Consider the following 288,358-nt stretch of genomic DNA (forward strand, 5'->3'; position numbering starts at 1 on the left):
ATTTAATCCTGCTGGGTCCCACTCTGAGCTTTAGGACATTGATGTATGACTTCTGAGTGAGAGAAGATGCGTGGAGACAACAATCAGAATGAAATTAAAGGTCAACCAATATATGTGGCTGTTTGTACCACTATATACTCTTCATGCGTTAATGGCTTTCACAGTGATATGAAATTAGCTTTACTTTAAAAAAAGTTTTCCCAAGAACTTTCTGACCTATGAATGAGTGGAATTTATTGATAATATTTGTGATTAGATGGAAAGAAAAATGTTATAGGAGGTCAGCAGGGGTATGGTAATTTAAGGTAGTTACCAATGGACTCAGATTGTTTATCACACAAGGTATAGCTTGAAAATAATTTTATCCTCTCAAAAAACATTATTAGTTATTATTAGTTATTTTACAAGTAAAAATTTTCCCAGTTTCCAAGGAACTTTTCAACGATTGTGGAAAAGGACACTCAGACACAGCATGATCTTTATTTATATAACTCCAATTTAATATTGTTGGATAAATAACCAGTAATCCAATTCGGGGAGATCCTTTCATTCCTAGGAAAGAATAAAATTGTACTAAGAATGAACTGCTTTACTAAATACCCCTAAATTAAATTGATTGTACCACATTTAAATTCACCTTAAAATTATTCAGAAAGTCTCAGGCACTTTTATTATGATGTGTGAAAATACGCTACAAACACCTTTTATTGTTGTTTATGCTCCTGATGTGGAGTATGTAGGATAAACCTGGATAAGTTTAGATGTAAATCAAGAGGTGATTATTCGTAAACTTATTTCTGAATCACAATTTAAAACTGAAACATTCAAACCAAATTCACTAAGAGTTGTTTTTCTCTAACTAATATATGTTGAAAATAAGTGCCATTAGCTGCTGGAATTTAAGCGATCTTGTTTTATGCTATCGCTTAATGGGGTGTGCTATTTATGCAGATGAACAATTCGTATTTTAATCAAAGTACTTAAGAAGGACTTTTCATCTTATTTTATGTCACAAAAGGTTAAGCTAATACTTCTGACAATAAGAATAGTAATTTCAATCACGGTAGATAAACAGAGGTAACATAGTCACTTGTACTTATAAACTGAATAGACACAGACTGTTCTTTCTTCCTTTAGTAGAATAGTACTATAAGAATTCATCCATAGGTGAGCAAAAAGTAGATCTAGATTTACTTAATGGATCCCGAGTAACTGGCTATAGATCAGTAACTACTCCTAATACCTGTATAGTGAACAGTAGCTGCAAAAGGCCCTCCCCATCTTAAATTGCCATTTGATCAAAGTATTGTTTCTTCATCAAAAGACTATGCATTGCAACCTGGTTCAATAGTTGAACTTTTATCCCCATATGTTTCCAAATCCCAAAGTCTGATTTCTGTATCAGCCTCTAGCTGGTGAATCCAAAGACAGAAATAATGGCAATATTAAATCCTTGAAAACAGAGATTTGCTAACCTCTGAAATTATCCCATGTACTCTCTTGTTACTTTTCTTATATTCTGATTTCCCTCTCTCTGCATTTAGTTTTCCTAATATGCTGTTTTGTTAGGAAACTGAACAATGAAATAATGGCCAAGCTTTGTATCCCGCATATTTTATCATTTTCCACAAAAATTGGAAACCTTTTAGTGCCATTTCATTATGCCATTTCTTCCTATCCCAGAGCACCTTTGGATTCCAGCATATTTTGTGAAATGCCACCTAGGACAGTGCTAAGAACTGGCATTAAATCCCAAAGTGGAAAACGTTGAAGATACCATCTGCTTCCATCTTTCTTTGTTTGGGATGGGAATGAAAACATCTTATGAAACCTAGTTTTGGTCTTGTGAATAGTGCAAGTAAAAAAATGAGTGTACCTAGGAAAGACAGTTATTTACATTGTATCAAGGCTTGCTGTGGCATCTGATTTATTATAAGCACTGAAACTGCAATTTTGAAAGCAAATTGGTCTCTTTAATATCATTGCCTTCAACAAAACAGCACTGAGAAAGATCAGTCTGTCCCATAATGAGGAATCTTCCCCCAAACTGATGCAGTTCTGTTTGACTCTGAAACAACATAGAATCTAGAAATATTAGTATTCTGTTTATTGCTATTTGATTCAAATTGAGTGAAATTAAATCTTCCTCTACTAATACAAAGGGAATCTTGGTGGGCATAACTTGTGCTGCCACATATTGTTAACTGTGCCTGTGAAAACGTACCTGTCCGATTATAAAGATGTAGTTGTTTTAATATTGGAAGAGGCTACTCACTCTTCCAGTATATTCTTGTTTAAAAATATAAAGCATCCCTGTCTTCAGTTCAATTCATTTTGATGACATGTGAGATACTATATTAATTAGTCAGGGGCAAAAGTCTGAATCTTGTATGGTCAACTTTCAACGTGATTTTACTACGTGGCCATGTTCAGCTTTATGTTATCTACAGTGTTGCAGTAAAATGCAGTAAGTATGCCTATTTTGCTGTATTCGGTTGTTGACATGTTAAACCATGTTGTCCATCTGCATCCAGCCCAACTGCAAAGTTGGGTTATGATAATTATGATAATCAAAAATATTAGCTTGTAAACTGTCCCTAAGCCTGCCTGTGTTTCTCCTTTCTCACTCCAACCATTTCCATGTTATCTGAGGCTTAACATTAATGACATATTAAGCAGTAAGTCATTATGGCGCATATACTGGTGGTAGATAGATGGTCAATGAACAGCATGTGTGACTTTGCACTAAGTCTGATTGTTTTTCTTTTCCAATGTAACAAATAGGGGGAAGTATGTAATACTCTAAGGAAGCCAATTTGGTGCAGTGGTTTAAGGCATCAGCTTAGAAACCAAGAGACCATGAGTTCTAGTTCCACCTTGCTGAGTGATCTTGGGCTAGTCAGTTTTTCTCAGTCCTGAGAAGGAGGTAATGGCAAAACACCTCTGAAAAACCTTGCTACAAAATCTTCAGGGACTTATCCAGGCAGTGTCCAAGAACTGGACATGAATAAATGGAAGAAACTATATGTAATTGGAAAATACTGATATTGTGCACTACTTTACAAAGATATCTTCTCCCTGTGTCATTAATTTAGACTAGCAGTATTCAACCAAGAACATCCCTTATCATCTGTAACTTCTTTCTCTGAACTAAAGAAATCAGTAATTAAATGTTGCTGGGTTTTGTTTTTTGGCTGTCTGAGAACGTGCTTAGTGCCAATGAACTAAAGCTATTGAGTGTTTTGGATTTATTATTAATCTTCCAATTTACTGAAGAGGTCTTAACTAGTAACTGATATTAAAATAGAATAACCCAGAAAATCATTTAAACATTATTTTCTAAATACAATAGTTTTCAGGCATAGATATAGAAATGTATATAAAGGATCTGAAAAATTGCAAAGATAGACCACTGAGTAATAGTCCCCAATCTGATATAGTTTTCTGCATAAAGTCAGTTAGAGTTCTGGCAAGATAACCTGCCCCAGCCAACTGAATAGGGTAAATGCAGGGAGAGGGTGAAAGGGATATTAGAAGCTAATGGCTTTTTGCTCTGAAATGCCTAACATCTACAGGTTGCTTAAACCCCACTAACTATTGAACCAGAATGCAACCGGATGGGACCTCTAAGGTTTTTGGACTGACTTTCTACTTCTACTTCTGCCACCAAGAGCTTTGAGAAGACAAATAATTATTGCATTGTAGTGAAATGCTCTAAATGTGGACTGTATGTTGATGATCAACCATGTGATAACAGTAGCAACATGTTGGAAGGCAAACTGCAGATATTCTGAATGACCATGCTGTCCTCAGGTAGCACTATATCATTAAAGTAAGACCTGTCCATCATGAGCTCTCCATCATCCAGCTATTGCACATGAAACACAGGAGGGGAAACTTATTTATAATGTAGAGAGCAAAATCTTTTGCTAGCTGTTGTTGCTATATATAGCTGGTTTTGTGAGAATGTATACGATGTTACATTGGATTATCTATTTAATCAAATTTAATAATACAGAACAATCTCTGCCGATGCACAATTCTAATAACTTCATCAGTATTAAGAACAGACTTATTTGAGCTTGTATGACCTTATAAAATCTTTCTCTGTTCTTGCTTACCATATACGGAATGTAGTTGTATTTTACGTTTGCACAGTACACAGTTGGTGAAAAACTGAGATATTATTTTTCAGTAGTTCTTTCAAAAATCACGGCCCACTAAGTATTTCTAGCATGCCATTAACAAACTGCGTCATGATCCTTAGATGCAGTGTTGATGCCACCTCAAGTGTATTTTTGCCAAGAAGTCTATGAAGCAGGCACAAAACAATGCCTTTTCCAGTATCTACTTGAACATATTATCGGTTACAAAAAGCTGGAAGAGAAATCATGCTTCTGAATGTGCTTCCCTTGGCAACCAGACAAATCAATAATAAATGAAAACACAGTTCAGAGGATAGCATATGTACAGACATAAACACCAGCTATTGCTGGAAATTATATAAAAATCCTGTCTATTTTACTGACAGATGTAGTTCTGACTCTACTGAAACATTCCCCAAGTATTCATATACAGGATTTCAGCTGAGACAGCTTTAGTACATTTTGTTTTTGTTTTTTTAAAAAAAGTATTTGTTATAAGCAGGCCATAGGATAATAGCAAACAGAAAAAAGATTGAGCTGTAACAAACTTTTTCTTTTCAACTGAAGCAATTGATATGATGATGATGATAGTTGCTAACAGCTACATAGCAGAGGAATGCCTCTGCTGTAAAAATTCCAGTTTTTAGAACTTCTCTCTTAATATATCTGTTGCTTTAGTAGTTGGAAATTAATCTCACCAGTAAAAATGCTGAATCATCCACAAGTGGGATTGAGGGGAAAGTAATGTCCATTATTATTAAAAAAAGATGAAAAGGAAATTGTATGGAAAATACTAAAAGGCTTCTTGAAAAATCCAATATTTATAGCGTACCATCCTCAGCAAATATTTTTTTGAAATGTCTCTTACAAGAATGTATGTGTGGAAGACTAAAAAAAAAGAAATTGAACATTTTTCTTCCTGTTTGCTTCTTTTGTATCTTGTTTGTTTTGAAGGCATCAAATGTTACCCATTTGTTTTGCTGCAGTGGTTTACTGATGTGAAATATCAAAATGTTTTTTACATGTACATAGTATCCTTTCTTCCCTTTTTCATGGCTAAGCCACCTGATGAAGGTATTTACCATTTTATAAATAGAATAAAATGTAAAGCAGGAATTGATTTGGTGGGTGGGAAGGGCTGTTATTTTTATAGCAAGATGTTCCTTGTACTTATTAGCATTTTAAAATAATTTTGTACTTGTTAGACTGTACATTCCATCCATTTCTCAAAAATATTTTTTATTTAAAGTACTTTATAAACACAAAAACATTTGATAAAGAATTTCATCAATAAAGACAAAAATATTTGGATTACAGTAATAGTTCCAAAGTTTTCTCCTGCTGTATCATATAGACTGCACACTATACCAGCAAATGCCAATTTAAAAACAAAACTAGAAAAATTCCTTTTAAATTATCGCAACTAAATTATTTCTAACTGCGGTTTGTTTGTTTTTTGCAAATTCTGTTTTTCAACAAAAATTGCTTCTATTTGCTGGATTTGGAATATTTCCCAATTTATATCTGAATGAGGAGCCTCCTTTGACAGCACTTGTGCTGAGTTTTATTCAGGTGTACTGTTTGCTCTTCAGAATTTTGCTCAGGAAAACCTTTGTTTTTCTGTTTAAAGCTGGATTCAGCTCTGTCTGTGCTGATTGCCTAGCATTCTGTAAAGCCATAAGGCCATTTCCTCTTTCACTCATCTAACAGTTGTTGCAGCATTAATTCATTGTTTAAAAATGTATAACTGTGCTTTAACATCAGTATAAAAATAGAGAGTGGAGATTACATACACACATGAATATGACACTGTAAACCAGAACTCTTCAGAATTTTGGCTTATTAGCAAACAAGCAACCTGGCTCTTACAAATGGAGGAAGAAAACAAACTGCAAATTAAAAAGAAGCCATGGTTTGGCTTTGAGCTTTCTCTCTGCCTTGTTTCAGAGGACAAAACCGAATCTCCCAGTTGAATTACGTCAAACCTGTTATTTGTTAACAATCTCTGCCTAGACTAGAGGAAGAGCTATCAAGATGACCAGGGTCAGTGCTTCTGCTGACCAGCGTCTTGATCAGTAGCAAGCCAATTTTCTGAAGAAGTCAGGGGTGGCTAAAATAATCAGAAGAAAGAATACTGTAATCTGTCCTTGCCATTCCAAATACTTGAGTCATGCTAATATGTGAAGTGCTATATAAATTGATTGTACAAACAGAAAAACCTAAGGCAATGAAATTGTTAGAACAGATTGCATGCTTGAGAGTTGTTTTCGTTTTCATGTGCTTTGTTCTTGTTGACTAAGTCTCCTCTAGAAGCCTACTAATCTTTTAAGTTTCAGCTATTCTGGGTCCCCCCCCCCAGGTTTGACAGAGGAAAACAATCCAGCACAATAACTTACAGCCTAGTCTTCATTCTTCAACTTGATTAGCAAAATAGAGAGGAAGATGGAAATCGTCACGATCGCCCATTAATATTTGCATAGGCAAAGGCTTTCTTTAAAAACAGATCTTTTTTTCTATATTATGTGGAGTGTATGCCTATGTAATGCACCAGTGGTTTGTGAAGCATTTGTTTTCCAACAATATTCAGTAAAGTGTTGCAAATATATTTCAGTCACTAGCATATTTCCTGTTACTTTATTTCTGTAGCTTTTTAAAATGTCTCTCACCTTCCTTTCCAATGCACTTTATATCACTTGGAAAATGTGGGAGTCAGACGCTATCACTAAAGGGATTTGCCTAAAATCAAGAGGAAGACACTATGGTTTTTCTTTATTGTTGTCCTTTCTGTACTTTTCATTTGAGACAGTAACTCAGTGAGGGTCAGGAGAAATATTGGAAAAACATTATTTGGTAGTAAAACATGGCTATTTTTGTTATATAGAGAATTATAATGTAAATATGTGATACTGTGTTATTCTGTATTAGTAAAATATTGCAACTGTAAAAGCTGAAGGACTGTGAGTTCTAAGCAATTTTATTGCAAGGATTTTTTTTAATAAAAATATCTGAAAAGTGTCATACATTTTTCTTAACAAATATACTCCTGGGTGCTACAAATTATAATCTACAAAAATCCATGGAATTTGATGAAATCCATTCAATTGAATTTTCACATTTTCTTCTGTTAATATATTTTCTATGGGGAGAAAGTGGAATTAAAAATTGTTTCTCATAGCAGCTGCAGTAAAAGAAATTTAATTCAGCAGCCACTTCATAGCATTTTGTATTTTATACAAAGAAAATTGTATCTTATATTTTTTATAAAGATTTTATTAGTTTTTCTCTTACATACATATGTTAATTTTTCAACCAGCATGCTGTCTGGATTCAAAAGCAGTAATACATAATCAATTCCTAATCCTTGGTTCTTTCCTCTAGCCATTTGTAGAATGACTCCCAGAGTTGGTAGTATTCTGTTTCTTTATCTTTCAATCTCATAGTTAATCTGTCCTTCTCTGTGCATTCCAATATTTTTTAAATTTCTTCCTCTGGTGGTACTCCTTCATTTTTCCAGTATTGCACGAAGACTATTCTTGCTGCTGTTGTGACATGTAGAAGAGCCTTGGTGGAGCAGTGGGCTAATGCCTCCTTAAGTAACACCAGCTGCCTGCAATTAGTGCAGGTTCGCATCCCACCAGGCTCAAGGTTGACTCAGCCTTCCATCCTTCCGAGGTAGGTAAAATGAGGACCCAGATTGTTGGGGGCAATTAAGCTGACTTTGTAATAATGCCGCTTGGGGTGTGTGTGAAAGCCCTAATAAGCAGGCATATACATAGAATGAAGGCTACTGCTAAGCTTGTAAGCCGCCCTGAGTCTTCGGAGAAGGGCGGGATATAAATGGAATTAAAATTAAAAAAAATAAAAATAAACCAAATATAATCTTTGTTTATTAATTTTTTCTGGCATTATAACTAATAAAAAAATTCAGGTTTAGATTCCACATGTTCTCCCAACATTTTTTCTAACCAAGCATGTATCTTTTTCCAAAAGGACTTTGCTTTACCACATGTCCACCAAATATGATAATACATGCCTGAATTATGTTTACATTTCCAGCATCTGACATATTTTAAAACATTTTGCTAATCTTGCTGGTGGCAAGTGGTGCCATCTATAAAACATTTTATACAGATTTTCTTTATACAAAGTTGACATTGTCAATTTATAATTTCTCTCCCATAATTTTTGCCATTTTTCTAGTTGTATATTATAACCAAAATTGTTCACCCACCTTATCATTGTTTCTTTAACTTGTTCACTTTCCATCTCCGAAATTAACAAAAAAATTATAGAAAATTGTATCTGATAATCAACGAGGTTGCAGTATTAATTACAAATATGAAACAGGTAAGAAAAAAACATACTTTCCTACCCAAATGCCAATGATTCCAGGGATCTCTTCAGTGTTTTAAGTCTGGATCTCATCCATGTTTAAGTATTTTATATTATTCAGAAATTAAATACAAATAATCAAAAAGAAAAAATATATATAGAAAAGGGAAAATTCAATAAAATATTATTTAAAAACTACTTAGTTATAAATTTTATTATTTCCTTCCACTGTGCCCAACTGATAATTACAGTCAATATATTTATAAGTATTAGAAATTGTTTTCAATTTCTATAAGTACTTTTACTTATTCCCTCCACCACTTAGGAGCTGTAAGTATGTGCTTGCCTTGTGGTGTAATGTGTGATATATACTGTAAGTCAGCCATTCTTGCTTAAATTTAGTTTATTTATTTATTTATCGAATTTGTATACCGCCCTATTCCCGTAGGACTCAGGGCGGTTTACAGGGCAGTTAAAACCATAAAATACAAAAAATAAAATCAATTAAAACAATTAATTAAATTCAAGCCCCAAGTAAATCTAAAACCCAATTAAAATTAAAAACCCCTCAGTCTGGGCCAAACAGCTCGAAGAGCCAAGTTTTCAGGTCCCAGCGAAATGAGCGAAGGTCGGGGGCAGTCCTAAGTTCCGTAGGTAGTTGGTTCCATAGGGCAGGCGCACCCACAGAGAACGCCCTTCCCCTGGGAATAACCCGTCGGCATTCATTAACCTGAATGTACCCTGAGAAGGCCCTCCCTGTGGGAGCGCACAGGACGATGGGAAGATGATGCCGGCAGCAGGTGTTCCCTTAGATAGTCCGGACCCAAGCCATTTAGGGCTTTATAGGTCATTACCAGCACCTTGAATCTCACCCGGAGGGCAACCGGAAAACAATGCAGCTCACGGAGAAGAGGTGTTACACGGGAGTATCGGGAAGCTCCCATCACAACCGGAGTACCTCGGGGACCACCTGCTGCCGGCGTCAACTTCCCTCCGCCCTGTGCGTTCCCACAGAGAGGGCCTCCTCAGGGTGCCTCCAGTCAGAGAATGTCGGCTGGTGGCCCCCAGGGGGAGGGCCTTCTCTGTGGGCGCTCCGGCTTTATGGAATCAGCTGCCGGTCGAGCTCCGGATGGCACCTGACCTTCGCTCCTTCCGACGCGGACTGAAGACCCATCTATTTGAACTAGCCGGCCTGGCCTGATGGGGGATATGTTGGGGTTTTAATGGGGATTTTTATATTGTTATTGACTGTTTTAGCTGGGCTACTATTTAATTCTTTTTAATTTTTGTATCCTGTATTTTTTACATGTGCCCTGTTCACTGCCCTGAGCCCTTCGGGAGAAGGGCGGTATACAAATATAATAATAATAATAATAATAATAATAATAATAATAATAATAATAATAATAATAATAATAATAATAATAATAATAATAATAATAATAATAACAACTCGCGCGGCTGCATTCTGCACCAGTTGAAGCCTCCGAGTGGTCCTCAAGGGCAGCTCCATGTAGAGGGCATTGCAGTAGTCTAACCGGGAGGTCACGAGCGCATGAGTTAAGCTTCTGTTATGAATTACACTGTTAATTTTTTCATTGCTGCATATTCTCCAAGTTTAGTTTCCCACTCTGATATCGCAAATGGATTGCATCCATTGATAATATTCTGGAACAATAAAAAATTGAAAAGGTATAATGTAAATAAGTGATAGAACAATTGAAATGAATGGTATACATGCAATAGGAAAGTGAAATGGCTGCAGTCTTGAAGAATGGAAGTGAATGTTTCAAAACACACACATGTATACTCTTGTATAATTTCCACAATCTGAATTTACCATTCTTTTAAATTTAAGTTTAAAAGCAGTGACATGTTTTCTTTATTTAAATAAAGATTTTTTTCTCAGTGATCTCTTTGCAAAAATGCTTCTTTTATATTTCCATGGAAAAATACACTTTGATTGATAGGGAGAAATTAGATCTATTTTTTATTTATTCATTCACAAGACAATGTCAATGTTTTTCTTCCACATAAATTAGTTGTATTTTAAATGGGTATCCAAATTGATGTTTATTAACATTCTAGTAGAATATATTAACCTGTCTCAGAGCTAAAAAAGATATTCAGGTTAGGATAAGTAAGGTGTTTCAATTAATTTTCTGAATTTCAGTTCCAAGCTTGCTATACCAGCTATCCATAATATCCCCTAGCCAGTTCTTGACTACAGGAATTGAAATGAATTGAGGAAATCACAAGACAAATGTTCCCATTTCTTTAAAAAAAAGAGCAGAACTAAATCTTGTGACTAGGCTCAGTCTGATGATGCAGCAAAACTGCTAAAATGACTGCTAAAATAAGAAGAAAACACATAAATCATAAAGAGGAAACCAGAGGTATTTTCATACATTTTTGTCAACAGTGCTAGGAAATGTTCTAAATATAGCCTTACACATGAAAGGCCCAAGAGTCTTCCTTTATAATCCCACTGTCATGCTTGCAAGATGACACATAAATAATGTTTTCTTGTTTATTGTTAATCATTATAAGAAAAGATCCATATTAGTCTTTGGTATCCCAACATCAGAAGGGATCTGGTAGCACATTTTCAGACTAACAGCATTAAGCTTTGGATAACTCACAAAAACTAATGCCTGTCAGAAAAAATATTACCAGATTCCCCTGTTTATTTGTTAAACTCTTCTTCTTTCAGTTCTTCCTATTTTCTTTCTTATTTCTTGTTGCTATTTATTCTTAAGATTCATTTAACATATGGTCATGAGAGTAAAGGAATAATATGCTTGACACAGGTGGTTCTGCTGCTGTGACTTGTTCATACAATATATCATTGATATTATAAATCTTCAGGGAAAGAACCATCTCAAACAGGAGGAGGAGTACACTTAAAAGTTAGAGAAACGGGCTTCCGGTTTGCCAAGCCAGCCGGCATGGACGTCTGGCGGATGGCTCTCGTCTTCCACGTCCAGTTTCACATCGCTGGAGGGTCCTAAAAGGGCCAAAGAGTCACCCTGGAGGGGTGACCAGAAAGAAGGGGCTTTTGCAGAAACGTGGGGGAGCCGCAACCCCCCCGTTAGTGCCTGCATTCCCTTCGTACCGGCGGATGAAAGACTGGCCATAGTAATATGGCCAGTTACTAGGCTGCAGACAGCCGAAGTCAAATTTACCATCAGGCAACATTAAAGCAGCGTGGAAGAGACGGGAGTAAGATTCCTCTCTTATACCTTAATCTTCTTCTTTTCACCTAAATAAGCTGCTAAGTACCTTCCCCTCTGTGGAGAAGGAGGGGGGAATTTAACCCTCCCTTCAAACAAGTGGCGAGCAAGCTCAGGGGTGTTTTTTTTTAAGTGTTGAAAAAAGAAATGGACTAAAAGAAAAGAACTTTCAAAGCGCTTGGGGGACACCCAGTGGCTAAACCTGAAATTGCAATCTGATTTAAAAAATAAATAAATTAAGAAAACATTTAAGAAAAATAAGATAAGATTAACCTTGAACACCAGATGTAAAACTCCACCATGGAAGAGTTTCAAAAACAAATCTATGCTATGTGGGAAATATCCTACCAAACTTATCAGTTCCTTTCTGCAGCTGGCGATGAAATAAGAGCTTTTGGAAAAGAAATAGAAAGTATCTCGAAGAAACAAACTCAAATTGTGACTACAGCTAATATTTTATCGGGACAGAACTTAACAGAAGAATCAAATACATTGGCAGAAGAATTAACTACTCAACAAACACAGGTTTTCGAAGACAAAACTGAGAAAATAATGCCTGCAGTATTTTATTTGGAATAAGATTAAATAACTAGGAAGACATGAAATTCTGAAATTGCTGAATTTTTGCTGAAACATTTTGTATTTGAAAAATCTTGGTGAAATGCCAGATGATTACAGGAGGCAAATATCAAAAAGAGGAAAAAGGAAGATCCAGGCACCCACAGAACCAATTAGTTTGACATCAATACTTGGGGCATTTCTAGAGGAAATCTTAAACCTACTGGGCTAAAAGCAATATAGGCATTCTTTTCCTAAGCGAAACAAGTAAGAATTAATTGCCCCCCCCCAATTTATTGAGTTGGATACATTACAAATGTGACAACCCCCTCTCCCTAAAGTGTAGTATTCCTTTCACTGTCTTGTGAGTCATGGGTTGCTTAAGAGCAGATTGTTTTAAAAAAAATCTGATTTTGTTCTGTTTTACAGCACCTACACATAGCTCTCACTATGGAATACTGAGAAGTTACAAGAAAGTTTCACAAAAGACATTTGTATTCCTTTTGCTAAACGATTTAACAATTTCTGCACCTTCTGCAGAACACAAGCAATTAGATGTGGTTTCATTATTGATGTGCTTCAGTTCTTTTAAGATATATATATATATATATATATATATATATATATATATATATATATATATATATATATATATATATATATATATATATATATATATATATATATATATATATATATATATGTATATGTATATGTATATGTATATATATATATGTATATATATATGTATGTATATATATATGTATGTATATATATATGTATGTATATATATATGTATGTATATATATATGTATATATATATATATAAATATATATATATATATATATATATATATATATATATATATAAATTTTGAAATAAAAACTCTATTTTTACATCATGAAGTGGGGAATATAAAATGCTGTTTCATATCAGGAAATCCCTGGACTCATCTATTCCAACAATTTTGGAAGCTGCCTAGAGAAAAGACCTTGATTTTACCTTCTCCTTTTCCGTCCATTCAAGTTCTAGACTACAAGATCCCGTCTGCCCTTCACAGCCAGCATCTCTATAAAAATACTCTCCTGTGTGCCACTCTCTCTCCTATTCTCTGAAGATCCTTTTTTAACTTTTTGGCTTGAAGATCTAGCAGTTGCACCAACGTGGCCGGTGAGGAAGATATGTGGTGGGTAGTCCCAAAGGTGATTTTTCAAAAGGCAAGAGGACTTTCTTTGTTTTTCCTTGAAGTCGTTTCGCTTCTCATCCAAGAAGCTTCTTCAGTTTTTTCATTCATTCAAGAATCTGAAGAAACGTCTTGGATGAGAAGTGAAATATCTTCAAGAAAAAGTCCACTTGCCTTTTGAAGAAGCACCTTTGGGTCAACCATAACCTGGATTACTGGGAATCTCCATAGACATGTGGTGGGCAGGTTATTGCACTGCTGTGCTGACTTACCTTTGACTGAAACAAATGGAACTGGATTGAAATTGAATCCAGCAAGGATCATCACTCCATTCTATCTTGCAAATATAAGAACTTAACTTGGGTTCTCCTTACCTGGCTGCTCTCCAGAGATATTAGCAAAACACAATAGTTACTGACTGCCTTATTAAAAATGATGGAAATTGTAAATTAGGAAAGAAAAGCTATTAAAAGAAATGTAACCGTACATCCCATAGAATTCCCCCCCCCCATTTCGGCATGACTAAAACTGTGCACACAACACAATTTGTTTATGCACGAGAGAAAAACTCTGCAGGAGAGGAAAGAGAAAGAAAGAAATCAGTCAAATTAGGAGAACATTGTGGTGACTTCTTAGGAGATCTATTTAAAAAGTATTTTTAAGAGCACAATTTATTCTAAAAAACTTTGTTTGTTTGGATCACTGCAACCACTGCTAGTCTGAGATGTTTATTTTCCTATGCAAAATTGGTTTGCTTGGATTTTCTTACATAAACTGCAATTAATCTGGTCTTAATCAGCAACAGCATAGGAAGGAATGCATATTTCCCACCCATCCCCATTCACCTATGTTACTAAAAACTACAGTAGGGGCCACCAACATTTTTCAAATAATTTTCTCTCCAAAGTTACATGGCGAGGTTTTTTATTTCTCATCATTCACATTGAATGGAAAAAGAAAGCTTTCCAGCCAAAGATGAAGAAAATGTATATCACCTGGGGGTGATATAAGACTAATTAACTCATAATGAATGCTCAAGACATTTATGTGGTCTTGACATTCATTTGGAACATGATACATTACACAAACATGTCTTCAGTATTCTGCAACAAACCTACATTTCTACTTCCCATACAATCCAAAGGGATGGCATGTTGAAGGAATTCCCATCACTGTCCTTTTTCCATTCAAGAGTTCAGCATGGTGGGACTGGCAAGAAGATGAATAATGATAATAAAAACATAAAAGCAGTATCCACTAAACTACATGAAATACCATTCAAAGAAATCTAAAAGCTCCAAAGGAAAGAAGTAGTAACTCAAAAGAAAAATAAGTTTTGATGAATTGGGAGATTTTAGCACAATATTAGATTGGATAATTGTTACATAGAATGTGTCAAGTAATAGCTGTGTTAGCTTTTAATTGTGGTGACCCAATTAAGGCATTGACTAAATTCACAGGTATTCTGGTGTGGTTTCCTTGGTTTTTAAGACATTACATTGCAATTTATAAAACTTGTTTTGTGACTTCTCTAGCATTCCAACTAAGCCAGTGATTAACTTGGATTTTGGTATTGCTTAGCAGCACATCACAAGCAGAGAACGAATCTGCTTACAGAAGAAACATCTAATTCCATTATTGCTAATGGAGATGAACCTCCCAAGTCATTGTTTAAGATACACACCTTCTTTTTTTATTATAATTTTGAAGCATCTTCTCAGATTTTATATTTGATGAACCTTTGTTAATTCTGCTCTGAAGCACAAAAGAAGTCCTACCTTTTTTTCTCCAGACCACTTGATGGTGCACATCATGAATTGGATACAATGGCAATATTATACTGTAGTTGGACCTCAGTGTTGGATTAAGCTCCAAGAGAATTCAACTACTTTATCAATATATATCAATATTTTAACAAAAACAAAATTTTGCTACCTCTTGTTCTATGTCACCAGATGATTATTTTTGTGATATTTCAATTAGTCCTAAAAAATAATGTAATGGATTTTGACTTTTTTTTTCTCCCTGACCTCACATAGTTGTTTGTAAAACTGGAGAGGGCTGGGTGAGAAAATATTTACATTGCTTCTTTAATGAAAGGCAGAATTCAGACTAAACAAACACCATGAGGACATAATTTCATCTTGCAGGTTTCATCAAGAAAGTTTATATTGCCATCTAGTGGCTGATACTAATACTTAATACTGTGCACTGTTTTATGGAGTCCTTGGTGCTCTTTGAATTTGATTACTTGCAGATACTTACTTGGGTAACAACCAGGTAACATCATGACTGTTGATTTTGCCCTCTGTTTAAATACAGCAGCTTGCCTTACCAGTACTGCTATCGGTGTAGTATCTTGATTAGCATATTGTTTTCTGCTTGACTGTTTGCCTGATGTTAATCCCTGCTTATTTGAGTGACGGCTGTTGAAGGAGATGTATGCCTGATGTTAATCCCTGCTTATTTGGGTGACGGCTGTTGAAGGAGATGTATTCTGGTCTTTTTCTTTCCCTCTTAGCTCTTTTACTTTTTTCAGTGGTGTGTAAATATGGTTAATTTTTATGTATCCAGGAGAGCCATCCCAAGATCTTCCAGGTCCTCTGGGACCTGCAGGTCTGATGGTATAGCCAGATCTTGAAGGACTTGCAGAATGTTAAATGGGATGGAACTTGTGTAGTGAGTTCGTTGCGCAGGAATGAAGACGAGGTGAGTGAGTTCAGCAATGAACATGTTTATTTGCTTGCAGGATCTGAACTAGAGAACTGGGCTGCAGCTTGTAGCAATTTATAGCCTGGCCCCTAGGCGGCAGCCAATAGGTTTAAAGCAGCCTATTGCCGCCTATGGGCAACCAATAGCAGCACTGGAGACGGGGTGCCTGAGGTGCTGGGAGCCGTTAGCTAGCTCCAGCTTACCACGTGGTGTTACAATCAGGAGAGAAGAGTCCATAAAGCAAACGCCATGGCATAGAAGGACTGCCTCCTGGACTCACCAAGTGTAATTCCTTTATAGATAGGATCCACAGCATGCTTTCTCTGTCAGATCTAATGAGATACTCTTCAAGGTCAGCCCCACATAGAGTGCATTACAAGAGTCCAAATGAGAGGCGACTAGGCCATGAGTGACTCTGAGCAGGCCCAATGATCCAGGAACAAGTGAACTACAAAGCTGTACAAAGGCCTTCCCAGCCCTGACTGCCACCTGCTCTTCAAGCAGGAGTCACAGGTCCAAGAGGACACTGGATCTGTCTGAGGTAGTACCAAACCCATTCAGCACCAATGATGGCATCATCCTAGAACTGGAAAGTCCCAAAAACCAAAGCTACTCAATCTTATTGAAACCTGTTTCTCCTCACTGAGATCCTCATAGCCTCCAGGCACTGGGATAAAATGTTTACAGCATCATTTAATTTACTAGTGGTAGATATATATAATTAGGTATCATTAGCGTACTGATGATACTTCATCTCATGGTGATGGATGAGCTCACCTGGAAACCTTATATAGACATAAACAAAAGAGTGGAGTGTATCGAACCTTGCAGCACTTCATATGGTATAGGCTTTCCTCTCCAGCAACCACTGACTGGAACCGGACCCAGAGAAAGGAGGTGAGCCAGCACAGCACCATGTCACCCAACCCCAACTGAAAGATACAGAGAGGCCATTCACCCTCTGTCAATTTTTCTTCTGCCTCTCACCTAAAGGAATGAATCAACTCACACTCGCTCATACCCACTAGCATCTAAAGGCACCACCACCCTCATGCTCTCCCCAGCTGGTAGAAGCTCTCATCCTATTTACCTCCTACCAGTGCCACCTCTTGTTCTCACCCAGAGGAAGGAGAAAAAAGAAGTCCACAGTGGGAAACCCACAATCCAATTCCCAACCACTTCCCCACTAGATGGGAACAGCAGCATTTTTTCATCCTCACGGGTACAGGAGGGAAGGCAAAAAGGTATCAGCGGGGGGGCACAGTGGTATGCCACTCTACAGCAACCCCTCCCCAGCGTGGCCACTGCCACACCTCCAAAGTCTCAGTTCAATGACAGAGCAAATGGTGAAATAGGGGACTCTTCTAGAGCATTGCTGAGCTCCCAAAATGCTGTCAATATGGCAAGTGCAAAAGAGACAGAAACAGCTTGTGTCCTACTGTAGTCTGTTCTCTGCCCCACTCCTCAGTCCAGCATGAAACAGCCTGAGCACACCTCAGAGCACCCTGTACAGAGCAGCAGACCCCTCAGGAGCAGCCAAGCCAGTCCAAAAAAGTACCCCCCAAATTAAAAAAAGCCTGCCCAGTTTACAGATGTGACAAACACAGTGAAACCCACAAGACAGCAAGTGCTATCATCCTCCATCACAGATCTCTGGTCAGCTGGCCCAGCAAAGTTGCCAAAGAAATCCAAATTGAGCTGAGAAGTGCAATTTCCTTCAGATGAGTGCCACTCCAAAAAACATCCCTCAAACCACAAAAAAGCACACAGCACACAGCATAACATTACAAGAATAGCAGCTCCAGAGCTCCCGCTCTCTCTACCATCTTAACCAGAATCCAACTGTTGTTGTTAGCTGCGAAGTCGTGTCCGACTCATCGCGACCCTATGGACAACGTTCCTCCAGGCCTTCCTGTCCTCCACCATCTTCTGGAGTCCATTTAAGCTCACGCCTACTGCTTCAGTGATTCCATCCAGCCACCTCATTCTCTGTAGTCCCCTTCTTCTATTGCCCTCAATCTTTCCCAGCATTAGGCTCTTGTCCAGTGAGTCCTTCCTTCTCATTAGGTGGCCAAAGTATTTGAGTTTTAGCTTCAGGATCTGGCCTTCTAAAGAGCAGTCAGGGTTGATCTCCTCTAGGACTGACCGGTTTGATCCAATTGTTAAATACCATGAAATTGTGTTGAATCTGACCATGAGTTGTGAGTTTAAGGATTTTCATCAATCATTTTCATTTCTATTCAACAGATATACATTTATCTGAGACAATGTTTCTTAACTTTGACATCTTTAAGAGTAATGGAATTCTGGGAGATGAAATCTACATTTCTTAAAGTTGCTAAGATTGAAAAACACTGTTCTAAAGGACTTTTTTTACTTTTCCCTGGAGAAAAATATATCCCATTCCCATTCCCATTCCTTTTGCATTCACTGATGTCACAGTAGTGTTTTTACTTGATCTTGAAAAATAACTATCGAGATGGTATCAACGGACAGCTTCAAGGAAGAAAGAATAAACAACTTTCCAAAGAAGAAGCATGTCCTTTCCAAATTCAATTACCTTTGTATTACGAGGGCAATTCGGAAATAAACCTCCATTTGATTATCAATGACAGACACTCGCAGATACAGAACTTTTATTATACACCTTAGAAAACTACAACATTACATTACTTTTTGACATAATCACCATTCAAATTGAGGCACGTGTCATAACATCTTACAAGGTTTGAAATTCTTTAGTAGTTGTCTTGGGTGCATCTAGTGGTGTGCAGATGAGCATTATTGTGAACCAACACTACATCGGAAGTCAGCATGCCCCAACACTTGTTATGGATGGCTTATCTGAGTTCTCGTATGTTTCACAGTAGACTTCTGAACTGATGGTTGAACCACACTCCATGAACTTCACTAGCATTATTTGTTACTTTATTTATTTGTTACTTTATTAATATTATGACTATGGAGAGTTAAAGTCCGATAGAACTTAATGTGTTATTTTTGTTGTTAGCATATTTTAGTTTATGTTTGTATTATTATACCCTGTATTCAGCTCTGGGAAGTCGGGGAGGGGGGAGGGGAGGGGAGGGGACAGGGGAGGGGGAGGAGGGAATCCATTGTATTTAAAAATTGTAAAACTTTTCAATAAAAAAAAGAACTTCACTAGCAGTGCTCCTTTGGCATCTACACATTTGGCGGGATTTTCTATGGCACCACTTCCAGTGTGGTGTTGGTTCATGATAATGCTAACCTGCATATCGCTAAATGCACCCAAGAACTTTGGAAGCAGTTCCGTTGGGATGCTTTTGAGCACCACCACCCCCATAGCCCAGATTTGGCGCCAAGCAACTACTACTAAGAAATTTCAAATCTTGTAAGACATTATGACAAGTGCCTCAATTTGAATGGTGATCATGTCAAAAAGTAATATAATGTTGTAGTTTTCTAATGTGTATAATAAAAGTTCTGTATCTGCAAGTGTCTGTCATTGATAACAAAATGGAGGTTTATTTCCGAATTGCCCTCGCACATTTCCAAGGTTGTCATTAGCAATTAATGTCACCAATGCGGAAAAAAACCTTCAGCAATATTTCTTCTTAAAGTTGGCAGCCACCTGTGATTGAGTTAGCCACTGCTCAAGTTGGCTGAATAAGGAGTCACTAAGGAGAAATGTACAATGGTGGTAACCTGTGACTTGGGCTATTTCGGAACATGGTCTGCTGGTATTCTAAAATAGCTCAGCCTACAGATATTTTCATACCAGACTGTCCACCATCTCAGTGACCTGTCAGCTGGGCTCTTTTTGGGCAGAGGTTTATCACTTCCCAGAACTCTAAAAGAGGCAGGTTTGCCAGTTTCTTTGCCTCAACATAGGAGTAACTAGGAAGAAGCTACAACAGATATTTCTGCTGTACAAATTTCTCTATGCAAATTTCTGTTGTCTTATACCTTATGTAATTTGTAGAACAGCATGATATTGGGCTTGGGAATTGAGGCTTGGGAAATTATAAACCTTTTTCTCCAAACACAAGAAAGATGAATTTGAAATCCCTATTTGCTCATTTACACAACAGCAAGACTGGTATAAGAAGCCCTCAATGAAATTTCACAGAAGCTGCTTCTCTTTCAGATTAAGTTCTGCTTAATATTCTTTTTGCCTCAAGTCCTTTTTCTGGAGAAATAAAACAACATGCCAAGAAAGCTACTGTGTTTCTCTAACAGCTGTGCCAATCAGCTTTAACTCTGCACTCTGTATTTTGGTGGGTTTTAGCCAAGGCTTACATAAAGCTCTGATATCAGTCTACTGAGATTCTCAGCAGTTGTAACACCAAGCGGCTGACTCAGTTCCTAAATATAGCAAAAAATGTCAGCTTAGCCCAAGGTGCTAACCTAATTACTAATGAGGTTTTTCTCAGTCCTTAACACATCTGGGAGTCATATGACACAAAACTGCATACTGACATTGCAAAATAGGCAGGGTTTTTTACAAACTACTAACAAACCAATTGTGTTCCTTTTTTGTGATAACATTAACGTAACTTCTGTGGTCACAAGCAAATGCAAACAATTCCATATGCTTTAGGAAGAACACAACTTGATGGGGAAGATTGGTGTTCATCACATTTAAATACAGCATCCATTTTTGCTGAAATGTATGAAAATATACCTTTTTAAAAATTATTGTAAAATGAATCTATTTCTTTTCCAGTTTCTTTTACAAGTGTATTACATACAATTTGAATTTTATATTCATAAAACTTAGGATGTGCATGAATGATTCTGTTTATGCAAAGAATTTTACTGGCTGTCTTTCCATTACGTGCCAAAGGCAAAAGTACATAATGTAAAAATATGTATTCAAAAGGATGTAACATTTTATAAAACAAACACAAAAGGTCATTATTATTCATTTCTGCTATGATGACTTTATAAACAAATCTTTTAATATTATTTAATTACAGATTGATTTAAATAATAATAATACAGTGCTACAACATCTAAAAGTCTCCCTAAGGAATCAGATCTAAGCACAGTTAAAATTTTAAAAGCTTTAATGTCATATTTTTGACATCAATGATTGTTTTTAATTCTGAAGTTTATATTGTTAACATAATGTGTCTATATGTAAGCTACTGGAGTTTAATGCTAAGCTGAATGCTAAATATTTTAGTTGATTTTTTTAAGTACATAACAATTCAACATTAATTATTTTGACAGAATAGGGAATTTGTTTCAAAGGCATTTGTTGATAAATATTGAGGAACAAATGGCAGTTGTGGCCAGGACCTATGAGTAACTGGGGGGTTGTGTAACAGTTACACTCTTTCCCGGATCAACTAATTCTGCTTACAGTAACCCATGCTCTAATCACTTCCTGTCTTGACTATTGCAATGTGTGCTACATGGAACTGCCCTTGAAAAGTATCAGAAGCATCAGTTGGTTCAAAATGTGGTGGCCTGCATAGTTTTGTGCAAGTCTAGATTTACACGTGTTTCATCTCTCTTGTGAGAGTTGCACTGCTTGCTGATTTGCTTTTATTTGAATGACTCTTTTCCCGGGAAGCAAGGTATGTTATGGGTCCCCTCTCTTAAGGAGGTCCATCTAGTGGGACCAAAAAAGGCCTTCTCCATAGCAACTGTGGAACATCATCGCCGCACAGTATTCTATAGGATACTGGAGGGGAAGGGGATAAAACAAAGCTTCATTCATGCTTATGATGACTTCCTTCCTGTGGCTAATGTTAGAAGTAAAGCAGCCAGTCCTAAGCACAGTCACAGGAAGAGCATCATGTCCTATATTTTTTACAATTCCATTTAAGTCATTCAAGTTTACTATTCCTCTGTTATTACTAGCAGCAAAAGATCATGATCTATTCATACTAGGCTAGCTGTGTATACAGAAGAAGGAGAGTACCTCATCAGCTATATAAAAAATAATTGGGGTTGCAAACCTTGTGTAGACTACCCACTTAATTATTACAGGTAGTCTTTGGTTAGCTATAATAATTTGAACTGGAATTTCCATCATTAAACAATGCAGTGATAACGGCAACATCACAACTGTTTCACTTAATAATGGCAATCCAGGCATTTCCTAGTTGTTGTTGTTAAGTGACGATGTGAGTCATTAAGCAAGGACCTCTTTGTGACTTCTTGCCACAAGAAAAGTCAATGGGGAAGCTGACAGGAACTTGAGAATCCTGGGAATCTTATAACCAGGCCAGAGGATGGATAAGTGGTAGCTGCAGCACAAGCATGGCTGAGCATAGGATATGAAAGTAATTGTTGCAACCAATGTGAACACAACCAGGTGTGGCTGCTGCTGGAGGCAGGAGGGTGTGCCAGTGATCGCCAAGGTGCCACATAAGGCAATCAGGTGGCTGTTGTACCACCATGCAAGCTTGGCTACACATGACATCCCCAGGATCTCACACTTCACATCCAGAGTCATGGGGAAGAAAAATAGTGGGAATGGAAGCAACTTACAAGAGCAACTAGTGGCTTTTCTGCCAACAGCTTTGCTTGTGGGAGGAAAGAAGCAATTTAATTTAATTTTAATTTAATTTTATTTTATTTATATACCGCCCTTCTCCCGAAGGACTCAGGGCGGTGAACAGGGCAAATATATAAAAAATACAAAAATACAAAAGTTAAAAGAAAATTAAACATATGAGGGCCCCAAATGGTGATCATGTGACCACAGGACACTGCAACCATGTTTGAGCCAGTGAAATGGAATGTAGGGATGACTTTGGGGAAAGAGGGGAAGACATGCTGCCTCAGAAACAGACAAGAGCAACAAGAGCCCCCAGAAACTTAAAATCAGAAAAAGAATCTTAGAAAGGACCCACCCTAATGGATCAAGCAGTTAAAAATGGTGGTAGGAAGTTTTGTACTTTCAGACTTGCAAGATTCTGTTAATGTAGCCTTACAATAAAGTAGATTTAGCTTATGTTTCCTATCTGGTTTAACTGGAAAGGCTGACAGACAGTTGCCAAGGGTCCAGATCATGAGCACATGACCGCAGGGATGCTGGGGCAGCTAAAACTTTGAGGACCAGTCATAACCATTCGGCACCATTGTAACTTTGAATGATTCCTGAAGGAGTGATTGTTACCTTAGGACTACTTGTAATGTAATATTCTTGGAAATCTATAGTGGAAGAAATTCTGAATTGACTTACAAGTGCATTTCTGTGTTATTCATTTAATTTCTTGAACCTTTTTGTAGCCCTTTAGCTACCTGAAAAACAAGCTACCACAGACCAAAAGTTCAAAGGAGTTTGCAATGCTAGAGTGTGTACTACAAGCAGTCATATCTACTTTGATATTGCTTAGGTTAAGCTCTTTCTCCAAAACTAAATATTTTTAAGATGAGATGCGCCAATCTAGAAGCAAAATAATAATGACAAATATGCCAGCCATAAACGGAGAGGGAAGGCATTTTCCATAAAACTCTTAAGCTTCTAAATTCCACCTTCTGCCTGGTAAGAGTATGCTTATTATTAGGTCTTCTATGTTTTCTTTTCAGTCCTCAAAATCAAACAAATATAAGCCTCCAACAATCTTAAGTTATTCTGATGTTTCCAGTTCTTATTTGTTTTTGTTATTTACCTGTCTGGTAATACTATATTGGATGTATAATCATGAACATCATTTTATTGGACTATTTTGAGCAGCGAGAGCACATTATTTTATTTGATCAATATTCAAAAATTCTTGCTACAACTATCAGTAGTATAATGAAGCAATGTTTACTTTCTACAGGAAACTATAAAGAAAGGAATTTACTGTATAATTTAATCTCTCACTATATTTTTATTTAGCAATAATATAATTCTAACAGCTTGAAATAATAGTTCTGAGAGAGATTTTGCACGGCCATAAATGTAATGTAAATATATTTCACAGATATATAAAGAACCTTTGTACTAACTCACTCACAGCCTGCAAAACAAACTATGGACATTTACCTAATATATTTGAGGGAAGGCTAACATGTCACCCAATATGATAAGTCAGTCAACCTGAAAACACTCACTAAAGAACCATAAAGCTGGAGCCAAAGTTAAATAGCTTAACCTCAAGGGTATCTCTTTTAGAATGATTTACCTAGAGATAGGTAAAAGGTAAAGGTTCCCCGAACATGCGTGCTAGTCGTTTCTGACTCTAGGGGCCGGTGCTCATCTCCGTTACAAAGCCGAAGAGCCAGCACTTGTCCGAAGACGGCTCCGTGGTCATGTAGCCGGCATGACTAGACGCCAAAGACGCACGGAACGCTGTTACCTTCCCACCGTAGTGGTCCCTATTTTTCTACTTGCATTTTTACGTGCTTTCAAACTGCTAGGTTGGCAGAAGCTGGGACGAGTAACAGGCGCTCACTCTGTTACACGGCACTTGGGATTCGACCCGCCAAACTGCCAACCATCTGATCCACAAGCTCAGCGTGGTAACCCACTGAGCCACCACATCCCTCACCTAGAGATAAAGCTTCCCCTAACAAAAAAATAGCCAAATAAACATCTACCAGGATTGCTATAATGGTAGCTCCCTATCTTAAAAAACAGTATTATTGCACCTTAAAACACTACAAGAGTGAAATATCATTTTCTGAAACATAGGAACTAATATGCAGGAATATTAACAAACTGTAAGGCACAGGACCACAAATTACTTTTTCCATGCATAGTAAAAACTATTCTACTGTTACCATAGACTACAAGACCTGATTCAGACCTCCACCGGATGGCAGTAAAGAACTTGGGTTTCATACCTCTGCTTCTACCTCGACTCCTAGGGTGGTCTAATTTTTCTCGGCCAATCTAATAATGCTGGTTATCTGTATTTATTGATGACGAAGGTTTTGTGCGCTTATAGTTTTATCCCTTGCCAACACCCGCTTTGAGGAATAGAAATGTCTTCAATAAATTAACCGGGCTGATAGAACTACTGACTGGCAATGCCAGGGGTCTTCAAACTTGGCCCTTTTATGACTTGTGGACTTCAACTCCCAGAATTCCTCAGCCAGCTTTGCTGGCTGAGGAATTCTGGGAGTTGAAGTCCACAAGTCATAAAAGGGCCAAGTTTGAAGACCCCTGGGCAATGCGATCCGCTTAGAAACAGAAATTGGCGATTCCTTCTGTCTCGCCAGCACCTTCTGTGGGCAGAAGAGGAAAAAAAATGTGTCTCTTCTTCCGCATTACCTTTCACGAAACGGCAAGCTCCTGCTGGGGCCCTTAAACCGGCTCCAGCCGCTTGGGTGGAGCTTGCGGGCTTCGAAGCCAAGCAAGGGATGCAGAGACCGCGTGACCAGCTCTTGGGATTGCAGGAAGCGCCAAGCCAACCACCGCGCGCGGCGCATGTTGTTCCAGCGGAGGCCACGCCTCTTTGGAACCTGGCGCGTCAGCCCTCCGCAGGCGATAGGCTCGGGCGGGCGATGGAGATCCGCGGCCGAGCGGAGCGTTTCAGGGTGTTTCCCCTTCGGTGCCATCCCTGGCTGGGCAGGGCTGGGCGATCTAAGCGGTTCGCGATGTTAGCAACCCAGCGGAAGATGCTTAACCTCTTTTGGCTTTGAGTGCGCTTGAACGAGGGTAGCCGGCCGTCTCCTCATCCGCCTTGACGACGCCCTTTGTCGGACAGTGACAGCGTCCCGTTTCGGGGACAAGCCCCGATAGGTTTGTCGTGCGAGTAGCCCCGTAGATGTAGGGGCGATCGGACGTGATCATCCGAAATCCGGGGTGCTTTTTTTTGCGTAACCCGTGCGGGCACACTGCGGGGTTTGCCAGCTGCGAGCTCCGAAAGGCGCTGGCGCACTCCTAGATGGAGGAAGGACGGCCGATCTGAGCCAGGCAGCTGGCTAGCCTCCATTGATATACCTGACCTTGCCTCCTCCGCATAAGCGGCGGGGACTAAAAGGTCTATACAAGGAAGACGGGTTTTCCGGGTTTGCTTTGCGCAGAAGGCAATTCCGAACCGTCACCCGCTTCCCTCTTCTGGGTTTTGGTCGGATGCGGTCCTCGTTCTGCAACCGCATCCTTCCCGGGGCTCTAATGCAATGGGCTGGATGGGAGATGGCGTTACCGCCCGGCAGGAGTGAGGCTGGGCGGGCTCAGCCGCCGCGTCGTCCGCTCTGAGGTCACCGCTCGGCTCGTTCCCGCGTCCGCCCCGACGTGACTCCCGTGCCTGATAACTGCTCCTGCCTCTGGCCGACGACGCGGGAGGTTCAGCGGGCATGCGGCGGCTCTTTCTTGCCTTCCGCCTTACCCATGATCCGTGGTCCCGCCGAGCTGCTGGCGGCGCCCCTCCGGACTGGGCAGGGCGCTGAGGACTAACGGAGGCTGCGTTCTTGAAGAGCGTCCGTCGGAAAGAAGCTCCCCGGGGCTGCCTTTGTCTTGGCCGGGAGGATGTGGGTGAACCCGGAGGAGGTGCTGCTGGCCAATGCCTTGTGGATCACGGAGCGGGCCAACCCTTACTTCATCTTGCAGAAGAGGAAGGGGCACGGAGGCGATGGAGGCAGCGGAGGGATCACTGGTAAGAGCAGCGGTCTCCCCTCTGGGAAAAGAGGCACTCAGCCTTTCTTTATCAGGAAGGCAAGCCTCCAGGGGGACTACTCATGAGTAGATTCGGGTCGAATTGCACTCTCCATATCCTGTGTTGATCTAGCTCAGGGGTAGGCAACCTCGGCTCTTTTATGACTCATGGACTTCAACTCCCAGAATTCCTGAGCCAGCTATGCTGGCTCAGGAATTCTGGGAGTTGAAGTCCATGAGTCATAAAAGAGCCGAGGTTGCCTACCCCTGATCTAGCTCTTTTGTTGGGGGTGGGTGGGTGTCTTATTACTATTGATGGTGGGGAGAGGGGCTTATATATGAGGAAATCTTGGTTCTCTCTGAGCTGGGTTTTTTGCTTGCAGACCTTACGTTACCGAACAAGGTAACAACTAGGTAACAACTGGAGAGCAACCCCACACTCATTCGCACTGATGTTATCTAGTTTAGTAATGAAATGTCTACAAGCCTAGACAGAACCAAGGACTTCACAATTCAATCCTGAGCTACATAAATTTTCTATAGGTTTCAAGTTAAAAAGGTACCAGAGATGGGAAAACTATGGCCTCTTTATGGCTGTCTCAGGAATTCTGGGAGTTGAAGTCCACATGTCATAAAAGGGCCATAGTTTCCCACCCCTGTCTTAAATAAAACTAAAATGACTGCTGTATTTTCTTCCATTATGTCTTTTGGCTATATTTATACACTTTGCTTGAGCTTTGCAGGAGCTTCTACAATCTAATGCCCTTCAGATATGTTGGTCATGAAATCCCAGAATTCCTAGCCAAAAGCCAGTTGGTGGGGATTCTGGGAATTGTCATCCCAATATTTTTTGAAGGCATTAGAATATGGAAGGTTGTAATTATGTACGGTAATTACTTGCAATATTATTTTGGGCTGACAATTTTATTGCTAATTATTATTTCCTTTGTCATTGCACAAAAACATTGGGAGGGAATTGTATGACAATTCCATAAAACCACTGAGATTATTATTAATCTTGTATAGGAAATGTTTAAAACCTCTGTTGATCTCTTGAGAGGGACTTTCAAGTACTTATGCAAAGAGTTTGTTATACTTATTCTGCTTTGAAATTCTTTTATAGTTTCATCTTCCAATGTTCTCTGTGAAAATTCCTTGTCTTTTATCTTGCTGTAAATATGGTGCATCGGGTATAAAATTGCCTGAGGTCACAGAATCAAAATTTCCTTGTAGAATAGACAAAAATCATTCTGAATATTAGCATTTAAGATGGTTTAGGACATTTTCTGGTTCTGTTGCCTACACAAATAAATAAGGGACAAGCTTCTTTTTTATTTCTGTAGCTGCAGTGGGTGAGACCCACATCTACACTTGGTTGTGCTATAAGCAATAATCCATAACTAAAGAACTCATTTTGATTTAATAGTTTGTTGTAGTGGTCATGACTACTACATTTATAATTACTGTTGAATAATTTTTGCTTCCAGCATTGGGCAGTCAGAAAGATAATTTTCTTGTATTTATGTTCAGTCTTACATAGGTATCCATGAGATAGTCATTCATTATTAGATTTGCAATACAGACAAAGAAATAAAATTGTCTACTTTTAGCCCAGATATATTATGTAAGAGTAACAGAAGCCTAAAGGAATGTTAATAATGCTACATTACCATTTCAGGTAAGGTAGTACATTTTTTACACATATGGGTGCTTTTCTTTTTAAGCTATTTGAATAGCTTGGAAACCCGTTGTAAGAACATACAGTACTTACTTTATCCTTTTCATTTTAATATTACAGTTTCTTAAAAATGATTATATTCATCCTTTTCACTCAGTGTGTTATTGTTATTATGGGCAGTTATCAGAATGGAAATTTCAGTAGTAAATCATTTCTTTCTTGTTTCTAGATCTGATCTAGTTTGTATAAAAACATGAATGGTAGCAATAAAATCACACATAATATTATTGTTTTTCTTTAAATTCTTTACCCCTTCAAATTGTATCCTAAAAATGTGGGATCATCATAAATAATTCAAGAAGCCCTTTAAGGCTACTTCAGATTCTTACTAGAAAAATAAACATTCAATTTATAGCAGTTGTCCCTGTCTTAGATACCTAGGCAAACAGATCAAAACAGTGTCATGCTTGTAAATTAAAGACTAGTACCTCTGCAGTATCTGCAGGCATTGTTTTTTTAATACTTTATTAATGTATAGAAAATAATATAGTGTTTTGTGTTCTACAGGTGAATAATTCAGTCTATTTCCGACCATTATTGCACAATATAAAAAGGTTTGGAAGACTGACTTGGCTTCCTTTTGAGAAAAAAAATCAGTGATATTCTAGCAGAGCATACTGTAATTGTTAAAATAAGGGTTTATTCCTAGCTAACTATGCTTATAAGTTATATGAAAGCGTTGAAACAAAACTGAAGAAGAATCAGAGAGGTTTAATGTTTGGGGGGAAAATTTCATAATTTCAAGTGAAATATATCCCGAAAGTATAAAGTGCCTAGCTGTAGCATTTTTCATATAATCTTCAACTAAAATGTTAAAGCACTTGCTTTCCATATAAAAAATTCCAGACTTAACCTCTGATAGTTCCTAGTTAAAGGAGATCTTGGATAGTAAAAGAGGGGAATGTACTGTTAGAACTGCCAACAAGTAACACAGAGTAATTCCAGATAGGCCAAGATTTCAAATCTTTCCCATAATCATTAATAGTACATTTGAAGACATTTAAAGTAAAAATTATATTAGCTTTATGTTTCATGGGAATAGAGTAGAATTTTCAATTCATTCGGATGTTTAAAGCATCTGTCCATCTTGTACATAAAGAATAATAAGTGCACATTCTGTTCTAATTTCATTATAGTGGATAAAGGAACAAAGGAGAATAATTGTATACATATGCAAAGTCATAAGTATAAATCAGTTGCTAAGCATTTGAATTTTCATGGAGTGACCATGGAGATGCTACAGGAGTCATAAGTGTGAAAAACGGCCTGAAATCACTTTTTTTTCAGTGCTGCTGTTACTTAGAACAGTCACTAAACAAGCTGTTGTAAGTCAAGGACCACCTGTAGTTTATCTGCCCAAATCTACATTTAATTTAGACTCAGACAAAGGTCTCTATTTATAGGAGCCATTTCTTTGGAAGGAATGGTCATATATACATCCATATATTTATGATAGCAGTTGGTTCTCATCGGTTTTGTCTGTGAAGTAGTTTATTACAACCTGGGTAAGTTCCAACAGTTGACAGTCTGTGAAATTATGCCAGAAATCTTTCAAATGCGTTGTACATGTATGAAGCACTAAGTAGGACAGAACTGTTTCCTTCTGTCTGTCTGTGGGTATTCTCAATCATCCAGGCCATGATTGTCACAAAGGTGCTTTTTCAAAAGGCAACTGGATTTTCTTATGTTTTTTTTTCCTTGAAGACCATTTCACTTCTCATCCAAAGAAGCAGTTCTGACTGAAAGGTAGCAGGGAATGGAAGGATTTATATTCCTTGCAGTCATCTGGTCATTAGCACTCTTGGCACATAATCATGTGAAGTTTTCAACACATTAAGGAAAGAAAGGTGAAAGATTTATATGATCTGAAGAAAAACCAGAGTATATGCTGCAAATAAGTGAAATATCAATCACTTCTCACAGTTCTGCTGACAGGCAGTTATCTCAGCAGAAACCACACTGAACTTCGTCACATATGTTTGGTTCCCCTTTCCTTGCCTTTTTGAATTGTTTATATTGTCAGTTGACTCCTTGCTCTTTAGTTTACTTGACATAAAAGTGCTCTAATCCCTCCTCTTTATGAACAACCTTTTACCCAGGGAATACACTAATTCTATTCTGATCTCTCTAAAGTGCTAGGAAAATGTTGAAATGCATGTAACCTTTAGGAGAGAAACTCACAATTCTATCTTCCATAAACCATTTAATCATAAATGAAATTTAGAAAACCATAGTTATTCCATACATTACAACTGCCCTTTCAGCCTTAGGAGGCAAGATATTTTCATATTTTCAGTGCATGATAGTGCCATTCCAAATTATTTTGATTTTTCTGAATTCAGCAAAATTTGAAGGCAAAAAGTAGATTAGCAAATTGCTAATTCTGTACACAATATTTCTGTGATTGTAAAGCAAATTATTTTATATCAGCTTGCAGATATATATATCTGAAATCATCAAAGTGGAATAAATTGTTGAAGACGAAATAGATACATAGTCTGGCTGAAAGCCCTAAAGCTTTATACTTTAAAAGAAGAATAAAAGAGCTTAGAGGAATATTTTTTTGTAACTTATTTGTCTATGTGTTATAAAATGTTTCTGCTTCTAAATAGCACATTTTACAAACATTTGTTTTTGCTTCAAATAAAACCCAAACTAGTAGATTTGTCCATCCTAGACATTGTTTTCCTTCTGGCTTTCCCATTGACTTTGCTTGTCAGTTCCCCAGAACACTGCAGCCATCCTAAATACATGCCAGCTGACAAGTGTCCAAATTTTGATCACATGACCACAGGGATGCTGCAACAGTCATGTGAAAAATTGTCATAAGTCACTTTTTCAGTGCTGTTGTAACTTCAAACAGTCACTAAACTAACTTCCATATTATTTATTCACAAATATATAATATTCATTTGGAATACTATATTCCATGTTATTTATTATTTATGAATGCTCAGTACATTAGGAAGTTTCATGTATCATCCCATGGTAGGATGTCTTAAAGTTGCCAAGGTTGAAAAACATTGGGTAAAGTTTTTCCTACCTCTATTTGTAGCTGAAAATTTCTCATGACACGATATCATAAGATTTTATGTTCATCATTCCATACATTAGTAGTCAATAGGACTTTGGAGTACACAGCATGATTTGACAATTTAAGACAGTTCTAAGTTTACTGGTTATTAAAGCTATAGTAGATATTATGGGGGGAATAAATAATTGCTACTGTGTACTTTAGACTTTTACATTTCACATTTCTTCTCTGTAAAAAATATGTATTAAAATACTTTTACCTTCTTTTTCTATCCTTGGCTAAGCATCCTTCCTTTTATCTACAATATTGTCTAATAATGCGTAAACTGATAGCTTAATATGAAGTTATATAATTATAATAATAATAATAATATAAGAAGAAGAAGGAGAAGGAGAAGAAGAAGAAGAAGAAGAAGAAGAAGAAGAAGAAGAAGAAGAAGAAGAAGAAGAAGAAGAAGAAGAAGAAGAAGAAGAAGAAGAAGAAGAAGAAGAAGAAGAAGAAGAAGAAGAAGAAGAAGAAAGTCAGGCAGCAAACCCTATACCATTTCAGGCAAATGACTGTCCAGTCTCTTCTTAAAAACCTCCAGTGTTGGAGCATTCACCACTTCTGGAGGCAGGTTGTTCCACTGGTTAATTGTTCTAACTGTCAGGAAGTTTCTCCTTAGTTCTAGCTTGCTTCTCTCCTTGACTAGTTTCCATCCATTGCTTCTTGTCCTGCTTTCAGGTGCTTTGGAGAATAGCTTGACTCCCTCTTCTTTGTGGCAGCCCCTGAGATATTGGAACACTGCTATCATGTCACCCCACACCCTTCTGTTCGTTAAACTACAAATACCCAATTCCAGCAACCGTTCCCTATATGTTCTAGCCTCCAGTCCCCCAATCATCTTTGTTACTCTTCTCTGTACCCTTTCTAGAGTCTCAACATCTTTTTTACACCATGGTGACCAAAACTGGATGCAGTATTCCAGGTGTGGCCTTACCAAAGCATTGTAAAGTGGTATTAGTACTTCACTTGATCTTGATTCTATCCCTCTGTTAATGCAGCCTAGCACTGTGTTGGCTTTTTTGGCAGCTGCAGTACACTGCTGGCTCATATTGAAGTGATTGTCTACTAGGACTCCGAGATCCCTCTCACAGTTACTACTATTGAGCAAGGTACCACCTATACTGTACCTGTGCATTTGACTTTTCCTGCCTAAATGCAGAACCTTACTTTTTTCACCATTGAATTTCATTTTTTTAGATAGCGCCCAGTGTTCAAGTCTGTCCAGATCCTCCTGTATTTTAAGCCTATCTTCTGGAGTATTGGCTATTCCTGCCAGCTTGGTGTCGTCTGCAAATTTGATGAATTCCCCATCTATCCCCTCATCCAAATCGTTAATGAAGATGTTAAAGAGCACTGGGCCCAGAACAGAGCCCTGGGGCACCCCACTACACACTTCCTTCCATGTAGATGCAGTTCCATTGAGGACCACACGCTGAGTACGGCCTGTCAGCCAGCTACGAATCCATCTGGTGGTGATGCTTTCTAACCCACATTTTTCTATCTTATCAAGTAGTAGGTTGTGATCTACTTTATCAAATGACATACTGAAGTCCAAGTAAATTATATCTACAGCATTCCTCTGGTCCACTAGTTTTGTCACTTGGTCAAAGAATGCAATAAGATTTGTCTGGCATGATCTGTTTTTGACAAACCCATGTTGACTTTTAGTGATGACTTTGTTTGCATCAAGGTGTTTGCTGATTTGTTGTTTGATTATCTTTTTCAGAATCTTCCCAGGTATTGAGGTCAGGCTGATAGGTCTGTAGTTTCCTGAATTTATTTTTTTCCCTTTTTTGAAGATGGGAACTACATCAGCTCTCTTCCAATCCTCTGGTAGTTCCCCAGTGCTCCAGGATCTTTGAAAAATATAGTTCAGTGATTCTGAGATCACGTCTGCCAGTTCCTTGAGAACTTTGGGGTGTAATCCATCTGGTCCTGGTGATTTGAACTCATCTAGGCTGGACAGGTGTTCACTTCCCATTTTCCTGCCTATCTTAACTTGCGTTTCTATTCTGTTTTTTATGGCAGTGGTTTTGGTAGGTTGGACTGTTTTTTCCCTTTGTGTAAAGACAGATGCAAAAAATGAGTTAAATAGTTCTGCTTTCTCCCTGTTGCTTGTCACCTTCTTGTCACTTTCCCCCACTAATGGACCAATCATTTCCTTAACTTTTTCTTGTTTTTTTATATGTTGAAAGAAGCTTTGTTATTTTTGACTTTGGTCGCAAGCCTTAGTTCATTTTGAGCCTTAGCTTTCTTCACTTCATCTTTGCAGGCACGGGCTATTTGCTGATATACTGACTTGGTTATGTGCCCTTCTTTCCAATTCTTATACTTGTCCTTTTTATCTTTCAATTTATCAGAAAGTTCTTTATGCAGCCATGCTGGTTTCTTTTGAGAGCTGTTATTTTTCTTCTTTGTTGGTATTGTACTAGACTGGGCCTTTATTATCTCACTTTTTAAAATTTCCCAAGCTTCTTGAGTTGTTTTCCCCTTTAGGATTCTCATCCATGGAATTCTTCCCAAGGTCTCTCTAAGTTTATTGAAATTAGCTCCTTTAAAGTCCAAGACTCTAGTTTGACTGTGTTCTATTGCTTGTGCCTCCAGAATGTTGAATTCCAATATTGCATGATCACTTCCCCCCAAGGTTCCTGTGGCTTCAACATTTTCTATCATTTCATCTCTGTTTGTGAGAATTAAATCCAATATGGCTAATCCCCTAGTTCCCTTCTCTACATTTTGGGAGAGAAAGTTGTCTGCTAGGTTTGTCAGGAATCTGTTTGATCTTCCACTTGGTGCAGTGTTTGTCTCCCAGTTGATATCAGGGTAATTAAAGTTTCCCATTACTATTGTGATGTGCTTCTTACATACCTTAGTTAGCTGACTAGCAAAAAGTTCATCTATTTCCTCTGCTTGGTTGGGCAGCCTATAATATACACCTATGGCAATGTCATTTTTTCCCCTTTTATATTGACCCAAATGCATTCAAGTTTACAGTTTTCGTCATTGTTGTGCTCTATTTCTGTAGAGATAAAGTTATTTCTTATATAGAGAGCAACTCCACCTCCTCTTTTGTTTAGTCTGTTTCTTTTAAATAGTTTAAATCCCTCTAGCTGTGTGTTCCATTTGTGGGTTTCATCCCACCATGTTTCCGTAATGGCAACAATATCATACCCGCCCTCATTTACCTGAATTTCTAGTTCACCCTGCTAACTGTTCATACTCTGCGCATTGGTATATAGACATTTGAATCCTTTATGACTGACCCTGTGTTTACTTGCTACATAACTTGTGTAGTGCCTGACTTCCCCTATTTTCTTAGATTGCCGGGGACAGTGAAGTTCTGTATCAATTAACTCACTATCCCCATTGTTTAGTTTAAATGTTCCTCCAGAAAAGCTGTGAATTTATTGCCAAGTAACTCAGTCCCTTTCTTGGATGGATGCAGACCATTTCTTTTGTACATTTTTTCATTGGACCAGCTACAGACATCGTGACTAATATAACCAAAGCCTTCTCCTTTACGCCACTCCTTTAGCCACATATTAAATTCTGCTATACGCTGGCCTTTTCCATTTTGCTCCTTATACACCGGTAAAACCTATGAAAAAGTAAGCCTACAGCCTATTCTGCTAAGTTCCTGCCCCAAGCTCTGGAAATCATTCTGCACAGAGAGTACATCTTTTTGGGACAGATCATTAGTGCCAAGATGTACAATAGCCTCCACATCACAGTCCTTGCTGGCATTCTTGATTATTTTAGAAATACGCTTCTTGTCCCTACTGGCAGTAGCACCTGGAAGACACCTGACCTCTTTCAAAACCTCTGTGTCCTTTCCTAAATTTACATCCCTTATAATTGAATCACCAACCAGAAGGTGGCTTCTCTTTTTGGATGCCTTTCTGTTCTTGCATGACTGGTGTGTAATACCAGATTCACACTTCTCCCTGTCGAAAACAAGTTTTTCATCTTGGACCACGATCCCCTGCTTATTTGAGTTATTATCACAGATACCTTTACATGTCTCCTTAATGTCCTTATTAAGGTCAGAAAGGGCACTGTATCTGTTGTGCAGGGACACAGCGAAAGCTTTGGGTTTATGGTTCACAGATCTCACCCTGCCAGATCCCACGGTTGTCCACACTGCCCTTCTCCTGCAGGATCTTTGTGGTAGAGGGGGCTGATAGCACAGAGGCTCAATAGGGTAGAAGGGCTGAACTGGACACCTAATTTCTGCCTGAAGAGCACAGATTACAGACCCTAGATAAATAATCTGTCCTTGTAAACTAGTGATTTGTTTACAGATAGGACAGTTTCCAAGTTTGAAAAGGCATGTAATATGTAATAATAATTAGCTGTGTGAATCTACAGCTTAGTAATTTTTTCTTTAAATGCATGGTGAATGTGTCTATGTGTCATTTGTTAGCTTCTAAAAATAAAATGTTACACACTAAAAATAAATGATGCTTCTGAGCAAGAAAAACATGTTTATCAGTCATAATCTGGATTTTCTGTATACTAATTATGTGTGCAAAATAAACATTATGTGCAGTCCTCCCTTAGTAAATAAGCTTGAGAAATTATGAGTCCAAATACATACTAAATCTGTGCTGTTGCTGTAAAGTTCAGCCTTGGACACCCATGTTTTATCTTAGTTGGAGGCAATCACTAGGACACAAAGAATGCATCAAATGTTATTTCTTATTTATCTAGAAAAATAATTTAAACTATCCATTTTTTTTCAATCCAGTGAAGATAAAGCTTCCCTCCAATTAAGCTTAATTCTTACTGACTTCAAATATTAAGCAGGTGCAAACTTGCTTAGTGGGATTAGATAGCATTTCATATTTTCAGTGGAAATTAAAATGTGCTTACCGTATATACTTGAGTATAAGCTGAATTTTTCAGCCCACTTTTTGGGCTGAAAAATCCACTTCGGCTTATACTCCAGTGAACAAAAAAAAAAGAACTTCCACCCCCCAGTTTGGAGAGCTGCTGCTTTCGTCAAACATGGACAAAGGCAGCAGCTCTCCAAACGGGCGGCGGCGGTTTGGAGAGCTGCGCGCGCAGCTCCGCCGCCACCTCTGCAAGCCTCCGCTGAGAGAATGGGGCGGTGGAAGCTTGCCACCCATTTTCTCGGCGAAGACTTCTTTCGGGGGATCCAGCCTCTGCTGCCCCTTTCTCTCAGCTGCTGAGAGAAGGGGGCGGCAGAGGCTGGATCCCCCGAAAGAAGTCTTCGCCGAGAAAATGGGGGCTGAGACGAGAGAATGAGGCGTTGGAGCGCTCCGCGAAGTATGGGGCGGTGGGCAAGCTTCCACCGCCCCATACTTCGCGGAGCGCTCCACCGCCTCATTCTCTCGCTCAGCGGAGACTTCTTTCGGGGGATGCAGCCTCTGCCGCCCCCTTCTCTCAGCTGAGAGAATGGGGCAGTGGAGCGCTCCGCCGAGAGAATGGGGTGGCTTGCTGTTGGCGTGGTGCGGCGTGGGAGAGGCTGGATCCCCCGAAAGAAGTCTTCGCCGAGAAAATGGGTGCTGAGACGAGAGAATGAGGCGTTGGAGCGCTCCGCGAAGTATGGGGCGGTGGGCAAGCTTCCACCGCCCCATACTTCGCGGAGCGCTCCACCGCCTCATTCTCTCGCTCAGCGGAGACTTCTTTCGGGGGATGCAGCCTCTGCCGCCCCCTTGTCTCAGCTGAGAGAATGGGGCAGTGGAGCGCTCCGCCGAGAGAATGGGGTGGCTTGCTGTTGGCGCGGTGCGGCGTGGCAGAGGCTGGATCCCCCGAAAGAAGTCTTCGCTGAGAAAATGGGTGCTGAGACGAGAGAATGAGGCGTTGGAGCGCTCCGCGAAGTATGGGGCGGTGGGCAAGCTTCCACCGCCCCATACTTTGCGGAGCGCTCCACCGCCTCATTCTCTCGCTCAGCGGAGACTTCTTTCGGGGGATGCAGCCTCTGCCGCCCCCTTCTCTCAGCTGAGAGAATGGGGCAGTGGAGCGCTCCGCCGAGAGAATGGGGTGGCTTGCTGTTGGCGCGGTGCGGCGTGGCAGAGGTTGGATCCCCCAAAAGAAGTCTTCGCCGAGAAAATGGGCGGCATGCTTCCACCGCCCCATACTTCGCGGAGCGCTCCAACGCCTCATTCTCTCGTCTCAGCGGAGACTTCTTTCGGGGGATCCAGCCTCTGTCACCCCCTTCTCTCAGCTGGGCAGCTGAGAGAAAGGGGCGGCAGAGGCTGGATCCCCCGAAAGAAGTCTCCGCCGAAAGAATGGGCAGCAAGCCTCCACTGCCCCATACTTGGCGGAGCGCTCCACCGCCTCATTCTCTCGTCAGCTGAGAGAAGGGGGCGGCAGCTGAGAGAAGGGGGCGGCAGAGGCTGGATCCCCCGAAAGAAGTCTCCGCTGAGACGAGAGAATGAGGCGGTGGAGCGCTCCGCCAAGTATGGGGCAGTGGAGGCTTGCTGCCCATTCTTTCGGCGGAGACTTCTTTCGGGGGATCCAGCCTCTGCCACGCCGCACCGCGCCAACAGCAAGCCACCCCATTCTCTCGGCGGAGCGCTCCACTGCCCCATTCTCTCAGCGGCTTGCTGCCCCATTCTCTCGTCTCGGCAGAGCCCAGCTGAGAAAAGGGGGCGACAGAGGCTGGATCCCCCGAAAGAAGTCTCCACCGAGATGAGAGAACGGGGTGGCAAGCCGCCGAGAGAATGGGGCGGTGGAGTGCTCCGCCGAGAGAATGGGGCGGCTTGCTGTTTTCTCGGTGCAGCACGGCAGAGGCTGGATCTCCCGAAAGACGTCTCTGCTGAGATGAGAGAACGGGGTGGCAAGCTGCCGAGAGAATGGGGCGGTGGAGCGCTCCGCTGAGAGAATGGGGTGGTGGAGGCTTGCCGCCCATTCTCTCGGCAGAGACTTCTTTCGCGAGATCCAGCCTCTGCCGTGCTGCACCGAGAGAACAGCAAGCCGCCCCATTCTCTCGGTGGAGCACTCCACCGCCCCATTCTCTCGGCGGCTTGCCACCCCGTTCTCTCATCTCAGCGGAGACGTCTTTCGGGGGATCCAGCCTCCAGCTGCTGCATTTCCCAGCCTCGGCTTCTACTTGAGTCAATAACTTTTTCCAGTTTTTGGGGGTAAAATTAGGGGTCTCGGCTTATACTCGAGTCGGCTTATACTCAAGTATATACGTACTTTGTTTGCCCTCTGAGCAGCATAGAAAGGGTGCTTGCATGGAATTAAGTTGCTGCCATCTCCCCCCCCTTCAAAAACCTGCATAGAAATGGTAACAGGATAAACCTACAAAGATGTACGTTGAAAAAATCTGCTAATGTGTATTACACCTACTGTACACAGCAGGTAAATGGTTGGGTTGGCTCCATCCTTCTTAGCCTTTCAGAAAGCTTTAAAGACATGTTTGATCTCTCAGGCATTTGGCCAGGATATTAGATGACTGAAGATATGACTTATGTAGAGTCACATGAGTAGGATGAACAGCCATGTGCATTGTTTAAATAGATTAAAAACAATACATTATTTAGCAATAAATAAACGGGTGGAAATAGCCTCCATTTCCACTGTTACTTTTTTAAAAAAAAATTCAAATAATAGACACCAATTTTGAATAACCACGCAGCTAAACTTTGGTAACAAGGTCTTGGCCAGGCTGCAAATGAGGGCCTGAGGGATCCTTCCTGATCTGGACTGTATATTCTTTTCAGCCAACATCACATAGTTTGTTGGAATCTAGCATTGTTGATGCTGGAAAGGTGTTGGCAGTTTTTATGCCAGTAGTTGCCCACTGATGTATTTTAAGAGGATTATGACCTTGTGATACTTAACATGGTGTTTGACCTTCAAAATGATTTTGCCATTTTGTAGGATATTTTGGTATTATTTTGTACTGAATAGAATAGTTGCCTAACATCTAAAATGATTTATCATTTTCAAGAAGTAACTGAGACCAATCTAGATATTATGTTACAGATAGTCCTCGACTTACGATCACAATTGACCCCAAAATTTCTGTTGATAAATGCGACATTTGTTAAATGAGTTTTGCCCCATTTTACAATCTTTCCTGTCACCTTGTTAAATGAATCACTGCAGTTGTTAAATTATTACTGTAGTTCTTGACACGGTTGTTAAGTGAATCTGGCTTCCCCATTGACTTTGCTTGTCAGAAGGTCACAAAAAAAGTGATCACATAATCCCAGGACACAGCAATCTTCATAACTATGAACCAGTTGCGAAGCATTGAAGTTTGATCATGTGCCCATGGGGATGCTGCAATGGTTGAAAATGTAAAAATGGTCGTAAGTCACTTTCTTTAGTGCTGTTATAACTTTGAAAGGTCACTAAATGAACGATTGTAAATTGAGGACTACCTGTAGTTTCATGTGTACATTTAAACCAGCATGGTTAAATGGGAATACTGGGGAAAAAGCAGGCATGGGGTCTGCTCATAAGATCCTCTAGGACAGGATCCTTGCATCAGTTCTTCATTGTAAATAATTGCCTCTTGTGATTTCTGCTGTGAAAATGCTAATCCTTGGGCACAAATAACTATCATACTGTATAAACAACTCCAAATCAAGAACTTGTGGATGGTATGATATTCTTTACATCCAGGGCTTTTTTTGTCATAGAATGCTCAGAATGGAGTTCCGGCACCTTTTTTGGATGGAACCTTGTAGGGTAGGCAAGGTGGGTTGTATGACATGTGTGAGTTCCGGCACCTTTTTCTTTTACAAAAAAAGTGATTGTCCTCTGCTGTTGATTCAGAAACTTAAGGAAAACCTCTCAGCTCTAGGAGTTAAGAGTATTGGGCAAAAATCCAAGTTCTATCTTGCCTTCTCATGGAGCCTGGCCTCAATGAAATAAAGCATGTTTTTCTAAGATGGATGGGCAACTTGTCAACTGTAAGGTAAAGGATGTGAAAAATTAATTTTCCTTTTAGCCGCTGAGATCAGATTGCAGCCATATAGCTTGAAAAATACTTTTTTCCACTGAAAGCTGATATTTTCAGAATATTGTATAAGTGACTAAAATGCTTGGAGTTCACTCGCAAACAGAATTCTAAATAAATTGATTGCGTTGCTTGTATTTCTGGAACAGCTATTGACTTACTGCATTAACAAAGGGATAGAATCAAGATCATGTGAAATGTTAATACCACTTTACAATGCCTTGGTAAGGCCACACTTGGAATACTGCATCCAGATTTGGTCACCACGATGTAAAAAAGAGGTTGAGGCTCTAGAAAGAGTACACAGAAGAGCAACAAAGATTATTAGGGGACTAGAGACTAAAACATAAGGAACAGTTGCTGGAATTGGGTATGTCTAGTTTAATGAAGAGAAGGTCTAGGGGTGGCACGATAGCAGTATTCCGATATCTCAGGGGATGCCACAAAGAAGAGGGAGTCAAGTTATTCTCCAAAGCACCTGAAGGCAGGAAAAGAAGCAACGGATGGAAACTAATCAAGGAGAGAAGCAAGCTAGAACTAAGGAGAAATTTCCTGACAGTTAGAACAATTAATCAGTGAAACAACCTGCCTCCAGAAGCTTGAATGCTGTGAATACTTATCCCATAGATTTCTAGTGGGTCTACTGAAGCTTCTTCTAAAGTTGAAATATATAGTAGGCTACACTGCAGCATGTGAATGTCATCTACAATTGTTAGCTTGTGGGCAGGCCAGTGACCATTGCTTTGGTTAAACAATTCTGTATGTGCCCAGGCAAAATGTTTTGCTAGATTTGGCAAATTAGAGAACAGCAATTTATATGGCACATAAAAGCTGACACCAGACAGCTTCCAGCTTCCTTGTCCCTTTGACTCATGATATGTAATATCGGGTCATTTGTCTTGACCCCAAGATAGATATCTCACATGAATCCAACCCTCTACTCTATATGGTAAACTAGCTCAGACACCAACTTTCTCCTTACCCAGGCTGGGACGCTTGAGAGTGAATAATAAAGGGTGGAGGTTGACATGGATGTTTTTCCACGCTGCAGCTGTAGGAGTGGGTTTCAATGCCACAAGGGCCTCCCTTTACCTCCTCAGGCACCATCAAGTATCTTTTTCTCATTGGGAAAGAAATGTTGGTGGGCAAGAGGACTAGTTAACTTGAAGTATGGAGGTGATGGTGTAGCAGCAGCAGCACTGATTTCTCAAGAGAATGGCTTGTGGAGTCACATTAACCCTGGCTTGCCTGATTGATAGCGCCTGGTCTGTCCAGCGGCTTCAAACTAGAGTTTTCATCAGCTCAAGTTAGCATGGTGAATATGATGGGAATTATAGTTTAAAGTATGTGGATAAAATATTAGGTTGGAGGAAAGTGCAATAAAGAATCACAAACCTGAGATTACTCATTTGAAGAGAAATAACTTTCAGTAGAGGAGAGATATGCAAAGCCCATTTCTGCTCATTAAGCATAAGAAATGTGTGTGAGAGAGGATGTCTGTTGCAAAGGTCAGCTTGCTGGCAAATCTTATATTTGCAATTTGGTTGATGCCCAGTGTGATTCTTTTGTAATTAGATAAAAAGATAAAGACACTGTTGAATGGAAGTTTATTTTTTTATTTTTTTTTATTTTAATTCTATTTATATCCCGCCCTTCTCCGAAGACTCAGGGCGGCTTACAAGCTTAGCAGTAGCCTTCATTCTATGTATATGCCTGCTTATTAGGGCTTTCACACATACCCCAAGCGGCATTATTACAAAGTCAGCTTAATTTCCCCCAACAATCTGGGTCCTCATTTTACCTACCTCAGAAGGATGGAAGGCTGAGTCAACCTTGAGCCTGGTGGGATGCGAACCTGCACTAATTGCAGGCAGCTGGTGTTACTTAAGGAGGCATTAGCCCGTTTACATGGTTTTCTAGCAACAATATGGAAAACGATTGTCATTGCTTCCATCCAGGATGCTAATTTCATAGCCTAGCCTAGCCTGTAGCCCTGGAATTGCTGGTGGATTCTCATCCACATCTTTCCAAATCCAACTGTGCTCAGGTATTTCAGAATAGTTTAGATGGTATGCTACCATCTGCCATGATCTAAGGAAATTTATATCAAGGGCATTCACTTTTCTAGAAAAGCTTAAAGCAAATTTTTGTAAAAATTATTTAAAGAGAAATATATTTACTCATTTCCTTGAATGATTTTTAAATAGGAGCTTCGGCTCTCATCTAATGATCCCACATCACTATTGGTTGGTTATACTATTCCTATAAAATGGCTGATAGGAAAAATGTGATCTCAGAAAACCACTGAGGGGACATGGTTGTTCTGCTTTGCCATAGATATGATCCTCGATTGAAATCACTGTTTCTCAACAGTGGCACCAAGTGAGAAAAGGCATCAGAGTAGATACTAGCGTCAACCCTTTGCTCAAGCTAGAGCTTGTGCTTTCTGATGGTTCCTAAAAGTGCAGTAAACCTGATAAATCTGTGGCTGAATGATTAACTCATTTATATACATACATACATCTCTATACATGTAATCCTTGGCTTGGGACTGGATTTCAGTTGCTAAATGATGTAGTTTTTGAGGACAGGTCATAAATCACTATTTGCAAGACTGTCATAACTAATCCTTAAATGAATAGCTTTAACTCAAAGACCATCTGGTACTGCTTCATCTAGTGACTTAGGCCAAGGCTCTTCCTGTATTGCTCATAGTCTGAATAGCATAAAAAAAGGAGTGAATGATAGGGGTCAGTGATGAGTTGTTAATGAAGCAACTTTTGGACTTTTTGCAAAAAAAGTAAGAGAAATGTAATTTTGTTTTTGGGATTTAATGATTAGAATTATATAGGAGTATAGAAGTAATGTATATTGTTAATTTTAGAGTAAGAGTTGTTTGTATTTTTTATATCTGTATCAAAGAAAATTGAAGCCATTTGTTCTTTTTTCTTAACTTTTTTCCTTCATTTTTTGTACTTTTATCTTGCTTTTTTTCTGATTCTTTTTTCTGTTTTCTTTTTGTCTAGCTCATTTATTTTTTATTCATGTTTTTGAAAGTTAATAAAATCATGTAAGAAAAAATTATTCTTCCCGTCTAATTTAAGTGTATTCAGTATAATAGTGTAGAAAATATACAGAGCTATTCCATAAGTTATTCCTCTGGCCCAGTACTGTTTATTCTAACTCACTCATTCTAATATCCAATCTTTGAAAAGCAGCTTGAAGATAACCTGTGATCTTCTTTGCTGATAAGAAATACCACTAAGCCATCAAGTTACTATTCCTCCCATGCATTGAAATGATTGTGTAAAATGGGTGCCAAAAGACAGGGCAAGACTGAAGTCTCTGCCAATAGCAAAATAACCAATCAGACAGATCTAGAACTGATTCTGAATTAGTATGAAATTCTCAGGCAGAAATGCGCTATGTATCTGAAGTTTCACAGGTTCAATAGGTGAAGATTTTCACTTGTCTTCCATTTGAAAACATCAGAAGTGTATGGCAGGTGTGCCCATTATCATATGGATTTCGTTATATTTCTTTGTTACATTGTCCAGCTTTTTCAATAAAAGAAGGTCCAGCTTACATTATGTCCTTTGTTCTCCAGGTTGCTCAAACTATTGGCTTAATTTTACAACATCCAAGGCCAATAATGTAATCACTGTGCTCCAGTGTTCACATTTTAAATATAACTTTGTATCTGCTGTTTAATTCATTCAACAGCTAGAGCCATGGTGGCGAACCTATGGCACGCGTGCCACAGGTGGCACGCTGAGCCCTCTCTGTGGGCACGCACACCGTCGCCCCAGTCCTAGGCCTTCAGCTGGGTTTTATGAAACCTTTTTGCTGTAGGCTTCCGCCGCCATGTGCAAAAAAAAAAGGTTCAATCAATCAATTTCAATTTCTTGTGGGGAAAAAAAAGATCTCGCAAAGTTGGAATTGATTGATTGAACTTTTTAGTCCCACCCAGTCTGCCGTTATCACCGCAGCTACGCCCACCCAATGGGCCACGCCCACCCGGCACCTGACGATAAATGTGGGTTTTAGGTTGCAGTTTGGGCACTCAGTCTCTAAAAGGTTCGCCATCACTGAGCTAGAGTATGCTTTAATGTGACACACACTTTTACTATACAATAGGTAATATTTCATTGTTCTTTTCCCCCAGGACTTCTTGTAGGAACTCTTGATGTTATGTTAGATTCAAGTGCAAGGGTAGCACCATATCGCATTCTGTATCAAGCACCAGATTCTATGATATACTGGACTATTGCTTGTGGTAAGTATGTGAACTGTTTTCAAAGTATTGTTTTTTGACCCAAAGACTAGTATTTGATATAACTTATACATTTACAATGTATCAGTTTTCCTTCATACTGGATACTTACTGAACACTGGGTCCTATCTAACAAAATGAAATTCCATGGTGAGAAAAGTAAGGTTCTACATTTACCAAGAAAAACCAAATTCACAGGTACCATAGGTGGTATCTGGCTCAATAATAGTAACTGTGAGAGGGATCTTGGAGTCCTAATGGACAATCACTTAAATATGACCCAGTAGTGTGCTGCAGCTACCAAAAAGCCAGCACAGTCCTAGGCTGCATTAAGAAAGGGACAGAGTCAAGAACATGTGAAGTGTTAGTACCACTCTATAATGCCTTGGTACTATTGCATCCAGTTTTGGTTGCCATGATATAAAAAAATATTGAGACTCTAGTAAGAGTGCAGAGAAGAGCAACAAAGATGATTAGGGAACTGGAGGCTAAAATATGTAAGAATAGTTGTAGGAATTGGGTATGTCTAGTTTACGAAAGACTAGAGGGGACATGATATAGCAGTGTTCCAATATCTAAGGAGCTACCACAAAGAAAAGGAGCCAATCCATTCTCCAAAACACCTGAAGGCAGGACAAGAACCAACGTAGAACTAAGGAGAAATTTCCTGACAGTGACAACAATTAAGCAGTGGAATGGCTTGCCTCCACAAGTTGTGGGTGCTCCAACACTGGAGATTTTTAAAAAGAGATTGGATGTGGTTCCTTCTAGATGTGTTATGCTTTGGTTTCCATAAGAGTTAGGCAACTTAGACAGTAAATGTAAATTATGTTTCACTTTCTGTTTACTTTTTTTTTTAAAAAAATCAGTTTTCCACTAAATTGTGCAAGTAGTTGCTAAGATTAAATGCTGACTTACATTTCTGTTTGTGGTGCTGCTATAGTTGAAGGGTTTCTCTGGGTTCTCTGTGGAGCCCTAATAATTCTGGATTCTGGCCTTTTTTTCTATAGAGTTGAAACTCCTTGAATCAAAATATATATTTATTCTTTATACCACATCAGCAGGAGTTCTCATGCTTATTTTGCTGAGTGAGAAGTCCTGTATGATTGGCTTGCCTTGCCTTGTCCTTGGACAGCAAATAGACATACTTGTGAGGTACTAGACTAGGATTACGAAGACTGAAGTTCAGCTTCAGTGGAAATTCAATAAGTGTTATTGTGGGGCTAAATGAAAGAAGACTTCTGTGAAAAGTGAAAAGTGCCAGAGCTGGAATAAAGGTGGGCTGTACATTGAATATGATAAAGAAGCATATTGAGCATTGAATGGAGGTGGGGAATGGGTTTGGGAAGCATTGTCTGTAAATCTTAGTTTTCTGTATTGGAAGCTGAAATTCTAAAATGTCAGATTCATGTCAATGGCCTGGATATGGATTTTTTGAGTGTTTCCACTCAGGATTTTGGTAAGTTCTTTTTTAATGTTTAATTGCTACTGTGAATCTATTCACACCTACCTAGGTATTGCTGATATGCTATAGGTTATAAGTAGAAGATTCCATATTTAAATTTCAATTTATATATATATATATATATATATATATATATATATATATATATATATATATATATATATATATATATATATATATATATATATATATATATATATATATATATATATATATATATATATATATATATATATATATATATATATATATATATATATATATATATATATATATATATATATATATATATATATATATTCCTTAGATAATTTATGTTGTGACAAGGAATTTATGACTTACTAAACTATAGGACTTTCTCATTAAAAAAAATTGCAGGTCTGAAGGTAGAATTATCTTTGAGAGTGCAAGTATATAGAAATTAGAGAAAGACTAACTCAGACTTCAGAACAACACCCAGCATTTAACTATATATACTGCTCAAAAAATAAAGGGAACACTTAAACAACACAATGTACTGTATTTAATAGTAGGATGTCTCATCTTGTGTTCCCTTTATTTTTTTGAGCAGCATATTTTCATACATTAATTTCAAGCATAGTCCAGTGCACTTAGCAGATAAGAGGTTTTGCTGCCCTGGTTCAATTATGCAGGCTTTTCAGAGTGATGCACGTTCCAAGAAATGCAAGGCCTCCTTGGAAGGGAGACAGAATGACGTCATTTCTCTTCAGCAGACCAGGATCAGATATAAGCTTTTGCTTGCAGTTCTTCAGCAACAATATCATTCTGTAAGCTCTGTGGGGGGTTAGGAAATAGCTTATTTCCATATTGAACTCACCAGTGCCTTTCTGACAGAATTCTTAACAGGCGTTTCAATGATTTATAGAACATGTTTTGTAGCATTCATATTCATTTGAAAATACTGTTATTGATTGTGAGCACAATTCAACCATGAAAACACAAACTCATCACACTGTTCTCTTTCTGGGTAAGCATCATTGGGAAGAATAGAGAAAAGGAGTAAACAATAGGAAGCCAAAAAATGGAAGCCAGGAAATAAGAAAAATAGAATAGAATAACAGAGTTGGAAGGGACCATGGTGGTCTTCTAGTCCAACCCCCTGCTCAAGCAGGTGACCCTACAGGCCTACACCATTCCAGAAAAGTGGCTGTCTAGTCTCTTCTTAAATGCCTCAAGTGATTGAGCACCCACAACTTCTGAAGACAAGCCGTTCCACTGGTTAATTGTTCTCACTGTCAGGAATTTCTCCCTAATTCTAGTTTGGTTCTCTCCTTGATTAGTTTCCCTCCATTGTTTCTTGTCCTGCATTCTCCTGCTTTGGAGAATAGCTTGACCCCTCCCCTCTTCTTTGTGGCAGCCTCTCAAATATTGGAACACTGCTATCATGCCAATTCCTGCAACTGTTCTTCATATGTTTTAGTCTCCTGCCCTCTAATCATCTTTGTTGCTCTTCTCTGTACTCTTTCCAGAGTGTTGATATCTTTTTTATAATATGGTGAGCAGAATCTATAGTTTATGCCACCATCAGTCTCTATCTCTCTTCCATATCTTTCTGTCCTTATAAACAATACTTTCTCCAATTAGCAATCACTGCCATCACCACAAGAAAACCCTTTACATTTATAAATAAATACTTGAAGTATAGATGGGGATATCACACACCTTTACAGTGAGCATTCCATTGCTATATGTGTGTGCTTTCCTTCCATCATTATAGTTCTTGTCTATTTACTAACCAACCTTCTGATAAGTCCTAGAGGAGATCAACCCTGACTGCTCTTTAGAAGGCCAGTGTCACGACGTCCTTTGCCAGGAAACAAAAGCACTTCAAAAGGAACGGGTAACAAGGTTTATTTCTTCTCCAAAGCAAACCGCGGTAAAGTCAGCGTTGAGGCACCTAGCCTCAACGCTCTTTTATCATGTTACCACACCCTAACCCCACCCCTTCAAAGCAAACCGGCATCCGCCCGCCTCCCCATAAAGACCCCACCCATCACCGTGCATAGCCACCACCCACCGTGTGCACTGCTGCAGCCTGTCAAGCCCCCTCCCAGGTGAGTTCTGTCCTTCCGCTCCCTCGCGCGCCCCAGTCCGTGCTGGCATTGCAGACGTTAAGCTCCCCCCAAGTCCAGTAACAGAGGGTGGCAAAACAGGCACAGCCACACACCCCTCCACAGTTTGCTGGGGCGTGTCCGCCTGTTCGCTGGGTGCAGCCCGTTGCCGCCCGGGCGCCATCCGCAGTCCAGGGTCCAGCCGCCGAGTATCAAACGTTAGCGCCGGACTGGTGGGTGCCCGGCGCCGTCCCCGGTGACGAGGCGAGCGCGCGCCCGGCGGCTGTTCGGGATCGGACGCGCCAAACAGCTGAGCGCCGGCCAGCTGCTCGGCGGGATTGCGGCAGCGTGCTCCGCGATGCCCGGGCGAAGCCACGCCCTCCGAAAAAGCGTCCGGGGCTCGGGGAAGGCGCTGCCCGGGCGCGCCGATCAGCTGGGGACCGGCCAGCTGCTCGGCGGGGCTGCGGCGGCTTGCCTCGGCAGGATACGAAGCCACGCCCTCCAGGGCTCGAGGAGGCGGCTGCTCGGGCGCGCCGATCAGCTGGGGACCGGCCAGCTGCTCGGCGGGGCTGCGGCGGCTTGCCTCGGCAGGATACGGGGCCACGCCCTCCAGGGCTCGAGGAGGTTGCTGCTCGGGCGCGCCGATCAGCTGGGGACCGGCCGGCTGCTCGGCGGGGCTCCGGCTGCGGCGGCGCGGGCATTGTCGAGGCCCGGGCGGACGGGAGGCCGGCGGGGCTTGACAGCCAGATCCTGAAGTTGAAACTCAAATACTTTGGCCACCTAATGAGAAGGAAGGACTCACTGGAGAAGAGCCTAATGCTGGGAAAGATTGAGGGCAATAGAAGAAGGGGACGACAGAGAATGAGGTGGCTGGATGGAGTCACTGAAGCAGTAGGCGTGAGCTTAAATGGACTCCAGAAGATGGTAGAGGACAGGAAGGCCTGGAGGAACGTTGTCCATGGGGTTGCGACGGGTCGGACACGACTTCACAACTAACAACCACCACAGTGATCCAGGAAGACCGAAACTGTGAATTCAGCAATTTGTTAAGTCATGAGGACTCAAAAGTGACAAACCTCCTTCTTTAGTGAAAAAGCTATTCCATTTAGGATGTAAATGGAAACAGAGCCAGTTGTTTCTTGAGAAACAGCAACTCTGTCTTCTTATGATTCAACTTCAGTCCCATGCAGGCCTCTACAGCCTTCAGACATGGCTCACAATTTCTATGCCATCTCCATTCCTGCCTAGGGTGGATATTATACAGCTGGATATCATTCACAAGTTGATGATACTGGATGACATCTCCAGGTGTTTCATGTAGGAGTGATAAAAATGAATCCTTCGGATCCCTACAACATCCACTGAGCTGATTAACTTCATTCATACCTGTGGCATCATTTCCTTTAATACTAGTTTCACTTACACACCATTAACCCATTTTTCAATTATTAATCTCATTTGTAAATTCATACTCTTTACAATTTACATTCCAAGTAACAATTTTCATATGCCTTAGTCATCACTATGGTTGATAGCTGATGATAAAAAGCTAAAACTGATTTTATTAAGATTGCCAATAATAATAGAATCTTGCAAGTCTGTTTTTGATGTTGCTCTTCCTCCTTGTTCAGTGAATTATGGAGGTGCCTGCCTGAGCCATGTCACATATAGCATTCCTTGGAAAAGTTAAGGCGGGTATCAGTCAGTGTTGGTTCCTGTTGGCTTGTATATCACAAATCTAGTTAAAGCCCAGTTGTACTGCTGATATGCTCATGTTGTTCTGGACAAACTAAGATCTCTTATCTACAGGCTGCCTTGTAACCTATCATACTGTTGCCCTGCCTTCCATCAGCCAGTTTGTATACGCAGTCTATCTAAATAATACCTCCAAGAAAGTTAAGACAAACTTTTAAATCCTATTGAGAATAATATGTTTTTGATATTACCTGAAGTTTGGTAAGAATATTACTTAATAATTTGTAAGGGATAAAACCAGATCTTTCTAAATCCCCATGTCTGACTCCATTTCCTATCCCAGTAGGTCAGAAAAAGAATAGGGGACTATAAGATACTCTCTTATTCACTTCTTTCTGTTTATATTATGAAAATATTACGTTAAGTGTTTGCCAGTTATTTCTCATGACTGAGGTTGAAAGAACATGAACTCTGTTTGGGACAAGGTGGAGAAATGATGCTGCCAAAGAACTGTAACAAACAAGTCCTGTATTCTACAGATCAGAGAAGCAACTACAAGCTAATACTATAAAAAGGTCAGCCCACAGCAAGAACATCCCAAGCTTTAATTTCCAGTATCAAGTAATTCTCAGTTCTTCAGGATGACCACACTTAAAAATTGTGGCTTGGTTAAAATTTTAATTAGCAAAACAAAGTTTGTATTCTGAATAGCTATGAAATTATCAACCAAAGCATGGATCCTTGGTTTTTTTAGTATCAAATTCTGGCTTGTTTAAAATGAGAAGTGAACCCTTAGTGAAATGAGAAGAAAGATGACCTTTCCAGGCAAGAGCTACTGTATATCAGAAGGCATCCTTCATAACTGCTTGATAATCACTAAGAATACCTGTACTAAATCTTTTTGTGCACGTGTTCTTCCTAATGGAATAATTTTACAAATACCTTCTGTTCCTACCTTAGGTTGCTCAAGAAAAGATATAACTGAGCATTGGGAATGGCTTGAACAGAATTTACTACAAACTCTTTCTATCTTTGAAAATGAGAATGATATAAACACTTTTGTCAGGGGAAAAATACAGGTATTGTATTTTTTAATCTGTTCAATATATATGTGACTAGGAAAAGCTAGTATATAATTGTATTTTGTATCTGATTTTCTTGTGTGTGTGCATTTTTAAAAATATGATTCCAATAACAGTGTAATATTGTTTGCACAACCAGAGTAATCAACAATGCCAGTATTAAATGGTATTCATAGGAAGAGGTTCAAACTGGTATTTTAAACACATGACAACAGAATTTCTAAAATGTTGGTGGAGTAATACTGTCTCGTTTGCTCATCCACACATACTTTATATAGTTTGACTATCATTTTTCAAAAGCAGATTTGCCATGCAATTTGGCAGCTTTTATGTAGGAGAATGAATCCAGTCAAGAAAAGCCAATGCAATCCTGGGTTGTATAAACAAAGGCATAGAATCAAGATCACTCGAGGTATTAGTACCGCTTTATAAAACCCCCTAGTAAGACCACACCTGAAATACTGTAGCCAATTTTGGTCACCATATGGCAAAAAAGATGTTGAGAGTTTGGAAAAAAATCAGAGAAGAGTAACTAAGATGATCAAATGTCTAGAGACTAAAACATATGAAGAACGGCTGCAGGATTTGGGTTTGGCTAGTCTAAAGAAAAGAAGAAATAGCAGAGACATGATAGCAGTATTCCAGTATTTGAGGGGCTACCACAAAGAAGAGGGGGACATGTTATTCACCAAAGCCCCAGAGGGCAGGACAAGAAACAATGGTTGGAAACTGATCAAAGACAGAAGCAACCTAGAATTAAGGAGAAACTTCCTGACCGTGAGGATAAGTAACCAGTGGAACAGCTTGCCTCCAGAAATTGTGGGCACTCAATCACTGGAGATTTTTAAGAAGAGGCTAGACACTCAGTTGTCTCAGATGGTATAGGTTCTCCTGCTTGAGCAGGGGGCTGGACTAGACGACCTCCAAGGTCCCTTCCAGCTCTGTTCTATTCTACTACTGGTTTAGCAGAGACTAACAAATTATGAGTGACTTCTGGATTTGTACCTTCTCAACCAAAAGGTTATTATGTGAAGGATTAATAATGTGCGGCTCTAGAGCTGGATGTCACTCACATGCCATAGATACCGTTAGCTTACCTCCAGGATCTTTTTAATAGTGACTGTAGCAAGCGTCTTGCAACGTTGTTAAATCTTATGAGATCAAGCTACTGTATTTTCATAGGCGATCTTGTGAAGCTGTGGCATTTGTTTGTTTATTAAACATTTGTTTCCTGAAACATAAAATGAAATTGGGCAGTGGTTTTCCATGTGAATGGGCTGCTTATATTTGGAAAGTGTACTAAAAGGGAAAATTATAATTATTTAAAATTTGTCTTAAATCTTTTATTTCTAAATTAATGGATCAGTATGTGTAAAATATAGGGATCATAATTTAAATGCTAGAAGTGAAACGCAAAGGGTATAGTTGCTCTGAGAATTCCAAGTGGTCCTGTATGATCTACTTCAGGGTATCATCGCAGAATACAACAAAATCAACGGTATTCGGGAAGATGATGACACGGCCAAATTTAAGGAAGCCACAGTGAAGTTCCATAAATTGTTTGGGATGCCAGAGGAGGAGAAACTTGTGAATTACTATTCCTGCAGTTATTGGAAAGGGAAAGTCCCACGTCAGGGTTGGATGTATCTCAGCATTAACCATCTGTGTTTCTATTCTTTTCTCATGGGACGAGAAGGTAGGAATGAATGGCTTCTTATTGAATTATTAACAGGTTCATTTATTACAAATGTACAGTATGTATGATTTAATGTTCTTATTCTCATGTGCAGGAATTAGAGGTGAGAAAATAAGTATTAGAATAATGAGCAACAGGAAAGGTGGTGTAATAAACTGAAGAAACTACACAGTGCTATTTCACTGAATATATTCTTCAAATCTTAATATTACCATATACAGTATATTGTATAGAAGCAGCAGCATACAGTGTATATAAAATGTTTTATTTCCAAAGAATTTTAGCTTTTGCTCCAAATAACTGCTGAGAATTCATGGGCATGCATGTATGAACCCTTTTTTACTCATATTAACATTTTCTAAGAGGGTTATAGCTTTGAATTGTGGAATGAATAATTGTAACTTGTTTGACTAGTATTGGTCACTGATATTCTGTCACCATGATAAGTACCTGTATTTTTAGTACATGGATTGATTTAGCTAGTTTTGGAATGGTGTATCCTTATTTAAAATTTTTGATACACGGGCTAATAAGTACTTCAGTAATTTAATGTTTGTATCTTGCTTGCTTTTTTGTTAAGCTTTAGTGTACAGTTAGAAAATGATTTAATTCGCTTTCAGATGTCTGTAGGGATAGGTTTTTATCTGTAAAACAATCTGTCTATACTTGCCAGTCAGATAGTATAGTAAATATATAAATATATCCGAAGATCCTACAACTAGCAGCCAAATCCTTTCAGACGATAACTGCCTAGAAGATTCAGGGGTAGGCAACCTTGGCTCTTTTATGACTCGTGGACTTCAACTCCCAGAATTCCTGAGTCAGCATGGCTGGCTCAGAAATTCTGGGAGTTGAAGTCCACGAGTCATAAAAGAGCCAAGGTTGCCTACCCCTAGCCTAGTACTAGAGACTCAACCAGTTGAAGGCACTGAGACTTAACATTTGAACAAATTTTCAAAGGGCTGCAACATAAATCAGTATTTAGTTTTATAAATGTGAGTGGTTTATAATTATAAAACTTTTAGATTTTATCATCTGATTTTTGAATTTGAAACTATTTAATGTTGTTGTTTCTTCTGAAGCTATATTTTTCTTTAATAGCTAAACTTGTCATCCGATGGGTAGATATCACCCAGCTTGAGAAGAATGCAACTCTGCTGTTACCTGATGTGATCAAAGTTAGCACAAGATCCAGTCAGCATTTCTTTTCTGTATTTCTCAACATCAGTGAAACATTTAAACTAATGGAACAACTTGCTAATATAGCTATGAGGCAACTTTTGGACAATGAAAGCTTTGAGCAAGACAAATCACTCCCCAGACTTAAAAAGAAGTCTCCTAAAAAAGTATCTGCCCTAAAACGGTAGGATTTGGAATTAGTTGCTATTTTGCAGCCCAAACTAAGCAAGTTGCATGCTGACTTAGCATTATGCTTCAGCCCTGATAGATTTTTTTTACATGCGTTTCTCTTATTTTACATCTGTGTGTGTGGTTGGAGGGAGTGTTTAATGGGGGAACATCTATGAAATTGAAGGATTTGATTGAAAAAAATCAGCGTACAGCAGCATTCCATTTCTCCCCTTTTTATTCAAACTGCCAATAAAACACAGCATAAAACACATTTTTTTCAGCCTCAAGGTTCACAAGAATGATTTAAAGCCATCACATTGCCTACTCTTCCATTCTGAGCAGTGTCTTCCTCCTTCAGATAATACTTTGTTTCAAAAGTATGAGATCACTTTTCTCTCAGCTCGTAACTTTCTGCTCTAACCAATTTTAAATGGGTATAAGCATACAATTATAATATATGTTTAACATAACATAGTTGTTGCTTAACATCGGTAATTGAAAGGGGCAACTCCATTGCTGAGGCAGTCATAAAGCATGATGTCACATAACTGTGCTGATTTACAGCAACAGTTGCAGCATTTCCAGTTGTCATCATTAGGGGAATCCCTTGCATTGCAGTGTTCGGTGGTCATGTGATTGCCATTTGCAACCTCCTGCTGGCTTCCCAATTGATTTGTTGGAAACTGGCAGTTATGGTTGCAAATGGTGAATACGGGTAATCCTCGACTTACGAGCACAATTGAGCCCAAAATTTCTGTTGTTTAGTGAGATGCTTAAGTGAATTTTGCCCCATTTTATGACCTTTCTTGTCACCGTTATTAAGTGAGTCATTGCAGTTGTTAAGTTAGTAACACTGTCATTAAGTGAATCTGGCTTCCGCATTGACTTTGCTTTTCAGAAGGTCACAAAAGGTGATAATGTGACCCTGGGATACTGCTACCATCATAAATATGAGTCAGTTGCCAAGAGTCTGAATTTTGATCACATGACCATTGGGATGCTGCAATGGTCATAAGTGTGAAAAATGACCATAAGTCACTTTTTTCAATGCCGTTGTAACTGAATAGTCATTAAATGAACTGTTGCAAGTTGAGGACTATCTGTATATAACTGTAGAATGCTGCAAGCCATTGTAATTGCAAGCCACTTGCCAAGCATCTGAATCAGAATCATGTGACATTGCGATAGTCACAACTACAAGGAACAATCCTAAGTCCCCTCATTAAGCACTATCGTAAACATAGAACAGTCAGTGAACAAGTGGTTGCTGTGTGAGTTATGCTACCTATCCATCTACTCTTCCATATTTTAGAATTAAGAAAGGGATTAATATTTGTCTTTTTTTTTGCTTTTGCATTCAGTCAGATGAAATGACAGCTGATCTTGATCTGGCTGATGATTCTTTGAGTCAGAAAAACCTTTGGTCTTTTTTTTTACCAATGTCTTTAACCCCACCATGGATCCTCTGCAGTTAGAAGATTAAATCCATGTCGGTCCTTTACAACTTCAGCTCTCTCCCTCCCAGATTATGCCCTTAAATGCTTCGTGGACTTTAGTCCATTCACAAACTAATGAGTCTTAAGCAGTGTAAATCTTGCCCAATCTGTTATATTAATACTAGCTAGCTTTTGTCTGGTTTGAAACCAATCGTCTTCTTTTAGCAGCCACTAAAGCTTCTCTGTCTTAAGTATTCCATGGTCATCTATAGCAAGAGTCAGCAACCTTCTGGTCAGAGGAGATGATGGTGCTGCTGCCACCATTTCTGGGGGAATCGTGGTTCTGTACACAGCAAGGTGGCTGGTGAAGCCATCATTAAAATGGGTCCCTGAGGTAGTAGAATGTATTTTCTCTCTCTTGCTTGGTTGAGTAAATAAATTTTTGGGATCACAACCAGATGATTTTGAGTGGCGGGCCATATCTGGCCCGCAAGCAATAGGTTGTGCTGACCCCTGATTTAAAGGCTTCATTCTTTCTCAACCCATACGTGATCACAAATAGCAATTACATGATTGTGAGGAGACTGCAATGTCTGCAACTATGAGTATCCATCATAAGCACCCCTTGTTCAGCAGCTTGTAACTGCAACTACCTCTATCTATATCTATTTATCTATGGTCACAAGGAGTCAAAAATAGCATAATTTATGCCAAAAACAACAACTTCTGGCTGAGAGTCTTTCTGCTTGACCATTAAAAAGGTAAAGGTTCCCCCGCACATGCGTGCTAGTCGTTTCCGACTCTAGGGGCCGGTGCTCATCTCCGTTTCAAAGCCGCAGAGCCAGCGCTTGTCCGAGGACGTCTCCGTGGTCATGTGGCCGGCATGACTAGACGCCAAAGGCGCACGGAACGCTGTTACCTTCCCACCGTGGTGGTCCCTATTTTTCTACTTGCATTTTTACGTGCTTTCGAACTGCTAGGTTGGCAGAAGCTGGGACGAGTAACAGGCGCTCACTCTGTTACGCGGCGCTCGGGATTCGACCCGCCAAACTGCCGACCATCTGATCGACAAGCTCAGCGTCCTAATCCACTGAGCCACCGCGTCCCTTACCATTAGCTTGACCATTAGCTCATGGCAAAAATACAAATTTCCATCTTTCATTTGATACTGCTGTTGAAATAGCCTTTTCTGCCATTATATTCTTATTGCTCTAGTGTCCTTTGCTTACTCTGTTTGATCTATGAAATTTAAAAGATAAGGCATTTTGATTGCAGCTCATTATACTTTTTACCTGTAGGTTTGTTCCTTTAAACTATTCCATAAAACTCCATGCACTGTAGAAATATTACATCAACTAATATAACAAAGCAGATAAGATTCTACTGTCTACATCATGATCTCAGTTCCTTCTTGTTTCTGGTTGCACTTCTAGCTTTTTGATAGGACTGTTTTTAATTCACAGATTTTAAGACACAGTATGGCAGGGGTGTCAAACTGCTGGCCCGCGGGCTGTTTGCATCATATGGAGGCCGCGCCCACCCCAGCTCCACCCTTGCAGTAAGGTGTAAAAAAAAAGTATACTACTATCGCCATTAACACTACTACAAAAAGTCTGATAAACATGTTGAAGCAATTTTACAAATTTGTTTTAAGCCCTGTTAATATAAATGTTGCCATTTATATGTAAAGACTGCTATAAAAAATAGTTCTATAAAGAATATACTTCGTTGCTTATTTTTAATGCAAAAGCAAGAACTAAATGAGACGTGTGCATGTAATTGGAATATTGCCACTGAAATCTGAAATACTGTTTTTCAGGGATCTTGATGCCAGGGCAAAAAGTGAAAGATACCGCGCTTTGTTTCGGCTTCCAAAGGATGAAAAACTAGATGGACATACCGATTGTACTCTGTGGACCCCATTTAATAAAATGCACATTTTAGGTCAGATGTTTGTGTCTACAAATTACATTTGTTTCACTAGCAAGGAAGAAAATCTGTGCAGTCTCATCATCCCACTTTGGGAGGTCAGTATAAAACATGCTGGTTTTATTATATTGGGATTACTATGAACATTGAAGATATCTGTTCAGGGCAGGGGCCCAGCCCACAAGCATAGCTTCATCAGCGATGCCTGAAGGCTTGTTTGGAAGCCTCTCTGGCACTGGAGTGTGGTGCTAGGCCCTCCCCTGTTGGTCTGTTTTTGGCTTTGCAAAGCTTTTTGCTGCTTGTCTGCCTGTCTTATGGCGGACCTCTCAGGGCCTATCCCATCCATGAGGTACCCCATGCTCAATTAATGTCTCACATGTTTGTTTAACGGTGCCATCAGAGACCAGTATGTGTGTGTGTCATTAAGCAAGGCTGCCTCACTTAACGGTTGTCACCACTTGTAACCATAATGGGCAGCGTCCATTATGGTTATAGGTTGAGGACTACTTGTACACATGGCTGCTCACTGTTCAGTCAGCAATCCATGTATTGTTACCCCACTTATTGCACCACCTGTGGCATCACCCAATTGTCACAAATTTTCTCTGTGATCAAGAAATTACAATTTACCATTGGCAAGTGTGTCATATTTCTTTAAATAGCTGTCTCTCTTTTTCAAGAAAAAATTGAATACTGAATTCATGTTTATGGAATCATTTACAGATTTTATAACAGAAGGTCTCTATATTTTAGACATACTGTTTTATCAATAATTCACATTTATCAGGAATTAACTATTACTTATACATTTAAAGTACATCTAAAAACAACAATATAAAATAGAAAGAATAGAATAGAAAAGGCCATGACTGGCATACCATCTGACACCTAAACAAAGAACATTATAAACTATGAAAAAAATCATGTCGAGAATTATTACATTCCTGTTAACTGGAATATATTTCTAACTCATGAGTAGTTGTATAGTATTAAATCAGAGGTGTCAAACTGCTGGCCCATGGGCTAGATGTGTCATGGCAAAACCACATCCACCCCATTGCCGGCAATGGAAAAAAAGTCACAATGTGTCATGACACGTCATGTGACATTGCAAGTTTGACACCCCTGTATTAAATAAAAAGGAGCCTTTAAGTACCTAATATGCAGTTTGAGGTTTTTAAAGTGTAATTCAATTTATAAAGAAATCTTTTTCAGTTAATAAAACATTAAAACTCAGCTTTAATACTGGAGAATTGATCTTTAAATTTTTTAAAAAGTAAATTGAAAATGTTGCCCTCAAGTGCCTAATGTACTTTTTATGATAAAACCTCTAAAAGAAATTTAAAGTTAAATAACTTGAAGACATTTTCTTCTGTTTTAGAAGATTTTCAATGCACTTTAATTCAATTCAATTATTTCAATGAAATAAATGTGCATACATATGCATGCTTAATTATAAAAGAGAAAACTTAACACACTTAGCATGGGGTAATTATTCAGAACTGGAGTATTTGTAGAAAGTCCCAGAGTCTATATTTCGATTCTGAAATAAGGAAAAATGTTTGACATAGACTGAGACAGTTTTCTATGTTCATGTTATCAAAACAACTATTTTGCAGTAAGCTACTGCTGTAGGTTATATTGCCTCTCATGCTATTTCATTAAAATGTTATCTGTTCATTGTTAATGAACAGATGGATCTCTTATTACTGCAGAGTCATAACTGTGTCTAGTAAATCTGACAGGAAGACGATGAAATATTACATATTTGGATTATGTAATCTTTCCTTATGCAATAGTAAAACAAGTTCACTAAAAATTTATAATGCCCTCCGAGTTTTTAGAATTATAGCTTCTATAATCCTGGATCACTCATAAGAACTTTATCATTTTTTCAGTATTGAAAAACTGCAGTTATGTTGATGTGTGACCAAATTAAATATTCAATTGACAGAGAACTACATCTTCCAGGGTGTCCTTTCATTTAGACTTTCTTTATTTTGGTCCTCCTATTTCCATGTGTCCTATTAGGTGACAATTGTTGAAAAGGCAGATAGCTCAAGTGTCTTACCTAGTCCATTATCTATCAGCACTAAGAACCGAATGACGTTCCTCTTTGCCAACTTGAAAGACAGAGACTTCCTAGTGCAGAGAATCTCTGATTTCCTTCAGAAAACTACTTCCAAAATTTACTCTGAAAGAGAGATTTCTGGAAGTTACAACAGTTCAGATGATGAGGTGAGTAGATAAAGGTCACTTTGAGTTTAACTTGATTATATAATTGTTATCCCAGGCAAGATAATTACACTAAATCTTGATTTGCACTTTTCCATTTGTTTTGTTTTGTTCTAGGCCTTCGGGTTGATCTTGTTTTCTGGAGATTGCCTGTTTTCCTTTCTGTTTCTAGTGACTGCAAGTCCCGACTGTTTTCTTGGAAAAAAAAATTTGGAGGTGTTTTGTCAGTGCCTTCTTCTTATTGGTAGGGTTGAAAGAGGGAGAGTGGCAGAGAGTCATTCAACTGGATGTTTTGTGACAAAGGCAGGAATAGAACTCATGATCTCCATGAGTTTCTAGCCTGGTGTCTTTAACCACTACATCTAATTAGCTCTGTGTACTTGCCCTACAAACCATGATTTACCATTTTTTATAGGTTAGGTTGGGTTTGCGAAGACATGTAATAAAAAAATACTAATATTTGATTTTGCTTCAAAGATTTTCAACCAGTCTGCATATTCAATCCAATGTAGTAGAGCAGGGAGTCTGCAGCTTTGACAACTTTAAGACTTGTGGACTTCAGCTCCCAGAATTCCTCAGCCAGCTGGCTGAGGAATTCTGGGAGCTGAAGTCCACAAGTCTTGAAGTTGTCAAGGTTGCAGACCCCTGTAGTAGAGAGCAGATTTAATCTCAGCCTTAGAACCATTGTTCCATAATATGTATTTCTTCTGCTTAAAAAGACTGTTTTAAGATTAAATCTAAAGAAAAATATTGAAATTCACAATCTACCATCTTTTCTGAGACCACAAAATGCCAACCTTTTATTTTTGAATATTTACCAGATGGCAAATAAAATGCAAGGCAGCAAAATTCAAAGGAAGTATATTGATCAAACATGTATAATATTATAATACTTCTAAAAGCTATTTTGTGTGCATTAAAAATGAATTCAAAACGCAGAATTAGATCTTTAACCATTTTAAATCTTTGTTTTTCTTAATTACCTGAATGATTTATTTGCAGATGTTTGGTTCTTTCTGAGTATAGCTGATTTAGCAATAACTGAAAATTGTAAATAATCTCCCAATCTGGAACCCATCAATAGCCGTCTGTTTCTGTTGTTTCAATAGAACCATAAGAATCTGCCTACCTTGTGATGAAGTAAGTTAAATACAGTTCACAAAGCATGGAGGCAGATTAGAAGCTTATGAAAGTCTATTTTGAAATGGAAAATGACCAGAGCATAAGGGCACTTAAAGCAGAGTTCTTACAATATGTAAGAAGAAAATGTTTAATTCTGTTAGTCTTAAGATGTTTACGCTTGTCATGGAAATGTCACACTAATAGTGTTTTCAGTTTGGTGGTCTAAGCTGAACCACGATTCCTGTTATTCCAATTGTCTCTGATATTTGTAATTCACATACTTTGTTGGAGAACTATGAACTAACTTATTTGGTTAAAACAATTCAGCACTGAATTCAAAGAAACATGTACCAGATTTCACTTCTAGATAGTTTTATAAGTAGTGAGTCATTTATAGCAATTAGTGGCACATACCAACTGCAACATCACAAAATGGTATCCATTGACTTCCAAAATAATTTAAAAATATCTAATTGTTATGAGATGGGAAACTTGCAACATTTCCAGCTTTCATCAAATTATAGTTATTTTTAAATTTTGTTTAGTTGTTTCATTTGTAATATTTACTTTATTTTTATGGTATCCACAATGCAATATAGTGGTACCTTCCACCTGAAACGTGTCTGAATCTTTTGATTTATAGGTCTTTCCCCCACACACACACAACTACTATTTTAGCATCTCCTGCAGTTTAACTACAAATAGAAGAAACAATAAGTGCCTGTCATTAACTACAATAACCTTTTTTGAAAATTCCAACTGAACTGGAGCGTTCATTTATTTGCTTATCATTAACATAAGTTGTCGGAAACTGTAAGACGGAAAAATAATGTTTTTTCTTGAGCATTCTTCTAGCTTCTTTGTCTTCTTGACAGTTTTTCAGATCAATTTGGTTGCTCCCATAATTTTCCTACCCCAATTGTTTTCAGGATCATAAGTGGATAAGTCATTTAAATACTACAGAATGCCAAAGAAAAAACAATTACAAGAAAGTATGGCATTACTTTCCCTGGCAAGCTAAGAAACAATACGTTTGTGAGAATTTGTTGGGCCAGTCCTCTATATCAGGGGCCCCCTAACCCCCTATTGGTGGACTGGCACCAGTCTGCGACATGCCAGAAACCAGGCCGCACAAACAAGCAAAGCCCCATCCATGAGATGCAGGCAGCACATGAAACTACGCCCCCTACAGTCCGTGGAAAAACCTCTCCACGGAACCGGTCCCTGGTGCCCAAAAGGTTGAGGGCCTCTGCTCTGTATCAATTACAGTATGTTTCATAAAAATGATGGCACTCAGAAAGGAGAAAAAAAAGCTGTTCTGCTTACAAAAGACTTTACAAGATTACCATAACTTCAGTGCTCTTATAATTTGTTATTTGGAGAATATTTCTGGATATATAATTTTTAAGAACAACTTACAGTAGAGTTATTATGGTATAGATATACTGTATATTAGAAAATGATCAAAAAATATTTTATGAGAGGTTTAAACATTTTGCTTAAAGGGGGAATGTGTGTTTCTTCAAGTTTTGTTTTAATGCCAGAAATCCTCTGCAGTTTATCTGATTCTCAGTGATCTTATATGGATCCATATTTATAAGCAATTACTGTGCAGATCTCTAATTTGGATTAAAGGCTAGAGGGGGGCAGCCTTCCTTCTTTTGGGCTTCAAAAACATTTGGCAAAAGTGCACTTTTTCTGCTCCAGTTTCTTTTCATCCTCAATTGCTTGAATTACTCAGGCTCAGCACTAAAAGTGGGAAGAAGGAGGAATGGGCACTAGTATCTTAGCACTGTTTTGACATTGGTTGTCATTTTTTCCATTCTGTCCATTGATGAGCTCTCTATGAAGTACGTGGGAGCTGAAGTCCACAAGTCTTAAAGTACGTGGGTTCCCCATAACCAGCCCCCCTCCCCAGTTTCTAATTACATGAAGAAACTGAAGAAGTGGTAATGTTTATATCCTTGAGAAGAACAGAGCAATAAAGGATATCTGAAAGGCTTTCACGGAGAAAAGCTCAAGATCTATTCTCTGTCATGCCAGAATGCAAGAAATGGAATCATGGATATAAGTTACAGGAATGCAGATTTAAATTGTTTTCCTGCATTCAGACATATATTAGCTGTTTGTCAGGGATGCTTTAATTTGGAATCTTTTACCAAGCATAGGTTAAAAGTGATGCTGTGTGATTCCCTTTAGGTTTATTCAAGGGCAAGTAGTATCCTTTCATCAAGCCCTCAGAGAAGCCTGAACTCTGAGGTGGACGGAGACCAGCACTTCAACTTGAATGGAAATAGTGTCCCAACTGTAACACAGGCACTAATGACTATGTATCGTCGGCGTTCTCCCGAGGAATTCAACCCTAAATTAGTAAGTTGAATTAATATTTTTTGCTCCTAGTTGTATAGCAAAAATGCTGGCTTTGTTCATTTTAAAATATGTGAATGTAAATTGTATCCCCACCAGTTTCTTGATTAGGATGGTGGATGAAATCAGTTTTGAAAAATATTTAACATCTTAATTAATTTAAACTTCTCCCGGTTTAATACTTTGAAGAATTAAGACAGAACTTATTACAAATGAAAAAATAAGATGCATTATATCATTGATAAAGACTTTCATTGTTCTCTGATTTATTTATGTACATTATGGCAAGAATGACATCGTACAGTGATAGTGAAAGCATTTTTGGTTGAAAAAGATTATCACAAGTAATTGTTCCAGAGATTATTTTCATCATCTGTATCCTCAACTTCCACAGAGCTAATTAATCATGTGGCATCAAAAATGTTTTGTTTGAACATCAAAAAAATATGCTTTTGAAATTAACACATGACAAAAGCTTCATTGTAAGACTAGTGAGACATACCATTCAGTTATTTCATCATAATTGGCCACAAGATTAATGGATTCTATTACACAACAGGGTTTCCCTGTGTATTTTATGCTGTCATATCTATTACTTTTAAGGCAAAAGAATTTTTGAAAGAAGAAGCTTGGAAAATGCATTTTGCTGAATATGGTCAAGGTATCTGTATGTATCGTACAGAGAAAACAAGAGACCTTGCATTAAAAGGTATTCCTGAAAACATGAGAGGGGAACTGTGGTTACTCTTGTCAGGTAGGTATCAGTAGGTAATATACCTCTAGAAGTCTTTATCAGCAGTTGGTTTATTTGCTCCTGGGAGATTCATTATGTACAAAGTGGAGATCCAAATGTTGGCTGCAAGCAAATGGGAAGTTATAGTTGCATTGCCAAGCATTTTTATTCACCAGGACATTTCTCTGATTTCATCAGAACTAATTTGGTGGTAGATTTGTTTAGAATTGCCATAAATACAGATACAGAATCTAAATAAATAATTACTTTACAGTGTTAAAATCCCCCTGCCCAGATTATGGAATGAGTACTGTAATTTAAGGCTCTGGATAAACTTTGTAGACTAACAAGAGAAAGGCACATGTCTTAATATGTATTTACATTGGCTGTTGAAGTAGAGCTCTACTATCATCTTTAAATGAATTCATATATGCACATGTGGGTGCACAATATGCACTCCCACATTAGTGTGGCTGTGTGTTTGTGTGGTATTTTGACTCATTTAGAATAAATATTGTCACCCAACAAACTATCAGGAAAAGAAACAGATTAGCCAATTCGCTGGCAAATCAAATATCTGGCAATAGTTAATTAAAATGTAAGGTTTTTTATTAAAACATATTTTTATAGAGTTGGGATCCAAAACGACACTTTAGATGTACTCAGAATTTATGTATGTATGTATGTATGTATGTATGTATGTATGTATGTATGTATTTCAGTGTACTTATTTGCATTTCTAGGAGCAATAAATGAAATGGTTACCCATGCTGGCTATTATGAAGACTTGGTGGAGAAATCTATGGGGAAATATAATCTTGCAACAGAAGAGATTGAACGGGATTTGCATCGCTCTCTTCCAGAGCATCCAGCATTCCAGAATGAGATGGGTATTGCTGCTCTGCGGCGAGTCCTAACTGCATATGCATTTAGAAATCCAAACATAGGATACTGCCAGGTATCATAAAATAGATTCTTTCACTCATCCAAATGCTTTTATTGTTTTGTTCAGTGCTTCTCAACCTTGGCAACTTTAAGATGGGTGGACTTGAACTCCCAGAATTTCCCAGTTTTCTATATAACACTGATGCATGCTAGCTAATTTAAGTACAAATTCATAATCCATACATCTGCAGCTTTGCTAAGAAATGTAGCACTGATAATAGACTTCAATTCAGGAGGATGGGCTTCACGAACGCAACAAATCTTTCTATAGGTATACAGTATATAGCAGGGGTGTCAAACTCAATTTCATTGAGGGCCGCATCAGCATTGTGCTTGCCCTCAGGGGACCGGGTGGGTATGGCCAGGGTGGGCGTGGCCTACTGGGTGGGCGTGGCTAGAGTGCGTATGGCCTACTGGGTGGGCATGGCCAGCTCTACATCATTCGCATCAAGGGTGCCTATGGGGGCCTGGGCAGGAGTGGGACAGATCTAAGGGTCTCTGGCAGGAGGAGGGTCTCTGGGCCAGGGCCAAGGCAGTGGGGGCCGTTCCCTCACTGTTTCCAGGATGGCTTCGCGGGCCACATGAAACCACGGGCCGGATCCGGCCCCCGGGCCTTGTGTTTGACATGTCTGGTATATAGCATACAAAATACTTTGTATTCAAAACAGACTGTGCTATGGAGCTTAGAGAAAACTAATGAAAGGAAAAAAGTGCATTCATGTTTTGCATATTGCTTTATTGTTTCTCTGCATAATACATCTATTTTGTAGTATGTTACTTTGCAAGTTTTCAAGGAGGCCTGTAGAGAACAAAATACATGATATTAAAGTGTTTTTAACAATGATTTAATTCTCCAATGAAAAGGGCTGCATTGAGGTTTGCTGGAAGAGGTTACAGAAAATTTATACTTAGTCTCCCTGGAGACTTTATCTAGATCCAGTGTCTCAAACACAAAGCTTCAGAAGTATTGCATTAGCTTGATTAGTACTTCAATTTGAGGGCTATAACACTAAAGCTTTTTAATAGATGGATATAAAATTCTGTAGGAAATTTAAAAGATGTAGTTTTCTTTGATCAATACCCCATTATTCCCCAAGCTGAAGAGTTGTTCAGTTGCAATTCTGTCTTCTATTTTTTTTCCCAATCTGCCAAGTAGTATTGTGATTTGTGGTAAGAATAACTGGCCCGAAGTAAGTTTTCTGGTCTGAGAGTGAATTAGAACCTGAGTTTCCACAATTCTCATCTAAAGCCTAAAGCTTTCATTACACCATCTTGCTCTCATGGTGGTCCATTAAACCTAGCTGTAGCAAATGCATTAGTTTTACAAACAAATCAATCTGTGAAAGCTGCAAAGAGGCCATATCACTTTGGCCCCTGAAACTGTAGCATTTTTCATTAACCAGAATACTATTGTTCTGACTATTTTTTTCAAGGTCATAAGTAGGATAATAAAAGGGACGCGGTGGCTCAGTGGGTTAGGACGCTGAGCTTGTCAATCAGAAGGTCGGCAGTTTGGCAGGTCGAATCCCGAGTGCCGCGTAACAGAGTGAGCGTCTGTTACTCGTCCCAGCTTCTGCCAACCTAGCAGTCCGAAAGCACGTAAAAATGCAAGTAGAAAAATAGGGACCACTACGGTGGGAAGGTAACAGCGTTCTGTGCGCCTTTAGCATCTAGTCATGCCGGCCACATGACCATGGAGACGTCCTCGGACAAGCGCTGGCTCTTCGGCTTTGAAACGGAGATGAGCACCGGCCCCTAGAGTTGGAAACGACTAGCACGCATGTGCGGGGGAACCTTTACCTTTACCTTTAAGTAGGATAATATAATCTAGACAATCTTCCCCACTTGTAGCTGTCCAAAGTCTCTTTTTCTTTTTCTTTTCTATTGTTGCTAAGTAGAGAGATTTTCCTCAAGTCTTTTTCTTCTTTTCTTTCCTCCTTGCCTGACTGGTCTTTCCTCTTTCCTTTCTTTGCCCAGCAAAGAGTCTCTGCTTGATTTTGGCTGTCTATCCTATTACTTGCCCAGCAAAGAGGATCACATAGGAGGTGGCCAAACTCCACCAGGAGCTCATGCACCTATTTCTGTTCCTCAAGAGAACCCCAACCTTCCAGTCAGACATCCCTGAGCAAGCCTTAGTTCCTTATTGCCTTTGCCTGAAGAGTCTAGCACCCACTACAGAGTGAAAGGGCAAACAAGAGTTCCAAGGCAGTGCCCCTGTTTATTGTGAGATGTCTTGTGCACCAAGGCCATGTTTCAGTCAACCAGGCCCAGCTGTTGCTATGACACCTGCTGGGTTGGGCAATGATGAACTGGTAAGCTGCCATAGCCAGGCTATTCAACTTCTTGGATAATTTTCTGTGGCTTAATCTGGTGTCCCTGGTCATGTTGGGCAGGTCTTTACCTCTCACAAACTATGATTTTAGGCTACAGAAAATGACTTAGAGGGCTGCATGTTTCAGTCCCCTGAACTATTAGACAGTATCTATCAGTTATGTAATAAAAAAAGTCTTGGTGATCTTGTGATCCAGGTAATAGACTTTTTAAAACAGAAATTACATCTATAGGAATATTGTGGGGAGCAACCAGTGGGTCACCTTATTCATAAAAGCAGATCTGAAATATTTCTGTCATAAAGCATTTTAAAATGTTAAGACCATCTTAAGTCTAAGATATATTTTCTTGGACCTATATGGGCATTGTGTGAGCCCCCCAAAATGTTCAGCTTCTTTAAAGAGCAGTTAGGAAGGGGTGATCACACTGAATTGAAAGTGCTTTTCCCTGCTTTGGATCCCAACACTGCACATCGCTTGCATCTTCCTGTCCAGTGGAGGAAGCTCTTGTTCAGGATTCCAGTCAGCTGTGTTTTCCTAGAAGGGTCTTGTGATGTTTATTATCTGCTCTCCTTTTTGATTTTCTTTTCTGACCGATACCTAACATTCTGTTACTACTGAATGCACTTTGTCTCCATGAGGCAGTTTCTGGGAGCTATCATCTATTTTATATTATTTTATTTTATTTTATTTTATTTTATTTATTATTTTATTTTATTTTATTTATTTTATTTATTTTATTTTATTATTTTATTTTATTATTTTATTTTATTATTATTTTATTTTTAGTCTGGTTCCCTTCAGCCTGCTGATACTATCATCCCATTTCTCCACTGCCTGTTTTGATGAATGGCCCTCAATACTTGAAAATTGTCGTGTTAGAGAGAGTAACATTGGAATAATTTAGTTCTTTACAACTGGCACTAAGAAAATAAAATCTGTGGAGTCCATGCTCACAACACTAGGTAATATCAGTGCAATCAATGCAATATTTTTCCTATTCATGTTTTATCATTCCCCTCTAGCCTTTTAAAACTATAGTTAATCCCTCCAGTGATTTTCCTGTGAGAATGAGTGTTGGAGACTCTTTGGTTTTAAGTCTCATGGGAAATATTTTTGAAGTCTTAAATCATACCAACTTGCTCATTATACATCTACTGCTTGACAGAATCTGTTACAAAAAATGTGTCAAATTAGATAACTGTGTCTTAAATATTTTCTAGGCTATGAATATTGTTACATCCGTCTTGCTATTGTATGCAAAGGAAGAGGAAGCATTTTGGTTGCTGGTGGCTTTATGTGAGCGCATGCTGCCGGATTACTACAACACAAGAGTTGTTGGTATGTTAATAGGACTTTGTAAAAGGCTAATAATTGGGAAATTATTTAAAACTATCAAAAAGTTAAATTTGAGTTGCAAATTTGGATGTTTGAATCCATTATATGGCATGATACTAGAGCTAATTAAGTAGGTAGTTATCTAAGTTATATTTTTATGCTTTCTTATTTCATCTCACAGCTAAATATAAAGTATATGTATTTTGTTCCTAGCGTGTAAAAGAAATCCATGTTTTTTATAAACTGCAGATATTGCTAAAATTGTGTTGATTGCCTGGTTACTTAAATTGGAAAACAATTATTTAAGTAGGCTATTATTAATAATAACAGTATTTTTATTTACATTTATGTGAATCAGACAGCAAGTATGCATATTTTTAAAAAGGTCTCTCTTCTGAATGAGAAAATAGTTAATAAGTAGACAACCTTATGTCCCAAGATGATTTGGGCTGTAGTTTCCACAATTCTTCCCATTGGTCATGTTGACTGAGGCAGACGAAATTAAAAACACCTACGTGGACTACCTCAGTGCAATTCAACATGGAAAATGCTTCTACAGTACTTCATTTTAGTAGATGGGCATGAATACATATTGTGTTGATTCCAGTTTCACATATCAAATGCTGATTATGCCTTGCAGGTGCTCTGGTGGATCAAGGTGTGTTTGAAGAATTAGCTCGAGATTATATCCCACAACTCTATGACTGCATGCAGGATTTGGGAGTCATCTCAACCATCTCTCTTTCATGGTTCCTCACACTCTTCCTCAGTGTAATGCCTTTTGAAAGTGCTGTTGTGGTGGTAGATTGTTTCTTCTATGAGGGTATAAAGGTGATATTCCAGTTAGCACTAGCTGTGCTAGACGCAAATGTAGAGAAGTTGTTGAACTGTAAAGATGATGGTGAAGCTATGACTGTGTTGGGAAGGTAAGTACTCGAATTGCAGATTTTCCTTCCATTCAATTACATGCAGAGCAAGTCACCCCTCCACACACCTTTAAATTAGAAATTTTGCATTGCCAGAAGCTTTTCATATAACACAAGGAAAGCTTAGCTGTTAAGTGGAGGCTTTGAGCTTTTAGTGTCCTTTCTTACTAATTAGTCTCTGCTAGCCACTTTACTTCAGTGTTTATTTTCTTTTATTCTTTGTAATTTGATTTAATTATAAGAGGCAGTTTTCTACAGAGTTAAGTAATTCCTTTAGTGTAGCATTGTCATTCCTGGTCCAAAAAGAAGTCTTGCCCAGTCTTTTGCTAGAGGTTTTCTTGGGATTTCATATATGCAGAGCAGAACTCAAATATCTCCTTCAAATGAATATGTTTTTTATCTTTAAACAATTGCTGCTTCTGTTGCATTTAGTAGATTTAATCACACATAGGCCCATAACACTTGTTTCAAGTTTCAACTATCTTTGGATCACTCTGGAATGGTTTAAACCAGAAAACTATTTAAATGTGCGTTCTAAAGACTAAGCTTCAGAACTGTTGTGACTTTTCATGTGACTGTCTAAAAATAAAACATTTGTTGATATTTTGCTTCTTGAACCATGAGTATGTTTCAATACACTGCATATATTTCCAAAATGATAGAATGTTGGCAACAATATTTAGCTTGCAGGGAAATCCCTAGTGCAGATCAGACATACTTAGAATAAAATTGGGCCATTGTTGTCAGCCTGGCCCAAATCACTTCAAACTAATTGGTACTGTCCTTTTTGTTAGCAGGGAACATTGTGATTAGATATGACAAAGGCCCTTTCTCTATCTCTTTACAAAGTGTTGAAGAAAGCTTTGGTTGAACAAATCCATGATGGGTGATGGAAGCCTGTATTTGTGGCCCATTTTGACCATGGCATATGGAAGACTGTGACTTGAAATATGAGAGGATTAAATGCGCATGAAGTGACAAAGAAAAATAGATACACATTTGTTTTAAAACTAAGAGAAAGGAAAATATAATAGATCTGAATGAAAGTGGTGAATACTGCTTGATGACATAATAATGGGAAGAAGATGAGAGACTGCAGAAAAGTAACTAGGCCATTTGGAAATCCAAAAACAAATGCCAAGTGGGCACTGCTTAGAAGAAGAGCTCTAATATTTATAAATATTCTAATGTATTTCTAACTTTTTGCAGTATGCCTATGTGAATAAATGTAGGAGAAATTGTGGAATATCATGTACTTTTACACTTGAATTAAAACGTGGTATATTGTTTTTTTCTTGCCACCTCTAGATATTTAGACAGTGTGACTAATAAGGACAGCACCTTGCCACCAATTCCTCATCTTCATTCACTATTGAGTGATGACATAGGGCCTTATCCTGAAGTAGATATATTTAGGCTCATCAGAACTTCCTATGAGGTAATTTCATGAACATATTGGTAATTAAACATGAATAGGAAAACGACACACCCACCAACCAAATGACTTGTCAGATTCTAGTCCTTTCCTCCCTAATCCTTTGTCCTCCAAGATTGTTAGAATTTCATGGCTATTGTCTAGTCTGGTTAGAAATTCTGAGACCTTTTCTCTATTTCCAACACATGAAGTTGGGAAAGCTGCGCAGCACAGGAAGAGCAGGAATTATTTTTTAATTATATGTAGACAATCCATAACCTTTTAGAGGTATTTCCTTATCTGAAGATATAAACAGAATGACCATGGGTGGGCAAAAAAGCAGTGGGTAGCGGAAATGGCTTCCAGTTTCCTGTCCCCCCCCCATTTTTTTTGTAGGCAGCTAGCAGGGAGTGTTGAAAATCACAATTTCCTTAGTTGTGCCAATGCTTCAGTAGCCACAACTTTGAAAATACAACTGCTGTAAAGATTCTTAAAATTTCAATTATGTGGGAATAATGCACCCAGATTTTATATGCATACTTTAAATTGGTAGATTTGAGATACTTTAATTCAAAAATTTGTGTGTTATGATGTGTTGTTTGGGTTAATGGAAGGCTACAAACAGACAAACAAAAAGGAGAGTTTAGTAGTATATAGATTCTAAATCCCCTTATCTGGATGAAATCACTCTTGAAATTAATAGCATGCATTCCTGAATATAGGATTGAATTGGCAGTGATTGCAGGGTTTATTTGTTTTTATTTATTTATATCCCACCATTATTATTTTAACAAAACATATCCAACATATCTTCCTCCTCCCATTTTCCCCACAGCAACAGACCCATGAGTGGATTGGGCTGAGAGTGACTGTCCAAAGTCACCCAGTGGGCGTTCTTGATAAAACAGGACTTGAATTCAGAGTTTCCTGCTTTCTAGCCTGGTGCCTTAACCAGTACACCAAACTGGCTCTCTGACAACTGGCTTGTCCCAATTAATACATAAATAGAAGCGCAACAGCAATGAGGATTTTCCATGCATGATGGAAAATGAATAGAAGTCCAGTTTCCATGACATTAAAGAGGCACAATAGCACAGAGGAGCATATATAGGGCTCTAATTATTTTCTGACTATATTTAGTATGTAATCTATGCATTGCTGGCTTTAAATGTGTGATAGATTTACATCAAAAAATGAATTGTTGAGCTCGTCCTTCTTTCATATCTTATCCTTATGGAAGTCATACCCAGAACAATAGTAATAATATTGCAGTGTATATTTTTGTGGCTTTTTGTGCTCTCTTATTCACTCATTTAGAAGAAATAGTAGAGATCCAAGAGATCTACTGCCTAACCTGAACCTGTGGTAGAGATTTCTGCACCTGCAACATGTTGAAATACTGGCCTCTTTTATCCTTGCTCCACTCTTTCTAGTTGAAGAAAAGGAGTAGAAAACGTTGTGATCTCTGGGTTATGCAGAGATGCTTTTAGGACTGAAATATTTAAAATATATTGAAATTCTGCCTAATTAATTTTTTCTTAGATATATGACCTTAGTACTGTCCTTTTTTATATGATTATTTTTCTGTCATGTCAGAATATGTATTTCAATCTGCTATTTTTAAAAAGAAGATATAACGCCTGATTTTACACTTAGTCATACCTTTATTCATATATTAGGTAGTATATTTAGGCAATGTCTAAGTGAATTTTGTTTCTTAAATTTTGCAAGGAGAATGACTGTTATTTTTTTTCTTTTAGAAATTTGGCACCATTAGAGCAGATTTGATTGAACAAATGAGATTCAAACAAAGGTTGAAGGTAATTCAAACCCTAGAAGATACTACCAAACGAAATGTGGTAAGTTCTTGGGAGTTTTGTTCTTTGAATTTAAATATTAAAGATAAGTACATGTGTTTAAAGTGTCTCCTTTTTATATTTTAAAGGTACGAACCATAGTAACTGAAACTTCATTTACAATAGATGAGCTGGAAGAACTCTATGCCCTTTTCAAGGTAACCTTCAAATAGCTGTCTTGTATCTATGTTATTTATAGCAGATACTGCACTGCCTGTTTCTTACTAATTTCACTAAAATAATTAAAGAGACCAAAATGTGTTGCCGGAAAAATGTTTAATTTATAAAGCAGAACTTTTTCGTTTCCCCTTAATATACCGGGATATGGTATTTAAATTACACTTTAAAATGAGTGAAATGCTCATCAGGATAATAAATGTGACTATTGCTGTGTAGACAATCTTTTTGTGATCATAGTCAACAAAAAGGGACCCCAATTAATTGTTTTCACCCTGAAAAATTATAGCTGCACGCTTGCTGTAAAACCACATTTGAAGTTACTGAGTAAATTGTATCCAGAATATTCACTGGACTTGCAGAGTCAGCTTTCTTTTAAATCAAATATCAAATAATAATATAAATATATCTGAGACAACTGGCATTTTTCTCTGTCTGCTTAAAAAGGCAGATATAAATATAATCTATAAACAGAAACTCAAGATTTGTTGTTTACACGTATATACTAACCACTCCGGTAGGGTTTCTAGGCAACATCTTTGTAAAGCTATCTGGAGTCACTGAGAATGAGTTGGGTGGCCATATACATTTTCTTAAATAAATAAATAAAATAAATAAACATAGTGGACTTTCCTTCAGTGTGTTTTCATAGTAACATCCCCGTGAAATCAAGTAGATTAAGAGATAGTAATAGGTACAAAGTGATCCAGTGAGTTCCATACTTAGATAAGGATTTGAACTTGGATTTTTCCATTCCAGACCAACATTTTAATGCTAGGTAACTTGGGCTTCTAAATTATTCCTTGTCCCAAGTGTATGAAGTGACTAGGAGGCCACAGTTTTGGAACTCAATAACAGAAAGGCCTGTGACGATAGTAATGTGTAGGTAGAAACGTTTCTGGATGGAGTTTGTTATATTTCTGTGTCTATATTTACTTCCAAGAACTGTTAACACAATGAACAATATTATAACTAGAACTTGCTTATAACAATGCTAGTATCAGGCAGTATGAAAAACATTTTTATATTAAGATGTTTTTAAACTGCATAGACAGTGATAGATGTTGCTGAAATAACTATAATATAATAATTTCACATGCCTTATTATTCTTCTCAGGCAGAACATCTCACTAGCTGCTACTGGGGAGGCACCAGCAATGCCACTGACCGTCATGATCCAAGCTTGCCTTATTTGGAACAGTACCGCATAGATTTTGAGCAGTTCAAAGGGATGTTTACTCTTCTCTTTCCTTGGGCATGTGGAACTCATTCTGATGTTCTAGCTGCACGCTTGTTCAGATTGCTGGATGAAAATGGCGATTCCTTAATTAACTTCCGAGAATTTGTTTCTGGACTTAGTAAGAACGAAACTGCTTATCTAATGGCATTTGGTTCTCTTTTTTATCACCATTAACTATAAGATTATTGTCTTGGCATGCAATCATTTATGAGACAGATTTGCATTATAAAAGGTTATGTGTGTATTTGTATTTTTTTGCCATTGTTTATAGCTGGTTAATATTCTGTCCTTCAAATTCTCCTATTTGTAATCTATTAGTAGAAATACACCCCCCTTTCTGAGATTAGGTGATATATCTAAGTTAATGTTGATTGTTTTGGCTTTGACTGCACAATTCATTTAAAATCATCACGGATTATATGTGTACAGACCATCTCAAAATTTATTCTTCTTTATGAAGACAGGATTCAATTAAAGAACAGAAAATATTGAAACTGACCTTAAATCCCAGAATTAATCTATATTCGAATTGGTCTATATAGCAATTTTAAAGGGACAAGTAATCAGCTGAATTTGCTTACAGTATATACTGCCCAGTTGATCCAATGTATTTTATTTTTCTGTAAGATCAAAGGTTTACAGATAGGCCTATGTTATAGTGAGATAAAATGATGTTATTAGTTACTCCAGATAAGTAAGATACTACATCTTCATAATAATACAATTGTAGATTTTGACACTGAGCAAAATCCATCTCCTTGCAATGAAATCTCATCAGGCAAGGAGAGAAAACCCATTTGGATTTTGCTGATGACTCTATTCTACCCAGATATGGTGGCAAAATACCACCATTCAATACTTACAGAAGGGGAGATAACGTCTGGTTAGTGTACAAAAGGATGGAAAAAGTAATGTTGTCTGAAGCTGTACTTTTAAGTCTAGCTTTTGGCTGGGAATGGTAGAGTGTAAGGCCATGTCATTTGAATGAGTAAAGCTGTGATTTGCTGGGCTTCAAAAGATTTTAAAAAGCTATACTGAGTTTTGTACAAGGGTATTAAGTTTAACAGATTCAACTATCTAGAAGCAAGTATCGGTGATGTTAACTATTTCAAGAAGAGCATATTTTATGTTAAATTGATGATACTTAGTTGATGAATATATTTAAGATTACTACAATGACTCAATTTCTCCTAGGTGCAGCATGTCATGGAGATCTTACTGAGAAACTGAAACTACTTTATAAAATGCATGTTTTGCCAGGTATGTAACCATGGGATAATTTGTAGATAATACCTTTCATGTGAAATCCTATACAATTTTAGGTGATGGTAAGAGGGGCTGCAGGGATTGCCATTGCTAAGTGATGCAGTCAAGTGATTTCATGCTTTATGACCGCATCGTTTGGTGGTAGAAATTCTGGTCACAACTGCCATCGTAACTGGAGTACTATCTGTGTAGTATTCCAGCTATAAACGATAGATATAGAGGGTGTTTGTGTAAAATATGAAAATTGTTGATGATTTCTTATACTTGTTTGTACAGATCCATCTTCTGATCCAGAAGAGCCAGATTCAGCATTTGAAGCAACTCAGTACTTCTTTGAAGACATTACACCAGAGTGTACACAGGGTAGAAAGACGTGTTAGTTTTCTCGTTCCTGACTAAATCATATTGATAATTTTGTAAAGTCTCTCTCTTATCTTCAAAAGAAAAAACAGCTTGTCTAGAAAGAGAACAATCGTTTATCAGGATGTATTTTAAATGTTGCATTTTCAGAGTCTTACAACTACAGATTCAGTAAGCAAATTTGTGAATTCCACGTACAAATAGATGGCTTACCAACAAATATTAGAATATTTGTTTCTAAACCTGTAGCTCATGATAGATCTAAAGAATGGTTTCACAAATTGGATCAATATATTTTGTATTTATTTATTTGCATCTCACCTTTATTGTTTTTTACAAGTAACTCAAGGCAACAAACATACCCAGCCACCTTGCTCCTCCTATTTTCCCCACAACAATCCTGTGTAATGGGTTGGGCTGAAAGAGAGTGGCCCAAGGTCACCCAGCTGGCTATCATGGCTTAAGGCAGGACTTGAACTCACAGTCTCCTGCTTTCTAGCTTGGTGCCTTAACCACTAGACCAAGCTGGCTCTTTTGTTGAGAATTTTTTGTTGAGAAGATAATGGTAAATTAAAATAATGTTCATGTCAAGATCAGTATTCCATATTATCATTTGGTAGTTTAAACATCAATCATGTTTAATAAAATGGTATATAAACATAGATAAATATGAACATAAATATACAAAAACAAACACTCTTCCCTACTAAAGTAGAGTATCTTCCCAAATTGCTGAAAATACAGTTTATAGAGAACTAGTGAAATAATTAAGGTAGAGGAAGAATGTGAAACTGGAAATATTAATCATAACTATTCAATAGTGGGAGATACTACCATAAGTGCAGGTCCATCTTCTGCAATTCATACGTTCAATAGCCTTGTTGTTTGTTACAAACTAGTGATGGCTTTGGGTCAGCGATCAATAAAAATAGGTTCTTTCCTTTTAGTATCTAATTCTAGTACAGAGTTGTAGTTGATGCCTTCTACCAAAGATTTTTCTTATTTCAGATTTTTTATTAGAATTCTTCCACAAAACAGGGAAGTCAGCTCTTGAAAATACAAGTATTTTGTCTTGGAAAACCTGCCGGCACTTGGCACAACTTGGTTGATCTTGAGAAAGCAAACCAGGCTCAGGCCTGATCAATATTTGGACCACCAAGAATCCCCAGGCTTTAGAATACTTTGGGTGATTGAAAAGCATTGAAAAGGATGCAATGATCAATTATGTTGCTGTAAACAACAATAGCAAACAAAAAAGGTCAAGTTCATGTAGTCATCAGGAATTGAGTTTTACTTAAGAGAATCTTGACTGTAAATTAGGCTACTGTACCATCACATTTTGAAAAAAGAGTGCTTATTATATATTCATTCTTTTATTAGTTGTTGCTGTAGAAGGAAGGAACAAAAATGGAGTTGAAGAGGGATTTGTTAATGTGAGTTTGAAAACAGAAAAAGGTATGTTGTTCATTATCTTTACCAACAACATCATGACTATTAGGGGAATTGGACCATAATCAGATAAACATTTCCTTACTGTGTTTTGGATAATTGATTGTAATAGGAAAGAAGAATTCTCAAGAAAATAAAAATTGCCTTAAAATCTGGAGTCAAGAGAATAAATCCAAAGCCAGAAATGCAAAGGACTTACCTAAACTAAATCAGGTAAGTGTTCTTCTAAACTTAATAAAAGATATACTTTTGAAAAAAATACCATATGCATGATGCTAAAAGTGCATGATGGGTAATTTCATGTCAGTAAAGCATATACATAGCTTAACCTTGAGATGGGATTAAAGTTTGAAAGATTTAATTCCAATTGCAGATATCCAAATTAAAAGGGGGAAGCAGGACACTGGGCTCCCTTTATATTCTTCTCATGCTCTATATCAGGGGTAGGCAACCTCGGCTCTTTTATGACTCATGGACTTCAACTCCCAGAATTTCTGAGTCAGCTATGCTATTCTGGGAGTTGAAGTCCATGAGTCATAAAAGAGCCGAGGTTGCCTACCCCTGCTCTATATTAAAGGTGAGCAGCCTGTAATCGATGGAGCTTCACTTTTTCATTTTGCCCTGCCTGGAAACCTCATATAAGAGTGGATGGAACTAAAGATTTAGGGCATTTGGGGGGCTTTATTTGGGAGGGGGCTTGTTTTGAAATTTCAGGTGTCAGATTTGTGTCTCTTTATTCTTTTTCATAGAGACTATCCAGTGGGTTATTTCTAATGCCTTTATAATTCTGCCTATAGTTATGCATGGATATATGTATCTATGTGTATATATTCTCTCTCTCTCTCTCTGTGTGTGTGTGTGTGTGTGTGTGTGTGTGTGTGTGTATACGCACACATTAAAATCTACATATTTCACTTTTAATTAGATAAACAGATTGGCCCAACACTTTCTCTCAGGGGGCTTTTAATGCAACAAAGCAAACTATTCTAAAAGATCCTATCACTGGGAAAACTGGGCTTACTATTCCTTTTTCTTCTATATCTTTTACATCTTTATTAAAGATAAAAGGTTCTATGAGAATTTGGATGTGTTGTATTCCTGTCATGTGCCCAAGAATAGTGTGCTTGAATTGGATTGCATGCTAGATAATGCTAAAAATCTTTTTTAAAGATTTTAACCAGATTACACTGCTTATTGTTAATTAAATATTATCTAGAAACAAGCATTCATCAAAAGCACACGTGTGTGTGTATGTGTAAAAAAATGATCTCTTACAGACAAAATATGTTTTCACTATGGAGGTATTTCGCTTGGGCCCCAGCAAATAATCTGGGAACACTTGATAATGTCAATATTGAAACTAGACAGGTGTTGTCTATTCAGTCTGTTGGAAGAAAAACAGCTAAGAGCCCCATCTAACCGTTGGATTTGAATAGGATGAACAGCTGCTTACCAACAAAGCATTATATTTATCTTTTACATCTAGGAGCAATTTATTGAACTATGTAAGACCATGTATAACATGTTCAGTGAAGACCCCAATGAGCAGGATCTTTATCATGCTACTGCAGCTGTGACAAGTTTGCTTCTAGAGATTGGTGAAGTTGGTAAGCTGTTTAGTGTCCAATCTATTAACGACACTGAGAATAGCAGTAAGACCATTACGAATGTGCTGATTCAGAAGAAAGGGAGCCAGCAGTACCGTCTTGACCAACACGATCATTTTCAAAATGGTTTTCTTGATGAAGAGGAGAATATTTGTGGTGACAGTTCACAGATGGAGGATGTTAAACTGGAAGATTCTTCTCCTAGGGATAATGGAGCTGGTTCTTCCATGTTGATTTCTGATGATGATACTAAAGATGACAGCTCCATGTCTTCGTATTCTGTCCTGAGCGCAGGTTCTCATGAGGAGGAAAAGCTGCACTGTGAGGACATCAGTGAAGACACTGTTTTGGTACGAAGCAGAAACCCAGCTTCTCTCCCAAGCAGTAATAGTAGTATTGACCAAGACTGGGCTATCACCTTTGAGCAGTTTTTAGCTTCCCTGTTGACTGAACCAGCACTTGTGCGGTACTTTGATAAACCAGTGTGTATGATGGCAAGGATTACTAATGCTAAGAATGTACGGATGATGGGAAAACCCATAATATCAGCAAGTGATTATGAAATCTCTGCTATGTCAGGCTAAATGGACTGAATAAGTAGAATTTTTAAAAAATTCTTTTAGGTTTTTGAAATATTTATTATAGCCTACACAGGTCCTGGTGTTCACAAAATTTATTAATAATTGTTTATGTAAACATGTTAGGATGTACAGTACATCTATTTTATTTTGAATTATTATTATTTTTTGTATAATTAAAATGCTTGTCTGAGTCAGTCGAAGGGAAATCATTGTCACTGGTATATGTATTGTTAGTCTTGCTATCCCTGGATAAATAGTGAAAATTTGTTCAGTTCTAATTTAATGAACGCTATATGTGTACGTTTGTCAGACAGATCTGAAATGTCTTAATAAGGAAGAAACCTTAATAATTTAGAATAGTGCAAGTACAGAATATGCTGCAGTGTGTCTGTAGAGTTCCTTTATAACATTTTCTTTATAACTTGGCAGAAGTAGCACTGTATTAGTTTAGCTTTTGTGCATACAGAGCTGCTTCTCTCAACTAATTAAGGGGAAAATGGACAGGAATTCCATGTCTCCACTGCAGCTGTTGTGCCTGTACAAAAATAGATTAAGAAAAAAACAGAAAGAGATGTTGTCAACTTGAAAAGTAAAACTGCAGCATATGTGATAGGTGTCTCTTCAATTTTTTTTTAAGAAGTCTTGTTATTTTTTAATACTTTTTAAAACATTCTTCGGGGATACTGCCAGGAACTTTTCTTGATACCTGTCAACATCCTGACCTAAACAGTTAATGGCACCCCTTTTTTAAAAAATGAGACTTTTTAAAAATTCTGTAGATAATTCTGTCTTATTGATACTTTAATCCTAAACATCATAAACTTAGTGTACTGTAGATGACAAATTCATAACCAAATTGCATAATCCTTCATTAAAAGTTATTAGCAAGAATGTAACCTGTAAAATAGCTGCAAGAAAATGTAATCAAATGTTTGAAAATCTTAATGAATGAAACTGTCACTTTATTTACAATTAACAGAATGTGTTGAATGACAAATGGAGCACCTGCACTTTGAATTCTTGCTTACTTTTCAGAACCATTAATTGGACACAACCCGGTACTAGAGAACATGCAGTACAAGAAACACATACCCAAGTAATGACCGAATGCCAATAGAGATGTGTTCTGCTCTTTGCAACCTGTCTATTCAAGCAGGAGAAGAAATAATGCTTTAGGTAATCCTACACAAATAATCACAATATGAGCCCAATACCCATGTTAGGACAGGATTGTGTCTAGACTTTTTACACATTCATAGGTGATTGAATATGAGTAATTTTTATCTGCTTTAACTTTGTTCGCTGTCTTCAAAAAAGCTCATTTTTTCTTTTTATGTATTGTATATTATTGTAATTATCCTTTTTAAAATTAAAATATTGATTTGATTCTTATTTAGAGTACTTAACTGTCTGCAGTGGTTTTTTCAGCAGGGAAACCTGAATGTTAGATTACAATTCTTCTAATCTATTTTCAACAGAACTTTATGTTAGAAATTTAAATTTGCCACTGGAGAGTGACAGCCTCCACAGCAGATAATTTGGGGGGAAATGGGTGGAAAGCCCAGGATGCATCACTGGATGATACTACACAAACACTAAGTCTTCATATCTTGTAAGATCCACTATACAAATATGTAGTTATCTTCCAAGAATATTGTATTGAGAATTTCAAAAAAAGCAGTTTCTAATACATATAGCAGTTTCTAAAGTTTAGGTGTTTTTTTAGTGAGCATATAGCTTTAGCAGAAAGGCTAGAATAAGAAAAGACCAATCAGAACAAAATAGGAATAAATTTTAGTAGCTTATTGAATTATTAGTTATTTGTTAATTCACTTCAACTACTAAGAGGTGAAACAGTTTTAAGGGATGTAAGGTAAGAGCATACATTTATAGATACCCACTATTTTATAATATTTATAGCCTGGGATAAACTTAGTGTTTGAATCATAAAATTGTGGAACTGGAAGTGACCCCAGGGATCATTTAGTTCAACCCTCTACAGTATGCAGGAAAAACCAAGTAAATTATCATTAAAATAAAGCTGTCCAGCTTTTTCTTAAATACCTCCATAGGTAGATTGTTCCATTGCTGTATTCATCTTACCATCAAGAAATCTTTCCTTATATATTTATAAATTATGCAATTTTTGTCCATTGTTTCTGGTCCTAGTTTCTGTGGCAATGGCAAATAGTTCCTGATTATTTTCCTTATCTCTTTAATACACCTGAACACAGATATTATGGCTCTCATGAGTCATCTTTTCTCCCGAATGAATAACTCAAGTTCCTTCAGCCTTCATAGGACATATTTTTAAGTCCTTGTATCATTCCTTTCTGAATCTCTTCTAACTTGTCAGTATCACATTCACATACAGTACTCAAGCCCTTATTCTACACTATATTGTACATCAGGGTAAAATAGAGAAGAATAAGTACTTCATCTTTTTTAGTATAGTGCTTCTTCTAAAGTAGCCCACAATTACACTAAAACTAGTAGCTGTTTCACCCTGCTAGCTCATGCTCAGCTTCTTATCAGTGAATACAAGTCCTTCTCCAATTTAGCGCTTCTGTGCCATTTTTCTTTGTGTTTGTGCACCTTACTTCTTTCCTCTAAATATAATAACTTACATTTCTTCCCATTGAACAGCATCATGTTCCATTCAACCCAGTCTTCCAATCTAGACAGATTAGATTGCAATCGGTTCTGTTATGCCATGTGTTAACCAATTTTGTTTATTTTTTCTAATGTTGAATTCAAAGACATAGGAAAATAACATAAATAGGTCTATCCCAAGCAGGAAATTATACATATTATAATTATTTTGCAAATATTATTGTGTTCCAGTTTCATTTTTGGTCTGATAAAGAAATATTAATTTAATCCATGTTACTGCAGCTGCTTGGTAGTATAGAACCCAGTCTGGTAGCCCAAGTCCTCCGTTTTCTTTTGCTTCTTGCAGCAATTTCAGTCTTATTCTGGCTCTACCAGATGAATTTCAAAATCAATGCATTTAACTCATAAAAAAAAATCTCTAATTTTATAGGTATTGTTTGGAATAGCAAAAGTAGATTTGGTAAAATCTTCATTTTCACTGTTGTTATTCTTCCCAAGATTGATAATTGTAAATTTTTCCATCTTTCCAAATCTAATTTTATTTGTTTTAATAGTTTAAGATAATTATCTTCTTTTAATGTCGACACCTTGCTGTTAAGTACATTACCAGGTATTTAACTTTCTTAACTATCTGGAGATCTGTTTTTTCTGACAGTTGATTTTTTTGTCTATCTGTAAGATTTTTAACTATCACTTTAGTTTTTATCTCTGTTTATTTTCAGTTCTGCTACTTCTACAAATTCTTCAATCTTTATCAATAATTTAGGGCTTGTCTCCAAGGGATCTTTTAAAATAAATACCAGATCATCGGCAAATACTTGTAAATTATATTTTTCATCCTTTATCTCCATACCTTTAATTTTTGGGTCCTGTCTAACATTTCTATTCAGCACTTCCAGAGTTAAAATAAATAATAATGAAGATAATGGACATCCTTGTCTTGTGCCTTTTTTAATATTAAAATTCTGTGTAAAGTCTCCCTTTACAATTACTTTGACCATCTATGGTAAATTGTTTTAATTATATTTATAAAATTTTCTCCAAAGTCCATATAGCTTAATTATTGTGCTATAAATTGCCAGTTGACATTATCAAAAGCTTTCTGCGCACCTAAAAAAATAATGCCATTTGTTTCCCTGGATGCATTTCGTAATATTCCAAAGTATCTAAGATCATTCTTAAATTATTATTTATTTGTCTCTTTGGTAAAAATCCATTTTGATCTGGATGTATGAATTCAATCCAAAATCTCTTCAGTCTTTCTGCTATTATTGAAGCAAAAATTTTGTAATCTGCATTTAATAAAGATATTGGTTTATAATTTTTTAACTGATTCAAATCTGAATCTTCTTTTGGTGTTAAAGTGATATTGGCTTCTATCCGTGTATTTGGTAGTTTGGTCTCCACTACAACTTCATTACATACTTCTTGCATTAGTGGGCTTAGTATATTTTGTAGGCTTTTGTAAAATTCTGCAGGAAGCCCATCTGGGCCTGGTGTCTTCTCAGTTTTTTTTACTTTTTATAGCTTCTGTCAGCTCCATCACTGTTATTTTCTCATTTAACATGTTTTTGAAGTTCTCTGGAAACTTTGATAAGTTAGCATTTTCTATATATTGCCTTATTTTTTCCTGAGTAATTTGTTCTTTATCATAAAGTGTTTCATAGAATTCTTTATTTTTTTATTATATGATTTTGGTATTGTAAATCACATCTCACATCTTGCAATTTATTTATCTGTTTTTTGTCTCTTTCTTTCTTCAATTTATAGGCTAACCATCTGCCCAGCTTATTAGCATTTTCAAAAAAGTTTTGTTTTGTTCTTTTGAATTGTTGGGCCATTTCTTCAGCTTCTATTAAGTTTAATTTGTGTTTTATTGTCTCCATTTGTTTTTTAAGTCTTTTTGTGGGTCTCTTTGTAATTCTAATTCTAATTTTGTCAATTCTTCCTTTAGCTTCATTTGTTCTTGTTTTTTTTCCTTTTTTTTCCGCCATGTAGGTTATGGCTAATCCTCTAAAATATGCTTTGGCTGTCTCTGAAACATTTTGGAGTCATGTATTTATCTTCTTTCTTATTTTCTTTAAAGAAAAAATCCATTTCCTTTGCTACTTTTTGTATAGATTCTTTCTCTTTCAGTAAAAATTGATTCAATGTCCATCTTAGTTTTTTCTTTGTTCCTCTCCATGTCATTTTTATCGGATTGTGATCCGCCCATACATTAGTTTCTATCTCAATCTCTTGTTTGTTATTCTTAGTTCAGCAGGTATCCGTAGCATATCGATTCTAGACCATGATTTATGCCTATTTGAGTAAAATGTGTATTGAGATTTCTTTGGGTTTTACTCTCTCCACATATCCTGTATACAAATTTCTTCTGCCATTTTAAAAAAAAGCTTTAGGTAGAATGTTCCTACCTTTTTTTCCTATTATACTGCTTCTGTAATCTAGCTTTCCATCTACAATTGCATTAATGTCTCCTACTAAGCAAATATTTTGATATTCCATTTCCACTATTTTCTTATGTAGTTTTGATAAAAGTTTTTCTTGTTTGTTATTTGGTGCATAAATTGCTACCATCAATGTCTGTTTTTGATTTAATATTATTTCCACCATTAATATTCTTCCTTCTTCATCTGCATAAATTTTTTGAGGTTCATTGTTTCTTTAATATAGAAGCTACTCCTCTTTTCTTTTGTTGTGCTGATGAAAAGAAGAGCTTCCCAATTTTCGGGCAGTCCAGAAATTTATAATGTTGTCTTTTAATATGTGTTTCTTGAAGACAAACTATATCCATTTTTAGTTTTTGTAGTCGTATAATTTTTTCCCCCTTTTTACAGAGAAGTTCAATCCATTTATATTCATTGAAAAAAATTCCATTATCCTTCATCTTCTTCAGTTATATTTAGGTTTTATTCTTCAAGTTGTTCTTATCAGTCTCTGTTCTTTTCCCTTTACCTATTCTTCTTGATTTATGTTTTCTGTGTATTCTGATTAAATTCCGAACTTCCTTCTTCAAAAAAAAACCCCTGTGTCTCTCATAAAATTCCATTGCTTTAAAGACAGAATCCAATCTGTATCTTTTGGAGTCCCAATTGAATACTATCCTCTCTGGCATCAACCATCTAAAATTCACTCCTTTTTTATTAGCTTTTTGGTCAAGAATTGATAGCTTCTTCGTGAGTCCCTTATCTTCCTAGGTATTTGCTTCAAGACTACAATTTCTTTTCCCTTCTTCTCAATATTTCATCTCTTATTGATTTTTTGACAAATCTAACATGTACTTCTCTAGACACTTTGTTTCTTCATGCATAGCTTGAATTGACTCAATGCTTGATCAATCTCTCCTTCCATTTCCTGTTTTCTAGTTTCCAACATCCAGCTAGTACTTCTGTCATCGTCCGCAAGATCTTCTTCCTTATCTTCCATTATGTTCTGAAATCTTAAAAAGTGAGATGCCTTTTCTATTTCCAAAGCCACTATTGAGTCTTCCAATTCTTTATTTGCCTACATCAGTCTTTGATTTTCATCTTTTATTGCTTCCAGTTTTTTTATCTGTTTCTACTGATTTGTCTGCTGCTTTCTGAATCCTTTGCTCATTCTTTGTAATCTTTTGTTGAAAGTTTTCTAATTGAGATTTCAAGTCATGAATTTCTTCATTTTATCAAAGTTATTTTTCATCTCTTCATGATTCCTCTTCATGTCTTCTTTGTGTGAAGTAATAGCCTCCTGGAATGCTTGTAATGTAATTTGCATTTCCTTCTGGAAGCTGTTGGTTTTTTCTTGTAACATTGCGTCAATTGATCTGATACACAGGACTGGGGGTAGTAGACGATGGCACTGAGGATGGTTTTTTTGCTAATTTTAGCTACATTAGGAATTTTAGCTAGATTAGGAATTCCCCCTCTCCGAACCTCTTCAGTTCTAATATATTCCCTAGTTATCAATCTTACACAAAACCTTCAAACTTATAATCAATATTACAATATGCCCTTTAAGCTTGTTTCAAACAATTCTTATAGTCTTCATCTGTAGTCTCTTATAATCCAGTAGGCTCCCCCCACACACAGGGGGAGAAAGGAGAGAAGAGAATTTGTAGTCCAGTTATGTCCTTCAATCTCAACTCCAAATAATTATCCAAAAGTCCAATGTTATCAATCAGCTCCAATTTGTAGGCCAAAAAGAGTCTTGTATAAAATTTATAATCCACAGAGCCTTCCCCAAATGGAATCGCCAAGAGTAAGATTTCTTCTGTCTCTAAATAGTTTTTGGAAATAAAAATTTATAACCCAATAGATTCCTCATGAAGAAAAAAGAGAGAAGAAAAAAAATTATAATCCACTTTTGTCTTTCAGCACCAACTCCAAGCAGTTATCCAAGAAACCAAAATCATCAGTCAGTCAGGGTTTATAATCCTCAAGGCCCTACTATTCCAAGTTAATAATCCATAGAGCCTCTCTCAAAGAGAATAACCAAGTGTCAAGTTTTTCTGTCTCTGAATAGTTCTTGATATTGCAACTCAAGCAATGTTTGTAATCCAGGAAAGCCAGCTGTCTTCAAAGTAGTTTATATTTATAATCTATCCTGCAGAAAAACAGCCCAAAAAGTTCCTCTTCTCTTGTTTTCCAGCTGCAATCTGCAAGGCTAAGAAGTTCAGGCACATCAAAAAGCCAAGCTTACTATCTTTATTTAGGCTTCAAACCAAGATCATTCTTTCCAAACTATACAGAGTAAAAGAAAAGTCTTTGTGTTGCTGTTGTTCCTGTTTCCACCACTAGATGTCATTACAAATGTATCTTTCGATCAGGACTTTTTTCTTGAGAATTCAGTCTGATAGTTTTGCAAGCAAATAAAGTTTCTAAAATATTTTAAGTCTCCCAAATTTTTCAATGTTACAATCTTATATTATTTCTGATTTGATTTTACAGTCTATTTTTCTCCCAAAGATATTAAACTGCTGCCATTCTTCTAGGGGGAGGGGCGTCAAGAACCACCCCTACCCTCTGGCTTCTGAGAGCTTTCTTTTTTTTCCAGGGAGATTTTTTTTAAAAAAAGTAGAGCAGGAAAAAAATACTCTCACCCAGTTCCAAATGCATTGCTTAAATTTGCTAGTTGGTGCTTTTACCCCATTTTCAGGAGCTCTGACTGGCTGCCAAACTGCAGCAGTCCTTCACCAGCCGGTTTAGAGGACTTCTTCGGATCGAACGGATTGACCACACTCAATCTATTTATTTATTTATTTATTTTATTGCATTTATATACCGCCCTTTCCCTGAGGACTCAGGGCGGTTTACAGGGAGTTAAAAATCAAACATACAAAAGTTAAAAACCAAGTTAAAAATATTAAATCAACCCTGTACTATTAAAAACCCCAATTAAAATAATTTTCTCCTCAGCCTGGGCCCGAGAGCTCAAAGAGCCAGGTCTTCAGGCCCCGGCGGAATGATCGGAGGTCGGGGGCAGTCCTCAGCTCCACCAGCAGCTGGTTCCAGAGGGCAGGCGCTCCCACTGAGAAGGCCCTATCCCTGGGTGTCACCCGCCGGCAATCTCTTACCGGCGGAACCCTGAGCAGACCCTCCCTGTGGGAGCGCACTGGGCGAAGGGCGTTTGAAGCCGGCAGCAGGTGTTCCCTCAAATACCCCGGACCCAGGCCATGTAGGGCTTTATAGGTAATAACCAGCACCTTGAATTTCACCCGGAGGGCAACCGGAAGCCAATGCAGCTCGCGGAGTAGAGGTGTTACATGGGAGTATCGGGAAACCCCCATTACAACTCGTGCGGCCGCATTCTGCACCAGTTGAAGCCTCCGAGTGGTCTTCAAGGGCAGCCCCATGTAGAGAGCGTTACAGTAGTCCAAACGGGAGGTCACGAGCGCATGAGTAACTGTGCGTAGGGCGTCTCGGTCCAGATAGGGACGCAACTGGCGCACCAGGCGAACCTGTGCAAAAGCCCCCCTGGTCACGGCTCCTATGTGATCTTCAAAATTGAGCCGTGAATCCAGGAGGACGCCCAAGTTGCAAGCCCTATCAACGGGGGGTAACACCTCACCCCCCACCGTTAGAGGTGGAATAACTTGGTTAACCCGAGATGCCGATATGCACAGCCACTCAGTCTTGGCGGGATTGAGACGAAGCCTGTTTCTCCCCATCCAGACCTGAACCGCCTCCAGGCACCGGGACATCACGGAGAGGGCATCACTGGGTTGGTTCGGGGTGGAAAGAAAAAGTTGGGTATCATCAGCGTACTGGTGATACCCCACCCCGAAACCACGAATGATCTCGCCCAGCGGCTTCATATAGATGTTGAACAGGAGAGGCGAGAGAACCGACCCCTGAGGAACTCCACAAATGAGAGGCCTCGGGGCGGATCTCTGCCCTCCTGTCAACACCGACTGCGAGCGGCCCTGAAGGTAGGAGAACCACCGTAGAACGGTGCCTCCCACTCCCAACCCCCTGAGACGCCGCAGCAGGATACCATGGTCGATGGTATCGAAAGCCGCTGAGAGATCTAATAGGACCAGGACAGAGGAGCAACCCCTGTCCCTTGCCCTCCAGAGATCATTCACCAGCGCGACCAATGCCGTCTCCGTGATCTGTGATCTATGAGGGTCCCCTTTTCCTTCATTGCCTCTTCAGGGTGACTTTAGGCCCTTTTGGGGGCCCCAGCAGGATGAAATTGAATGCGGGAGGCAGAGCCATGCTTCCCTGCAACCCTCTTGCTCAGATGCAAAACCGGGTTAAACATGGCTAAAAGTGGATAACCCTTGGACACAAAAGACTACTATACATAGAAGGACATGATCTACAACTTGGATGGCATGCCTTTCTATGGTACGGGAAGAATAACATCTATAAATACTTTCAAAATCATATAAGAAATGCCTTGCTTTTGACATGGGAAAAGATAAAAATGAAAATTTATATGAAAATACCAGGATAGATCTCGACAGTGGAAGCATTTGTGCACCCAAATTTAATTAACTATGAGAAACTTGTGACATACAAAGACATTTTGAACACTGATGGGAAATTACAAACTAAACAAGAACTGGAAGAACAGGGTATTGAGCTATCATGGTGGCCACACTTGCAAATGCAAATGAGATACAAAAAAGATGCTAAAACGTATGGTTTCTATAAAGATCAAACAGTGTTTGACCAGATACTATTGTCATCAGATGAAAAACTGATTAAGAAACTCTATAAATGTTTGTTAAACCTGAAGATGGAAGATGAACAAGTTAAAGAAACAATGACAACTTGGGCAAAAAATTTTGAACATAATGTAGAATTATAAAAATGGTAAAACCTGTGGGAAAGAAACTAAAATAACAAGGGCAGCTAATTATAAAGAAGATCTATATAAAATGTTTTATAGATGGCATTTATCACCTGCAAGATTAGCAAAAATGCTTAAAAACATGTCTAGTAATTATTCGAAATGTAGGCAAAAGCCAGGCACATGCTATCTATCACCTTTGGTGGACATGCCCTAAAGCACAAAAACTTGCTCAAAATTACACATGGTTACAGAAAATGTTAAGAAAACATGTAGAGTTTAAACCAGAATTATTTCTTTTAGGTATAATTACAGAGAACTATGACAAAAATGGATGTACTTAATATTACATGTATTAATAGCAGCGAGAATTGCATTTGCACAGTATTGGAAAAATGAAGAAACATCATTAGAAGAAGACATAATCAGAAAAATTTTAGATTGTGTGGAAATGGTTAGGCTCACACTGAAAATGAAAGGGTAAGAAGATACAGAATATTTCCAAACATGGGATAATTTCTATAAATGGCTGGAAAAATGGAATAGAGAGTGGAAATGGAAATTGTATTTCTATTAATGTTAAATATATGAACCCAGACAAGACATTGTTTATTAAACACTAAAGATTTCTAACTATAAAAACTTAATAAAATATTTATATATAAAAAAGAAATATTAATTTAATTTAATCCTATGTTAGTGTAAGCCAAACAACCAGGTTTTGCTTTACACACTGTGTGAACTTAGATGGTATTTGCTATTTCACTGTGTGGTATGAACTAAAAACTGAAATAAACTGTAGTTCAGTTAAGCTTAGTTAAATGTATTATGCAATTATAACTGGTATGATTTTATTAATATTGTACTTATATGTCAGGTTTTTAAAAACTATTCAGCTTGGTTCTATTTGACTGTAATCCTCTTACTGACATATTATTTGCATTTGTATGGGAAACATGTAACTATTCAAAATTGTTGCGCTATAAATCAATCACAAAAAGACATATTAAAAGCTATGCAAAAAAAGCTAGCAATTGGAAATGATAATAGTAACTGCATTAAAAGTATGAAATTTATTTAATTCTACCAAATATGTATCAGTTACTATTTCTTTCAAAAATGTTAATACATATATAATCCATTAAAGGTAAGTAATAACTATGATTTTCTTAGATGTAAAAAATGCCTTTAATAAATTTGAATGACCATATTTACATTTTGAAAAAACAATGGTATGTTTTTTTTTACATGGATCGGAACTATCTACAAGGAACCAATAGCCCAGATTTTATCACAATGACAATGAAAGGAACAATACAAAATTGTCTCTTCTTTATTTCTAATCACTTTAAAATCACTGGCAAAGAAGATACAAAATAACAGAATAATGATATATTGCTATGGATATAATTTACTTGGACTTCAGTAAGGCATTTGATAAAGTAGACCACAACCTACTACTTGATAAAATAGAAAAATGTTGCTTAGACAGCATCACCACCAGATGGATTCGAAACTGGCTGACCAACCACACTCAGCGTGTAATCCTCAGTGGAGCTGCATCTACATGGAGGGAAGTATGCAGTGGGGTACCACAAGGCTCTGTTTTAGGCCCAGTACTCTTCCACATCTTCATCCATGATTTAGATGAGGGGATAGATGGGGAAACTCATTTAATTTGCAGATGACACCAAGTTGGCAGGAATAGCCAACACTCCAGAAGATAGGCTTAAGATACAGAAGGATCTTGACTGTTGTGTAGCTGGTTTTCGCAGGCATTGAGCGAGATGGAGGGTCCAAACAGCAACAGGCTTTATTGATGGTCAGAACATAACAGAAGCAACATAGGAGCTGCTGTGCAGCTATTTATACGGTTGGCCGGTAGGCGGTGACCAATAGGTTTAAAGCAGTGGTTTCCTGCCCAAAGACATACTTAGCCAGCTGGAGACAACCAGTCTAGGCCAGCCCAGCAACCGTTACAACATACACTTGAACTAAGCAATTAGCAAGTAGTACAACTCAAGCAAACACAGCATATAAAGGCCAGTACATTACACCCCTTCCCCCTGGATAGCACACACATTCATTTGGTTACAAAATCTTGTAGGTACTTGGGGGGGGTGTCTTTGTGCTCATTCAGAGTGTCAGGGGGTTGCCGGAATCTCCTGGTCTACCGGTTTGCCTGCCGTGCTAGGTAGACCCGGGCTCACGGTTTGGTGGAGTCAAAGCTACTCGAATCCCTTTGGCTGGCCTGACTCGCCCATCTTCCAGGACCACCTCGCAGGAGAGCAGTCCTGACACCTTGACAATTTTTGCTGCCACCCACAACTGCCCTTGCCCGTAGTTCCAGGTCCAAATCCGGTCCCCCCAATTCCTAGGTGCCTTCGGGCATGCCATGTCAGAGGCTACTCTATTGGAGTGTAGTCTGTCCAGTTTGGTTATTAGCCTCTTGCCCCAGTGAAGCTCTGCGGGGCTCTTACCTGTAGCTGTGCAAGGTGTTGTATGCTGGCATAACAAGAAATTGGCCAGCCTGTGGTGCCAGTCCCCTGTAGTAATGCATTTGAGGGACTCTTTGGTTGTACGAACCATCCGTTCTGCCTGCCTGTTCAACGACGGGTGAAAGGGACCTGACATGGCATGCCTTATGAGGTTGGCCCTGAGAAAGGCCTGGAATTCTGACACAGTGAACTGGACTCCTTTGTCAGAGAGTATGATGTTCGGAAGTCCATCCATTGCAAACAGTGACTGCAACACCTGGATGGTCCTTGCAGTATCATATTGGGAATTGGAACCACCTCCAACCATTTAAAGTGGCTATCGACCACTATTAAAAACAACTGTCCCTGAAAAGGCCTGGCAAAATCTACGTGGATCCTTGACCACGGTGTGTGCATTTCCTCCCATCGGTGGACAGGGCCCTGCGGCATCTCTGATTTGGCTGTTTACATGTGTAACACCCGTGTACTTGGGCCTTGATAGCTTTATCTAGCCCTGGCCACCAGAGGTAGCTCCTCACCAGTGCCTTCATCCAGACAATGCCCTGATGGCCATCATGCAGAGACTGGAAAACCCTGGGCCTGAGTGAACTGGGGACTACGACCCTGCTGCCCCAAAGGATGCACCCATTGTGAGCTGAAAGCTTGTTTTTCCGACTGAAAAAACTCTGGAAATTGGGGGGGGGCACATTTTTCCAGCTGACACGCGACTTAGGATTTTGTTGGCTGCCATTTCTGCAGCAACGTCCCCCGCATGTAGGGGAAACTCCGGCAAGTTCTGTATGGCTAAAATGCTTGCAGCTGGAGCTGGATTTTGCTCCACGTGCAGCAAGGGCAATCTGCTAAGGCCATCTTCGTGTCCCATTTCTTTGCCGGGTATGTGAATCAGCCTGTAATCGTAGGCCGAAAGGAATATAGACCACCTCAACATTTTCGGCGACAGAATTTGAGGTTTGCTTGTTCATTGTGAACAAGCCTAGCAAGGGCTTGTGATCAGTAAAAACCATGAACTGCCTCCCATATAGTCTTAACCCCGGCCACGATGGCCAAGGGCTCTTTGTCAATTTGCGTGTAATTGCGCTCCGCTGCAGACAAGGTCCTCGAGTAATACGCAACAAGTGACTCAGCACAGCCCCAACGCCACATGGGGACGCATCACACGCAATACAAACTGGTAGCTTTGCGTGAGCATCAAGTTAGAGGATAACAGTGCCTTGACTGCCTGGAAACTTCTTCCGTGGAGCTTGGTCCACTGCCATTGAGTATTTTTGTCTAAGAGCCGGTGTAGCGGCTCTGCCACTGCGGCAGTACAATAGGAATAGCCAACACTCCAGAAGATAGGCTTAAGATACAGAAGGATCTTGACTATTGTGTAGCTGGTTCTTTGCAGGCATTGAACGAGACAGAGGGTCCAAACAGCAACAGGCTTTATTGAAGGTCAGAACATAACAGAAGCAACATAGGAGCTGCTGCGCAATTATTTATACGGTTGGCTGATAGGCAGTGACCAATAGGTTTAAAGCAGTGGTTTCCACCCAAAGACCTACTTAGCTGGCTGGAGACAACCAGTCTAGGCAAGCCCAAGAACCGTTACAACTTAAACTTGAACTAAGCACTTAGCAAGCAGTACAACTCAAGCACTTACAGCATATAAAGGCCAGTACATTACATTGACAGACTTGAACATTGGGCGCTATCTAACAAAAAGAAATTCAGTGGTGAACAAGTAAGGTGCTACATTTAGGCAAGAAAAACCAAATGCACAGGTACAGTATAGGTGGTACCTTGCTCAATAATAGTAACTGTGAGAGCGACCTTGAGGGTCCTAATGGACAATCACTTAAATATGAGCCAGCAGTGTGCTGCAGCTGCCAAATAAGTCAACAGAGTTCTAGGCTGCATTAACAGAGGGATAGAATCAAAATCACATGAAGTGTTAATATCACTTTATAATGCCTTGGTAAGGCCACAGTTGGAATACTGCATCCTGTTTTGGTCACTATGATGTAAAAAAGATGTTGAGACTCTAGAAAGAGTGCAGAGAAGAGCAACATAGATGATCAGGGGACTGGAGGCTAAAATATGTAAAAACAATTGTAGGAATTGGATATGTCTAGTTTAATGAAGAGGATTAGCAGTGTTCCAATATCTCAGAGGGTTGCCACAAAGAAGAAGGAGTCAAGCTATTCTCCAAAGCACCTAAGGGCAAGACAAGAAGCAATGGAAACTATTCAAGGAGAGAAGCAACCTAGAACTAGGAAGAAATTTCCTGACAGTTAGAACAATTAATCAGTGGAACAACCTGCCTCCAGAAGTCGTGAATGCTCCAACACTGGAAGTTTTTAAGAAAAGATTGGACAACCATTTGTCTGAAATGTTATAGGGTTTCCTGCCTGAGTAGGGGGTGGGACTAGAAGACCTTCAAGGTCCCTTCCAACTCTGTTATTCCATTCTATTCAAGATTAGAGCTGAAAAGATGCTTTGGAATATAAAAGAGAATTAGAGGCTATCAAACTCAACACTGGAAGTTTTTAAGAGACTGGACAGCCATTTGTCTGAAATGATATAGGGTTTCCTGCCTCAGCAGGGGCTTGGATTAGATGACCTCCAAGGTCCCTTCCAACTTTACTATTATGATTATGATATGAAATCAAGAACATAAACTAAAATCTTATGCAGATGTTATAGTTACTCAAATGATTCTTTAGAATTGATAACAATATATATATATATATATATAACAGTATGGTTTATTATCAGGATATTCATTTAAATAAAACCAAGATCCAAATGTTGACATGGAACCTACCTGAAATGAAAGAACAATATTTACAGCAAAAAAGAGCTTTAATATTACTGTTAAAAGACCAGACATTGAGTATTTATTTAACAAAAATGATAAAGATTTATTTAAAACAATTGAATTGTAAGATAGACATGAAAAATAAGATAGATATTTCAGGGTGGAAATCCAAAAGTTTCTTTGTTTTAAAATATTATATTTTGTTAGAATTTTCTAAATGTACTGGTTGATGTTCATGAATCAAGTAGTTAATGCAATTTATTCATCTTGGTTTATAATTCATAATTTGAGCCATATTGGTTAGAAATTATTTCATAATAACCTAAGTAATATTTAATATTGACATAAATTTTAAATTTATACAAAATAGTCCAACTTATTTTAATGTCTTTTTAATTTTTTTTATTAATTTTACAATGCTTTTATTTTTATTTTCTGATTTTTGTTTTTCTTTATATTTCCAAAATTAATACATTTGACGAAGAAAAGCATAAAACAATTTCTATATTACATGTAGCTTCCTTTGCTGAGGCACTCATAAACAGTCTTTTTGGTATCAAATATACACATATTTACATATATACGTGCAATACAAGGAAACCATGTTGTGGGTGCTGCATCAAATACGGAATATAAGAAGAAAGCCTGTTTGGCATGCTATTTCTGGAATATTTTTAGCAGGAGGCTTATTAGACATCATTGCTGTGATCGAGTTAAGTACCAAGACATTCTTCTCCCTCTCATTTTAAGTTTTTGAAGCATCAACACAGCTGTTTTTATATTGTATAAAATTCACTGACTGCAGTTTGAGCAAAATGGTCATTCCCTTGTCTCCAAGAGCAACAAACCCACTGAAGACCTCTGACTTGCAATCTCATGGGGAGCAACTGTCTGGAGCATTTGTGGGTAATCATGTCCTCTTCTCGTCCAGAGAGAAGTTACAAAGAGTCAGTCTAATTCTCCATTACACCACACTTCGCTTTTCTTGCCATTTTCTTCAGTTTGCCATTTCTTCCCCAGAAGTCCATTTTTATCTTTTCCTATTTGTATGTCTTTGGATTGATCTGGTATGGGAGATCTTGAATCCAGTGCTTAATCTACAGGAACACAGTTTCAGATTAGGAGATTGAGTACAGTCTGGTGGTAAACTGAAGAAAACTGCAAGAAAAGCGAAGTGTGGTGTAATGAAGAACTAGACTTGACTCTTTGCAATTTCTCTCTGGACAAGGAAAGGACATGATTACCCCACAATGAAATTGTAATGTAAAACAAAGATGGATAAGTGAGTGGGAAAAAAGTATTTATTTAAATTGATATACATCAGAGAATGTACATATCAAGTGAGAACGCAGGCAGTAAAAATTACAACTATAGCATGCTGTATCAAAACAGTAGTTTTGAATTATTTCATCTTAACATTTTCACTCCAACGTAAAGAGCCATAATTTTTATTGCTTTTATAACCACATACAGGAGTGGGCACAATTTGCCTTAGATTGGTCTCTGCTCACCAAGTTTCTCACAGTAAAAGAAGAGAAAGAAAACTAGAACATAAAAAAGCACTCCTATTTATATCCCATTTTTCATTCAGGAGTTCGAGGTGCTACACTTAGAACTCCCTGAGATAAGTTGGGCTGGTGGAGAGTAAGTAGCCCTATGAGTTGTTGAAAATGAACAAAATATACCCTGAAACACTGTAATAGATACCTATCCTTTGGGGAATGGAGAACACTTGGGCATTGAAAGAGATTTAGGTTTGTCATTGCTCCAATGCATTGTCTTGCAGTCCTATCCTGAATACTGTACATACACAATGTTGTGTAAAATGCATTACTTGACCTTACCTGGTTTATTTATGGCAAAGGCAATAAATTAATCTCTTATACTATAGTTCAGCATCAAACTCTGACAATCATTCCAAATGGATTTAGACAATAGTCTTAAGAAATATGTAATGAGAATGCTTTGTGCAAAATGAAGGAACAAAGTAATCTGCCTGAAATTTAACAACATATCCCATACTGCAATCATTACTATCCTAATTTCATCACATTGTCTTAAATCAAAGTGGCATATTTAAATTTTTATAAAAGCTTAACATCACCAATATTGACTCCATATAGATCATTCTCCGTACATAATTCAGCCCGTCTTTGCTTGTAATTTACTCCACTCCTGTTCAAACAGAAATGTTATAGCTGCTTAGCTTCTTTCCATGCTGACATTGAAAGATGTTTGTTACTCCATATCAAGCAATAATTGATATCCTGCTATGCCAAAAATCATTTTTGAAACCCTCAATCAGATGGACTTGGCAGACTTATTGAAAATTCTCAATTATAACTATTAGCAGGGTAAAAACATTATGCTAGGTGAAACAGGGCATAGGTTTGTGCCTTGTTTTAATTTTTACTTAATATTTTTTCCATTTAATATAAGCATTTTTTGTATTATGAACCTAATGATAGATTAAACACTGGTTTCTGCTTTACCTATTTTAACATTCTTTATATTTTATTAAACATTATTCATTAATATGAGGATCTTAAGAAAATGAAAGCTTCCAAGCACTCACAAAGAATGTCTGTTTGAGGTTTTGCCTTTAAACATTCATAAACCATATTCAGCTATTTTCTGAAAATAGTCACCACATGCTGTCAAAATTCTAAATATGCCCCACGCTTACAAGGGAGAAAACTATTGTTCGAAAGCCTCAATTTTATTAGGATGGCGTTGCAGCATATGCTAGTCCTTAACTCATAATTATTTGTTTAAGGACCATTCAGTTACAACTGTGCTTTAAAAAGTGACTTACAATCAATCCTTGCACTTATGACCCAAATATCATCATGATTTGGTCACTTAGCAATCGACATGTAAATTGACATGTATTTACGACAGTTGCAGTGTCCCAGAGTCACAAAATTGCCATTTGTGGCTTTTTTCCAACTGGTTTCCAACAAGCGTAGTCAACGAGAGAAGCTAGATTTGCTTAGTAACCATGTGATTTGCTTAATGATTGCAGTAAAAAGTAGTAAGATTGGATGCAACCCATTCAATGACTAAACTATTAGCAATGGAAATTACAATCCCAATTGTGGTTGTAAACCAAGCACTACCTATAACAGGTTACAGCCCTTCACACAAAAGTGGGAACCAATTCATATATTTAACTATAGCAATGTTTCTGCTGTTGCCCAAATATTACGAAAGATCAGTGACAAACTTTTCTTTTTTCCCTGAATTGATAGCGTGACTACGAGACAGCCAAATTCTGAATGCCTATCTGTAAAAATAAACTATTTGGGAGACCACAATAGCCATTTCAGCATTCAGTATTTTATAAAATCTAGCCTAGAAATTGTGGTATTTTTCCTTAAATATTAAAGAAATAGTATTGAATCCCCCTCACTATTACTAGTCTAAGGAAGTTGGGACTTATAACCATTGGAGAAAGATAAATATATAAAACTGTTGATTAAGAAACCAGTAAATAATCTTGTGAAGGCTCTTATAGAGACAGCATGTGTAAACCACAACTGTATTATAATACTAATTAAAAGCAGGTTAATAAAATAATTAGGATAGCATGGGTGCTAGTGCAAAATACCAGTAAGATGTTAACTGAAATTTTGGTAAATTGACTTAGAACTTTTGGATTCCAATGTTTTGATGTTTACAATAAACCTAATCTTTATATTATGAAAAATTTTCTTATAATTAAAAAAACATTTCAGTCAATAATGAATTCAATCCAATCATATGCCGTGAACAAATATGTCCAGTATTCCCACACAACTATGAGTTTCTTAATTCTGTTTTGCAAGAGGAATTCCTGATTTATAATAAAGCAGAATTATATATATAAAATGAGAGCTCATTAGAACAGTGCAGACCATTTTTTAATATATCCAACATGCATTTTACATAGTATCTAATGTTTTCTTTCAGCCATTTTTTGAGATAAAATGGGCATTTGCAAGATAACTGTAAACATTAAAAATAAATCCTATTTTTTTGTCAGAGCCCAATCCATAATAAATTTTGCCCAAGTTGTCATATACAATCGTATTTTCTTAAAATATTCTTCAAATACTTTTATTCATTTTTTCTGGATTGGTGATATAATTTGCACACACATTTTAGTCAGCAAGATTAAATATGCCCAATTCCAGTATTAAATATTATAACAGAGGCACATCCTAGGAGCTATCTAAAAATCAGTTAATCCCAGCTCCAGGGATGATACTCAACTGCTTTAAGTAAAAGGCACTTTAACAACCTTAATCATTCTGTCCATCTTTCAAATGTCAACAAGGCCAAATACAAACTTTAGGGGAAAAAATTAAAAAGTCTGTATAGATTTTCAACATGAGTACAATTCTAGTACCTAGATTGTCTGAGAATTATATATGTAGTCCTCAATGAGTGATACAAGTATATTGAAAAAATGTACTAATTATTATCTTCTATTAACTACTTTAAGTTCTATATTATAGACCTCCTAACTGAAAAAACAGATGGAGGGAGGACAGAGATTGATATTTGAGGGCAATAGAGGCAAAATTTATTTAGTTTTATATTTTGTGGTAGTGTATAACATTTTTAAAATGAAAGATTAATCTGCGAGTTTCTATCTATACACATCCAAAGGGAGATAAAACAGTTAATGAATATGACTAAGTAAGGACACTAAAGATAGCTTTCATTCATTCAAGTAACATACTACTTATTGATGTATATATTTTTCCAAATCATAATAGAGCACTAGAGCTTCCATATTTGAAAAGAACAAGATATACAATATAAAAAATCTACAGGAAGTTTTCCATTAATGAACTATCATAACATCTTTTACTGTAAATCAAGTATCAATCAAATTTGGACATGAATCTATTATTAAGCAACATGATAAAGTTCAACAATTATTTTACACCTTCTACTAAGTGTAGAAAAACTATGAGGTCCTATGATCCAATGAGGATCTTTATATTAAAAAAATTATCTTTCGAGTACAATGTTCAGTCTTAAATAAGTATTGATTGTCCAAGCATATTTTCTATAAAAATAATAATGGATGTATAAACCTTTGAGCAATAAATGGAATTTTTGGTTGAATACCAGAGTTTCGATCAAGTGCATAATATTTATGTACAGAACTCAAAGAATCACACATTTCTAGTTTTCAGTTTTTAAGGCAAGGACCACATCATAATCCAGGAGCAGTCTTTTGATTTTGTCATGAAACTTCTCTCTATACTGGTTGAAGTACATAATACTCTCCGGTTTCTCTTCAAACCAAAAATTGTCAAATTCGTATGTCAAATAACCTGTGAAGACCAAAAAAAACCAATTGCTGTGAGGATATAATATTAGAGATAAGTAAAATTTTAAAAAATATTTTGTCCATTATTAAAATTAGTTACTTAAGTACATATGACTAGCTTTGTGAATCAAGCCAAGGCTTGTCACAAAATTGGAGAGAACTGAGGCTCAGGATCAACTGCCCTTGATAGATTTGTCTTGTATTAATTTATCTATTTTTTTTAAAAGCTATCCATGTTACCAACACAGCTCGTGATAATTAATTCCACAAATTAATTATGTGTGGGGTAAGAAATGCTATATTTTGCCTGTTCAAAATAAGGCAAATCATTGGATTACACCCATTCAATTATTGGAAATAAAGTTGTTCACTTTCAGTACGTCATACATGATATAATTCTTGATCATCTTCTCCCTGGTTACTTCCCCTCCTCCCCAAGCTAAAGAGTCCTAAATGTTCCTACCTTTTTTAATGGAAGATATTTGGCATACTACAGTTTTGCATAAGTGAATTATTTATAGTTTTATTTTCTCCTCTAAATGCAATCCTTAGAACTGAAAAAATATTTTAGATACATCCAAAATTTAGTCACGGTGAATTTTAAAGAGCATTTTCCTCTTTTTGTGAAACTAATACAGGAAGTTCTCCAATTATAAACAATTGTTTAAAGGTAAAGGTAAAGGTACCCCCGCACATGCGTGCTAGTCGTTTCCGACTCTAGGGGCCAGTGCTCATCTCCGTTTCAAAGCCGAAGAGCCAGCGCTTGCCCGAGGACGTCTCCGTGTCATGTGGCTGGCATGACTAGACGCCAAAGGCGCACGGAACGCTGTTACCTTCCCACCGTAGTGGTCCCTATTTTTCTACTTGCATTTTTACGTGCTTTCGAACTGCTAGGTTGGCAGAAGCTGGGACAAGTAACAGGCGCTCACTCTGTTACGCGGCACTCGGGATTCGACCCGCCAAACTGCCGACCTTCTGATTGACAAGCTCAGCGTCCTAACCCATTGAGCCACCGTGTCCCTGTGAAACAATTGTTTAGCAACCATTTAAAGCTATAATGGTATTGAAGAAAAAGATTTACAATCAGTCCTCACACTTATATCTATCACGGCATCCTCATAGTTTGATGTCTTCTGTGAGTGGGGCAGCACATCACATTATCGAAATTTGGGTGCTTGACAACCAGCATGCACTTACGGTGGTTGCAGCGTCCCAAGGTCATGTGATCACCATTTGTGACCTTTCCAGGCAGCTTTCAACAATCAAAGACAATGGGGGAGTGGATTCACTTAACAACTGCAATAATTTACTTAACAACTATGGCAAAAAAAGTTATAAAATTGAGCAGGATTTATTTAGTATCCGCCTTCCTTAGCAGTGGAAATTCTGCCCCCAATTGTGATAGTAAGTTGAGGGCTACCTGCATTTTCACTTCAACCTTCAGTGCAAAAGGGGCTGACACCTACGCTACATGGTACTGGGGCTATACCAATTTCCTGACAAAGGTCGGTCTAGCCCCTTCCTTGCTGGGTTTTTGGAAAACGATGAAGATTGAATTACTTTGGGAGGCATTCTCTTAGCTTGTATATGATACCAAGATTTTTCATTATTTTTTAATGTTGCTCCTTATTTTTATTATTATTTCTTGTTTGGGGTTTTAAACTAGGTTGGTAGCTGAGAGACATCTGGTTGTAGCAAGGGAGAAATCTGATTGAATGAATAAACTTTGCAACAAGTCTTATATTTTTCCCCCAAATATTTCTTTAACAATTTAAACTGAATGGTACTTAATGCGATAAGGAAAACTACTAATTTCTAAATAGATTGTGGAACAGCCTGCTCCAAAAATATAGAAGCCAGCCATCTCTTTAAAGGACAGTTGCAAATACTCACAGTAAAACTGATGGAAATCGTTCAGCTGAGGAGCACCAGGAACCAAGTTATAAAAGTGGCTCTTTAAAAGTCCTTTAGTTAACAGACTGTAAGCCATCTCTGTCAAATTGATTCCAACGATTGCATAAGAGTATCTGCAATAAACAAACAAATGAATAAAAGTTGCCTTCTTAATTGAATGAAACCTTCTCAATCACATTTGTATATTATCTGGGGGTATTCCTAGAGTCATCCTTGCAGTGGCCAGGTTGCTGAGTAGGGCACATGGCCATGTATATTATACCTTTGTTAAAGCATATACAAAGAAAATAATTTCTACTGTACAACTTAGTGACTTACTTTTACAAATACTCACACACATATACATCTTTTAATACAGTTGGTACCTGTGCCTTGAAATTAATGCTGGACAAATAAACTATTACATTCAGACTTGGTTTTCCTCCATCTCTAAAAAAAATAATTAACTGAGATACCACTTACCCAAGTTTTGGATGATTTGAACGAACGAGGATTTGACGGGCTTCATGAGGATAATGTTTACTAAAATATCTGAAAGAGACATAAAAATTTTGTTCGTAATCATTGCACTGCAGTTAATTGCGCTACGGTATATTAAACTGAGTTAATAATTAAGATTAGCATTTCCTTGAAGACAAATTAGCATATCTGATTTGAACAAGTAATCAATAACATATTTTCCATTAAGAGCAGTAAATACATAGCCAATGTAATCTATAAAACTTTAACTTTAAATCATGGAAAAGTCCACTTATATACTTTATACTTACAGAAGATTAGTTAATCCCAGCATTCCCATTCCTCTGAAGTCTGTTTTAGGGTCATCACCTTGGAAACCGATATCACACCACTGCTTTGTGATTCTGGCCTTCAATTTTTCATGGGGCATTAACAAATTCCAGAGCTGCACAAATATGCTTCTATTAATTTAATTTCTAAGATCATTTTAAGTAATTCTAACTTGTATCAAAAACTGATGCAATGTCTACTTTAATAAGCAAAATCATCATTTAACACACACATGCAAACAAACCAATCATAGAAACATTACCATAAGGTCTACTTATAGAAGTTTGCCATACCTACATATCAAGAGTCCCTGATGTACCATTTTATCATTCACCATAAAACCTGGTTCATATATTTACTTAACTAATTTATATGATATCCATCTTATGACAACACCAGAAACTGAGGGACACACAACATGGGCTTTGAGGTACCAACAATAAGGACATTGTAATATTGTTGTAGGTTAGTTTCTTGTCTTTTAATTTGTCTTATTTTCCTCTTTTTTTAAATTAATATTAACAATTTATTAGAACCTTGCAGGGTGGAATGCAGGGTGGACATCACCCTGTCAACAAAAGTTTAAGTTTAAGTTTATTGAATTTATATACCGCCCTTTTCCCGTAGGACTCAGGGCGGTTTACAAAGTATTTAAAAACATCAATACAATAGAAGAGTTAAAAACAGTTAAAATAATTAAATTTGATCCCTGAGGGGAAAAAAAAACCTCTCAGCCTGGGCCGGAAAGCTCAAAGAGCCAGGTCTTCAGGTCCCGGCGGAATGACCGAAGGTCGGGGACAGTCCTAAGCTCCACGGGCAGCTGGTTCCACAGGGCAGGCGCACCCACTGAGAAGGCCCTCCCCCTGGGTGTTATCCACCGGCAGTCTTTTACAGGCGGCACCCTGAGAAGGCCCTCCAAGTGGGAGCGCACAGGACGAAGGGAACTTGATGCCGGCAGTAGGTGTTCCCTCAAATATCCTGGACCCAAGCCATTTAGGGCTTTATAGGTCATCACCAGCACCTTGAATCTCACCCGGAGGGCAACCGGAAGCCAATGTAGCTCATGGAGTAGAGGTGTTACATGGGAGTATCGGGAAACCCCCATCACAACTCACGCAGCAGCATTCTGCACCAGCTGAAGCCTCCGAGTGGTCCTCGAGGGCAGCCCCATATAGAGAGTGTTGCAGTAGTCCAACCGGGAGGTCACGAGTGCATGGGTGACTGTGTGTAGGGAATCTCGGTCCAGATAGGGTCGCAACTGGCGCACCAGGCGAACCTGGGCAAAAACCCCTCTGGTCACGGATCCTATGTGATCTTCAAAATTGAGCCGTGAATCCAGGACGCCCAAGTTGCGAGCCCTATCAACGAGGGATAACACCTCACTCCCCATCATTAAAGATGGAATAGTCTGGTTAATCCGAGATGCCGGTATGCATAGCCACTCAGTCTTGGCAGGATTGAGATGAAGCTTGTTTCTCCCCATCCAGACCTGGACCGCCTTCAGGCAATGGGACATCATGGCGAGGGCATCACTAGGTTGGTTCGGGGTGGAAAAAAAAGTTGGGTATCATCAGCATACTGATGATACCCCACCCCAAAACCATGACTGATCTCGCCCAGCGGCTTCATATAGATGTTGAACAGGAGGGGAGAGAACCGACCCCTGAGGAACTCCATAAACGAGAGGCCTCGGGGCGGATCTCTGCCCTCCTGTCAACACCGACTGCGAGCGGCCCAGGAGATAGGAGAACCACCGTAAAACGGTGCCTCCCACTCCCAAACCCCTGAGACGCCGCAGTAGGATACCATGGTCGATGGTATCAAAAGCCGCTGAGAGGTCTAATAGGACTAGGAGAGAGAAACAACACCATCCCGAGCCCGCCAGAGATCATTCACCAGCGCGACCAATGCCGTCTCCGTGCTGTGCCGGGGTCTGAAACTCGATTGGTATGGGTCCAGATAATCAGTTTCCTCCAGGAACAGAGGAAGCTGGTGCGCCACCACACTCTCAACAACCTTCGCCAGAAAGCGAAGGTTGGAGACTGGACGATAGTTATTTAAAACATCCAGGTCCAGGGCAGGCTTTTTGAGGAGGGGCCTCACCACCGCCTCCTTCAAGGCGGAGGGGAAGATACCCTCCTTCAAGGAAGCAGTTATTACTGCCTGGAACCAGCCTCGTGTCTCCTCCCGGGCCGCATAAACAGCCAGGAGGGGCACGGGTCCAACAAACAGGTGGTGGAGCTCAGTTTCCCCATAATCCTGTCCACATCATCAGGGGAAACAGGATCAAACTCAGTCCAGATAACATGCTCAAGACCGTCCGATTCCTCCACGTTAGATTCCGCGTATAGTCAAGGCTATGGTCTTCTCAGTTGCAATGTATGGCAGTGAAAGCTGGACCATAAGAAAGGCTGAGCGCCAAAGAATTGAGGCCTTTGAACTATGGTGCTGGAGAAGACTCCTGCGAGTCCCTTGGACTGCAAGGCGATCAAACCGGTCAGTCCTAGAGGAGATCAACCCTGACTGCTCTTTAGAAGGCCAGATCCTGAAGCTGAAACTCAAATACTTTGGCCACCTAATGAGAAGGAAGGACTCACTGGAGAAGAGCCTAATGCTGGGAAAGATTGAGGGCAAGAGAAGAAGGGGATGACAGAGAATGAGGTGGCTGGATGGAGTCACTGAAGCAGTAGGCATGAGCTTAAATGGACTCCAGAAGATGGTAGAGGACAGGAAGGCCTGGAGGAACGTTGTCCATAGGGTCACGATGGGTCAGACACAACTTTGCAACTAACAACAATAACAACAGGGTGGAATGTAAAAAGCTTTTTACCTAAGTAATTGAATCTTGTTAGTGCTGATTGTACCATGATACATTGTAACACATTCCTCCCACTGGACAAGGCACAGCCAGCATGCCATTCTTTCAATACAGGAAACTGTTTCACCGAATGGGAAAGAGCTGAGGAAGGTGTTCATGAAAGCACATACATGTAAGGGAAGCTGAGAAAACTTTCATACTGGGCAAAGCCACTTGTTACATCACCCAAGGGCTGGGACAAGGGATGTTTTGGCATGGTACGATCCCTTTATGCACAAAACCAGTCCCATATAGCCCAGGAGTGTAGTGCAAAGGTGGCATTTGGCACCGCTTGGCCCCTTTACACTGGGGTGTTTTTTTTTCTTTTTGTCCTTTTTCACTCTGCAAAGTCAGGCCCATATGGCTAGCCAGCCAGGCCAGGCACACCTTGTCAACAGTGGGGATAAAAAAGCAGCCACTATTGTCAGCTGGTGTATGAAACACAGAATGGCAGAGGTCTCAGAGTGTAGGTGGCGAGGTCAATTGTGTCTAGCCCAGACTGGGGCAGCTGCAGATTTCTGGGACATGGCAAGCAGCTGCAGAGCTACCGAGATGTGGGGCTGCTTACTGTCCTGCAAAGCAGGGTGCAGGGTAGCCAAAGCGTCCGAGATGGGGAAGAGCGAACTGCTGAGTTGAGACAGTCCTTTTTCTTACTGAGGCTCAGGACTGGAAGCGACTAAGCCCAGAATGGCTTTGACTGGGGTGGCCCTTGGCTAACTGGTGAAATTTGCTTAACGATGCAATGGGGTTTGTTGGGACTCTGGTTTACTAAGTGATGTGGTCACATGATATCATTTTATGACCACATTGCTTAGTCCCAACTGGTAAGTCGATGACTATCTGCAGTAAAGATAACATTTTATCAGACATACATTTTTGTTCCTACTATGAAAAACTACTAACTTCTATTTTTTTTGTTCACAAATAAATTGTTTCATAAAATGTCACAAAACCCCCTGGGACTTGCAAACCTCCTGCCAGCTTTCCCATTGTTATCCATTCCGAGTAAACTAGATAGGAAACAGACAAGATGAACTAGTTTTACTTTACTGTAAAGTTACAGTAATAGAATTGTGCAAGTCTGAAGAAACAAACTTCCTGCCTTCACTTTTAATTGTTTGATGCATTAGAGTGAGTCCTTCCTAGGTTTCATTCTCTGTAAGCTTCTCCCTTTCTTGTCTAATAATAAATAATAAATTCAATTCAATTCAATTCAATTCCCTAGGCAGTTTCTCATCCAGTTTCTCCAAGGGCGTTCATACATTCCATTACACCAACTTTGTTGTGGGAAGCTGGCCACGATTCAATTATTCGTTATTTAAAAATGTCCTTATACCAGAACCACCATATATGGTCACACACTCCAATATATAATTATGTTAAGTACTTCTTTTTATCTGTTCTAGACAAGTTGGTAAATCAATTTTATTAAACGATACTGTGTTATTAGTGACTCTAGAATATACCGTATCCGTAAATCTTTCCCCTTTATTAACTCCTTCCATGCTGCCATTACTAACAAGAAATATTGAGATTTACAATAACTCTTGTGTAAAATTAATTCATTTTATTCTATGATTTTTATGTCATATAATTAAGCAATTTAAATTTGTAACACAGAAGTACTAAAAGGTTCACCTCCATTAATTGCTCTTCATGTTCTTTATTGTCTGAATTATATACTTGTTTTTTGAGATCTTCCACTGCCAAACAGAGTTTCTTGTAGCCTGATATTTGGAGTAAAGATGATTGTAGCTTTGAAGCAAACCTACCATAAATTGAAAATTCAGAGAATTATAGTTAACATGTGATGCAATGTGACACAATGTTCAACTGCAAAACAAATAGCACTAACAAAACCAAATATTCTATGACAGTAGTGAAATATATAACTATGCCAGGCATTAGAGTATTCCAATTCTGACCTACCATATTATTGAGTCAAAGTTCCACATAATTATTTATTTATTTATTTATTTATTTATTTATTTAAATTCCATTTATATCCCGCCCTTCTCCGAAGACTCAGGGCGGCTTACAAGCTTAGCAGTAGCCTTCATTCTATGTATATGCCTGCTTATTAGGGCTTTCACACACACCCCAAGCGGCATTATTACAAAGTCAGCTTATTGCCCCCAACAATCTGGGTCCTCATTTTACCTACCTCGGAAGGATGGAAGGCTGAGTCAACCTTGAGCCTGGTGGGATGCGAACCTGCACTAATTGCAGGCAGCTGGTGTTACTTAAGGAGGCATTAGCCCACTGCTCCACAGTGTGTTATTAAAAAATGTAAGCAAGGCGATCAAACAGGTCAGTCCTAGAGATCATCAACCCTGACTGCTCTTTAGAAGGCCAGATCCTGAAGCTGAAACTCAAATACTTTGGCCACCTAATGAGAAGGAAGGACTCACTGGAGAAAAGCCTAATGCTGGGAAAGATTGAGGGCAAGAGAAGAAGGGGACGACAGAGAATGAGGTGGCTGGATGGAGTCACTGAAGCAGTAGGCGTGAGTTTAAATGGATTCCAGAAGATGGTAGAGGACAGGAAAGCCTGGAGGAACGTTGTCCATGGAGTCGCGATGGGTCGGACATGCCTTTGCAACTAACAACAATAACAACAAAAGACTTCCCCATAATTTTTCTGTTCTCTCTTTATGCACATATGTCTAGTTTGATTTGGGTCACAGCTCCTACATGTGGTGCACCTATCCACTGGGTGGGGCAGTGAGGGGGGAAATAACAACACACTAACAACACAACACCAACAAGCATGTTATATCTCTACTATAGTTTCAATCTACACTTGCAAATTTGGTAAAAAGTAGCAGCACAGTCATCAAGCAATTACTGGATAGAAAAATATATTATACCACTGAAATTATTACCATTACCTAATCTTGTATTTTCTGCTTTCAAATACCTTGGATGATCAAAATTTGGAATAATCTGAAGTTATATTTAACAGTCACAAACAAGTGGCTGTTCAGAAACCATGATATACTAAAATATCCTATCTAGTTTTGACAAATTATAATACTAAATACAGTGTGCACAATTATTAGTCAAGTGAAAATTTTGACCATATCATCATTTTCATATTTTCCACTTCCAAGCTATATAAACTTCAATGCTTAGTAGATATAAGCATAACAGGTGATGTGTATTTGTGTAATGAGGGAGAGTGTGGCCTAAGGAGATCAACACCCTATACCAAGGTGTGTATAATTATTAGGTAGCTTCTTTTCCTCAGGCAAAATGGGCCAAAAAAGAGATTTAACTGACTCTGAAAAGTCAAAAATTTAAAATCTTTCAAAGGGATGCAGCACTCTTGAAAATGCTAAGATATTGGGGCATGATCACAGAACCATTAAACGTTTTGTTGCAAATAGTCAACAGGGTTGCAAGAAATGTGTTGACAAAAAAAAGACACACATTAACTGGCAAAGATTTGAGAAGAATCCAGCATGAAGCTACCAGGAATCCATTATCTTCCAGTGTCGTCATATTCCAGAATTGCAACTTACCTGGAGTGCCCAGAAGTACAAGATATTCAATGCTCAGAGACATGGCCAAGATAAGGAAGGCTGAAACCTGACACCACTGAACAAGACACATAAGTTGAAACGGCAAGACTGGGCCAACAAATATCTGAAGACAGATTTGTCAAAGGTTTTATGGACTGATTAGTGTGACTCTTGATGGACCACATGGATGAGCTCATGGCTGGATCAATAATGGGCATAGAGCTCCACTTTGACTCAGACGGCAGCAAGGTAGAGGTGGGGTACTGGTAAGGACTGGGATTATTAAAGATGAGCTAGTTGGTCTTTTTCAGGTTGAAGATGGATTCAAAATCAACTCCCAAACCTATGCCAGTTTTTAGAAGACATTTTCTTCAAGCAGTGGTACAGGAAAAAGTCTACATCTTGCAAGAAGACCGTGATTTTTATGCAGGTTAATGCTCCATCGCATGCATCGAAGTACTCCACTGCTTGGCTAGCCAGTAAAGGCCTCAAAGATAAACGAATAATGACATGGTCCCCTTCCTCACCTGACCTAAACCCTATTGAGAACTTGTGGACCCTTCTTAAATGGGAGATTTATGCCAAAGGAAAACAGTACACCTTTCTGAACAGTGTCTGGGAGGTTATGGTTGCTGCTGCACAAAATATTGTCAACAGATCAAGAAACTGGCTGTATTGGTCACTGATATATATATCTCTATATCTCTATATCTCTATATCTATCTATCTATCTATCTATCATCTATCTATCTATCTATCTATCTATCTATCTATCTATCTATCTATCTATCTCTATCTATCTCTATCTATCTCTATCTATCTATCTCTATATATCTATATCTATATATCTATCTGTCAGGACCTACCCCAACCCACGTCTTAGGAAAACAAAAACTCTTGGAGTCAGTTCTAGTCCAAAAGGAATTTTTACTAGGACATGCATGGTTGTGGAAATACAAGACAGGACTTAGTATTGTTTTACAAATTGAAACTTTATAAAGGGTTCCCGGTTCAACCCCCCTTCCCTCAACCCCATTTGGTCAGCCCCCATCATTTTACTTTGTGTCATCCCTTTCGTGGGGAAAAAAGGAACTTCGAATCTTTATGGTTATTGCCTTCTTCCTCTACAGATTTAAATGAAGACACAGGCCAGATGCCTTCTTCTCTAACCCTCCCTTTTGTTCCCCCAGTTCAAAAGGGTTCCCTTGGTCTTTGAAATAACCTAAGGCAGGCTGAATCCACATGCGCTCCTCCTTCCTCGGGAGATGGCAGAATCCAGGGGGGGGGGGAATGTTTTAAACATACATTTATGAATGTGATATAAATGGATTCTGACACTATCTCTATAGCTATATCATCTCTGTATCTCTATATTTATATCTATCTATCTATCTATCTATCTATCTGTGTTAGAAATGTTTATTTGTATATTTTGAGTTGTTTATTATTCTCACTTTAATAGATGCAAATAAACGACTGAGATGGGCAAATTTTTTTTTCATTTAGTTGCATAATAATTCTGCACACTAATAGTTGCCCAATGATTGTGCACACATATTCTCATAAGAAAGCCAAAATGTCATTTTTACTTTCTTAAATATTCAGGTTTGAGGTTTATTAATATTTTGGATTGATCAAGAGCACTGTAGTTAAATAATAATAGTAGTTCAATAATAAAATTAATCCTCCAAAGTATAACTTGCCTAATAATTGTGCACACAGTGTAAGACTACATACTCACTTGTTCAGTTATACTGCAATTTCATAATAATTACCATTAATTTAACAAGATATTATCTTCCACTGAGTAGAATAACTAATTTATTACTTTCAGTGAAAGAAATTTCAGTTCTCTATTTATGCCAATATTAATTTACCAGCTTACTCGCATCATACAGTAAATTTAAATGTGAACTTATTTCTTTCATATTTAATCTAAGATTAAGATTAATCTAAATTAAGATTTTTCTTGAGATTGCAGCAGAGGCTTTAACAGACGTACCCTGCATCTTTCTGTACTTTAATCTTCTTTTCTTCTATTATGCATGCAACACATTTTTCCACTTCATCTTCAGTAGTGTTCAAAGCATTTTGCAAGGACTATATGAAACAAAGTAGAAAAATAAAATAAAATAAAATAAAATAAAATTTATACACACACACACACACACACACACACACACACACACACATATATATATATATATATATATATAAAATCAATATAAATATATATATAAAATATTGATAAGTAATATTTAAAGCTTCAGAAAATATTTGAATATCATCATTAATCAGTTGTTTCCACAGATTATGAGGATCATGAATTTTAAGTAGTTCAATTACATATGCATAAATTAAGTTATGTATAAAACAAATACTCCAAATAAAAGGTTTTTAAATAGTACAGCCATCTTTTAGTTTGAAGCAAGTGTTCAGCTTGTATAAAAGAAATGTGATTTCAAAGTAGTAGATTCACTAGGTCAGAGGTCCCCAACCCCTGGTTAAGTCTTTTTTAATGCACTTTTAAAATGTTTTTTTTTGGTTTTTTTTCTTAATTTTTTGGGTGTTTTATATTTTAACTATTTTTGAATAAAATAAAAATACATTGAAAAAAAATCTACCTAAACAGCAGAATCTAAATTGAAATAATTGCTCAGAAATAGCACTCAATATGGTTTATTCTACATTTAGGATTGTCACCTTGCTTAAGAAATTATTTGATAACAATGAAAAAAATATTGGTTTATTTAACAGATATACTGTAGAAGGGTAAGCAAATCTTCGCATTCTGAGAATCATTTATTTGATTTCTATCCCATGTTTTCTTCAAGAGCTGAAGGCAGTGTGCCTAGTTCTTTATTTTCTCTTTTTGTCTAAAAACCTTGTAACATATGTTAAGCTAAATAAGAGTGACTGGGTCAAAATTACCAAGTAAGCTTGTTTGGATGAGATAATGTAACAGTAATAATCTATTTAGTTTTTCAATTGGAATGAAAACATCAAATGTTGCTAAAAACCTTCTGATTGTTTACATTTCCAATATATATTTAACACATCCTTATAGTTCTTTGACAATTTAATTGTTAAGCACCAACCCGAAGGTGCTCCTGTGCACATGTAAGAGAACTAAGAATTATTGGAATCAGATATGTATTTTAATTCAGAGACTTTGCTTTGTTTGGAGAAAAAACTTTGTCTAACTTCATGTCTACTTGGAAACAACTTAGCCTTTTTGCGTGAAATGGAAAGAAAAGAAAATGTCGTGACTAGATTCGTTTGATCTCAAAAAAATTGTACATTATCATCTAATTTAGTTCAAAAGATTATTATATTTTTTATTTTTATACCAAAGTTGGTAATTATTTTCTGCTGTAGTTCTTTTATTGATTTGTTTTCCTTTTTCCCCATCCCTCTAATTGGAATGCCACAACAGTTGTAAATGTGAAAATGTTCAGTGCTGTTGTAACTTTGAATGGTCACTAAATGAACTGTTGTAAGTTGAAGACTACCTGTAGTTGTAAAATGCAATGCCACATGACTGCAATGCCTAGGAATAGCAATACTGGGCCATTCTAGTTGCCAAAATGTACAGGTCATTAAGTTGGAAGAGATAGGAATCCCAAATAAGTAGTAAAGGGGTGCTGTGCACAGGCTGTGGGAGGGCTACTGCAGCCCACATGTGAGTTTGCAAGAGGCCAGGAAGGGCCTGAGAGGGCTGGTAGAGGTTGCATGAGGGTGGAGAGGGGGCTGTGGGTGGGAGAAAAAGCGGGAGCAACTTACTAGAGCAATTTGTGAATTTCCCTGCCAGGTTTGCCATTGACTTTGCTTCTGGGAAGCCGGGAGCACACAAATGGCAATCACATGCTTGCAGTTTCCTATGACATTGTAATTGTGTTTCACAATTACATGACCATGGGATGCTACAAAGGCTGAAACTGGAAGAACTAGCAGTACGTCCATTTTTTCAGCACCTCCATAACTTTGAATGGTCACTGGATATAAGTAAGCCAAGGACTACTTGTAAATGGTACTGGACTTTCCCAAAACTTATCAACTTAAAATATGAAATTACACAAAACAAAACACAGTGCACAACTTTACTAACAAGGAAGATACTCATCAAAAAATGTTGCTGAGAATCTTGAAATAACCAAATTGAAGAAGAAGCTGGATTTGGCAAGCATGCATTCAGCTGCAGAACTCCTTGAAAGTTTTATAACTAACATGTTCATAATCAGCATAACTGAATTTGACAGTGCTCTTTTTCTGAACTAATAATTAAGGTTGATCAACTGTTTTAAATATATTGTGTGTGTCGCTGCTTACAAGTATAGAAAGTAAAGTGACTTGAGATTAGAAAGGCACACTTTATAATAGTGCAGAAAAACCTTTGGTTTAGAGAGGGTCTGGGATCCTGTCAAGCAGGTCCCTTTTGCAACAACGTGGCAAAACCTCTGACTACATTTCTCAAATGAATAAATGTTACAAAATGCAATGTTCTGAAGGAAGAGGATGTTCTGTATTGCTAAAGCAGTATTTTAGACATTACGTATTTTGGAAACTGATTTTGAAATGCAAGTTAAAAACCAATTTTGATGGTCCTTTTCTGATAAGAAAAACAGGGGAAAATCCATTTTATACATGCAAAATATATCCTACCTTATGCTTCGATGATTCCAGTGAATACTCTGCAATGATAAGCGTTAATTATATTTATTAAAACTATTCACAAACTCCCAGATAACATTTTATGTTTCCAAAGAATAAATTAGTGAACATTATTCTGATAGCCTTGCAAATATTTTTAACTCAGAAAAAAACATGTTAATGAATACTCAGGAAGTATGACGAGCAAGCTACAGGTTTGTTTATTGTTTATTATGTCTTTTAAACCATTTGCATAACATGCCAAAATAAATTTTAACAACATCTGCCATAATGTGAGAGCTACCTTTACTCATTACATGAGTCTTTGTACATGACCATGTTACCAATATGGAAAGTTTCAGCATGATATGATAATGGGTTAGACTATCATCAATAGAGCTAATCAGATATAAAAAATGAGAAGGAAGCACTAATATAGGCCTATGAAAACAGGAAGGTAGGACTTAAAAAGAAATAGCTCAAATTAAACAAAAAAAGGGGGATAATAGTTCCAAATTCAGAAAACTAAGAAGAGATAAAAGTTAGGGGGGAAAGTCTGAGGGGAAAAAAGCACAAAGGGATAAGTGTGTGTGTGTGTGTATTTGTGCAGCTCCTCTTTAAGGGAGATAGACAGTTTAGAAATAAGAAATGTAAATAAGTATATAAATAATCTAATTATTACTGTACCAACCTATGTGGAAAAAAGATCCAATGTAAAAATAAGCTAATACTTAATGATTATGTACCATGTATAACCAGATATTTGGCTTGCTATTACAAATCTCACTAATTATTTAAATGCTACTGAAGGACTTTCAAAAAGCTATGAAAATTACATGGGATTTCAGATCATCTTTTTGCCTGTCATTGGCTAATATAAAGATTGTCATAATAATGTATAAACATATTTATTACCTATTCGTAGTGTTCTTTTTGCATTTTTTCTTGTGCCATTGCAAATACGCTGCAATTCACATTTTCCAGTTGCCAGTCTTAAGATCCACTTTAGCCAAAATCGAAAGATATTTGTATAGAAATATCTCCATAAGTCTATAATCATTTTCTATAAAAACATAGAAAAGAGGAAAAGGTAGCATTAACAAGCATTATAAAACTTGGTTATATACTAACTAGAGCATTTGCACAGCCTAATCACTTATTTTTAAAGAAAGACTGAACTGGTAGCTTTTGTTAATCAACTGATTTTACAGTAAATTTATTAAGTATTAAGCAAACAGCATACATAAGTTTACTGAAAAGCAAAGAATTTCAGATACTATTGCCTGTAAAGCTCTTGGTTTGATTTCATCCTCTTCTCAAAGCATCCAGCTACCTAAGCATTTATTCTGGATGCTAACCCTCTCTACAAGCCATAAAGTTTAACAAAACAGCAGAATGGTATTTTAAAAACACAAGTTACTTGCATTGCCAAGATTTCAATAATCTGCTCTCTGGTAAATTATTTTTTATTATTACTAAGGAGCCAGATATCAATCTTTTCTAATCTGGTTTGAGCTAGTACCTCAGTATACCAAGCCAAATATTGCAGTAGCGGCCTCAATAAACAATGCTTTAGTACTGGAAAAAAAATACACGTTTTCTCCCCCCCCCCTCCGCCTTCATAATGTGCCTTATCCCAGACGCTGATAACGGATCATTTTTCATTACTGCACAGAACCGAGCCCATATGATTTTCTCCACCGTCCCGCTCCCCGGGCAGATTCCCTTATTCCCCACCCCACCGTCGCTCGGGTGCCCGCCCTCCTTTAACCGTTACCAGGCTGGTTACATCATTCCAGTGAAACCCATCAAAACTGGCCACAGCCTCGCTTCACCTTCTTCACCAGCCGTTCCTTCTTATCCTAAAAGGAAGTTGCCTTGCCACAGACCCGGAAGTGAGATGGGGCCGGGTAGGAGGTAACGGCATTTATCCACTCCTGTCATTTTGGAACTAGGCGTACAATTCCCCTCCCTTTTGTTTTTGCTTTTTCTTTCATTCCCACCTCCCTTGAAATGACTTGAACCGGCGCGTCGGCCTCCATGGAGACCACGGAAAGCCCGCCAGGTCCAAAGAGGCGAATGCGAACCTCCCCTTTTGCGCTGGGCGGGGCTTTCAAGCTTATCGGATCTGGTCCAGCAGCGAAAAGAGGCTGGTAACTGCCGCCGCCGCCATTACAGGGCAACTGTTGCCACAACAGCTGAGGAGCCGCGGCGTCTGGGCGTGTTAATGAGCCTGGAGGAGGTCGGTCCTGTCGGCTGGAAGGAAAGGTGGCGACGCCCCAACGAATCACTTAGCGACGGCGGGGGATCCCTCGGGCGTCATAAAGTGGCCTTTTGTAGCGCGGCATCTCCGGTCACGGCGATGAGATATAAGTAGTTGCGAAATTTCAGGAGGAGGAGGAGGAGGAGAAGAGGAAGCAGGGCTCAATCTTTAAGGAAAAGAAGGACTACTATAGGGTGACATGATAGCAGTGCTCCAATATCTCAGGGGCTGCCACAAAGAAGAGGGAGTAAGCACTTGAAAGCAGGACAAGAAGCCAAAGGGTGGAAACTAATCAAGGAAAGGAGCAACCTAGAGAACTAAGAAAAAATTCCTGAAAGTTAGAACAATTAATCAGTGGAATGACTTGCCTCCAGAAGTTGTGAATGCTCCAACACTGGAAGTTTTTAAGAAGAGATTGGACAACCATTTGTCTGAAATGGTACAGGGTTTCCTGCCTGAGTAGGGGGTTGGACTAGATGACCTCCAAGGTCCCTTCCAAATCTGTTATTCTGTTATTCAGCCAGAATTAGAGGCGGAGATGTATTCCATGTATGCAAACGTATCAATCATTGTTTAGCTGTTCATCCTCCGCTCTGGTGTCTCATGGTTTCCCAAGTGTGGACTAGAGCAGAGCTTTTCAACTTTTTCACCCATTGTACCACTTTTAGGATAAGGCACTATCCAAGTACCACGTCGCCTAGCAAGGTGTCAAAAATGTGACCAAAAAAAGAGGGGGAAAAATGATAAAGTACAGGTAGTCCTCAACTTACAACAATTCGCTTAGTGACTGTTCGAAGTTACAACGGCACTGAAAAAAGTGACTAATGACTATTTTTCACACTTATGACTGTTGCAGCATCCCCAGGGTCATGTGATTTACATTCAGATGCTTGGCAACTGATTCATACCTATGACGGTCACAGTGTCCCAGGGTCATGTGATCACCTTTTGCAACTTTTTGACAAGCAAAGTCGGGGGGGGGCAGCTCATCACTCAGGTTGCAGGATGCCTGTGTGTGGGGGGAATCCATGGGTCTCTGGTGGAGGGGTGGGTGGGACTGAGGTGGGTGCCCTCCTTCCCTCCCTCTCTCCCATTGTCCCTTCCTTCTTCCTTCCTTCCCTCCTTTTTTATCCCTTCCCTCCCTCCCTCCCTCCCATTGTCCAGTGCTACACCGCCCAGACCCCAGCCTGGAGAAAATCATAGCTCTCCCTGTGTGTGCGCAGAGGCAGAGGAGAGAACATGACAATATTCGAGTACCACCAGTGGCTTAGCAAGGTGTCAAAAACTTTATTAACCAAACAAAAACAGGAAAAAAGTGAACCAATTTACCACACTTTTAATGGGAAATTTGTGCCTGCTTCTCTGCCATTAATCTTTGCAGTCGTGGCTGGAGAGTGTTTACTGACAGAATTAAGTCAGATTCCAGCTGAAGGCAATTCATAGCCTTTCCCCCCAACTTCTGAGTATAGTTTTGCAGCTTGGCTCCAGAACTCAGTCAGTGTTTTTTCACTGAAAAGTTCCTTCAAACTGCGGTTTGATATCAATTCCATAAGTGCCTCTTGCTCTGGAGAGGAAAGGTCAGAATTCTGAACGTTGCCCATGATGAAGGGTGATACAACCCAGCAAATTCTAGTATCACATTCTGTTGACACGAATGGAAAATACAATGCAAACTCTGTGTGCAATTTTTCCAAATGATTTTTGATCGCTGTTTCAATGCCCTCTGTCAACAATAGAATTTAGTTCAATGAGGCAATATTCCTTTTTTTCTACTTGTCTTCTCCACAGGGAGATTTTTTTGTGGAAGGCACAAACTTTGTCTTCCATAACAAACACGTTATGACCATGGCCCTGCAGCGACCGATTAAGTTCATTTAGCTTTTTAAATATGTCAGCCAAATAGGCAAGGCAGGATACCCAAAAGACATTTTCAAACTTTTTACAACTTAGCTCCTTTCTTAGGAGGACTATTGTCCCAAGCAGCAGCTTGCTTTCTGCAAGCAAGTGGAATGCGCAGGAGCGTGAGATAGGTGTTTCTCAGCACGTGCCGATTCGCGCTCCTGGCAATCTCCCTCGCTCGGTTTCAGTTTGCTTTCTGCAAGCAAGTGGGATGCACAGGAGCATGAGATCGGCATTTCTGAGCACACACCGATTCACGCTCCTGGCAATCTTCCTCGCTTTCCACTTGTGGAGGTCAGGGCCAGCCGTATGGAGTCACCAGAGCTCCCGGCACTTCTAGCATCACTAAACAGATTCAGCTGTGACTCCTCTGAGTCTGAACCCTCCTCCTCACACAGCTAAGCCTCATAACGAACACGACTGGATGGGCCAGGGTCTTCCTCCGAATGAAAGTCTTGCAGTGCATCAGAGCCTCCCTCCAACACCGAAGGTTCTCCAAATTCCTCCTCCTCCTCAGATCCCTCAGACTCAGCTGCTGGAGCACAGGCTGACACAGAATCACAACACTTTGCGCACCAAACTAATGCACCCCAAAGAGCTGCTCCCCAATGAAGAAAGATCCTCAGTGGTATATAAAATCAAGTGTTAAGAACTGTCACTGCAACTATGTTGGGGAGACAACCAAACGGCTCAGAACCAGGATTCATGAGCATGAACTGGCCATCAGATGGCAAGAACAATGCTCACAGGTATGGGCACACATGGCCAGCTGTAATCATACGTTCGATCTTGCAGCTGTGGAGACTATTGCCCAGGATACCAGCAAGGGCGGCCAGTTACTCAAAGAGGCTTGGCTGTCAGATGGACATTCACTCAACCGCCACACAGACCTATTTAGATTAGTTAACAAACATTTAACACATATCTCCCTTGCTTCTCAGCTAACAAAGTGATAAAGAGCCTGTGGCCTAGAGGTTAAAACAACTGCCTAATGTGCAATCAGCCCAGATTCGAATCTCAGAAGGGTATGGCTGATTGATGAGAACAAATAAGTTTGAAATGCATATCAGTCTCCCTTTAATTCTTTGTTAGCAATCAAAAAAAAATTACACAAATATGAGCTGTCACTACTGTGACCACTGCCTGTGGATGGCCTTGGGTTAGGCTGAAACAGGAAATAAGATTTGTCCCATGTTTGGGGCCTAGCAAGATAATCTAAATAGTTAACAAACATTTAACATATATATGAATGATAAAAATCAACCAGAGACCGGCCTTTTCCAGCAAAGCCCCAACCACTGTGATTATAAACGAGCAAGCTTGTCACGAACAGGCCACACCCACATTCCACAATTTGACCGTTATAACTGCCATACAAGTGTATGTACTGACTCCCTTGTCATTCAGCCCTTGCTCTGATGATGTCAACAGCTTGTTGACGAAAGCTCAGCAATAAAGAAGAATTTTCTCTTATATCCCGGAGTTCGTTTTTATTTTTACTAACTTCAAATGTCTACACCTGGGATTCCAGTTTTTAAATTTATTATATATATATATATATATATATATATATATATATATATATATATATATATATATATATATATATATATATATATATATGTGTGTGTGTGTGTGTGTGTGTGTATACTATTCCACAATATAAGTGCCTCAGAAATATTAGTTTGATTACTATATACTAATAATTTTGTGTTTATGAAATGTATGCCATGAACACCAAAGTAGATAGATATCAAATAATATGATTCCTTTAAATTAATGTTCTTATTCTCTACTTACTTACAGGTTTCTTATTTTAGAAATTGCCGCACAAGTTGTATAGGAAAGGCAGTTTATGTTGCCACAAAAGCACACCCATTACACACTCTAGTACACTCATGGGTACCATAAACAAATAATCATGTATGATTCATAATGACTATTAAGAGGGGTAGTAAAACTGTTGTTGTAAATTGTTAATACAGGAAGATAATTCCAAAACACATTAAGGATATTAATGTATAGCATAAAAGTTCCTGTGCTAAAAATCATAATTTACATAAAATATTTTAGTTTGAATCCAAATTATGTCTCACATTTCTATTAAAACACTCTGTTGGAAACTATAATGCCAACATTACATGGGAAGATAATATATGCATCTTGATATTGCTCTATATCTGTTTATAGTTGAACTGTAGAAACATAAAAATATGAAATTATCATTAGAAATGACTTAGAAATTATAAATACAAATACCACAACATAAAATTCTGCGAAAATCAGATATTTAAATTTAAGAACAAAAACTCTTAGAATCCTCTGTATTGGTGTTTTTGAACAGTGGTCAAATACATCTGGCTCAACCGGAAAACATCAAGTTCCATTATAGTAATGATTAGCAGTTTAAAAATGCATATTGCGACAATAAGCCTTGATCTTAGGAAACCAAGCTTGAAGTAAGAAATGTAGGTCTTTAACTCTTCTGATACTGTACTTGACAAGTTCCACTGGAAATTGATAAATTTCACATGAACTTTTTAATTTCTGTATCATTTGTACGTGAACTAAACATATACTGCTGTTAATGCCTATAATTTTTATAAAATGGTATGCTAAAAATCTTCAATTAGGTTCAGATTGCAGAATTACTATAAAATTATTTAATTTTGCTTAAGTGAACATAGAAGACTTACACCTTCCGTGAACATTTAATTGTAAGAGTTGTTTTTTATTCCCGCCTACAGAATGAGGGAAAGACATTGGCCTCAAAATCCTATCCATCTGTCCATTAATATCATTTGTTTATTTATATTCAGGGCTTTTTTTGTCATAGAACGCTCAGAACGGAGTTCCGGCACCTTTTTTGGATGGAACCTTATAGGATAGGCAAGGCGGGTTGTATGACATGTGTGAGTTCTGGCACCTTTTTCTTTTACAAAAAAAGCACTGTTTATATTTATTCAATTTTCATAGCCACCCATCTCAGTCAGTGACTCTGGGTGGCTTACAATTCAAATGCCTATCCAAACACTGAACAACAGGGCATTTCATGTTCAGGGAAGCAAAAACAAATATCACATTAAAAAATGAGCCGGATCAAGCCTGCAGAGAAAAACATTCCAGCAAGAAATCCACCCTGCCCGTGCATTCCTATGAAAGAGGTTGTTGGGAAAGTGGTTTCAGATGCTGCGACTTCTACATTCCACGTCTCTCATTCCTTGGTCACATGATCCCTAAGATAGTGTATTCATATGTTGACATATATTTATAAATGTCCAAAAATCATAGGGAAAAAAGAGAAAAATCTTTTTTTTTAGAATTGATATCCTCTTTGCATATTTGCTCGCCAGGATTACTAGTCAAATATTTTCTCTAAAGGTAAGATAGCAAGAGGGGTAACAACTTGACATATAATGGGGAACTCCTCTCTGATTCGACTTCCACAGACTCTCTTTGGGATTACTCCAGAATCCTGTAGGCTGTAGGTAATACTTGGCTGGCGCCTGTGATCCAATTCCCAAAGGAACGAAAGAGCTGCACGGGAGTAAGTGGTTGGTCGCGCAGCAACTTGGACTTTTGGGTACCGCGGTTGCAAATTCCGGGATACGTGCTCTGCCAAATGTGACCCCGGGCAACCACACCTGCGCGATCTGAGAGGCGGGATATCCAATAAGAAGCCGTCCTGGGGGGTGGGGGGGAATCGCGGCGGGAAAGGCGCCCTAGCTGCGTCGACCATCCTCCACCTAGGAGCATCTGGGATCCGCCGCAACCAAGAGGCAACAAAGAAGCGGCGACGTGCCATTGTTGCGCGGGGCAGCCGCGGAATTCCCAGGCTAGCCGGGAGATGAGGCTCAGGCTGAGAGGCGTCCTGAAGTGTGTCTGCCTGAGCGCAGCCTTCTCCTTGGCGTGGTACGTAAGCTTCCACAGGACTGAAGGTGAGAGCGATGAAAAGCAGCGGGCTGTGTGGTAAGCTTTCCAGCTGCGCTGGCGTCCAGATGGGCTTTGCGCGCAACGTCTTTCCGCTGGAAGGGTGGGGGGGGGGACTCCAGGAGGAGTTCAACTTTCGGCTCTCCGGCATTAGGCAAGAGCAGGGGTCGGCAACCTCGGCTCTTTTATGACTCGTGGACTTCAACTCCCAGAATTCCTGAGCCAGCTATGCTGGCTCAGGAATTCTGGGAGTTGAAGTCCACGAGTCATAAAAGAGCCGAGGTTGCCGACCCCTGGGCAAGAGCAAAGAGAGTTGTCGGACCAACGGTGTGAGCGCTCCAAGTTTTAACTCCCACCAGTGCCATTTCCTCGGCCAGCGGCGCCTCAGGTTGCGCCCCAGTGCCAAGCCTGCCCGGTTAGCTTTCGGGGTCCGGTTTCCTTCGAGGCGGTGAGCGCGCTCTGCCTTTATGGTTTGCACTGATCTCTATACGAAACCCTTTTTCTTTCTTGAGGTTATAGCAAAGCTACTGCGTCTTGGTAGGACTCTGCCCCTCGGGCACGCCGCGAGCTAGAAAGTACAAATTGGGGTTTGTTTCGAGGGAGGACGGTGCGATCGATACTTTTGTTCAGTTGCAGATACTTCTACATCCAATCGACGGTAGCTTTCCCCTGGAAATATAAATGACGTCCAAGTACGGTAAAGCCCTTTCAGAAAGTAGTTCTAGAAAATGGCACTGAAAATTGAGCTCGCTGCTTTGTGCAACATATTTCTAAAGTGTACCGTGCTTCTGTTACTGCAGATTTTGTTGCAACTATTTTTTTTAAAAAATTAAACATTGTATTGTAGTACTATAAAAAATATTAATTTGTTTGTTTTTTTTAAAAAAAACAGTTTAACTTTGGGGTCTTTGCTGCAGTTTGGAATGAGAACCTGTCTGTTTTCACAACTGTCACTATCATAATCATTAGGTCCTATGCAGAGCACATTGGGTAGCAAGTGTTTTCCACTGGTTTTGATCAATTGTAGCATCTTCAGGATCGTCCCAAGGGACATTAATAATCTTAATATCTTCCTTAAGTGTTTGGCACCCGGTTTTCTGAGGCTGTCCTCAATTCCTCTTCCCTCCAGGAGGTATCCGACATAGTGTACAGTCTTTAGACATACACAAGATAGGGCCAGCAAGCCACATTCAACATTCATTCACAGTTCTCGATAAATGTTCTAAGTCTGATCTTTGTAAATTACTCTAGCTTTAGCATCCCATGGGCAACAGTCCATCTAACAGACTTAGATTTTGCAGATGACATTGCGTTGCTTGGTGAAACAAAGGGGTCCTTTTAAGGAATAGCCATGTGCTTAGATAATGAGGCCAACAAGACTGGCTTATGTATGAATTTTGAGAAATTTATGCAAGTTGGAAGTGCTCAAGATAATATGCCTATAACAGTCTGTGGCCAGGCTATAGAACAAATCCAACAGTTTATTTATTTTGGTAGCATTATGTCTTATTAATGGAGATACAGATAAGGACATTAACTATTGAATTAGAATGGCAGCGGTCCCATTTCAAGCAGCCCAAGTTGGTCTACAGCAGCCATAAGTATTATCACAAAGATATAGCTCTTCAAGAGTGTTGTTATACCAAATGCAATATATGCTTGTGAAACGTGGAAGTGTACAACCAAGGTGATTAAATAGTTAAATGTTTTCCAACAATACTGCTTGAGAAGAATCCTCCACATCTCATATTGTGAACTACATCACTAATGAAGAGGTGCTACAAAGATGAGATTTAGAACTGTCACTATATTAGTGTATTATCAAATCAGCTGTAACACATCTGAAAGTACAGTAAAAAAAATTTAATCTCAAAACAATGCAGAACAATCTGTTTTCCCAGCTGCACACTTTCTTTCTTCATCCTTCTTCCAAAACTCTTTAGCTGGAAATTTAGCTTTAGCATAGATTATTGCTCTTTTCTCTCACCTTAATGTCCATTTGTTTTTGAGGTTAATGGCAATGAAGATAGTTATTGTTTGGGTTTACTCACCTTTTTGAGAAGTTGGGTAGTGGAAACAGCAAAGACTTTCTAATAAAATGTTGTAAAGACTTGAGTAATAACATTTAGTAGTTGCAAGAGAAAAGAATCCAAAATTTCTGTGCCTTAGATACTGAACAGTTTGTGGTCAGCTATATATTTGTACAGCACAAAAGTGTTACAGGAAAACTCAACTCTGCAATTCAGGCATTCTTTCCAATGATGAAGTGTATTTCCAATTGAGAATGAATGGTCTAAAAACTATTCTAAAATAGTCTAAAATAAGTATTCTTATTTGGATGTTTCAGTGTAATCAATAGACACTTTGCTGCAATGCAATTACAGAAAGCAGTTCAATTTCTCCGTTGTATCAGCTATTTGGTTTGAAGGAAATATATGAATAATACAGACACAAATTTTGGGATATGGCCTTTTGCAGTTCACATATTTATCATATATCTGCAGACATATGTGTCTCTTTTAAACAGTAACCTATGTGATCAATTTTCAGGATATGATCAAGTATGAAACACTGTCCTATCTTATGTAGATATAATTTGGCACGAAGGTTCATATTCCATTTTTCTCCTAATTTGGGGTGATGAGGTTAAGGGAAATATGGGCTGATTCTTTTCCTGCAACGCAGGAGTAATGTTTGAGGCTAATGAAGGTTATACGTTTTACATATAGTTGGTTCCCCCCCCCATCCCACTCAATAGGCAAACTGTCTGACATTTTTCCCCTCAGAAGTAAAGGGCCAAGGGGACATTTCCTTTGAAATGTACTTAGACACTGTAACTCCATATAAACAAATAATTGTGTAATTTACCAGGTTTCAATAAGATACATTTAAATAATTTCACCAACAAAATAGATAGAATGGGCGTGATTGATCCTTTCTTGCTAGCACTGAAAGCACCAGAAGCCAATTACTGTATGGACTCGCTTTTCAGGGTTGATGCAAATTGTGCACATCAGTAACATCATGTTACTTCAGCTTCAAAGTTATATCTGCTGACAACTAATATTTAAGACATACTGTAGTATTTGTCTGAACTGATTCTTTTTTGTGTAAATGATGTAATATTGAGGCACATGAGCAATTTAACAGTATCAATCATCTATTCCAATTATGTTATTATAGTCTAACTCCATGGCTGTGTTTGGCACATAAAACAATCCCATTCAGCATTTATTTGGCATTCTAAGTGTTTTTTGTTTTTTTAATCTGTTTTAATGGATACCCTTTGCTCTTTTAATCTATTAAATCAAGGGTCTACTGTTTTAGGACATTTTTGGTCCTATTTTGTACTGTTTAACTTCACATTTTAAATCTTTTAATTGAATGTATTATTCAAAAGACTATAATAGATACCTCCCCCAATATTGTATCTTATGAAAATCTTATTAGCCTTCTCTCCATATTTTCATCCCACTCATTAATAAAAGTATCAAAAAATAGAAGTTTTAGAACTGATTCTTGTAGTTGCCATTTCTTTCACATTACCCGCATTACGTAGCTTGCAAATTAGATTCAGTTTTGACAATTCCAACTGACTTCTGGTAGCTACCACACTGCTTTCCAGATTCTTATAGATAGCTGTCTTTATGATCTTCCCACAAATCAGTATCAGTACTCATTACAGCTGTACATCCTACATAATTTTATCCTGGACTGAGCCAGAGATGTTGCTACAGTCTTGAATTGGTGCTTAGAGTTTGTTTGGATCTGGATGAGACAAAACAAGCTAAACTGAACCCGGGCGAGACATAATTGTAGAAAGAATGACTGTAAACTGTGGTGATAGCCTTTGAAGAGACTTTCCCTGAAAGAATAACTCCATGATTTGTAGTGGTGTAATATTGGACGCGGTGGCTCAGTGGGTTAGGACGCTGAGCTTGTCGATCGGAAGGTCGGCAGTTTGGCGGGTCGAATCCCGAGTGCCATGTAGCAGAGTGAGCGCCTGTTACTTGTCCCAGCTTCTGCCAACCTAGCAGTTCGAAAGCATGTAAAAATGCAAGTAGAAAAATAGGGACCACTACAGTGGGAAGGTAACAGCGTTCCGTGCGCCTTTGTCGTCTAGTCATGCCGACCACATGACCACGGAGACGTCCTCGGACAAACGCTGGCTCTTCGGCTTTGAAACGGAGATGAGCACCGGCCCCTAGAGTCGGAAACGACTAGCACGCATGTGCGGGGGAACCTTTACCTTTACCTTTAATATTGGTTTTACAGATGCTGCATTGGATACTAAAAAGTATCTGGATGCAATTCAAAGTACTGGTTTGATCTGTAAAATATATATGGCTTGATACTTACAGAACTGCCTTTTCGGCATAGAGGTGGCCCTCCCAGCTTTTCTAGTGCAAGCCCCCTGCCAATATCTTTTAATGGCCTCCCTTATAATAGAGGTAAAAGGGGCTGGAGTTTACAGGCAGTGTTGTTCTGCTGTAGGTCCTGTGTTATGAGACACGTTCCTTCTTGAAATTAGATTGGCACCATCATTTGTAGGCATCTGGAAACAAATTTGATCTGGAGAACATTTGTGAGAATGGTTAATAATAATAATAATAATAATAATAATAATAATAATAATAATAATAATAATAATAATAATAATAATAAAAATAATAATAATAATAATAATAATAAGTTGGAAGGGACTTGGAGGTCATCTAGTCCAACCCCCTGCTAAGGCAGGAAACCCTATACCATTTCAGACAAATGGCTGTCCAGTCTCTTGTTAAAAACTTCCAGTGTTGGAGCATTCACCACTTCTGGAGGCAGGTTGTTCCACTGGTTAGTTGTTCTAACTGTCAGGAAGTTTCTCCTTAGTTCTAGGTTGCTTCTCTCCTTGACTAGTTTCCATCCGTTGCTTCTTGTCCTGCCTTCAGGTGCTTTGGAGAATAGCTTGGCTCCCTCTTCTTTGTGGCAGCCCCTGAGATATTCGAACACTGCTATCATGTCACCCCTCACTCTTCTCTTCATTAAACTACACATACCCAATTCCAGCAACCGTTCCCTATATGTTTTAGCCTCCAGTCCCCCAATCATCTTTGTTGCTCTTCTCTGTACTCTTTCTAGAGTCTCAACATCTTTTTTACATCGTGGTGACCAAAACTGGATGCAGTATTCCATTGAGGATGGAACCCTCAAGTTCCATTGAGGATGATTTACTGCTTTATAGCTTTTTGTGTACCATTGGCTTTATTGATGTTCTTATATTTTTATTCTGTAAACTGCTAGGAAAATTTTTTGATTGAATCCAGTGGTGTATATAAACACTAAATAAATACTTTTGTGAAAATATTTCATTAATCACTTTATTTCTCTAATTAATATTTGCTTTCTAGTATTCAGTGGTTTTGCCCCCTAGGTTTTATATCTGAGATAGGCAGACCCAATGATTGTTTATATAAAGAAAACATGTTTTCTTGCACTGAACTATTATTTACTTAGAGGGGGAAATGTAAAATTGTTATAAAATGGCATATAAAATGATGTCTTGTTTTCCTTTCTTCTTTGTACTGTATAAGATTCTCAATTCTAGCAACATTAATCTCAAATGGATACACAGTGCTAGCATCGGAAATATACATAGCACATCTTCAGTTTTATACATATTATTGCTAAGGGTCAGTTCCATCAAGAGAAAGGATTAAAAAGTACATTGTAAGGTCTGTTTTAATCATGTGCAATGTGCAAAATAGGACTAGTGGATGGATGTTTTAAATTTAATATTTGGCTGAAAAAAGCCTGCATAAAAATAGCAGCCTTATAATGTAATATTATCCCAATTTGATGTCATTTACACACACTGGTACTAAATTTGTAGAATTCCCAGTTTTTAACCATGCTGCCTATGTATCGTGGGAATTACAGTAAATTTCTGGAAGACAGTAATTTGGAGGTAAATCTGCTAAATTATCATAATACATTTTACTATGTATAGAATGCACCCTTGATATTCTATCACATTATCATACTACAGGATTGTATCAGCACTTTGAGAATGGAATCTTGATATTGTAGACAGTTAATTGTTTATGTTTGGATTATCAGTAACTCCTTTTTGTTTTTTTTAAAGATTACATGGAGTGGAAAGTCCTGAACAACAAGCTCTCAATACATCCTGAAACTATCTGCTACTATCTGCCACATCTCCAGAAAAATGAAGATGCTATTTACCCAAAAGTCATAACTGGGCAGAGTAGAACTGGGGGTGAGAATAAAATTTAATATAGAAGAGAAGAGAGAGTGTTTGCATGTGTGTTAATTATGTAATCGTGAAAACATCAAAGTTTCTGGGCAGTTTTCTTTAAGGAAAGGAGCATTGTTTTTACATTATTCATTTGAGTGTACATATCCAATCAAAACAAATCTGTGACTTTTAGAGATGATACAGTATGTCCACATTTGAAAGTATGTTGCACTTAGTTGCTTACATGAAGAATCCCTATTAGAGAATTGCTTACAATCCCAAGTTCAAGATGAAAACAAAATACATAAGCTTGGACTGTTACATTTTTCCTTTCATTTAGTACACTGCTTAGAGAACTGCTATTATCCTATTATTCTTCCAGTAACTGAAGTGAAAGTTTAAGCTGAAAGGTGACAAACTGCCCAAATTTCTTGATAACATATTTGACTCAGTAGCACACTAGTCCTACTTCTTCCAGATCAGATCACACATTATACCACGTTAATTTACTAGTGTTTTATGGTGCATCACAAACATATGTGGAGTGCTGTAAACTAACCCTTTCCTGCCTTTTCCTGCCTTTGGGACCTTCTAAATTGGATTGTGCACAGGTTTTTTTGTATTGATGAAAGTTCATAACTTGAAAGTTTGTAAGTAATGTCTGCAAAGCACCTAAATAATACAAGATAGATTTCTTGGGTATATGTAGCTTATAAATTGAAAAATCAAGGAATGAAGGATCTATGAAAAATGATGTTATTTATGAATTATTGAAATAATAATCAAGATACTATTCATACACTTTATATTCGTTTCTTTTTACAGATAGTCCTCCACTTATGACCACAATTGAGCTAAAAATTTCTGTTGCTAAGTGAGACAGTTGTTAAGTGAGTTTTGCACCATTTTAACAACTTTTCTTGTCACTGTTGTTAAGTGAATAATAGTTGTTAAGTCATTAACATGGTTGTTAAGTGAATCTGGCTTCCTCGTTGTCTTTGCTTGTCAGAAGATCACGAAAGGTGAGGTGATCACTGACACTGGGATACTGTAACCATCATAAATATGAGTTGGTTGACAAGCATCTGAATTTTGATCCTGTATCCATGGAAATGCAGCAACAGTTGTAAATGTGAAAAATAGTCATAAGTCATTTTTTTCAGGGCCATTGTGACTTCGAACAATCACTAAATGAATTTTTGTAAGTTGGGGACTACCTGTATATGTTCTTCAAAAAAATATTGTACAGTTCCCAAATAATAATAATAATAATAATAATAATAATAATAATAATAATAATAATAATAATAATTTTTGCTTTTATAAAACAGTTGCTTTTTACATATTGCTATTACATAAAATAAAATAATTTCTGTATGTTAGTATTCCTAGTAATTGGTATATCATCAGTGCGAAGAAAAAAGGAAAGTTATTTGATGAGTACATTGAATTCCCTTTTCAATGGAATGTCTAAATATCAGAAGAAAAATTGTGTGATAGTTGTCCTTATAGCAGAGGTAAGATAAAATGAGATGATTCATTTAAGCTAACAAAAAAGGAAATATAGTAATTTATATCTATTATTATATGAGTACTCTGCAACTGAATATTAATCAGAGCTTCTGGAAGGATTTTTAAAATTCATTTTCTCTATCAACATGTTCAAGGTCCTTTTGTAAATTCACAGCATTTGTGTGCATTTGTGTATGTGCTTTTGAGTCACCACTGATTCCTGGTGACTGCCTGGATGAGTCCTTGCAGTTTTCTTGGAAAGATTTCAGAAGTTGTTTGGCATTGCCTCTTCCCTACAGATGAGAGATGTGACTAGTCCCAAAGTCACCCAGCTGGGGTGGAACTAGAATTCCAGTTTCTAGCAAGTTGCATTAACCACTATATCAAACTGGCTCTCTTTTTATATTTTATTATAGATTATATTATGATATTCAAAAACATTACAAATAATTCTTGAATTTGAAAAATGCATAGGTGAGTTATTGGTTTTGAATTATTCCTGGTCTATAGATTGCAGGATTTTTATTAAAAATGTTGAATTTATGGATTATAATGTGATAGCACATATTGAATTTATGGTAGCAGACAATGAGTATTTCAGAAAATGAACATCATGTGCTAGTGCAACTGCTATAGCAACAAGACATTATTCATACAAGGGGCAGTTTTTATTTTATAAATATCTTTTAATGTTTAAAATGACATGAACATTATACTAATAAAATTATATTACAGTCATCTACCTTTAGTAATTATATGAAAGCAGACATTAAACACATTAAGTAATATTAACTTTACATCAGTTCATTAATAAAATCAAGTTATAAGTATCAACAGCAGTAATATTCTTTAAAAATTGCAATTAATTTAATAAGAAACCTTCCTTATTTAATAGATTTTCTCTGACTTAAATGTTAAGAGAAACCATAATTTTCATGGGCAGAATTATAGCCCAGAAAAGGTTTCCATGTAAATTAAATTCTGTGTCAGATTCATTTTCAAATATAAGGTTATTTTAAACATAGGACGATATACTCGTAACTTAAGTTGTGTTCTATTGAAGGAATTGTATATAATATAGAGTTTGTCAATATAATAATCCTCAATTACCCTAATTGGGATTTGGATTTCCATTGCTAATTGAAGTGATAATTAAGCAAAACATGACATGATGGCATTGCTTAGCGATGGCAGTTCTGGCAGTCCCAGTTACAGTTGTTTGGCAAGGACTGTGCAGTAATTAGGTGAGGATCTGATGCTTCTCCTGCCTCGCTGCCCTTGTCTGCACTTCCCATCCCCCCCTTCCATTTATCTTCCTCCATATCTGTTTTTTGTACCACCTTGCACTCTACCAAGTCCCTCTTCCCTGTCCCCCAGTTGACTTTTGCAATCTTCTTCCTTCTACTGCTGACAAAATGTGCTGAGGCATTTGTGGCCCTTCACGAGGCCTTCAGGCACAAGAGTGAGTAATGGTGGTAGATTGCAGGTAGCCAAAAAGGCAGAGATGGGCGGGGGGAGAGGGGAAGGTGATTTGAAGCACACACTGTGGTTGTAAATGGGGACAGGCTGGGAAGCACAAAAACATTTGATCATGTGGCTACAGGATCACTACAATGGCCGTAACGTTGAAGATGAGTTGTAACTACCATTCTTTCAGCACCATTGTAACTTTGAATGCTCGCTGAATTAGGGCTGTAAAGCAAGTAACATACATTGTTCATACTATGCCTTGATTTAGGTATTAAGCATCTTAAAATGCAGTTTATTGAATTTGATTTTTAGCAAGCTTTTAGCAAATTTACTGAGATGCTTTTTGCACATTTTGCAGTCTAACTACATTCTACAATCCTATACATGTACTTTATTATTTTACTCTGCTTTTGAACCATATATATTGTCTCTCTTTGGTATGTGTCAATTTTCGTCAAATATTTCAGTCTAAGACAAAGGTGCCCAACCTTTTGGGCACCAGGGATTAGTTACATGGAGAGAGGTTTTTCTATGGACCAGAAGGGGTGTGGTTTTGTGTGCTGTCTGCATCCCGCGAATGGGGCTTTGCTTGTTTGTGCGGCCTAGTTGCTGGCATGCTGTGGCCTGGTACCAGTCCACAGATCAGGGATTAGGGACGCTTGGTCTAAGATGTTAATTTGAAACAATAATACTATCTATTCTACATTTTATAATAATATTAATCATACTGTACTAGAAAATTAGCCAGATCTTACCATTAGTCCCATGTTTTCCCCAAAATAAGAAGATCCACCCAGAAAATAAGCCCCAGCATGTTTTTAGCATGCACCTAATATAAGCCCTACCCCCAAAATATGCCCTACTTAAGAACGCACCCACTCCATCCCACCGTCTGGTTGCTCGCTGCCGCAATAGGACAGGTGCCGCCACAATGAAGTGAGGCGAGGCAGTTGGTGGGGATATGTGGAGCTGCCCCACGCGTGCCGCACCCGCACACCCCAGGGCCCCCACAGCCAGGCCACTCCCTGCTCAGCAACCTCCTCCCACCCATTCAATGACCCAGCTGCCCACCCGCTATATTTCTGTGATTTACCAGACTAATATTACTCAGAAAATAAGGTTGGTCTGCTATAATTTATTCCCAACATATCTTTGCTGATTTCTTTTAATCAATGGCTCTCATATTTAACCATCTGTTTCAAAATTTTCTCTGTATCAGTATCAGTCCAATCAATCTGTAATTTTTTATCCAAATTTCCATTTTGAAGTTGAAAAAACACATTTGTATCATTTGTGAAAATGCCTCAGTTATTTTTCAAAGATTCTTAAAATTTTATGGTCAGCACTTCTGAAATAACATCCACAAGTTTCGGTAGCATTGTTGTTGTTGTTGTTGTTGTTGTTAGGTGTGAAGTCATGTCCGACCCATCGCGACTCCATGAACAATGTTCTTCCAGGCCTTCCTGTCCTCTACCATCTTCTGGAGTCTATTTAGGCTCACGCCTACTGCTTCAGTGACTCCATCCAGCCACCTCATTCTCTGTCGTCCCATTCTTCCCTTGCCCTCAACCTTACCCAGCATTAGGTTCTTCTCCAGTGAGTCCTTCCTTCTCATTAGGTGGCCAAAGTATTTGAGTATCAACTTCAGGATCTGGCCTTCTAAAGAGCAGTCAGGGTTGATCTCCTCTAGGACTGACCGGTTTGATCGCCTTGCAGTCCAAGGGACTCACAGGAGTCTTCTCCAGCACCATAGTTCAAAGGCTTCAATTCTTTGGCGCTCAGCCTTTCTTATGGTCCAACTTTCACAGCCATACATTGCAACTGGAAGACCATAGCTTTGAGTATATGCACTTTTGTTGGCAGGGTGATGTCTCTGCTTTTTAGTGTGCTGTCTAGATTTGCCTTGGCTTTCCTCCCCAGGAGCAAGCGTCTTTTAATTTCTTGGCTGCAGTCCCCATCTGCTGTGATCTTGGAGCCCAGGAAAATAAAATCTGTCACTACCTCCATTTCTTCCCCATCTATTTGCCAGGAATTGGGAGGGCTGGATGCCATGATCTTGGTTTTCTTAATGTTTAGTTTCAACCCAACTTTTGCACGCTCCTTCTTCACTCGCAACAAGAGGCTCTTTAGTTCCTCTTCACTTTCTGCCATTAGAGTGGTATCATTTGCATATCTTAGGTTGTTGGTATTTCTCCTGGCAATCTTAATTCCAACTTTTGATTCCTCTAGCCTTGCCTTTCTCATGATGTGCTCTGCATATAGGTTAAACGGGCAGGGTGATAGTATACAGCCTTGCCGGACTCCTTTCCCAATTTTGAACCAATCAGTGGTTCCATGTATGAAATTTAAAATAGCTGAGAATCTTTATCATCATGTTTCCTCTGTCACAGTACAATTCGCTTCTTATATATTTAACAGTAATTTCCCTTTCCCAGATTCAAGATGGAGACTAAATTTCCATTCTGTTGAGTCTGGAACTATAATGCTATGTGATGTGAAGCCACATTTGTGCTAACTTTCATGGTTGGAAGTCCATGGAATAAAAGGGTAGATTTGTCTTAAACTGGGACCTTAACTGTCAAAAAAATCTAAACATCATACCTTTATCTGCTCCTGATACTATGTGATTCAGAGGGATTTTTCTTGGAATGATAAAGGAATTTGCTATTTATTCTTGCAAGTGGAATATATCTTAGCCCAAATTTATATCTTTTAAGAAAGCTTAGTCTCCTGTTTTCCATTCCATTACTCTTTATTACTTGGTTGATTTTCTGGTCTATATAAGAGACCAAAACAGTTTATAATTAACCTAGGTATTCTAACTCCATTTCTTTGCAAAGAACAAATTAGAATAAGATGGTTCCCTGCTGTTTGTTAAAGACCACAGAGCAGAACGTTTACATAAAAATTCCTGTCTATGAGAGCAATGAATCCAAATTTATAATGCAATGGAAAGTGAAGCAGCTGCAGGTTAATTCTTTTACGTATGAAGGTAAATATATGTGTTCCAGGATAATGTTGCAGGTTCTAATCTGGGTTGGTCACCAGGACCAGAGGTTTCAAGCTTTCAAGACTCCTGCTGGAGCCCAGAGACGCACTCTCTGCTGGAGAAAGGTTCTCTGAGACTGAACTCCAGCACAAGTTTGAAAATTTGGAAGAGTAAACCTCTGGTCCCGGTGAACAACCCAGATTCGTTCGTTTACATATATTCTTAATGAAAAAGAAGGGACTGTGAAGAACAAATAAATCTGGTTTCAGAAAATAACATTTCTGAAATTTTCTTTAATTTTTCTAGGTGAACTCAACATATGTTAATGGCATTGCAGGAAGTATTAAAAGAAGGTAAATCTTTAAAAATCTTTTTAAAAGTATAGCTTAAAAATTCACTAATGCTAAATCTGGTGTAATGTGAAATTAATTGCATGATACCTTTAAAATTATTGAAAATTCTTTTAATTCTACTGTTACCTTTACTTAAAAAATTACAGATGCTAGACAAAGTACATATGTAGTGTGTAACTGAATATGCAATTCAAGTAATTTAAGGTAGTAGAAGAGACCTGATTCATTCATAAAATCATAGGGACCCAAGAGGTCATCAAGTCCACTCCCATGCACGTTGTAGGATTTACTATAACGTCCCTAATAGGTGACTATCTAGCCTCTGATTGAAGGGGAAGAAACACTCCTTGAGGTATTTTAAAGGTACTGTGCAATTAACTCCTGATTCCACTGATTGACAGCTCTTATTGCCAAAAAGTTCTTTCTAATGTTTAATCTGTATCTATATCTCTGCCATTCTGAGAGGCAATTTTTTTATGTAACATGTGAGAAACTGCATCCCCATAGTTCCATAATCTAAATTGAGTTAAGGCTATTGAGCTTCTGGGGGAAGTATGGCAAACTGAAGCCTGCAGCAAAGACAAGGGAACCGATGAGGAGATGATGGGAGATCACCCCCATAGGCTCCAGACAGCTGCTCCTCACATTGTGATTGCAGGAGAGCACTTTGCCATGGACTTGGGTGTTGGGAGATGATATTTTATTTATTTATTTATTCATAAAATTTATAGGCCACCCATCTTATCTCAAGATAGGATTATCCAGGTTGCTTACAACTAGGATAAAGGCTTTTAAAGGTTTGTAAATCTCACTTTCTAAGCACTTTGTTTAGGGGGTAGGAAGTGGGGGCTTGTGCTATCCTGGTTCACTTCCTTCCTCTGTGGCCACTCTCAGTCAGTGTTAATAGGAGGGTTAGAGATGCAGCCCTCACCCACTGCTTTGCGGGGTTCCGCAGGGCACGGTACTCTCTCTGCTCCTATTTAACATTTACATGAAGCCGTTGGGTGAGATCATCTGTCACCATGGACTGAGATATCATCAGTATGCTGATGATACTCAGCTGTATGTCTTAGCCCATGGTGAGTTAAGCAATGCTGTAACCTCCCTTTCACAGTGCCTAGAGGCTGTTAGGGGCTGGATGGGGAACAACAGGTTGAAACTGAATCCTGGCAAGACCATGTGGCTCTTGGGGTTCTTTGGCTCATGGAGAATTGCTATCTTTGGTTTTGAATGGGGTGGCACTGCTCCAAACAGGCCCTGTGCATAATCTGGGGGTACTCCTGGACTCGTGGCTCCTGCTCAAAGAGCAGGTGGCAGCCATAGCCAGGAAGGCCTTTACGCAACTGCACACTGTGCACTAGTTATGCCCTTTTCTAGACCAACAATCCCTACTCATGGTCACTCATGCCTTAGTCACCTCTCATTTTGACTATTGCAATGCCTCTACATGGGGCTGTCCCTGAACAGCATCCGGAAGCTCCAGTTGGTACAAAATGCAGCAGTCCACATGGGTTTGTGCAGACCTCAGTGTGCATATGTGGTGCCTCTCCTGCGGGAGCTGCACTGGCTGCCAATTTGCTTCTGGGTGCAATTCAAGGTGCTGGTTGTCACATTTAAAGCTCTTCATGGTTTGGGACCAGGTTATCTGAGGGACCGTCTCTTGTTGGTCACATCTACTTGATCCACTAAAGTGGGGAGGCAAGAAATGCTGTGGGTCCCGTCCCCTAATGTGATGCATCTGGCAGGACCCAGAAGAAGGGCCTCATCTGTGGTTGGCTCTCTGGAACATCATTCCCTCAAAGATTAGACTGCCCCCCATTCTAACACTCTTTTGGAAGGCATGGAAAACCTGTTTCTGCCAGCAGGCCTGTGGAACCCAGAATGGGATAGAGCCCATCAAATGGCTAGTTTAATGTCACTGGGGTGGGGGGTATTTATATTATTTGATTATTTTTCCTCTTGTTACTTTTTCTATTTATGTAAGTCATCATGTGCGAGTAGGTGGCAATACAAATTTTCTAAATAAATAAATAAAATAAATGTCTAAACTATTGGAGGCCTTTGGTGTGACAAATTTGAATATGCTGGATGAGTCTGTCCTCAATCCTGAATGAAACAATATTTTATCATAAGCTTAAGAATTTAAAGAATCTGAAATAAATAGCAAAATGTTAAACAAGATCTTGATCTTATAAAGTTATAAATGGACTAAGGGTCCAGACAAAATTGGAACATTAAAACTTTTACAATAAAATTTTAGAATTAATTATAAAGTACAAACAGGTACTCATGGGAAATAGATCCTGTTTTGGTTTTTGTAAGACATAACATAGATAAACAATTTCTTGATTTCAAAAACTGGACATTAGAGGGGATTAAAAATTTTAGGTAGAGGAAATATTATACAGGCTTATAAGATGATGCAAAACATTATGACAATAAAAAAACTGAAGGAAACTTGAATAATGGAATCAAATACCCACATATCAACAATATTAGTAATGATATCTGTTTCTGTGGATACACTGTGTCCAAAGATATTATGGAAGTTATGACAGATGTAGAAAAAAATTTACCTGACAACATAGAGAAGGTATTGAAAGTAGATTTATAAGTGAGAGGCCAAGAGAATGACTTAGTAATATATGGGATGAAGAGATTAATGTTTGTAATATTAGAGAGGATGAAGAGTTATTAAACATGTTTGTTCTTGTTGTGATGGAAAGTTGAAAGTTATATATATTTATTTAGTTATATATATATATTTGTGTGTGTATTCTCTTTATATATGTATTTTATATACTTTTCTTTCTTTTCTTTTTTCTTTATTTCTCTTTCCTTGTACTTTTTACTCCTCTCTATTCTCTTTTCTGACTTTAGTTTATCTGTATCTTTATCTTTATTATTTTTACAAATAATTCAATGCAGCAAACATATTCAACACATCTTCCTCCTATTTTCCCCACAACAATGTTATGATTTTTGAAAATGTGGCAAATCTCTCTCTCTCTCTCTCTCTCTCTCTCTCTCTCTCTCTCTCTCTCTCTCTCTCTCTCTCTCTCTCTCTCTCTCTCTCTCTCTCTCTCTCTCTCTCTCTCTCTCTCTCTCTCTCCACCCCAAATCCACCCACTTCAGACATTAATAGTTTGTATAGAGATTCACTGGAAGAAAATATTGTTCTTTTCTTTCTTCAGGTTTCCAAATGAAGTTCTTTCTGGTGTTCTGGAAATTATTTCTCCCCATGAATCCTTTTACCCTGATTTCTCCAATCTTAAGGAAACATTTGGAGATTCAAAAGAAAGAGTGAGGTATGAAAGATGGGATAATAAGATCCTTGAAATGCATTTTCCTAAGTATTTTTAAATGAGGATTATTTTATTTCTTAAACTGTCATGTCCATTTTTGCCCATGCTCATAATAAATAATAAAACATTATAATGAAACACATGTTTATTGTCTCTGATTAACAAATACAAATACAATAGAAGGCAGATATAAACAGAAGGACATTAATGAAAAGGAACTCATTTTAGTCAGCTTTAGAATAAATCAGTTTTGAAAAATTATATATGTATAATTTTTTAAAAAATAATCTCAGTTCTTGTCCTGTTTAAATTGGTGCACAAGAGATGACCATTTTGCAGCAGAATGCAGAATGCTCTGGATAGGTACCCCAGTTTGCATTACTTTAATACAATCTGCTTGGGACTGCCTCTTAAAACTATGTAAAAGTGCAATTGGTACAACATAAGCAGCTTCCATGCTAACAGTGGAGGCCACTGGGATAACACTTGCTCCAGGAGGTATTTCAACAGAGTTACACCTGCTTTGCTGGTGTTGCATGGCTTCTAATAAGATTATATATATACATATATATATGGATCTTTGGTTATTCGGGTTTTTCCCCGCGTAGAACTAAAGGTGTAGGGGCGACGTTTCGACGGAATCCCATCCGTCATCATCAGGCTTCTGCTTCCTTCTTCTGGGAGAAGCATGTGGCTGTTTGTTCCTCTTTTTTAAACTGCCAGAGGGGGTGTGTTCTGTGGGTGGATGTGTGCTCTGATTGGGTGGGGGAGTAAGTGTGTTCTGATTGGGTGGGAGTGTGTTTTGAATGGTGGGTGTGTTCTGATTGGGTGGGGGTGTGTTTTGAGTGGATGGGCTGGTCTCAGCTGCCAGCCTTAGACCTGAGCTGGTGAGTTGTGCTGCTTTTGTTCGGCTTCGTGTTTGTGGTGGTGCCATGTTTTTATAGTGGGTGTCAGTTTGCTTATTGTGTGGTTTGGAGGGGTTTAAAGTGGCTGATGTTGCAGCTGTAGTTAGGTTTCTGTTTTGTGGTTGTGCCTCGATATCATTGTGGGTTCGGATTTGCTTTTTGAATGGTTGTGTGGTGGTGATGTCATGTGGTGTTGTCATGACTTTGGGTCTATCATTCTTGGTGGTTGGGACTCGTCTGTCAATCAAGGCGGGTTTCCAAATGGTTGGTAGGCGAGAGGTATCATCTCGTTTGTTTATGCTGTGGGGGCGTTTTTCTATCTCAATGGCTTCTCTGATTATTCTGTTGTTAAAATGTTCAATTTTGGCGATAGTTTTGGTTTTTTTAAAATCAATTTCATGTCCCGTGGCTTCAAAGTGTTGGACCAGGGATGAAGTTTGTTCTCCTTTTCTGAGTGAGTTTTTGTGCTCTTCAATGCGTGCACTTATTCTTCTGTTGGTCTGTCCGATGTATGTGGTGGGGCAGGTGGTGCATGGGATTTCGTATACTCCTTGGTTTTCTAAGCCAATTATGTCCTTGGGGTTTCTTAGGATGGTGGATATTTTTCTGTCTGTGTAGAATGCTGTTTTGATGTTGTGTTTTTGGAGGACCTTGCTGATTCTGTCTGTGGTCCCTTTTAAGTATGGGAGGAGGGCTTTGCCATTTTCTTGTTCTCTGTCTTGGGTTTTTGTGGGTGTCTCTCTTCGGATTAAGTTGGTAATCGTGTTTCTTTGGAATCCATTGGCTGTTAGTACATTGGTGAGGGTGTGTAGTTCAGTTTTTTGGTGTTGTTCGTCAGCTAGGTGTTTTGTTCTGGAGATGAGTGTCTTGGCTACGGAGTTGATCTGTGCTGGGTGGTGGTGTGAGAGTGCGTTCAGATAGCGGTTTGTGTGTGTTTTTTTATGGTAGATAGTGTGTCCTAGGGAGCCGTTGGATATATATATATATATATACATATACATATACATACACATACACATACACATACACACACACACACACACATACACATACACATACACACACACACACACACACACACACACACACACACATATATATATATATATATATATATATATATATATATATATATATATATATATATATATATATATATATATATATATATATATATATATATATATATAATCCCATTTATATCTCGAAGACTCAGGGCAGCTTACAATCTAAAGCACAAATCAATGCGCTTAGCTGTCCTCCAACCCTGCCCGGCCCCCACAGCAACATCAAGGTGGCCACGGCTACCCAATCTACTGTCACCATCGCACCCAGTGGGCCACGCCCACCCAGCCTCCCTGAGGGCACCACAATGCTGATGCAGCCCTCAGTGAAATTGAGTTTGACACCCCTATTCTAGACCATGGATAAGACAGAATGCTGGTTTATTTGTTATCATAAAATGAGGGTCCCCCAGTATTTTTCATGTAGAGATTTCATTCTGTGTATACAAACTAAATATCACAGAAGATTAATGAAGAAATTAAATTTTAGGAAAATTTTATAGAAGAATTCTGAAAGATAATATTGGCTGAATAATAAAGTATCTGTTTTCTGAAATGCCCAAGTTAGGTAGGAATAGACCCATCCTATCACAGTGCCTATAATTTCTGACAGTGAAAATATAATTCTTGATAGTACTGAAAGCTGCTGACATTCAGAAGACTCAATAGGGTTATTTTCTACATTATTCCTCTTCCATTAAAAATAAACAAAGCAATTTCCATTCTGAATTCTACCTAGCAAAATAATTTGAATGGGTTTCAGCATAAAATTATTTGACTTTATCTACACATAAAGAAAATATAAGTATAGATTTGTATTTAAAAATTTCATGATTTTTTTTTGTTTAGATGGAGAACAAAACAGAATTTGGATTATAGTTTCTTAATGATGTATGCCCAACAAAAAGGAACGTATTATTTACAGGTATGTTTCCATGACTATATATATGGTTACACTGTCTAAATTGTGCAAGATTATATGCCTGGATTCTACAATCTTTATTTTATTTATTTATAATTGAATTTCTATACCGCCCTTCTCCCGAAGCACTCAGGGTGGTGTACAGGACAATAAAAGCACTACAAAAGTTTACAAAAGTTAAAAGTAAAATTAAATTAATTAAGCCCTAACAATAAATAATTAAAAATACCCCAAACCCTTAAACCAGGCCGGCCTGTTCAAATAAATAGGTTTTCAGATCACGGCAGAAAGAGTGAAGGTCGGGAGCCACCCGGAGCTCAGCCGGTAATTGATTCCAAAGGGCTGGCGCGCCCACAGAGAATGCCGTCCCCCTGGGGGCCACAAGCCGACACTCTCTGACCGACGGCACCCTGAGGAGGCCCTCTCTGTGGGAGCGCACAGGACAAAGGGAAGATGACGCCAGCAGCAGGTGCTCCCGTAAGTAATCCGGACCCATGCCATTTAGGGCTTTATAGGTAATCACCAGCACCTTGAATCTCACCCGGAGGGCAACTGGAAGCCAATGCAGCTTGCAGAGAAGAGGTGTTACATGAGAGTATCGGGAGACCCCCATCACAACTCGTGCGGCCGCATTCTGCACCAGCTGAAGCCTCCGAGTGGTCCTCAAGGGCAGCCCCATGTACAGAGCATACAGTCTATACGAGAGGTCATGAGCGCAAGAGTGACTGTACGCAGGGCATCCCGGTCCAGATAGGGTCACAACTGGCACACCAGGCGAACCTGGGCAAAAGCCCCCCTGGTCACAACTCCTACATGGTCTTCCAAACTGAGCTGTGAGTCCAGGAGGACACCCAAGTTGCGAGCCCTATCTACGGGGGGTAACACCTCACCCCCCATGGTTAAAGATGGAATAGACTGAATTTCCTGAGATGCCGGAACATACAACCACTTGGTCTTGTTGGGATTGAGCCGAAGCCTGTTCCTCCCCATTCAGACCCGAACCACCTCTAGGCAACGGGACATCACATCGAGGGCATCACTGGGGTGGTTTGGGGTAGAGATGAAAAGCTGGGTATCATCAGCGTACTGATGATACCCCACTCCAAAACCACAAATGATCTCACCCAGCGGCTTCATATAGATGTTGAACAGGAGAGGCGAGAGGACCGACCCCTGAGGAACTCCACAAACGAGAGGCCTTGAGGCCAACCTCTGCCCTCCTGTCAGCACCGACTGCGAACGTCCCAGGAGGTAGGAGGAGAACCACTGGAAAACAGTGCCCCCCACTCCCAACCCCCTGAGACGCCACAGTAAGATACCATGGTCGATGGTATCGAAAGCTGCTGAGAGGTCTAATAGGACTAGGACAGAGGAACAACCCCTGTCCCGAGCCCGCCAGAGATCATTCACCAGCGCGACCAGTTAGTTTTAGCTTTCTTATTAAATAACTTGGAAGTGCCTGTTGCTAGATTAGCAGAATCATGTTCATGTTTATTATTCACATGAATGTTTAATAAAGGAATTGAATATATGAATCTAGTGTATTGAGAATGTTGGACAAGAGATGTACAGATATTCCTAATGAACTGTCAGGTTGCGAGCTTTTGCCAATATGAACAAACCTGTCCATATCCAAGACTTGGAAAAAGATGGAAAATATGTATGTAGTGCATTGGAAACTTTCCCACCTTCCCTTGACATCCAAGACCTTTTAGGTTGCAGTGAATAGGCGTAGTATAGTTCTTACCTTACATAAGCAACAGCATTGTGGTAAAACCTGATGTTGTCCACAACTCCAGCCTGGCACACTAATCCTTTCCTGCCTTTCCAACTTCTAGGTTGGAGTTGTGGACGCTATCAGGTTTTACCCTGATGCTATTCCTTATGTAAGGTAAGAACTGCATGTTTCTTATGCTTGTTCGGCTTGTGGATAAAATGGATTTACAAAAGGCCTTTTGGAACATAATCCATAAGTAGAACATGATCTGTAGTTAGTTGGCTGCTGGCTTAATTAGAATCACTACTGTGTTTTCAAAGGAATATGGTTCTTGGTGGTGCAGCTATTTGATAAACTACTGGTTTATATCAGCCTAATTCAATCTTTGGTCATATCATCTCATAGTTTTAGGAGTTTTTGAGGATACCAGACTGGGAAAAGGTGTCTTTTATATCAGCATCTGGCTTTCTCAAGTATTTTCTGGGCAATAATCAAGATCAAATGCTAATGACAGATCCTTGGCCACTGAGTAGCTTGGGCTACCCGTCATTTAAAATTTCCACAATGGATTATCAATTTGAATCTTTAGGAGAAATACTGTTTGGAGCTACAGTAGATCTAGTTACTCAGATTTCACCACTACTCCTAAGTGGTAGGATTCATCTTTGATCTGGGGCTGGGATGGGCTCCAGACTTGTTTTTATTAACAGTTGTATTGGGGTATGTAATGGGAATAATTTCCTATGAAATTATTTGCCCTACCCTATTGCTCCATTGTCAATATGGGCCAACAATCATTTTTTTGATGGTAGGAACAGAGGGTATCTCCCTATACATTTTTTTCTTCCATAGGGGCAATCTGTGGGGGGGTGTTTCCTACTAGTGAAATTTGTTTGTTAAATTGCACAAATGGTACAACATATGCTGCTTGCTTTTGATTTTTTCACACTACGTTATCTTGGTTTCACTATGATTTGCTGTGGACGCTGTTGAATGTATTACAGGAACTCTTCATTTAACAATAAGTGGGACGAGAATTTCTATTGCTAAGCGATGTGGTCATAAAGCATAATATCATGTGACTGTGCTGATCATTGATGGCAGTTCCAGCATTTCCAGTTGCAGTCATTAAGCAAATCTTGTACAACATCACATGGTTGTCACTTGTGACCTCCTGCTGGCTTCCCTGTTGACTTTACTTGTCAGAAGCCAGCAGTGAAAGTCACAAACTGTGATCACATGACCGTAGCATGCTGCAATGTCATAACTGTGAACCAATCACCCAATGTCTAAATCATAATCAACTGACCACAGGGATGCTGCAACTGTTGTTAAGTATGAAAACAAGTTGTGGGTATTACTAGTTCAGTACTGTTGTAAATTCAAATGGTCACTGAACAAGTGGTCATTAAAAAGAATGAGAACTAAGTTTACCTTAAATGCTTTCTTTGCCTGATTTTCATAATCATGCAAGCCCTCAAAGCTACAGTTATTATTTTTTTGTTAATCCCATTTATATCCCGCCCTTCTCCGAAGACTCAGGGCGGATTACAATTTAAAGCACAAATCAATGTGCTTAGCAATAGCAATTACTGAGGACAAGAACCATTCCTTGCTGCTGCTTAAAACTTGCAGTGCTTGCCTTCATGTGAGCCTTAATTAGTAGTGTTACCCTAAGCATGATATCTGCCACTTCAGAAAGGGCCTGGAGAGTGGACCACAAGAAAACAAAACAAGTGATTGAAAAATAAAAACATTTTAGTAATAGAGAATGCTGTGCTCTATAAAGCAAAAATAAGGAAGGTATGAATCACATTAAATGAAGCTAGTAAGTGAAACTAGTTAGGGAAAAAAGGGATGGGCTACCACCTTGACAAAAAATATTATGAGATTCTGAAAAAAAACAGTAAATTCATTTTCCTGTCACATATATTACAAATATAGTAGAAGTAAAAATATGACCAAAATGAACTGGGAAATGAAGAGCTGAGTTCTGGAAGAAGTTTGTCATTGTTTTTTCTTTACATGGGAAGAGAGATTAAAAGGGTATTTATTCCCATGCTATATTTTCTTTAAATCTGGAATATATGTGTAAGTGAGAATCCTTTTCTAATAGATAGGAGGGAGGGAATGAGAATAGAACTGGTTGCTTCTTCTTTTCCTTTTAGTTGTGCTAGGAAGCAATTTAAGACAATAAACCACCTATTTGCTTTTTGCTTTTTCCCCATGCAAGCCCTTTTTAAAAGAACAATCTAGCAATTGCGTTATTAATTAATAAAAGATTGAGAGTGGTTTAGAGAAATTTGTGTCAATATTTTCAGGTCATGCAGTCATTCATGTTTTCTTGAGTCCACAGGGGCCTTTGAGAGACTTTTAACTCTGCCAAGGAATAGATAATGAGGGTATGGGAGTAATAAGTGCAAGCAACCAAATCCCTCCTCACCTAGGGTGAAATGTAATTATTATCGGTCTCCTTTCAGGCCTCCCTCATTCTGAGATAATTGTGCATTTCAAAGCTGAAAGCATTTTTGAGGAGCTCTGATTCAGTAGGGCCTAGAAAGTGTTTCTTATCAACACTCAAGGGAGGTAAAATGAAAACATTAAAAACTTCATTAGCTTTTAGTATCTTGATTCAGAACCTGAGCCAACAATCAGGAACATTTAAGTCGTATTCCATTTCAGAAGCTGACTTGACACACTGTTTCATGAGAAGCTTATATTTGTGCAGTTAATGCTCAATTAAAAATATTAAGGTATTACAAAGGAACAAATATTATTTTGTTTTCAGAGTGGTTGTCATGTTACTGTTTGAAGCACCAGCCTTAGGGTGGACATTACGGGATTAAAAAAAAAAGACTAACCAATTTGTCGGACTGTGATTCACAAAAGCTTAAGTGATAAAAATAAACTTCTTTAGCTTTTAATATGCCACAGGATTCTTTGTTTTTAATACTGTGGTAATTCAAGGTTGGGCTGATCAGGTTGTTAAAGTTAACAGAAGCATTGGCCTGCCAGCATTCAATTCACCTTTTAGTGGAAAAGAACGAAAGGCAGGAGGTTTGTTAAATAAACAGGACACATTTTGGAGAAAGTAGAATAATATTGACAACAAGACTGGATTATAGCTAACATGAGATTTGGCTGTGGCATAGATCCAAATATCAAGCATATAATCTCCTTTCTGGCTTCATAACCTTTTCCAATTTTCTCATCATGAACTTATCTGTTATCCCAAGAAAGGGACAGTAGTTATCTAGGTTTGGAGGTAGGCACCAAATAAAAAGAAGTAGCTTCAAATGGGCATAGCCTATTAAATAGCTTGTCTGCCAGCTACAAGGCGTCCCTTCACCATTCATCACTGTCAGGGGGTAATTACCTCAGACTGATTTTTTCCCCCAATAACCTTATATTTACCAGGAAGATGCTTTAACTACTGCACTATGCTATTACAGTATTTGTGGTAGAGAAAATTTAAAAGAAAGTAACATAATAGTAGAAAATGAGGTTTTCAAAGCTTTTTCTGCATGTATGTAGATTAGGATATTCTAACTTCATATATATGTAAAGTCAGTTTTATATATTGATTTTGTACACATATACTATATAAAAGTATACATGTTCAAAAGGATCTCCTAACAAAGCAGATGGATTGACAATTGTTTCTAGAGCAGGCAGGTGGGAAGGCACCACAGTAGAGGAATTTTCTTGTGGGAATATATGGTAAACTGTAATATGGACTGAATAGCTTGTGAACTGTTGTCAGTCTGGACAAGGTTTTCTTAAAACAGCTTAGAGTCAAGCCAGCTTGAGCACCAAACAGGAATAGCTTAAATAGCAAGTGCAGATTTGCCTCAGGGTAAGAATATCCTATTTTATTCATAATGGAAGTGGTGGAGCCTTGGTGGAGCAGTGGGCTAATGCCTCCTTAAGTAACACCAGCTGCCTGCAATTAGTGCAGGTTCGCATCCCACCAGGCTCAAGGTTGACTCAGCCTTCCATCCTTCCGAGGTAGGTAAAAATGAGGACCCAGATTGTTGGGGGCAATTAAGCTGACTTTGTAATAATGCCGCTTGGGGGGGATGTGAAAGCCCTAATAAGCAGGCATATACATAGAATGAAGGCTACTGCTAAGCTTGTAAGCCGCCCTGAGTCTTCGGAGAAGGGCGGGATATAAATAGAATTAAAATAAAAAAAATATTGCCATTAGAAATATGTTTGTGTAAGCTTTCATATACATGACTGTGGCCCTGCCAATGTGTGGTGGATCCTCTCTGTTGATAATAATATTCCCATGTGCTGTTTGGCAGGGAATCCTTCAAGGATTGCACTCCTAGATTGCCCTCCTAGCTATCATGTCATTTCCATACTTGTACCTTGTCACTGGCGATTAATTTCATCCAATATAATTTATTTATATGTTATGTTCATACATACATCAATGTTTTACTATTATTCTTAATATTTTATCAGGGTATTAGTTGAATCTTGACATAATCATCATTTTAGTGGTTCCTGGAGATCAGCTTTATTGATAATGTACATACTGGATCTGTTTCCCAATATACAACGCCCTGTAGGGGCAATCAGCAAGGAGGGACCCTTGCTGGATCTAGGCAGAGTAGTAGCTCTCCCGCTAGAGCCAACGCAACCCTCCAAACTGGCGGACGAAAGACCAGCCATAGTAATATGGCCTGTCACTAGGCTGCAGACAGCCGAAGTTGCACTTACCATCAGGCAGCTTTAAAGCAGCATGGAAGAGACTGGGTGAGATCTAACTCTCTTAAATCCTAATTATTTTTTTTTACCTGTATGAGTTGCTAAAGCATTTTTCCCCCTGTGGAGAGGGAAGGGAGATTTTAGCCCTCCCTCTAGAAACAGCAGCGACTGATCACACAGGGGAGTTTAAAATGTTGAAAAAATAACTGAATTCCAATCGGAGTTTTATTTCCTAAAGTTTGTGGACTAAAAGATTTTCTATTTTTTACTTTCTATTTTTACTGAAGATCTGGGTCTTTCCTTATAAAATAGAAGCAAAACTGAAAAGATTAAAATGACTTTGGGACTCAAAGGAAAATTTCAAATGGTAGGGGTGACATCTTGTGGCTAAACCTGATACTTCAACTTGTTATTGTCTAAAAGAGACTTGGCTGACAGCCCAGAAAACAGATAACATTCATGCAACCTTGAAATACCAGCTGTGAGAAATTCAGCTGTGCTTTCTATTTACTGAAAAAAAGAAAAAATCTGTAAAATCTTCTAGTCTAATACATCATTATGAAAGAAGATCAGGAACAGACTTTTCAAATGGATGAAGATCAGGAACAAATTCTTTCTATGTTAAAAGCAACTTATCAAACCCTTCTTACAGCTGGTGATGAAATAAGAGCCTTCAGAAAAGAACAAGAAAGCAGCCTGGATATGCAAACTCAAACTTTGACTACAGCTAAAAAATTAACTAAACAGAATACAACTGAAAAAGTGGAACAATTAAATATCAAGACAGAAGATTTAACGGCACAACAAGCACAGATAATGGAAAATCCAGAAAAGAAACTGACAATATGGAAAGAGGAAAAAACTTCCTATAACAATCAGAAGGAACCTGAGGATCAAGAAGAGGAACAGATGGAAGAGATGATGTTCAGGACAACTATGTTGAGATGGAAAAATAAAAGAAATGACCTGTCAGACCTGCCACACCTGCTAGCCTTCTCAAAAAAAAAACACGGTGACTGGATGGGTTTTTCCCATGCCAAATAATACATATAACAATACAAGGAGATTTGTTTGACAACTCAAAAGCATGGACATGGAAGATGATTTGGCAAAGAAAGAAAGCTAGAATAAGACTGAAGACGAATGGGGTTTTGACCTAAATATGAGATTTAAAATAGAATTTACTCAAAATAGATAAGATGTATACTTTGAATATAAGATATTGTTATGAATTGGAGATAAAGAAAACCTTGGTTATTTAAAATTTAGAAGTATAAATATTAACAGTTAAATTTGAATATTGATTTGCTTATAAAGGTTATGTAAAGGTGATTAGCTTATATATAAGCTAAAAACGTATTGATGAATGTAATAAATATGTCTTGATGTAGCGGTAAGAATGAAAATTATTAGCTTAAATATGAGACAGTAGATACAAAGAGGAAGAGAGAGGAAGTACTAAATGTTGAAATAAAAGAAATTTTGCTTACTGAATTTAAGATATTTGGAAATTATTAGAAAATAAGAATATTATATTGTATTATTAATTTCTTGATGTAGATGGTGAGAATTTAAATAGATAAGATGTGTATCCTGAACACCAGATGTTGTGAGGAATTGTGACAAAGGGAATTGAGGTCATTTAAAACTTGGAAATGATAAATATTAAATGTTAAATTTAAATATTAATGGAAATTAAAATTGGAAAAAATTCACTAGGTTATTGATTGTCTAAAAGACTGAATGTTAAAACAATTAAGATATATATAAGCTAAAAATATTGATAAATGTAAGAAAGTTATTTTTCATTTGATTGATAGAATAACTTAAATACGAGACAGCACATATTAAGGGGAAAAGAGGAAATATTTACTGTAATAGTTTGAGATTTGTACTAATAATATCTGTATGTAATTGAATTATTGTAACTCAGCCACCATGTTGCTTTTCAAAGATATAATTGTAATATTAGAAAATCAATAAAATTTTAAAAAAACAATCTTTTTCAGCTAGAAGATGATATTGTGGCCAACCCTCGCTATTTATATACAATAAATGACTTTATTGAACAAAAGATATCACAGGAATGGATAGTTCTTGAGTTTTCTCAGCTTGGGTTTATTGGTAAGTACAGTATATAAATTTAATAAATAAAAAATAGATATTGTCAAGAGTCCACCAAGATCAGCCTAAATAAGAATATAAGTGGATGATAATGCATTTTCTATCCTTCAGCAGCAAAATTATATTATTAATTTTATATTAATTTAATTAATTAATATATTATATTAAATATTTAAATATTGTGGCCATTTTTCACAATATTTTTTTATTTATTAATCAAATTTGTATGGCTACCTATCTCACTAAAAGCCCTCTGGGCAGCAAACAACAATCCAATAAAATATTATTCCAAATCAGGTATTTTTGTACTTGAATTACTCTTTCAGTCTATGTTATCTATGCATTAATAGGTAAATATCATGGAATTCAATAAGGCTTATTCATTATAAAAATGTAGGCTTTTCATGTAAAAATCAATGTGCTTCAAAAAAGAAAAACATCCCAACACTTTCTACATGGATTATGGAATTTCCAGAGGATCGTGAAAGAAAATAACTGGTGGAGTTGTGTAATGAGTTTCCTAGATCTCATCCAAGAACTATAAGCATAGTATAATACATTATTTTAAAAAGTCTCCATCATTTAGCATTTATCCTTGTTGATAATAGAGATATTTAATAATTATATTTGATAAAATGAATATAAAGATAGGCTGAATGTTATATCTGCCTTTTTTTAACCTTCTCATTCTAAAAAACCCTTGTGGTTTTGAATTTTAGGAGAGAATTTAAAGTTTATTTAGATCTTCATGGGCTGGTTGTCATAGTTCCGATAGATGAAATCCATCAAAAGAACTTCAAAGCAAAAATTCTTCCTTAAAGAACATTTTATTCAGGAAACAAAGTATTGGCACTACATGGTTGTACCCAAAAACTAAATTCTCTTCCCCCCCATACAAAGTAACAAACTGCAATTCCCACCCCCATTAAGCTGTCATAAATCACATTCTCCAATTAGCCTAAAATGCGGGCTTTCTCCCCAGCTCCTTAGCCTGCCAAAACATTATCAGCTCATCCTTGGATTCCCACAAAGCAGTGTTATTATTATGGGTAGCTGAGCTTGAGCTTTTATCCTAACCCCCCTTCTTCTGCACCTGATTTCTAAATGCCAGAAAAAGCATGTTAAAAGAAAAGAAAAAATAGCTGCTATTTTCATCAGTTGTCAGAGTGGGAACATCCAATATTTAGTGTTGACACTGGTTTTGATAGTCATGCATTTACCTAAGTGCTGAGCAGCTATATGTGTTTGAGTAGCTTGTCTTTTCCCAGTGAATAATCTCTCTAGCCTTCTGTAACGTCTCATATTTCAGTTGAATGCTAAGTGAAGACATTAGGGTACTGCTTTCACTTTTTTCAGTTTAGGAAGCAAAAGTAGCCAGAAATGTTACAAAACAAGAGAGATGTAATTAAAAATAGAATTATCATTATCCTATGCCATCTTACAATAATAAAATAAACTAAACAATCTAAAAAAATCTTAAAAATGAGAAAAAAATCGAAACCTCTCTGCTTGGATCTGGGAGGCAAAAACGAAGAGTAGCTGCTATTTTAGCAGATAAAGATGTGAAACATTCTTTCAAACACAAGGAGATCAGAATCAATACAAATGAGGGGCAATAAACACATGAAATTATTAATTGTGTTAATATTTCAATGCTTGCCCAAATTACTAGAGTCATTACTATTTTCTATTCTTCAGATAAAATGAAATTTTTATAGACAATACAGTGAGAACAGATTTTGCCATACTCTAAAGTATTTAAAACAATAGAACTTGAATTATATAAATATAATTAATAGACTAAATGTAACTAAATCTTGATCCGACTTTTTAGTAATGGATAGACAATAAAGTTAATATATTGATGTGTTGTAAATAAAATTATGATTTTCTTTTCCCTTTTTTTTAAAAAAATGTATTTTCAGGAAAATTATTCCGATGCAAAGACTTACCACTGATAGTAGATTTTTTTTTAATGTTCTACAAAAATAAACCAATTGACTGGCTACTAGACCACTTAATTTCAGTTAAAGTTTGTAATCCAGAGAAAAACAGAGTAAGTATTTTATTTTATTTTATTAACAATATCTATATGTATATATACAGACACATGGACACACACAAAACAAAAACAAGAGAGACACTTTTAAGGAAAAATGTTTGATTATACCATTTTGTATTAAAACTGATTTGTAAGTTAACCAGTTTCCTGAAATCTTAATGTCAATAATTAGGTCATTGTATAATTAAAAATGCATGCTTTATTATACTGAAAATATAAATGTATCCTGTGCTATGATCAAACGTAGGCTGCATTCCTCCTTCAAGCTGGTTAATAAATTCCATTTTAATTTACAGTATTGGTTATTTGGAATTGTGTAACTTCATAGTATTTATTATTCCATTTGTACAGGCAGTCCTTGACTTAGAACAGTTCATTTAGTGACTCAAGAGTTACAATGGCACTGAAAAAAGTGACTTATAACTGTCGTAGAATCCCATGATCATGTGATCAAAATTCAGACGCTTGGCAATTGACTCATATTTATGACTTGCAGTGTCCTGGGGTTACGTGATCCCCTTTTGCAATCTTCTGATAAGCAAAGTCAATGGAGAAGCCAGATTCACTTAACAATTTGACTAATTCAGTGTTTTTCAACCACTGTTCCGCGGCACACTAGTGTGCCGCGAGATGTTGCCTGGTGTGCCGTGGGAAAAATTGAAAAATTCAAAAGATTTTAAAAAAAAGACTCTCCCCTCGCGAGGGCGGCGGCTTCTGCTTTCCCTTTCGCCGCCACGCCAGTTTGGTCACTGCTCACCATGACCGTGTTGACTGCCGGTAGCAGGGCGGCCGCGCGCCTCTTGGGAGCCAAGGTGAAGGGTTTTTTTCCCCTCCCTCCTCTCCGTTCGGCTCCTTCCCTTTTTCGGGGGGGAGTGGGGGGGTGACTGTTCTTGCGAGCGCCATGACCGCTATTGCCGTGACTTGGGCTTGGCTCGGGAAGGGGGAAAGAGGAGAAAAAGGGGCTGCAAGTCTTGTCACCGCAGGGCAGTCTCTCTCGTGTCCGCCTGGAAGTTCTTGGCGATTCCCTTCCCACGTCAGCTTGCAGAGCAGCCGAAGTGCGATTTGGGCTGGGTGTTTCCCCTCGCACGCAACCCCCCCTTCCCCCTTTTTTGGTTGTGCCAGCCCTACGGAGGCTTGGCGCGGAGAGTTCCTCGGGTTGAGATGGGGTGTCTTCCCCATCTCCGCGCGCTCTCCAGCAGCTGCGAGCTTTGCTCTCGCTCTTTAGTCTCCTTTCTTGTCCCGCTGTCGCAAAGAGATGATTATGCGGTTGTCAGGGTGGGGTGGCTAGAAACGGGAGGGAGGTTGGTAGTTGGGAGATCTGGGCTCGCTAAAGAAAACAAAACACGAACGAACAAGCAAACGTCGTAAGGTAACCCCTTTCTCTCCCCCCCACCCCGCTTCCTTCCAATACCGTGAAGTTTGACCACCTTGGCCTTTATGGTATTCTTTTAGGCCTTGGCGGGACGGCTCACACTTTTTTTTCCGTTCACATGACCTCTGAAGGGGAAGCTCTTGGATCTCTTGTCATTATTCAATCTGCATATAATATACTCGAATACAATTTTAAATTGGTATTTAGGGGAAAGATGCATGCTGGGTATTCGGTTCCTTTGGAAGGCATGAAACTGATACGGCTAGCTAGACCGAGCTGGTAGAAAGACAGCTTGGAAAAATATGTCTATTTCCCCTCCCCCCCCTTTCGGAGTGCCTCGTGATTTTTTTCATGAAACAAGTGTGCCTTTGCCCAAAAAAGGTTGAAAAACACTGGACTAATTTAATGGCTACAGTGATTCACTTAACAACTGTGGCAAGAAAGGATGTAAAATGGGGCAAGCTCACTTAACAAATATTTCACTTAGCAACAGAAATTTTGGGCTCAATTGTGGTCATAAGCTGAGGACTACCTGTTTTGCTTTTAATTGTTAACTTGAATTCTTTAGAAAAAATGGAGGTAAATATTTTAATTAAAAGTGTTTAAATCTGTTTTGTCTAAATATGTGCATTCGATACAGTACACCATTTAGATTCAAATACTTTCCTGTTGCTTTTCAAAATTGGGATTGATAAATGTATTTTGTATTAAAATTTGGGTTAGAATTTATATTTATTAAAAAAAACAGGACAGTTTTCACCTCTCGTGGATTTTTCATTTTTTTTACTTTTAATATTATAACTTAATGAATTGCTTGAGCAGCATTAAACAAGAAAATGTGTTTTGTTTTTCCAGCAAAATTTGTTAAAATCAGCCATAAACTTTTAATACATTTCTCACATCTTTGTAAGTGCTTATGCACAAAACTGAAACATCTGTAGACTTAGTATGCACTTTATCAAAGTTTAAGCCTTATGACATTTCTTTAGCACTTTTCTCGTTATCTTCTCTTCACCTCAATTCCCCATCCTTTTCTCAATTTTTCATTATTTTTCTGTTTATCTTTCCATTACTCATTTGAATGCCATGACATGATGATTTTAGTGTCCCCCTCCATCTGTAAACACCATAACTACATGATGCAGATGGCAAATCACTGCTGATCTGGTTCAAAATTCTATAATCTCTACATCCTTGCCACCCTTGCTCAGTCAGAATTTGAATATTGCTTTGCTAGCAACCAGTTCTTCTGAAAATCATTGATGGCCTCATTATCAGAGGACATGTCTGGCATATTCTCTGCTGAGTGATTAAAGCTCATGGAAGGCAACTTCAATCAGTCGTTGCTTTTAAGGCACATAGGGTGTATGGTGCAGTTATTTTCATGATTTGCTCCCTGTGATGTTATTGCCAGGGTAACCCATGCAGTTATTAAAGATAAATGCATTCTATCTTTCTATACAAGTTGTAAGAAAATAGTTCTAGAAGTTGATGGCATTTATCCTACTTACATATCCCACATTTATCCTTAGACAAACCCTGCTTGTACATTTGCTTCCACACTATTTTAATATTTCTGGTAAGGCATTAATCCCAGCCAGATATTTTTTTTCTCACAAAGGCGGAAAATCTTCAAATCCACTTGAACATTAGAAAGACTTGTGGTTGTAGCCTGATATTACATCCGCTCTGCTTATTAGTGTCACACTAATAGGTTTGGTCGATTCTTCTTACAAGACTGCATGTAAGAGAATAATAAATGTTCAGATAAAATTCTGTTAAATATTATTGTCTGGTTTTTATGGCACAAAATGCTTTTCTTTCCAGAAAGATTGTGAAAGCCGGAAGTCTAATTTACGCATCCGTTATAAACCATCACTTTTTCAACATGTGGGATTTTATTCTTCTTTAGCTGGAAAAACACAGCGGTTGAGAGTAAGATGTCTTTTTTGTTTATTTGCTTCTGATTTAAATTTGTATTCTTTCTGAAAATAATCAAATATTTCTTTTAATTAAGCTTTCATAGAAAAATAAAATTAATTGGGGCTCCAGTAGAGAAGCATTTAAGTTGGCCTTTTAAAATTCCTGTGTTTTGGTAGGAAGGAACTGTTCAAGAATTAGGATTTTGTCTTTTCAGATAAAGCAAACTTACTAATTTGAAGCTTACCAAACAAATGGCCATAAACACAACTAAACTGGACACTTGATCACTTTCTATCTAGCTTGCTTTTATTTCTCATGTTTCATTTCATTTAAACTAATTTATATAGAAACATTATGCTAGTTCAGATTAATCCATGAGGACTCCGACATTTCATTCTTACAGTGTCAAACAGGGAACCCAGAAATGTGATACACAAGCAATAATAATCTTCCATTTGCATTCCCTTTAGTTCCCTCCGTTGTGAATTCACAGGACCCTGAAAGCAGTTATAATTTATTTGTTTGCTTATTTGTTTGAATTGGTTTTATCTACATAAACCAATATTTTTCCTCTGACATGCAGAAAGAGGGTCATATACACAAAAAGAAAGGGAAGGCTGGAGATGGGGTAAAAAAAAAAGTGTAGCACTTGGAAAGAAAAAGACAAAAAGACAGGAACAAAATTAAATGGGACAGCCACATTCTTCAGCAGAAGTCTTTGCAGTCTCTTGTACCTCTGCCTATTTCTTTATTTCCAACAGCTGCTTCTGTCCTTATCAGTAGGACAAGCAGTAATTTGATAAATGGACAACTAATTATTTGGGAGACTATAATTACTCAGTAAGTATGGTACTATCACAGACAACTATAAGTGTGTGATGGTGGGGAGTGGTGACACATAGATTGTGATGTTGCAACAAAAAAATCCCATGATTTACTTAGTCTGATGAAAGGACATGAGTTTAAATGTTGTGGTTTAGGTTGTGACATCACAATGCAGGTTTGATTGTTTTTTCATTATTTTGCTTAGCAATGGACACTTATTTTTGTATCAGTTCTAAATCTTCCCCACATTGTATTTAGCAGGTGATTCCCAATTCTCATTATATTCCAAGATTATAATTTGTGCTCAAAACTTTGTAAAAGAGTGTTTTTACATATGAACATACATCTATATTTTACAGGATAAAGATTTTGTCAAAACATCATTATTTAGGGAACATGTTAACCCTCCTGCAAAAATGAAAACAAGCTTAACAGTATTTCAGCGGTTTACTCTAGAAAACGCTTATAATGGAATAGAAATATTTTGGGCACTTGCTCCTAAAGCTGGAGATTATATCTTGTTCAGTTTTGAGGAACCATTGAAAATAATAAGGTAATTTATCACCTGATGCAAAATGTTTCTTCTTGTCTCAAATTTTTCTTAATCAAAATTGGTCAACTAACTTACTTTAATTTTCTCAAAGTGAAAATAAATGTTCCAATAAGTATAATGTACAACTATACATTATGCGGGATGCGGTGGCTCAGTGGGTTAGGACGCTGAGCTTGTCGATCAGAAGATCGGCAGTTTGGCGGGTCGAATGCCAAGTGCCGCGTAGCAGAGTGAGTGCCTGTTACTCGTCCCAGCTTCTGCCAACCTAGCAGTTCGAAAGCACGTAAAAATGCAAGTAGAAAAATAGGGACCACTACGGTGGGAAAGTAACAGCGTTCTGTGCGCCTTTGGCGTCTAGTCATGCTGGCCACATGACCACGGAGACGTCCTTGGACAAATGCTGGCTCTTCGGCTTTGAAATAGAGATGAGCACCGGCCCCTAGAGTTGGAAATGACTAGCATGCATGTGCAGGGGAACCTTTACCTTTATATATTATACAATTATAATGTACATTATAGTACTATATATTATATATTATAGTACAATTATAATATACATTAACACAATATATAATGTACAAAAGATAGAGGAGGGAACTAGAGGAAAAGTTATACTAGACCTAATTCTTACTAACAGAGAAGAAGTGATAGAGGGAATTGAAGTTGCTGGAACTTTGGGTGAGAATGAGCACATCATATTAGAATTCAATATAACGCAAACACAAGTAATAGAAAATAATCCAGCCATTGTCTCCAGCCATTGTCTTAAATTTTAAAAGAGCTGATTTTAACAAACTCAGAGCCTGACAAAAATTCCATGGATGAAACTCCTAAAGGGGAAATCAACTTGACAAGCATGGGAAACACTGAAAAAAAATGATCACAAAGCACAGTCCAGCACAATACCACTGAAAAAGAAAAACAAGAAACCAGCATGGTTGCACAAAGATCTCTCTGATAAACTGAAAGACAAAAAGGACAAGTACAAAAAATGGAGAGTGACACATAACTAAGGCAGAATATCAGCAGATAGTCCAATTCTGCTAAGATGCAGTCAGGAAAGCAAAGGCTCAGAATGCAACATCTGTGAAAGATAATAAAAAACATTTCTTTCAACATATAAATAACAAGAAAAAGGTCAAGGAAACAGTAGGTCCACTTCAGAGAGAGAATGCGAGGAAATAACAGGCAGTAGAGAGAAAGCAGAGCTGCTTGCCTCATTCTTTGCATCAGTCTTCATGCAAAAAGAAGCTATAGCCCAACCTACCAAAAACCTAACTGTAAAAGACAGACTAGAAATAAAAATTAAAATAAGCAGGAAAATGGTAAGAGAACACTTGTCTGACCTTGATGAATATAAATCACCAGTGCCAATGGATTACATCCCAGAGTTCTGAAGGGGATGGTAGATGTTATCTTGGAACCATTGTTCCATATCTTTAAAAAATCCTGGAGCATCAGGGAACCACCAGAGAATTGGAAAAGAGCTGATGTGGTTCCCAGTTTCAAAAAAGGGGAGAAAACAGACCCAGGAAACCACAGACCAATCAGACTAATATCAATACCTTGGAAGATACTGGAAAAGATAATCAAAAAACAGATCTGCGTACATCTAGAAATAAATGAAGTCATAAATAAAAGCCAGCATGGGTGTTTTAAAAACAGATCATGCCAAACCAATCTTATTTCATTCTTTGACAAAGTGAATAAATTAGTAGACCAGCGAAATGCTGTTCACATAGTATACTTAGACTTCAGCAAGGCATTTGACAAAGTAGACTACAATCTGCTTCTTGGTAAGCTAGAAAAATGTGGGATAGACAGCATCACCACCAGATGGATTTGTAACTGGCTGACAAACCATATCCAACAAATAGTCCTTATTGGTACTATATCTACATGGAGGGAAGTAAGCAGTGGGATACCACAAGGTCCCATCTTAGGCTCAGTACTCTTCAATATCTTCATAAATGACTTAGATGAGGGAATAGAAGGGGAACTCATCAAATCTGCAGATGACACTAAGCTGGCAGGAATAGCCAACGCCCCAGAAGACAAGCTAAGGATCCAAAAAGATCTTGACAGACTTGAACAATGGGCCCTATCCAACAACATGAAATTTAATGTGGAGAAAAGCAAGGTTTTATGTTTAGGCAGGAAAAACCAAAGTTAAAGTATAAATTAGGTGAAACCTGATTCAAAAACAGTAACTGTGAGAGGAACCTTGGGGTCCTAGTGGATAATCACTTAAATATGAGCCAGCAGTGTGCAGCAGCAGCCAAAAAAGCTAATACAATTCTTGGTTGTATAAACAGAAGCATAGAATGAAAATCACATGAAGTATTAGTACCACTTTATAAAACCTTAATAAGTCCACACCTGGAATACTGCATCCAGTTTTGGTTACCACATTACAAAAAAGATGCTGAGACCTAGGAAAAAGTGCAAAGAAGAGCAACTAAGATGATTAAGGGCCTGAAGAATGGTTGCAGGATTTGGGTTTGGGTAATCTAGAGAAAAGGACTAGTGGTGACATGATAGCAGTATTCCAGTATTTGAGAGGTTGCCACAAAGTAGAGGGGTCAGCTTATTTTCCAAAGCACCAGAGGGCAGGACAAGAAACAATAGATAGAAATTAATCAAGGAGAGAAGCAACCTGGAGTTAAGAAGAAATTTCCTAAGAGTGATGACAATTAGCCATCGGAACAGCTTGCACAGTCAGAAGTTGTGGGTGCTTCATCACTGGAGGTTTTGAAAAAGAGACTGGAGAGTTACTTGTCTGAAATGGTGTAGGGTCTCCTGCTTGAGCAGGGGGTTGGACTAGAAGACCTCCAAGGTCCCTTCCAGCTCTATTCTGATTGAAGTTATTTGAATGGAGAAATTGACAAGTGAGATAATAAGCAAGCCAGTCTTCCATTGTTCTTCTGGTGTAATCTGAAATGTTTTTAACTAGAATAGCAAATGTAGAGAGTATTACATGCCTTTGCTGGGTAATGCCTAAGAGTAGTTCCAATCTTTGTTAATGCTTTATTCCTAACTATGCCTATGGAACAATACATCCAAGACTTCTCATAACTACCTATAATTCACTTTTTTTGTAAACTGTTCTAGAAGTATTTTCTCTGAACAATAAGCTGAAAATGTCTCACAATAGAAGCCCACAATTTCATATTAATGGTAAATTTCCTCATGATTTTATGCAATTTGCTCTGCAGTTACTTATTTAGAAGTGGAAATTCTGAGCATCCTAGAGACATATTGTTTAATGCTACTGTAGAAGTTTTACCCAGTAAGGTAAGTATCTCTGCCCATCTGAATGTGAACCTTTTCTGTAAAAGTAGGGAGAGAATTTTATTAAGTTTATTTATTTCTGCTTAATATTTCTAGCCAATATTCCTAATCGATTAGGCTGTTATCCTTCAGATAGCATATACCAGGGGTGTCAAACTCAATTTCACTGAGGGCCACATCAGCATTGCGGTTGCCCTCAGGGGGCCGGGTGGGTGTGGCCAGGGTGGGCGTGGTCTACTGGGTGGGTGTGGCTAGAGTGCATATGGCCTACTGGGTGGGCGTGGCCAGCTCTACATCGTTCGCATCAAGGGTGCCTATGGGGGCCTGGGCCGGAGTGGGACAGATCTGAGGGTCTCTGGCAGAAGGAGGGTCTCTGGGCCAGGGCCAAGGCAGTGGGGGCCGTTCCCTCACTGTTTCCAGGATGGCTTCGCGGGCCGCATGAAACCACTTCGCGGGCCGGATCCGGCCCCTGGGCCTTGTGTTTGACATGTCTGGCATATACTGTAACATCTTTAATACTGTATACTGATGAATGATAACCATTTGCCTTTTAAAAATTTCTTCAGTTTATCGTAGCAGTTGCATATCACGATGAACATAATACAAACAATTACAGTGCTCCCTTCATTATTACTCCCTGCCCCTAATTTGTTTCTGCTTAAACAGCAATTTGGCAACATTCTTCATTTGGAACTGCCTATTAGAAATTAGCCATAGCAAAAATGTATTCCTAGAAGGATTTATTTTTATTTTTTTTTTAAAAAAAAAACCACCAATAAACATCCACTCTCACTGACCAGGGTAACTTTTATTGAGCTCTAGCTAATTTTTGCATAAGAGGTATGTAATCAAGAAGACGTTGCTTTCCTTTCGAAAGACTGGTTGATATTTTATTCCTTTTATTTGTTTCAGGATATTAATTTACAGACTGAAGGAAGCAATGCAAACAACATTACCATCATAAAAACTTGGGATGGATTTTTTCAGATAGGTAAACAATGTATCAAAAATGCCTCGAGTTTGATTGCTATTTTTCAATGTTGTCGTGGACAAGGGAGGGGATTTGTGGCACGTTGCATCCAAAAGTTTTTTCCCCACTAGATAAAGTATCATTTTTCTTTTCTTAGAATTTATTTAAGAAAAATGAACTGAAAACTAAAGGTAACGTGAACATATGCAAATTAAAAACAAGATTGTTATAGAATTCAGCTATTTAAAATAGTGCATAAATTCTTATTAAAGAATTCTTAGAACAGTGTTAACATTTCTTCCTTTCAGTTTGGGTTTCTGGCTCCATCTGTGGAGGGATTGATCATAATAAAACACGTGTAGAAGATTCAGGTTTTGTCCCAGGCAATATAATAAATGCTAAGACTTAGGCTGAATGTTTTTGTTGGCATGTTTTGTTTTCATGATAATAGACTTTCCTGCTGATGCGTATGAATTCATATGGGTGTTGCCTTGTTGCCTCATCTCTGTAAAATGATACTTTTAAAATCTAGCTGTCACTTTTGAACAGAAAGTGACACAAAAAACTATATTTTGAAGAGTATTTTATGTCTACAGTATGTATTGACTTTTTTAACACCTTATTAGCTAACAGTTGTTATTGCTGTATGAACTATTTATGGAATATAAGCAGATTTGCTTCCAGCTTCCTTGTATTATTTATGTACTTATTCATTCATTGATTTAGCAAATGACTATATATATTCTTACTGAATGTGACTCTGGGCACTACCAACATCATTTAAAACTCTATAACAATCAGTAAAATAATTAAATATGAATTTTAAAAAAGCAAGGTTTCAGGAGAATAACAATCATTTAAGCCCAATAGAGCTACCTCTCAGGCTTCCAATGGGATCCCCAAACATGTTGGAAAAAAGCACATTTTGAGGCCCTTCCAGAAGGTTAGCAAAGATAGAACCAACCTCATCTGGGGGCAGGATGATGTTCCAGAGGGTGGGAGATTTAGCTAAAAAGGCATGTTTCTGGGTCCGATCAGATAGAGTTCTTTAGTAGGTGGGACCTGCAATATACCTGTCCTGCTGGACCTGATGAGAGATGTAATCAGGAAGAAATGGACCCTCAGATAACCTGGTGTCATGCTATGTAGGGATTTAAAGGTCAAAACTAGGACTTTGAATTGCACTTGGAAGCAGACCAGCAACCAATGCAGCTTATAGAACAAAAATACAATATACACCATACTAGATGCACTCTCTCCACCAGTTAAGGCTTTCAGATGGTCTTCAAGAGAAACCTCATGTAGACTGTATATTTCAGGTTTAACGTTATTCAAATATACAGTATATATTGCCTGTGTAGTAATATAAATTAACATTACAAATGAAATATAAAATATAAAATATTCAGACTTAACTACAGATGTAATGTGTTTATTTTTTCAGTTGTAATAGAGGAAATAAGTACTCAGAAAGTAAAGTTGCATTTTATATTTATTCATTATTGAATTTACTGTATTAAATACATTTACAGATGGGTCCCAATTCCAGAAGCTATCTTTTAGGAGGTAGTAAGGTACTATAAGAATAAAACATTAGGAGACACAGTTGAATTTTAGCAATAGTCATTGTGGATAAAAAAAATCTTTCCATTTGGGATATTACATAATAATTTTCAGTAGTTGTTTCTCAATCTTTGATTCAATAGTGCTAGCACATATTTCATCTGAATCAGAGATTTGATGTTAATTAATAGTATTTCCTTGTCTTCCTTTACTTAGCTCTAGAGTGTGCTTAGATCAACTTTGTATTCTTCAAAAATGATTATTATTTATCCAGGTTTCTGGGTGTTTTCCCAGGTAATAAGCAGAAATGGTGTGGCATTGCAAGCTGTGGGTGGAGAAAGAAAATACAGCATTTTATATTGGTGTTAATTATGCATGTTCACTATTACACTGTTAGAGATGTGCACCAAATTTACATTTGGTGGCAATGTATCAGTTTAATTTCATTTGCAGTTTTACATATTTTTTCAAGGCATACACATTTATGGTGTTTCAAGGCATTGAATTTCTGTAAGTTTTTGTTAATCCTTGTATTTCCTTATTGTATTTATTTGTTTGTTTGTTTGTATCCCCTCTTTATTTTTACAAATAACTCAAGGCGACAAGCATATCCAACACATCTCCTATTTTTCTCATAACAACAATCCTGTGAAGCGAGTTAGGCTGAGAGTGTCCGGCCCAAGGTCATCCAGCCAGCTTTCAGGGCTAATGTGGGACTTGAACTCATGATCTATCTCTTTCTAACCTGGTGCCTTAATCATTAGACCAAACTGGCTCTCTTTAATCTTGGTTTGCAATTCTTTTTATTGAAAATGAATGTCAGTTACCTACACAAATATTTCTACTCTGATTTAAAGCACACCATTTTTGGTTTTTAATGGCAGGATATTGATTATGCTAAAAAAATAATTTCAGCATACACCAGAAGTAATATTTTCATTTATTACTAGATAACTTTGAAGATGGAGTAGCAAAGGGTGCCATTCTCCCATTTTTAGGAAACATACAAGCTTTACGTTTGTTTATCCATTCTAGTTCTCCCAAATGGATACTGTTGAGTGAGGTAGGTACAAATTGTTAGTAATGTTGCAATGATTTAAAAAAGCTTTTTGTTTTAATGCATTTAGGAATATGTTTCTGTAATCAATTTGGAGGAAATAGAGCCTTTTCAGACTTTTTTCTGCATTCACAATTATTTTGAATTTCTATTTTAGAAAGAGGTTGCAAGCTGTTCTCCATTTATTTAATTTTCAAAATAAATAAGCATAATAATAATGAAGTAGCACTTTCTAAACTTTACCTATTAATGATTTTTTATTTTTTTCCTGTTATTGATGCATCCTCAATCAGAATTTTTGATACAATTACTGCATGAAATTTTACATTTTTAAATGGGTATTATTATATTTAAAAGATTTCCAAAATAACATGCTGAGGTATTTGGAGGAAATTATGTAAAGATATTGAGAGAATGTGAATTATAAGTGTACTTTGTACTTACCATGTTGAGAAATAGCCTCTCTTTTTTTCTAATGCAGATATTTATACAGACGTAATATAAAGAATTACAGACTTCTTTGAGACTTTGAAACGACCTAAAAGCAGTATGGAAACAAGGCCATCTAGTGCCATCTAGCAAGAAAATTATTAATAATAGAATGCTACCATATTTTCTTCTTAATACCGTACTGTGTGGTGGAACTGGGAGAAAGGTTAATTATACATTATGCACAGAGAATATTGACTTGTATTAATTTTTCAATAATTGAAATTATTGTAATAATCATAATTTATTGCCAACAATCTCTTTATTAAAATGTTTATATTATCTGAAGAAAAAAGGCTATACCTGTACAAACATTTCAGAAAATGTGTTGTAGACAACAGAATTTGTGAATAAATACACGTTCATATGCCAGATGTAAAAATTACAGGTGAACACATTCATAGTAGATTAGCAATACATCAAAACTAATAAAAATAATAAAACATGATCTTGCCAAAATGACATATGTTTACATTTTCTTTCAGATGGTAATTTTTATTAAATATTTTTCTTTGAATTATTTTATTTTGACATTTATTTTGTTATGCTGTGACCCCTAATGGAATAATTGAATTTTACTCCATTAATAAAACTTACTGATGTTATATATATTATTGCATCAGTCATCACCAGCTGGCATAGCTCTATTCAATTTAAGGTATTTCCTCTCAAGAAGGAAAATTGACGGGAGAAAAAAGAACAAATCAGTGCACTTTCCATCTTCCATATCTTTCTAAGGTAGGTTTATCAACTCCAGCTGAAAACAGTCCTATAGATGTTCTCCTTCCTACAACTGTATGCAGTAAACACATTTAATGAATACACTGTCCAAAGTGAGCAAGGCCAAGACTGCATTCCACCCAGGCCTGTGGAGCTCAAATAGTTAAAGTGACAAAATGGAAATCTTTCAGTGAGGGGCAAAGAAAGCAGCTTTGTTCTCCCATCAAGGATGCTAATATAAAACCAATGCCAAAGTAGGAATGGACTATTTGGATTTGGTAAAAATGTTTATGAGGGGACAAAATGTATGTTTTCCTCATTGCTGGGTTAGAATATAACAATAATAGTATTAATCTAAATAATAATAAATAATATTTAAATAATAACAAATGGTAACATAACGAATATGATGGAGGGGGAAAAAACCCAGTCCAGATTGAGCAGTGTAATTCAAAACCAAATAAAGAAATGAAAGAGTAGCCATGTGAAAATATTTTACTTAAAAGTGTTAAGCAAACAATAACCCACCTCTGTAAGTATGGAATATATACAGAAATCCCGTATAAGGTATTTAAGGAGAAATTAGAGAAATCACATATTTTGTAGCAAAACGTACCATTCTTATCTATATACTCAAGGTTTAGTCCAAAAGATGTACTTTGTGTATTGTTTATAATCTTGGAAAAGCTTGCGTACATGCCATTATTACTGACCTCTTTTCTGTCTGAAAATATACAATGAAGGTAACTGTTTGCTTATCTGTACAAGCAAATTGTACAAATGGTTTTCTATAGGCAAGGAGAAGGGTGGCTGAAGTAGGCAAAGAAACTTTAGAATAGGAAAGACAGTTTACTAGAAGGCTTTTTATGGAGAAAGAGGATTTTATAAACAATATGTGATAAGACTGTAGGAGGATCACCGCAACACACACACACACACACACACACACACACACACCAATAATGTCTTTACTTTCCTTCTTATTTTATCTTCCAACGAACTCTGGATATTAAAACAAAAAATCATAAGCCTTTTAACACATAGGCTAAACTAACAAAGCAAAACACAAAATTGGCAAATACCAGCAACTTAACTAAATAAGAATCCCCTCTAGATATTACAAGTTCCTCATTCCAATGACACATTTCTTCACACCAAACCCCTCCTTCCCAAGGTGTACATTACTGACTTACAAAAGGTAAAGATTATAGGCAGTCGAGCCATGTCTTCTTCTCTACAGGACCTGTGTGTCCTCTAGTAATTCCCAAAATCCAAGCTGGGTTTGCCCACATTCTGTGAACAATAGAAAGGCTGCTCTATAAAAGTAACAACTTCAAAACTGTAATTTTATTCCTCCCTTCAATTGCCAAATGCTGTTGAATAAACTGCCTTTTCTTCAAGCAATCTGAGGCTGCAGCTACTGCTGCCACCACTCTGTGCTCTGCCTATCCACACTTTGGCTGCCCACGGTGAGTTGTCCCCATGGCAAATTGGCCATGTTGAGTTGTCCAGCGACCACTTGGTGGCAGTGAATTGGCAGAGACAAATTGGCAATGGTGAACTGTCTGGGCCGAGCTAGCCAGCCAAGGTGTCCTAGATCCTGTTTAGGATCACCCACTTGCTCCTTGGAAGTATACTGTAAGTTTGATCTTTGAAACTTTTGCATTGCATTAAAGAATTAGAAAAATAATTAAAATTTATTTTCCAAGGTAAGGTTTGCTATTGCTTTTGGGTGTTTTCACTATGTGACTGGATGTACTACAGCAATAATGCAACCATTCATTCTTGTGAGATTTTTGTGTGTGCTAAGTCATAAATCCAATAACTTAGAATAGTTTCCCTATAACCAGACAGGAAAAATCAAAATAATTAAAAAGAAGGTTGCAAAATTAAGTATCTGTGGATTCGGTAATATTTTAAAATTAATTCTGAACATACAGCATTCTTTGTTTGTTTTGCAAACATATTGCATTGGAATGTACGGTAGTTTAGGATTTCAAAAGCCATCACCAACCTAAGCACAAGTGAATTGCCTAATATTGGATATTATTTGTGAAATTTCTTCCAAGCTTTGCCAGAGATGTAATTTGCTACACATTTTCCCATTGGTCATCAGCTGGTGAAGCTCTGGTGAATAGCATTTCAATCCAATGATCAGATTTATGGGATAAAATTGGACAAAAAGACCTATCTTTTAAATTGATTTGGAGATAATATAGTTTTGACTCTCTTGAATGCCGCCCCCTTTGAACTATTACCAAAAAGGAGTTAGAGCAGTATTTATTCAATCTCAATAATTTTAATATGTATGAACTTCAACTCTTGGAACTCCCCAACCCTGAGGAACTGTGAGAGTTGAATTTCATCAAACTATATACTATTAAATGTCTCACTCCCATAACTTTCAATTGTGCAAAACAGTACATTATAGGGCAAGAATGTTTGAACCAAGGTACCTCAATCCTATCTTATATAGAATGTGTCCAAAATCTGGGATCTATGATTCCCATGGAAATGAAATTTGACAAATTTTATAAAATATTTTATGACACAAAAATTATCCTAAAATAGTTTATGATATAATACAAAATGTCATGACATTTCCTGTCCTGATGTTTTGACTATGGTATACAGATTAACATGGGCTATTTTCAAGACAGATACATCTCTGAATGTATCTCAACTTTTCCACTGAAGGCAGCATGTTAGAAGTTCTTTCATTGTAGAAGCCATTGAGCACTCTGTTAAGAAAATATTACTGAAAGTATGACTCAATAGATCATGGGATGTCTAGTATACTACTAAAATTCCTGTCTCTGTCAAGGGCAAAACAGTGAATGATAGGGCAAAACATTTTCAATCAAATGGACTAACTTACAGAATGCAGCCAAAAATCCGGGACCCATAAACCGCCCCCCAGTTAAAATTTGTCAAATTTTATAAAACATTCTATGCTATAAAAATAATATAAGGAATTTTATGACACAGTACAGAATGTCATAAAACATTCTCTGTGGTCAACTTCTGATGTTTGACTATGTTATACTATTCAACATGGATTACTTTCAAGACACATCCATCTCTGAACAGCTCTCTGAATTTTTAAGGACTTTTCAAGTTCTTATAGTAGACGTTCTGCCATTGTTAAAGGCATTGAGGAATCTGTTAAGGAAATTTCTCTGAAACAAGGATCCAAGGGAATCACAAGTTGTCTAGTTTATCTTAAAGTTACTGAGGCTGGCACATGACACCAGTGAGACTAGCTAAAATGTTTAAAAACACTTCAAATGTTTGTTGGAAATGTAACCAAAGACCAGGTACTTATTATCATATCTGGTGTTCATGTCCTAAAGCAAAAAGGTTTTGGCTTAAGATACATTTATGGTTAGAGAAGATTATTAAAAAACAAATAGAATTTAAACCAGAATTGTTTCTCTTAGGAATGATAGGCCCCAACTATGATAAGGAGAGCAGATACTTAATGTTACATGTATTGACAGCAGCAAGAATTATGTATGCCCAATATTGGAAAAATGAAAAGTTACCGACTGAACAAGTATTAATTAAGAAAATATTGGATTGTGCAGAAATGGATAGATTAACTTTAGAGATTAAAGAGAAAGAGCATTTAGTTTATTATAGAACTTGGAATAAATTTTATCAATGGCTAAACGAGTTAGAGAGAAAGGAATGTGATATGCAATTGTGAATTTATTTGAGTAAGAATATCATACATTGAAAATTTAGTATTGTTTCTGATAATTTATTATACCTATCAGTGTTATTATTAGCTTTATTATCTTTATTTATGTATATTTTCCCAGCCATGCTGTTTGCCAAATATTGAATATTATTGGGGGAAACCCCAACCCTCACCCCCAACCTTTCCTTTATCCTATCCCAAACCCCCATTTGCCTACCCTCCTTTTTAACCCTATAAAAACTAATAAAAAAAATTTCAAAAAAAAGTTACTGAGACTGAGAAATCCTGAGATGTTAGGATTCTCGGTAAATTTCCACAAATCACACTTGATGTTTTTTAATATCCCCCCCAAAAAAACCCCTCAGGTTATTTTTATAGATTTAGGGATTTTAATAGAACAAACATTTTTAAAATATTTAAAGATCACTATTATCCAAAATATTAAGAATATTTTAATAAATTATATATACCAACATGGAAGAAATTAAATAAGGAAATGAAAAGTTAGGCTGAAAATATTTCAATATTTTAGGTTGATTTGAGCAATTACCACATACAATTCCATTTGTTTTGGGAGGGTCCTCGAAACAACGGATCCAAACTAAGATAAGATGATAAGATAAGCTTTATTGTCATTTTTTTCTGTGGGCACATTGGCACACATTAAAAATGAAATTTAGTTGCTTGGCCTCAAATGTGTATACATACATAAAACACATTTAAACATGCTATATACAACATATGTAATAACGTTCACCCTTACATATAAATAACATAAAATATTAATCATTGACCATCTTGAATACATTATGGAAAGAGAAAGTTTTAGATTTCACAAGGATACCACATAGGGTCCTCCCAGAAGGTAACAAGGAAAACAGGTTGTGAAGAGGATGTGTAGTGTCCCAGATAATCTTATGGACTCTGCCCAAGCAACGCTTCTGTGCTATGTCCTGGATGTAGGGAAGGGAACTGCCAATGATCTTTTCTGCCATCCTCACCATTCTCTGCACCACCTTCCTGTCTGAAGCAATGATGCTTCCAAACCAGACTGCAATGCTGTATGACAGGATACTCTCAATTGGCCCTCTGTAGAAAGTGGTACGGACAGGGGAAGGAAGATGTAACGCAGAAAATGCAGGTGCTCTGTGCCCACTACACCAGTGTCTTGCTGTTGAGCGAGCAAGCCAGCCTACTTGTTAAGTGCACATCCAGGAATTTGATGCTGGTTACCATCTTCACAGGTGAATCATTAATCATTTTGGCAAATGCAACTGAGTATATTATCCATTTTTATGGACTTTTTAGCCAACACAGATATTTTCTTGATCATAGATTTGTGTTACTTAGTTTCTTGACAGTATTTGTTAACCACAGTTTAATAAATATATACTTTAAAAAGTATCTTATCATGACACAGTAAAATATCCAGGCCGTACTAAATCCTTCAACATGCCAATTCTATCAGATCAAACTCTGTCTTGAAAATAACTGCTACCTTGAATATTGACTGTTAGAATTCTAGCTTTAGTATTAATATGATTGGAATATTATATGTTCAGATCTAGAACATCACTGAGATATTGTTGTTTGCTGTGTTCTTTTATTATTTGCTTGACTGCCTCTATTTCATGCTGGTGCTTGACCAAAGGAAAGATTGACTGAATGTAGAGCTCCCTTCATTTAGGTTTAATTTCTTCATTCAAAGAAATATTCCAGTTGCATATATTCATAACAAATGTTTCACAAACGAGATCAACTGAACTGAGCAAAAGTCATCTACCTTGATAATTATTATTATTATTATGAAGAAGAAGTTGTTGTTGTTGTAAGGGACCTTGGAGGTCATCTAGTCCAAACCCCTGCTAAGGCAGGAAACCCTATACCATTTCAGACAAATGGCTGTCCAGTTTCTTCTTAAAAACTTCCAGTGTTAGAGCATTCACCACTTCTGCAGGCAGGTTGTTCCACTGGTTAATTGTTCTAACTGTCAGGAAGTTTCTCCTTAGTTCTAGGTTGCTTCTCTCCTCGACTAGTTTCCATCCATTGCTTCTTGTCCTGCTTTCATGGTATATGGGTGGTATATGCGGGCTTGAAATTGAGTCTCCAAGTCCCAGTCTAACATATTAATCGCTGCATTGCATTCCCTTTTGCAGGAAGATGTATGCCTTTGATAAGAGAAATTAAAAAACGCATTTTAAAAATTCCAAATCGAAATCTGCCAGTTGAGTTTTCAACGGTCTATACTGGACCTAAACCGGCAACTGTGGTGCAAATGAAAATAATTTGGGGTGTTTTTTTTCCTATCAGTAGCAATAAAAGTTCCAACCTGATTGGACAGACCGCCCACGTTTAAGTTCTCAAAGAACGGCGGACCGATTCGGGGTTGGGTTAGTTTGCTAATGAGAACGAATCCCTTCGCCGTGATTGGCTTTAAAAATCTCTAAGCGTCCCGCTGTGATTGGTCGAGGCTGCCAGGCTAAGCACCTGCAACCCTGACGCCCGCCGGTTCGGACGCGTGGCGCACGCGCATTGGGATGCTAAGGTGATGCTCTGTGGAAGCCTCCGTGTTTCCAGCTGGGGAAACGGTGACTGGATTCGCGGGAGGTAACGGCTGTACTCTCTTAGGAACTCTGGGAGGGGCGTCCCGCGGGCGGTTCTGGGTTTTGGCGGCGGATGAGGTTGACCGAGCCAGCCACTGCAAGGCGGCAAGCGGACGCTGACCTCCCTTAAGCTCTCTGCGCGCGGAAGGGGTCGCCTCCGCCGTCCCTTTCCGCGTTCGGGCGCAGCCGTTACTCTGCCGTTACTCTGCCGTTACTCTGTGACCTGGATCAGTTTTTCCTCGCCCTCCGTTTCCCCGGCGTGAGGAGAGAGGTTGAGCATGAGAGAGCGAGGCTAGTCTCTCTCCTAGTCCGCCCCGTGGCTCCTCCGAAGGGATGCAGCGCCAGTCGCTTTTCTCTGGCGACCGGGCTGCCTCCGCGGAGAGTCGTTCCTCCTGGGGGCAGATGCAGAGATCAACAGCAATTAGCTTTCGTATCCGAGGAGAAGGAGCCCGGGTGGCAGCGGTTTGTTGCTGGCCCTGCAGCGGCTTCGGAGCCGCCACGATCAGAGGTCTTCATAATTACCTCTCTTAAGCGAAGCTGTGGCTAATTGTCCTTAATCGGCTCATTTCTGCTTGCTTGTTTACCATCATCGAGCAAACGTGGAATTGCTGTGATTCTAAACAAAGGGGGAGAAGCAAGCTCCTAGGTAGGAACACACCAAAACAAAACACATCCGAAATCTGTTAAGGAGGATCTAATTGCTCTTTAATGGTGCAATCAGTCTGCTTCAGTTTTGGAGGTTCAGAGAAACCTTAACATCCGTTAATAACCATTCTGTATTTCCCCCCCCCCCACTGCTTTCAGTTTCTTGCCGTAGACATTAGTATCTTACAATATTGTAATTCTTTTGATGCCTGCAGGTGTATATATTACTGAATTACTAAAACAAAATGAAACTTGTATACCATCCATGTCAATGGAATCAGGATCGCTGTTTTTTTTAGATAACTTATTTCTATCCAGTCTCCCTTTGTCTTTGTTGTTCACTGAGCCCAGCATAATGTGTACACATAGTTGGGCATTTGTTATCCTATGCTCATATTATTTTAAACAATTTTGTTTTAGCACAGGAATTTCAAAATATCTCAGATATGTGATTCTTGATATTTTCTGTGTTTTTTTCAAAAACAGGCAGTTGTTTTCAATTAAAACCTCAATAATAGAATAAGGCAAGTTAGTGTATAAAGCAAGTATCCCTAAAAGATAAGCGCATCATCTGTTAGCAGGTTAACAGTTGCTTTATTACTTTACTCTGGTCAAATAAGAAAGTTGTTAGACATGTATATATGAATAAAGAATGTGTATTTACAAATTAGGGACACGGTGGCTCAGTGGGTTAGGACGCTGAGCTTGTCGATCAGAAAGTCAGCAGTTTGGCGGGTCGAATCCCGAGTGCCGCGTAACAGAGTGAGTGCCTGTTACTTGTCCCAGCTTCTGCCAACCTAGCAGTTTGAAGGCACGTAAAAATGCAAGTAGAAAAATAGGGACCACTACGGTGGGAAAGGTAACAGCGTTCCATGCGTCTTTGGCGTCTAGTCATGCCAGCTACATGACACGGAGACGTCCTCGGACAAACGCTGGCGCTTCGGCTTTGAAATGGAGATGAGCACTGGCCCCTAGAGTCAGAAACGACTAGCACACATGTGCGGGGGAACCTTTACCTTTACCTTTATTTGCAAATTAATGTACTTTTTTATTTGAACAAAATAAAGACAAGGTGTACAGGTAGCCCTAACTTAATGACCACAGTTGGAACCAGAGTCTTGGCCTCTGAGCAAAGCAGTCATTAAGCAAGATGCCCATATGACTATTTCACCCAATGCACGCTGCCTGTTGCTATCATTAAATGATCTCACAGATTGTTAAGCAAAGAGAATCCCTTTCTATGCCTGTAGAAAGATGTAGGGCTCCGTGCTTGCTCAGATTTGGCTGCTGAAGTTCAGGCAGGCACAGAGCTGGGAGTCCTTTCCTATGTTTGCAGAGCTCTGCAAAGAGAGGGAGAAGGGTTTTTGGCTCTGGGCATGCTTGAATTTCAGCTGCTGAGTTCCAGGCAGGCATGGAGCTGTGTGTCCTTTTCTCCTGCCTTCATGGAGCTCCCTGCACAGGTGGAGAAAGGCATGCTTGAATTTTGGCTACTAAGATTCAGACAGGCACAAACAGCAGGGACCTCCAGCCCCCAGAAACAAGAGGGAGTCCTCTTGACAGGTAGCAGCAGTTTGCAACCTACCCTGCCAGTTTCCCCATTGAACTTCTGGGGAGGCCAGCAGGGAAGATTGTAAGTGGCAATCACATGATTGCAGAGCACTTGGCAACCAGTTATAAGTCCAAACAAATTTCCAAGCATCCAGATTGTGAACACATGACCAGGGGGAAGCACCTGACATTTTGTGACTTGGCAATGCTTTATAGGTGGTAAACCCCTTTCTGAGCCTTTCATAATTTCAACCAGTCATTAAGTGGTGGGTCGTTAAGCAAGGACTACACATATTGTAGTGCTGTTTTCAGAATTGCAAAGTAGTATTAGGATTTTGAATAGAACTATAAAAGATATAGAACTTTGGAGATTTATGATCTTCTAATCCAAGTATTTCTGCTTTAAAACTCTTTGGACCAATGTTATAGAGATTTTCAGGTAGAGCAAAATTCAGTAAAAAGAGTGGACTTGATAATGTTAAGAAAGCATGTATTTGGTTAATGTATTAATTAGATGACTAATTGCGATTATAGTAACCGTAAAATGAATTGGCTCCATGAAAAATGGAAGGTATTAGGAGCATCAGGATATTTTAAAAGCTTGTACTATAGATATGATGACTCAGGAATTCTGGGAGTTGAAGTCCATGAGTCATAAAAGAGCCGAGATTGCCTACCCCTGGATTAGACTATAATGATCTAGTCTTGGACTATTTTTGCAATGGATGAGAAAATAATGTTTACCCTTTCTTGGATTATCTTGATTCTCAAAATAGGAACCAGCAATAAGTAGAGGTTTATCTCCAAAAATATTCATATATATTCTGCTTATTTCTAAACAGGTCTGAATCATTTACTTTTTGAGTATTGTTAAGAAAATTATTTCTTCTATTTAATTGTTTATCTGCCTCAGAACTAATGCTGAGGGTAATCTAGAGATTGTCTTTTTCTAATTTCTTGCTAGTTTTTTGTACTTTTGCTTGAATGTGTCTAATATATTTATTTTGCATGGCTATTCTTTAAGGTACTATAAGTCTTGCTTCTTTCTTATTTGTTTTCCCATTTCCCATTCCAGAGTGCATATCTGATTGTATTAAAAATTTGGTGGAAAAAAACTTCAATATCTACAGTAAATATTGCCAAAAAAGATTTGATTCCCAAGATGTTTTCTGATCGGCATTCAGATTCTATACAGATTGATTCAGGTCTCTACCAGTGCTGTGACTTAGTATTTTACGTTATGAGAAAACTGATTATCTCAGTAGTTGTACCAAAAAAAAATATCTTATGCGAGATAAAATCTGGGTCGGTCACCAGGACCAGATATTTACTCTTCCGAGTTTTTGGACTCATGCTGGAGCCAATCTTCAGGGAATTTCTCTCTACTGAAATATGTGCTTTGGGCTGTTCTGTGAGTCGTACCTTCCTATTGGCTGATGGGTGTATTAATGGCTGGCGATTGGCTGTTGTTTCCTTGCACTGCCAAGCCCTCGGCTCCTAAGCATTTAATAAGCTGGTGGTAATTCACCACTCTTGTTAACTGACAAGAGGCAAATTTCCCAGGCTTCAATCATTTCCCTGGATATTTTTGTACCTGCATGGCCAAATTAGACCCACATTCAATATCTCTGTGGGCGCGCCGGATTTATGGAACCATCTTCCGGTCGAGCTCCGGATGGCGCCTGATCTCCGCTCATTCCGGCGTGATCTTAAAACCCACTTTTTTGAACAAGCTGGCCTGGCCTGATAGGCTGGGGTTGGGTTTTATAAATTGGTTTTAATTTTAATTTGTACTAATTTATTACGGGCATTGCTATTTAATTACTTTTAATAATTTTTAATTTTTGTATCTTGTTTTTATTATGTATTGCCCTGTTCACCGCCCTGAGTCCTTCGGGAGAAGGGCGGTATACAAATTAAATTAATAAATAATAATAAATAAATATCTGGGGGACATATATTTGCCTTCATTTGTGAAAAACTCTTATGTTCAAATTCTGAGTATTACTTGTCAAAGAAACAGTGTTTTCCTCCATTATAAGTTTGTCTGCAATCACTGACTGAGACATCTACCTGTTGCTGACACGCAAACAACCACTGTTGCACTGTTAGTTCTCGGTGACCAGTTGTTGGCAAGGAAGAGTAAGTGCTCATCGATTGTAGGTCTCTACAAATGCTGTTGATGCTGTAGATTCACAAGCCTGTTCCCTCCCATTAATTCTTGGTATATTTACATATTTGGAAAATAGAGCAGTCTGGTCAATCTGTCCTCATTTTAATTGTAGAAGCCATGGGCAATGGAAGGCTGACCATCTGGAATTATCTTACACTTGATTTAACTAGTAAATGTTACCCAAAAAGGGGGACTTTAATTTTTTATATGTACCTAGGTCTGTTTTTATTTTTACTTATGTTTTATTTCCTCTCTACCCCTCCTATAGGATTTATTTCTGAATATATTGAACAGTAAAATTAGTTCTAATGCTTTTTTTAAAAAAGATATTTTCCTTCCTTTTTAGTTTTATAGAGTTACCTTGTATGCACTTGGGTTATTTTTACTTCTACAGTTCAAATGTGGATGAATTGACCAGATTGCTCTTAAAATTGGACGTGACCTCCTTAAGAACTGCCTTGTTTAGCAACAGAAATTCTGATGACAATTGTGCTATACTACCTGTATATCCAAAGAAGCATGTACTGTTTCTTTTTGGTTTTCTAAATTATCCATCTTGCATCAGCAAAAATGTATCATGTTCCTTAGACTTATCTAAAGTCATATTGAACATCTGGCATCTCCCATGTAGTTCTATAAACTGCATTGAATGATCCTAAACATTATTTTCTTATATGTGAAATTAAGGATATTGTATTTAATCATTTAAATGCTCTTTAACATCTTTCTTAGATATTTCTTTGACTACTTCTAGTTTGTTGGCAATTCTTTAGATTTGCTGGCATAGTTTGATTAGAATCTTTGCAGATCCTTCTTCTGTAATTTGCTTGCCATATTACATCAATTCCTTTAGCATTCTGACTTGATAATGATCACATTGTGGACCATGTTCTAGTAGTAGAGGGTCTTATAAGTAGGAAGAATCTAAGGTACATTTGATGTTGACATCATTATTGTATAGAATTGCAGTGTACAGTACTCATTCCATTGTACCATTTCTGAACTCACCGTAGTTCATAGATCTTTGAAGAATTTCCTTATTTTTCCTTGTTTATTTTCATCCTCCATGTAATTATATATGTGTATATGTATGCATGTATGTATATATGTATATATATATGCATGCATGCATATGTAGACAAATTTAAGTATTTCATTGCCAGGCTGGCAGTGAATTAGATTCACATGCAATATTGTGTGATCAGTTGCAGGCACTCTAGTATGTGATATATATGGATGACATGTTAGAGTGCCTGCGGTTGATCACAGAATATTGCATGTGAATCTAATTCACGAAATGAGATATTTAGTTTATCTATGACAGTTAAACGTGGATACAATTAAAACTATTTTGAGAATAAGAATATTGGGGGTTTTTGTATTACGTTAGGAATAAGTATACAGTATAAGAAACTATAATTTTTCTAATTGGAACATAAAAAATTGGAGTTTGGGTTATGAATCACCTTTTTTCTTATGCCTATGTTCACATTGCAGCTTCAGCATCTAGATTAATCCAGTAAATTGGAAAGTTAAAAACAGAAAATCCCAGCAGTAGCTTTGTTTGGTTTATCTTAATCTTTAAATATCTGATTTTTTAAATAATGATGCATTTGTCATAATTTCATTTTACAGGTGGTCAGAATGCAACATCAGTGGGATTTATTATTTAGTCTCTTACTATTATGTTCAGTAAGTGCAGAATCTGAAGATCCGGAAGTTGAAGTAGAAAATTTTGACAAAAGTTCAGAAGACACTAACACTGAGACAGGCAGATCTTCCATGGAGGTAAAATTTTCATGTATAAACTAGATCTAATTCCTAGATTTTGGCAAATTTAACTTCTAAAATCTCAATGAACTGGTAAAAAGGTGTGCAGTGAATATATTTGGTACCTATTCAATATTTTTTTCTGAAAATAATTCAAACGATATATTGCTATTTCACATCTGCTTTTGCCTTGTGTAGTTTATGATGAAGGCTTATATGAAAGCTCATACATAATAGATGTGTTAGCTTCTGAAATATCAAAGAACTAATTTGCTCCATAAATTTAGGATACTTTAGTAATTAAACTTTTGATTTGCTTTGGAATATAAAGGTCAATTATAAATAAATTAGAAATGTAAAACTTAGATTGTGATTGTTTGAGTCGATAGTGGTAAATGCTACCCTTGTGCATATCTGAAAAACTAAATTATGCTCTAAAAACAATCTATCACTGTTGAACACCTTCCATGAATTTCTTTCTGATGGAAAAAAAAGCCAGAGAGAAACATGCTTTGTTGGTATTCTGTTGATAGCATGAACTTCTTGATTGATAATGCACAGATATTTAATTTTCTTTTAGCACTTTTAATGTATTCATTTGTAGGTGCTGATTCTGAGTTTTTAAATAATTTTTGTAAATATTTGGTAGGTTGTATACAAAACACCAGAGCCTATAGGAGAAGTGTACTTTACTGAAAACTTTGATGATGCAATATTGTCTGGGTAAGTGCTTCTCAACAAAAGCCATAAGTTATGAATATTTGCAGTTTAGATGGATAGTTTACAGCTTCTGCTTATTAGTTACATCTTGCTCACATGTTTTGGATCGAGTTTTTTATAAATAAAAATATGAAGATAAATGAAACTAGGATGCTTCTTAAGCCTATTCCCCAGTCTACTTGACTATAGCACAATTAAGTCTTGGCACCAATTTTTCCCCTTGGCAACATTACATTGTTCTCATCTCTGACAAGTTGTCATTAGCTGTGTTAATATAAAAATATTAAAACAAAAATAAAATAAAGAATGTGAATTTTTTTAATATTGTCCAAGGACAGCCTCCAGATCTATAAAAAACCCCCATTTGTTAACTTGGAAATAAAGTCAATTGACCAGTAATAAATGTTATCAAAGATAGGTTTGGAGTGAATTAAGGGGCACAGGCACATTCCCTTTCTGATACTAGCCAGCCTCCATTGCAGCCATTTCCCTTCCAGTGTTTGCCTTTCCCATCGTTTCTTAGTTCCACAAGTTTCTCATATCCATCATCTTCAATTTTAATGCACGTTTCTAAGGCAGAGAGGAAGGAGAGCTCTGTTATTTCATTTGAGGAAGTGATGGTCATTAATTCTACCGTATTTTCCGGCGTATAAGACGACTTTTTAACCCATGAAAATCTTCTCAAAAGTTGGGGGGTCGTCTTATATGCCCAGTCGTCTTATATGCCGGAAAATAGTACATAAATCAATCGAGCGTCCCCGTTCGTGCAAAGCAACTTCAAGCCTCTGTAGTCCAGTCCCCCCTCCAACGTGACTCTCCCTTCCCACCCCCAAGAGCCTCTAAGCCCCTTCCCCTCCCCCTTGCAAACGCCAGACCCCGGGAGCGGCAGGAAGCCCCTCCCCCTCACCCAAGCGGCATCTGAGCATAAGCAGAGCGTGCCCTGCTACCCGCTATCTCTCCCGGCAGTTGTCTTCTACCGCTGCAGGAGAACCCTGGGTAGAGGGGGCGGCATGTCGGGCCCGGCAGGCCCGACATTCAGCGGGGCCTCGAGACCACTCACCGGCGATCCGACAGACGCCCGCATCCGGCCTCGCAACCAGCCGCAGAAGCCCACGCCCGGCTTTCCTTCACCCCACCCGCACCTGGCTACCGGTTCCTGGGCCCCGGCCCCAGCCGCGGGCCAGCTCGCCAGCGACCAGGCTGACGGACTCCCGGCCGCCAGATGCTGCGCTTTGGGAGACGCTCCCCGGCGGGTTGGGGAGGGAGTGCCCGCCCGCCGCCAGGCCGTTCCAGGAACTTCTGGGGACTTCCGGCGGGCCTGGCGCCCCTCTCGCCCGCAGACCACGCAGCGGCCCTCACCAGCCGGCCTCGGCATGGCCGCCCCAAGCCCAGCTCTCCAGCGCGTCTTCCGAGCCCACCTGGCTGACTGCCTCCAGACGCGCGGCTGCTCCGTCTGCAAATGTGCTCTCAAATGGGTGGGTGGAAGGAAAAGCCCCTTTGGGCTTCAAAAGGGAGGCTTTGCACCATCTGCATCAGACGGGGCTGAATCGGGCTTGTGTCGGACACTTGGCAACTGGCATGTAAGTATTTTCTGGCGTATAAGACGAAAAATCTTGAAAATCTTCTCAAAAGTCGGGGGTCGTCTTATACGCCGGAAAATACGGTATTTTAAAATGCATCTCTACCATAAAATTCAGCAGCTCCTCTTTTCATCATTGCATTATCCAGAAGAAGAAGAAGATGATGATGATGATAATAATAATAAATTATACTTTTATTACTGTTTTCCTTATATTAGTTAATACACCCCACCCCTCCAATAACTAGTCAGTTTCATTTCTAATGCCCTAAAGCTCTTAAATAGCAGTCATGGTAGGCACTGCTTCCCTCTTCTTTGGAGACAGTTCTCTCTATGTGTTCCTTATATGTTTTTTTTAATTTTAGAGGGATTTAAGGGAAACAAAATTGTAAAAAAATGTGATCTTGGCAATATTCTCTATAATTATGCAACACAAGGAAAGAATGTATTAGATTTGATCATCTCTGAGGTGAAATTCATTACTTCATTAGAGATAAAGCAAAGAAAGTATCTCAAAATGAAGAAAGCAAAAGGGAAAAATAGCTGTTTTCTAGTATAATGAAAACAGAAGGGTGAAAAGCAAAATAGAGGATACTTGCCCAAAGAAGTACAATAAGAAACAGGAGACAAATCTAAATAATTGCAAAGAAATTCGTTATATAAAATGGGAAGGATAAGAGGTTTATTTTAAAAAAATTCAAAAATTAAGAAAAACTTTCATGCAAACATAGGCATAAGAAAGGAAAGGGAGAAAAATACATAAAGAGATGTTGAGAATATATGGAAAAACTATAGACTTATAAAATTCCTAGATTAATGATACATATGAAGGCTTGATCATTGAATTAGTGGCACACATTCTGGAACGTAAAGTTAAATAGGCCCTAGAAAATATTGCTAATCACAAAGCTGCAGAAATTGACGAAGCACCACCAAACTGTTTAGAAACGTAAAAGAAAATACCATTAAAGACCATGTATTTCATAAATATGTATGACAGTGGGCAAGGATCTATAAAACATCAGTTTGCCAAATACCCAAAAAGGGCAATACTAAAAATATTTAAACTATCAAAGAGTTGTACTTATTTCACATGCTAGTAGAGTTCAATATTTTGCAATAATACCAGAAATTCAATACAAGCTAGATTCAGAAGATGCAAGGGCACCTGAAATCATATCACTAATATCCGGTGATAATGGAAATTACAAGTATATTTTAAAAAACATTTTTGCGTTATTGGTTATTCAAAGTCTTTGGCTTCAGATTGTAGTATATTGTACTGGATTTACTCATCTGCCTATTAAAGAATTTATAAACTGATCGGAAACAATAGTTAAAACAGAATACAAATCAATAATTCAGATTTGGAAAAATAATGTACCAAACACCAATGTCTGCTAGGATGACCAGAATGATGAACATAAGCTCCTGAAAATGCCCACGGCACCAACTTTGTATAGTATTTAATGCAGGATTAGAAGAAATATGAATTAAAATTGCTAAGAGAAATATCTACAACCTACAAATACAGTATGTTACAATTTCAATAAGTAAAAGTGAAAAATCTTAAGGGATGTCTTGTTAAAGGTGGAAGAAAAGAGTGAATAAGGCAGTCTGCTGCTTGATATTAAAAATATATTTCATGAACAGACAATGTCAGCCCAATACAAATAGGTGGAAAAATTAAAGTAGTGCAGATTTTGTCTTTTTAGGAATAGTGATTGAAGCCATGAAGAAAAGGGGCTAGGACAAGACAAAATATTACAAGTGCAAAGACACTGACAAAGGTATGGTATCATCAGGATTTTGTTTTTTCCAGCTGAATATATGGCTGGAAAAGCTGGATCATCGGAAATGCCAAACAAGGAAAAATCCAGGGCTTTGAATTGTGAAGCTGGAGAAAATAGCAATATACTGGACCAAAGAAGAGCAAATCATCCAATTCTAGTTCACTGCTCATTGGAAGCACTAATAATGAATCTGAAGCTTAACTCTTTGGGGTACATAATTCCAAGCAATCTGAAATAATCTCACTAGATCAGACTCTGTTTCTGGAAAAAAATCAGGCAATTAAAAAAGAGATTAACAGACGACATTGTAGCTAGATACTGCCACTAGTGATGCAAGCATAGGTTTACAAGACAAACTTCTGCCAAAATTACAATTGAATTATGAAAAATTGGAAGCAACTGAACAATAATAAAACAACTATTAGAAGCATAAGCTCCTAAGGATTGTTGTATCACATTTGATTTAAACTGTTTTTGTTTATTAATTCGTTATTTTTTATTTATAAAATTTATCAACGATGATAAAACTAAATGGAGTAGTAATTTATACTGATAACTGATATTTAAAAAACATTTAAAATGAATTACTTATGAACTACCTACTTTCAGTTGTAATAAACATGTTTTCTTCCACTGTTATTTTAATAATTTAATAATGGAATAATAATATCAATTAAATCTATACCTTTTTGTAGAGTTATGACATGAAACTTTGAGTTATATAAATATAACTTTATTCTGAGCTATTCTTGCTCAAATTTAAACATGTAGTTTTACCATTTATATCAACAGTCATGAAAACTGCTATTTAGAAAAATACATTAGGAAAGTCCTAATGTAGAAAGCTGTAGAAATATTTTGTATTTCTTACCTCTCAGGGAAGAAACATTTGAATCCAAAAATAAGAAAAACTCCTATTTATAGGAGATGTACTATTCTCAGAATCCATAAGATAATTTATATACATTGATAAATAATATGGTATTAATTTAAGGAAAACTAGGCAAAGACAGGTAAAATTGAGCTTTTTGAGTGAGCCATAAGTTTCCATTTTAAAAATCAGCTTTAAATTTAGAAGAATACGATGGTTTTATTCTAGCACTATGCCAGGACCTGCATCTCTGTGAATGATTCTATTATTTCATGTTGATTATTTATAATTATATCTGATAATTAGTAATTATTTGGGGACATTTAAAAATCAGCCATGTCATATTTTATAGAACAAAATTGGGAAAAATGTAAAGAAACAAGTCATAGACTAGTTCTTAAGATTTCTATTTTTTTATAATTGCAGTTTGAATAGAAGCAGTTCAGGAATAGAAGGAATTAAAAAGCACTTGGTCTTTTGCCAATCCAGGAAAGTGAAACCTGTGACTTATATCTCCCCCTACTGTAGCTAGTTGGAATGGTTGTGGAAAATTTCTAAATTTTATTATTTTATCTTTAATGCATATTGCTGTTTTTATTGTTTTATGTGTTGAAATAAATAATTTTAATCATCTCTGAACACTAGTTATTGAGTGGTCAGAGAACAGTTTCAATTTAATTCTCAATATAGTTTTCACTTGTTACAGGTTTTTTTGTATTAAGGAGCAACATTTACTCCCTCTGCCCCCAATGTTGCCATCTGAATTGATATAAACTTTTCTAGCACCTCATTTCAAATTTACCCACATATAGGTCAGACCAAACTTTAAATGAGTGACAAGTGACAGTCTAAACCTCCTGGTAGATTAAAATAATTAACAACTATTCTGCTTCACAGGAATTGTATGACCTGGTTGTGCTATTGTTTTTTTAAACAGGTGGGTTTTATCTCAGACCAAAAAGGAGGATACAGATGAAAATATTGCAAAGTATGATGGTAAGGCATAAACTTAGTATTATTAATGAATTACTGCTTTGTGTAAGTTTATTTGGATATTTTCTTTCAGCTTCTAGCACTTCTCATGTATATTCTTTTTTATATTGTTAATTAAAATTCCATACAAATTGCACCATGGCAGATTGTACTTGTTGCACTTCTCCTAGTTTCAATCATTTTATCACAATAGTATATTTTTGGGCTTCTAAGAAGACAGTTTAAGATTAAAAGCAAAAGCAGTTCCTTCTGACAATGCATTTTGTCTCCACTCAGAAATTCCTTTACTGTATTTTAGCATGTCTCTTGAAATTCCAACATAAGAAAGCTATCCAAGTTACTCTTCTAATTTATTATTATTATTCCTATGTATGTTGCCTTTAATTAGTAAGATATCGACCAATTTCATTTGCAAATCCAGTGTGACATCTTTTTCCATATCATTCTTGTAATCTGGCATTTTAAAATCTATTTTTAAATCCATATTGAAATCAACCCCAGTCTCTATTTTGTCCAATAAAATCTGCACCTCTTCTGTAGCTTCTTTTAAATCTATTTTTGTAGTAGCAAACAAGAGTCATTTTTAGTGCATTTTCCCAAAATATCCTTGAATTCTTCCACAGTCAAATAATATTGCTGTATTGTATTAATACAGACATGTCAAACACAAGGCCCACGGACTGGATCCGGCCCACGAAGTGGTTTTATGTGGCCCGTGAACCCATCCTGGAAACAGTGAGGGAACGGCCCCCGGGAGCCAATGTACAATTTTGTGGTGGCCATCTATGCTGAAACGCATTCAGTCTTAGCTCCACAAGGGCATCTGGAAACAGCGAGGGACCATCCCCTGCCACGTCACCCTTTGTGAGGAATGAAGAAACGCACCATCGCTTAGAAGTGACCAGCAAATGGCATTCGCCTAGTTCACATATCTGGCTTGATGGGCTCCAGGGGAGGGGTTTTGGCAGGCAGCGGGGCATTCTCCTCACAGTGCCGAGAGGCTGAGCCGGATGACACAAATCCAAAAAGAAGCGCGACACTGCCCAGCCCCCAGCCTGCCCGGTTTCGGCAGGTAGTGGGGTGCTCTACTCAGAGCACCGAGAGGCTGAGCTGGGTGGCACTAATCCAAAAAGAAGCACGACGCTGCCCAGCCCCCAGCCTGCCTGGTTTGGGAAGGCAGCGGGGTACTCTCTTCACAGCGCCGAGAAGCTGAACCGGGCGGCACGAATCCAAAAAGAAGCGTGACGCCACCCAGCTCCCAGCTGTCCAGTTTTGGCAGGCAGTGGGGCACTCTCCTCACAGCGCCAAGAGTTGAGCTGGGTGGTGTGAATCTGATGAGAAGTGCAATGCTGCCTAGCCCCCAGCCTGCTCAGCTTCAGCAGGCAGCAAGGTGCAAAGCTAGCGAGCTTCACACCACCCGGCTCAGCCTCTTGGCACTGTGAGGAGAGCGCCCCGCTGCCTGCCGAAATCGGGCAGGCTGGGCGGCATCGCACTTCTTTTTGGATTCGCGCCGCCCAGCTCAGCCTCTTGGTGCTGTGAGAAAAACACCCTGCTGCCTGCCGAAACAGGGCAGGCTGGGTGGCGTCGCGCTTCTTTTTACATTTGCACCACCCAGCTCAGCCTCTTGGCGCACTGTGGAGAGTGCCCTGGTGCCTGCCGAAATCGGGCAGGCTGGGGGCTGGGCGTCATGTTTCTTTGTGCCACCTGGCTCAGCCTCTTGGTGCTGTGAGGAGAGCGCCTTGCTGCCTACCGAAACCGGACAGGCTGGGGGCTGGGTGGCATTGCATAGGTAACGGTGACTCTCACACTGCTCATGGCATCCCCTCCCCCAGAGCCCACCAAGCCAGATATGTGAAGTAGGCGAGGGCCATGTGCTGGCCATTTCCAGGCGATGGTGCATTTCTTCATTCCTCACGAAGGGTGACACCTCCCCAGCTGCGTTTCTTGCCTGTTTTTCTCCCTTCCTCATCTCAAATATTTTCCCAGCACTCTGTTCTTAGAAAGGAAGGAAGGAGAGGGAGGGTCTGAGTGAAGTCCTGCCTTAGTCCTGCCCTGCTGCCCTTTCACCATCCCCTTGCCCCCTCCTCCTGGCCTATCCTGGAGGTCTCCCATCCTATTGCTAAGGAAGCTTTGGATACAAAGCCCGGTCTCCTCCCTTGGAGAGGGAATAGGCCTCCCTCTGATTTTGCCCTTGTACCCATCATGAGCAACCTGACTAAGGAGAGCAAGCACAGCAGCAGCAGCCTTGAGGAGGAGGTAAGTGCAGCTGGGTGCCCCCTTGGGGAAGTGGGGCTGGGCTTGGTGCTGTGGGTGCTCGAGAGCCGGGCTGGGTGTTTGACCTCTGCTGCCCATGGCTCTGGGCAGCCTGGGCCACCATCCAGGCCCCCCCCGGGCATGGCCTGAGAGGAACAGTGAGGCTCCTCCAGTGGACCATGCCTTGGCACTTGCCATGATCCCACCCCCTTCTGCCAGAGAGATTTGTCCCACTCCTGCCCAGGCCCCCATAGGCACTCTTGATGCGAACGATGTAGAGCTGGCCATGCCCACCCAGTAGGCCACACCCACTCCAGCCATGCCCACCCAGTAGGCCATGCCCACCCTGGCAACACCCACCGGCCCCCCAAGAGCAACCGCAATGCTGATCCTGCCCTCAGTGAAATTGAGTTTGACACCCCTGTATTAATAGATTCCCTCTCTTTTAATTATAATCTTTAGCTCTGTCTGGTTTCCTATAGTCAACCTTCAAAGTTCCCTCTAACTATATATATATATATATTGAATCAACACTTTCCCATGGGTGGATTTTTTATAATTACTTTCAAAATCTTCATACGTATTTTTGTAAAAAGTTGAACAACCCATAGGAAATAGTCTTTTGATTCATCTATCCCATTATATGAGCCTTGGTGGAGCAGTGGGCTAATGCCTCCTTAAGTAACACCAGCTGCCTGCAATTAGTGCACGTTCGAGTCCCACCAGGCTCAAGGTTGACTCAGCCTTCCATCCTTCCGAGGTAGGTAAAATGAGGACCCAGATTGTTGGGGGCAATTAAGCTGACTTTGTAATAATGCCGCTTGGGGGGGTGTGTGAAAGCCCTAATAAGCAGGCATATACATAGAATGAAGGCTACTGCTAAGCTTGTAAGCCGCCCTGAGTCTTCGGAGAAGGGCGGGATATAAATGGAATTAAAATAAAATAATCTGTTCATAACTTTTCAAAATCAACGTTCTAATCACTCTTTGGCTGTTGATTCATTTTTTTAAAAGTCCTTAAACATGCAGGAAAACTTTTTCATCAAGGATAGAAGGAAATGCACCTGGTTGTAATGAAACCTGCCTTTTCTCAAGTTTCTTAACTTCTAAAAAACCATTAACAAGCAGTTTCCTAAGGTGATTAAGAGAGGAAGGATGTGAACTCAGTGTTCCTTTAAAGATGCTGATGTGTGACTTAGGTGAGATCTTTCCACCCACCCCCCAGAGCACTAAAACCCACTGAAGACTGCTGTCTTATGGTTTCCTCCTGGGGACCCTCTGTATGGAGCACTTGTGGATAATCCCAGCCTGCCCTTGCTCCAAAGAAGAATTCTGAGGAACCAATTCTTTCACCAACTCCTCTTTCTACTGCAGCCATTGGCTTTGCTCTCTGCAGAGCTATCTTAAGTCTACCATTGCTTCTCCAGAAATAGAAAATGGTACTTGGTTATGATGAGCTAAGAAAAGTATGGCAGAAGAGAGTGAGTGGGCTGCATTTAGGGTAAGTGGGTTTGACATCGTTATATGATTTCCCCCCTTCCAGTTCTCACTTTTCATACCGGGGAACAAGGTTCCAGGTTATTTAGAATCCAAGAATTGCTGCTCTTTAATGCCAGGTTTGTTTATAGTAAAACTTTACTCATCCATGATTTGATTATGGATGAGAGGGCTGATCTGGCCTCTACAGTCAAAACCTGGGCAGCAGAAGAGGAGGACAAAGACTCTTTTTCATAAACGTACCCATCCAGATTTCAAATTAACATCAGGGTGAGGGGTTCTTTTAGTCATATGTGAGATTCTGTTGGCATTAAGAATCATTACTGAACTCAATACCTTATTTTTAAATTGGGACTAGAAGGACTAGTTGGGCTGACTGCTTATGTACTGTTCCCCCAAGTTCACAGTGGCATTCCTGCCAAGACTGCTCAATCTGATTGCTAAGGTGACAATAGATTTATTCTAACTGGAAGTATTGGGAGTCTTAATCTTTCCTCCCCTTGGTTGGGTATCTGAAACAGCCCTAAGTTCATGGCTGCCATGGCAATAATGGACTTGATCCAATTTACTTACGGTCTGGCACATTTGGGAGATCATACACAAGATCTGGCTTTTGTCTTTGTACAAATGTAACTTAATCTGAATATAAGAGACATTGAACTTTGGCCCTAATCATGGACAGATTTGTGAGCAACCTTATACTTATTTTGATTCTGGAAAGCTTTGATGACTTAACTGTTCCATTTTACAGAGAAGAAAAGTACTCTTTGGCTGGTGGGTTGTTGGCAGATAGTATTTGTATTCATTGGTGCTTATTTTTTACTTTTATACTAGCTAGTTAGCTAGCTAGAGATAATAATAGCATGCAGAGGTATATACCACTTCACAGTGCTTTACAGCCCTCTCTAAGTGATTCACAGTCAGCATATTGCCCCCAACAATCTTGGGTCCTTATTTTACCAACTTCAGAAGGATGAAAAGTTGAGTCAACCTTGAGCTGCTCAGGATCGAACTGCTGGCTGTGGGCAAAATTAGCGTGCAATACTGCCTTTTAACTATTGTGCCACCACTGCAGATAGATAGATAGATTTCTTCTAGTGCTTGTAAAATTTCACTTTTTTTCCCCTTCTCTTGCTGTTATCTCACTTAGGAAGGTGGGAAATAGAACCATTAAAAGAAAACACGGTGCCTGGTGACAGAGGATTGGTACTAAAATCAGTAGCAAAACATCATGCAATATCAACTATGTTAACAAAGCCATTTGTTTTTGATATTAAGCCACTGATTGTTCAGTAAGTATATATTTACATGTGAAATAATGATAATAATAACCACAATATTCAGTAGGTGGATAAAATGCCAAATCCAGTCTAAATATATGGCTAATTGTACAACCAGCCATAATAATAATATATCTTGCGACAATACCTGCCTACCAAACAACATTTGCCCATCCCAGGTCCTTGAGAAGGACTCTAGGTGGATAAAATTGCCATATCCAGTTTAAACATCTAACTGGGCGATGGACCATAAGAACAATGCTCCTCCACTTCTATAATCTGGTTTTCAAAATGCACTATCATTATTTTGGTGTAAAAAGAGTACAATATTAATCTATAACTTTAAATGTTCAAAACAAGTTAAAGATGTTTTAGGTCAATCACAGGGAGAATAACAGGTACTAATTGACAAAATGGCATAACACAGTGCCTAGGCAGCTGGGGATTGTTAGCTAAAGAAACTTAATATTTATCTGCAAAAGAGTATTAATGTGTTTCTGTTATGCAGATATGAAGTGAACTTTCAGGATGGCATTGATTGTGGTGGTGCATATGTTAAACTTCTGTCCAAAAGTGACGATTTGGATCTGGTACGTAATAACTGCAAGAGATGATTTGATCAGTCATGTTGCAGTATTTGGAAGGAGAACTTCCAAACTTTCAATACTTATAATCAGTTTTTATTACTGAGCTTCACACACAAATAGGCACCGCTTCCTCTGATAGATAACTTACTTCAATTTTTATTATTTTTTTTAGTAAGCCATCATACACTAGCCTGATATGCATGTTTCATTAATTAGAATGTTTGCTGTTTATGGCTATTTTTTTCTCTCATCCTTCAGTCATATTCTTACTAGTTTGTATTATAAAACTATAATACAAATATAGAAAACTAAACTAAATTCAATCTGAAAAGATAAAATGATACCAATCAGCAGGTTTGAAATTGTATGTAAAAAGATCCAGAATATAAAAATCCTATTCATCTGGCATGTTTTTTTAAAAAATCACAATAAAATGAAAAATAATAATCTGACATATCCCTCCTGTGTCCCAAGACGTTCAGTGTACATAGTTGTTCTTGCCGATCCCAATTTCATTATTGTAATAGTTCTGCAAGGATAATTAAGGTGAAAGATTGTAATTGGCTGAAGATTAATGAGCTTCAAAGATAAGTTCGAATAATCTGTTGTTAACTAAAATTTATTACTTTTGTATTAATTTATTCCAAAATTTGAGTTAGGATTTGAAAATACAGGAACTCTAATTTTAATCCATTAATATATTAATATTTAAATTATTTGCCCTATGTTGATATGTTATATAATTATAACAAGGAAAGCATGTTAAGCATGGCTTCTGAAATTCTTTCCAGTACTTTTATTAGCAGTGGCCATAAGGGAGAGAGACGTATTTTTTCTGGGTAGTAATGTAACCTGTTGTTTCTCTATGTTTATGTTCTGTACTTGTATTGCATCTCTAAATGTATATGTGCATTAGGACAGGGGTCCCCAACCACTGGGCTGCGGCCCTTTCAGAATTGGGCTGTGAAAATGGTGGTGAGCACACACGTGTGTGCAGCACCACTTGCCCACACAGTGTGCAAGCATGCGCGCTCACCTGCCACTTGCATGGAATCATCCCCTCTCCGCAAAGCCAGAAAGGTGGGAGACTGCTGCATTAGGAAGTATGAAACGAGTTCCATTTGTTCTCCTCTGGGTCATGGAACTGGGAAGAAGGGGACTTAGAATGAAGCATTCACAAACATTCCAAGATGTTGGCCAACTTCTCCTCTTGTAGGGAGGCACTAGGGGAATCTAATTTTCTGTAATGTGTGTTTTCAGACTCAGTCTTGCCACTTTCTTCTCCCATTAGAAACTTAGACTTGTTTTATTCATTTTTTAAGTGAGTTATTTTGCTTACACAATGAGACTTGGAAGTTCTCATTGGAAGGTTAGTTTTAAATCTCTAGAACCAGATAAAATTATTATTTTCTGCTTGCTGCTATATACATTTGGCTGTTTTTCAACCACATTTTTTTTGCAAGAGCCCTATTTTTGGAACAGGAAGCAGCAGGAAATTCCTATGCTACTGCAACCGCAGAAGGTCAAATAATTATCTTTTTAGGTCTCTGAACATTAATTATCAATTATATATTGCTTTTTCCATGTTATGTGTTATGAACTGCAACTAAAGAAATGCTACTAATTTCTAAAAAACATTCTTTTAAATATTTAAAATAAGGAGATATCAAGCTCTAACTAGTGCTAGTGTTTTTTGCTGCAAAATATTTTTTGTTACAACCAAAATATTGTATTCATTTTTATCCTGCAGGAATACTTCTATGATAAAACATCATACACAATTATGTTTGGGCCAGATAAATGTGGAGAAGACTATAAACTACACTTTATCTTTAGACATAAACATCCTAAGACTGGGGATTATGAGGAAAAGCATGCCAAACGTCCTGATGTAGATCTGAAAAAAATTTATACTGACAAGAAGACCCATCTATATACCCTTGGTATTTTTTTTTTACATTCCTAAATTTAGAAAAATAAGATAGAATGGAAATACTTACTGAAGCACAAGCATATATTTAAAATACATGAAATATGTTCTCCATTTTAAAGAACTATTAATTTTCATTTGGTCATTATGGGAATATTCCGTTTCTGTGGTAACAGTTTAATATTGCTGTGAATGTTTGAAGAATAGGACAAAGACTTCAGAGAAAACCTAAAGGAAATAGAACTCTTTGTTTCAATAATGTCATTTGCCTTTTTGCACTTAATGCTATAGGAAAATGCTCATTATAACCATAGAAGCAGGTATGTATAAAGGAAACCACTGGTAACTCTAGAAAACTGGGAACTTTAGATACTTCCTTATCTCAGCTTTATAATGAAAATTAGAGGAATTCTTATACTTGAAGATAGGTTTTCTTACGGTTACTAATGAAAGCAGTGGGGCTCATGTTCTCATGGCAGAACTTAGAGGGTATTGAAATTTTGCAAATAAAAGGATGTTGCAATTCAGAGCACCAGAAGTCTTTAATTCTACTTAAATTTGCTTTGTACATTAGGGCTTTTATATGGGTTAAAATCTAAAGCACTGGTTTATTCAATCTGATGCCCTACATTGTTGGATTACAACTCCCATAATTCTGAGTTGTGTTTCAAGTTGGTAAAAATCTTTAGGAAAATATTGTTTACTTGCCAGCATTAATCCTGTTTTATAGTTCCCCTCAGATTAAATGATGTTGCTGCATAGGATAATTAAGATTACTTTAAAGTGAATTGAAGCTTATTCTAGGTGCATTCGGTTATTGACCAAAATCATTTTATTTTCAGATAATTGATCATATATGATATTTGCATTTTATACAAGATGACAGTTTAATAGAAATTGAGACGTTTTGAGGATTATATCTATTAAGTATATGAATTTGTTTGCCTTTGTAAATAAAGTGGAATCCTAAGAATTCTTCATATAGAGAAAGGTGCACTGACATAACATGTTATAACATATGAATAAATAGGGATAAAAATGTTCTGTATGAGGTTCAGTGTTGTGCTTTTAATAATAATAAAACAGGAAGAAATATCTTTTAAAAGAACAAAGATGGCAGTTTTGAAATGAAAAAAAATATTTAAAACATACAAAATTTTAAGAATACATTTTTATAATCACATATAGCTAAAGGAGAGATTTCAGAATAAATTTCTTTTAAGAAAATTCATTTGAATATATATATATATATTAGAATATATATTCGGAACTGGCATAATTTTCAGGCTGATTATATGGTTCAAATTGAAAATCACAAACAAACTATTTCTAATAAATATTTAAGGATTATGAAAAATATTTTTATAATTTCTCCATTTAATTTCTTCTTCATTTAAACTGCCAGCCTGCAGGCCGGGTGCATCATACTAAAACTGCGCCCACCCCATTCCTGGCAATGGGGGGGAAAGTCGCGATACGACGTCACATGACGTCACGAGTTTGACATGCCTGATTTAATATATTAACTTACTATATTTTAGTGCTGCAACCTGATAATACTTTTGAAGTATTAATTGACCAAGCAGTTGTCAGCAAGGGAAATCTCCTAGAAGACATGATTCCACCTGTAAACCCACCAAAAGAAATAGAAGATCCTAATGATAAGAAGCCTGAAGATTGGGATGAGAGAGCTAAAATACCTGATCCTGATGCTGTAAAGCCAGATGACTGGTAAAGAGAATATATAATTGCTCCCTCCTCCCCCTTTTGATGGTGTACTACTGTCTCTCATTTACATATGAGTGGATTTTTAGCCTTCCTATCTACCTACCTACCTACAGCAATATTCTAAATGTCATAGTTCTCAGCAGCTATGCTTACACATAGTATTCTCTAGTTATCATCATTGTTGATCAACCAAGGCTTTCACTTAGTGCTTTTTAGCAAAATAAAGAAAGCCTAGATTAACAGTCTTTAATAAGACTGCATGTTTGTCCACATGCAAAGATTTTCACTTGTAATGTTGGAGTAGCAGTATTCTTCTGATTCACTTCTATAATAAAAGGACTTAAAATATATAAAATATGCAAATATAGAAAGATATATTTCATATCCATACCTTTTTTCTGGAGGAACAAATGTACTCATAATAGTAATGTACCATGCTGCTCTTTTATGTATTTTGTGATAAAATTGGCGTGTAATTTTAAGGAATGAAGAGGAGCCTCCAAACATAGAAGATCCTGATGCTGTTAAACCTGAAGGATGGCTTGATAATGAACCTGAAAACGTTCCAGATCCAAATGCAGAAAAACCAGAAGATTGGTAATTATTACTGTAACAGATTAGATAGAAGATATTTATTTATGAATCTGTAAGTTTTTAAATTGTGTTTATCTTTTGCTTTATTGGCTGGCTTTAGTTGCTTTATATTGTATTTAAATATGTAAAAACTGATTATTAAGTTTAGTTCAGAAACTGAAAATTGAATCTTTTAAGGTATGAAAATTAATATATCAAATAAGAGCAATAGTTCTCAGCATTGTGCATTAGAGAATGTTAAGAGTTTATTTATTTACTTGAAATTTTGTTTACCTAATTTTATGGGCAGAAAGGAGAACTTTAGAAAAGCTAGCATATTCCTCCAGTATTTAATGTCAATCAATACCACTTGGAATCTCAGGCAGGATTCTAAAACCAAGTCAGAAAGGTTTGGATTAAAAATGGGGTTTTAAGCTTTCTTAAAATGATATTTTCATTATATGCCAGTGATGGCAAACCTTTTAGAGACCGAGTGCCCAAACTGCAACCCAAAACCCACTTATGTATCTTCAGGTGCCGGGTGGGCATGGCCCATTGGGTGGGTGTGGCCCATTGGGTGGGCATGGCTGCGGTGGTAACGGCAGACTGTGTGGGACTAAAAAGTTCAATCAATCAATTCCAACTTTGCGAGATCTTTTTTTTCCTGCAAGAAGATGAAATTGATTGAGATTGAACCTTTTTTTTTGCACACGGCGGTGGAGGCCTAAAGCGAAAAGGTTTTATAAAACTCAGCTGAAGGCCTAGGACTGGGGCACAGAGAGGGCTCTGCATACCACCTGCGGCACGTGTGCCATAGGTTTGCCACCACAACTATATGCTAATTAGAAATTTTAACTGCTCTATCAAGAATTGGATCTTAAACATATCTGTAGCATGTGATCCATTGATTCATAGATCACATGCAACTGAAATATTTAATAATTGCGCTATACATTTCATTGAAGTAAAAACCTTAAGAGATATGAGAAAAACATCTGCATTCTCTCTTTCAGTATGTTGCAGTAATGAATAAGTGAAAACACTAAAACCACTAGCAGGATGCAAGAGTTTGATTGCAAGATGTCAACTTAGAGAAAACTGACGTATTTTATGTGCCATTATTATATTTTGAACTGCCCACCTAGCAGTTCAAAAGCATGCAAATACAAGTAGATAAATAGGCATCACTTTGGTGGGAAGGTAACAGCGTTCCATGGCCCTTGGCATATGGTCATGCTGGTCACATGACCACAGAAATATCTTCGGATAATGCTGGCTCCCTAGGCTAAGAAATGGAGATGGGCACCATCCCCAAGAGTTGGGCACGACTAGACAGGAGAAACTTTTATCTTTATTTTTTTATTAACTTTTCAGTTATGTCTTTTTTTTTTTTATTGAAAAGTTTTAAAATACAATTTTCCTTTAAAAAAACCCACCTTCCCCCTCCCTGCTCCCCCCCTACCTCCCCCCAACCTCCCTCCCTCCTCCCCTCCCTCCATCCCCCCTCCCCCCCCCCCCGACTTCCCAGAGCTAAATACAAGGTATATATCTATAAAAAGGCAATCATAAACAACCATATACTACCCACTATAAAATCTAAAATCCATTACTCTCTAGCTTATATAGGATAAGACACACCTTAACAATATTAACTATATATAAAAAACTAGAATAAAAAAGAAAAAAAAACAAAAGAAGACTTATTCGAATGCTACATAAAACTTCTTAACCCTATACTTGTTCTGGATAAACTCAATCCATTTTCTCCATTCCATAATATAGCGTTCTTGCGAATGATCTTTCAAATAGGCCGAAATCTTCGCCATCTCTGCCAGGTCGGAAACCTTTAAAGTCCACTCTTCTATGGTCGGCAATTCCTCTTTCTTCCAATATTGGCCTATCAAAAGTCTTGCTGCCGTAATTAGGTTCAACATCAACTTAGTGTCCACAACTGTAGCGTCTGCAATTATTCCCAACAAAAAAAGTTGCGGACAAAACTTTATCCTCTGTTTAAAAATCTTCTGCATATTCCACCAGACTTTTATCCAAAAAGCCTTGACCTTCTTACATGTCCACCATATGTGAAAATATGTTGCATCTTCATCACCACACCTCCAACATTTAGGCTGGTAATTCGGATACATACTTGCAAGCTTTTTAGGATCTAAATGCCATCTATAAAACATTTTGTAAAAATTCTCTCTTAGATTTTGAGCTTGAGTAAATTTTACGTTCCTCACCCAAATCTTTTCCCACATGTCCATTGTGATAACTTCCTGGATGTTTTGGGCCCATTTTATCATACAATCCTTAACAAGCTCTGTCTCTGAATCAATCTCTATCAATGCAAGATATATCCGTTTGATATGTGCTGGTCCCTGATTTCTAACTTGCTTTATCAAATTTTCATCAGTCATTGTAAAACCATTTTTCTGGTCTTCTTTCCACCTGGCCCGTAGCTGAATATATTGAAACCAGTTTTGAACAACCTTCTCTTCTCGCAGGAGGCTATATGACTTCAAACACCAGACATTTCTTTCCAAAGTTAGAATCTCCTTGTACGTAGTCACATCATGTTTGAAGCCAGCATGTATATTTTCTATTGCGTGTTTTGGAATTGCCCACAATGGTATCTTGCAACTCAACTTATGTCTATACTTCTTCCAAACTCTCAACAATGCCTGTCTTAAAATATGCACCCTAAACACATTGTCTACCTTCTTATCATACAACAAATATGCATGCCAGCCAAACCACAAATCATGGCCCTCAAGATTTAATAACCTCCCTTGTGTCAAATTAATCCAATCACTTATTCCTGCTAATGCAGCAGCTTCATAATATAATTTAAAATTAGGCAGTTTAAGACCACCTCTCTCACGAGTATCCTGCATAATCTTAAGTTTAACTCGTGGTTTTTTCCCTGCCCACACAAATTTATTGATACCACGTTGCCATTCCTCCAAATTAGAATCTTTCTTAAGGATCGGTATCATTTGAAACAAAAATAAAAATTTGGGCAGGACATTCATTTTCACTGCTGCAATCCGTCCCAACAAAGACAATTGCAATTTTTGCCAACTCTCCAATTCTTTTTGAATTTTCCCCCATAGTTTTTCATAATTATTTTTATATAGCTTTTCAGTTATGTCTTAAGCAGTTGAAACAGATAGGAGGGAAGGCATGTTTTTGTTATTTATAGTCTCATCCTTTTTTAAAAAAATGTTTTTTGAATAAATATATTTATCTGTTGTATAGGGATGAAGAAATGGATGGGGAGTGGGAAGCTCCACAGATTCCTAATCCAAAATGTGAAGCTGCACCTGGTTGTGGGGTATGGGCACATCCCATGATGAACAATCCAAACTATAAAGGAAAATGGAAGCCGCCAATGATAGAAAATCCGAACTATCAGGTAATAGCAACAATTGTTATATATTATGTTGATTACTATATATTTTGTTGGGAATTATAATGGACTTTTTTAACTGTTCCGTTACTGAAATGCAAATCTCACATCATCATTGCATGGTAGGAGAACTAGAAGTTAAAATGTATGCTGATTAGATTAGATTCTGTTTGTGGATTGATGTCAATTTTATACATATGATACTTGCAAAAGATTGTATTTCTGTACCAACATCTAATCAGCCATGCCCTCTTTTAAGGTGATTTATTTCATGCTTTCACAACTGTCATAAATCCCTGCCATTTCAATAATCATCATTCTTATCTCACTAAACAGTTTGTTGTCAGTGGGCTGCTTTAGATATCTCACTGTCCCTCATGCAGTTATTCCAAGAACTGTTATTCTTATGAAATTTACCCCAATTATGCTTGTACCTTTGTTTTGTGTGTATATGCTTCATATCAACTATAACTTGAATGGCTGTACGTACCGGCAAGCCAGGAGATTCAGAACATCCCATCCCTTAACATCGGGGACAAGTTACTACCCCCTGTTGATAGGGCCCGCAACCTGGGTGTCCTCCTTGACTCGCAGCTCTCCCTGGAAGATCACATAGGAGCTGTGACCAAGGGGGCCTTCTCCCGGGTTCGACTAGTTCGCCAATTACGGCCTTATCTGGACCTGGATGCCTTACGTACAGTCACCCATGCTCTTGTGACCTCTCGCCTAGACTACTGTAACGCTCTCTACTTGGGGCTGCCCTTGAGATCCACTCGGAAGCTTCAACTGGTGCAAAGTGCAGCGGCACGGACACTCTTGGGAGCCTCCCGATACTCCCATACCACACCTCTCCTCCGTGCACTGCACTGGCTTCCAGTTGCCTTCCGTGTGAAGTTCAAGGTGCTAACAATGACTTACAAAGCCCTACATGGCATGGGTCCGGACTACCTACGGGAGCACCTTCTGCCAATGTCAGCACCCCACCGTCCTGTGCGCTCCCACAGAGAGGGCCTCCTCAGGGTGCCACCGCTCAAGGAATGTCGGCTGGTGGCCCCCAGGGGGAGGGCATTCTCAGTGGGTGCGCCAGCCCTCTGGAACAGCTTACCAACCGAAATCCGGATGGCCCCCGACCTCCGCACCTTCCGGCGCGAATTAAAAACTTATCTGTTCCAGCAGTCTGGCCTGGCCTGATAGCTCTAATCTGGGGTCCCAGCTTGTATTTTACTATTGTTTGTTTTCACTATTGTTCATTCTGTATGCCTACCTTATTCTGTACACCGCCCCGAGTCCCTCGGGAGAAGGGCGGTTTATAAAAACAAATAAATAAATAAATAAATAAATAAATAAAAGAAATATATAGAATAGCATTGGGAAAATTGAGTTAGATGTTGATATATGTAATAAAAAATAGAAGTGGAAGATAAAGGGTGCACTGTGTTATCTCTTTGAAAACAAAGAAAAATCTTAAAGTTGATGACTTTTGATCTTTATTTGGATTCATAAAGCTGCATGTATTTATTAATAAAATTTTCATATACATTTTCTTATATATTTATTTAATGGATTTATAGTGCTTCCCAACAAAAACCCAATGAAACTGAGGATGCTGTACAACAAAAGCAAAGGAAAAAAGTATTTAAAAAATAACCTAGTATATAAAATACAAAATGGTGTACAAATGTGATAATTGTCTCAAAGGTGCTTTTTTCCAAAAGGCAACTGGACTTCCTTGGTTTTATTTTTAAAAACGCTTCTCATGACTGTGATTGAGAATCTCCATAGACAAATGAGATAATTAAACAATCAAAAGGAGATTTCACTCACTAGATCCAAATACCTGGAAAAAAGACAGGTCTTAATGGCTTTTCTAAAGGCAAATAGAGTTGGACTTGTTTAATGGAATCTGTGAAGGTATCTGATCAGTGTAGACTTATTTGAAAGCACAAGAGGACTTATATTCTAGAGCAGGGGTATCAAACTGCTGGCCTGCGGGCTGGGCACGTCATCCAGAAGTCGCACCCACCCCATTGCTGGCAATGACAAAACTGTCCTGATACATTGTGTGATGTCATGTGACATCACACGTTTGACATGTCTGTTATAGAGAATTGGCAAAGTAGCATCTGTACATGATACTGTTGGGTCAAAACTAAAATCTCACCATGTCCAATTATTATAAAATCTAGTTTATTTAATTTTATTTTTGACATTTGCAACATAATGGGAAATAGTACCCACTGCTTTAAAAGATCCTGGACCATGATGTATGAATTACAGTATTAGTCCAAATGAAATATAAAAATCATAAATCTTTAACACAAGCAGCTATCTATGTCATGAGGATATTTCTTCTTATCATTAAACCAATTGACAGTGGCCTTGTTTGGATGAGCAAACCTCAACTTAGATTTTGATTTTTTATTCTTTCTTTTGCTGTGCAAAAAAGTCAAATGAGAAAAATTCTAATAAACCATTGTTTTCAATTTCATCAAGTTTAGAAAATTGTGTTGGGGTTAATTATACTGCCTCGTTTACTCATGCCATAAAGAAAGGAAAAGGGGATTAAATATACAGGGAAAGAACTTACGGTATTCATATTGTCCCACAAATACAATTCAGGGACAGGTTAATATTTTAGTTTAATTGATGCACTAAGCCCTCTTTTCCAATCCATAAAATATTACAGACTGAATTCATCAATGGGAACCAGAGGCTGGATTATGTAAAAATACTTTTGTTTTATCTGTACCTATAGAATTCACTCTAAAATAATAGGAAGCTTCATTTTGAACGGTTGCCAACATTCTATCTGTCATATTAGATTATTAAATGTTTTTCTTCTTTCAAATGGATTCTATTATTTTCCTCTTACAGGGTATATGGAGTCCTCAGAAAATTCCTAATCCTGATTATTTTGAAGATGCTCATCCTTTTCAGATGACTACTGTTGATGCTATGGGTTTAGAACTCTGGTCTATGACATCTAATATTTACTTTGATAACTTCATAATATGTTCAGACAAAGAAGTTGCTGATCGATGGGCAGCAGATGGCTGGGGCTTTAAAAAATTGATTGCAAGTGCCAACGAAGTGAGAATTGATTATATTTTTGTCTCAAAATACATACAGTTGCTGCAAAAAAAATCCTGAAATGCATACCATTTCAAATTTCCCATGATACTTAATTTTTAATATGTTTATGTTATTATGTTGATTATGCTCAATGTTTTGTATACATTTACTAATAATGATTTCCTAATCAATCTTTCTGATTGCCCATGGATGGGTTTGATTATATTAACCTTAGAATCTTGCTTTTATGCTTTGTTTACTTTTACACAAGGCACTTAAAATGCCACTTGATTTTTTTTAACATAGTAAACAAATTTATTGAGATTTGGGCAACTTCTTGTCTTCATGGTCAGGTCTTCTGTCTAGTTTGATTTATACATATTATTTATTTTTATTATTAAAATTTATTATTAAAAATACATATGCTCACAATATCAATAATCATCACTTGAATATAATAATACCCATTTGAACAGTCCCGCTACATCATGCCACTTACGCAGTACAAATCTAGTGGATCAAGAGATTGAGTGTTGTATACCTTTGAAGAAAAAAAGTTGATATCCTAGTTAAATAATTTCAGGAGTTAATGACAAACATTTCTTGAATAGGTTTGTGATGCTAAAAGATTAGATTTCACTACGGTGAAAGGCTTTGTTTCCCTTGCCCTCCCATCTCATATTTATTTATGTACTCTCTTTCTTGCTAAAGATCCATGAGTGAAGAGGTGAAGAGGTAGGTCTTTGTAAGGATAGAGCTCCAAGACATTTGGGCAGTGATTGAAAATTCCCATTTTCTAAGTCCCATTAGATGGTGTTCACAAATATATAGGACCTGGAGGGAGCTTCCCCTATTCAATTTGATTGGATAGTAGATGAGTGTTGTTATTTATTTATTAAATTTGCTTGGTGCCCCTCTTGCCACAGGACAAATACAGAAGGTGGTCACTCAGATACCCAGTTCAGAATCATGTATGATTTTGAAGGTGACAACCAGCACTTTGGAATGAACTCAGAAGTCAATGGGAATCAGTGCAGTTGTCACCCAAATATAATGAAAAACAGCCACCAGTGCCTCAGCTGTCATATTTTGTATGAAATGTAGTTTCCAAATTCTTTCCAAGGGACAGCCTATGTAGAATGGGAAGTAACTATAACATCAATAATTGTGAGCATGATTTTTCAATCAAGGAATGGCTGCAAGTGGTGCACAAGATATTTCTGTGCAAAAGCCCTTTAAATACAGCTGCCACTTTTGAATCTATGTATGTATATATGTATTAATTGTAAATATGTAACTAACTTCATACCAATAACTTTGGGAGAAATTTCATAAGAGATGTTAATAATAGGCAGACCCTTCCTTTCTTAGAATATTTTGTAGCCTGATTTTAGCATGAGAAGAATGGTCAAAGAATATTAAAAAATGTAATAGAGAGGAATTCTTGTTTAAAAAATACAACATTGTATTATCGGTTCTTGGATTATAATAAAATCTGTTTGAGAACAAAACTTTATTTTTAAATATTAGTTACCTTAATCACTAACAGGAAGCAAATGACTATATTTTTTCCTCCAGGTATGTGATCCACCAATTTTAGTTATTGATTTGAGATATAACAATTAAGATAGTGGCTTCTTTCTGTTAAGACGTTTCTTTCATATTAACACTCTTGCTTATAATTGATATAGTGCATGGATTGATCAACATTTTTTTAAAAAAAATAATGTATTGAAGAAAATTCCATGAAGATTGAGCTCTAAAATAAGTGCACGCCTTTGCTTTTTTAGCCTGGTATGTTCAGCCAGTTGGTAACTGCTGCAGAAGAGCGCCCATGGCTTTGGATTATTTATATCTTAACGCTGGCACTACCTATAGGAATGGGCATATTGTTCTGCTGGCCGTCCAAGGTATCTATCTCATTTTTATTATAAAAATCAGTAATTTGCTTGATCTATTCTTGGCTCTCAAAATATGTTTAGAAATATATTGTAGTGGGAGAAAGAAAGAAGGAAAGGAAATTGGCAAGCATGGGACATTCAACTGCTTTGTAATGTTTTGAAAAAAAATTAAGTCTGAATATCAGATAATTAATCCTTCTATTTTAGAAAATGGATGAAGATATAGACTACAAAAAAACTGATTTAGCTAAGCCAATTACAAAAGGAGAACTAGAACAAGACATATCAGAGAAGGATGAAATTAAAAAACTCAGTGAAAATATTGGTGAAGGAGGTAAGAGATTTTGATAATATTTGAAACTGTGATAAACTGGCAAAATCGTAGCTTACATTAGTTGCTGAACCACTTGAAACGTACTCCAAGCTGAAAAACTATTGTTAAATATTCCATACTTATATATAGTCTATGTCACCCTTTAATACACATCCAGAATTCCTCAATAAAATCCGTAATCCCACTAGTCCATTTCCAATGTGGTTATTTGAAAGTATTCAGATGTTCTGTATATGAACTGCTCCATGCATTCCATCTGGAATAGATGTTTGGTCTGTATAATGAAACAATGTAGAGCTATTCTGCACATGGAACAAAATATGTTTTTTCTAGAAGTATAAGGGAAGGAGAAAAAAGTAAAAAAAAGTCTGAAGTGTTCCTTGGCAGGAGAAAGCATAGCAAGAAGGAAAGGGGAGGAATGGCCCTATCCATAGCCACTATAATGTCAGGAAGTCATCAGCGTCATAAAGGGAGGGGAAAGGATGGACATGCATTCAGTTTGCTCTATTCATCCTATAAATACCCATTTCAGGTTCTCTCCAAGTGATATTATGACCCAAATGCAAAATGACAAAAAAGTTGATTGAGATAAAATTAGTTATGGAATTTAACTAATATGAATGTGAGATTGAATAATTATGTAATCTGTTAATTGACAGACTTTATTACTGTATACGTTAAAGATTCGTCCTTTGTGTGTGTGTGTACGTTTGACTCAGCATTGACAGTTGAAACTGCCTGTACAAATCCTTGCAGTTTTCTTGGCAAGATTTTGGAAGTAGTTTGACATTGCCTCCTTTCTAGGGCTTGTAAAGAGTGACTGGCCTAAGGGAATTCAGATGGTTTTGTGTCTAAGGTGGAACTAGAACTCATGGTTTCATTGTAGTTATTTGTTTATCAGACAATCTATGTGTCCTTGCTATATTTTTCATCCTTAACTGTACTAAATTTAATAATTACTGTCTCTTGGAATATGAAGGTGGTGAAGATGATGATTATGAAGAAGAAAATGATACTGCTGAAAGAAGTCAAGAGGAAGAGGATAATAAATCTCACTCAGAAGAGGATGAGGTGAGGCTTACTAGAATTACAGAAGTGTAAAATGTTTTAGTTCCACCAATTCTCTTTAAGGTATAAATAGAATAAAGTGGAAAGCAGAAATATGTTAGATCTAGAAAAGCACCCCTGACTTTCATATTTCATTATAGTTGTCCACACAAAATTTAGGTCTGTATGCAATTTGTTCCAAAGTAGTTAAGTGCAGTCAGGTCTTCAATGCGTTGAGTAAATTTATTTATTTATTTTATTACATTTATATACCGCCCTTTCCCGAAGGACTCAGGGCGGTTTACAGGGTGATTAAAAAACCAAAATACAAAAGTTAAAAACAAATTTTAAAAAAATTATATTTGTCCCTGCATAAATAAAACCCCAGTTAAAATAAGATTACTCCTCAGCCTGGGCCAGAGAGCTCGAAGAGCCAGGTCTTCAGGCCCCGGCGGAATGAACGGAGGTCGGGGGCAGTCCTCAGCTCCACTGGCAGCTGGTTCCAAAGGGCAGGCGCCCCCACTGAGAAGGCCCTATCCCTGGGTGTTACCCGCCAGCAATCTCTTACCGGTGGCACCCTGAGAAGACCCTCCCTGTGGGAGCGCACTGGACGAAGGGAACTTGATGCCGGCAGCAGGTGTTCCCTCAGATATCCCGGACCCAAGCCATTTAGGGCTTTATAGGTCATCACCAGCACCTTGAATCTCACCCGGAGGGCAACCGGAGCCATACATTTATTTTTCATGTATTGTAATATCAGTTTTTCACCCATAGTAAGGAGAATCCATTTATGTTGTTAGAATCCAAGTGCTAGATATATAGTTGTCAAAATCCAGTTATCAAATTCCAAGTACCAGATATATAGTTCAAGAGAATATTATTCTCTAAACAGTTTAGCTTTTGACACAGTCATGTTTTATAGTCCACTACATTCTCCCCAAACTTGTTAAATATAGGACATTGTAAAAAATATATACAGTAAAGAAGCATTATCTTATTATCTTAAGCTGTCTTAGACAATTTTTTTTTGTTCAAATGTAATAGAGTTCAATAAATTCTAAATATTTTTCTTGTAAAGTAAGTCATAATTAGACAGTTAGCACCATTGCTGTAGAAATTAAGATACTGTCCCATTATTTATGCTATATATAATTGCATAACTGAATTCTTTATTCCATTCATTTCTCAGCATCTGCATATCAATTTGATTAATTGATGACAGCTAGCTTGATATGCTAAAAGATTTAACCAGGTCTTCTAGTATCTCAGGTGAAAAGGCTAACAATGTCGTTAACAAATGTAACTGTAAATATGTAAATATTGCCATTGGGTTACATTTGATATATTTTGTAATACAGCACATGTTAAAAATTCATTATTATCTAGCAATTGGTCCATATGCTTACTTCCATCCAATTTTTCCATACCACCATCTTTTCCCAATTTTTTAAAATTGGGTTTTCCAGAAAGTCAATTTAGCATGGGAAAAAGGATAAAATCTTTTTTTATTTGACATTCCATTCCATAACTTTCTAACTGACGTAATTGTTTCCTGGAATACTAGAGTTCTAGTGAATTTAGACTATATTAGGATCTAAATACACTAAAAAGCAGATACGTTCAGTCAATATGGAAAAAAAATCACCTTTTCATATTGACAAATATGTTGGATTCAATAAGTATCCTATATTTTGATTCTCCCCATCTTTCTATAAGTAATACAAGTTATGCTTAAAAGAATCATAAGCAAGCCATATTTATAAATGCAAAGTAATTATTGATTTTCTTAATGCTCTAAGAAATAAAAACATTATTAAAAAGAAATATTTTCAAAAGTAAACTTAATACTTGGTTGCAACCAAGATGGATAATAATGAACCATAACTTATTTTGACAACTCTCGTTTATATTTTCCTTCCCCACCAGATGAGAGAAGCAGATGAAAGCACTGGGTCTGTTGATGGACCTACAAAATCAGTACGTAAACGAAGAGTTCGAAAAGACTAACACACTTCCATCTAGTATTATTTATGTTTCTAGTTACAGAATCCAGTCATACTGTTTTAACACTGGCACAGGCATGGAGGTTATTAACTCTTAAACAAAGACTGAACTCAGTTTGGATTTTAAGTCCTACTTTATCTTGTCAGGTTTTTCATTTTCATTTTGAAGAAACATTCCTACTTGTTACAGTTATCTGGTTCTTTACTTGATAGGTGATTTTTTAAAAATGGCGATAGGCCTGAATCATTATAAATATTCTTTTAAACTATTTAATTTAATATTTATTTAAATAATAAATATTGTTTGGAAAGAAGTTTGGCTTCAAATTATCCTTTAAACTTTTACTTTAATGTTTTTTTCCCTACCTCTACAGGGGATATATTGTTTTTAAGCTTTAGAGTTAAAAACTTCAAAGATAAAAATCATTTTGATATTTTGACCTGAATGCAATAACTGTGTTTGGCTATTGATTACAATTTTGAAAAATGTAATATTTACTTACATTTTGTTGTAATGTGTGTTTGATGTTTGTTATAGTTGCTGCTTTTTTTTAAAAAAAGCACTTGGTTATTAATTTTAAACGTTTTACATTTAAATGGAAAAACATTAACTGTATTTATGTAACTTGTGTACATGAAATTTTTCATGCTTTTATAGTTTTATGTTTCAAGCCAGATTGACATAATCCATGTACAATTTAGTTCCTAAATTATATTTATTCCTAAATAAAAATCTTTAATATAACCTGTTATTTAACTTGAAGCTTATTATTGCGTATATTATTGGAATCACATTTTTTAAAATAAACTATTTTTAATAATACTAACCCTTAATTTTTTGCTATATATTCAGAACTGTCAACATTTAATGTGTAACACAGTGCAAAATGAAAAATCACTAGAATAGCATTAGAGTTTCCAGAAATGGATTGCACATTTTCTGCAGGAGTTTCACTTCTGGGTTATCTTGAGCAAATGAATACAATAAGGATCTCTTATCTTTGGGTGCCCACTAACACATTTTTATTTTAAAAAGCTATTTTGTCTGAAGGTTCTTTATTGCAGAACAGGCTTATTTTATATCTGTACACTTAAGTGAAGATGCGAGCCATGGTCATGTGATCACAATTTCCAACATTCCTTGCTATCAAAGTCAACAGGGAAAGTGAAGGAAGTCGGAAGTCATGTTCACATGAGGTCCTTGATCAATGACCCACATGGTCCTTATTGCCTTTGCTAGTTGTTGTCACATGATGTCACATTTTAAGAAAGCATCACTTTGCAACAGAAATACCAGTCCCAATTGTCACCATAACTTGAGGACTACCTGTAAAAATATTGCAGACTGAAATGAGAATTCATTTTTCAAAATTTCCTTCAAATTAGCATGAATCATTTTTCAGAATGGTTGAATTTTATAACATTGCCATCAAATATGAAAAAAGTTATCCTATCTGCTTATTACCTTTCCAGCAATTATTTAAAAATAAATTAAACATTTTAGCAATCAAAATATAGTATACCAACAATAAAACACACTATTTTTTCTGAATGTAATGTTTGGAATAAATGTAATATTCTTCCACTGAAATTTCCATTGTTCCTTCTCTATCACTGCATTCCAATTCTGCATATACTGTATTTAATCATACTGCCTTTAAATTGTTTGGATTCTAAATCATATTTCACCAGCAGTCTGGTTTTGGGTGTGAATATATACATTATGTGTTGCTTCAAGGTCCAAATATTTGAAGTGAATACAGTATGATACAAGAGGTATAGATTTGAAAACTAATAAGGAGGTAGTCTTCCACTTACAATTGGGCCCAAAATCATGGCTGTTGAGCAAAGCACTTAAGTGAGATGCCACATGACAGTTTTGTTCAACAACCACAATCCCAGCTCTCAGTTGTGGTCCTTAAGCCAAATGCTACTACACCCAGATACCCAAGCTGTCCCCCCACCCTCTGGTGGAAATTCCCCCAGTACACTAAAGAATGGACCTCAAATCTGGTAAAAATGCTAGCAAACACCATTCTGGAAGGCTCAGAATACTGGTGTTTGCTAAGTGTTTTTCCCTTGGGAGAAGTGGAGATGGTGTTTGCTTAAATACCAGTAATAAATGTTGACATTCATTTTGAAAGGCTCGGAATGCTGGTGTTTGCTAGTATTTTTGCCAAATTTGAGGCCTGTTCCTCGATCCTGTTAAATTTCCTCCTCTTGCATAGGGAGGGAAAATCAGCATGGTGGGAGAACTGACCTCAAAGCCAACTTCCCTCCCTTTGTAATCTTTCCTGCTGGCTTTCCCATTGATTGGGAAAGCCAGGAGAGAAAATTAGAAATGGCAATCACATGATCACAGGGCGCTTGGCAACAGGTCATAAATGTGAACAGGTTGCTAAGTGACCAAAATGCAGTCATATGACTTGGGAAAATCAGCACATTTTATGACAGCCAGAAGTGCTTTATAGGCCATAAAGCATCAGTTCCAAGGCTGTCATGACTGCAAATGTTCAATAGACGACCAGTTATAAGCCAAGGAATACCTGTATTGAAGATCTAAGGCAATTGTGGTTAATGGGGAAAACTGAATTACTTATTGCAGCATAAAGCTTGAGCAAATAGATTAATGTATATTCTGAGATAAAATATTTATTAAAGAGGAAAATGGTTGGAAATTTTTTTAATACATTCAAATTCAAATGCTAAAAGAAAGTATTTGGCCTGTTGCTAGACATAAATGTTAAAAAAAAGTTATTTTCTCTGCTTTTGATAAACTGTTACAGGGAACCAACAGTTGTGTGAAGAAAATCAAAAGTAAATTGAACACAGTGGAGATAGGTCTCCTATGAAGTCTGGGGGGGGTGTTAAATGTGAATGGATGTTGAATGAATGTGTATGAGTATGATTGAGAGAAAAAGAGGCTAAGAAAGTTGTAGTTGGAGTGAGATTCTGAAAGAGAGAGTAAAAAGTTTAAAAGAACAAAAGAAAGTAAATGAAGTGCATGATGCATGGATGTGGTAGAACCATTGATAGAAAGACACAAAGAGGTATTAATGGTGTTGATATAGACTAGATTTAGTTCTACTCCTTTTCCATTCTTCAAGTTTGTTCCATAATTTTGGCTTATTTCTTAATCTGTGTTTGCAGTTTGCATAACACTGCTTAGGTGACAAAGAATCACCATTATGCAGAACAATGGAAACCTCATCATCTGTAATAAAGCATTACTAACTGAATGCTTATAGATCAAGAGTATGGCCTTTATCTGAGTAAGGGCTATTCTTTGGGAATCTTTCATAACTGCTGTATAGCATTTTTGACAAGATGCTGAAAACAGTTTAGCTCTACCATTTTTCATGGAAATTATTGTAATATTTATTAAGGTTTATTTTCCAAATAACATTTTAAAAGATGCAGAACAGACCAAAATACACTCAAAAAATCTTTATTTGGTATATATTCTGAGATTTGTAGAACATAAGCCCCAGTGGTGGATTTGTTTACTAAAACAATCATAAATAGTACATTTAAACTCAGTATCACATGAACAATCTTCTTTAGATAGCACTTTCTCACTCTGCTGTTTGAATTAGTCTTAAACTGGATAGAAATAATTCCTACGAGCAAATGGATGCTTGTCTTTTAAGTTCAGGTCTCTTGATCATGTGACCTCAAGACTAGATGATTCTTGGCTTGTTCTACATTAACACAACTATTCACAAACAGTTCTTCTCTTCACATTCTTACTTTTCTCAAATGTATGAAGTGATATAAAGAATTTGGAGGAATACCCATGCATTTCACCAAGGTAAAATGGCACTTAATCACCAATCAATTCTGTCCCTATACAATCCAAATGTTTCCTTTTGAATCTGAAATGTTGCACTTGTACCGTATTTTCCGGTGTATAAGACGACCCGGCGTATAAAACGACCCCCTACTTTTAATATTTTTTTCAAGGTTTTTTGTCTTATACGCCGGAAAATACTTACATGCCCTGCCCTCCCTGTCCGTCGCAGAGGAGGCGAAGGCCCGACTGGCCCCGCCGGCCCTCCCACTGCTCCCGCGCTTCTGCTGGCCCCCGAGACGCAGCGTTTCCCGGGCAGCAGGCAGCGCCGGAGGGCAGCCGCCACCCGCCACAGCCGGCACCCCTCCTGCTTTCCCCCCCAGGCCTTGAACTTCTCCCATTCGGTGCAGGGCGGGGCAGCTCCGCCCCACAGCCTCTTTTTCATGTGCCGCTTCCCTCTCACCGTCGGCCGAGGCACGCTCGGCCTGGGCTCCTGGTCCCTCTTCCCGACCGGCTTCCTGCCCTGCCCCTCATGGAGCTGGACTGGGCGTGCAGCCTCTCGGTGTGGCTGCTTTTCCTGGGCAGCCTGGCGGTGCGGCTCCTGCGCTCGGACCTGTTGCTGAGCCGGCGGCTGCTGCTGCGCATGGGGCTGCTGCCCCTCAGCGCCGCGCTCACGGCGGCTGCCTGCTGGCTCGTCTCGGCCAGCACCGCCCGGCGGAAGCGCAGCATCGGACGGGAGCAGGACTGCCCTGCCGGCTCCCGTCCGACGCGAGGGAAGAGCGAGCCGGCAGGGAAGTCCTGCAAACGCACGCAGGACTTCCCTGCCGGCTCCACGCTCTTCGCTCTTGAGGCAGCTGCTGCCTCAAGAGGGAAGAGCGAGCCGGCTCTTCCCTCTTGAGGCAGCAGCTGCCTCAAGAGCGAAGGGCGTCGGACGGGAGTCGGCAGGGCAGTCCTGCACACGCGCGCACTCCCCGGCTGCTAAGGAGCAGCCGGGGAGTGCACACGTGCGCAGGACTGCCCTGCCGGCTCCCGTCCGACGCGAGGGAAGAGTGAGCCGGCAGGGAAGTCCTGCAAACACACGCGCACGCAGGACTTCCCTGCCGGCTCCACGCTCTTCGCTCTTGAGGCAGCTGCTGCCTCAAGAGCGAAGGGCGTCGGACGGGAGTCGGCAGGGCAGTCCTGCACACGCGCGCACTCCCCAGCTGCTAAGGAGCAGCTGGGGTGTGCGCGCGTGCGCAGAACTGCCCTGCCGGCTCCCGCCAGACGCCACCCACTGATTTTCCGGCGTATAAGGCGACTGGGCGTATAAGACGACCCCCCAACTTTTGAGAAGATTTTCAGGGGTTCAAAAGTCGTCTTATACGCCGGAAAATACGGTATCATATCCATAGAGGAAGAGGGGATAGGAAAACTGCTAGTTAAGCAGTTTGTTTGACAACTAGATTAATGGAAATGGAGAAAGTGAAATTAGTTTCAAAAACATATTCCTCATAGAATAGTGAAAAAAATTCTAGAATATTTTTCTAGTGGGATTCATCAGGAGAAAAAAGCATTAAACGCATACATAGTTCACTAAAAGACACTCTTTCAAGCCTCCTACTAAATGAGTACCAATTATGAGACTGTTTTGAATCATTTATGTCCTCCCCAAAACAGAAATACCCACCTACCTACAAAACAGTAGACTATTGCTTAGGATAGAAATTAAATCATCCCCAAACTACTATTAAGAAAAATGGCAAAAAACACCCCAAACAACGTTAGAACCCAATCAAATCAGAAGCCACATCCTGTTCTAAAAACCTAATTATTGCTTCTTCCAAGTCCATTAGGACTGCAATTTTCATTCTAGCAATATCAACCAAGTTTAAGTGACACCAGACAATAACATGATTCCCTACAGCTCACCTTTAGTGAAAATTAGACAATTTCTTAACAGCCTTATTGTATATATTCACAGAAATGTCATTGTGCGTATACCTGCATTTAAGTAAATTACTTATCAGGAAAAGTAGTATATTATAAAAAGCCTTAACTACATTTAACTGCTTGAAGTGTATCAGAGACAGACATTTGATACATCTCTGTAGCAGATAGTATTTTCGTAGAGAGATGTGTATCATGCTTGAAAAACCCTAATTTCATTGTATTACTGTAAGGCAAAACATCTGCAGGGCTAAAATGTGGTTATACGTTAGTAGGAATTATGCAGTAAATGTATATCTATAACTAGTGAAAATTCATAAATATATTGTTTACAAGAATATTTTTCCTAAGCTTGCATAATTGATAATATTACTATGCAACTAAGTGTTCTGTAAATAGGACACACTTAAATCAACTGCAGCATTATACCGGCCCAATAAGCAAAAGGAACTTTAAGACATTTTTAAAATTATAATTTATTAGTTCCAGAGATTGGTATAACAAGCTTTATAGTGCTCTTTTTCCTCTTTACAATTTTGCAAGCAATACATTATGTTACATCCTCGTTTAAAAGAATTACCTTCCACCACTCAACAAGCTAAACTATTTCTTCATCTGGAAGAATTAGCATAGATTTTTCGGGAGGAGAAGGCATAAGAGATGGACATGTACAACTTTTTTGAAAACTAAGAGAAGTCATGCAAATAATTCATTCCAAAGAAGTATTTTCATACCACTCTGCACAACACTGTGTTAAGTTGCTAGCAAATACAGTAGTAATACTATAAAAACCATGATAAATACAGTACTCGGCCATGTATGACATTAACCATAAAAGCAGAACTGATTTTCAAAAGCACTTGTATTCAGACTGTGCTAGTAATAAATATATTTTCTCTATGCTATGTTGCTGAAAACTGACGTTAAAGACTTGTCCAATTCATTAAAAAAAGTAAAATGTCTAGAATTAACATTAATTTTTCATACAATGATGATACGAACTACAGTATTATGTAGCCTTGTGTAATTTAAAATTAAACAAAAGCAGCAGCAATACAATAGTATTGTTTGGTTACCAGCGCCTTACTTTCTTTTGCTTTTTGTGTCAGTAGTCTGAAAAACACTAGAGGCAGACATGAGGTTTTCTATATATTGTCCAAGAACCTGATTTTCTGATTTCAATTTCAAATTTTCTTCTTTAACGGCATCTACTCTTGCAGACAGATCTGTAAAGACATGTAAAGGTCTTTAGTAGCCAACTGTTAGGCAGAACATTTTAAAAAAAAATGCATTTTTTTTGAAAGTCATTAAAAATACAAAGGCAATTGTATAATGAAATCCATACAATGACCCCAATAAATGTATGTGCATAGTTACAAAAAAGCCCCAAACCAATCTGTTATCAGGTAGGGCATACCAAAGTCAGGATGACAAAACCAAAAATGTCCTATGACCTCTGTCACTTCCTAAAGATTTCTCACCAGGGCAGGTTTGTCTAGAACATGGGTAGGCAACCTCGGCTCTTTTATGACTCATGGACTTCAACTCCCAGAATTCCTGAGTCAGCATAGCTGACTCAGGAATTCTGAGAGTTGAAGTCCATGAGTCATAAAAGAGCCGAGATTGCCTACCCCTGGTCTAGAAAAAGGTGAGCTTTATAATATCCTGGTTCACAACTAATTATTAAATGTTGGAAAGAAATCTTGAAATGAACCCATAAATGGAGCAGAAGTTATTGCAATTATTTCATAGAATCATAAAGCTGAAGGTCTTCTAGTCCAACCTCCTTGCTCAGTGCTAGAATCCTCAAACCATCCAGGACAACAATATCTTAACTCCTTAATCTGTCGGCCTTCATAGTAATCTAAGTTACTTACTCAGAGTCAAAAGGAACTGACAGACACATTTAAATATACCTCATTGCTCTAGTTTCCGTAAAAAGCACTGCTTTTAAACTGCAGTCATGGGTATAAGACTATTAATTTTAATATTATATTATTAGCCTAGCCCACAGAATTAAAGGAAATATTCAAATATATTTACACAATCAGTTTACTTTTTCTATTAATAACATTCTATCTTTAAAATAATTTGGCATTAAGTTATGCATATAAATTAAGAAACTAACCTTCAAGTGTATGTTGCAGTTCCAAAACCTGATTGATAAGTCGTGTTTTTTCTTCTAATTCTACTTGATTTTCAGTCTCAACAGCTGATAAAAAATGCATAATCTTTAGAACAGTTAAATATTACAACACACATAAAAGCAAAAATAGTAATAAAATGCATTCTACCATCCATATCCGCATTCATCATTGTTAAACAGATCCTTTCAGTCCTCAGCTTCTTCTGATATGTTCTGTTTGAAGGACAGAAAACAGTATCAATAATATGCACATACATAGAATCACTATTTTCTGGTTTAATATTTTAGATGGACAACACTTGTTACCCAAACTTCAAAATGCAAGACTCAGCAGCCATTAAGAATGTCAAAAAAAGATAAATGATGCAGTAGCTATAAATGCTGGGTTAAGGGACAAATAGGTATACTTTTTATTCTAGAAAAGTGATAGAATTTTGCACATATTAAAACTACCCACTTCCCAACTTTTTATAACATTTTTAGAATGTACACATTCTTAAAACTTTAAACAATTCTTCAAGCAAATATTACTGCAGCCCAAAGGAGCACATCCTAAAATGAAAATGATTATCTGGGGTTCAACTCATTTTAAATATATTTTAGGGCAATTTCAGTTAATACTCTGTACAGGATATATATTTCTTAACATTAAAAAAAACCAAGATCATGGCATCCGGCCCTCTCAATTCCTGGCAAATAGATGGGGAAGAAATGGAGGTAGTGACAGATTTTATTTTCCTGGGCTCCAAGATCACTGCAGATGGGGACCATAGCCAAGAAATTAAAAGACGCTTGCTCTTCGGGAGGAAAGCCATGGTAAATCTAGACAGCACACTAAAAAGCAGAGACATCACCCTGTCAACAAAAGTGCGTATAGTCAAGGCTATGGTCTTCCCAGTTGCAATGTATGGCAGTGAAAGTTGGACCATAAAAAAAGGCTGAGCGCCAAAGAATTGAAGCCTTTGAACTGTGCCGCTGGAGAAGACTCCTGCGAGTCCCTTGGACTGCAAGGCGATCAAACCGGTCAGTCCTAGAGGAGATCAAACCTGACTGCTCTTTAGAAGGCCAGTTCCTGAAGTTGAAACTCAAATACTTTGGCCACCTAATGAGAAGGAAGGACTCACTGGAGAAGAGCCTAATGCTGGGAAAGATTGAGGGCAATAGAAGAAGGAGACGACAGAGAATGAGGTGGCTGGATGGAGTCACTGAAGCAGTAGGCGTGAGCTTAAATGGACTCCAGAAGATGGTAGAGGACAGGAAGGCCTGGAGGAACCTTGTCCATAGGGTCGCGATGGGTCGGACACGACTTCGCAGCTAACAACACAGGATATACATACTTGTAATACAGTAAGTATATTCACATTGTACTGCACGCAAATTGTTGTGTCAGTGTACTAATACATTTGTATTTTTCAAATTTGTCATGGTTGAATGCTATTGTGTTCTAAAGATTGGATTGGATCCCGTTACCAGAGAGGAAGGGAGGGAGGTGGAGAGAGATGCTTTTTCCGACACATCTGAAGACAGATCCTACCAGTTTAAGCGGGATTCTTCGCATTTCTACTGCAAAGCCCTATTCGGAGGAAAATACGCCCTCTTTTTCGAAAGCAAATACGGTTTTGCATCCTGGCACGAAGCAACCTTTGCCTACATTCCATCAACCCATCATCCATACCCTCCGGCTAATTCCCCTCCCATCGCCACGCCGCGTCTCTGCTTCTGCAAGACTCCCCAGGGCAAGAAGCGCGCGCTCGACCCTTCTTTCTTCCGATTTCGTCACCTGCCAAAGAGGCGCTCGCCTACTTACCCACCTGCCACAGGATACCCCGGCACTCCGACCCCAGCCGAGTTCAAAAGCAGCCACTACGCCTGCGCAATCTTTTCCTCGGCCAACCAGTAGCGCACGCGCCTTCTCCCATGAAAACAACGAGGCGGGAGCGAACACGTAGAAAAGGCGGGCTTATGAGAAAGGAGATTTTCGCCGTCACCAATCACGGCAAAAAAAAAAAGGCAACGGCTTTTCTCGATACAACCAATAAGCGGCGAGAGACATCATCAGACACTTCCTAGTCCAGGGGTAGGCAACCTCGGCTCTTTTATGACTCATGGACTTCAACTCCCAGAATTCCTGAGTCAGCATAGCTGACTCAGGAATTCTGGGAGTTGAAGTCCATGAGTCATAAAAGAGCCGAGGTTGCCTACCCCTGTCCTAGTCATTCCACTTGTCGGCTTGCTGCTGCGGATGAGAGCGGTTCCGCGAACGGAATTGAAAGGGAGGCGAGAGTGCCTGTTCAGATCCAGACCCCACTTTTTTTTCCAGGGGTGCGGTCCTAATTATTTCTCTTAAACAGCCGCGCCAGCAAATAGGTTTCAGTCCGAGGTTTTTTTGGAGAGGGGGAAATGGTCAAAGTCACGGATTTAAAGGTGCAGAATCGTGCTTTTGCAATAGGTAGATATATAGGCGAAAGAAGGCAAACCTCCGAGAACATACTTTTGTTTTAATTCTCCTTCCTAATTAGGCAGCACATTTGTAGTAAGAGATCCCGAACTGTTGAGTCACTCCGAACTGGCCTAAGCCCCCCCCCGCCCCCAGCCTGTTTTTTTGTTGGAAATGGAAGTATTTTGAATTTCTGACCCTGCTTTAAAAATTGTGTGGCAAAATGTAAATAATGGTTAGTTCAGAAATGTCAATTGGGAGGTGGAAGAGAAGTTTGTACCTAAAACTTTGCAAGGACACTTGAAATGTAACCGAGTTTGCTGAAGAAAATTGTTATTTATTTAATATATGGCATATCATACGTGGACTAGCACAGGGGTAGGCAACCTCGGCTCTTTTATGACTCATGGACTTCAACTCCCAGAATTCCTGAGTCAGCTGTGCTGACTCAGGAATTCTGGGAGTTGAAGTCCATGAGTCATAAAAGAGCCGAGGTTGCCTATCCCTGGACTAGCAATAAATATTAACATTTTGCCTAGATTAGTAAAACAAAATATAAATGTTAAAATGTTGTATGAAATACCAATGTCTAGGCCACCTAACCATTGAAGCACAGCGGCTTATACGTATATATAAAAATCAGTGGACCCATATATTCCCTCAGTTTAGAGCTGGTCTGATGTGATCTACAGTTTGATGTGGGACCCTCAGTCAGACTGAGGGGAAGATACTAAGTCCCATTTATACCGAGTCCTGGCAGCTGCCATGTGAGGTGCAAATCCTATTCAGGATTGTCCATGGCTGATGTGGTAGTTCAAAGCCTGGCCCTGTTTTTCTGGGGTCATTTATATATCTGCCTATGTGTAGGTGTTCAGCGACCCATTTGGCTTTTCATTGGGAATCTATGTTAAAGTTGTGTACTGTACAAGTGCCAACGGGGGGCTTCCTGGATTTGAGTCTTCCTGCTGATAAATGAGGAAAATCTGTGCACTGGTAGGGGTGAGTTGTTCATAAATTTTCTATATTCTCTCATTAGTGCATCTTGCCTTTGTAAAGCTGGCAGTGCTGTATAGCTAAGAACAGGAAGCCAGCAGGTTGGAGTAGTTTCAATACATCCATTTATATTCCTCATGGTGTTGTTGAGTCTGGCATCTAATTTACTAATATGGCAGCTGTTAAGCTATACAGGGCACAATATTCTGCTGCAGAGTAGACCAACCTAGTGCTGATGTCCTGAGGGTGGTAGCTGAAGCTCCTGATTTAGTTCCACATAATTTCTGGAGTATGCTGTTCCTAGTATTGATTTTTGCCGCCATATTCTCTAGATGCATCTTATAGAAGAAAGTTCACCCCAATGTTATTCCAAGGTACTTTGGATGGGGATTATAGGGGAGTACATTGTTGTTTAAGTAGATCTGGTTTATTGTTCATATTTATATTTTATGAGGGGAACAGCACTTTCTCATATGAGCCTCCTTTTGAATTGATATAGCTTGAGGTGTTTTGTCACCTCTCACAATATTAACTCACAACTAAACATAATTGGATTAGTATAAGTTGACTTAGCATGTACATATCTTACTTTTTTATTAAATTTATATGCTGACCATCTTACTAGCAAGCAACATATTACCTTTTCACTTTGCAGTACTATACATATAGATAGTCGAGTTACAACAGGTCATTTAGTGACCCTTCAAAGTTTCAAAGCACTGAAAAAGTGGCTTATGACCTTTTTTCACACTTGCGACCATTGCAGTATCCTTACGGTCACATGATCAAAATTCGGATTCTTGGCAAACTGACTCATATTTATGATGGTTACAGTCTCCTGAGCTCATGTGATCACCTTTTGCAACCTTTGACAATCAAAGTCAATGGAGAAACCACATTTACTTAACAATCATGTTACTAATTTAACAACTGCAGTGATTCACTTAACTTTGCAAGAAAGGTCATAAAATGGGGCAAAACTCAACAAACGTCTCAGCAATCAAAATTTTGGGATCAATTGTGGTCATAAGTCGAGGAGTACCTCTACTATAATTCGGCTAGGATGGCTATTATTCTATTTTACAGATCAAGATTGAGATTGAGAGAATGTTGCCCTTCCCAGAACCATTTGTCCTGCAATCTTTTTATATTTTTCAGAAGAAACCCCCAATGTTCACTAGCAATTGTGACCACAGTTGGAATAGCAACTCAAGTCATTAAATAAACCAGTCACTAAGTGAAACTGCAAGTCTGCTTATGATCTTATTTCAGCTTTCCTTTGTTTACAGACCTGCAAAATTACACCTAATGCACAGGAGCTATAGTATCAGTTACAGCCCTTGTCCCAGGCAACAGCCCAATATGGAAATTTGCTTTCTAGCATTCACTATTTGGAATGGGATATTCTTGGTTTAGTTCTCCTGGTTAAGGCGTATCTAGCTTGGAAAACATAATTTCTAAAAAAAGAAAGAAACCTGGTTGTGAATAGTTTCTGAATCTAAAAGACTCTGTCAATACCTGTAATTACAGGTAGTCCTTGACATCATAATTAGGACCAGAATTTCCATTGGTCAGTGATGGGGTTGTAAAGTGCAATGTCACATTACTGGATAACTTAGCAAAGGCAATCTCTGCATTTCCTGTTCCTGTCATTAATCAAATCCACAAATCATTAGCTGGGGACTCACCCCAGTCCAAGCCATTCCAGGTTTGGTCCCTCCTAGCCCTGAGTCTCAGAAAGGTGAGGGACTTAATGTTCAACTCCTCCCACCCACTTGTCTCCCCCATCTCTATTTCTTTGAGCATGCTGCATCCTGCCTTGCAGGGTGGCAAGAAACCCCAGAACTGCTGGGCTCTGATGACTGGGCATTAGATTTGTCATTAGTTGTACTAATAGCATTTAATAAATCTTTATCTCACCATAGAGAATATTCTTATAAAACAGAAATATATTCAAATTAAAACATAACTATATAAAATATAATTAAAAACTCTACCACAGTTAAATTAAACTAACAGTTGGTGGTAACAATAAAATGGTATTCAGCTCTGTAGAGAGAGATTATAAAAAGAGCTACAGCTCAAGTGCATTATAAAATTACATTTAAAAAGTGTAGCAAACTAATGAGTTCCTAATGGGGTTGAACCAATGGAACCTGTAGAATCCCACTTGTAAGAGAATTTCTCTAGTGTGCGAGAAGACCCGTCTTTGTGCTTACGGCTACACCAAGGGTTAAAAGTGTAGGCAGAGTGGTTTCCCTAAGGACAATCCTTCAAGTTCTCAAATTGTTCAGGGTTTTTGAAATTAGAATCAAGAAGTACAGTACTTACACATAGATGGGATAATTCCCATGGCAATGCGTAACTAATAATATAAACATTGCATGTTCTGCCATTAATTCAAACATGGTGTATATTTGTTTTAGTTCTCCATTCCTTTTGTCTGATACCTATATTGTCAGCCTAGTGAAGTAGTCCAGAGAAGCAGTACACCCAGAAGCTCTAGCTCTAACTTTATTGGGAGGTTACATTAACAGAATCTTGCCTTTACAGTTCAAAAAACTAGGCTGTGCCCCTTCTGAGATATTTGCCATATTTCCATTCCTTCTGCAGGCTTGGCCTTTCTTACCTGACCATTATCTAGTCTGTGGCACTTCCACTGTCTCCCAAAATCATTCCCACAAACGATTACATCCACCCTATGCATTCGAAATTATTTCAAAATCCAGACCATTTCATGTTTACACGACAGGGATCCACTTTTTTTTTTTTAAAAAAAAGAATATAAAAAATCCTTTTTTGCTTTAAGTAGCCCCAGAGAAAATATGTAGCACTGGATATAAAACATACTCACAGAAGGAAAGTAATTGGCATTCACAATCATGGCGTGGCTGGGAATGGAAAAACAGGAGGGGAATCCACACATTGGGAGCTGAGGTCACTGAGGTCAGGATAGAATACCAGCCATTATTAGAGCCAAAGTGGATCTGAAGAAGCTGAAATCCAAGAAAGGATTTCTTAATCCACCCTCATTTCTAGCAGGTTTAAACCTGGGCGACCAGCAGTTGAAGTCAGCAGTGCGGAAAAGTCCTGAGATGAGTGGATGCCGACTTAGATATTCTGCCCGTAAGTGAATATAGTTGAGGGGGGCGGGGGGGAGGGGCGGAAGCGCTTGCGTTCACTACAGTGACCTTTATGCTAGTCAGAGAGTGTCTGTATGTTTACAGTATGGAACAATAAGGGGACAACAATGACATTAATTGGTCTAGTCCAGGGGTAGGCAACCTCGGCTCTTTTATGACTCATGGACTTCAACTCCCAGAATTCCTGAGTCAGCTGATTGGCAGCGGGGGTGGGGTGGGGTTGGGTTGGTTTTTATTCCCCCCCCCCCCCGTCTGCTGGGTGGTTGCAGCAGGTTTTGGTCACTTCACATGACCCTGGAACACTGTGACCATCATAAATATGAATAATTGCCAAGCATCTGAATGTAAATCACAAGACCCTGGAGATGCTGCAACATTCCAGCTGATCGGTGCTTTTTCTGGGCTCAGCAGAAGTGCCAGGATCAGCGCTGAGCTCCAGCTGGAGCCTGGCGCTGATCCTGGCGCTTCCGCTGAGTCCTGACAGCCCCGAAGAAGCACTGATCCTGGTGCTTCCGCTCAGCCCTGACAGCCCTGCAGCTCCAGCCATCTCTCGCTCAGGCTTGTGCAGTGCTACCACCAGTTCAGCTCATTCCCCTCCCCCACTACCACTTTTCTAGGATGATCGCCGTACCACCTGCCAGGTGCCAATGTACCATAGGTGGTACCCGTACCACTGGTTGAAAAGCCCTGATCTCTACAGTCTACCATTGTATGCAGACATCATGTGTGGTGTTCAATGGGAACAGGGATGAAATAAATGTCAGCCTAGTAAATGGATTAACCTTTTTGAAGGTAGAGAAAAGCACAAGCAGTTTGCGTATCCTATCATGTTGTTCCAGCTATCAGTATTAGCACTGGTTTAACACATCTACCTAGAAAATTTATTCAATACTTATTCTAATAAAACTGTTAGAACTCTGCTGACACTTTGAACATTTATTATTCTCTGCCACTTAAAAACATTGTGTTCCTTCTTACAATTCCCAAAGTAAATATCCTCTTCAGGAAGGAGAAAGTCAGGCATGGGTGGCAGAGTTTAACTTTCTTTCTGTCCATTATTATGAGTAAGTTGGAAAGAAAAAAGAAGACAAAGTATATCCTAAATGTTTGTGTTAAAAATGTTTAATAAGGCTTGGTTATTTAAGGATCTGCCTAGCTCCTGTGATGTCTTCCTGGCTGATAGAAGCTGATAAAATGAACACATTCCAAGTACGGTAATGCCTTCTATCAGGGACCAGTCAGCTCTTCTCTGTTGCAGTCTCTGCCTTCCGGATGTTCCTGCTGAAATCTGGGTGGGGAAGATTTCGGAGGGTGGGGTGGGGCTTGAAGACCCACCTTTTCTCCGAGGTGCATTGCCTAAGTGGTTGGAATATTTTACTTGATGTTGGTTATATATGTTTTTGTGTTGTTGGTTGAGATTTTCCATGTTCTTCCTTTGTTGTTCCTTCTTGTTCCTTTCAATTTTGTAGTTCTGTTTGCTAAATTGGAAGGCAAAAAGTTGTGTAAGGCAGCACCAAATAAATCAATAAACAAACATCTTAAATTTTACAGGTTTTATTATTTTATTTATTAACAGCAGTGCAAGGAAAACTTGAACTTGCAAATACTAGTGTCAGAAAATTTTCTTTTCCCCCATAAATTCTGACCCAGCAGTTTTGTACAATGAGCTACCAGAGTGAGGGACCTACAGCAATGCCCCTTAAGACCTGGTGACAATGTCTGATGTATCTATTGAAACTATTTAAAACTCCATTAGTCTCCAACCTATGGCCTAAGAAACTAAACCTTGGTATGTGCTGGCTCCTTTCAAGAGGGTTCACATGCATATGTTATATTTGAAGCGTACATTTTTTTCTTTTGGAATGTTTTAGGTCAAATTCTTATATATACTTATCTTAGAATAAGTTCTGTTTCATTTAGAAACTTGGTTCTGAGTACTGGTGTACACTGCTAATCCCATCTGTATCCTATACATTCTCTATTACATTATGCTTCACAGCAGTTACAATTAACTACTAACAATAATCTGTAAAATAGGTTAGGATGGCTGGATTAACTAAAGTTAAACTGAGTTTCATGAATGATTCAATATTTGAAGCAATATGATTTTCAGTTCAGATCTAGCATTATATTAAAGTAGCTCTCTTCGGACTTCCATTTTGACATAATGGTCAATTCAGTTCTTTGCTACATTTTTATCCTTTTTTTAACGTGAAAATATTTTCTTTCTTATCTGCAGATGTCACTTTAAATATTATTTTCTAGGGTTTTATTTTCCAGAAAAACAGATGTCTGTAATTATCTCTACTTTGACCTCTGAGACTTATCAAAGTCAAATAGGCAATCATCCAATCATATGAGCTATCATTACTAGAGGAAAAGTAATTACAATCTGAATATGTTTGAACATGATTATTATAAGTCTAAATTGTTGTACTACTGATTGGGATTGAACTGAAAAAATATCATTTTATAATTCAAATTATATAACTTCATTTGTTTTTGTAATTTTGAAGAGTAGAGAGCAACATGGTTTAATAATGTAATCTTTTAACTGAGAACAAAGCACACAGTGACAGCTCAAAAGCCATAAAAATTGTCTTAAAGCAATGAAGAAAAAATCAGAGAAGCCTCAAAAAGAATGAATAAGATCTCTGGAAACAAAGAATATTACAAAATCTTTAATTCAAATTTTTAAGGGAAAACAGAAGTAGCAATAGGAAAAACTTTTTGATAAACATGAATACTATTTCATTGGTCTCCAGGAGTATAAAGATAATCCTTGAAGAATTAGCCTATTCAATTAAGTTCTTATATTAAAATTGTCTGACGGAAAATATTGACCTAGAGATATTCATATCCTATTCATATCCTATTTAGAATTATTTAAGTATTTACTTACGTTATCACATTATCATCCTCAAGTGTATCTTTAGTAGCAGCTTTTTAATTATTTCTCCAAATCCCACTTCAATTTAATATGTTTCTAGAATCTCATTCAGGATATTAATATATATGTGCTGTATGCTGTAGGCACTTATACACATGGCCAGTTCTGCTTCACTATGTTCTACAACAGGGGTGTCAAACTCAATTTCATTGAGGGCTGCATCAGCATTGCGGTTGCCCTCAGGGGGCCAGGTGGGTGTGGCCTGGGTGGGCGTGGCCTACTGGGTAGACGTGGCTAGAGTGCATATGGCCTACTGGGTGGGCGTGGCCAGCTGTACATCGTTCACATCAAGGGTGCCTATGGGGGCCTGGGCAGGAGTGGGACAGATCTGAGGGTCTCTGGCAGAAGGAGGGTCTCTGGGCCAGGGCCAAGGCAGTGGGGGCCGTTCCCTCACTGTTTCCAGGATGGCTTCGCGGGCCGCATGAAACCACTTCGCGGGCCGGATCTGGCCCCCGGGCCTTGTGTTTGACATGTCTGTTCTACAGGCTCTTGTATATGGAATACCATGTTACCAAATGAACATTATTTTGTCTCAGTGGTTTCACTGGAACAGTTAAGGTACAGAGTATTTCAGTTAAGTTGGACCATTGGTGGACAAATTATGTTTTTTTTGGTAGGAATATACAGATGAGGTTTGCTATACTTTTCTCTTGGGCAATCTGTCCTTAAATGGTTTTCCCTGAATTCAATATAGCTGAATTTCTTTATGGCTTGTTTCTTAATAGTTTTTCAATGATTCCATGTTCAAACCCTCAGTACTGGAAGGTTTGTTGTTTGCAATAGAATTGTAATAAATCGGCAGGCAAGCTCATTCAGACATGTCAAGTTTTAATTCACATTCATATGTGGAATCTGAATCTGCACTAGGCATAAGGATCATATCTCAACTGATATTAATCTATCCTGTCCCTTCTGGTCTTCTGTTACAGGAAAAAATGCAGAGAATTTGACTGTAGAGTTGCTTTTATATCAGTAGCAAATTAATAGCATATTTAATCTGTTCAAAGCCTTATATAATCTATATCATATATCATATGATAGGAGTTTCTGGGAGAAGACATTTAAGATCCACCTGCCTTTCATCCTATGGCCGTTACAGTTCTTTAGGATCATGCTTTATGTTAGCGTACATTTTCAGTTTTTTCATCCAGGTGAATTTTCACTTGTATGACCACTATTTTATGAAGCATTTGAACTTGACAGTTTTTAGATATTTTATCCTGATTTAATTATTTTCATAGATAACTCAAGGTGGTGAACATACCTATATTCTTTCCTCCTTCTATTTTCTCCACCACAACCCTGTGAGTTGAGTTGTACTGAGAGAGAGTGATTGCCTCAAAATCACCCAGTTGGCTTTCATGCCTAAGGTGGGACTAGAACTCACAGTCTCCTAGTTTCTAGGCTAGACTAAACTAGGGGGAGTTTTGTTTTGGGGAAGTTTTGGGGGATTCTAGCAATTATTCATAATTTAGTTTTCCTAGAAACAAATTAATGGAAACTGATAATTCTTTGCTATAAAATGTATTCACAGTTATATATATAACTTTATATAATAATATATAATATATGGTGCATAGTTATTATAGCAGATTCCTGTCTCCAATAAACTGCCTCTTGCCCTGAGTTGAAAGTAATATAATAGAACAAGAAACATAGTGCTTGATATAATAATAATAATAATAATAATAATAATAATAATAATAATAATAATAATAATAATAATAATAATAATTTTATTTATATACCGCCCTTCTCCCGAAGGACTCATATAGACTAGAAAGAAAGGAACTACACTTGATCAAAAGGTTCCTGTGGAAATTGGATAGATTCCATATTCAAGTACTTCCATATTCAGTCCATGGCTACTAAGTTTTTATAGAAGGGCTGAGAAATCTGATGGAGATATTATTCATAAATCAAAGGTCTCATACTTAAAATGCAGGACATACGCTATCCCTATCTCTCTTTGATATACAGTGTTTTACTAGGAGATTATTAATCCCTCTTAGTTACTTTCCCCATCATATTATTTGTTGTCACTGCCTTTTCCCCACTCCACTGAACAGCAGCAGATACAACTTATGTGTTATTAACCTAAACATTGGTATAGGGGATATTGAGCCAGTACTGATTAAATCACATTCCTTTGCTAGCATCAGAATCCCACCAGAAGCAGAATCAGTGTGAGCTAATTGTCTCCATAACCCCAATTTAGTGAAATACAGTATTATGCTGTTAGTTGCTTATGTGATATACTACTATCCTTACTCACAACATACATACAGACAACATATATAGTACAAAAGGAATAGGAATTGCCATATGTGGGTGTGCGTGTCTGTCTCTCAAAGGAAATTATTAAGATTATTGAAGAAAACAGTTCTCTTAGCTGTTGTAATTGTAGCTTTGCTGAGTTGCATGTATTGTTCTGAAAACAATAGAATCACATTCCTTATATTGACAGCAAAAATTATAGTTATGAAAGAAATCTAGATAACAAATTTGGACACTTTGGCTAGAAATGATTTTCAGTTTATTGGGGGGAAAATGCCCATGCATCTAAGACTGAAAGTATTTGGACATACTTTGCACATTAATCAATCTTTTTTTCCCCTTTTCTTTACTCAGAATTTTAAGGCTGACATTTGTAAGCCAATAAGAAGTCTGGGGGGAAAAGAAGGCTAATTCTTTTGTTCTCTGGAGACCAGGATCCATTTAAAATGCACTTAAGGACCAACCTCGCTCTCTTGTGGGCTTGCATGAATTATATTTGGCCAGTAGATGGCAGAGCTGCTGCAGGTAGCAGCAAATCTGTAGGGACAAGGCAGAAAGTATTCTAAGCAACCAACCAGTTCAACTCCCTTACTCCCCCTTTGCTTGTCAGCAGCTGGATGCCTGACAGAGACTAGGGAAAAGAGCAGCTTGGGAAGAAGGAAGGGGAATGGTGCTGAGCCAGCATTCCACACAAAGAACCAGCAGCAGGTTGAGGCTTTTCCAGCACAGTGTTTCCTGCTGATGACAGCTTTGGCCCAAAAAAGAGGGGAGGCATAGGTTCAGAATCCCAAAACCTACACCAGTCAGAAGCCTTTCTACTTCTGAGAACAAAGGGCAGAAATTTGAGAAGAGCTAAACTTGGATTTGATTTTAAGACCACAATTCCCCAAAATAATGCAGCTAAGAACAATGTTTTTGAACATGTGCAGATTGTCATTATTTACCACCATTTAGTAATCATAGAGCCTTTTCACACACAGAGCTATATCTCTTTTCACACATTGGGAGCTGTATCTCTAGGCAACATAGTTTTTACCCCTTGTCCCCATAATGTTGTCTTAATTTCATTACAACCCCTCAGTGAGATTTGCTTAAGTTATGTTTAGCTGTTCTGGGGTATGTGTGTTTGTGTGTGTGTGTGTGCATGCTTTCAATTCAGAATAGAGCTGGAAGGGAGCTTGGAGGTCATCTAGTCCAACACCCTGCTCAAGTAGGAGACCCTATACCAGGCATGTCAAACTCACGACGTCGCGTGACATATCGGGACTTTCCCCCCATTGCCGGCAATGGGGTGGGCACGGTTTTGGCCTGACGCATCCAGCCTGCGGGCCAGCAGCTTGACATGCCTGCCCTATACCATTTCAGACAAATGACTGTTCAGTCTCTTCTGAAAAACCTCCAACTTCTGAAGGTAAGCTGTTCCACTTGTGTGTGTGTGTGTGGGGGGGGGTATGGTCTGTCACCCATTGACCTGGAGAGAGATCACATGATTGGTCAGTAGAAGCAGGATAGGAATTAGCAACATGTACATCACATTTCATGCTGATAGTTTTCACTCATTGGTAGTGAAGGCTGTAGGGGTTGGCTGAGCCAATACACGTCCTCTTCTGTTTTGGGTTAGCAGCTTCGTAATTGCTGCTGTCCACCTATCTTCTTGAGGGGATTCACCTGTTCTGTCCCCTCTAGCCTCCAACCTGTGCTTGCCTTCTGGCAATTAAAAGGCCTAAATAAAATTAATGAGTTTATTTATATAATACTATTTCTCACAATATGATCATATTGTGGACCACCTGGTTCCATCTGTATGCTTGTATATATCTTCGATTAATACCATTCAGCATGTTTTAGAGAGCTAATGAGTAAAATTATTTTCCTACTTTAATATATAGCTTCCTTTATTTCCAGTAATTCTCTCTTCTATTAAGAGGTTTGTTCACCCATCATAGCATTTATTTATTTATTTATTCGGTTTATATACCGCCCTATTCCCGAATGACTCAGGGCGGTTTACAGGGCAGAATTTAAAAACAATACAATATAAAATTAAAATAAAATTAAATTAAGTATAGCCCCAAAAAGTCAAAATCACAATTTAAAATCATTAAAACCCCTCAGTCCAGGCCAGATAGCTCAAAGAGACACCATGGGTTTGATTTGATTTGATTTGATTTGAGTGTCACACAAACTGAATCCAAATATTGTGATTTTTCAATCATGGTTTAGTATTAATTTGTTCCAGGACAAAATAATAAGCTAAAACAAGATAGGACTCTTAAAATCCCTAGTTTAGCACAGAATCAATAACTAAAGATTCATGAACCACTGAACCTTTTCCTTGTAGTCTTGAAACTTCCTTCACATGATTGCTACTGATTTGATACGTGTGGCATTATTGTTTCCTCCCTCCAAATCACTGCAGGAAAATATCAATATCTGCCTAGTTTAATGGATTCAAATCTCATATTAGTAATTTCTGGCTTGTGAAGGGACGGCTTAAATGCCTGTTACATCTATAACAATCACCTTCCAAAGGAAAAGCAAGTCTTTTTATAAGCTGATGTGCAGTCCATGAGCATAAGAGAAGCCTTCTCTTCTTTCATTTGAGAACAGCCTGCATGACAACAACTTTTAAGGCAATCCTTTTCTACAGGTGATTATATACGTGAATTGAACTAAAAAGGCCAAACATTCATAGAACTGGAACCTAAAAAGATAGAGAGAGAAACAAAAAGTCACATAAAATTAACTGTGTGACAAAAGGAAATATAAAACTTCGGTGAAACATTTTTGCTTCCAAATACAAGGTCCCTTTCAGAGGTTACTGTGTTGATATAAGAGCTACTTTTCCTCTTTTTGTATGCTTGAAATAATAAGACGGTTGTGTCGGATTTTCTCATGACGTCTATAATTTATTTAGTTATATTTATATACCGCCCTATTCCCTGAGGACTCAGGGCGGTTTACAGGGAATTAAAAATCCAAAATACAAAAATTAAGAACCAAATTAAAAAATATTAAATTGACCCTGTAGTCGATTAAAAAGAACCCCAAATTAAAATTTCTCCTCAGTCTGGGCCCGAGAGCTCGAAGAGCCAGGTCTTCAGGCCCCGGCGGAATGATCGGAGGTTGGGAGCAGTCCTCAGCTCCACCGGCAGCTGGTTCCAGAGGGCAGGCGCCCCCACTGAGAAGGCCCTATCCCTGGGTGTCACCCGCCGGCAATCTCTTACTGGTGGGACCCTGAGCAGACCCTCCCTGTGGGAGCGCACTGGGCGAAGGGCGTTTGATGACGGCAGCAGGTGTTCCCTCAAATACCCCGGACCCAGGCCATGTAGGGCTTTATAGGTGATAACCAGCACCTTGAATTTCACCCGGAGGGCAACCGGAAGCCAATGCAGCTCGCGGAGTAGAGGTGTTACATGGGAGTATCGGGAGACCCCCATTACAACTCGCGCGGCCGCATTCTGCACCAGTTGAAGCCTCCGAGTGGTCTTGAAAGAACCACCAATGGCCCACATGATCTTAACTTCATACGGACGTAAACTGAGCTGGATTCACACATCACACTTTGCTATAATCTGACTTCTTTTTTTATTACAGCATATATAATCCCAGCTCCACAAAGACTCCCAGTGGGAGGGAGGGAGGGAGGGAAGGAAGGACCGTTTAAAACTAAAAACTAAATTTGTTCCTATGTTATCCAGCTACAACTACCAGTATGGGCAAAGGTGTGGGGGGTCCTGAGAGTAGTAGCTCACTAAACTTGGAAGGTTATAAATTCCCCCTTCCTGGCTTCAGGGAATTTTACATAGTCCGTGCTAGATATAAAATGAAGCTGCTGCAGTTTTGCAACGAAAAACCTTTCACCCAGGAAGAGGAACAGTTTGGTGAAAAGATAGAAAGAATGAAATATAGGGTATTCCCACTGCTTCTCCATGTAAAGTTCCTTATTTTAGAAAAAAATGGACATGTTGCATTCATTACCTAGCTTCCATATAATTCCACAAGTGGTAAAGTTCCCTCTTGTTTAATTGGACTCCTTATAACTTTACTGGTGCATCTACCCTTATGAACTTTGCTGCTGTATTTCCATGACATATTTCACATGATTTATTCAGTTAATCCAATGTTTAGAGTTCACGAGAAATCATGCTGTAGCCCTTGCCTTATAGAATATTTTCCTCTTGGAGATTAGAATGGCCCCAGCCCGCTTGGCTTTTCACAGAGCTTTAAAAACCTGGGCCTATGGGTTGTAATGTGTTAAGGGCCTTGTTACTTGGCTTTACTCTTAGTTGATTAACTTATTTTGTGGGTGTTTTATTGTTTTTTAAATTGTTTTAATTGTCAGCCATCCAGAGTCATTTGGTTGAGGAGCGTATATAGAAATGGTATAGATAGATAGATAGATAGATAGATAGATAGATAGATAGATAGATTTTAGATTTTAGATTTTAGATTTTAGATTTTATTAGATTTATATACCGCCCTTTCCCGAAGGACTCAGGGCGGTTTACAGGGCATTTTAAAATCACATCAATATAAAATACAAAGTTAAAAGAGAATTAAAAGATTAAATTATCCCTGAAAATAAAACCCCAGTTAAAATTCTCAGCCTGGGTCAGAGAGCTCAAAGAGCCAAGTCTTCAGGTCCCAGCGGAATGAGCGTAGGTCAGGTGCAGTCCTGAGCTCCACGGGCAGCTGGTTCCAGAGGGCAGGCGCACCCACAGAAAAGGCCCTCTCCCTGGGTGTTATCCACCGGCAATCTTTTACCGGCGGCACCCTGAGAAGACCCTCCCTCTGCGAGCGCACTGGATGAAGGGAACTTGATGCTGGCAGCAGGTGTTCCCTCAAATATCCCGGACCCAAGCCATTTAGGGCTTTATAGGTCATCACCAGCACTTTGAATCTCACCCGGAGAGCAACCGGAAGCCAATGCAGCTCACAGAGTAGAGGTGTTACATGGGAGTATCGGGAGACCCCCATCACAACTCGCGCGGCCGCATTCTGCACCAGTTGTAGTCTCCGAATGGTCCTCAAGGATAGATAGATAGATAGATAGATAGATAGATAGATAGATAGATAGATAGATAGATAGATAGATAGATAGATAACAAAGTAATCACACTGACTGTGTTTAGACAACACACTAAGCTAAAAGGTGGCTGGTTAGTTTGTGGTGTAGTGGCTTGTCGGGACATAGTTTCTACCTGAATGCATGGTTGTTGTTTTTTAATCAGCTGTCATAAGAACATCAAACTGCTGACTCAGGCCTACCATTCATCTAGCTCAGCATTCTTCCTTCAGATAATTGATGGGGCGGAGATAGCACAGGCAAACTGACAAGTGGGAAGGATGTTATGTTGGGCTCTACCATCAGTGTCGGAACATCTGGAATATAATGCTTCTACAGAGGAAACTTGCAGATATCATGAAACAATGTGCCACACTTATTGGGGTAAAATAGCGTCAATCTGACTTGGCAGCCAGTGCCAAGGCACACATGCATGTACCATTCGTGTAAATGCAAGCAAAGGTAGCTCCTGGCCAGGCAGTCAAGCTGCCTTCTCCACTTAACACCTCTCTTGGTGCAGTACAGCAAACCCAAGAACCTCCTGGCTTTTGTTTTCCTGAAAGTTTTGGAGAGGTTCCTGCAAGCTTATCCACTGCAGCCAAGCTCAGAGTAGAGGGGGGAAGAGATGGAACTGCTCTCTGGGCACGAAGATGCTGCTTGGACTGCTCTCAGACAACTCTGAACAGCTGGTGATAATTATGGGCTGCAGCTTCAGAGGAAGTTGCTGGCTGTGGGGAGTGTGCAGAACTTGGCTGCAGCTCAGCTGCTCTTAAGGGTACAGCCAAGAGATGTGGGAGGCAGAGCAACAGGGAGAGTAAAAAGTCTAATTATCCTTCTACCACCAGAATCCACTCCCTTGTCGAATTATTTCGTCTTTGTGAGAGACCCTCAGCATACCATAGGAAGGACCATGTTGAGCTGCCAGGAATTCATAGCACCGGCACTGAAAGTTAACAAGGAAAACAAAAGAAAAACCCCCAAAAGAATCTGTCTCCATTTGACAGTCTTTTGTTGTTGTTGTTGCTGCTGCTGTTTTCTTTCTAAAAAAAAGTTAAGCAATTGTTAAGAGAAAAAAAATCCTTTTATATTTAGGATGATATTGGAATGGGAGCTTTTGGCTTTAATATTTTCACTTCATGGTTAAAAACAAAGCTGGTTTATTTATTTATTCATTTACTATTTTAATTCACAGTAAGGATCCTACAAACTTATTTTTCTGGGCCTAAAATGTTACTTACAGTAGATCTACCTCTCTTTCAAACCACTCCTTCCCCACAATTTTCCTGCTCATTCATTTAGAATTTTGCTAATCTAACTTCTCAAAATACAACTGCTTATACTTTTCCAATTTGGTGTTGTTTAATGAAACTCAAATGAGGGTATGTTTTTGATTGGATTTGGGTGGGTCTAGCCTTCAACTCTCTCAAATAAATATTTCCAGTGGAAGGGTTTGTGAGTGTGGTTTATTTCTGAGAATTCAAGTGCTGCTTTGAGTTGTTCTTGAATTATTAAAATTATCAATATTGTTAACCACTGAAATAATGATTAGTAACTGATTAAAAAATAAAAATATGGACTATAATTGAGAGCTCCACCATTAAATTTATTTCTTTTTAATTTTTGTGCTATGCAAATGCTTTTAATACTTGTACTTTAAGAACAATGAAGTAGACTTTTACTATAAAATAAATTATTCTTCATTCGCAAAACTATCATTAGTAAATGTGGTGTTTTAAATTTGATGTTTATTTAGAAGCTTTTAGAACATATGGCTGGAAGGGATCTTGGAGATCATTTAGTCCAGCCTCCTGCCCAAGGCAGGAGTTCCTATACCATCCTGGACAACTGGTTTCCAATCTTTTCTTGAAGACCTCCAGCGATGGATTACCCACAACTCTGGGAGGCAAGATTGAGGGAAGTCAGCTCCCCAGAGAAGGAAATATTAAAAGGGCAGAAAAATATATTTCCTAAAAAGAAATTGAAGAACCAGGAAAGCATGCCCAGTTTTCTTAATAGTCTCAGGTCTCCTTTCCCCCCCCCAGCAGAAAACCAGTTCTATAGACATGCAAATGTGAACCATCAAGAAGGTTGGAGCCAGGAGCTTAGGTAGACAAAGGCTTAACATCTACATACTCCAGCCCCAGGGAAGCAGGGGCTGGGACATACCCACAACCAGCAAGATTCCTAGAAGGGCACACCTGGACTCAGGACACACAGGAAATAGCTTCAAACAGGAACAGGAAATAACTACAAACAATAGAGTCCAGGGGGTATAAAAACCCACTACACACATGTGGTCAGTCCTTTTTTCTGTTGGATCCATCTTCCTGTCTGACTTTCTTCTGCAATAAACTGTAACCCTCTTCCCAAAGCAGTCTCCATGTTGTTTATCCCCGGCTTGGATGGAACTCTAATGAAGACTTTTCTTCCTACAAGATGTTCCATTGATTAATTGTTCTTACTGTTTTAGCTTTATTAATCTGGCAAAAATGCTTTTTCACCTTTAAAGTTTGGTATTATCTTCTGATTAAAGCACATTGCTCCTTTCACAGTGTTGTGTTAACACTCTTGTGTCATATAAACAATGCCATTACTCATTTTTATAAACGTTTGATTTTACTGATTTTATTTTACATTGTATTTTTCTTAAATTGTTCTCTTTGGGATTTTTTGAAAAGAGAATTCTATATTTACCAAAATACAATGGGCCCCAGAGTAGAGAAACCAACCAATCACTCCATCTTTTATAAAGGTTTTGGCTTTTCTTTTTCTGTTTTATTGCATTGCTAATCATTCATATAAATTCTATTGCAATGTTAGATGGACATATTCAGTAATTTATTCAGTAACCTGGTAAACGCAAAGTGTTCAAACAGAAATTTACCAGAGGATATAAGAATAACATATGCAGTTTAAAAAGCCACCCATTATTTCTCCTTAAAAGCTCATTCTCCCCCATACTATAACTTTTTATCTGTTTTGGATGGTTAGATTTTGTTTCCCTGTGGGGAAAAATCGACACAGCTAAAATCTCAGCTAGGTGAATGACCAACAGAAAACATCACACATGCTGGCTGAGTATACAAGTTTGTAAGGAAAGCGGGCTTTTGTCTGCCATTCTTGTTGTCCTTCAACACATTTCTTTTCAATGTTGCCTAAAGCCTCACTGCTAGAATATGTGTAGCATTCAATAAATGCATTGTAGATGTCTCAAACAAACAGTAACAGAACTCTTATATTGCACCAACAATTCACAAAGAGTTGCTTTGAAGTTGGTTCTAGGTGAAACAGCTGGAAGCATCTTCTAATCTTTCACACAAAAGATTAAAGCAGCTAACTAGACCATAAAAACAACTGGGTCAGAGCCTGTGTTTTCATGCTACTGGGTGTGTGAAATAAACAGGAATAAAAACCTAAAATCAGTTGTGACTGAAGCTTATGAACTGGCCTGCACATTTTTTTGCTTGTGCACGCGCGCGCGCGCACACACACACACACACACACACACTAAAGATATCTTGTAGATTCATTCAGGGTAAACACTGATTGCAAAAAAAGAGCCTTGTTTTTGCAGCTACATAAAATTCTGAATTATAGGAGCTGTATGGTAAACCATTGCCTAACAAGCCAGAAACAAGTGAGACTGTTTTAAACAGAGTAACCATAACTAGTTTGATCAATGTTTATTTTCCTTTCATTATTAAATGCTAGTAACGATGTTCATACAGGGAATAGAAAAAATAATAAGCCAAGAACCACAAATAATTTATTCCCATTTCACACCTTGTTAATACATGGTTTCAAGCTACCTAAAGCATGGCTTTATTCATTAACCCTACATACCCATGATTACATTAGTATGACGTTGCACTTAACAAATGCAATTCTAACCTACCCCAATCCTGATGGAGTCTGAGCTAACATACAACATAAGGTATATAAAATACAATAAAATTAAATGTAATTATATTCCAATCAAATTCTCTGTTGGGGTCTACAATCAGCTTGTGTCAAAGGCAAACAGAATAGCCCTGTCTCCATTTGTTTCCATAAAGTAAGGGTGTATGTGTTGAGGGCACTCATTCCTCTGGGGACATAAATTCTATAAAATGAGGGTCAGTAGAGGGAAGCCCTATCTTCTTATCCAGAACTTGTATATTCTGCAAGAACCAGGGATTCCCGACAGGCCCTTCCTTGATCTACCCAGTTAGGCAAATTCAATTCTGGCATGGTGTTTCCCAGTCTATCCTTATGTTGCTTTCAAGTTAATGGCCAGCATTCTGAATTTGGCTTATAAGTCCAGTAGTAACCAGTGCAATAGTACCAATTTATGATTATTTTACAGTAAATGGGCAAAGTTGTCCTGCCAACAGTCTAGCAACTGCATTTTGTATCACCTTTAGTTTCAGGTCATCTCCAAAGGCAGCATCATGTGAAGTAGTCCAACCTTGTGTTGTCAAGATATGAGTCACTTCCACTAGGGCTTTCTCATAGCTCAGATAGGGCCATGAGTGAGGTACTAACTTCTAGTTGTTTAAGGAAAAGGACCCACAAATCACTACCACCTCTTTATATTGACTGCATTAGCCCTAATTTCTAATTACTTTGGTAGTGGAGCATTAGATTGGTGTGGGTAGTTTTATGGTAGATTTGTGTTTCTAGTTTGCCATTACTACCTCTGCTGATGAAGATATCTAGGAAGGGAACTTGTTTTCTTTTTCTGTTGTGAATTTCATTCCTTTGAAGCTATTGTTGATAGTTTAGTTGGTCCTGGTTTATTGAATAAATCATAGTTGGTTGTATTAATCTCATATGCTAAACTCCAAGCAAGCAAAACATATTTTACATTAGTTTGTTGTACAAGCATAATCATGTTACCTGAAGAGTCAAATAGTTGTTCTGTTCCATGTGAATTCAAGGTACAATGCAACCTCCAGATGATTTGAGCCAGAGGTCTTTCAAACATGTTCTTCCCAGTCCTTACGAGATATGAGGTATAATCCATCTCTCACCAGAAAGCCTTCATGTTAGGTAGTGTAGACCATGGTCCACTTATCATATCTTAAACCAGCCATTCAACTTCAGAGTCCTTCATCTTTCTCCAGCAATACCTTCAGTTGAAAGTATGGACAAAAGCAACACCTGCACTCTGAACTCTTATTCCTTTTTTGTCAGCTCCCTATAGTCTTTTGATACAGTCTCTTTCCAATCACATCTATCAGCCCATCAGGTCTGGCAAGAAGGGCATTTATGGATCTTACCCATAAAGGAACATCATCTGATGGAACCCAAGAGGACAGCCCTTTCTGCCATGGCACCTGCCCTTAGGAACATCATTCCTCCTGAAGTCAGATTGGTGGCATTCTGGAAGGCCTGAAACATAGTTTTGTCATCTGCTCTAGGGATCTGATTAAAGGTATGGAGCCTGCAAATGGCTATGTTGTTAGGAAACCTGAATGTGTTGTTCTACTTATGGTTTTTAAAAATTTTTTAAATGTTTAATTATTTTAATGTTTTAATGATTTTTATTGTGTTTTTGTGTTTTTAATTCTTATGTTGCTCAGAGTTACCTATGGGAGATGGACACCAATATAAATTTACCAAACAAGCAAATGTTTTAGGCATTCCCTAGCACTGTCATTTGTTGCAACATGTAACAAAAAGTGTAATAGTAGATTTGAATAGTTGTATAAACCTCTCCATCACATCCTGGATCTTTACACCTGGGAGACAGCACCTTCCCTTTGTCAGGCAGACAGTTCTCTCCAGTGAGTCTCCTATTCCTCACTTCCAAGTCTTTGGAATACCGGGCAAAAATTCTTCTATTAAGATACCTTCCAAGAAGAACACCTGAAATTGATTGTCCAGCTCCAGTGACAGGAATTATCTCTTGGTTACCTCTGGGTTATATTTTGCCGGTTCTTCTCCTATAGGGCTGCTGTTTTCTTTCTACTAGTTTATCCCTTCTTTTTAGAAACACCTTTCTCTTTGTCTAGAAACTCCTAATCTTCCCTGATGAGTTTTAGTAGGCCGGATATGTCTCCAGACTCTTCACTTTCATCAGCAGAATTAATTTGCACTCAGTCCAGATATTACTGGAGTCCTCTTCACGTAGCAGCAGAATATGGCACATACCTGGAGGTTATCACAGTACTTGCTTCTTTATCTATGTCTACTGTATGGGTCTCCTGAAGATTGTGCAGCTCCAAACAGTTCTTCCCTTTGTACACTCATTTGTTTCTTTTAGAAAAGGCCAGTGCTTTTTTTGTAAAAGAAAAAGGTGCCGGAACTCACACATGTCATACAACCCGCCTTGCCTACCCTACAAGGTTTCATCCAAAAAAGGTGCCGGAACTCCGTTCTGAGCATTCTATGAGGAAAAAAGCCCTGGAAAAGGCAATCAGTCAAACAAACAAACCTCAAACACACAAAACAGAAATAAACAAAAGTGCCCTGTATGCTAAAAACAAAGAAGGAGGAGGGAAGCTAATAAGTTGGTTAAGTTTTGGGCTGAAACTTGAGCTGATGAGATAAAGTCCAACTTCTTGCTGTTCCCAGCTGATTTTCTGCTTACTTTCCAGAATACTTCAGGAATATGCAAATCATCTCAATAAGTCAGATCACAGGCTGCTGGCTGTGGTTGATGAGACAATTCTGCTCACTTCCCAGAACAGAGAATGCAAATTATCCCAAGGTGTTAGATGAGTGTACAGTATAATGGAATGGAGAAGGGGAATTCTCAGCTGGAGGGATGGAATGAATGTTGCTCTAATATGATCTATTCATCATTATAGGCACTACATTGAAGATGCGAAAGATTCATGATGGAAGATGTGAATAATATGACTTAATGACTCAATGTCTATCAAAGATAGCCATTGAAACAGTGAATACTGGTTTATCATTATCAGTTACTTCTGACTCTTTGTGACTTGTGATTTCAACTAGTAAGAGATGATTTGTTCATCTTGGGTACAAGATATTCTTAGACATTTTCTTTAGTATCACAGTTCAAAAGCATCATTTTTTTTCCTTTGTCCGCCTTTTCTGATAGACTAGCTTTCATGTTAATGGGAATATTCTTGTTGGCATTGTGTTGCCTCTGTACTTTAATACTGGCTTTTTGGGGGAGTAAAAAATCAGAATTATTTTGAAATCTTGCCTGCACTTTATTACCTTATTAGCTGTTGTTTTTCTATGCTTATTATACTGTATATTTCAAGAATGTAAATTATTTTTAAAAAGTATGTAAAAATTCATCACAACAACAAAAAAATATTTTCAGCTGATGGCTGCTTCAAGACTGAAATCTCATGAAACACAATCAAATTTTCATTTATTAACAAGTTTATCTAATTCATTTTTGTTTATACACTTACATATCTGTATATAATGCTTATTATAATTTTTTCAGAGATGATGCCATTTCTCAAAGTCTTAAAAATTAATATATTTATTGTGGCATAATCCATTTGTTTGCCTTTGATTTTGCACATCAAATTAAATTGATATTAGGATTCCACATGCCTTAAAAATTATTCAAAAGAAACATGTACAAATATACAAAAGTTATAACACTATCTTTTTGAAGCAGGTGTGTCATTTTTAGGCTTCTCTGGGAACCTGAAAAAACACATCTACTTTTAATGGGCCAGCTCATTAAAATAACTGCATTTTGTTAAAGTGGCCAAATATTTTTTGCAAGCATGTGAAAGCCATCCCAAAATTCTCTCTCTCTCTCTCTCTCTCTCTCTCTCACACACACACACACACACAGACACACACACAGACACACACACACACAGACACACACACACAGACACACACACACACAGACACACAGACACACACACAGGTATCCAAACATTCTTCCAAATCATTTCCAAAGCACACACAGCACTTATGGATAACTTCTGGAAATTGTTTCCAGGGATTCCCCTTAGCAAAATTAACAAATTAATTGATTTCAGTTGTTCAGTCTGGATTGGAATAATTTACAAAACTTGATATCATATCTGTATTGATAGCATATAAACAGAATCCATGTTTGCTATTTTGCCTAGATGCATATTAATCTGTTAATAAATTTACATAGCACACAAAATCATTATGTCATTTCTTTGATTTTGATTTACTCTCCATTATTGTTTATAAACCATGGTTTGTAGCTTAGAATTTTGTGTGTAAACTATGATTTATTCAATAAATCATTGTTTAAAAAAGTATAAAGTTACACTAAATTTATATAATCTAGACCAGGGGTATCAAACTGCCGGCCCATGGGCCAGATGCATCATGCCAAAACCACGCTCACCCCATTGCCACCAATGGAAAAAAGTCACAATATGTCGCGACATGTCATGTGACGTTGCAAGTTTGACACTCCTGATCTAGACCAATGTCAATCTTGCAGTATATGAATTAGTTGGAATGTCTCCACAAAATTTAGCTATGTGCTAGTTTTCTACTAAGATATTAACATTATTAATGCTAAAACCTATGTATTTCACATTTTAAAATTTTATATTGTTGTTTTATCTTACTGTAAGCTGCCCTTAGTCACTTGATAGCAGTATGGATGGCATATAAATAAAATAAAATAAAATAAAATAATAAAATAAAATAAATAAAATAAAATAAAATAAAATAAAATAAAATAATAAAATAATAAAATAAAATAATAAAATAAAATAAAATAATAAAATAAAATAATAAAATAAAATAAAATAAAATAAAATAAAATAAAATAAAATAAAATAAAATAAAATAAAATAAAATAAAATAATTGATGCTACTGAGTGCCAAGCCCAACCCCCATATCATATTTTGGAATGATATATGAACTCATACTTACTTTTCTTCTACCTTCTACCTTTGGCAACCTCATATATTTTTTGATAAAAGGACCAAACTTGCAGGATTCTAAATATGATTTCAAATTTGTATAATACCTGGCATTTCCTTTAATAAAATAAAGGTTCTAAACAATATATGTATTAAAGAAACAGCAAAATATTGATACGGTAAAATATTAAATATGTAGTACTGTATTAGATTTCAGCAGCTACTATGTACTATCTATTGTCATATATTATTCTGCTTTATTACTCTACTTTCTGAAGGCTCATACATATCCTAATAGTCTGCTCATTTAATAAGAGAAAGATGCAGAAGAAGCCTCAAGGACAATAATTAATTCTGACAGTTCCGTTCAGTTTGTTGTTGTTGTTGTTGTTTGGGGATGACACACTATCTTTCTCAGGAGTTGCTTGCCTTTCTCTTAAGAAAGGCAGAATCTGTGGCAGGAATACTGACACTTGGAAATAGTGAAGGGGGATTATATTTCCGTATGCTTTTTAACAGAGGTTTCCAACATTGGCCACTTTAAGACCTGTGGACTTCAACTCCCCGGATTCCTCTTCACATGGCCATTCCTGAGGGAAGGAGAGCACAGATGCATTTCTTAATGCCACCGTGTAGGAGGGCTATGTGGCTCCACCAGTGACATTTAATTGAGCTTTTATTTAGTAGGACCATTGCCACATAAGGGAGAGAGGAGCTCATCTAAAATATTGTTCGGAATTATAAGACAGGCCAATATATAATTAAGAGGATTTAACCAGACAAAATTTGTGATCCCCCCCCACATATTCTTGCTAGTTTAGTTGACTAGTGATATTTAATAAGGAAAAAAAGAGTAAAAAAATTACATTGGCAAAGCGGGTAGTGGAAAGAAAAAAGCTTAAACATCTTGACTTTCAGAGATTTAAAAAAATCTCAGAGTATAAATCTAGATGAATCTTCTCCAACCTCGAGAAGCCCCAAATATGTTAATCTTAAAATCATAAGATTAAAACATCGCCTGGCCCGCACCGCCTCCGCTGCCCGCATTGCGCAGCCCCGCCATATAGAGTGGGCTCTGCTGCTCCCACAGCACCAGCCGCGCCGGCTCCAGACCCAGGGAGGGGAGCCCGCCGCCAACACCCTTCGCACCTGTGACTGCAGCAGCACTGCCCCCCCACCCCCCTCCGCCTCCTGCGCCTGCCAAGATGAGAGTTCCGGCACCTTTTTTTTTTTTTTTTAGAAAAAAAGCACTGAGTACAAAACTTTTGCTTTTTTCCCCTGCATTTTTTAAATGGGCAAAACGGATAGTACTACTTTATAGCAAAGAATGAAAAATAATTCTTTTTTCCCTTAAGAATCATTGCATTATCAACATACTTGATAACATGCAACTCATGTCAATATGCATACTTAGTCACTTAATACTTTTACTACAATTTATATTGTATTTATTATTTATACCTAATCATTCAATAATTTTCACCTATTTATACAGTACCTCATCTTTCAGGATAATAATCTTCCTAAAGTGGCTTGTAAACCATATAAACAATTATAAGATAAAATAGTATAAAATATTATTCCAGAAAAAAGAGGCAATACAAAATAAACAAAAAATTAAAAAGAGATATTTGGTTGCTAATTTCTCCTTTTTTGTGCCTCTGCCAATTTGCAGTGTTTATAAGCATTTAGACCCCCTTAGAAGCCATCCTGTATAAATGATTATATTTGCCATATTCCATATATACTATATATATATATATATATATATATGTGTGTGTGTGTGTGTGTGTGTGTGTGTGTGTGTGTACAGTATATGTATATATATACACACACACACAATATTGTACAAACAACAAGTAACAGCACAAGGGAGATCTTAGCATTAAGTATTAAGCTTAAGAGAGAACCCTTTATTGTATAACAAAAACCTTGATGTGCTTTATTATTATTAATGCCACATTTAGCTTTGATGTAAAATTTTAAAAAATGTATGCTTATCAACACTGACATTTTAGAAATCATTTTGTACAAAGCTTCTGATCTTTCTACAAACTCCTGTTACTTCTAGGCACTTAACTATTCGGTCATGTGGCAGGGAGTCAAATCCTTTTTTTTTTAACCAATCCAAGCTATATTCAAGTTGGTCTTCTTTCTCTTACAGTTTTCCAAAATCATCTTGTCAATTAGGAGTTAATCTTTCGTCCCTCTGCTGTTGGGGTCAGCTTCCTTCCTGCTCAATTTGAAAGAATTTGTTTTCAATTAGATGCTGTTGGACTGAATCAACTACTATAGCAGTTAGCAATTTGAAAGTTGCTGGTAAGCAGGTAATTGGCCTCCAGTTGTCTACTACTGCCCCTTTTGTTGGATCTTTTATTATTAGATTGTTTTGCCAGATGTTAACTAATCTTTAATTTCACCTTACAATATATTGTTAAAATACTTGGCAATGAATGAGTGGAATCCAGTCAGATATTTAACTAAAAATGCAATGCTCTCTACATGGGGCTGCCCTTGAAAACCACCCGGAGGCTTCAACTGGTGCAGAATGCGGCTGCACGGGTAGTGATGGGAGCTCCCCGATACTCCCATATAACACCTCTGCTCCATGAGCTGCATTGGTTACCAGTTGCCCTCCGGGTCAGATTTAAGGTGCTGGTACTTACCTTTAAAGCCCTACATGGCTTAGGCCCGGGATACTTGCAGGACCATCTGCTGCCGGGAACAAATTCCCATCGCCCAATACACTCACACAGAGAAGGCCTCCTCAGGGTACCGTTGGCTAGACAATGTCGGCTGGCGACCCCCAGGGGGAGGGCCTTCTCTGTGGGAGCGCCAGTCCTATGGAATCAGCTCCCCCCTGAGCTTCGGATGGCCCAAAATCTCCAGTCCTTTCGCCGCGGCCTCAAAACGCTCCTTTTCCACCTGGCTGACCTGGACTGACAGGCATTTTAATTATATTTACAATTTTTAATTTATTTTTAATTTTTAATTTTAATTTATTGCACAGATGATTTTAATTTTACTTTTATCTTAATTTCTGTACTTATTATATGTTTTGTTGTTAGCCGCCCTGAGTCCTTCGGGAGATAGGGCGGGATATAAATCCCATTAATAAATAAATAAATAAATAAATAAAAAGCATTGCAATTATTATTATCTATAAAGGTTTATCAAATATTACAGCAATAATAATCTCTAGTCAATACTGTATAAATACCACTGTAGCCAAATAATATAATGCATTATTTATGTTTTGTAGTAGTACAATGAAACAATTTTAAAAATAGAAAAATAACAATTAAACTCAACAAGAATCTTTTAAATTCTCTCCATAATACCCAGGATCAGCTCAAGTGTATATAGTAAGGTGACCAACTTTTCTACAATGAGAAGGAGGACACAAATAAATTGAAGAAGAAAAATATTGTAAATAAAAGAAACATTTTATTCATTGCAACAATAATACAGAATACACTATATGATAAATGCATAATAAGAAACATTTGTAACAATAACATTTTATATTGTAATTATGCTTACATGCCTATTAATTATTATTTAAATGAGTACTTTTCCATGGAATGAATATTTTTTGTCAATGTATCATCTTCTAACAATATATTGGAAATATCTGAACAAGAAATATTCTTCATATTGAATTTTACGGCAAGTGTTGCAGCTAGAGTATCAACATTCAGTCTCGATTTCTCACTTTTCCAAAAATCATTAGCAATTGAAAAAAACCTTTCAACTGCTGCATTAGTTCCAGGGCAGCACAACGTAAATTGAACAAGAATAAATAAATTTTCACATGGAATATGTTCATTTTTGAAATGGCTGAATATTTCCACCCATCTTTTATCAATTTCATCGTGTTTGTTTTCCCATTGTATTAATTTTCAGAATTTAAAAATACAGACTTCTAATTTCTTCAAAGAGACAATTGTCATCTATTTTAATGTCTGGCATTTCTTCAGATAAAAACTCAACACAAGATTCAATATCTGTCCAATATACTTGCAATGAAGTAAAAAAACACTGTGATGTTTGTTTCAGCCCATTCTTCAATATATTGAAAACATGTTTGGTAAAAATTCTGCACTTCTTTGATAAAAGTTTCCATTATGCCCGGATCTGATTCCTCTAAGTCTGACAATTTTCTTTTTATAACTAAAGGAAGAAATGTTTCTTCAAATCGAGTTTTATATTGAAGGATAAAGTCATTCAAAATAAGACTAACTTCTGTAGCTGAAATGTGTTCACCTTCAATCTTTTGAATCATTTTGTGAAAAATAGATGCTTGATTATGTACAAAATACATTAATATCTCAGATATTTCATTATTGAAAAATGATTCCAGGATTTTAGGACATTTGTCTAAACTTAAAAAATACGAACAGAGAGGCTCAAATAATTGTAGAACACGCTCTGTAGCAGGAGTTAGAGCAAGCCATCTAACTTTTGAATATCCTAAATGTTTTTTGTATTGAAGATTTGCTTCTTCACAAAATTGTTTTAAAGTAGCCACATGAATGGTAAAATGATTAAAATACAAATAAATTGTAGTTATTATTACTTCTACATCAATTGGCATGGCACATGATGCCGTGTTGATTGCATTTGACAAAATATGTGCATTACAAGCTATTCCTAGTATTTTCTTTTGGAGTATACAGTATCTTGTAATTTTACATACACATTATTCACCCCTTTGCGTCTTCGCCCACCAAAATTTGTGTTTGTATTATCAGCTGTTAGTGCAACAACTTTGGATTTCAAATTGTTTTCATTTGTTACTCTGTATAGATGGTTTGACAAAATTTCAGCAGTTTTGCCCTCAATGGATTCTAAATTTGAAATTTTTACTTGAATGCCCTTGGTAACATTAAAATATATTACTAGTATTGGATACAATTTAGTTTCATTATGATTGGATGCATCAGATACAACCGTTACAAATGCTGCAGTTTCCAAGTCTTCTGTAAGTATTTTGTCACAGTAATTTTTAAATACTGATTTAATAAGAGCCTCGCATTTTGTCCTGGCACATGAAAATTTAGCATCATGAAACTTTTTCAATAATTTAGTTGTACAATCCATACTACAAAAACTTTGATTGTGAATTATGGTATAAAATGCAAATGTTCCCTCCATTGCAGCTAACTGTTTTTCATCTTCAGAATAATTTGAAGTTTTAAAAAAACTTGTTACTTTACAACTGGAAGCAGATGCATCTGAATGATTGCTTATGTTTCTTGATGGGCAAGTGTTTCATAATAGCTGCTCTGCCCCCAACTGCAATACAAAATTCTCCGCTGCAAATATTGCAGAAAACAATGTTATCCTTCTTTGATATGAGGAATGGAAATTGCTTATTCAATTTATCGTTGAAATTTCCTCTTTTTTATTTTTCCGTCTAAATGAAATTTAAAATAAAATATAGAGCTACACGAATGATGCAAGCACATTCATTATGAATAAATAAAATTAATTATTAAAACTGAAACAATAACATAAGCGAATAAACTTGTAAATAAAATTATACATATTTGGAAATTATTAAATAGATAATGAATTAATAAAACGTGAATTATTGTGCTCACCTATGTATGATTGAATATTAACTGAGAAAGAAGTGAGTCTAATGCGTGTATGTGTGCTGTGTCATGTTCGGTAAAAAGTAAACAAAGACACTTGCCTGTAGCGCACTCTTGCACGCGGCGCACTCTCTCAAAACAATTCTGTGCGGAGCGCATGCATCTCATAATCGCGTCTCGCCGCACTGTACCGAGCCTTGACAAATCGTCATGTCAAATACAAATACATCACATCACACGCAACGGATCGGATCAGCATCGATCAAATACGGAGATTTACAGATTAGTCTTCAAATATCGAAAAGGAGGACATGTACGAGGACACTTTTCGAGAGAGGACAGAACTTACAAAAGAAAGACTGTCCTCCCTAAAGGAGGACGATTGGTCACCTTAATATAGTGCCCCAGGACACAATGATTGATGGTGTCACCACTTGCCCATGTGAAGATTTGCATTTTTAAAGTAATTTGGAAGGAGAGGCAGCACAGTCCTGCACTGAGTGCAATGTATAGGGTATATATTGGTTAATTGTGGTTGCAGTTTGAATGGTCACTAAAAGAGGCTTTCCTCTCCCTATACTGCTTTGTTGCCATCTCGTGATTTTCCTGACTTTTGCAGCCCAGGTGTAGTAGCTAATTGTTGATAGTAAATACTGTAATTCTGTATGAAAGGTATAGGAGATAGGCTAGATTTCTTGAATAGGTGTTCCTTGCCTTCCTCTTCTTTCTTCATAGGATAGTTAGTGGCAATGGTCCTATGGGGATAAACCGTCACTAGGTCAGATATCTTAGGGGAAAACTGCCTTGCTTTTAAAATCTAAGGCTTTGAATTTATGGGTTTACATTTTTGTTCAACTTTATTCTAATTTCCCACACATAATCCTTGCTGGTTAGATAGGATATTTAAGCATTCCAACATATCACACTATTTTTTTTCTATTGTGTGTGATGGTAAGGGTAAATGTAAAGGAGTCCCTGTGGATTTTACTCTGCTAGTCATTCCTGACTATAGGGCAGGGGTCAGCAACCTGAAACAGTGAAAGAGCCACTCGGAACCGGTTCCCTCACAAAAGGAAAAACTGGGAGCCGCAAAAACTGTGTGCGCATGCGCGTACATGCACGCATGTGCAGAACAGGGTTTGACTGAAGAGTGGAGCCAAGGCGAGATATGCACCTACCCTGCATATTTGAATTGATCGGTTGAACTTTTTTAGTCCCTTTTTTTTTTTGGACTGCACATGGCAGAGGACTGGGAGCCACAGGGGACGGCTGAAAGAGCCGCATGCGGCTCCGGAGCCATGGGTTGCAGACCTGTGCTATAGGGGGTGGTGTTCATCTCCATTTCAAGTGCCGTTGAACCAATGCTGTCCGAAAACATTTCCACTGTCCTGTGCCCAGCATGATGTCATGGAGAGTTGTTATCTTTCCCACCAAAGTGGTACCTATTTATCTACTCACATTTGCATGCTTTTGAACTGCAAATGAACATTTGAACATTTGCATGCTTTTGAACAGGAAGTAGGGCAAGAACAGGAGCTCATACCATTGTGAGATGCTCAGGTCTTGAACCTGGTCTGTTGGCTTTCCAGCCGACAAGCCCTGTGTCTTAATTACTGAGCCATCACACCACCAAGATTCTTTAGATAAATTAGATAAATATTATTTTTGTTTGGGTTGTCAGCCCTGTTTCTTAATTACAACTCCAAAGCACTAGAATTAGGAGTATTAAGCATGGTAGTGTTTTGTTGATCGTGGCTGCTGGCAAAAAGATAAGTAAAGTCAGGCCTGTTTTATTACTTAGACGGGAGATTATCTGAAAGTCTAGAAAGTCTATGCTAAATTGGAGAATTAAAGAAAAGTCCATGATGAAACAGTGTAAAGTTATTTTTGTATTATTGCCAATAAATATATATGGAATTGCTGTATAAAAACTCAGGCCAGCTAATGGGAAGCTTCACCTTTTCCAACAAATTTTATTCACAACATTCTACTGAAACTTTGATTTATTCAGTGAGTTATAGTCAGGCAATGTGTTGGACAATGAGAAACTAAATTACTTTATTCTGACGAGTAAGGTTATTTTAGTGAATTACTGGTCCCTGGGATAGAAAAAAGAGTATATCTTTTTTTCCTATTTGTTGTTTAAATTAGTTATATGATTTTGTATTTCCCTCTCAGAAAATAGTTTGGGGAGGGTCTGTGCACGCATAGTAACTCTAATATATTAATTAGTTTGACTGAAAGGCAGGTAGTCAGCTTCTCTGGAGGAGATGACTCTTAAAGTCAGTCTGCAAAGCTGTGGGGAGACTGAGATACTTTGAGAGCCCATATAAATATTACTGCTAATTATGATAAATGGCATGTGTCAGGTCTTTAGCCCTATAGTTCCTGACTGAAAGGAATGCATAAAATAGATGTCAGTGCTCACAGAAATAATCCTTATCAATTCAATTACATTAGCCAAAGAATTCCACAAAGTATTTTCTCAGGACACAAGCTTCTCATTTTTTTTCCCTCTGTGACTACTTTTTCTTTTTCCTTGTAGCTCTTTGTGGTACTGGTAGACAGTGAATTTCAGGTATTGTGTCCAGCAGAACAGAGATGTTATGTCACCCACTTCTAGATCCATAAGCCTGTTAATGATAGCAGCTTCTCAGCTGAGCAAGTATTTTAGGGCTATTCTGTTCTGTATAATGTGGACTGAAACTGGCTTATTGGCAACTGCTGGGCAGCACTGAATCTCAGAGCATGCAGTTAATAGTATAGCTGATTCACATAGTGATACACACTAGAATTCACACCTAAATTGTCTGGTAACCATGATAGAAAGGTCCATCAATAGAATAAGAACTCGACCAAAGATATATGGATACTACTTACTGACGAAGATCTCACTTTATTGCATGGACTTGGTGTTTCCACATGTTTGACTACAGTTCCCTTCAATCCCCTGTTAGCATGGCTAATAACTGGCAGAAGATCATGGACCTTCTTAAAACTGAAGATAAGAAAATGCCATTTGTATTAGGAAACTTTTCATCCAATTTACCAGCATAGAGTATATAATCATAAATACATATTTGCTATTTTAAAAATTAAAGTTGTTTAAATGAGTTAATTAATTTATTAAATTACTTCATTTCCGGCCATTTTATATTAGATTGAGTTCCTAAAAGAATAATAGTATCTACATTTTTAAGTCTATCACACTTTTTTCAGGTTTTTTTTTCAAATTTTATTCAAACATACACATTTGCATTACACTGAACATTTACAATGCAGAAATAAGTCTAATTTTAAAAGAAATCTCAGACACTTGATGCAGCATTACAGCAAGAACGGGCACTCACAGCTGTCCAATTTGTGATTTCCAGGAAATTTTCTGACAGTTTGCCCTGTGGAAATTGGTCTAGTTTTTTACAAATTGTTTTGCCAAAATTTAGCCCATTATAATGATATCATGATATCATTAGTTTTTGGAGACGTTAAAGTAATTCAAAAAATTCGGGGCCAAAAATAATTACCAACTTGATGTACGTGAAGAGTTTTCTCCCCAGCTTCAGTTATTTCAATTAATGTTTAAACTCAACTCTTACTTGTTCTGTTGATTTTCTCACTAAAAATCTTGTATTAGCTGTACTAATTTCACAGTGTGTTTTTTCAGGAAGATTTAAGCACTTGAGATAGACTACTCAGCATTCTTTAAAAAAAAGGTATAAAGCCAAATTACATATTGTTTCTAAATACCAGGATGACTCACAAACTGGGATGGGGAGAAGAATCAAACAAGAAACAGGAGGATATAACTCAGACAAGACTTGTGAATAATATCCATTATTTTGCATTCTCTTCAGTAACACTACCTTAAAAGTAGGAGAGGCAGACTCAGTAACATTTATCCACCCCCAGTTCTTCCCTCTCTATGCTTTTTAAAAAAAAGTAAATATAAGTTCTAACTCAGAACAAACCTCTGGTGGCATCAGTTTCTTAGTGTCTCTAGTCACCGTGTCACGTGGTATATTGCAACATATCATGACTTTTTCCCCATTGCCGGAGCTGGGGTGGGCGTGGCTTCCACGTGATGCATCTGGCCTGCAGGCCGGCAGTTTGACAGCCTTCTCTAGAAGGAGAGGAGAGTGCAACAACTTCCTTTGTTATTAAAAACTGAGCAAAGACTCTGTTGCAGGGTCTGGACCTCTTTCTAGTGATCCATTTTGAGCAGCAGTTCTGTTCCTGCTGTTCGCCCAAAGATAGGAATAAAAACAGCAAGTTGCACTTGACGGGGGAGTGTAAATGTTTCTTTATAGAACCAAAGGAAAACTATGTGCTTCATGGAAAAGACCAAAAGGTTTCATTTATTTATTTAGTGTATGGCATACGAAACATGGACTAATATAACTAACATTTCATTTATATATAAAAAAAATCAGTGGACTCATGTATTCCCTCAGTTTAGAGCTGGTCACGATGTGATCTACAGTTTGATGTGGGACCTGCAGTCAGCCTGAGGGGAGGATACTAAGCCCCATTTATACTGAGAGTCCTGGCAGTCACCATGTGAGGTGCGAATCCTATTCAGGATTGTTCATGGCTGATGTGGTAGTTCAAAGCCCGACACCTAGCGTCATTTATATGTCTGCCTATGTCTGTGAGTTCAACCCATTTGGCTTTCCTTTGGGATTCAATGTTTAAATTGTTAGGCAAATGTTGCACAAGTGCCAGTGGGGGCTTCCTAGATTTGAGTCTTCCTGCAGATAAATGAGGAAGATTGGTAGGGGTGAGCTGTTCATATATTTTCTATATTCTCTCATTAGTGCGTCTTATTTTTGTAAAGCTGGCAGTGCTATATGGCTCAGAAAAGGAAGCCAGCAAGCAGGAGTGGTTTCAATACATCTGCTTATCATCCTCATGGATTATAGTCTGGCATCTAATTTACTAATATGGCAGCTGTTAAACTATACAGGGCACAATATTCTGCTGTGGGATAGACCAACCTAATGCTGATGTCCTGAAGGTGTCAGATAAAGCTCACCATTTTGTTCCACATAATTTCTGGAGTATGTTATTCCTAGTATCGATTTTTGCTGCCATATTCTCTAGATGCATTTTATAGGAGAAAGTCCGGTCCAATATTACTCCAAGGTACTTTGGATGGGATTATAGGGGAGTAAGTTGTTTATTTAAGTCAGACATGTCAAACACAAGGCCCGGGGGCCAGATCCGGCCCGCGAAGTGGTTTCATGTGGCCCGTGAAGCCATCCTGGAAACAGTGAGGGAACGGCCCCCACTGCCTTGGCCCTGGCCCAGAGACCCTCCTTCTGCCAGAGACCCTCAGATCTGTCCCACTCCTGCCCAGGCCCCCATAGGCACCCTTGATGTGAACGATGTAGAGCTGGCCATGCCCACCCAGTAGGCCATACGCACTCTAGCCACGCCCACCCAGTAGGCCACGCCCACCCTGGCCATACCCACCCGGCCCCCTGAGGGCAACTGCAATGCTGATGTGGCCCTCAATGAAATTGAGTTTGACACCCCTGATTTAAGTAGATCTTCAGGTCTGTGTGTTCATATTTATATTTTATATGGAGAACAGCACTTTCTCATATGAGCCTCCTCTGAATTGATATAGCTTGAGGGATTTGTCACCTCTCACAAATTAACTCACAACTAAACATAGCTGGATTAGGACAGTATGGTTTAGCATATACATATCCTATCTATCTATCTATCTATCTATCTATCTATCTATCTATCTATCTATCTATCTATCTATCTATCTATCTATCTATCTATCTATTAAATTTATATGCTGCCCACCTCACTAATGTGACATATTATCTAACATTTTTTTCACTTTGCAAATACTATACATACTGTAATTTAGCTAGGGTGGCTATTATTCTTTTTAATAGATTGAGACTGAGAGAATGTTGCCTTTCCCAGAACTATTTGGCATGCGATCTTTTTATATTTTTCAGAAGAAACCCCACAATGTTCAATAGCAATAGTTCAATTGAGACCACAATTGGGAATAGTAGCTCAAATCATTAAATGAACCAATCATTAAATGCAACTGCAAGTATGCTTATGATCTTACTTCAGATTTCCTTTGTTTACAGACCTGCAAAGGTATTGGTTGTGAAGTTACTTCTTATCACTGTCATAACTGTGAACAGTTATTAAATGAGGCAGCAACTCTCTGATAAGAGTTATGTTCAAGGTAAAAGTTCATCAGTACTGATTCTTTGCTTCCGGGTTATACCAACTTTCCACTAAGACAAGTGCATTTATTTTCCCAGTCTGCATGAGGACCTTAGCAGCCTGTGGATGCTGTTTCTTGAATTCCCCTCTCCATATTGCCTTGCCAGGTGTTTTTAGTGGGGAAGAGAACATCTTCTTCCACAGAACAATCCTTCTGCTGACCAAGTTTAAAAAATATTTGGAGGGACTGCTGAGAGCACCACTGTGCTTGGAAAGAGGGCACAACAATAGAATCGACCCCATGTAATCTCTTCCTCTGTACAGAGTCGTTAGGATCATTGCAAGGGATGGGACAAGATTAACCACTACTACCACCTTCCTTGCAATCCCACTAAAGTAATTGTCTCCCTCAACAATGTTTTCCTCACTTCTATTGATCCCTGGGAAAAGGCAACTTACAGCCTCTTTCAACTTGTAGTGTATGCAGCTAACATACACGAGCCAGCAGAACAGCAGGAGGTGTGGAGCTGGACAGCTCCAGGCTATAACCGCAAGTGGCGGGAAAGCCTGGTTCAAACAGGCTTGACAGCTCCGGGCTATAACTGTACCAGCAGGAAGCTGGGGTTTAAAGAGATTGGTTACCTGCAGTGGCGGGAAGCCCAGGTTTGAATCCATTGGCTGGCATTCACCTGGGCAGGTATAAAGCACGCCAGGTAAACCCTTGTCCCACGCCGAAATCCACCCAGCTGAAAAGGTCTGCTACATCTACCCCCCGGCTGTCTCGTCTTCCTTGCGACCTGCGATTTAACACAACTCAACAGCCTCTTTCCTAGCAATCTATGCTAGGGAAATGGTTTTCTCTCTGTGTGAAACAGAATGTGTGAATGGATGGGTATATCCTGCTTGACACACTAAACCAAGTCAAGTACTGTACGTAGCACCTTAGAGTTCAGCAGTGGCCACTATGAACCTCCTGAAAGAAAAATGTTCTACTCCTTAATTAAGGGCTCATTGTTGTGCTTTCAGCTTTTGAATGCAGTATGATAATATGCTGAAAAGGATTTTGTAATGGTTAATGAATGGCAGCTTATGCTATTCAGCACTAGCTGTACATTGATTTATTTTAGATTTGGATCATTTTACCTTTTTGACAGTGAAAAGCTCAAAAATTAACTCACATAAGTGATTAAGTGCTGATTAGGGTTTTTTACTCCACCCTTCAGAAACTTGTCACTGAAAGACATTTAGACTGCACGTGCTGTCAGCATATTGATGTTTTTTGGCGGTCTTACTCTGAATAACTTTTTTTCCACTGGCTTTCCTGCATATTTCAGCATTAAATAGTCTTCTTAATCAGGCAGATTTCTGTCATGACAATCACACCGAGAACTTGTATGGCTATTTTTACATCATATATATTTTTCCTATGTAAGCATAGTGTTCTGTGATGAACAAAGCAATCACTAGAAACCACCATGGATTTATTGAAACAAATCATGCCAGACAGACATTATTGCCTTCTTTGCTAAAGTGACTAAATTAATGGAACAGGGAAATGCTGTGGATATAGTTCTCTTGGACCTCAATAAGGCATTTGATAAAGTAGACCATAGCCTACTTCTTTTATAACAATATGGGATAAACAGTAACATCACCAGACAGATTTGCAATTGGCTGACCAACTGCACTCAGTTTGTAGTTCTCAATGGAACTACTTCTAAGGAAAGCATGCAGTGGGATACTGCAAGATTCTGTTTTAGGTCTAGTACTCTTCAACATCTTCATAAATGATTTAGATTGGCACTCACCTGTAACCAAGGGAAAAAGGTGGCATCCGGGACTCGCTATTCCATTCACCAATTATTAGGCCCAAAGATCAGAGTCGAGGTTCTCTTGCAGGAATTCCCTGCAAGATGGAGATCGACTCCGGGGCTGCTGTCTCCATAATTTCTTGGGAGACATTATCTGCAATTGCAAATAAAAGCGGCCACCGGATCCACCTTAAACCCACTCCCATTCAGTTAACAGACTTCCAACGGGCACCGATTAAATTAATGGTCACGGCCACAATAGAAGTGTGTTACAAAAGGTTTAAGGGCCCATTGGAATTACTGGTAACTGAGGGGAAAAGAGCTAGTTTAATTGGGCTTAACTGGTTTGGGGCACTAGGAATTTGGTTAGGAGGAATAAATACAATTCAGTCAAGGAATCTTGAATATGTCTGCAAAAAATTTGCAGATGTATCCGATGGGACGCTGGGAAAATACACGGGCCCCCCCATTAAATTTAATTTAAATCCTGAGGTCTTGCCAATCAGGATTAAGGCCCGGAGAGTTCCATTCCCTCTCAAACACAAAACTGAGAGCGAACTGGAAAAGTTAGTAGGCCAAGGGGTGTTAGAACCGGTAGAAGGAGGGCCCTGGGAAACCCCCATTGTCACCCCCCTCAAGCCCAACGGGGCGATTCGGATCTGCGCTGACTATAAAGCGACATTAAATAAAGCAATTAATCCGCATGCTTTACCTGGTTCCGACGGTGAAGCATGTCCTCTCGGCTGTGCAGTCCGGCACCATCTTTGCAAAGTTAGATTTAACGCAAGCTTACCAACAGTTACCGGTGGCTACGGAAACTGTGCACGCCCAAACCATCGTCACCCACAAGGGGGCGTTCAAGGTAAACAGATTACAATTTGGAATCTCAGCAGCCCCAGGCATTTTTCAAGAAGTGATGGAGAGAACATTGAAAGGTATTCCTGGGGTATGCCCCTATTTTGATGATGTATTAATTGCTGGGGAGGATGAGGAAAATTTAGCTAGCAGGCTAGAAGCTGTCTTGGAGAGATTCAGAGCAGCTGGCCTTAAACTTAAAAGGGAGAAATGTTCCATAGGGGTAACATCCACGGAGTTCTTGGGCTATAAAATTGATGCCCAAGGCATACACCCTACTGAATCAAAAATTAAGGCTATAAAAATGGCTCCTGCACCAAAAAATAAGGCAGAACTACAAGCTTTTTTGGGGCTAATTAATTTTTATCACACATTCCTTCCACATAAGGCTGCTATAGCTGAACCCTTACACAGGCTGTTAGATAAAAAACACCTTGGACGTGGAATAAGGTTCACAACAATAGTTTTGAGAACCTTAAACAGTTACTGTCCAGTAGTTCCACTGTGACACATTTCATCTGCCTAGCTTGTGATGCATCCCCTTACGGAGTGGGAGCTGTAATAAGCCATTTGGAACCAAATGGGTCACAGAAACCCATTGCTTATTATTCCAGAACGTTGTCTAGGGCAGAGAGGAACTATGCTCAAATTGATAAAGAAGCATTAGCAATAGTAGCAGGCGTTAAAAAAATTCATGATTATTTGTATGGAAGAGAGTTCACTATTTTCACAGACCATAAACCCTTGCAACTTCAACAACCTCAACAACAAGTGGTTCGCTCAGAGATGGAAGAAAGGCCAATCAGTGAACCACAAGTGGACTTGGCGGTGGGTCTACAACCACCAGTACCGACGGCGGCCTTCTCTGTACCAAATGTAACTGCACCTCGGTTTAGGCAAGGAACAACTGAAGTTGGCAGCAAAGCAGTCACAGCCAGATGGCCTAATCAGGAATCTGCCACAGACCACACAGAGACTGTAGAACAGTCAGTGAGAAAAGAGTCCTCACACGAAAAGAATGTTGTGGACAGTAAGCCAGCTAATACAGAGGCCGGAAAGCCGTCGGGAAGGTACCCTGTCAGAACTCACAAAACTCCGGCCTATCTTAAGGATTAAGTGAGACCATAACTGGAGGTGATTGTTGGTGTTTTGATTGTTCTCGTGGGGGGGAAGGGGTGTTGTGTAATTGTTCTCGTGGGGGGGAAGGGGTGTTGTGTATGTAGGATGCTTGACTGGCACAGCCAACCTAACATCACTGACATCACCCAGGTGATGTGATAGGTAAACCTGTCTGGCGGGAAATATACGACATCGGGTTGGGTGTTACCTGACAGGCGGGAAAATGGAGTAATCGGGTTGGTCAGCTGGTGGGCATCAGTAGTATATAAGGGGTTGACGAGGGTAGGACTAGAGCTTCCATTATGTAATCAATAAAAGGAACAGTCATGTACCTAGTCTCTTCATTGTGTCCACGCGGCGGCTACGACTTAACACCACTAGCAAGAGGGAATTCCCCTCATTCATTCCCCAAAAATTCCTCCCCTGGTTCTCACCTAGAGGGAAGAATCAGAGCATTCCCAGGGCATTCAACACAGGTGGAGTCACTTTGTTCTCTTCTTTCCTTCTCTCCCTCTTCTTTCTCTCCTCTCAGGGCTACCCAGATGGCAGGCAAAATTTATGTTGGTGGGTGAAAGGACTGCACAGTAACCTGCCACTCTGCTGTTGCTCCCTCCTAAACCCAGTTAGAAGTGTCTGGTAGAAGGAGCTAGAGCACTGCCTGGCTGAGGAATTCTGGGAGTTGAAGTCCACAAGTCATAAATGGGCCACGTTTGAAGACCCCTGTGCTAGAGTAACAAGCAACCAGCCACAGCATTCCTTAAAGTCAGCTTCTACGCAGGCAAAGAACCTAGCCATAGCATTTAACAGGTCACCCTGTTAGGCTGCTTTCAGCAGTCACCTGCAATGCAAGGTATCTGGCAGGCATCCATAGTCACCTGCCTAACTTTTTCATTTTGTGGGTTTCAATCTTCTTGAACAGCAGGATGGCCTGGATGTTGGACAACACTCCCCACTGGGCAATGGTCACTTTATCTAGTAGATTGTTCAGCTCTTGTCAGTCCTTCCAGTGCCCAGCTGCAGACCATTTAATAATCTTTCAGTTCAGCAAACCTTCATGAGAGCCCAAAAAATTGGCACAAAATAAGCTTGTCTGATGAAACGATTCTGGAAAACTTTAAATGCTTCTGATCAGTGCTAAAATACACAATATGCATTTTTTAATTTTTGTTCTCAAGAACCAACACAGCTGTTTTTTGTTATTGTTGTACATCTTTTGTAAATATAGTATATGAGTCATTAGCTATTTATGAGTATTATATTAATTATTATATTTCCGGTGCCCCTATTTTGTTTGATTTGTCTTGTTTATAAGATTGTTTTAATCTGAGCTCCCTATGTGGTTTGATGTTTTATCATTTCTATGGATTTTTTGGTTTTGTAAATCATCTAGAATCCATTGTATTTGGGTGGCTAATACATTTGAATAAATAAATATTTTCTTACACCTGAACTTCTTGGATTCTAGCATTCCCAAGGCTAATATGTTGATTCTCCACCTGTATGGTCTTAATACAGTTGTTGAGAAATCACTGTATTTTTCTGGTATTCCAGAATTGGGATTAATTTTCAGAATTTATATATATATGTGCAAATGGGTTCAAGCTTTCTTTTCTTCATCCCAGCAGTCTAGGAAAGCCTCACTGTATTCTGAAATCATAAGAACACCATGTAGAACTTAAATTTAATATCTTCAACTAACTCTCAAATTTAGAGAAAGTTGAAAAGAGAGATCTTCAAGTTCAAATGCAGATTATAGAGAAGATATACATACAGGTAGTCTTCAACTTACAATGGTTCATTTTGTGATCGTTCAAAGTTACAAATTGACCTATGACTTTTTCTTTTCTTTTTTATAAGATTTTTATTGATTTTTTCATATATTCAATAATACTTGTTCAACAAAAGTGCTGTCTGAGTTTACATTTGCTAATACATATTTAATTCCTAATCCTTTGTTCTTTCCTCTAGTCTACCCATCGATAAAATAAGTCCCAAGTGTGATAATATTCCATTTCTTCTTTTTCTTTCAGTCTCATAGTCAGTCTATCCATCTCTGCTCATTCTAGTATTTTTTAATTATTTCTTCATCTGATGGTATTCCTTCATTTTTCCAGCATTGCGCAAATATAATTCTTGCCGCTGTTGTGACATGCAAAATCAAATATATGCTTTGTTTGTTCAGGTTTAAAATCTACATGTTCTCCCAACATCTTTTCTAGCCAGGCATGTATTTTTTCCAATAACTCTTTACTTTGTCACAAGTCCACCAAACATGATAATAAATGCCTGACTTATGTTTACATTTCCAACATCTATCTCACACATTTTTGAACATTTTTGCTAGTCTTGCTGGTGGCAAGTGCCATTTATAAAACATTTTATATAAATTTTCTTTGTAGGAAGTTGACATTGTCAGTTTGTAATTTCTTTCCCATAAATTTTGCCATTTTTCTAATTCTATATTGTATCCAAAAATTTTTGCCCATCTTATCATTATTTAACTTGTTCACTTTCCAATTTCAAAGTTAATAGAAAATTATACATTTTTTAAAATTAGTTTCTCATCAGAAGTTAACAATATCTTATCAAACACAGTTTGTTCTTTATAAAATCCATACAGTTTAACATCTTTATCATATCTGGCTTGCATTTGTAAATGTGCCCACCATGATAAACTGATACCCTGATTTTCCATTTTTTGTTTAGATTTTAAATTCCCTTCAGAGTTTAGAATATCTTATATGTCCAGATTTTTTCAAAGCTCACTAAATTTGGGTGTACAAATGCTTCCATTGTTGACAACCACCCTGGAAATATATTTTACATTTTATTTTTTCCTACGTTGTTAATAATACATTTCTTATATACAGTAGTGATTTTGGAAATATTTATGAACTTTATTTTTCCCATACCATAAAAAAGCGTGCCACCCCAATTGTAAATCATGCCCCTCCAGATATAACAGCCTTTTACTTTTAAGAGTTATCCATTCTTTTACCCATGTTAATGCAGATGCTTGATAATATAAAACCCAGTCTGGTAAACCAAGACTCCATTTTCCTTGGCATCTTGTAACATTTTCAACTTAATTCTAGCTTTCTTTCCTTGTCAAATAAATTTCAAGATTAATAAATTTAAGTCTTCAAAGAATTTTTCTCAAGGTTTATAGGCATTGTTTGGAATAAGAATAAGATTTTCGGTAGTATGTTCATTTTCACTGTAGCAATTCTTCCTAATATTGACAATTGCAAGTTTTTCCATTTTTCCAAATCCAGTCTTATTTGATTTAATAGTTTTGTATAATTATCTTCTATCATTGAACATCTTGCTGTTAAATATATTCCCAGATACTTAACCTTTTTAACTTTTTGCAATTCTGTTTTTTCTGACTTTTTTTTGCTTATCTGTAAGGATTTTAACTATTACTTTGGTTTTTTCTCTGTTTATTTTCAGTTCTGCCATTTCTCTGTATTGTTCTATCTTTCCCAATAGTTTAGGAATCATCTCCAAAGATTCTTCTATAATAGATACCAAATCATCAGCAAATGCTTGTAATTTATATATTTTGCCTTTTATTTCTAGTCCTTTAATTTCTATATCTTGTCTAATATTTCTATTTAGAACTTCCAAAGTGAAAATAAATAACAATGGAGATAATGGACATCCTTGCCTTGTGCCTTTTCTTATCTCAAAGTTCTCATTATAGTCTCCATTCACAATCACTTTTGCTGTTTGTTTATTGTATATTGTTTTTATCATGTTTATAAAGTTCTGTCCAAAGTCCATTATTTTTAATTGCTGAATGATAAATTGCCAGGAAATGTTATCAAATACCTTTTGAGCATCTAGGAATATTAATGCCAGTTGTTTCCCTGGATATAATTCATAATATTCCAATATGTCCATTATCACTCATAAATTATTTTTAATTTGTCTCTTTGACAAAAAACCATTTTGGTCCAAATGTATAAATTCAGTTAGGAATCTTTTCATTCTCTCTGCCATTATTGAAGGAAAAATGTTATAATCCACATTTAGTAACGATATCAGTCTATAATTTTTTATCTGTGTCAAATCTGAGTCTTCTTTTGGTATTAAGGTAATATTTGCTTCTATCCATGTATTTGGGAGTTTAGCTTCCAACAAAAGTTCACTGCAAATGTCTTTCAGCGGTTCACTTAGTATGTCTTGTAAAGCTTTATATAACTCTGCCGGTAGTCCATCTGGCCCCGGTGTTTTCTCATTTCTTTGTCTTCTTATGGCCTCTGTTATTTCCATCATTGTTATTTTTTCCCTCTATCATAATCTTATAGGTTTCTGAAATTTTTTGAAGATTATTTTCTTCCAGATATTGGATCATTCTCTCTCTTGGAATTTTTTCTGTGTCATACAGTTTCGTGTAATATTCTTTAATTATCTTTTTTATTTCTTCATTTTTAAATTGTAGGCAACCTTTTTCATCTACTAAATTGTTTCTTTATAAATCTTTCTTGCACTTCTCTGGGTAGTTTATATTTCCTTGCATAACTTGAATTCATTCAAAATATTTCATCTATCTCCATTTGCATCTCTGCTCTGTCTGCTTTCAAAGCCTCTCCCAGGAGATTAATAATTACAACTGCTATATTTTCTTCTTTGTCTTTGGGAATATTTTGAAATCTTAAGTAGTGTTCCGCTTTCTCCATTTCTAAGATCGCCACCACTCCTTCTAGATTTTGATTTACTTGTTCTAATTTTTCATTTTCTTGTATTAGTACTTCCATTTTTTTGTCAATATCATCTGATATATTTTCCATTTTCTGAATTCTTTGTTTATTTTTAACAATCATTTGGTAGTGGACTTCAAATTGTGTCTTTATGTCCGAGATTTGTTCATTTAATTTACCGAAATTACTTTTTGTCTCTTCATGTTTTTTTTGTATTGATTCTTGAATTAATTTTAATGTAGTTTGCATGTCATTTTGAGCAGTGCTTATTTTCTCATGCTGCAACATTGTTTCAATAGATCCCTGGCTTGTTGGGGTAGATGTTCCAACAGAGGGTGCAGAGGAAGTCTTTTTCATAAGTCTGGTGAGATTTGATGTACTCATTTTTTCCAACCACCTATCTTAGGCTAAAATCCAAACCGTGAAAGGAGCCATCTCAAGGAGAGAAAACAAAGTAAAAAAAGCAAAAGAGAAAAAAGCCAACTATCTTAGGCTAAAATCCAGCCAAAAAGAAAAAGCCAACTATTTTAGGCCAAATCCAAAACCTCCAGTCAAATCACATATGTAAAACGCCCACTGTCTCCAAGTAATTCCTGTTTTGGTTATATCCAGAGTCAACAGATATAATTGTAGTAAGTCTTTTCACTTATAATCTCACACAAAGGCACTTTGTTTACACCAGGTGTTGTTTCAAGGTCAAACACTTTCAGGTTCTTTTATTATTTAGTATTACTGTAGTATCTCCTTTCACCACTAGATGTCCTCATACACTGTTTTGTCAATATCTGGTTTGAAAAGACTATTACAAAGTTTTTCTTTTAAAGTTCTTTATAGGTTATTTACCCTAGGAATTATATCTAAAAATTTTTTTACATCCTGTAGGATAGTCTTTCTTTGAGTCAGTCTAAATTCAATTTTTAAAAGTTCTTTTATCTTCCTTAAAATCCTCCCCCCCTCCTGTTGTTTCTCACCTCTTTTAACTCTCTTCTCCCCTAGTCCTTCTTGGGTCTTTACTTCATAGCTCTTCCCAATCAGGGAATCAACATTTCTAGGTCCAAAAGGAAAAGGAATGAAAGAGCAGGCTCCCCCAGTTTCAGCAAGCTGTTGACAATCAGCTCTTTAGCGGAGCACCGTGGCTCCTCGCTTTTCTTCCAGCTGGTGATGACTTGGGCTGTCTGGACTTACCAAGCAGCCTTTCCTCTGTCCTTTTGGAGGGTTTCTTCAGTCGGTCTGGTCCAAACTCCTGAGGCATCCCTCCTTCTTCATTGCTCCTCCAGGGCAACTTTCCGACCCCTGGGGGTCGCCAGGCAGAACGAAATCGGCCTAAGAAGCCAGAGCCCTGGCTTCTTCCACCCGTCTCGTTGAACGCCAAACCGGAAGTCCACAAAAATATAACTTTGAATATGGTAGAACAGTAGTAAATCATAGATAGTACATTCATTAACTGTGTTATATATAATTAAAGGAGCCTTGGTGGAGCAGTGGGCTAATGCCTCCTTAAGTAACACCAGCTGCCTGCAATTAGTGCAGGTTCGCGTCCCACCAGGCTCAAGGTTGACTCAGCCTTCCATCCTTCCGAGGTAGGTAAAATGAGGACCCAGATTGTTGGGGGCAATAAGCTGACTTTGTAATAATGCCGCTTGGGGGGGGGCGAAAGCCCTAATAAGCAGGCATATACATAGAATGAAGGCTATTGCTAAGCACATTGGTTTGTGCTTAAATTGTAAGCCGCCCTGAGTCTTCGGAGAAGGGCGGGATATAAATGGGATTAAAATAAAAAAAATAATAAAAAAATAAATATATTTTTCCTTTGCTTCAAATACATTATCATTATCTTAATGGTTGGGATGTGTTCTTTGATTTGAGAAAAGTTTAATGGTCTTCATACAAAACTCTTTTCCATCACTGAGTTCTGAAACTCATGTTGTCACAGATATTTCTGTCGATGCCTCTCCCTCCAGAATGAGGTTTTATGTGAGTATTCAATTGGTTCTAGTGTCCACTGACAGATCTAGCTGGATAGTCATAGCCCAGTTTTGTTATTATTGCCTGATGGATGAAATTGGTTGTTCAATGCCTTAATACCATTCCCTATTAACCTTCTTCCTCCATTGCTACTGGGAATGTCATCAATTTATCCAAATAAACCATAATTGCTGCTGACTTGGACCTTCCCCTAATTGCAAAGCAGCCCAGTTACATAAAATTGAAGACAGATGACACTGCAAGATGATGTTGGTATTCAGCCCAGAAACACAACAGATTTTTCTGTTTCTTAACCCACCCACCCCAAGATTTCAATTTGAGGAGTTTGGAGAGATATTGTTGTTGAGTAAAAGGGTGAATGCTTTTTGACATAAAAGGTCCGAAGTTTAGTTTTCCACATATCTACCTAAAGCAGGGTGGATCACCTGCACCTTGCCTGCAGCTCATTTATATTTGGGGCTCTGCAGCCTCCCAATACAACTTTCACTGCAAAGATCACTGATGCCTTCTTTGTGATACTTTGATAAAGTCTTTTTGTTGTCCTTGATATTGTAGTGCATCAACCCGTGGTGCTATTGCCTTACCAACTGCTGTCATTTGTTGCTGTTTAGGTTTTATTCTGTGTTTTTCATTTCTTTGTTTTTAATTGGGAAAGTCAACATGAAGCTTCAGAATCATGTGTTCCAGAATCATGCTGACTACAGTTGCTGAAAATCAATATTCAATTCCTTCCCATTTGGAAGTGGATTTACATGAAAACTGTAAAATCTACCACAGTTTAAAAAGAGAATTAGAAAAATTGAGTTATCTATTTATTTAACTTCAGCTCCTAGGAACAATTCTAGTTGAATCCATGACACAGCCCTGCCCTTTTTGCCTGATTGCTGTCTCCTTGTGACCTTTGGCCACTAAAGGCTTTTCCTCAAGTCTTAAGATTTTAAGTTTTGTTCAGGTTTCATATTTATGTGCATTGTGAACTTTGGCAACTGGGCAATAGAGAATTTAATGCAGCAAGTATGATCAAATAAGCTGTCTCCTAAATTGTAGTATAAGGCAGTTCTGTGCATTTGTTTTAATGCTCATTAGCCTCTCACTCTCTTGAATATTTTTTTTAATGCAGGAATCCTCCACCAATATGTCAGAAAAACAGCCATTTGATTTTAAACAGTTTAGTGATACCCGCTTCTCTTTCTCTTTAAACAAAATATGAAAATATAGAGCTAATGGGTCATATTCCGATCAGAGGTTGTAATAAAACATTAAGTGCACAAAATATTACTGAAAAGCTAAGTGAAACTCATTTGCACCTGCTCTGTGGTCTACTTAGCTGTAATTTTGTTCAAAAATATTAATGTCATTCAATTAGAGGTGCAATACAAATCTTCATACCAAGCTTTGATGTCATTTCTGTATATTCTTGAATTACAGAGTGGGTATAGAGGAGTAGCTACATACAGTAGGTCTTCTCAGGGAAACAAAACAAAACAAAAAAAACCTGGCATCTTAGATTACTTTCATGGCTGACAAAAAGGACTGTATGAACAGGAAACAGCAAAGGACTAAATTCTTGATTGGAACATGATTCCAGACTGTTATCAATCATTACCTAGAGATCATATTCCAGAGTACCTGAATTTACAATGTTTACTGGTCAATTGCTTTTATATTGTTGTTTTATACCATCAATTTTCCCTGGTAGCATATTTACATATTTGGGCTGACTAGTCTTGTAGAAGAAACCTCAAAGCTAAAAGGTATTTTAAATATTCTTTTATGCCTCCTAAACGTCATTTAGGAGATATTGATTGTAAAAAGAAAAATAAATGCTGCATCCTTAATTTTAGAACCATATACACCAGAATTTTCTCAAGCCTGCTGGGAATTCTGCACTTGCAGTTCTAACTAATCTTGAATACGGCACGTAGGGGAAGACTATTATAAACTAATGATTCATATTTGCCAAAAAGCAATCTTTATAATGCCAACATGGAATTAACTATACATAAAATGCCAACTTTAACTGATCTTAAAGAAAAGAGGGGAGGGTCTGAGACCTCATTAATACTTACTGTATATTTGTTTTATTTATCATATTTGTAGAACTGCCCATTTCATATACTAACTAGTATTGGGGAGATCACCAAAACATGCCAGGACTGTACACTCAACCGAGAAGCTGAAAATACATTCTGGAAGTCAAACCACCTCTGCACTGCTGCCATGAAAATTACATGGATATGTCCATGATATCACCAAGCTTTATGAAGGTTTTATCTTTTACATACAGGACAGAAATATCAGCAATTTCTCTGCTGCTGAGTAAATGTGCCATCAATCCTTCTTTGTCTCAGCACAAAAATGTTATAATAAAATTGCTACTTGTATATTAAAATTAGTTACCTACAATGCCAATTCGATTCCATTGTATCCCTGTCAAATTGTATTGTTTTGATTTATGGATGCTGGATGCTCTAGCCAACTTGACTCCCCCCCCCACTTCTGACACTTTTGCACCCAGCTACCAAATGTCTCCAACCCAGAGGAAAACATCCACCAGGTCAGGGCACTTTAGCATGAAATGAGTTGTTGTTGTTAATTGCAAAGTCGTGTCCGACCCATTGCGACCCCATGGACAATGAAATGAGTAGGTTGATACTATTATATAATTCCAAGACTCCACCTGGGTTTCAGTGTGTTTGTGTGTCCCTCCTTCTGCATCCCATGTGGATATCTCACAAGCTCAAAATAATGTAAAATAAAACATCGAAAAATGCTTTATTACAAGCATTTTATGTAGTGCTAAATGAACTGAGCCACTCCAACTAGATTTTAATTTGCCAATATAATTTGAAATAAGGAAACACGAGGGGAGAAAGAGGAAGGAAATAGAGGGCTGTTGGGAACCAACCCTCCTATAACAGCAGGACAAACTTTGAAACTGACAACTAGTAATATGGCTAACTACAATAGTTATGCCCATTACTACTGCAACCCACTCTACACAGAACTCAGAAAGTTTCTGTTGTTCCCAAGCACAGCAGCCTATTATGTGGCACTCACCTATAATAGCACGTTACTCTTCTTCTGCAGGGTTTGCATTGGCTTCCTATTGGCTTGAGCTATGATTAACAATGCTAGTGTTAACCTGTAAAGCTCTTTATGGTTTGGCATCAAGTTACTTTCTTGCTTGCTGGGACAAACAGCTGGTGGTTGTCCACTTAGAGATGTGGGGAGTTGAAAAACAGAAGTACTGCTTTTCTGTAGCAGTGCTAGCCCCCTGGAAAGGCCTTCCACCAGAGGTGAGTTTAGTCCAGACTTTGGCTGCCTTACAGAGTTCAAGATGGAGCTCTTCCACAATACATTTGAAACTTTGTTTTTTTGGATGTTCTGGTTTGCATGTTTAAGGTTTGTATGATTTCAACTGGACCGTAGATGTCTTAATATTCTTTACATTCCTACAGAGCTGACAAGACTCCTGTGGCATTGCAGCAGCATATAAATGTAATAAATATTAACATTCAAAAAAACTAACAAAAGCAAGCAGATCCCAAAAGCAGTTACTATGAGTTTGCATGTCGAATTGTGATCTTACGCAAGCAACACATTCTCCAATATACAAATAGGAAATACATTAAAGAACGTACAGTATAAAAGCATGCTTTTATTGGGCTGAAAATCTACTTGCTCCTATTTGCCATTAGATTTCTGTCAAATTCTTGACCAGCAAGTTATGAGACAGATACAATCAAGTGGCAAGTACTTAATTCTGAATTGATTTTTTTGTATCAAACTTACTTTTAAAGTCTTTCAGGATAGAGAGTATCTCCAAATAATACCATAATCCTTACCTTACTCACAAAAGAATGTGAACTTACATGCTCTTAAGAATGAAAACAGGTGTACAGCATGTATTTGAGTGGTCTCAGCATTTTCTAAATATTTATTCTCAACTGCAAAAAGTTGAGAGACTCTGACTTAAATGAGTATCACTGAAATGTAAGAGTGGAGAAGAAATACTTCCAAGTACAGTAGAGAATTACAGCTTTAAACCTGTTGAAATCTATTTAGGCTGAAACTTTTATTTGAAGGCAATGGTAGTATTAACTATGCCTATATACAAAATAAGATAAACATGTACACAATTCTCACTAGTTAGCAATCCTGTGTTGTTGGAAAAATGTAATTTTCATCCAATAAACATTTACCTTTCTTTTTTAAAAATAGAAAGTTCAGAAATACTTCAGATTGTTACCAGTTCTCACTCGAATTCTTATTTTGTTGTAATTTGAGTAAGGAATAAATATGGGTACAAAAGGTAAATGTGGCTTTATTGCAATACAGTATTATGCCTTAGTTCCTAGTAAATGTTTACTTTTAATTGTTTTGCCCTGATTTCTTTTTAAGTTCCTTGCCTCAGTAATCTTTTTCTTGTTACAAATGTTACAAGGCAATAAACAACATAGAAGTGGTTATTTTTAATCTTCTGTGCTGAACCTCTTTGGGAGTCTTGTATAGAAAAAAAGTGGGGGCAGCCTTTTGCATCCTAATCTTTTTTTTTAAAGTTGAGCCTACTGAATTAACTGTAACAGAATGTCAACAGAAAATACCATGCAATGCATATATATTGGAGTTTAAGCTACAGAGATTATCTTTAAACCAACTTGAAAATAAGTTTGTCTGAAAACATGTATTTACTCTCGAGTGAAGGAGTAAAAGACTGCTAACACTAATCATTTCACAACGAATATTTCCAAATGGGGTGGGGGGAGAAGGGAGGCTTATCAGGGTTCATTTTAAAGCCAGCCTCTTTTTTTTTTTCCTCCGCTCCGTCTTTACTTTTCCATGTGGAAAAGGTTATCAGACAAGGCAGGCGAAGAGGCTGCTCCCTTTTGGCGGAGCCATGCACAGATTCTGACAATGTAGTACGCAAGAATTTAGGCTAACATGATACACAGCTTCGGCTTGCACTGAAGCTTAATAAGGAAACCGGACACAAACAAGCACGCATATTACACAGACACACATATCACACGCGACCAGGTCAAAAGTTGACTGCTTCGCCAGCTTCCCTTCGGATCCTTTCTTGTTCCGTCCTGGCAGAGCTGATTTTCCGCCCAAGGTAACGAACAGCGCGAGTAGGCGCCGGAGGGGGAATTAGGTGGGGATCGTCGGGTCCGTTCCTGCTGGCTAAAAGGTCCGGGCCGGATTTTGCACCTTGTCCCCGGGACTGCCTCACGGCCTGGAGGAGCTGGAGCTGCTGCGGCTCTGTTTATTGAGCGCTCTTGTCCTGGTATCACTCCGCTGGCATGGACGAGGAGGCGGAGGAGGTGGAAGAGTAACGCACTTGATCCTTGTGATGGTGGCAGAGGAGAAGCAGCGGGCAGAGCAGAGACCCGAGCCGGTCGCTCTGCGTGTAGCAGCTCCGCCGACGCTCTGCCAGTCCTTCAGCCAGCCAGACCTTTGCAGATCGCCCCGGATTGTTCACGTGTTGATTTTCCCCCCAGCCGGAGGATTTGCTTTTTAAGGTTCCTGTTGAAAAATACAACTGAGCAGCCAAAGTACTTTTGAGAACACGGTGCGGCATAAACACCCAAACTTTTTCTCCCTCCCTTTTCTCCCCCCTCCTTCCCCGGAAAGAAAACACAATTAAGAAAGCGGCGTTGCCTGTCTTCGGATGGTGTGAGGTGTGAATGCATTGTGGGTTGTACATGTGTGTTCCTTGACCAGTGGGTGCCCGTCCTAGGTGTTTTGTGAACGTGCAAGTGCGGAAAGGTTCTATCTCTACATACCGCTTTTGGGGACGTTTTTTCCCCCTCTCCTATTTTTCCGTTTTAATACATGAGGAGACCAAGAAGGCTTTCGCTCCGGAATTTCTTTCGGAAAGGATGGATTATTTAAAAGGGGAGCAGCTCTGAGCTCTCCTCCTTGGAGTTTGTAACCGAGCGGCGGCGGCGGCTGTGCTCCCTGTGTTCGGATACCTTCTGTTTGTTGATTGTGTCTGGCGATAACCTTACAGCACCTCCGGCTTTGGGCTTTTTTTTTTAACCCCTCCCTCCCATCCGAGAGGATCGGCAAGAAAGAGGTTTTGCTGCGTTGTTTACAACCCCCAAACATTTTTTGCTTGGGTCTGTTAGCGTTTCCATGGCCCGCTAGAGAGTATCCCAAAAGGAGGATTCCCCCTCCTTCGGCGTTTCTGCCAGCTGTGTGGCGCCCGCGTGTAAAAGGGGAGAGGGAAAAAAGTTCTTCCAAAATAGTGTGCACGGGGAAAGGGATGGGGGATTTTCCAACCCCCGCTGTCGCCACCAACGGCAGCAGCATTTGTCTTAACAATAACCTGAGCGGCAGTCTCGGCGGGGCCGGGATCGGCGTGAACAGCGCTCCCCACGGGCCTCCTCCCGGCCACAATGCTACTCATAGCGGCGGCGGTACTAACGGGAGCGGCGGCATTCCCAAACACAGCACCGTGGTGGAGAGGCTCAGGCAACGCATTGAAGGCTGCCGGAGACATCACGTCAGCTGCGAGAACAGGTACCAGCAAGCCCAGGCCGAGCAGCTGGAGCTGGAGCGAAGGGACACAGTCAGCCTTTACCAGAGGACCCTGGAGCAAAGGGCCAAGAAATCGAACTCCGGAGGTGGCAGCAAGCAACCACATTCAAGCAAACAGCCACAAGATGCCGAGCCTGCTACAGCCGAGCAGAGGAATCACACACTGATCATGGTAAGGGGGCGGGCAAGGGGGCTGGGGGCGGCTGCGGAGCCCTTGTGGGCAGGCGCTCTTTCATTTCGCTCTCGCTTCTCGCCTGAACGGATGTGGGAGTTTGGGAGGGGAGCGAGCGAGGGATGCTTGGCTGAAACCGGGGAATGGGCGGGGAGAGGAAACTTTGGTCCTATAACTAATAAGGGAATCCAGGAAGCAAAGCGGACCGTTTGAAGAAGAGTTGAAAGCTCTGCATGGCGGAGGCGGCCAACAACCGCCCGCTCCCTTTTTGCCAACTCCCTGACGGGTTTCCGAAATAACTGTAGAAGGAATGTCGTCTCGTACACACCGCCCGCTCAAGCAGCCTTCCCTCCTAGCCCCTTGTTCCTTAGACCACCGGACAATATATAGATGGGTGCTTAGCGATTCGTATTTTGGAAGAGCCGCCTCCGGGGTCAGAGCTTGGGAGGGTTCGGAGAGTCTTCGGACGATCTAAAGCAGTTGAGCGGAGCCGGAGACAGCAAGAAAAGGACGCGCGCCTGTGCAAAAGCGAGCGCGGGTACGTGTCTGGAAGAATGAAAGGGGGGGAAAAAGGGCGCGCGTGTGGAGGGGGGGAACAGAGTCGCTGCCTCTTTAAATCCAGCGGAGGGAGAACTTGTGGGCTGGATCTGCAGAGCTGGGAGTGACAGCTCTCGGAAGAAAAGTTGGGCAGGCTCTTCCTTGACCGGCAGCGCGTGAGTGTATGGGTGGTGAAGCAACCCAATCAAGCCTCTTTAAAGCGTCCGTCAGCCACTCATCGGCCACCTCCTCGGCTGGATTAAAAAAAAACACAAAGCAAAACGCGAAAGTTTTCTTGGTCTTTTAAAAGACTCGGAAGAGAAAAGCAAAGGGGCGGCAGTTGGTCTGTTGGTGGCGTAATGACTTGAGTAGCAAGTGGCGTTTCCCAAGGCTAGCTGCTAAAACGCGCTCATTACAAAGGGCAGGCAGCGGGTAACACCAGGGGCTAACGAGCTTGTGGGAAAACAAAGTGCACCCTGTTTAAGCTTTTATTGAATACCTTTCAAGAAGAATCGTTTCGTGCTAGCTGCTCTGGCTAAATCGGTTAGCCTCCTCACCCCGCCCCCCAAATCTTCAGATTTAACTCTTGTACGTTTCTTGGGAGTAAATCTCGTTGAACATCGTAGGGCTTAAGTCCGAGTACGGTAGACTTGCGCAAGGCTAGCGATATTAGCCTATTACTAGAGCATAACGGGAAGGAAGTGGGTTAATACCGTTACCCCTGCGCAAGTCTACCGTACTCGGACTTCACGGCGTTCACCGAGATTTACTCCCAGGAAACATACAAGAGTGAAATCTTAGACGTGGAGGCTAATCTGAGTTAACGGATCTGTTCTCGTTAATGCCCGTTTTCCCGTTGTAGAGTCCAATAAGGACAGCATAGTTGGAAGAGATTTTGAAATCTTGCGCTTTTAATGCAGAGATTGTGTACACTGGAGGCGTCTTACCGGGCCGCAAGCACTAGTTTGGTTAAGGGAGGCATTGTTTGTTCAGTTGGCAGCCGTACTTCCGGGCTTGTTTACTTGAAGTCTTTTAAATGTACATAACCGAATGAGGAAGGGTTGCGGTATGAAAGACTTCTGCGTCTTGCCACAATTATTAAAACCTGTATTCGGCCCTCAAACCTTCCAAGCATGCAATGCAGAAACACACTTACTCGAGAGTAACGGGACCTGCTTACTCGCGACCACATCGCCACAAAGGCTTGCAACGGCAAGCGTTTGGCCAAATTGGTCGGAGTAACTGACCTCTAGCGCAAGGCCACATAAAGCACGTGCTCATTTGTAAAGGAGAGGGGCAGTTCATGCTTCATTTGCTTTCTTCTTCCTACGGCTGGTATGAGAATCGGTAGCTGCCGGGAGACAGTTAAAACATCCCCCGCCCCTGTGCGGTCCTCCCCTCCGAAGGCCACCCCACCAGCTGGCGTCTGCCTGACAAAGCCGGCACGCCTCTTCCCCCCCTCCCCACTTTTAAGGTGGGGGTGGGAGACCCGAAGGCGCGGATTGGCGAGGGGGTTAGCCGCAGAGCGACAGCCTGAAAACTTGATGGGTGTTGCGGCGACAAGAGAATGTGGGCGGGTGGCAAGAGAAAGGAACTGATGTTCTCGCCTTGCTAAAGGCGGCGGCGGCTCCTCCCACGACGGGAAAGGAACAATTTGTTGACTGAACAGTCTTGTTGGCGATGCGCGCGCGCGCGTCTTTCTTGTTACGTGGGGCCCGCCTCTCCCTCCCACCGCCGCGCGAAAGGCCGGCTCCAGGCGGGGCCCGTCGTTCTCTACGTCTCCCGCCGCTTTGTCTTCTGGGCAGTGGTCTTTTAAGCTTTCTCTTAAGCCTTCGCCGCGGGCTCCTTACGTACACTGGGCTGCAACCTTTATTCTCCTCGGCCCGTCGGGCGTGTCTTAAATAATGGGAGCTGGACTCCTAACTAATTTGGGAAACCTCGTCTTAAATGCTCCCGAAAGTGCGTTCCTCCACAGAGCACAGATTCTGTCAGGTTCTCTCTCTAGGCCTGGGTAGAGAAAAGAAAACCCACTTTTTTTGCACACCAGAAATAAACTGATTTTTGTTTCTCCTGCCATCTGAAAATTGGTCTTAACAAGAATGAATGTAAAATAATTTTGCCTCATATGCACATGGAAAAAGATGTTGAGGCAGAATTAAAATTCTAACCGTCGCATGACATTTTATGCTCTGAACAAGGGAGAAGTTCTGTTGCTTGTAGCAGTCATTTTTGTTATTTATTTACATCCCGTCTTTATTATTTTTAAAATAACTCGAGGCAAACACAACACTCCTTCCTCCTTTTCCCCACAACTAAAAGCCCATGTGAGGTTAAGAATGACTAGTGACTGGTCCAAAGTAACCCTTTCATGCCTAGAGCGGGACTAGTAATGTAGTAACCATTACTAGAACTAGTGACTTGTAGTGACCATTGCAGAATGCTGTCAGTACGTTCTCTTGAGGGATTAATCTTTTCCACCAAAAAATAAAGATTCAGTAACGGCATTCAAAGGAAGAAAGGAGGTTGCACCATAAGTCTTTGTGGGCGGGCGCGTGAGTTGAGAAAGCGAGGCCACCCTTGAGGAAGACAACGCTGGGGGAGTTCTCCAGCCCTGCAAATGGCGAGACTGGCAGAGGAGCGCCCTCAACCCCAAGCTCGCGTTGCGCACGCTCCGCTGTTGCTCTCGATCAGGCGCGCAAATAGTCTTGCGAAGAAAGGCGGGAAGAAAAGGGCCCACAGATCGGGGCGGGGAAGAGTATGAAGGGAGGCACTTATTTTGCTCGCAGGAAACTCTCGAGGCTTTGCATGCCGGTGTTGGCTTAGGCCAGTCAGAAACTGGGGTGCAAATCAGCTTAGGGTTGAGTCCTCTAGCTGTTTCCGCACCTTGCTTCCCAATAGGGTTTGCATTTGCAGCACTACGTAGCGATCCAGCGGTTCAACGCGAACAAGCTTCACATTCCAACCATTTCCTTTCCCTTTTAAACTCACTGCCTCACTAGTTAAACGGTTGGGTGTTACCCATCACGGGAAGTGGGACGGTACAGCTCTGTTGAATCTCATTATTATCATAAAGAGATTAGCTGCTTGAATGTGCCCTCTGGAGTAGCTAGCTTTCTTCCAACAGAAATTTTAAAGCAGCTGGTATGTCCGTTATGGATATTTCTTTAGTTTTAATATTTTCCACTAGAAATCCAGTCACTATTGATTGCGTTTGCTTTTTCCCAGCTAGGAATAGCAAAATTTAGACAACGTTTTTTTCTACACAAAAGCAATGATTTTCTTGTTAAAGATGCCAATTTACAATTCTGGTTGGGGCTGAGTAGGTTGGTTGCTTCATGTATTCAGAGCTTAGAAGACTCCTGCATGTCAAGAGACCTTAGTGTTTTATTAGCCTGCCTTATTTATTTATCTATCCCACCTTTATTATTTTATAAATAAGTCAAGGTGGTGAACATACTCAACACATCTTCCTCCTATTTTCCCCATAACAATTTTCCCTGTGAGGTTGGTTGGGCTGACAGAAACTGACCCAAAGTCACACAACTGGCTTTCATACTTGAAATCAAGGTCTCCTGCTTTCTAGCCTTGTGCTTTAACCACTAGGCCAAACTCAAACCATGCTGTAATATGAATTCTAAAAAATAAGAATGTTACTATACATCAGGGGTGTCAAACTGCCGCCCCTCCCACCAGGTGCATCATGCCGAAACCGCGCCCACCCGTTGTGCCCTCAGTAAAAAAAAATGACAATAAAGGTTATCTTATGCTAAGCCATGATACAAGAAATTAACCACTATACCATCTGAGCTTTTACATAAGTTGAAGTGAGGACAGTGGCATGTTTTTGAGGCTCTTTTTGCCTTTTTGTGTTAGTGACAGAAACATTGAAACTCACGGGGAAAAGTAAAGTATGGAAAACTTCAGAAATATCTTTTTTATTTTGCAGTTCTGAGTGAGGTTGCTATAAGGATAGGATTTCTTATATGTGGCAGTTTGGATCTAGTGTACAGCCTCTTCTTAGTTTACCCTTAGTTCTAATCCATTTAGGTGTTAATTTTATCCAGTCAAAATGCTCCTTGTGATGGTAGAAGAAGAGGATTTTCTGGAGCAGAAATAGTAAAGGAGGTAGCACAAGAGGAGAAATACTTCATTGCTATTTCTGGTTCTCCCAGTGTTTGATTTTGACTTTAGGTACATAACTTTAGTGTGGAGGCTCTGAGAATCTAGCCCTCTACTTAAAACAGAAGCTTCTCATCCTTGTATAAGATATTGCACATGTGAGGTGCATAATTGAATATTCATAAATTTGGGTTGCTTGGTGAAAATACCATTCTTGGGACCGTATAGGTTGGAAACATGCAGAGTAGGCCTTCATCCTGCAGTAGATAGACAACGGCTAAAATGATGATGACGATGGTGATGATTGCAGAAAAAAAATATGAAATTAGGGAACAGTAACTTGTACACAGGTTTATTGAGGAATTATTTGCAATTTTTTCCTCTATCAGCCTAATCTTTAATCTAGTTTCATATTACTTTCATAGAGTTGGATATTTCTCACTGCTAAACTAGTTACTTTTTAAAAATTGAAGTGAGAAGGCATTTGCAATTTATTAAAAGTATTTTCCTGATCACCATTATGCCATGTTATATATCAGAAAACACTGAATTCTAGTTCTGCTTTAGCTATGAAAGCCAACTGGGTCACTCTCAGCCAACTCACCTCACAGGGCTATTGTGGGCAAAATGGGGAAGGACTACTATAGGTATTTGCTATATAAATAATAAAAGTGGGATAAGAAATAATAATACTTCCATTCTTAGCAAGCTAATATGCTTTCGTGTTTCCCACTTTGTGGAAATATAACTTTTTCTTGATGCACTCCATGTTTGCTCTTTTATTGATTTGCTGTGTTTGGCAACCATGCTTCAGTAACACCAGCTATTGAGAATCTTCTTTTTGTTAGTGTTATAATCTATCACACTTGCTTTTCAATATTGGAATTAGAATTCATTTGTGATAGAATTTTTTTAGCTATCTCTGATCTTTTGTACTGACAATCTTCTTGCACACATGCTTTCTCGGAAGTAACTTTCCAGTAAGGCTAAATGAGACATGGCGTCTGATCATTTATTTAAACCCATATCTGGAGCAGTCAAATCCAAATATGAGATGTGTTGAAACTTCAGGTTTAAGAGCAGGTAAGATGAATGGGAATCCTCTCACCATGGCCTGTGTGGCTTAACTCCTGCAGTTGCCCCTTCTCCCAACACCAGTTTTCTTTTAGCCTGAAATTAGCTTTTGAAGCAAATCCAACTAGGAGAAAATAGTATCTGAAAAGAGAGTAGGAGGCACATGTAGCTCTTGTCATTTAACCTTTTAATGCTAACTAATTTTTAGTTTTTATAGGCCATAGTGATTATGAATTGAAATATGCAGAAGTGTCTTAAGTCTTATATTCCATAGATTTAGAAGAGCTTTCTAAGCAGAAAACATGAAAGCATTGCAATTTTGTACCCTGATTGCGATATGTTTATTAAGAGTGTCTGTGACCAGTATGGTTTACTGTTATCTCCATTCAAAGAAATATTGATGCTAAAATGTTTGTTTTGTTTTTGCTAGACTAGTTATAGTATCTTCCATACACTTTGTTATGACTGCTGTTTGTAATTACTGAACCACCTTGGATCAAGTAGGAAGGTATAAACATGTATTGTGCTATGCAGAGTTATGCCTATTCACATAGAAAATATCTTATTCCATAATCTTGGAATAAGCATAGGTTGCCCGGAGGTGCCCCTGTACTTTGCAAGATCTGTGACTGTACCTCTTCATTTCCTGTGAAGAGTCAAGTTGGTGCCCGTGACTTTTAAATGACTTTTCTTCTTAGGAAATAACGATTTGGAGGGCTAGAGACCAGTGCCTTGGATTGACTGCCCCAATTTGTAAGAGAAAGGGACAGATTTTATGACCACTGCCTGATGTGATAGAACAGTTCTACAACAGGGCAGAGTATGAAAACTGACATGACCAAAATGAATTCAGGGCAATCCAGTGCATTGAAAAGAATGGAAGCCTTATCCAGCTGAACTTCAGCAGGAGATGGTGAGAGCTGAGAATTGGTATGAGGAAGAGGAAATAGACTGAGGGTTACACTGGGGAAGATGTGGAAAAACATGACAGGGATGCTTATGATTACATAATGGAAGAAGCAATCTTATAGTGATTCTGTGTGTGTGTGTTTGTGTGTGTAAGAAAAGTGAATATGGAGTGATGTAGGTAGGAATAGAAATATGTGAGTAATCTGGGTGATTGGATTTTGGTTGACATAGTGTCTTTGGGCCCACTAGTGCTTTAATATAGTACTGTAGTCATGGACTGAGGCCATGTTTTCTGCCTTGGGCTAATAGTAAATGAAATAGACTAAATTCATCTTTAAGTGTGTTGGTTTTAAATAACATTTCCTTCTTAAATTGTTAATATTTCATCACAAAATCAAGGTCTATATATAAAGTCTAATATTTGATCATTCTTTTGGAGGTCAGGTTACTTTACTTTTATTTGTGTTCAGATATCACAAACCACTGGAAAATGGAGGAACATCTCTTTCCCTTTGATTACTGGCTAAGCACTAATCATCCATTTATATTTGTCATTAGGTACTCATCTCTTCTCTTCTTTCACCAACTTCTTTCCTAGCTTCTAACAAATCAGAGGAGAAGGAAGCTGGGCTTTCTTATTTTTGTAAGGAAAAAGGGGGCGATATCAACACCTTTCCACAATCATAATATTAGTGTATGGCATATGAATATATCTTCAAAGGTCATACAATCATTGATTTACAACTCTAATAAACCACATTATATACAGTAGTGGCCAAAATTGTGGAAACCTTTTGGGAAAAGTGTACATTTGAGGTTTGATCGCTAATAACACCACTTTTTTGGAGTAGTACCATAAAATTAAATATCAATGGAAAGATAATTTAATCAAGAATGTAATGCAATAACTTTTATGAAGGATTTGCTATTAAAATAGCAGTTATTCTTGAAGAAAAGTGAAACATGTAGAAAAAAGATATACAAAAATTATCACCATAGAAAAAATGAGATATACAAAAATTATCACCATGTCAGTTAATACTTAGTTGGGTAACCTTTAGCATGAATTACAGCCTTACACTCTCTTCCCATGGAGTGAACCAAGTCCTTTAGTACTGCAGCTCTTATAATGTGAAACCAAGATTGGATGATTGCTTCTATTAACTGGGTTTTATTGTTGGGTTGCTTCTGACTAACAAGTTTCTTTAGTCGGCTCCATAGATTTTCAATTGGGTTAAGGTCTGGGCTATTCCTAGGCCAGTGATGGCGAACCTTTTAGAGACCGAGTGCCCCAAAACTGCCCCCACCTCCCTGCCCACCCCCGCTCTGCGCCCCCCCATGGCCACCCGCCTCCACGGCCCACCGCAGCAGATCACCCAGGCAGCCCAGCAGCACCATGGCAGCCACGCCTTCCACCCATGCCCCACAGCATCATCTGCGTGTGACAGCATGAGAGCAGAGTCTTGTCCCCGCTGCCTGGCTGCCATGCCCTTGGCTGTGCTGCTCTGCGCGGACTGTGCTCTGGGGCAACTCTCCTCTGGGGGCGCTGCTGCTGAGGAGGAGTGGCCATAGGTTTGCCACCACTGTCCTAGGCCATTCCAGCAGTGGAATATGATTATCTTGAAACCACTTTTTGCACACAGCAGCAACATGACATGGAGCTGTATCCTGTTGAAATATAAATGCTTCATTGTCTTGGAAAAGATCATGTGTGGAAGGCTTTAGTTTGGGCTCAAGTATTTCATTAATGTATTTTTGGCCATTTATATTCCCATTAATCACACAAATTCTGCCCACACCTTTGGATGTCATACAACCCCAGATCATAACACTGACTGGGTGTTTCACGGTACATGCAATGCAGTCAGGATGCAAATCTTCTCTGATTCTTCTTACGTATTTTATGCCATCACTACCAAATAGGGAGATCTTGGTCTCACCACTCCAAATAACACTGTCCCATTGTTCCTCTGTCCAGGTAACATGGGTTTTAGCCCAGTTTAGTCTTTTCAATCTTTCTTTGAGAGATAAAACTGGCTTTTTTCGTGGAATTCTAGATTTTAGCTCAAATTCCTGCAGTCTGCGCCGAACAGTCCTTGCACTCAACTTCACATTGCATTGCGCCATTTCATCTTGTATACACCCAGATGATTTTCTTCTGTCATGTAAGCACAGTCTCTTAATTCTTCTATCATTACTTGCTGTTGTGCACCTTTTCCTGCCTTTACCAGTGTGGTTTTATAGGGACTGAGTCTCCTTATACCTCTTCAAAAACTTAGAAATGCCACCTTTGGTTAAGTTTCCACTAATTTTTCTTCTAATTTCTTTATAGCTGTAGCTTTGTTCACTTAATAATACTATTTTACATCGCTTTCTGGACAACCAGTCAACTCTTTGCACCATTACTTTAATTTTATTATGTTTTACAAGCTCACTAAATGAAACACAAAAAAACCCAACCAACTTGATAGCGATCACATTAACACACTGACAAATGTCCTCCTCTCAGCTTCAATACATGACAATAATTAAATCCTACTGTGATCTGATTGGCTCATTGCTAAAACAAGATGACACCTGATTGGTTCTCTAAACAGTCATGCTCATTGGCTACAATCAGATGAAGGAAAGCTACCTGGTATCAACCTAAGCAAGTTGTGCTTCCTTTTTCTGGTTATTTGACTATAACTTTTCATAGAATACAAATTACTGAACAAACTTTGTTGTGTTACATTCTTGATTAAATTATCTTTCCATTGATATATAGTTTTATGGTACTACTCCAAAACAAAGTGGTGTTATTAGCCATCAAACCTCAAATGTACATTTTTCCCCCAAGGTTTCCATAATTTTGGCCACTACTGTATGCAAACGTAAATATCAATTTAAATAAAGCTTCAGCAAATACTTGTATGTAAAGTGGATGGACAATACAACAGATGAAGTAAAATATTAAATTAGGGTAAAAACATGATAAAATCGCCATGATATAGTGCTACAGAATCAATAGGATAGATCAGGGCTTTTCAACTTTTTCACCCATTGTACCACTTTTAGGATATGGCAGCATCCGAATACCACCAGTCGCCTAGCAAGGTATCAAAAACTTGACCAAAAAAAAAAAGAAAAAAGTGATGAAGTACAGGTAGTCCTCGACTTACAACAGTTCACTTAGTGACTTTTTGAAGTTACAATGGCACTGAAAAAAGTGCCCCCAAGCCACAGCCGAGCAAGACACCTGCCTGCCCTCCTGTCCAAGGTTTCCATTGTTGTGAGCATTTCTGTTGAGGATTGGCAGCGAGGGTGGGGTGGGGGGGGTGTTTGGTTTTTATTCCCCCCGTCTGCTGGGTGGTTGCAGCAGGTTTTGGTCACTTCACATGACCCTGGGACACTGTAACCGTCATAAATATGGGCTCAGAAGCACCAGGATCAGTGCCGAGCTCCAGCTGGAGCCTGACGCTGATCCTGGCGCTTTCGCTGAGCCCTGACAGCCCTGCAGCTCCAGCCATCTCTCGCTTGTGCAGTGCTGCCACCAGTTCAGCTCATTCCCCTCCCCCTCTACTTTTCTAGGATGGTCGCATACCACCTGCCAGGTGCCAATGTACCACAGGTGGTACCCGTACCACTGGTTGAAAAGCCCTGGAATAGATGGTAGGGTTCAATATCTAGAGAAGCTAACTACCTAATTGCTTCTGGTGTGGCTGCAATGAGGTCATCCCAAGTGCCTTGAAATTTCCTGAGGAGACATTCTCGAACTATATGGGTTATTATTTATTCAGGTGCACCACAATCATGTGAGCTCTTGGCCATTCCCCACTTGAAGAGCTTTGCTCTAGTTTTGGCATGGCCTGTCCTGAGTCTGTTCAGATGGCACCATATTTTTCAGGGCAGATGTCTGGAAGTGGTTTTCTTGTATATACATAATTTATTTGGTTATGGTCATTAAGGGTCACCCGTAGTTTGAGTTGACTGTCCAGTATTCCAGTTGGGAAGGAAGAGGGAGCGATATTTGCACGATTGTATTTGACAGTTTTCTGAAATTCGCATTTTCACTTTTAGATGCAGGAGCCTCCTTTATCTTTATGTCAGTGTCCAGAAGACTATAAAAGATGTGAATTTATCTTTGTTGTCTATTTCCCAGTTTTTCTATGTTTGTCAATATGTCACTTCCTCCTTACTTCCTCCTGAAGTAAAAAAGATGATTGCCCAGCAGCTTGCTAGTTGTGCTGTCATGACAAGATAGCTTCTCATTTCAGAGAAAATTATAAGTGATAGAAATATTTTGAACATTGATGGGAAATTATTTTTTTTTAAAAAGTGGGAAAAACAAGATACTGATTGAACAAATGAATTTTTAAGTGCAAATGCAATTGAGATATATTTTGGCTAGAACATATTATAAACTGACATTATCGATATTATGTATAATACCAGAAAAATGTGATGAAGATGTCTATATTTAATTGTACATGTATTAACAATAACAAGAATTGTATTTGCCCAGTGTGGAAAAATGCATACCACCGGAAGAAGAGAAGATCAAGGAAGCACTGGATGGTGTATTATTGGAACTAGAATGAGAAAGTTAACATGTACCACTGAAGTATCAATGGACTCAGATAACGTGTTTATTAAATATTTAAGATTGTAAAATTAGAAAATTAATAAAATGTTTACACACAAAAAAGATAGCTTCTCATTTCTGCCTTGGTGTTTTTCCTCATATTTTTTCCACATTATTTTAACTAAGGAGATAGCTTACAGAGAGTTTTGGAATCATATCCTCTCCTGCTATAAATTCATGACAGTGATGTGCAAGAAAGGAGACAGCACTAGAGTTGAGGAATAATAGTTTTACTTATACTCTTATTTATAGTGTATATTCACAAATCAGAATAACACTACTCTGTGAGTACAGATACAATAGATGCAATATAAGAAGTCACAAATTTAAGGATGAGTGGATAACACTTTAATTCAGTAGTGAGAAAAGTCAAATGTGTAATGTTGAAGAAAGGAGTATCATAAATTCGAAGGGTTATATTTTAAGTCTTTATTCCCTAGCTGTGCCAGATGTTTGTATTCTCAGGCAAATTACTTATATTTAATCTCAGTAGTAGGAACCTGATAGTACTAATCTGGGTTCTTCTTGTTGAGTTATGAAGAGCTATATGAACTCTACTGCATATCAACATCTTTAAAGGGGAAAGATCCCAGCTTTAGTTCTTAACATCTCTAGTTAGGAGTTAGATATAGGAGAACTTTTGCCAATGGTGGTGAAGCAGTCAGTATATTATGTGATTCTTTAAAAAAAAGTGTAATTCTTCAAGTTATGCTCTTGAAATGACCTATTTTGAGCTTTACTAAAATTAGTGGAAAAATTAAAATTAACAAGCTTTCTAACGATAATTAAATGTAATTCTACCCATATTTTAGAATTTAGAAAATAAGTTCTATCCCTTTATAATTTCTTATTCCAGATTATGATATTGCCTGCCCCTTGTTACTATAGGATTCTGGGCTAGGATAGTGATCCTGAGATCGACACTGGAAGGAGGAGTAGCAATGAGCACAGAAAAAAGTCATACGCTCATTTTATCTTGGAACAATTGATAGTGGGACCAGCCAGAGGATGGACAGCCTGCATTTTCCCCTAAAAAATACCAAGCATTGTGATAAATGTGAGTCTTATTGGACTGATTGGAAATAATACATTTCAAATCCTATTTATGTATCATATTTTATTTAAAAATAAGAGGGAAACAGTCCCTTTCCCCTCCCCCAAAGTGCAATACATGTCAGATAATCTCCTACAATGCAGTCATAATTGTGTTCAGGAGAGGAAAACTGTTGAAGGAATACTTAATGTTACCAAACTATGGTAATAGACATTCAGCTAAAATGTTTATTGCATATCAGTAAAGGTGACTCAAATCCTGTCCTTTGCATGTTAATGGGTAATATCAAGGATAATGTTAGAAAAAAAATCCTTTTAAAGTTCAATTCTTGACATAATACAGAAAAATAACCTTGCATAAAATAAATGCAAATAGGCAATTGTGTAAGAAAGAATTTTGAGGACTAAATCATTAATATTAAAATTACTGAAATAAAATTTAAATATATCAGTGATAAAACATATGTGGTTGAGAAATTGGAAGCTGAAAGGGTTCTCTATATCTCCAGAAAATGTAGAGGAGAAGCTTTAGAAAAGAAACATGAGCTGAAGAGGCAAAGAAGCAAATTTATAGATTTTGTTGGTTTGAATAATACCCATTCAAGAGTTCCAAAAGAATACAAATATGGGACTGCTCACCTGAGAAAAATGTGTAGCGTTCTTAAGATTAGCTGCTCTATCAAGGGCAAGGCAAAATAAAATAAAACTTTAGGTATTCAGGAAATGTCAAGCTAGTTAAAGTAATATTAATAAAGGTTAATATAATAAAGGTTACATTATAAAGTAAACAGGACGAATTTTGCTGAAGAAAGCATAATAACGTGGTTAAATGCATTAAGTAGATAAGTATTGTCTTATCTGTAACAAACACGCAAAGCTATTTGGAGTTTCTTTTCGTTAAGTTGATGTGAAGCTCGCATTTAGAAGTCAGATTAAATATGACATTTTATGAAGTGGTAATTACTGGTTAAATACAATGCAGGGACAAGCAAGAAATAGTTCACTTCATACAGTGAAGCTGTATGAACAATAGAATCTCTGAAGTAATTGGGTTTGTTGATCAGTCTTTATGGTGGTTTAAATACAAAAGAACAATGAAAGTTTTTTTCCTCTTGAAACTCATTTTTGGGGACTATGAATGAGATAGAGTTATCAGCAACATCCATGAGATGAGGTCAAAACAGGCAAGTGGGTGGAAGTCGCATTATTATATAAGTTCTTCCTCTTTTATATATTTAATATTGGCATTTTCCATCTTGTATGTTTTGATATCTCTGCAGGCATTGCTGGGTGTTACTGTTCTGCTTGTGGATTCCCATTGATTGACCACTGGAAAAAGAATTTGGAATAGTGGGCCTGTTATCTTATCCAGCATGGTGTTAATATATTCCAAGTATTGCTTCTCCAACAAAAATAATTCCAGAAGTAGCTTCTAAGAATGGATTGTCTCTGTCTAAGAATTATATGTTGAACACAATATTCAAGGCTTTCATTCTGGATTACTCTTATTTCATTATACAGAGGTGTCGCAAATATAGACAAGGCAACTAATTCAGAAGCTCAGGTTAGGATCATTGTGACTTCTTTGGACTGAACATAACATACTCTTCTGAGCACCAAATCTATCAGGTGTTAAGTGAAAATACCAGTGAAAGTGAACAATGAAAAAAAAACCCAGTCTGAACTGTAATAATAATAATAATAATAATAATAATAATAAGTTGGAAGGGACCTTGGAGGTCATCTAGTCCAACCCCCTGCTCAGGCAGGTAACAATTTGGATTTCTGTTGATATCTGTAGTAACACTATAGGAGCTTATTTGTTTTGAATGAGGAATAATTATTTCTAGTGAAGTACAAACTAGTGTATAGATTGCAAATCAAGATGATAATGACAACTTTGAAGTGCTAGGATGAGAAATAATTGATCATTTTAGATACTGTAATAATAGAGTTGATCTATCGTAAGATGGGCAGCCAATAAATTTTATAAATAAATAAATGAATAAGTAAATAAAATTTTGCCTGTGGTTTAAAAAAGGTATGTTAGTCTCTTCAACTATTCTAAATTAATTAAATGTTTTTAATGTTGATTCAAGCATGATTTCTATGCATGAAAAAATGATACCTAAATGTCCAACAGACCATAAAATCGTGGAGAAAAATAAGAAACACTCAAATTCTCACATTTATAACTGAAGCAACTTCTAGATTTTCTATCTGACATGAAATGTATTGAGAAACACATTGAGGAAAAACATTGAAAAGGTAAGAACATGTACAGGACACGGAAGTTTTAAAGGAAATGTGTACACTATTTTATTCATATTTAAGGCAGGAGATGGAAACCTATTACCTTCACAAAGTTACTGAGTCAGTCTGAGGATCACTTGTGGGGGTCCAAGGCAAAAGGGAAGAGAAAGTTGTTTATCCACCAGGCTTGAAGCAATTGGCAAAGTGGGGGAAATACATTAATTGGGTTTCTTTCTTCATGGTGCAACCCCTTTCGGTTGTGTACTGTTGTTCAGACTTACTGAAGAAGGCTTGACTGCTTTTTCAAAAGAACACTGCCTATGTTCAAAAACAGTACAAACAATTGATAGGCACTAGGTGTGTGCACATAAATTGGCCTTCTGTTGCTGTACTGCATAAGAGGCTATTTACTGCTAGTCAGCTGCTGTTTTGGGACTGATCCAGGTCTCCCATCCAGGATTAACTCCCATACCTGGCAGATACAGAAGGAAAGGCAGATTTAAAAGAACTGAATTCTCCTACCCAAAGCAGAATGGTTTTGGAGGACAGTACCCAGGGTACTGGGGGAGGAAGTGTGTGCCTATAACTGTTTAAAGCATCCGGTCAGTATGTGCTAGCTTGAATTTATCTCTTGGGAGTAATCTGATTGCTCAGTAACCCACTTGCAATGGTTGATAAAGAGTGTCAGATTTCAGAGACAGTAAAACTTTCAGTTTGTTGGAAAAGAACAATTAAGAATGACTTTGTTTCAGGTATGAGATGGAAAAATATTTTATTTGTTTTTTGTTTATATCCATAACTCAAGGCAGTGAACACACAGAGATACTCCTTCTTCCTCATACGTTTCCCACTCAACCACCTGTGGGATGAGTTGGGCTGAAAGAATGTCTGGCCCAAGTTTACCCAGCTGGCCTAAGGCAGAACTAGAACTTACAGTCAAAATTTTGGCTTCTAGCCCAGTGCCTTAACCATTATTATTATTATTATTATTATTATTATTATTATTATTATTAATTTTATTTGTATACCGCCCTTCTCCCGAAGGACTCAGGGCGGTGAACAGGGCAATACATATTAAAAAACAAGATACAAAAATTAAAAAACGATTAAACAATGCCCATGAATAAGTTAACACACATTAAAATAGATTAAAACAAATTAATAAAACCCAACCCCATCCCATCAGGCCAGGCCAGTTTGTTCAAAAAGGTAGGTTTTGAGATCGCGCCGGAAGGAGCGGAGGTCAGGCGCCATCTGGAGCTCGACCGGAAGATGATTCCATAAGTCCGGCGCGCCCACAGAGAACGCCCTCCCCCTGGGGGCCACCAGTCGACATTCTTTGACCGGTGGCACCCTGAGGAGGCCCTCTCTGTGGGAGCATACTGGGCGGAGGGAAGTACCACACTGGCTCTCCAATGAAGGCAATGTTATAGAGAAATGGTGAGAAAAAAAAGATTGCCAAGTTATGTCCATGCCATTACTAAAGTGCAGATAAGGTAAGGTCACAGGACTGCTTAAAGCTATCATTTAATACCATTTGAATGGCAGTGAGTTCCCTGTCTTTGGTGTAAATAATGAGGATCTCTTTATTTGATAACCTGGCCTTTCTCTGAAATTTGTCTAGTTGCTATGTCTTTGGGTAAATAATTTGTTAGATTACTATGAAAATAGATGTTGGGCTTCTGACAGGCCAGATAGGAACCAATTGACAGGTATACAAGAATCCAGGAACTTCTAAGTATATAACTATTTTACAGGAAAGATAATAAATCATGAAATAATTCCAATGATATATAAAATGTATGCTTTATCATATCAATGTTTATGTTTATTGTGTGTGTTTTTTCTCCTGCCTATGGAAAGGACTAGAAACAATTCTCTTTTGTGCAGGAGATCCAGTTTCCATCTATTCTTTGTTTTGCTAACAGAGGAGCTTTATGTCAAATTGTTTGACTATGTAAAATCACACAGGTTTATGGAGCTTAAATGTCTACATGAATTTTGCAAGCAGTGTTTTCAAACATGAAATTAAAGCCTTGCATATTGGAGTCCCTTCTCATAACATTTATGTAGATTTTGAACTATAATGTAATCTTTATGTATAATTTATAGATGAAATATTTCTGTTAAAATAATTTTATAAGATACTTTTTATGGAATAAATTCTGATATAAAATGTGCAGTGTAAAAAACCATTGCGTCCATGTAGCTTCTTCCAAATTACCCCAGCTGATTGAACATAGGTAAACTCACACATTGTTGTTTGAAGTAAGGGACACTATGTGCTATACTATAAGACATCCCATTAGCATAGCATAGCATAGCATAACATAACATAGCATGTACTCAACATATGCTTTAGATTGTGGGTAGACTTATTCATCAATTAAACAGCCTAGGTTGTATGTGTTCCAAATATAGCTTGTTTGGAGACCGAATGTTTGCAAAAAAAATGAATACATGTGTTGAACTATTAGCAGATCTGAACTGTAGCTGTTTGTAACATGAGTACAATATTGAGGAATGCAATTTTGTAAATGGAAGATGCAAATCATGCTGACAAGAAAAGATTCTGTGGTGGTTACAGAAGATCTAGGACTTGTGAGCCCTTTTTCAATTCCTCAATAAGAAAAACTAGTATTCCAGATAGGGGATTGTAGAAAATAAGCTCAACGCACAGTATTGTAGAATATTTTGTTTTACAGTGGAGATCAACATGACTGTAGGCTGAAATGCTAACACTGATTGAATCCTTGTTCCCAAACCATTCCGTAATATTACTATTATGGTTAAAAAAATAGCATCAACTTTAAAAGAGACAGTCCTTTTTCATTTATGTCATGGTCCATCATACATTTCTGGATATCAAACAGTTGAATGATAAAAGTCTTGACTGGGCAGAGGAGCTCTTGATTTCTAGAAGCTGCAAAGGAAGAATTCTACTTGGGTGATTTCTTCTTAGCCCTGGTTTTGATGAGCAAGGCTGTACATGTTTTATTAATATTTGGGGAATTCATATCTACAAGTAGTATGAAAAACCTCTATTGTATATATATATATATTAGCTTGCCTAGGTAGGCCATGTGGCTTGTGTGTGTGTGTTTGTGTGTATTTTTAAGGTAAGAGTTTTAAACAAAGTTTTTATTCCAGAGAATACACTGAGAAAGATATGCTTTAAATATAAGGTCATGAAGTAAGTAAAAATGTTCAAGGAGTCTAAAGAAAAGCAGCCTAATCATAATGCTGGAGCCAGTAAGTGTTCACTTAATATTTCCCTCCTTTTCTGAACCATTTAGAAGCAAATTGTTACCTGCTGATAGGAGATCCCCATGTAGCACTTAAGAAACAATGAATCGGTTTGCCTTTTTAAAGTATATAGTGGGGGGATTTTCTGCTAGCTTCTGCACCTGATTTTAAGTGAGAAATTCTGGTACCTTAGATATAAGTAATTGATCACTAAATAGCAGCTGAAGAACACAAGCTGCTCTTTGCAATTAGCCAAAACTTACCTTTACTCAATTGAAAAGGAATAGAAAATCATGATGCCCATTGTTTGATATCTTTTTCTGAAAGTTTCTGAAAAATAAATTTCCTGAAATCAGGTTCTCAGCTATTATTTTTAAACAACTGCTTCTAAATCATCATATCCCAAATTTACAAATTTAAGAGTATTTCGATAAAGCAGATAAGACGACTTTATAAGGCTGTCATTTTTCCCCCCTCAAAGTAATTTAAAATCAGAAAGAAAGAAACAGCCGGTTTGGCATAGTGGTTAAGGCATCAGGCTAGAAGCCAGGAGACAGTGAGTTCTAGTCTCCCCTTAAACACAAAGCCAGCTTGGTGATCTTGGGCTAGTCCAAACATGTCAAACACAAGGCCCGGGGGCCGGATCCGGCCCGCGAAGTGGTTTCATGCGGCCCGCGAAGCCATCCTGGAAACAGTGAGGGAACGGCCCCCACTGCCTTGGCCCTGGCCCAGAGACCCTCCTCCTGCCAGAGACCCTCAGATCTGTCCCACTCCTGCCCAGGCCCCCATAGGCCCCCTTGATGCGAACGATGTAGAGCTGGCCATGCCCACCCAGTAGGCCATACGCACTCTAGCCACGCCCACCCAGTAGGCCACACCCACCCAGGCCATACCTACCCGCCCCCCTGAGGGCAACTGCAATGCTGATGCGGCCCTCAATGAAATTGAGTTTGACACCCCTGGGCTAGTCACTTTCAGCTCTAGGAAGGATGCAATAGCACATCATTTCATAAAAATCTTGCCAAGAAAACTGCAGGGATTTGGACATGATAACAGGAGAAAAAAAAATCCTAACCCAATTCAAATAAAAATGTAAACTGGAAATAGTGTACCGCTTTACAATGTGACTGGAAATAAAAAACACAAATTCTAGAACTTTTTTTTACCTTTTTCAGTTTTCTCTGAACTTTCTCTAAGCATGCAGCAGATACAAATAGCTTGCTGCATTTCTTAAATTGTTTTTGAGTTAATTCACTATATGGTAAAATATGTTGGCTGTTTCCTTGATCAGTTTATCTTACAAAGCAATATAACACCCAGCAATATAGTGAATGAAATAAACATGAGAGTTCTGGAGTGTTTGTTTAAAGGAGGAGGAGAGGAAAAAATTGAATTAAAGCACAATAATTATTTTTCCCATCCCCTATACCAGGGGTAGGCAACCTTGGCTCTTTTATGACTCATGGACTTCAACTCCCAGAATTCCTGAGCCAGCCAAGCTGGCTCAGGAATTCTGGGAGTTAAAGTCCATGAGTCATAAAAGAGCCAAGGTTGCCTACCCCTGCCCTATACATCAGTTACAAATCATACTTATCTGTAGTTGCTGACATTTAAAGCTATATTTCATCAATATTTGGAATAGGGTATATTCAAATCTTAGGCTTTCTCCATTTACATCTAAACTATGGCACAACTTGGCATGGTAGCATCTTTTTTCTTCTGTGTCCCTTGTAATGTTCCCTTCATGTTTTCTTTAGCCAGAAAGTGATCCAGGCTTACATTCTCCTTAGATGTATGAACACTATTTGAGTAGTGTTTCCTTACTCCAACAGAGTCCAAGGGCAGCTTTAAGATGTACAGAATCTGTTAGTCGTTATTACAATTTTGGTGGAAAGTCAGATGAGTGCAGATTTAAAATGGGGAATGGAGATGGGATAGGGAGTGGCAGCCTGAGACAGCAAATTTTCACGCTGGTTATATTTTCTGCTGACTCAACAATGAGTAGGTAGCACTCCAATCCAGCACTAGGTAAAAGCTCAAAGAGCTAATGTAGTATTTAGCTTATTTCAATATTTGGTATGGGTTATAATAAAAGTTAAAAGATACTTTAAAAAAATAATGAAAAAAGTCAGTGCCTTTTCACTTAAAATTTCCTATTCTCTTCTAATTTTTAACCAAACATTTTTGTGGGATTTCCCCCCCAGAAATTTAACAATGTGACCTCTGAGAAACTGATCTGCCAACATATTTTCTTCATGCATGCGGTACTTACTTGGCTAAACTGATCCAAAAGCCACAAAAAGCCTTTTCATGGAGCTGAGGACAAATTTGAAAAAAACGTTGCTTGGGGAATAAGTTGTTCCACAGAATGTGGTTTAAGAAGTACTTTGTTACAGTATGCTAAACTTTTTTCTAATCATTGTAACTTGTTAGATACCATTTTCCCCAAGTTTGAGCTGCTGTTTACAGTGTGTAGGTTCTTCATATAAAGATTAACAAAACCATTGCATCCTTTATATAGTAAGAGATGTAATGAAATGAACATTGTTTTCTTTATTTATTCTTTTCATGTACCCTGTGTCTAAACTCTGAGTTCCTACGTCAGAAGTTGGCATTACTTCTGGCAAAATTCCCTTCTCAGTTGCTCTTTTCCATTTGACCTTTAGACAGCACAGTCATAATAAAACTGAATAATCTTATATATGAATCCGCTGATTGGTGACCTGTTTGCTATAATTGTACAATACTTGCAGAGAAAAGTTTTATTAACTGTTTGAAATGAATAGTTGTAGAACAAAAGAAAGCAGGGAGAATGAAATGTAATACATCTCACAAGTTTTAATTTATCACTTTATAATCCCAAAATTATTTACAGTACATGTAAGAATGGTTTTGTGTGGATGTACTGTAGCACTGAATTTGCAATGTGTGATGTCATGATCTGTTTACTCACACTTATAGGTAATCAGTGCCCCAGTCTGAAGCCCTGCACATTTGTAGAGTTATGCCAGACAGTATGCTGAAAAGATGGTGGGGAATTATATTCAGAGTCAGATTGGAAAAAAATTGTCTTGGAAAAAACACCACAGATCTAGTTTCACCTTCTTGGTGATAGGAAAGTAAAGTAATGCATTAAGGTATGCATCATGAACATAACAATAGTAAGGACTTGTTCTCATGCCTTCTTAACTTGTTAAGGGACATCTGCTAATGAGGTCATGTAAGTCTCATCCAAGCCCCAGTTGTTAAAATGGTGTTTCTCCTTTTAACACAAGTTTTGACATATGAATAATCTACAACATGGCTAGTGATGAAGCAGTCAGGGCAAGGATCTGTGCAGCTCCTACATAATGGCTGCATTAATTTGCTATGGATTGTTAAAATTTATTCATTAAATTGATATATCTTCCTGTCTCAGTGTTGTGACTTTGGGTGGCTTACAGAATTTTAAAAAAGCAATACAAAGATAACCACAAAAACAAGAAAAATTAAAAATATTAAAAACAAAACTGTTAACCATAAAAATAATCTTTGAGAGGGCACAATTCATTTCCTAGAAATATAATCATTTAGCAAGCTATTCATCAACTTTCCTCACTGAATTATCAGCCACTGCTCTCTAGCCATTTTGACTTGGTGATGTGAGAAAGATTGGCACTTGATTTGTGCAGTCTTGATTTTTGTTTTTGACATGGAAATATTGATTCCTTGGAAGACAGTTGATTTCCAAATAAATGCTGACTTTCTAGGATACCAATACACTCAGTATCAAGACAAACAAGCAAAATTTTGGCTGATAAGTAGACCCAGTTTAGGAGAGACAGGTGAAGCAGAAAGGAAATCTACCAACCTGCCTGCAAGCTCCTTCCAGTTGCTTTGAGAATCTGTAAGATATCCTCTTTTTTTTTTAAGTATCCTCCCATTGAGCCCTGCCTCCAATGACTTGAGGTGACATAGAAAGTTGATATCCGGCTTGCACAGAGTGGTATTTCAAGTGTTTGTTTGCTTTTGAGATAGGCTATTAATGTTTTAGGGCATGGGTGTCAAACTCGCCACATCACGTGATGTGTCGTGACGTATTGCAACTT

The 288,358-nt window shown here is 38.2% G+C and overlaps 6 protein-coding genes across 12 annotated transcripts in view; 4 read left to right on the top strand and 2 right to left on the bottom strand.

Annotated features, from left to right (window-relative positions):
- The first annotated feature begins 25,614 nt into the window (after positions 1–25,614).
- On the top strand, positions 25,615–80,795 carry TBC1D9 (TBC1 domain family member 9). 2 transcript variants are annotated; one of them, XM_081332600.1, is made up of 21 exons: positions 25,615–26,693; positions 44,616–44,726; positions 50,916–51,034; positions 52,505–52,733; positions 53,835–54,096; positions 57,339–57,546; positions 59,480–59,686; positions 63,005–63,175; positions 63,776–63,926; positions 64,649–64,863; positions 68,404–68,521; positions 69,159–69,444; positions 70,753–70,882; positions 72,619–72,717; positions 72,804–72,872; positions 74,009–74,249; positions 75,326–75,391; positions 75,674–75,772; positions 77,138–77,212; positions 77,319–77,419; positions 78,693–80,795. In XM_081332600.1, the coding sequence occupies exons 1-21, from the start codon at positions 26,567–26,569 to the stop codon at positions 79,395–79,397; spliced, it is 3,789 nt and encodes a 1,262-aa protein (XP_081188726.1). In that variant the 5' UTR covers positions 25,615–26,566; the 3' UTR covers positions 79,398–80,795. The 2 variants fall into 2 exon arrangements, with proteins under 2 accessions (XP_081188726.1, XP_081188727.1); XM_081332601.1 differs by having other exon boundaries at positions 75,674–75,760.
- A 17,669-nt stretch (positions 80,796–98,464) lies between these two features.
- Positions 98,465–115,821, bottom strand: ELMOD2 (ELMO domain containing 2). Of its 3 annotated transcripts, none has more exons than XM_081332602.1 (9): positions 115,643–115,821; positions 114,555–114,702; positions 113,652–113,680; positions 110,992–111,089; positions 107,105–107,234; positions 102,591–102,724; positions 102,283–102,351; positions 101,800–101,933; positions 98,465–99,910 (listed from the first exon to the last, which is right to left on the bottom strand). In XM_081332602.1, exons 1-9 carry the CDS (start codon positions 115,679–115,681, stop codon positions 99,759–99,761), a joined length of 933 nt encoding a protein of 310 aa, XP_081188728.1. In that variant the 5' UTR covers positions 115,682–115,821; the 3' UTR covers positions 98,465–99,758. The 3 variants fall into 3 exon arrangements, with proteins under 3 accessions (XP_081188728.1, XP_081188729.1, XP_081188730.1); XM_081332603.1 differs by lacking the exon at positions 115,643–115,821 and adding an exon at positions 115,475–115,591; XM_081332604.1 differs by lacking the exon at positions 115,643–115,821 and adding an exon at positions 115,417–115,469.
- Positions 115,822–121,648: 5,827 nt separating this feature from the next.
- Positions 121,649–159,192, top strand: MGAT4D (MGAT4 family member D; the record flags this gene model as incomplete). The annotated part of the gene is made up of 13 exons (XM_081332531.1): positions 121,649–121,770; positions 122,983–123,050; positions 127,859–127,993; positions 129,356–129,489; positions 134,250–134,296; positions 137,278–137,604; positions 140,420–140,495; positions 148,935–149,049; positions 150,975–151,105; positions 154,311–154,418; positions 155,591–155,784; positions 159,000–159,078; positions 159,172–159,192. 13 exons carry the CDS (start codon positions 121,649–121,651, stop codon positions 159,190–159,192), a joined length of 1,557 nt encoding a protein of 518 aa, XP_081188657.1.
- A 10,935-nt stretch (positions 159,193–170,127) lies between these two features.
- On the top strand, positions 170,128–204,525 carry CLGN (calmegin). Of its 2 annotated transcripts, none has more exons than XM_081332666.1 (15): positions 170,128–170,184; positions 176,182–176,334; positions 176,966–177,039; positions 182,217–182,275; positions 187,172–187,313; positions 187,810–187,891; positions 189,639–189,831; positions 191,360–191,549; positions 192,030–192,143; positions 195,378–195,534; positions 198,403–198,618; positions 200,391–200,510; positions 200,709–200,835; positions 201,815–201,906; positions 203,809–204,525. In XM_081332666.1, exons 2-15 carry the CDS (start codon positions 176,191–176,193, stop codon positions 203,887–203,889), a joined length of 1,791 nt encoding a protein of 596 aa, XP_081188792.1. In that variant the 5' UTR covers positions 170,128–170,184; positions 176,182–176,190; the 3' UTR covers positions 203,890–204,525. The 2 variants fall into 2 exon arrangements, with proteins under 2 accessions (XP_081188792.1, XP_081188793.1); XM_081332667.1 differs by lacking the exon at positions 170,128–170,184 and adding an exon at positions 170,779–170,826.
- Positions 199,072–213,656, bottom strand: SCOC (short coiled-coil protein). Of its 2 annotated transcripts, XM_081332668.1 has the most exons (5): positions 213,559–213,656; positions 211,896–211,960; positions 211,730–211,813; positions 210,689–210,827; positions 199,072–199,141 (listed from the first exon to the last, which is right to left on the bottom strand). In XM_081332668.1, exons 2-5 carry the CDS (start codon positions 211,915–211,917, stop codon positions 199,111–199,113), a joined length of 276 nt encoding a protein of 91 aa, XP_081188794.1. In that variant the 5' UTR covers positions 211,918–211,960; positions 213,559–213,656; the 3' UTR covers positions 199,072–199,110. The 2 variants fall into 2 exon arrangements, with proteins under 2 accessions (XP_081188794.1, XP_081188795.1); XM_081332669.1 differs by lacking the exon at positions 199,072–199,141 and having other exon boundaries at positions 210,059–210,827.
- Positions 213,657–264,124: 50,468 nt separating this feature from the next.
- MAML3 (mastermind like transcriptional coactivator 3) overlaps positions 264,125–288,358 on the top strand; it is a 354,956-nt gene continuing 330,722 nt past the window's right edge. For both annotated transcript variants that reach the window (XM_081332096.1, XM_081332097.1), the window contains exon 1: positions 264,125–266,455. In XM_081332096.1, the coding sequence (XP_081188222.1) occupies positions 266,009–266,455 (447 nt within the window). In that variant the 5' untranslated portion in view covers positions 264,125–266,008. The remainder of the gene's footprint in view (positions 266,456–288,358) is intronic.

The sequence above is a fragment of the Vipera berus genome, assembly GCF_964194415.1.
Source record: "Vipera berus genome assembly, chromosome: 7".
NCBI classification, from domain to species: Eukaryota; Metazoa; Chordata; class Lepidosauria; order Squamata; family Viperidae; genus Vipera; species Vipera berus.

What these genes read in the sequence shown, in the direction of transcription:
- TBC1D9 (XM_081332600.1), top strand. Translation starts at nt 26,567, where the DNA reads ATGTGGGTGAACCCGGAGGAGGTGCTGCTGGCCAATGCCTTGTGGATC. An exon ending in TTGTCAGGGGAAAAATACAG is followed by an intron (nt 51,035 to 52,504) that starts GTATTGTATTTT and finishes GATCTACTTCAG; the next exon opens with GGTATCATCGCAGAATACAA. An exon ending in AACTCTATGCCCTTTTCAAG is followed by an intron (nt 72,873 to 74,008) that starts GTAACCTTCAAA and finishes TATTCTTCTCAG; the next exon opens with GCAGAACATCTCACTAGCTG.
- CLGN (XM_081332666.1), top strand. Translation starts at nt 176,191, where the DNA reads ATGCAACATCAGTGGGATTTATTATTTAGTCTCTTACTATTATGTTCA. An exon ending in ATTAAGCCACTGATTGTTCA is followed by an intron (nt 187,314 to 187,809) that starts GTAAGTATATAT and finishes TCTGTTATGCAG; the next exon opens with ATATGAAGTGAACTTTCAGG. An exon ending in CTCACTCAGAAGAGGATGAG is followed by an intron (nt 201,907 to 203,808) that starts GTGAGGCTTACT and finishes CTTCCCCACCAG; the next exon opens with ATGAGAGAAGCAGATGAAAG.
- ELMOD2 (XM_081332602.1), bottom strand. Translation starts at nt 115,681, where the DNA reads ATGGAGGCCGACGCGCCGGTTCAAGTCATTTCAAGGGAG. An exon ending in AAAAAGAACACTACGAATAG is followed by an intron (nt 113,681 to 114,554) that starts GTAATAAATATG and finishes TTATCATTGCAG; the next exon opens with AGTATTCACTGGAATCATCG. An exon ending in CGATTTCCATCAGTTTTACT is followed by an intron (nt 99,911 to 101,799) that starts GTGAGTATTTGC and finishes TGGTCTTCACAG; the next exon opens with GTTATTTGACATACGAATTT.
- SCOC (XM_081332668.1), bottom strand. Translation starts at nt 211,917, where the DNA reads ATGATGAATGCGGATATGGATG. An exon ending in GATGAATGCGGATATGGATG is followed by an intron (nt 211,814 to 211,895) that starts GTAGAATGCATT and finishes ATTTTTTATCAG; the next exon opens with CTGTTGAGACTGAAAATCAA. An exon ending in ACTGCAACATACACTTGAAG is followed by an intron (nt 210,828 to 211,729) that starts GTTAGTTTCTTA and finishes ATGTCTTTACAG; the next exon opens with ATCTGTCTGCAAGAGTAGAT.